This window comes from Heloderma suspectum, chromosome 2 (genome assembly GCF_057233095.1).
Source record: "Heloderma suspectum isolate Gila_16-S chromosome 2, 16-S_ref, whole genome shotgun sequence".
Lineage (NCBI taxonomy): Eukaryota > Metazoa > Chordata > Lepidosauria > Squamata > Helodermatidae > Heloderma > Heloderma suspectum.
Window position 1 is genome coordinate 182,971,207 of NC_139459.1, and position 286,991 is coordinate 183,258,197.

General features: G+C 46.7%; 5 protein-coding genes across 14 annotated transcripts; 4 read left to right on the forward strand and 1 right to left on the reverse strand.

The window, feature by feature from the left end:
• Positions 1-2,467: 2,467 nt before the first annotated feature.
• Positions 2,468-77,294, forward strand: KIF5A (kinesin family member 5A). Of its 2 annotated transcripts, none has more exons than XM_084832274.1 (29): positions 2,468-3,080; positions 28,660-28,747; positions 28,891-28,964; positions 29,139-29,243; positions 33,641-33,689; positions 33,903-33,958; positions 35,149-35,236; positions 35,946-36,070; positions 36,998-37,102; positions 38,319-38,467; positions 40,148-40,296; positions 41,756-41,931; positions 42,744-42,812; positions 43,755-43,961; positions 45,381-45,527; positions 46,845-47,033; positions 50,066-50,183; positions 51,591-51,649; positions 52,003-52,112; positions 53,073-53,174; positions 57,372-57,432; positions 57,528-57,599; positions 61,190-61,294; positions 70,477-70,693; positions 72,024-72,180; positions 73,289-73,371; positions 74,515-74,542; positions 74,743-74,869; positions 76,973-77,268. In XM_084832274.1, exons 1-28 carry the CDS (start codon positions 2,952-2,954, stop codon positions 74,819-74,821), a joined length of 3,096 nt encoding a protein of 1,031 aa, XP_084688400.1. In that variant the 5' UTR covers positions 2,468-2,951; the 3' UTR covers positions 74,822-74,869; positions 76,973-77,268. The 2 variants fall into 2 exon arrangements, with proteins under 2 accessions (XP_084688400.1, XP_084688399.1); XM_084832273.1 differs by having other exon boundaries at positions 2,568-3,080; positions 75,861-77,294.
• Positions 77,295-83,059: 5,765 nt separating this feature from the next.
• On the forward strand, positions 83,060-127,605 carry PIP4K2C (phosphatidylinositol-5-phosphate 4-kinase type 2 gamma). 2 transcript variants are annotated; one of them, XM_084836627.1, is made up of 10 exons: positions 83,060-83,243; positions 93,538-93,635; positions 95,793-95,889; positions 98,925-99,068; positions 102,282-102,428; positions 109,675-109,713; positions 110,774-110,887; positions 119,166-119,421; positions 121,048-121,151; positions 122,458-127,605. In XM_084836627.1, the coding sequence occupies exons 1-10, from the start codon at positions 83,115-83,117 to the stop codon at positions 122,536-122,538; spliced, it is 1,209 nt and encodes a 402-aa protein (XP_084692753.1). In that variant the 5' UTR covers positions 83,060-83,114; the 3' UTR covers positions 122,539-127,605. The 2 variants fall into 2 exon arrangements, with proteins under 2 accessions (XP_084692753.1, XP_084692754.1); XM_084836628.1 differs by lacking the exon at positions 109,675-109,713.
• A 3,283-nt stretch (positions 127,606-130,888) lies between these two features.
• On the forward strand, positions 130,889-154,851 carry DTX3 (deltex E3 ubiquitin ligase 3). 3 transcript variants are annotated; one of them, XM_084836630.1, is made up of 5 exons: positions 130,889-131,177; positions 142,631-142,704; positions 144,622-145,382; positions 149,494-149,711; positions 151,469-154,851. In XM_084836630.1, exons 2-5 carry the CDS (start codon positions 142,692-142,694, stop codon positions 151,542-151,544), a joined length of 1,068 nt encoding a protein of 355 aa, XP_084692756.1. In that variant the 5' UTR covers positions 130,889-131,177; positions 142,631-142,691; the 3' UTR covers positions 151,545-154,851. The 3 variants fall into 3 exon arrangements, with proteins under 3 accessions (XP_084692756.1, XP_084692757.1, XP_084692755.1); XM_084836631.1 differs by having other exon boundaries at positions 131,083-131,265; XM_084836629.1 differs by lacking the exons at positions 130,889-131,177; positions 142,631-142,704 and adding an exon at positions 142,796-143,534.
• A 20,253-nt stretch (positions 154,852-175,104) lies between these two features.
• On the forward strand, positions 175,105-248,362 carry ARHGEF25 (Rho guanine nucleotide exchange factor 25). 6 transcript variants are annotated; one of them, XM_084832277.1, is made up of 17 exons: positions 175,105-175,344; positions 183,655-183,805; positions 221,913-222,229; positions 226,736-226,813; positions 229,494-229,621; positions 230,320-230,386; positions 234,705-234,808; positions 235,602-235,671; positions 237,160-237,249; positions 238,719-238,811; positions 240,785-240,835; positions 242,907-242,984; positions 243,637-243,831; positions 244,542-244,722; positions 246,203-246,411; positions 246,888-246,977; positions 247,862-248,362. In XM_084832277.1, the coding sequence occupies exons 1-17, from the start codon at positions 175,285-175,287 to the stop codon at positions 247,970-247,972; spliced, it is 2,073 nt and encodes a 690-aa protein (XP_084688403.1). In that variant the 5' UTR covers positions 175,105-175,284; the 3' UTR covers positions 247,973-248,362. The 6 variants fall into 6 exon arrangements, with proteins under 6 accessions (XP_084688403.1, XP_084688401.1, XP_084688402.1 ...); XM_084832275.1 differs by lacking the exon at positions 175,105-175,344 and adding an exon at positions 178,589-178,759; XM_084832276.1 differs by lacking the exon at positions 175,105-175,344 and adding an exon at positions 178,749-178,876.
• Positions 248,363-256,504: 8,142 nt separating this feature from the next.
• LOC146353513 (transcription factor Sp5-like) lies at positions 256,505-257,314 on the reverse strand. Its single transcript, XM_084832282.1, has one exon. The coding sequence runs from the start codon at positions 257,312-257,314 to the stop codon at positions 256,505-256,507; it is 810 nt and encodes a 269-aa protein (XP_084688408.1).
• Positions 257,315-286,991: the final 29,677 nt, after the last annotated feature.

Sequence of the window (286,991 nt, forward strand, 5' to 3'; positions counted from 1 at the left end):
TACACACCATGCATAATTTTGTACAGCCCTTACTCCCCTTTTTTCTAAGCTAAACAATCCCAGATGTTGTACTCTTCCCTCGTAGGGGAGTTGCTCCAGCTCCTTGATCATTTAGTTGCCCTTTTCTGCACTGTTTCCAGTTCTACAATATCTTTTTTTAGGTGCAGTGACCAGAACTGTACACAGTATACTAAGTGTGGTTGCACCATAGATTTGTATAAGGGGAGTTATACAAATTATAGGAGTTATTTGTATAAGGGGAGTCTTGGCAATTTTATTTTCAATTCATTTCCTAATTATGCCTAACACTGAATTTGGCTTTTTCACAGTCACTGCACACTGGGTTGACATTTTCTTTGAGCTGTCCACCACAACCCCAAGATCTCTTTCTTGGTCAGTCACCGCTAGCTCAGATCCCATCAGCATATATATGAATTTGGGATTTTTTGCCCCAATGTGCATCACTTTACACTTGCTTACATTGAACCATATTTGCCATTTTAATGCCCATTCTTCCAGTTTGGAGAGATCCTTTTGGAGCTCTTTGCAGTCCCTTTTTGTTTTGCCCATCCCAAATCATTTGATGTCATCAGCCAACTTGGCCACTTCACTGCTCACTCCTAGTTCCGGATCATTTATGAATAAGCTGAAAAGCATTGGCACCAATACAGATCCTCTCCTAAGGGTTAGTTACTAGCAGTAGGAGCTTTAAGCTAAAATACGCTGGTAGTTTTGGCCCTGCCCCCTTTGCCTTCAGCTCCGCCCATCTCTGGAATGATACGCTGGTAGTTTTGGCCCTGCCCCCTTTGCCTTCAGCTCCGCCCATCTCTGGAATGCAGCCTTCCAGTGCTTCTCCAAAACTGAATTTGGCCCTTGGGCTGAAAGAGGCTCAACACCCTGGTCTTCATTATCCTTTCTGAGATGGGGCAACCAGAACTGAACTGTGTCCTATTTGGGTTGCCATCTCAAAAAGGATATTGTTGTTGTTCCCCCACATGCCATCTTGACCTCAAAGTAGCAAGAGGCCTACATGAACGACATGGCCTCTCCCCACAATGGTTGTCTGGGTGGCTGTCGGCTGATTGGGAAGAAAGAGCATTCAAGTGAACTAGTGTGTGTGTGTGTGTGACCTAGAGGTTAGGTGGCATCTTCACTCTGACTTTCATTCATCTTAGCCAAGGATGCTTCCAACTGGATGGCACCTAGCGCTACCAGTCAAAAGCCTTATTCCATCTTTCCCTCCTTGATGGATTTTTTTTTGTCGCAAGAAAAAAGATGGAAGAAGTGGCAGGGAAACAGAAAACAATGGGTTTTGGAAAACAAGGGTTACAAACAGAAAACAATGTTGTTTGGACCCTCTGTCAAATTCCGTGAATGAGGCAGGGTGATTGCATGATAAAAGCTTCATCTGGAAGCACTCCAGAACTCAGCTTTAGAACATGTGAAGAGGGTCTACAGCCTGGGACCCTGGCAGGCAGAGTAGGCAACAATGAACTAGATGGACAAATTGTCTTACAGGGTATTGGGCATCTTCCTAGGTTCCTGTAGAGTAATAATTTAAAAGGCAGTGCTTCTGAGCACATGCAAAGTGCATGTCACTCCTCAGCACTAAATAATCATAGTCAGTGCCCACAAATCTGACATTAGTGCAGAAGACTTCTGAGACCGAGGTTCTTCCAGCGAGCCTTGAGAGTCCTGGCATCTCTCATGTTAGAAATTAAGCAGAGCCCCCAAAATGTAAAATGTGTTTTCTTTGTCATCTTGGAAACACCCTTAGATTCCTACAGATCAGTTGTGATTTTCTTCTTTCTTCTTCTTAATGTACCTCATCAATAACGATAGGGTGATCACCAGAAACAAAAGAGGATGTGGCTCCTGGACCTTTGGTAGTTGTGCACAAAAGAGACTTTTTTCATCCAGAAAATTTCGTCCACATCGCCCAGAGTGGCTGGGTGACCAGCCAGATGGGCGGTTAATAAATTTAATAAAAATAAAAATTTCAGCAGGTGCAGCTTTTCTAACCTGTGCATGACCCAAATGCTGCACTTGTCAACATATCCCCTTGTACGTGACTATTGTCTACAGTAGTCCTCTCTTCCTCTGTATCTAGCCAAAAGTAGAAAATATGAAGTAACTAGTGTCAGCTGGGATACAAAATGGGGAGGGGGGAGGAGCAGGGGCAGTGAACAGTTGCAGTGAACCATCAGAGGTGGGCAGATGTAATTTCCAGATGTTTGGGACTTCAACTCCCATGAACCCTGGCCACCTGGGCCACTGGCCAGGAATACTGGGGCTTGAAGTCCAAAACACCTGGAACTGTACATTCTGCCCACTCCTGCTCTAAATCCTCCTCCTCCAAACGGGCGCCTTCCTTCCAGAGGTTTTGGACTACAGCTCGCACTAGCCCCTGCCAGCGTGGCCAGCGTTCAAGGCTGCGTCTGACGCATCTGGAGGGCCCCGGGTTGTCGGGGGAAGGCGCGCTGGCAATATGGTTCACGTCCACCTTAAGTCACCGGAGCTGGCTCCACCTTAAATGCTGCAGCATCGGGGCTACAGCCCATCCCTTCGCCTGGTGCTGATGTTGATGCTGCCGATGCCTGCAGCAGGCGCGCGCCGGGCGGGGATACAGGCACTGCCGAGCAGCAGCATCCCGGGGTAACACACACACACGCCCGCACGCACGGAGCACCCACCGGCCCAGCTGAGCGAGCCCAAGCGCCCTGCTGCTGCGGGGTGACAACCGAGGAAGCGGCCCTCGCCTTTCCTTTGTTTTCTTCGGCGATCCGTTAGCGCCGGGCTGCGCCGCTGCCTTTGCCTTCCTCTCCTCCCTTGGGATAATTGCATCTCCTCCTCGTCTTCCTCCTCTTCCTCTTCCTCCTCCACCATCCCCTCTTCGCTTCGCCCAGTCGCGAAAGCCGCCCGCCAGGACAGAGCCCAGCCGGCCAGCCAGCATGACGACGGAAGTCAATGAATGCAGCATCAAGGTGCTCTGTAGGTTCCGGCCCTTGAATCAATCGGAGATCATACGGGGAGATAAATTCATCCCGGTTTTCCAGGGGGATGACACCGTCATCATTGGGGTAAGCAAATACTGGGCGGGGGGGGGTGCGATGAGGAGGAGGAGGAGGAGAATGGCCGTCACCATCCTCATCCTCTGAGCCAGGCCTGCTCTGGAAGGCAGCAGCTAGCAGCTCTCCATTAAAACCTGCCAGCCAGTTTTTGCGAATTAATTTATCCCCCCCGTTTCCGAATAAATCATCGAGCCGGAACCCCTTGCAGTCTCCCTGCTAACAGGAAGGTCCACCCATATGAACAAGCGCACTTTCCTCTCTCCCGAGAAAACTGGTGGTGGGGGAAAATGCTGGGAGTTTATTTCATTTGTTTGGCCGCTCCTCCGTCCGTAGCTCTGCAGACCTGGAGCCACTGGGTGTGGCTAGCTGAGCTGTTGGTTTGGCTACTGGGAAGAAAAGAAGAAATCTCTTGGAGCTGGGAGGAAAATGACTTCCATTTCCCCGCCCCCCGTCATCATACCCTTTGTAACCCACATTTGTATTTTGTCTTTCCTTATCAGGCCTTGAGACTTAATCCGTACATCTGTCAAAATGCTCCTGAGGTTATGCCAGCCAAAGAGTGAAAGTTAAAAGCTTGTTGTGATATCTAGGGTGATTTCTCGCCGCCACCACACCACCAGCAACTGCGATTTTCAGGCAGTCCCCCACCATCCCCACAGTGAAGCCCCCCATGCTAACTTGCATCAGTGCGGTATAAGAAAGAGGGTTAAAATTATGCAGGTGGGTTGGTAAGGAGTTTGCAGGTTGTTTACACAAAGCTGGCAACGCCCCTGATGCTGGTCCCCATGGCCTCTGTGTTTGCCAAGTCGGTACAATTCTGGGCTTTTGACCATCTTTCAGTTGCTAAATACACCCTCCATTGTGTGCGTGTGTGCTCACGCACCCGTGTGCACGGAAGGGGCGCATGAAGCTGGTTCTCTCAGATTGAGGGTGGTATGGAATCACAGCCAGCCTGCTAGTACCATCTCACGCCTCCCTCTCGTAAGGTGACAGTGCCACGAACACTGTTGTTTTATTTGTGGCTGTGTTTAATCAAGGGGCCACATAATGTTGTGGAGATGGCCAAGAGATGAGGAGGCTGCCTGCTTTGTAAAATGCCTAGCTGATGAATACCCTACTTCAACCGCCTCTATGATATAAGAAGGGAGTTGATGACTGCTCACTTGTGCAGTCATGAGCAACTGACCCATTGAATCGTGCTTACTACATGAAGGAGTAGGCAGGACCGGCCCAAGGTGACCCAGAAGCTCCTGGTAGATGCAAGGATTGGAACTCGGGCCATCTCTCCACCTAGTCTGGCTGCATGTCTCTCTGAGATGCCTCCCTATCCCTTTGCTGCAGAGAAAGTTATTAATCTGCGTGCTAATGGGACCTGACTCCTCTCCCACAGCCCAGGCAAATGGAGCCCTGCGATGTCAAGTTTATTTTCCACTTGGGTACCAAGAATTCTCTCTTGCCAAGCCTTGGAAAAAAGATGTTTTTTCTTCTGTACACCTCTTGATTCTTTAGAGCTGTGCCGCAGTCATTCCTGTTGGTGGTTTGAGCAGAGATTTTCCATGGAGCTCTCTCAATACGAGGGCCCTGTTTCCCCAGTTCATGTTGTGTGCGTTTTCTTTCCAAAAAACAGGAAAGAAGATACTCTCAAGTGCCTGAAAAATGCTGATTTTTTATCTCCTGTTTTTTGACACAATTTGTGCCTTTCCCCCGGTTGGTTTTTTGCTTTATTTTTCTTCATCTTCCACTTTTTTCTTTTTCTTTTTGCTGGGGTGTGTGTGTGTGTGTTCCCTCACCCATTTTGTTTTATTTTCCTTACAGCCCACCTAAATGCCACCAGACCATTTAAAATGTGCATATTTTAAGATGAATTCACTGTTGCAAATGAGTTGTGGCAAATGAGCTCCCTGGGAGGCAGCAACCTGGTTCTTATGCCTTTGGAATAAAACATCAGTAAGATATGAAAATCGCTGCAGAGTGGGAGCAGGCAGCGGGATGCAGTGCTGTCTTGCTTGCCTGCCTGCCTGCCTCCTGGGCTCAGCTGCTTTGTCATCCCTCAGAGCAGTGAGAGGGCCATCTCTCCACCTAGTCCTTCCTAGGAACCACTCCCCTCCATTGTGCTCAGCTGCGGTCCATCACCGGATCCGCTTCCGTGGGGATCCTACCTCTCACGCCTTCAGAATCCATACCTCCTGCCTTGCATCTCTCCTTTCCCCAGCTTAGGTTACGCAAGCAAGTGACTCTTATGTCATTTTTGCCTTCTTCGGCTGTGGCGACAGTTGAAGCTGCTTGGTGTTTGGCAACCGATCATCGGGTGCGACTTGGCTTCTCTCCCCAGGCTTCCAGCCCCATCATTGGCTTCTTGTGATGGATGGGCTAGAATGGGGGCTAGGAAACCATGACATTGTTACTAATGCATAGAGGCATTTATTTATTTACCTGGCTTCATGATTTTCCCCTCTAGTGCCAAACATCTCCAGGTGGATTTCACTAGTAACCAGATCAGCTTCATAGGGGGGAAAACTGTCTAATTAGCTGTGTGTTTTTTTAACTGAAGAAGAGTTCTGGGGAACTCGAAAGCTTGCTTGCCGTTTTGTGACATTTTAGCGGGCCCTGATAAAGTGATATACCACTGTTGCTTTTGGATGTTTTCTAATGGACCAACATGGCTACCTTGCCTTCCGCCCCCCTGCCCTCAGCTAATTGGTATCATTCTCTGTAAAGGATAAGGCTTCTTCATTATCTAACTTACCACCACACAGCATTTGGTTATCACCTGGAACAGCCAAAATGGAGGATGAGCCTCCTGTTTGCCTTGGAGGGAGAATTCTGTTACCGGAAGGCTGGCTCAGCCAGGCTGAATTAGTCATAGAGCATCCAGTATGAAACAGCTATGGCCTGGAACCCTTTTGGATGAAATATTCAAGTTTATTGATCTCAGTCTATAGTCTGAAGGTTAAACAGGTGATGCACACAAGTGGTGCAATTGGGGACCACAGGTGCTGCAAGGTTGCAACTCAGAGCACACATTTTCCACTTTAACAGTACCGAGGCAGCGGGAGGACTTGTTGTCAGTGTGCCCCCTACCCCGTTTCTTCTCAGGTCCCGTTGTTCACCCCCCTCCCCTGTCTCTTGAAGCACACAGGACTTCAGTTCTGCCCCTCAGCAGACAGGGGAAAAGGATGAACGATGGGTCCTGGAAAAGGACAGCGTAAAAGAGGCAGTGATAGGAACCTCTCCTCTTGCTTTATGGGTGCAACACTGTGCATGTTTAGACAGGGAAACTATTCCTACAACGCCCATCATGCCCCAGCCAGTTATGCTGGCTGGGGCATGTTGGAGTTGTAAGACTTTTTTCCGTCTATACATGCATAGGGCTGCAGCCAAAAATATTTTATTTAATCAATTAATTGTTTTTAATTTATTTATAATATCTATGTACTACCCAATAACAAAAAGTTCTGTGTGTGGTTTACTGTAAAAACAAAAACCGTTAAGTATAGAAATAAAACATAAATAAGAAAACATAGCCACATGATAAAACTGATATAAAACCAGCAACGGGGAATAAAAGTAGTGGAAAATGCCTAAAACACTGAACATTTGTTTTAAAGTCTGAAATGCAGAGAAATTAAAACTAAGTCTTCACCTGGTGCCAAAAAGACCACCAGTGAGCTTCTCTGGGTAAGGTGTTCTACAACTGGGATGCCATCACCAAAAAGACCCTTTCTTTAGTAGTTATCTGCCTTATCTCATTTGGCTGGGGAACTTGGAGAAGGGAAAGATATTTTGCCTGGATTGCAAGCTGGCAATTTTACCTACCATAGTTTCCGCTAACAGTTCACTCGCTATCATCCATTTTGTTTAGTATATCCCTCCCCTCACCAATGGCAACAAAAACACCCACAAGCATAGAACAAAGTGATATAAAACAGTCCTCCAAATAGATTGAATTACAGTTTAAAACCAAAAGAGTAACCACAGATGGATGAAACTAACCAAATACTATAGTCAAAGAGTAAAAAAAAAAAAAGAAGCTTGAGTTTTGTAAATAACTCCCCACAAAGGTTACTAGCCTGCAAAACTATTTAGTAGCCTGATAAGAGGCTAGTAGCATGGAAATGCAGGCTACTAGCCTCTTAGCAGGCTTGTTAAAAGAAAGAATAAAAATCCACCATCTACCAAGCAGACTGAGGCACAGACAGGGTAATATGATTTCTACAATGCCTACTTTCTTGCATGAGCTGTGTCAGTCTAGAATCATAGAATAGTAGGGTTGGAAGGGGCCTATAAGATCATCGAATCCAACCCCTCTCTTGAATGTGTATATAAATACAGATTTGGGGGGTCTATCACAGCTTGAACATGCCTTGCATGTTCTTTGTTAGAAGATCTTTCCAGGAAGAGGGGGTGGGGAGGTTCGGTTCATCACACACATTTAGAAATACTAACTATAGTTTAAGTAGAAATACAACACATCTCGCCCTAGTGGGGGAGGCTGCTCAGTCTGTGTGCTTGCTCAGTCTGCTGTCCCAGTGCTAAGTGTTGATGGGCGGCTTCAAGGCCCCCTCCCTGCTTTCCCTTCTTAGGGTTCTTGCTCTTTAGACTTGGATAGGACAGCCCTATAGAGGATACCTTAGGATCCTTGGCCATCTTACACGATCTGTCCCTACTTAGCCAGCCCACTTGGTTCCTTGGTAGCTGAGGAGGACACCAGCCCACTCACTCTCCTGCTGCATGGAATTCCTGATTGCTGATGGGTACCAAACAAGTTGCTAAATACAAGGCTGCATTAAAAGATTGACTGTAGTCCTATACATAATGACCTGGGAGTGTCCCACTGAACTCAGTAGGACTTACTTCTGAGTAGACATGCATAGGATTGCATTGTTAGGCTACAGTCCTGTACGCACGTTCATTTCATTTATTACATTTCATTTATTACACTTCCTGTTGAATTCAGCAGGGCCGGCTTCTGTATAGACTTGCAGTGAGGAACAGCCTGTCCAGACTCTGTGTGTGTGTTTCTACCAAACTGCAGTATAAGTATGGCCTACTTCTCACAGAGGTGATCATCCCTGCGTCTGGGCTATACCACATGAGATTGCAGGTTGGAGAATTATTGAATGTTTCATTTTTTTCAATATTCGTTTCCCACCTGTCTATTTTTTTTTTAAAAAGAGGAAGATTCAAGGCAGCAAACAAACATACAAAAAATGTAAAGGATAACTAACCAAAATGGATGAGTGAAAATTGTAGTAAAAAGGTAGAAAAATCAGATTCCCTTTTAAAAGGGAAAACCTAAAGATACCTGCTGCAGAAGATAGGTTTTGGCTGTAGGGCTAGCAGCAAGGGTTGGCATGGCTGGGCACCTGGCAAGGGCCCATATCCCACCGGCAAGGGTCCCCTGGCGTTGCTCCTCCTCTTCTCCTTTGCAGCCTGCTTGTTCACCTGCCTCTTGCTCTGGGCCTGACAGCAGTGAAGGTGAGGAGGAGAAGCAGTGGATGCCCCTGCCTGCTCCCTCGCTCCCTGGCCCTCTGCCTGTCAAGCAAGCAAAGTGTTGGCAATGAAGAGACAGAGGATGAAGAGCACCTGGTGGCAATGGCGGTGAGAAGGTGGATTCACTGAGGGAGGGGCCCCACTGGGGGCCTTAAAAACCTGGAGCTGGCACTGTTTGGCTGCCCACCCAAAAGCAAGCAGCAATAGGGGCCAGGCACGCTGTCTTTGGCAGGATGTTTGAACATCTTGGCATCGTAACAGAAAAGGCCCTGTCCCTCATGCTCACCTACTGAGGGGGGACCAGAGCAGGCCTCAGGATTTCACCTCACTGAATGCTCCCCTTACACACAAATATTCCCTCCACACAGAAAACTAGAAGCCAAGCAGAAGGGGTCTAACCTAGCCTTCTCGCAGAGTTTTCTATGTGCTGCAATGTAGTCATATCTTGATTTGTGTGGAGGAGCATTCAGTCCTGTGAATGTTCATCTACGGTCTGAGGTGGTAAAGGCCAGACCGAGATTTAGCACTTTGTGAGAAGGAGGCCTTGGAGATTGTTTAAGAAAGAAACCTCAGCTCTGCTGTAGGGTACTTACACTCTGACGGCTCTCAGGGCTACCCTGTCATTGATTGCTCTTGTGCTGTAAGCTACATGCAGAACTGCAATGCATTTTGCATACTTAAAGGGGTATTGTGTGGGTTATTTGTGGGGGTGGGCGGGTGCATACATCCCATTAGGTTCGGTCTACACTAGTGGGTGTGACATAACCATGGGGAGGGGGGAGAGGACAATTTGCCTGAGTATTTTAAAATATTTTTTTAGAATATTTTTTTTAAATGTGCACTAAACCGCTTTTTAAATCTCAGTGCTATTTCATGATTAGTTCAATAACTAAAACATGTTAAAAAGAACAATGGAAAAATAAAATGGTGGTATGAGTTACCACTCTGGCTTGTCGGGGGAGAGACAAGCCAGAATTCCCAGTTTGGACGTCACACAAACCAAGCCAAGGACAGAGTACCTGGCTTGTCTAGCCACTCCTGCTGGCAGGAGAAGCCAAGCGGGAGTGATCATGCCATGAACACCACCATGCCGGCTAGCTCATGGTAACCCAGGGTTTAAAAAAAGTCTGGGTTGCTGCAATGTGCAAACTGTGGCAATGGCACCAACTGGAAAGACCAGAAAAGCAGGTTGTGGCATATAGGTTTTTTTAATTGTTAAAATTCAGTGTTTAAATTTATATGAAAATTCTTTTTCATTTAAGTGCGATTGTTATTTTATTTTTTTAAAAACAAAACACCTAAAGGTGTGGCAGGGAGTGAAAATTAATAGATCAATAAAATTAACAATGCGCTAATATAGTTTCCAGCTGGAAAGGTAATAGTGAATGCATGCCAAAGTACAGATCAGTTTTGGACTTCAACTCCCATCAGCCCCAGCCAGCATGGCCAATGGTCAGGAATGCTGGGAGTTGTAGTCCAAAACATCTGGAGAGCAGCAGGTTGGGAAGACAGATATTGACGCATAGGCTCACCTGTCCGATAGGTTGCTGCATGTGTTTGGCCTGTTAAAGGCCTGACAAATGTGACATTGCATGTGACTGGCCCCTGTATACTTGTTTTTTGTTTACTGAATATCAGCTGTGGGAGTGGGGATGCAGCAGCAGTCCTTCTCTGGATTCATTCCTCCTGCCCAGCTGTGCTTGCTATTTGCCCCAGAGCTTTCTTCTTGGGGCAAGTAGCCACAGTAATCTAGATTGGGACTGCTGTGAGGCTATTACTGCCAGGAACTGAGCTTTAGGAAAGGCATTTGAACCTTTTAGGAAGGGGGGAAACCGCACAAAAGCGGGAAAACACCCAACGATTGGTGGTTGAGGGAAAGGGGGTGGGGCATGAGGGGTGTGACCATCAGAGGAACTCTGGAGGGCCAGATTGGGTCCCTAGGAGGGCCAAATTTGGCCCCTGGTTCTGCACCCCTGCTTTACAGTTTCCGCCCATTTTGCCTGTTTCAGCTGCCCACACTCAGGGCAGGGCTGCTTCTGCTCCTTTAATAACTGGGTGTAACTTGCACTGGAGGAACATCTACCATCAGCAGGCTGCAGTTGGGGGAGAAGCAGCATGTCAAAAAAAAATCTCTATTGTCAAAAAAATCTCTTTCAAGCAGCTGTTAATGGCTTGAGAGTCCTGGGGCTCTTTCATCCTCAACCTGCTGTGAATGTATGTGCTAATCATGCTAGAGATGGGTGGGGTGAGGAAGCATCTGCTTTGCCCAGCATTGGCCCAACTGAAATCTAGGACCTGGAGACCTTTTAACAACCTGTTCCAGGAAGAGAATTGCTGCAGGCTTTTATAATCCATCTCAAATGGGATCCCACTGGCTCGAGGATCAAATGGTGTTGCTTTGATCTTGACCTCCACAATAGAAGATCTTCAGTTTTGAGTGACAATGAATCCTAGGCATGTCTACTCAGAAGTAAGTCCTATTGAGCGCTATGGGGCATTCTCCCAGTGTGCATAGGATTGCAATGTAAGGCTGGATTAACTGTTAGATTAAATGCTCTTCAAATCAGGGTCCCAGACAAATGAAGGTACCTTGGTGGGGCTGATTACTGCAGCGTGTGAAAAGACTGCCCACTTTCCCTGGACTAGGTTTCTTTGATACTCTCTGCAAACAGAACATGGTGACTGCTGAGGCAGAAGGGAAGTAGCCACATCCCACCTAGGAGTGGGGGCAGGTCCCAGAATATTTGTAGCCTGGCAACCATGAGGAGGAGAACACTATACTGCAGAAAATCCTACAGACAGGGTGATGTGGAAAGGATGGGGAGGCTGTATGGCCGCATTTCTCTGTGCCTGATCACTGTGACTGAGAGAGGGCGGCTTTTGAGTCAGAGATGTGTGGCACTTAATGGGGCTTGACATCAGTGGTTCCCCAGTTATTTTAATCAATCCATGATTGAGGAACCAGCTTATCCCTCTATCCTGGGGTGGATCTGTGTTCCATGGGGAGACTGAATGTTTGTTGAACCAGCCCTAAAAAGATGAATATGAATGTATGGAAGCCTGGGAGACAATGAGTAGTATGGAAAAAGTTTTGTGTGTGTGTGTGTGTTTTAAATGGATTATTCACAGTGCTGGCCCCAGGTTTTAAAGGGCCCCTGGGCAAGACACCCTCCATGTTGCCCCTCCCTCAGTGAGTCTCCCTTCTCACCATCATTTTCACCAGCTTCTCTTGCTCCTCCTTATCTTTCTCAGTACTGCTACTGCTTCCTGGCTTGACAGGCTGAGAACCGGTGAGCAAGCAGGCCATGGCCTCTGCTCCTCCTCCTCCTCACCACCACCATTGTCTGGGCCAAAGCAAGAGGCAGGTGAAGAAGCAGGCTGCAGTGGTGAAGAGGAGGAGCAACTCCAGGGGGCTCCGGTCAGTGGGCCTCCGCTGGGGTGTGGGCCCTCGGCAGGTGTCCAACCATGCCTACCCTTGAAAAAAACACACACCTAACTATTAATCTTCTGTCATTTGGAATCTGCTGTCTAGTCATTAATTTGGATACTTGGTAATCTAAATCTCTCTGTCTCTCTTTTTAAAAAGCAAGTTTCTAGGCCACAGGGTTATGGAGACACCTTTGAAAAATGATGGGCGGTGTTTGCAAAGCCTTGCCGTGTTCAGAACTGGGCTGTCTTTGGCTATCATGGATATTAATAATAAAAAAAACCCTTCATTCTCTCCAGGTCATATTCCTACTGTCCCTTGCTGCTGCTTCTGACACCACAGCATCCATTAAAAACAGATAAACCAGATTCTTTCATTATTCATATATTAGGTTGAGAATAAAGCATGAGAATTGGCAGGTTTATGAGAACTAAGCACATTGATTTCCATGGTATTCCTCTAAATAGTTACTTCTTCAGCCAAAGTAGAATATATGGAAGCCTGGGAGACAGTGAATAGTGTGGAAAAAGTAAGAAAAAATTGACTATTCATTTTATATAATTTGGGATTATAGCCATTAATTTGGACACTTGATAATCTCAGTTCTCTCTGTCTCTCTTTTTAAAAAGCAAGTTTCTAGCCCTCATGGTTAGTATTCACTACCAGGAAATGTGACAATGTGCATTAGTTTAAATGGCTTTAAAATGGATTAGACAAATTAATAGAAGATAGAACTGTTAAGGGCTATTAGCCATGTTATAGGCCAAGGGTAGTTAGGCTAGTGAGTACAAGAGAGAGGGCCTTCTCAGTGGTGGCCCAGCACCTCTGGAATCAGCCTACATCAGGGGTGGGGGTTGTCAGGCCCCTTCTTTGCAGGTTGTCAGGGAAGCTCTGCAGACTTGCCTGTTTCCACTGGCCTTCCCATAGTGTCTTGGGCTGCTGGTTTTTAATTGTTTTTTTTAAAATTGGTAATCAGTATTTTAGGGAACTTTGAATGAATACATACTTACTGCGTTTTTATTGTACCTGTTCTGTATGTTTTTTATCTTGTATGCCACGTCGGGAGGGGTCCTCTTTAAAAGGGGCCTAGACATAATTGTAAATAAATTTAAAAAATATAGAATCCCCATGTTCAGAGGCAGTCTACTTCCAAGTACCAGACCCTGGTGTCAAAAAATAAGGGAGGGGCAGTTCTGTTCAGGACCTGATAAGAGTCTCAGAAGTATCTGACTGTTCACTTTTGGAAACAGAACACTGGACATTGATTCAACCCTGGGGGTCGTCATATTTTGTGACTCCTATTCTGCTATCCAGGTATTATGGATACAGAACTTGGCTTCCTTTGGCAGTTTATTTATTATTTATTAAAAATGTTTTTAACCTGTCTTAATATTACAAAAACATGAACATACAAATCACAGTGGAACGCACACAGCTGCAGCAGCTAATAATTTTAAAGCACCAAATGCAGACGGAAATAAATGTGTCTTCGGTGCATTTGGCTTTTATGGGCACTTAGCAGCAACAATTATGTGAAGAAGGTGATGATCATGCTGTTCACACAACACGTTAACCCATGCCCAGTGGCTGAGTGTGGCTTGTTTGTTGGGTTAGCGTGTTGTCTGAACCCAGGACATTTTCTGCGGGGTGGCTTGTTAACCACCCTGAACAACTCAACAACAAGCCATGGGTTCTCAAGACAGCTTGTTAAAAAAAAAATAAACCACACTGCGTGGTTAGCATGTTGTGCAAACCCAGTCAGTATGTCAGCTGGAAGAAGCAACGTAGCATTAGAGCTGTGGGGAGTTGGGAGAGCAGGGTTGGAGGTGTGCCAGGGTTTGAACCCAGAACTAACTTTTAGTCTCAGTCCACATTCCTCCTCCACTCTATTATCTACAGGTTGGTTGCATCTCTGAGCATGTGCAGAGTACACGTCCCTGCCCAATGAGTAACCACAGGCCAGTTCCAATGCATCTAGAATGAGGGTACACACTTGATCCTTAGCACTTTTAGTTTTAGAGATGAAATGTTGCTGCCGATCATATGCCTGGCCTCCTGCTGCTCTTTGCTGGTCAATTCTTCCAAATCCCCACATGATGTTTTGGCATTTTCTTCCAGCTTTTCGCCTGGTTTCCTGCTGCTCCAGCCAGAATCACTTCCCACTGTCTCTGTCCATACTGTGCCCCATGTTGTCCCCAAAGCCACTTTTCTTCCCCCAGCATCCTGATGAGGCTGAGCTCTGAGGAGCCCCACGCAGCACCAGGCGCCTGGGCTCTCGCTAAGCAGGTTAGAGGATTTCCGTTGCTTCCTCCACCCCTAAGAGGAGCAAGTTCAGAGGAAACTGATTCTAAGCTCAGCAGATCCAGCTATGAGCACCACAAAGAGAGCTGTGGTGGTGGCAGCAAGTGGAGAAGGAGCCAGGAAAGGGAGCTCAGCCACTAGAGGATAAGGGGCAAACAGGCCAGAGAAAAAGCAGTCTCGTCTTTGTGTCCCAGAGAAACCAGATTCTCATCTTCTCCCCCAAATGCCTAGAGTTCCTTCCAAGAATTCCTATGTGGAATTCTCTCTCTTCCCCATCTCCCCCTGCCATTCTTGACCTTTTTCTTTTATTATTATTTCCAATACATACAAAAATATTTAAGGGTGCAGTCCTATCCAGATGCCCGTCAGTCTCTGAACTTGGAGGGTGACAGGCATCCTATACAGAGTGGGAGAAGCGCAGAGGCAATCTTTGCCTCTGCCCTTCTCTCACTCTACATGTTTCCTAGAGGGGTGTCTTTGTCCATCTAGCTAGGACTCTACGGCAGGGTAGGGAAGGAGGCTGAGGAGGGCTTGGGGATAGCTTGTATACCCACTTCCCCAGTCCCTTCCCCACCCACAGAACCAACCCCTTTCCCCTCTCTCCAGGGTCGCCTTTGCTGCGAGGAGGAGGGACGCGGAGCTTAGACTCCTGGGTCTGAGGTTGGCGCAGTGTCTCTGACCTCGGATCCAAGAATCCGAACTATCCTATGCTCCCCCAATGCTGTCTAGGGGCCATAGGATTGCTCTCTAAATTTACAAATTGTTATTTAAGTTGACTAATTTAGTCAACTTAGATAGTATTCAATATTTCCAGGAACCTGAAAAGTCTCTCCCAATGTCTTATTTCATGCATATGCCTCAAAACGCTTACCCAAAATGTAATCACACATGCCAAATTCATTATATTAGCCATATCCGATATTTGTACAAGCCTGTATAGTGGGCAGTTGAGTCTGTTTCCTATATTTGGTGACTGATATTTTTGCTGCTGCTGATAAATAAAATTAATTATTTCTTTATGTTGTTTCTTAGCTCTCACACTCATAAGAGGATAACTTTTGTATTGAAACAAAGCACAATGCTTAACCATCTATTGACTCATCCAAGTATTGGTTGACAAAAACGCTTTATAACTGGGTATGTCCACCAAAATGCTTTATAATCTGCTCTTTAAGAATCCTGTGTGGTGCTGTTTCTCTTTCCTTCTAATCACTCTGTAAAAATCCACCCTTTCTGCAGACTTTATTTAGCCAATGTGTGGATAATGTAATAATATGGTTTAGTCGCAAGATGGCACTGGACTTATTTTTATCTGGGTAGAGCCAGGAATTTTCTGTGTCTGTTCTGTTCTTGTTTAAGGGAGACAATAATGCTCTTATCTAGCTTCCTGACTGGTGTGTCCTCTAAGCTGGGGATGAACAGAAGATAGATTGGGATCTACTGGTAGGTCTCTGGGTGATTTGCAGTAGATCAGCAAGGATTTTGACTCTCAATTGTTTAACAGTATCAACAACAAAAGGCTTCTTTTCCCTTCTAAATGAGGCGGGTGAGATGAGGAAACTTGGGTGGGGAGGAAGTGAAGGCCCAGTTTGCGTGATTGGGGAAATAAGCCATGATGCTCATCTGGCTTATTTCCCCCGCTGTGCACGCCAGGGGGATTAGCATAATCACCCTCAGCAGCGCAGCTTTTCGTGTTGTGCGAATCCAGTGAGGGTGGCTCGTTGCTGTGGTTAGTAAGCCACCCCAGAACTGTATAACAGCCCATGGGTTCTAGGTGGCTTGTTAACCATGGCAACAAGCCACTCTCGCCGGGTTTGTGTGACACGGCAAGCCGCAGTGCTGAGGATAATTATGCTAATCTCCCCGGTACGCAACTAGCACGTGCAAGGTGGTTAATAAGCCACGGTGGCTTATTAACCATCCCTCAATCGTGTGACCTGAGTCTACGACTGAGTTTTTGTCTGACAGGGGAGGGCTGTGAGCTCAATTCTGGTACTGAAAACAAATCCCTGGGCTAAGCGTGTTCTCAGAGGCACCATGGTCCGTGATTCTAAGAGTAGCGCTCTCTCCCACTCAACCACTTTTTAAAACTTGGCTCTGCTTGGTGGACCTTGTGGTTCCAGTAAAAAAAAAAAAAAAGTAGGTCCTGCATGCCTGAACTGTGCTCTGTTCTAAGCCTTCTGTGACAAGCAGGTTAGATTACTGTAAGGCATTGCACATAGGGCTTCCTTTGAAGATGGTCCAGAAACAGCTGTTAATCCAAAACAGAGCTGCGAGGTTACTAACTGGGTGTTGGGGTTATATCTCATCCATGCTTCAAACGGCTGCGCTGGCTGCCAGTCCATTTCCAGGCAGGATTCGTCATGCTAGTACTTCACCCCTTAAAAAAATTATATGGCTTAGAGCCGCCAGCCTCCACAGCACCCTGGCCAGATGTTAAGATCATCTTAGGAGGCCCTCCTGGGGGTGTCCCTGCCGTCCGAGATGAGGTGGTATCATTACACAGCCAGCTGCGTTTCGGTTGTGGAATGCTCTCCCCAGGGAGGTTCACCTGGCGCCTCCTTTGTTATCTTTTTGGTGCCAGGAAAAACGTGCGTATTCTCTCAGGCATTTTAATTCATTCTTCATCCTTGATGGGATTCGTTTTATGCTGCTTTCATTTACTGTGTTAATTTTTAGATAGCAGATATCTTTGGTATTGATCGTGTTAGTTTTTATATTGGTGGTCTCTTTTTATTGAGTGTAATTTCTTTTTATGTTTGTAAAGCTGCGCTTGGGGATTATTAGTTTTGGGGGAAGGGCGGGATAAAACTCTCTTAATGAAATAAATGAATAAACCCCTTAATTCTCATTCTCAACTGAAATAAAGCCTAAGTTAATGTGAGTGTATGTACTGACATTCACCATTATTATCTTGGGCTCTGCCAACCCTCCACTCTCTGCTGTTTGTTAAATTCCCCTCCGCTTCTACTGTTGTCTTCTGTCACTGTCAAAATTTTGACTGTAATTTTCTTGGGGCAAGGACCTCCCCCCCCCCATTCATGGGGAACGTGTGGATCTCCAGATGTTGTTAGACTGCAGCTCCCATGGTCCCTCCCCATTGGCTCTGTTGGTTAGGGCTGATGGGAATTACAGTCCAACAACATCTGGAGAGCCACATGTTCCCCACCCTTGTTACAGTGATGGAAATATGTACATAAAGAATCAAATCAGTCTGATCCACCAACCAGCTCCATTCAAATCCCTTTCCAATTGACAGTGGGTTTTGCCTGGCATCTGCTCAGCACAGATCTGAGGGCATGTGAGTTTGTGACTATCTCTCTTCCTAGAGATGTCAGGTCAGCAAATGCCTCCTCAGATTGTCAACATATATTAGCAGTAGTGGCCATAGAGATAGGGTAGAATCTGTATGATAGGGAAGGGCTCTTGATAATTGCTGACCTTATCTCTGCACATTCAGAATATGACTGCATCTGCTACCTTCTCTACACCCTCCCTTATCTTCTCTGCTGCTGCTTTCTCTCTCTGGTTGCAGTTCTGTTGATCTTATTGCTACAGAGTTAACAAACAGCATTGTTTTGATAGAGCCTACATAGCCACCATCTCATAGAATCATAGAATAGTAGGGTTGGAAGGGGCCTACAAGGCCATCGAGTCCAACCCCCTGCTCAATGCCGGAATCCAAGTCAGAGCATCCCTGACATATGGCTGTCCAGCCTCATCTTGAAGGCCTCCAGTGTGGGAGAACCCACCACCTCCTTAGGGAATTGGCTCCATTGTCGTATTGCTCTAACAGTCAGGAAGTTTTTCCTGATGTTCAGCCGGAATCTGGTTTCCTGTAACTTGAGCCCATTATTCCGTGCCCTGCACTCTGGGATGATCAAGAAGAGATCCTGGCCTTCTTCTCTGTGGCAGCCTTTCAAGTACTTGAAGAGCACTATCATATCTCCCCTCAGTCTTCTCTTCTCAAGGCTAAACATGCCCAGTTCTTTCAGTCTCTCGTCATAGGGCTTTGTTTCCAGTCCTCTGATCATCTTTGTTGCCCCCCTCTGAACCCTCTCCAGTTTGTCTGCATCCTTCTTAAAGTGTAGTGCCCAGAACTGGATACAGTACTCCAGATGAGGCCTAACCAGTGCTGAGTAGAGGGGAACTAGTACTTCCCGGGATTTGGAAGCGATGCTTCTATTAATGCAGCCCAAAATAGCATTTGCCTTTTTTGCAGCCACATCACATTGTTGGCTCATATTCAGCTTGTGATCGACAATTCCAAGATCCTTCTTGCTTCTAGTGTTGTTGAGCCACGTATCCCCCATTTTGTAACTGTGTATTTGGTTTCTTTTTCCTAGATGCAGAACTTGGCATTTATCCCTATTAAATGTCGTTCTGTTGTTTTCTGCCCAGCGCACCAGTCTATCCAGATCACTTTGAATTTTGTTTCTGTCTTCCGAAGTATTAGCTATCCCACCCAATTTTGTGTCATTGGCAAATTTGATCAGCATTCCCTGCACCTTCTCCTCCAAGTCATTAATAAAAATGTTGGAGAGCACTGGGCCCAGGACTGAGCCCTGCAGTACCCCACTCGTTACCTCTCCCCAGTTTGAGAAGGTCCCATTGATAAGCACTCTTTGAGTCCGATTCTGTAGCCAACTGTGGATCCACATGATCGTTGTTTCATCTAGCCCACTTTGAGCTAGTTTGCTCATCAGGATATCATGGGGCACTTTGTCGAAAGCTTTGCTGAAGTCGAGGTATATGATGTCTACAGCATTCCCACGGTCTACAAGGGAGGTTACTTGATCAAAAAATGAGATCAGATTTGTCTGGCAGGACTTGTTCTTGACAAATCCATGTTGGCTTCGAGTAATCACGGCATTGTTTTCGAGGTGCTTGCAGATGGATTGCTTTATGATCTGCTCCATAATTTTCCCAGGGATTGATGTCAGACTGACTGGTCTGTAGTTCCCAGGTTCTTCCTTTTTACCCTTTTTGAAGATAGGGACAACGTTAGCCCTCCTCCAGTAATCTGGCACTTCCCCCGTCCTCCATGATTTCTCAAAGAGAATAGACAGCGGTTCTGAGAGTTCTTCTGCCAGTTCCTTTATGACTCTAGGATGCAGTTCATCTGGCCCTGGAAATTCGAACTCATTCAAAGTAATTAGGTGTTCCTTGACCATATGCCTATCGATCTCAAGCTGCAATCCTGCCCCTTCAGCCTGCACTTCGCCTTTGTCAGGGGGGTCATAGACCCTTTTTTGGGGGAAGACTGAGCCAAAGTAGGAATTGAGCATCTCTGCCTTTTCTTTGTCATCTGTTATCATTTTGCCATCCTTATTTAATAGCTGAACCACCATTTCTTTCCTCTGCCTTTTACTGTGCACGTAGCTGAAGAAAGCCTTTTTGTTGTTTTTAGCATCCCTTGCTAACCTCAGCTCATTCTCAGCTTTAGCCTTCCTGATGCCATCCCTGCAATTCTGTGCTACCTGCCTGTACTCTTCCTTTGTTACTTGGCCTTCTTTCCACTTCCTATATGTGTCCTTTTTTGTTTTCAGGTCATCCCTAAGCTTTTTGTGAAGCCACACTGGCGTCTTCTGTTGTCTTCCACCTTTTCTTCTTGTTGGAATTGTTTGTAATTGTGCCTTGAGAATTTCCTTTTTTAAAAGCTCCTACCCATCTTGGACTCCTTTTCTTGTTAGCGTTGCTTGCCATGGGACCTTACTGATCATTGTTCTGAGTAATTTATCTCTTTAGATAAATGGCAGCTGTGGCTTGAGGCTAATTCCCCTTCAGTGGTTTGGATCTGAACGTGCAAGCCAGCCAATCTTGCAAAGCTGCTGCTTCATCACATCCCAAGGAAGATCTGCCCTGTTCTTCATTCCCTCTGCTAGCCTATGCCCAATGGAGGGTTAGGCCCAGAAGCTGCCAGACTAGGGTGGCTAGTTACACATTGAGAAAAAAGAGGGCATGGATTGCCAAATAAGAGATTGTACAAAAAGTGCATATGCAAATTGAAATATATAGCCGATAGATAGATAGATAGATAGATAGATAGATAGATAGTCATTTTTTCTAAATATACATAACTATCATGTAACTAGAAATACAGTACATCTCCCCATAGTGGGGAAGACTGTGACTAAGTGACCTGTGTACCTTACTCAGACTGCTGTCCAGGTTAAACAAGACTTGGACTGGACAGCCCTTCAAATGGAAGATGCCTTCAAATAGAGGACTGTCCTCTGTAAAGTAGGGCAGCTGGCCACCTTATCAGATTCTGGAGCAGGGTATGCAAGAGCCAGCTGGCTCCTGGCTCTTTCACCTCCTCTTGCTGGGCTATGACACTGGCAGCATCACAATAAGGAGACAGTGTGTGTCTGCTCTTGTGAGATCATGATCACAGGCCTCTTTCCCCTGGATCATCCCATCCAGCAGAGCCAGTTCAGAGGTTGAGAAGGCAAAGAGCAATGTGATAGATCCTGGGTGCTTGGATATAACTTCCTGTGAGGAAGCTAGCATTAATAAAACATCAAAGCAATTTCCAGAGGGGTGGCAATGCAGCAACAACAGCAAGGCGTCTTGTAGCACCTTAAAGATGAACCAATTTATTGTGGCAGTAAAAGCTTTTGTGGTCTATAGTCTGTTGAAGTGGACTTTAGTCCACAAAAGCTTATGCCATAATAAATGTGTCTGTCTTTAAGATGCCACAAGACTCAAACACTGAATTATTCCATCATTTTTAAAAACATCCCTGAGGGAACTGAGTTCCTGTCCATTACTTCCTAAGCATTTATTCATATCTTAGTGATTATTCACCAGATTATTATTTTGTGTGCCACCCCACTCACCCCTGGAAATGTGAACAAGTGCCAGAAGCCCAGCAGAGCAAGGGAGGTACGTTTCCCAGTTACTGCCTTCTGATTATCCCCATTGCTCTCATCCCACCAAACCCTGAGGTTCAGTTGACTTTTGTGTACAGGTTTGAACTGAAAAGAAAAGACAAGGTTTTTGCATATGAATTTGCCACTCAGGACAGCAAAGTAGCCACTGTGGACTCAAGGGCTTGTCATGGAAATCTCAATGGTCTGAGGTTGGTATCTAGTATGGTGGGGTACCTCGGACTGGTACCTCGCTTTGGGAGGCATAGGCTACAGCGACATTGGGACTCTTGGCAGCAGGCACACAGGATCTGGTGCCCTTCCAGATCGGCCATCTGAGATGGGAGATTCACCCTGCCTCATGGGAGGGCCAGCCTTGCTTCTAATATTAGATCCAGGCTGGAGGAAAAAGACATAAAGCAGCAAAGTAAAGTGGGGAAGGAATTTTTTTCTCCCTTCCTTTTGTGTTAGAACCAGTGGCAGCACCAGAAAAAAAAATATGGGGTAGAGGGAAGGATACAGAAGTGGCAAAATGCATGCGAGGGGGTCAAGCATATGAAAAGTGTCTTTCCTGCAAGTAACCGCAGAGGTCCAGCAATGAGATGGGTGCACTCATCCACCCACTCTCCTGTGATTTTCACCTGTGGTGAAAAGTAGACAGCCCCTCACACTTCAGCCCCTACTTTATATACAAACAGGCAAACACATACTTAAGGTAGATGCCCATCTCTAGTTTGAATCTTTTTGTCTAAAACAGGAACATTAACTTATCTCACTGGGAGGTTGTGAGGATAAATTAAATACTTTTTATAAACCCTTCCCATTAAAGCAGGGATGGGGAATGGGTGGCCCTTCCAGATGTTGAGGAACTGTAAATCCCATCATCCCTCAGCATTGGCTCTGCTGGCTAGGGCTGATGGGAGTTGCAGTTCAACAACATCCGGAGCGCCACATGTCCCCCAGCTCAGCATTAAAACTGCTGTTCTAATATTACTAATAGTAAGTACTATAACATAATCATCATAATACCCAATCATTCTGCATGCATAAACTATAATGCATTTTTTAGGCAAGAGAGGAGAAACTTATCCTAGCCAGGGGCATCACGGGGATATCTGGTACTGAGAGGCCTTATGTAGGATGAACTGTCCTTTGTCCATTACCTATTTCCTGCTGTTTTCCCCTTGAGGGCTGCTCTGAAGCAATAACTCAGGATTATTGCTGTTCTGGTTAAAAAAAAAAATGCATCCAACCCAGAACTCTGTTTCCGGCTGTAGCCGGTCAGGTGTCCTAAGGAAGCTCAAGGTCGTAAATAACTGTCCCAAACTGATTGTGCCTAGCAGTTGATAATCAGAGCTATCTCGCAACAGAACATGGGGGTTCCATTTCTAGTTACTGGCGCTAACCTCTTTTTAAAGCCGTGCACTAGAATTGGGTACTAGGATTCTGGTGCCTACATCTGTGCTGCACATGGGAAGTTGTGTAGTGAGGAACCTGTGCAATCCTTGTGGGAAAGGATAAGACCGTAGCACAGTGTAGCATCAGGGTCATTGGAAAGCCAGTGCAACTGTGCACTCAGCTTTTCTGATAGTAAACCTGGGACTTGGGGGGTTGCAGGGGGCACAGGTAGTTCTATTCCTGGCATATGGTACTTTCACAATGAATGCAAACGAAGCATTTTTGTTCCTAACTCCTAGCTATTTGAATAAAATAAATTCATAGTAACTTGGAAGAATGTCTGTGAGCAACTCACTGGCCTGGTTCGGATGACTGTTTGATGCTTCTTAAACTGTGGTTTGTGGCTATTTATTTAAATATGATTATTTAAATAAAATAAATACATTTGAAGCAGAAGGAGAGGTTTCCATCACTGCTTCTCTTACACTGTCCCTTTCCAGGTCCCATCATTCATCCATCTCCCCTGTCTGCCGTGGGGCAGAACTAAGTCCTGTGTGCTTCAGGAGAGGCGGGTGAACAGTGGGACCCAGGAAGAAATGAGGCAGGAGGCACATGACAGCAAGTCCTTCTGCCGCCTCAGTACTGTTACAGGGGAAAGTGTGTTCTCTGGGTTGCGACCTTGCAGCGCTCGCAGTCCCCGATTACACCACTTGTGTGAGTCACCTGATTAACCTTCATACTATAGACTGAGAATAATAAACTTGAATATGTCATCTGAAAGGGTTCCAGGCCATAGCTATGCCATACTGGATGCTGTATGACTAACTCAGCCTGGCTGAGCAAGGCCATAGCTATGCTCAGAGGCTGCGCTCATCGGGACGTCCCCTCCTGGCAGCACCCAAGATGTTGGAGATCCAATCCATCACCACTTGGAACAGGACCTTTAGTTACATAGCAGCCACTCTCTGGAACTACAGATTAGGCTGGCACCAACCCTTCTGGTTTTTTGGTGCCTACTAAAAACGTACCTTTTCCTTTACCAGTAACATGCATTACTGGCTGCCAAATACTAGTTTTATTCCCCTGGACTCTAGAGCCTAGAGAAACAAAGTACTTGGGCTGTAACCCACGGGGGTCCCCCATACACCAGAGAGCAGTATGGGAGTGTATTTAAAACAGCCCTAAAAATCAGAACCATTTGATCATGCATAATAATACATGTTATTGTGACATCTCTGTGGAAATCCAGGAAATTAAAAGAAAATAAAAGATACATATCTTGTAAAAACATCTATAGACTCCAGTCAGGGATGTATTGCATTCCTCACTTGAAGGATTGCATCACACTAATGCAGGATTCAATACTCTGTGCAGAATGTAATATCCTGAGAATCATAGCATATCCTTCCCTGAGCCAGCCCCAGCATCTTCTAGTGAATTTCTTGTGGCTGTGAGGATAGATTTGAGAATGGGTGGGTGTTTAGATAGGATCTCCAGACACCCTGTATATTTTCTTGTCCTTCCCTGTTGCTAGTAGATGCAGAAAGGATCATGCAGATCAGAAATATACACAAATGTGCTTCATTTTCAGTCAGAACTTGGCATGTTTTGGTATACAGTTCGATGCGCATAGTGTTGTTTTTAAGTGAAGGGTACTGTTACGAAAAAGAGGGAAGGCTTACTCTACTTTCCCAAGTGGCATTAAATATATTGGAGGCAACAGGAAGCAGGCAGCAGAAATTGTAAGCCTGGATCAGATTTCTAAAAAGCAAGTAGTGTGGATGCCTCCCACCACAACCCCCAAGGCATCTTCCAGTACAGCCATCCACTAGTTCCATAGTCACAACTAACACGGCTAGAATGCCTTAGAAAAAGATACAAAATCCACACCTTTACCACTCTGAAGCCATCTCCAATTATGAGTACCATAAGGAGATAGATGGTGTTAACATTAATTAAACCTTTCGTTGAGTGGCACTTTGGATGTCTGACACTATCTCTATGTGGAAGGTTTCTCCCATGCTCTCATTAGCCTAACTATTTTCTTTGGGAATATAAACCAAGGGATGTTCCAAAACATTACACCTATTTTCCAGTCCCAGGATCACATGGTAGAGTAAGGGATTAAATCAAAATCACTTAAATGATTGAAGCAGGAAGAATCAACGTAGCAATTTTAATCCTAATTTCCATTTCTATTTAAATTCTCTAAAAAGGAAGGTTCATTTTTGTATCACGTTGTTTATGTTGGAGAATACCTGATGAAAATGTAACTTTAAACCTGGGGTGGGCAACTTGTGGCCTTCCATATGTTTTGGCCTACAACTCCCATCATCCCTCATTATTGGTTGTATTGGCTAGGGCTGATGGGAGTTGTAGGCCCAACTTGCACAGCCCTGCTGTAAATCAATGGCCATGCTGGCTGGGGATGATGGGAATGGTAGTCCAACATATTTGGAGGTCACCAGGTTGGGGAAGGCTGCTCTAAATCAATAGTTTAGCATTATTTAGCAGAGAGCTTCAGCTGTTGGGCGGTATATAAATAAATAAATAAATAAATAGGATGAGCCTGTATGAGCCTCATACTTGCATGCTCTCCAGCAGAACTGTGAGGAGGAAGCATCTGCTTCTGTTTTTGGTTAACCACAGTTTAGCATATGTTTGCACCCTTGATTGTGGTTAATCTGAACCTTGGTTTACTAAAAGAAGCTAGCCTCATAAACCACGATTTGAAGATGGTTTGTTTTAGTAAATCATAGTTAAGAGTAACTGGAGGTTGTCTGGGTTCAGATGTAACATTAAACTGTGGTTAGTCAAAAATGGAAGTGAAAGTTCCTGACACCTCTTTACAGCCATGCCAGAAGAGGGGAGTGCATAAGCCCAGGGCTCACAAAGGCTCATCCCCATAAATCTAAATCATAGCTTAGCATTACTAGCAAACACAGACAGTCTGCAGATTTCAAAATGAATATATACATGGGGAAATGGAAATCCTTACACAGTTGCGTTTTGGAGTTTACTGTTTCAAGATGTGTATCAGCAGTAGCAGAGCTGCATTAAAAATAAGACAAAACAGTTGGGCAGGATTCACAGAACATAGGGATATCAATGCTTGTTAATTAAGGTGGCTGAGAAATAGATGCCACTGCCAAAGACATCCTGAAATGTTTAACTCCAAGAAGCTGGAAATGACTGGCAGGGTTGGAATTTTCCTTTGGTGCCTATTTTGCTGCATGTTTCCTCTAAAATTAAACTTGAATTATGTATAAGTAATGGAGATTCTTTCCCAGGCAAGTCAGTTGGATTGAGGGGGGGGGATTAATTAAGGGTGTCTCTAGCTTGGTGGTGGTCTCAGTTTCCAGATGCAATCTAGGGGTATCTCAAGGTGACAATATGGTATATCAGGAAAATCATAAGAGCATCAGTTTCCACCACTGTCTTGCCTCTCCCTGACCTTCTTTCTCAGATTTATTTAAAGAGTATTTCCTTCCAGAAATAGGACAGCAAAGTGTAATTAACCCAGAGCTCTTGTGTCCTGGAAATGTGATAAGGGGAGGAGGCAGATGCAGGAGGACTATATAAACTATCATGCTAAATATGCAAAGGACAGTATGTTTTCAGCTGAGCGTGGGTTGAATGATGGCAGATTATTTAGAGCAGGGGTGGGCAGAAAGTAGATTCCTAGAGCTTTTGGATTTCAGGTTCTAGCATTCCTGACCATTGGCCATGCTGACAGGGGTTTCTGGGAGTAGAAATCTAAAACATCTGGAGATATGATCTACTCCCCACCCCTGACTTAGAGTATACTTTTTGCTCAAGATGCACTTGTTGAAATGATCAACTTGGCCTCAAGTACATCTGTGCTGATGGGAAATAATCTGCCTGGACAAAAAATAAGTTGCTGGTTGCGCGCCCAAGACTCCTGTCCATCACATAGGCAGTCTAATCATCTCTCTCTCTCTCTCTCTCTCCCTCTCTCTCTCTCTCTCTCTCTCTCTCTCTCTCTGTCTGTCTATCTCACACACACACACACACGTTGTTCAGTACTGTTCAGCTTCCTCATTATTTTGTAACTCTCTGGTTCAGTTCCAGTTCAGATGCTCAGATTTCCAAGAAATTGCTGCACACACATGCTTAAGGTACAGTTTATTCTGCCCCAGATCATCAGGTTGAAGTGTCTGGAATGACGAAAGGCCTAGTAACATTGCTCACTCAATTACTGTGCTGGTACCTGCTGAGAGCAGAGCTGGTGCTGGGACATCTCACATGTGCATTGTTCCTGATTTAAGAGGCAGCTGCTGGTGCCTGTGTGTTCTGTGATCTCGACTTCTGCTTTGTGCCATATCAGACCTACAGCAGATGGAGGAAGGCTCAGCGCTTGAGAAAGCCACCAAACCTACATTTTAATGAATCCAGCAGTTGGACAGCTCCCTATTCACAGAACAGCCAGTGCAGGAACTCGGTACTTCCCATGCTGGCTCTTTGACGCGCACCTTGTGGTCTGGCTCAGTCTCTTGAATGTTTCTGATGCGGCGGGTGGGGGGGAGGCAATCTACTGCCCTCCCAATGTTTTGGACTGCAATTCCCATCATCACTGACCACTGGCCATGCTGGCTGGGGCTTATGGGAATTGAAGTCTAAAACATTGGGCGGGCACCAGGTTGTCTATCCCTGTTCTGATGGATCTGGGAAGAGCTGCAGGCTTGGAGGGCCATTTATACTAATGTCTTGTTGGTTGTGAGAACCACTGAGTCTAATGAATGACAGCTAGCATTCTGGAGAGCAGAGGAGAATCCTGGGATAGCTTTGCATGATTTCACTGAATTTGAATCTCCTTCTGGGGAATATGGGCCTGCAAATAAAGCAGGGGTGGGAAACCCCTGGTCCATGGGCCTAAAATGGCCTGCAAAGGTTCCCAATCTGGCCTGCAGAGGGTTGTGCACCCTCCAGGGGCCCCTCCCCAAGCAACACCCCCTGACCTGGAGGCTACTGGGTGTTTGGAGAGGAGACGGAGGAGAAGAATCCCCATGTTATCTCTGATGTCATAAAGAGTGAGCAGGCAGTATAAAACTGAAGCATATCGTCAAAGCACATAAGGCAGTTTCCCGTTGCCAAGCACAAGTCAAGTGTAGCATAGTATCTGGGATCATGATAGGACAAAGCAGTTGTCTGAGGACTGAGGGGTTGGCTACTTAGCCATTTGGGTACGGATCCATTCTCTGTGCTCCACCCTTTGTAAAGTCCATAGATCTCCCAGAGACAAACTGGAGTGACATGCCAAGGAACTCTAAAAGTGAGATCCAAAAGAAGTGGGAGAACTAGATATGTCCATATAAGATAACTGATACCTTCCTTCTTCCATCCCATATGGGGCCCTCGGGGTGGCTAACAATCAACATCATCATAAAACAATACAGCACAAAGCTGCAAATCAGCAGAAGAACATCAACAGAATAAAAACAATAGTCTAAACTAATCAAAAATAATCACAGATCAGTTTAAATTAGGGGCATTTCAATAATAAAAGCACATCTAAACATGTTTGCATTAAGGTGGCATCTAAATGCATAATCTGCCAGATCTTACAGGGCAGAGAGTTCTACAGTCTAGGCACTATTGACAAGAAGGCTCTGTCATGACATTTTGGAAGCAAAAGGTAGGACGGGGGTGGAATATGGAGGCCCGGGGCATGGTCTGATGGCACATGAGGCAGCCACCTTGCTGAAGCTAAGCAGGTCTGGGTCTGGTCAGTGCTTGGAGGGGAGACCACTTGGGAACCACATGTTGCCCCCTTGAGTTCCATGATGGAAGAAAGGTGGGATATAAATATAATGATAGATAGATAGATAGATAGATAGATAGATAGATAGATAGATAGATAGATGGGATCCTTACCCCCTTTTGGATTCAATCAATTTATTTGGGAGTAAGTCTGTGGGGTTTCCAAGTAAGAATGCATAGAATTGGTGTGTGCTGTGATTATGGAAACAGAAGGTGCAGGAAGTGAGATTGGTGCTGCCAGGGTGAGCATTTCACAAAAGCCTCTGGGTGCACCTAGCTAACCCCTTCCTTCTTTGTTCTATCCCCGCCGCCCCAGGGGAAGCCGTATGTCTTCGACCGTGTCTTCCCACCCAACACCACCCAGGAGCAGGTCTACCATGCCTGTGCCATGCAGATTGTCAAAGGTCAGTCTGGGTACTGGTAAAATGGGTGGACGCTTCATGGCACTGGTTTGTGTAGGGGAGCAGGATGACTGGGTCAGCAAGTCAAGGATGTACAGTGCACATGGATGAGTCCTCTGTCTCAGTCACCTGCCTTTCTCATGCAGACGTGCTGGCTGGGTACAATGGCACCATCTTTGCCTACGGGCAGACATCCTCAGGGAAGACGCACACCATGGAGGTAAGGAGGTGTCTAATACATATTTTAAAATTCTGGGTTGTGGCTAGGAAGCATTGGCCCAGTTGTTGCACCTGGATATGGGTCTTGTCTCTCAAACATCAATGCTTAGCTGTGGATCATTTAAGAGAGGGGGCCCTCTTACGGATCATTGCTTGCACTTCTGTTCCATTACAGGGTAAGCTGCATGACCCCCAGCTCATGGGTATCATCCCACGCATTGCCCAGGACATCTTCAACCACATCTATTCCATGGACGAGAACCTGGAATTCCACATTAAGGTGAGAGGCGTGTGGAATGGGGGAACCGGTGGGTACGGGCTGCGATGGTTGTGGGCAGAACGAATGGGCTGTATTTGCAAATGGTCGTGTAATGGAGAGAATGGGGAAAAGAGATGGCTGGGAAGGGGCTCCCCTGATCAGGGGGTCAGGTACTCAGGTCCAAGGGCTGGCAAGTAGTTAGCAGTCAGTCAGCCCAGAATGCGACCTTGATAGCCTTTCTTGGGAACCTGCCACTGTGAGTCCTATAGTGCCCAGACTCAAGCTGCCTGCAGTTTCCTTTTTCAGTTAGCAGAAAACCCCTCTCCCTTAACCCCATGGAGCAGGAAGCCAGTGCTCAGCTCAAAGGGCTCTAGTCGTTTGACTTCCACAACACTGTTGTATCTAAGAAAGCTAAAGAGGAGTGTTTTATTCTTATTACTACTAAGCATTTATATAATGGGTTGTATCCCATGTTAATCCTACTTAGAGTACACCCATTCATTTCAGTGCTTCTGGAGTCTCCAACATGGTGCCCATGGACACCTCTCTCAGCACCTGCCAGGCTCCATGCCTCTTCTGGTTTTCATTTTATTTTAAAAGGTTTTTTTTTAATTTAAAAATAAATTAGCTGGGAGGCTGGAATGCTACAAAGAGAAGTGTTAGCCTCCAGCACCATCATTATTTCCCAGAATGCCTCTGCATCTCTCAGCCCCAAAAGTTTGCCTTCGGTGAAATGAGTATTGGAACTGAAAAATGTGGGTGCAAAAGGGTGGCCTTGTGTTTCGGGGCTCAGGCGCCCCCCTCAACTCTGCCATTTTGTGAATTGGCAAGCCTCTTGTGGCAACTCTTCAGCAAAGGAGATCATTACCTTGTCATGGTGCTGGAGCCTGAGCACCTCAATGACGTCGTGAGCTAAACCGTGAAGGGACACCCAAGACGGGAAGGTCATGGCAGAGAGGTCAGACTAAATACGATCCCTGGGGAAGGAAACGGCAACCCACCCCAGTATTCTCGCCATGAAAACTAAATGGATCAGTACAACCAGAGATATGTCGGTTGTATATGTCGGAAGATGGGACTCCCAGGTTGGAAGATGGTCAAAATGCTACTGGGGAGGAACAGAGGATAAGTTCAACTAGCCCCAGATGTGATGACGCAGCTAGCTCAAAGCCGAAAGGACGGCTAGCGGCCAATGGTGCTGGTGGTGAACGACGAATCCGATGTTCTAAAGATCAACACACCATAGGAACCTGGAATGTAAGATCTATGAGCCAGGGCAAATTGGATGTGGTTATTGGGGAGATGTCAAGATTAAATATAGACATTTTGGGTGTCAGTGAACTGAAATGGACTGGAATGGGCCACTTCACATCAAATGACCACCAGATCCACTACTGTGGACAAGAGGACCACAGGAGAAATGGAGTAGCCTTCATAATTAATAATAAAGTGGCTAAAGCAGTGCTTGGATACAATCCAGAAAATGAAAGAATGATCTCAATTCGAATTCAGGGTAAGCGATTTAATATCACAGTGATCCAAATACATGCCCCAACCACAGATGCTGAAGAAGCAGAAGTAGATCAGTTCTATGAGGATCTGCAGCACCTACTGGATAGTATGCCAAACAAAGATGTTATTTTCATTACAGGAGACTGGAATGCTAAGGTGGGTAGTCAAACGACACCTGGAATTACAGGCAAGCATGGTCTGGGAGAACAAAATGAAGCAGGACATAGGCTGATAGAATTTTGCCAAGACAACTCACTGTGCATAACAAACACTCTCTTCCAACAACCTAAGAGACGACTTTATACATGGACTTCACCAGATGGTCGACACTGAAATCAGATTGACTACATCCTTTGTAGCCAAAGGTGGCGGACATCAATGCAGTCGGTAAAAACAAGACCTGGAGCTGATTGTAGTTCAGATCACGAACTTCTTATTGCACAATTTAGAATCAGACTAAAGAGAATAGGGAAGACCCACAGATCAGTTAGATATGAGCTCACTAATATTCCTCATGAATATGCAGTAGAGGTGAAGAATAGATTTAAGGGACTAGATTTAGTAGATAGGGTCCCAGAAGAACTATGGACAGAAGTTCGCAACATTGTTCAGGAGGCGGCAACAAAAAACGTCCCAAAGAAAAAGAAAACCAAGAAAGCAAGATGGCTGTCTGCTGAGAAACTGGAAGCAGCCCAAGAAAGAAGGAAAGCAAAAGGCAACAGTGATAGGGGGAGATATGCCCAATTAAATGCAGAATTCCAGAGGTTAGCCAGAAGAGATAAGGAATTATTTTTAAACAAGCAATGAGTGGAAGCGGAAGAAAATAATAGAACAGGAAGGACAAGAGACCTCTTCCAGAAAATTAGAAACATCGGAGGTGAATTCCAGGCAAAAATGGGTATGATCAAAAACAAAGGTGGCAAGGACCTAACAGAAGCAGAAGAGATCAAGAAAAGGTGGCAAGAATATATGGAAGATCTGTAAAGGAAGGATAATAATATCGGGAATGGATTTGATGGTGTGGTCAGTGAGCTAGAGCCAGACATCCTGAAGAGTGAGGTGGAATGGGCTTTAAGAAGCATTGCTAATAACAAGGCAGCAGGAGATGACAGTATCCCAGCTGAACTGTTTAAAATCTTGCAAGATGATGCTGTCAAGGTGATGCATGCCATATGCCAGCAAATTTGGAAAACACAAGAATGGCCAACAGATTGGAAAAAATCAACCTATATCCCCATACCAAAAAAGGGAAGCACCAAAGAATGTTCAAACTATCGAACAGTGGCATTTATTTCACATGCCAGTAAGGTAATGCTCAAGATCTTGCAAGGTAGACTCCAGCAATTCATGGAACGAGAATTGCCAGATGTACAAGCTGGGTTTCGAAAAGGCAGAGGAACTAGAGACCAAATTGCCAATATCCGCTGGATAATGGAGAAAGCCAGGGAGTTTCAGAAAAATATATATTTCTGTTTTATTGACTCTTCTAAAGCCTTTGACTATGTGGATCATCACAAACTGTGGCAAGTTCTTGGTGGTATGTGGATACCAAGTCATCTTGTCTGCCTCCTGAGGAATCTGTATAACGACCAAGTAGCAACGGTAAGAACAAACCATGGAACAACGGACTGGTTTAAGATTGGGAAAGGAGTACGGCAGGGTTGTATACTCTCACCCTACCTATTCAACCTGTACACAGAACACATCATGCGACGTGCTGGGCTTGATGAAGCCAAGGCTGGAGTTAAAATCGCTGGAAGAAACATTAACAATCTCCGATATGCAGATGATACCACTTTGATGGCTGAAAGCGAGGAGGAGCTGAGGAACCTTATGACAAAGGTGAAAGAAGAAAGTGCAAAAGCTGGGTTGCAGTTCAATCTCAAAAAAACCAAGATTATGGCAACCAGCTTGATTGATAACTGGCAAGTCGAGGGAGAAAACGTGGAGGCAGTGACAGACTTTGTCTTTCTAGGCGCAAAGATTACTGCAGACGCTGACTGCAGCCAGGAAATCAGAAGACGTTTACTTCTTGGGAGGACAGCAATGACAAATCTTGATAAAATAGTTAAGAGCAGAGACATCACACTGACAACAAAGGTCTGCATAGTTAAAGCAGTGGTCTTCCCCGTAGTAAACTATGGCTGCGAGAGCTGGACCATAAGGAAGGCTGAGCGAAGGCAGATAGATGCTTTTGAACTGTGGTGCTGGAGGAAAATTCTGAGAGTGCCTTGGACTGTAAGAAGATCAAACCAGTCCATACTCTAGGAAATAAAGCCAGACTGTTCACTTGAGGGAATGATATTAAAGGCAAAACTGAAGTACTTTGGCCACATAATAAGAAGACAGGACACCCTGGAGATGATGCTGATGCTAGGGAAAGTGGAAGGCAAAAGGAAGAGGGGCCGACCAAGGGCAAGATGGATGGATGATATTCTGGAGGTGACGGGCTCGACCTTGGGGGAGCTGGGGGTGGCAATGGCCGACAGGAAGCTCTGGTGTGGGCTGGTCCATGAAGTCACGAAGAGTCGGAAGCGACTGACCGAATAAACAACAACAACTTGTGGCAGCCATTTTGTGAGAGTGCCCACAACACTCTCTCAACATTCCAAATGGGCCTACTGACCCAAAAAGGTTGGGGACTCAACATTAGTAGGAGTAACATTATGTTGCATCCAATGCCATGAAGATGCTTTGGGCTTGAACAAGAGAGACGGTTCCTACCCGTAGGGCTCAAGCTGTCTGTCTTGTCTGTCTCTGTTTGGAATGATTGGAGTGCATTGCTTGTCCTCACTGAGCATTTTGGCTCCTAGAAAGGCTGTGCCTATGGGGACGATGGCTTAGGGGAATTTGAGGACCTCCACTCCCATATAGCAGTCCTATTCATTTCCTCATTTCCCCCATAGGTTTCCTACTTCGAAATCTACTTGGACAAAATCCGCGATCTCCTAGATGGTGAGTGATCCTCGGGGATGTTAAGTGTTGAATGGTGTGGATAGTGGGTAGTAACAGTTGCAAGCAGGAGTGAAGGGGAAGGGACTGATAGGAATTAGTGATATTGAGAGGTTGGGGGTGGGATTCTGGCAGCGGCGGTGGGAAATTGAAGAGAAATGTATCTCCCTGGATTAACGACACCCTTTTTGAGTGATTTCCTCTCCTCGCCTGCAGTGACTAAGACCAACCTCTCAGTTCATGAGGACAAGAACCGTGTGCCATTTGTGAAGGTGAGATTCCTGGGGAGGGAGAGAGAGAACTCTTAAGTGGCAATCCTGTCAGGTCTGGCCAGTGGTTCACCTCAGGGACAGCTTTAGGCTTTGGATGGGGAAGCAAGAGTCACAGCAAAGTTTAGAGACCAAATTACAAAAACAAAAACAACCCACCAGTGTATTTTAAAGCAGTTGCTGTGGCTATTATTAATACTAGATAGTAACCAGAGATATAGATATTTCTGTATAATTACTATGATCTAAAATATTGTGTGTAGTGGAAATACTGCCTTCTGTAATTGATCTACCTCAGGGGTAGGCAATGTAGTGTCCATAGGCATCACTGTGCCCCAGGCACTTTCCTTGGTGGCCACGAAGGTGTTCTACTCCTCCCAATTCTTATTTTTATATTATATTACTGGCAGCTAGGATTGCTTCAAAGTGAAATGGGAGCCTCTAGCTGCTGCCATCTCAATTTCCCATGAACGCCTTTGGGCAGGTTACTTCTCCTTTGTGATTAGCCATCCCCAGCCATGGCAACCATTTTATGGTTGTACCCACAAGAGTTTCTCAAATTTCCAAATGTGTTGGCGGGCTCAAAAGGTTGCCTATCCCTGGTCTGCCTGCTTGGGCTGGGGTCTCCAAAGTGTCTTTGAACACTTCTCTTCATGCTCGCCAGACTTCCTACCTCTCCTGATTTTGATTTTGTTTCTTAAGATTAATTTTTAGCTGGGCAGCTGGCATGCTGCAAAATGAAGTGCTGCCCTTCAGTACCATCTTCATTTTGGTTCAAAACAGAGGATGTGTGTTTTTGGAGCTCAGCCCCCAGCTCTGCCTTATACTTAGGTTCTTGGGCAAGTTACTTTTCTTTTAGTCTCACCAGTTTGCTTTCTGGGAAATGGGTGTTCTGTGATCAGTTGTGCCCACCATGGCAGCCATTTTATGAATGAGCAAGCCCCTGCCCCTATGTCAGACAATTTGTGAGAGACCACAACACTCTCTTAAAATTCCAAATGTGCCCGCTGGCCCAGAAAGGTTGGGAACCCTGTCTTAGGGCATGTGCTTGTGGTGAGAAGGCTGGAGAAGCAGCCCAGGTGTGAGAATAGCTGTGTGTGTCAGGGTGGTGGTGGTGTAGCATGAACTTTAAAGGAGAGATGAGGTCCCTGTCACCATATACTATGGCAACACCCTTTTTTCTTCCCCTTCAGGGCTGCACTGAACGCTTTGTCTCCAGCCCTGAAGAAATCCTGGATGTCATCGATGAGGGAAAATCCAACCGTCACGTGGCTGTCACCAGTGAGTTCTGAGGAAGGGCAAATGGGCAAGGGTGATGGTGGACAGTGTGGGTAGAAGAACCTTCATCCTAGGCCTTTACAACTTCTGGTTGCCCAACAGGCCTAACGCAGCCACCAGGCCCTGTATTGTGGCTTGCTGGGTGCTTGGCAACCCACTGGTTGTTTTGCAGGCCCAAAAGTAATATCTTCAGTAATATCTGTCTCCAGGCCTAGTTGGGTATTGAGCACATTCAAGACTGTATGTTTCAAGTGCAGGAGATCAAGTGCGGAGCGCTTCTGAGAGTGCCGCATGCTCTGGAGGTTTGCCTGAGGACCACTTGCAGCAGAGCATTTAGTGTTGCAGCACCCACCCTCCGGAACATTTTACCAATTGACGTTAAACAGGCCACAACATTTCTGACATTCAGAGATCTTCTTAAAACTCATCTCTTTACAGAGGCGTCCCCTGAAGCGTGACCCAGCCAGCACACAGTAGAGTGTGTGGTTTTATTTGCTGATTAATGGTATTGTGTTGTTTTTTGTTATAGTTATGGTTGTTTTATGCCATTGTATTTTATGTTCACTGCTTTGATACTTTTGTGGAAAGCTGTATATAAATCTGAATAATAAGAATAAGCATAAATAAGCAATCTCTGCCCAGGCTTTCCCTTTGCAGAACAGAACAGGCTTGGTTTTTGCCTCATCTTGTCTCTCCCTGTTTTCCCCTGCAGACATGAATGAGCACAGTTCCCGCAGCCACAGCATCTTCCTCATCAACATCAAGCAGGAGAACATGGAGACTGAACAGAAGCTGAGTGGAAAGCTTTACCTGGTGGATCTGGCTGGCAGTGAAAAGGTGCTGGGCGCTCGCGGGGAGTTGGAGGGGTTTGTTGTCCCTGGCTTGGTTACAGAGGTGGGCAGGATCTGATTTCTCCCATAAAACAAAGGCCAGCTGTCCAACATTGGAAATCTATACAGATCCCAAGAATGCCTTGAAACGTTTCTCAAGCAGGGCTCACTAAAATACGATGTTCTCCTCTCCTGCTTGTCAGGGACCCCCAGGGTTTGAATTGGGGACCTCCAGATCTAAGGCTGATCTATGTCCTGCATGTGCCTAGAGCTCTCTTCAGGCACAGAGGGGGAGTAGAGTTGTGCAGTGCCAGTCCCTTTCATTGGCAGGCTATATGGAGCTTCTGGATTGGCCTAACACATAGTATAAATACTAGGAGATGCACGGTCTGCTCCCTTTGCCTGGTCAAACACAGGAATATGATCTGCTTCCAGCACAGGTTGCTGACTTTGGGGCAGGGATGAAGAATATGTGGCTCTCCAGCTGTTGTTGGCTTATAACTCCCATGATCCCTCACCCTTGGCTATGCTGGCTAGAGCTGATGGGAGTTGCATTCCACCAACATCTGGAAGGCCACATGTTCCCCACCCCTTCTTTAGGACCTGTCAGCCAGAGAGTGTACCTTTCGGCCTGGATTTGTCTGTTCAGCCAGTCTTGGGCAGCTTCTGATACAACTGTTGTGGTTTCATGATGTGGTTTCCTTTTGCCAACTGACAAGGGGTCTCCTTGAGGTGCTTTGGGGTTTGTGTACATTCCTGATGTTTTGGAGCAGTTATTTTTCATTTGTTGATGTGTGTGTCATTTTTCATTTTGGCCTTCTGGGTATTTCTGTCCTTTGGGAGAAGAAACCTTGTTTCCCCTTTCAGGATTCAGTCCTTATCACAGCCAGGGTCATCTTCACCATAATCATTAAGCACTTCCTTCTCCTGCCAGGTCAGCAAGACAGGAGCTGAGGGAGCTGTGCTGGATGAGGCCAAGAATATCAACAAGTCCCTTTCAGCACTTGGCAATGTCATCTCAGCTCTAGCTGAGGGCACGGTGAGCACGACCACCCTCAATGACAAGAACATTATATTGTGTAGGCCTAAACCCCGAATATGTGAACCTGTTGTGTCTGAGCAACGTTGTCTTCAATAGAACAAAGCAGGGCACAGTACAACTATGAGTGACCTCCAACCCACAAGATACTCTTATGTAGCCTGCAGGCTGTTGTTAGAGCTCTAAGAGTCCAAAAAGAAACAAAAGTTTCTATCTCATACATTTGCAGAGATAAGTTTGAAAATGTGGAGGCAAGTGTATTGTATTCAGGCACTGTGAAATAATGGTGGACTGTCTCCTTATGTACAGCCCAGGCTGTAGACTCCCCCTAACCCTAATCCCTTAGATTAGGAGAAATCCTGCTGCAGGCCTGTGCTAGGAGCCCTGCCAAAGAGCTGTATATAACTTTATAAATAAATCAGTCAATTTACCAACACCTCTATGGAGCCTGAATTCATCAGTCAAGATTCACCACAGCAAACTTGTTAAGATTCAGAAATAACAAGCCATGTTTGTCTTGAGATTCCCATGTTATTGTCCCAAGGCTATTTGAAAGGCAGGCATGCTGGTACACAAGTGGATGTTGTCTGAAATTGTCTCTCAAGCAACACAAATATTAGTACCACAGTATTGGAAGGGAGCACACATATGACTTTTATTAACTGAGAAACAGCAGTGTTAAAATTAACTGATGATTCAAGATTCCAAGAGGGGATGATTTACTCCCTGGACTCATGGCAAGGGGCAGGAGATGCTTGTGAGATTCTAGCAGCAGAGATTCTATTACTGGTCGAAATTATGATAGATTAAAAATATGAATATGAGTGGATGTAATGCAACTTATGCTATTGAGAAAGACTGAACTGTTGTTTTCTCTTGTATGCATACAACTGCAATGGAGAAAAAAATGAGATGAGTAAAAATAAGCCTAAATGCATTGATTACAGCCCTGCTTATTTCTAAGATGATGTGTCAAGAGATTTCCTAATGCTAAGGAACACTGTAGAACATTAACATGTTCACCAACTGCTAATCCTACATCCACCACATTTGTAAAATGGATACGCAGAGTGACTTTGCGTGGCCCTGGGAATGGGATAGATAGAATTTCTCCTTCTAAGAGGCAGCAGTGGACTCTTTTTGCATTTTTGGTGGCCAGGTTTGCCTGTGTGTATATGACTGAGCCAAAGGTGTCCACCCATATTGTCTTATGTAGAAGAGCTACGTGCCCTACCGGGACAGCAAGATGACCCGCATCCTGCAGGACTCCCTCGGTGGAAACTGCCGCACGACCATGTTTATCTGCTGCTCACCTTCCAGCTATAACGATGCTGAGACCAAATCTACTCTCATGTTTGGACAGCGGTAACCACCCTGCCCCATCCCATCCCTTCCTTTGAGCTGGTGTGGTCTCTTCTGTTGCAGTGCTTTCACAAGGGGAAAGACAAAGAACTGGTGAAACAAATTAGTAAGGTGGCCAACTTGCTGCTAGAAAGTTGAACGTTTTGGAACATCACACAGTTCTTCTTCAGGCAAAGATATTTAAGAGCAAAAAAAGGAAGTAGATTCTTACATGGCAAGGCATGATTTCTTATCAGTTGGGTATATCTGTACTACAGATATAAACTAATTTAACAGTAATTCCTCCCCCCCATTGAGTCCTGGGAATTGTAGTTCTTTGAAGGCGGGTAGGAATCTAACAGGATTCGCAGCAGAGTTACCAAACTACAATTCCCAGGATTCTTTGTCAGGAAGCCATGATACTTAAACCGGTTCAAAATCAATGGGTTAAGTCCAGTGTCATGTGAACAGACATCCACTCACATAATGGGATTCCCTTTGCTCTCCTCCCCTTTGCGCCCCCTCCCATCTGCTCCCCGAACCCTCTAGAGCAGATTAGGGGCACGAATGGTGGGCTGCAGGGGAGAGGGGAAATCTGTTCTATCAGTAGTTTCTGTTCCACTGGCAGACAGCCAGTGTTGGATACCACCCAATATATATTTGTAGTGTGCATAGGGCTTTAGATTATCTGAAAACAAAGGAGATAGTCTGGGCAGGCTGTGATGCTCACTCATCTACATTCTATTTGGTCCTTCCCCTGGAATCAACTGTGGGTTCCAAAAACAGGTCTTTTAGAACCAGTGGTGAAAAAATGGATAAAGATAATAGCATGGTCCCCAGTTCACAAATGCTTGTGCCATAATAAAACTGTTAGTCTTTAAATTGCCACAAGCCTCTTCATTGTTTTAGCTTAAAATAAGACATGTCTTGTGGACTAATACATAAGGCCACCATAGTTAACGGAGATTTTCTCCACTGCCTGTCTTTCCTCATTCAGCCAAAGGGCTTCAGTTACTATAGAACAGGTGGCTCAGTAGCAGAGCACTTGCTTTGCATGCAGAGATCTCAGGTTCAGTGCCTGGCATCTCCAGGTAGGGCTGAGAAAGACTCTTGCCTGAAATCCTGGACAGCTTCTGCCAGTCCACGTAGACTAGAAGTAGGGATCCTTTCATTTGAGAAACTGTCCTGGGCACCACCACAAAATGGCTGCCATGGGAGGTGTGGCAAAGGACAAGTAACCTGCCCCAAAGACTGCGTACAAGGCAGAGGTGGGGTCGGAGCCCCAACACACTAAATAACGCCTTTGAACCCACAGTTCACAGCATCCCCAGCTGCTGGCAAGAAAATGTGTGAACTAAAATAAAGTGGGAGGGGCAGGGCACCTTTCAGGTGCCAAGGAAGGTGTCTGGGGGTGCATTGGTGCCCACGAGCACCATGTTGCCTACCCCTGGCATAGACAATATTGCGCTGAATCCACCAATGGTCTGAGTTGCTATAAAGCAGCCTCCTGTGTTCCTAGGACTTGGGTCCACTCAGTTTCAGCTCTGGGAAGGTGGCAGATATAGGCAAGACATAATAAACAGACTGTAGTGGGCTGTCCACTGATGTGGGAGGTGGTGTTGGATAGGAGAGAGGTCTTCAGTCCAAGGCAGCAGCAAGTGCTCCGTGTAAAGGATCTTCCACTTTAATCCTCTCCCATTTCAGGGCCAAGACAATCAAGAACACTGCATCAGTGAATCTGGAACTGACAGCTGAGCAGTGGAAGAAGAAGTTTGAGAAGGAGAAGGAGAAGAACAAGGTCCTGAAGGAGACAATTGCCAAGCTGGAGGCAGAGCTTGGGCGCTGGCGCAATGGTGAGCCAGGGGTGCAGGGAAGAGAGGCCATGATTGCCTTACACTTGGATCCACTCTTCTTTGGTCTTTTTCAAAATGGGATTTGCAGCGGATACCCCTCTGTCCGTATCCACCACATGTTCTTGGAGTGGGAGGTGTCTTCTGGGACAAGTGGGCATGTTCTTGAGTGAAGTTTCCAGTCTGGAAAGCAACACCCCTCCTTTTAATATCTTTGTCTCTGTCTCTCTCTGTCTATCTAGACAGACACACAGACAGATATGCAATGAGAATTGCACATATTCTCATCTTTCATTATGACCATCATTGCACGGAGCAAAAAAAAAGAAGTGAGGGCAAATCAAACATACTGGGTTTTTGGTAAGAATTGCGACCACATCCGGATCTGGAGACAGTCACAGCAAGCAGACGTGAATGAGGAAATGTGCTTTCTTAAAACAACGTGGTGTCCTGAAGCATGGTGCTGATACCAATTCATCAATGCTCAGTTGCAGACAATGCCAGTCAGATGCCGGGTGGATGCTTGTTTCAGTACAGTGCAGTTGCAGACCTGTCAGATTCAATGTGGATTACAGCTAGCATTGATCAGGCATGGAACAGCTAGAGTAGATATGACTTAAGGAATACAAGGAGGGTAGAATCCAAGGCAAAGTTCCAGATTGTAACTTCCTGTGCTCCAGGCTGGATAAGACAGGTGTAACTTTTCCCCCTGGGATATGGTGCACTGTGTGGATTGCACAGCCTGCCCTGGTCCCTCCCAAGGAATCAGACCAATATGGGCTTGAATTGCAGAGACTTGTAGCACTGAAAAAGTGCATCCATTTTCCTGAAACCCAGCCCCTTTGGAAGAGCCCTGTGTTTCTAGGTCAGGGATAGGGAGCATTAGTTGCCATGTGGCCACCAGCACACTGACCGCCAGCACTGGGGAGGCAGTGGAGTGTCTTTAAAGGTAACAGGGAGTCAGCCTGAAGACTGCAGTGGGGTGAGAGTGCAGAGATGGTCACGCTGATCCTGTCTCTTGCCCGGTGGTGTAGTGGTAAACTTTGAAGTGCAGGCACTCAGCATGACAATCCTCATAGCCACACCAGTCCCTACCCAACCTCAATGCAAGCAACTGTGTTGATTCATTTAAAAAAACTAGTTCTAGCAGTTCTCATCTCCACCAGGAGCAAGTCTTTTGTAAAGTGAACAGGTCTTAATTGCCCATTCAAGATCAAGCCACCCAGAATACTTTGCATTATAACAGGGATAGCTCACAACTGTATATTGTTGCTGGGAGAATTAATTTTTCCCCAGCTACTGTGAGGATTGCAGCTAAGCTCAGAGGGAACAACGAAGTCTCAGGGGCAGGGTGCAGGTGACATCAGCACCCTTGCTAAGCAAGAACTGCTGGTGCTGCATCCCTGTGAGCCCCGGCTCCACTACACTTCCACTCTCACCTGCTTATTTGAAATCCTTCCAGGTGAGAATGTCCCAGAAACAGAGCAGCTGAGTGACGAGGAGAAGGTGGAGCCGGACACCTGTGACGAGACACCCATTAACGATAACAACTCCTCCATTGTCATCCGGATCTCTGATGAGGAGCGGCACAAGTATGAGGAGGAGATCCGCAAACTCTACAAGCAGCTGGATGACAAGGTCAGCGAGCTCTCCGCCCCCCACCCTTCCCTTGTGCTGAGCATCAGCCTCCATCCCCTCTTGGGTTTTAATGTCTGGCAGGATTGCGCCCAGCATCTTTGCAGAGGCCTCTCGAGAGGCCGTAGGAACGGACTCAGAGTCAGATGAGGAAGGGTGCGAAGTGGTGGTAGAGGGACCAGAGCTTCATGGAGACAGAGAAGAATCTGCCCAGGTGCAGGCTATGCAGCTGGGTCAACGCCCGACCATAACCTCTCCCTCTGTGGGAATACAGCAACTCACGGGGGTGTGGGGAGGTGGGCATGCAGATGCAAGGATCAAACGCCGGGTCAAAAGGGAGAAGCATCTTCTGGAAGTAAGGCATTCTACTAGGTTGGCTGGTCGCAAGAGCTCTCTAGGGGGAGACCCTTCCTGAGGGTGGGACTGGAAAAGCCTCTCCGGTTCTGTACTGCAGACTGGCGCCAGATTTGGAGCAATTTCTCCCCTAACAGTAGTGCATCCATCAAAGGGATCTTTGGGGAATCTATTTAGCATTGTGTCAGCTTAATCAGGGATGGTAGCACTAGTTTGCCAGATGACAACATCTGTAACTGATCCGTTGTTGGACTGATTGATTCACATAATAAAGGCTATTTACTTGGAGATCGGCTTCTTTGTTTGACTACAAACACGTCGGGAGGGCTTGGCACTTGACAGTGTCCTATCCGCATCTCAGTCCCAGAGTTCTTCCCTTGGTGGTGCCTTCTTGGTCTGAAACCTTGCCCCACTGGCAGAGCATAAGGTGACTCACACCAAAGTCTTTTCTTTCCATGCAGGATGACGAAATCAATCAGCAGAGCCAGCTGATGGAGAAACTCAAGGAGCAGATGCTAGACCAAGAGGAGGTGAGCTGTGTTACCTTTCTTTGCAAGGGTGCATGTATGGGCATACATGTGCCGTCTCTCTCTTTCTCCCTCTGTCCCATTGCTATGACCTTTTTTTAAATAATCCAGCCTTTCCTCCAAGGAACTTATGGTGCCCTGCATAGTTCCCTGCTCCGACACCATTTTAGCCTCACAGCTACCCTGTAAGGTAGGTTAGGGTGAGAGATGGTGATTAGCCTAAGGCAGGGGCAGGCAACCTTTTGGGCTCATGTGCAGATTTGCCCATTTGAGAAACTGTCATGGGCACCACCACAAAATGGCTACCATGGGAGGCATGGCTAGTTGGACACATAACCTGCCCAAACGAACGTGTACAAAGCAGAGGTGGGGTCTGAACCACAATGCACTAAACAACTCATTTGAACTCACCGTTTTCAGCACTTTTTTCTTTCCCCCCTTCTTTTTCTTGGTGTCTGGCCATGTTAGAGGAAAGCATCAGTTTGCAGCCGCCTGCTGTCTTCATTTGCTAAGAATGTCTCTGAGCCCTGCCATGTAGCCTAAAGGCATCATAGGAAATGAAGAGGGCAGTAGCTGGAGGCCCTTACTTTGGTTAGAAGTGGTCCCTGCTACCCATAAGAAAATGTTTTAATTTAAAGCAAAAATGGGAGGGTTACTCACATTGCCTAGTCCTGGCCTAAGATCAGCAACTGAGCTTCAAGACTGAATGGAGATTTGAACTCTGGTCTTCCCTGCCCTAGTCTGGCATGCTAACCACTGTAACCGCTATAACTCTCTGTCTCTGTCTCTGTCTTTGTCAGTGCTCTACCTAACTCTGTTCTGACTGTTGTCTCTTTCCATGTCATCACTGCTTGGACCTTCTGTTCATCTGTCTTGCTTCTTCCTTAACGTTTTTTGGCCCGCTTGGGACTTTACTTATCCCCCGCCCTCCCTGTTTTCCACCAGCTGCTGGTGTCAACTCGTGGGGACAATGAAAAAGTGCAACGGGAGCTAAGCCACCTACAGTCAGAGAATGACTCTGCCAAGGAGGAGGTGAAGGAGGTGCTGCAAGCTCTGGAGGAGCTGGCTGTCAACTATGACCAGAAATCCCAGGAGGTGGAAGAGAAAAGCCAGCAGAATCAGTTGCTGGTGGATGAGCTGTCCCAGAAGGTGGTAAGTGCTGGGGTGCTGGGCCCTTCCTGGGGATTAGTAAGGTATGAAATAAATTGGTAGAAGAGGGTAAGGGCTGGACTGAATCTTGGTTTGGTCCCTAAGAACAGGGTTGTGTATATGCTGGAATTCTGCAGAAGTATAGAAAAAATGCTGTGTGCAGAATTCAACTCCCTGACAATTTCAGTTTTCTTTTCTTTCTTTTTTTAAAGGAGCAAATTTCTAGCCCTTATGGAAACAAAGATATGCTTGAAAGCATGTGACCAATATCTGCTGAAATCTCTGGATCTAGAAGGGTGGCTAAATAAGAATTCCAGTGGTTGGGTGCAGGCGCAGTTCGGTATCCTACACAGGTCCTTCCTTGCCATAACTGGCACCATCAACATAAATTATTCAAAATAGTAAAAAGGCTGAACAAATTATGCAAAATGTGAGAAATAGGGGGTTGTTTTGCATAATTTATACAGGTTGCAGAATTTGACTTTTCTTGGTGCAGAATTTTAATCTTTTTAGCGTGAAGTATTACTATTATTATTTCTGTTATTAGATGCCTATAAAACTAGATCCCTAGGCATCATTCAGCCATGTTAAAACAGAGCAATACTACAATAAAATCTGACAATAAATCTAAAAAAAGGCAGCAAAAAGCCACCACAATAAAATACAATCCAAAACATAAGGCTAAAACCCAAGCAATAAATACAGGAGTGAAAAGCATCAAGATGTCAAAGGAACTAAAATAATAAATATGTTAAAAGGCCCGGGAGAACAAAAAAAGAGTCTTAACTCAATACCAAAAAGAAAACAACATTGGCTTTAGGTGAGCTTCACTGGGGCGAGCATTCCAGAGTGGGGCGGGGGGGGGGGAACCCAGTGCATACAGCCTTGCTTATGTGTGACAATAAATTCACAACAGTCTTTTTGTCAGGCTGAACTAGAGCAAAAAAAGCCCCTCCCCCACTCTGACCAGGCCCCTGATTGCTGTGCCACCCAATTCGGAGTTTAGATCCTAGATTCAGACCCCTTGCCTATGGGCATTATTTTGATCTGAATGTCACCTAGAACCTCTTTTGAATGCCAGGGCTTAGCTCTGGAACGTGTGAATTAAGAACTCAGTAGAGAACATTGACCTAAAGCAGCCTTCCCCAATCAGGTGCCATTGGCCATGCTGGCTGGGAATGATGGGAGTTGCACTCCAACACACATGGAGGACACCATGGTGGGGAAGGCTGACCTAAAGGGATTGTATGAACATAGTGCCTCGGCCTTTGTTTCCCTCTGAAGCTTGTGTTTGCAGAATCTAGTCCAGAATAGAGGTGGGAGGGAAGCTCTGTCCCTCACTCAGCCCAAAATATAGAGTTTGATTTGCAAATCAGAGGGCATCTGCCTTACGTTGGCTCACGACCCTGTCTCTCCTTGCAGGCCACCATGTTGTCCTTGGAAGCAGAGTTGCAGCGGCTGCAAGAGTTCAGTGCGCATCAGCGCAAGCGCATTGCTGAGGTGCTCAACGGCCTCATGAAGGATCTGAGCGAGTTCAGCGTCATTGTGGGCAATGGGGAGATCAAACTGGTAAGGGGTGGGGGATGCTTGGGAAGAAAAGGGACAATCAGACTCTCCCTCTGGTGCATAGATACTTTATGGCAGGAGTGGGCAAATTTAGGTTTGCAGGATCTACTTTGTATTTCACTAGAATCCCAAGGTCTGCCAGGTGCAAAATTGTGGCTCAGGAAGACAGACATAGAACGAAGGAGCAAAGTGCCTCTGAGCACCTGCTGCGTCCAGGAATTTGAGTACCAGAACTGGAGGTTGCACACAAATCCTTTCACGCACAAATCTATTCCTGTTTCCTCCCAAGCTCTTTTAATTTTAGCAGCCTAATTTAGGAGGGATAAGAGCTTTTTGTTGTTGCTGTTGTTAAACCAGTGGGAGTTAGAAATCCTTGCTGATCTACTGGAAAATTCTGGGTAATCTACAAGTAGAGCCTCGTCTATCTTCTGCCCACTCCTGTTTTATGCACATGTATGATTGATCTGCAGAGGATTCCCAGCTTCCTGCTTTGGAAACACTTGCCACACCCAGTCCAGCCCATGCCAATCTTGCCTCTGCCTCAGAAAATGGTGACACTGTTGCAGAACTCAGAGTCAGAGAGACCACGGAGTGAAGGAAAAAGAGTTTTTCTTTATTTAACGCGCGGGCTTTATGGCTGGAATCACTTCCAAAGAGCCAAAAGCCCCGATTTACATCAGCAAATTGTTTTTATAGACATTATGACACATATGCAAAATCTCCCCCGCCCCTTTCTGTGTGGGTTTGCAGTATTCAGCATTTCCTCTCCTAGCACCATTGTTTATAATACAAGAAATGGGTTATAGGGTAGCCATGATAAGCAGAGAACAGCAGAGAACATGATATACATATCACTATGACCTTAGCCTTGGTGACAAGTTAAGAGATTCCTGCGTCTCGTCAGCTTACAAACATATACTTTAGAGAGCAAGAGCTCAGCAAGAACATGAAGCATGATACTGCATGAGGCTACTTAGTCTGACCCCCGATATGGCTGCTACAACACAAGGGTTAACTTGAAGGCAGTCAAAGGTGATAACTGAATAGGCTGGCACCATAATTGGGTTTCAAATGAGAAAAAAAATCACATACCAGGTTTGAAAAAAGACAGAAGGATCACTCAAAAAATACCGGAATCTAATGGTTTGGCAACAGTATCTTGATTCTCTGTAAAAACTGAGTGAATGAAGGATAGCAAGTTGAAACTAAATCACTAGTGCGGACGCAACCAATGTAAACAGGTTCAATTTACAAGTGTCACACGGCTGAGCTGTGCACCCAAGCCAATATGCCCATACCTTCTTTTTTTTTCATCCCCAGCCAATAGAGATTAGCGGCGCCATTGAGGAGGAATTCACCGTCGCCCGGCTCTACATTAGCAAGATCAAATCGGAAGTGAAGTCAGTTGTGAAGCGCTGCCGACAGCTAGAGGGGCTGCAAGTCGAGTGTCACCGCAAGATGGAGGTGACGGGACGGGAATTGTCTTCCTGCCAGCTCCTCATCTCTCAGGTTGGACCTGTGGGAGTGGGGATTGGAAGGATGGCAGCTATGGGGAAGGGTGGCTTTGGGGTAGAAAAGATGGGGGGGCTCAGAGATTCCCTATACCCCCCCCAGGAAGCATAGGGGCAGATTCCCCTTGCATTGGCCCAGGGAGAGAGGCTGAGTTTTGCTTTGTCTCAGGGAGGGTGGGGAAAGCTGGTGTAACAAGTAATTCCCACATTCTAGAACAGCCTTCCCCACTCAGGTGCTGGACTAAACGGACTTTCTTTTTCCTCCGACCCCTAGTGGGAGCAGGGAGAAGGACACTTTGAGGGGGGGTCTGTCCCATCTCATCAGGTGACTGTTCCATGACTGCCTGCTTCTAGCAGCTGTAGTCCCATTTCATCTTGCAGAGATGGAATTCCAGCAGGGTTGGGGCTATCAGCTGAAAGGCGTGCATTAGGTTGCATTCCATTCGGCTCGTCCTTGGTGAGGCTGGTGGGCCTGTCTCCCCCTGCAAGGACTTTGAGGACCATTTCATGCACTGCACAACCACACATGCACGTTTGCTCTGGAGTGTACTCTTGACAGGAGCTGCAGCCAATCCTGGCACCCGATGGGCACACCAATATGATAACACCTATTTGCTGTCCTGTCCTGACCATGTGTGGAAGCCCACGGGGCACAACTGATGCCCAAGGGTGTCTTAGGGCCAAACTACATGTGACAGTAAATGCATCTTTGCATTTAACATGCCATTAAAAAAAAATGCAAATAGCAGCCAGGGTGAGGGAGGAAGCTGATAATGATTGCTACTGCAGCGAGTTCAAAGGTGGAATTGAGTCTCTCTGCTCCCCTGCTGTAGTCCTGAAGAAAATCCCTTCCCTGAAGGTGGTATTTGCTTTGCTGGGGGTTGGGTTTGGGGAAGGAGAGAAATCCTCCATTGGTGCCAGATGTAAAGTATGCCTTTAATGTCATGTCTAGTTTGGCCCTTAGGCAGGCCCGCAAGTAGGAGTTGGAGTTGCAGGGCCTTGGATAGCTCCAGGCAGATAACTTGCTCCGACAAGGTCTGACGCACGACTGGGGCCTTTGGTTAAGGGTAATGGGAGAGCAAGTGGAGTGCTATTGAGGTGACCCCTTCCAGGCTCCTCCTTGTTCCTAAAGAGTATGAAGTCATAAAGGGGTAGTCCTGTGGCCTTCAGCCTAGCATTCAGTCGCTTCTCGGTCATCGTCTGCCTTGTGTGTTTGCTGCACTGATGAGCGGGCGCCAGAGAGTGTGAACCTCCAGGTGTAAAGGGGGCCGGTTCCTCACAGGAATCTTTCTTGGGGTGGGGGGCCTCTGGCTGAAAGGCTCCAGCTTCAGTTTGGTGTCGTGTCTGGGTTCAGTACTTCTGTGGCTGGCAGCACTGTGTTTGCTGGTCCAGTCAGTTACTACGACTCGTGGGCGCTGGGAGTCCTGGGTGCTAGTGAAGGTTGGGGTTGCGGCACTTGTGAATGTGATTTACCTCAAATCATGTGATTTGCATCAGAGATTTACCTCAGAAAATGTGATTTACCTCAAAGATTTACTTCCGTGGCAAACATCATTGCTGTTAGGACATAGGCATTCTCACAGCACACAGGTGCAGTTTCAGTGGCAGGTGTGAATCTTTAAACATCTGTGTACACATGTTTGGGAGACCATGTCCAATCAGAGTGCCCAGGCACATGTAAATGGGCGTTTATAGACATGCATCTGGAGGAAACATCAGTGTGACACTGTTGTATTATGAGCAATGCTTGCTGCATAAACTGTGGTTGTCATTAAGAGCCAAATCAGGGTAATGTGGGATTTTTACTTAAAAGAAATGGGGGGGGGGAATCCAGATTTGATCAGAGCCATGGCACTGGAGAAGAGGGCTTTAACTCCCCACACCTGTCATATTCCCAGTGTAAATCATCCACTTACCCTTGAAGCTGTTATTAGCTTTGTAATGGGAATTTAAAAAGCTCCTTTCTCCACTGCTGCTCCTCCAATCATCTTCAGAGCCCCCCACCCCTACCCTGCAGCCACTTCTGAGTTAAAATGAAAACATCAGAAGGTCTGGTCATAGATCTCCTGTAGATGTGTAGTTTTGGCTTAATACTTTACATTTTCAGGTGTATGTTTGGGGCCAAACTAGGTACAGATGCATGCAACATTATCCTATGATGCTTCTAAAACAGGAAAAGCCACTAGGGGGGGCATGGGGGGCAGTGACAGGGATTAGAGAAACAGCAGAGGGGAAGAGTGCTTATCTGACTGTTTCTCCCACTCTCTTGTTCCCTACTCCAAATCATACACACATTCCCTGCAGCTTTTTTCTCTGCAGAGTTCCAAGTGAGGGCAAATGTGTATTTGGAACTCTGTGAAGAAAAAAGCTTCATGGGAGGAAATGATGGGAAAGGAAAGGGTTAAGTAGCCCCACCTCAACACCCACACCTTTCCTGATCCGGATTGCCCCTCCAGAAGCAACTTTTCCTGTTTCAAAAGGGTCGTTATACACATCTGCATGTAACGTCTAGTTTGATCCTGAAGGTCGCCATGCTATCTGCACTTTCTTAGGAGTAAGCACCTTCATTGAACACAACTCCTAAACAAGCATGCATAGGATTGCACTGTAAAACGTCTTGGGCTAAATCCAGCATTACGTGACCAGAGTTCCACTTACACAATGGGAGTTTGCCTCCCCTTCCCCCATTGTAGCCCTCCTCATCCCCCCCCCCCAAGAATTGGGGTGTGTGCAGCAGGCTGCAGGTGGGAGGGGAAATTCTGTCTGCCAGGGGTGTTTATTCTGCTGGTGGAAGGGCACCGCTGGCTACAACCTTAGGTGTACACCTAAAATGTAATGTAGGAATGGCTCCTACATTTCCTCTAGGCCTAGTTCTGGTACTCTGAAGACTGGTTGAGGAATGTGGACAATTTGTGTGCTGCAACAAACAGATATTCTGGGGACCAGCCCATTGAAGATGAGATTGGAAACAAGGTTATGCCTGCGAAAGGGGTCTCTGACTTGCTTGCTCTTCTCCCCCAACCTCCCCAGCATGAGGCAAAGATCCGCTCGCTCACTGAGTACATGCAGAGCGTGGAGCTGAAGAAACGAAACCTGGAGGAATCCTATGATGCTCTAAATGAAGAGCTGGCTAAACTGCAGGCCCAAGGTGTGTGTCTCCCCCGTAACCTGTGCTTCATACCTGAGGCAGAACAAGTGAATGACTTGCATCGTTTATGCCAGAAAACAGGGGCGGAGGTGGTTGCAGAATGTGGTTAGTTTTTAACGCAGACTATGTGAACCCTGATTACAATGGGAGGTCTGCTGTCTTGTTTGCTCACTAGCAACTTTTGCTGCGTTTGAACGTACCCCCTGTAATAATACCTTGTGTGCATTTAAAAAGCAACAACAACGTCTATCCTGTTTCTGAATAGTTGCTATCGAAACAGCAAGGGGAGGAGGCATTTTCCAAGGGAGAAGCCGCAGGCGGGAGGGCTGGCTCTGCTGCCGCCAAACATCATGTTCCATTCTTTGGGTTTTACACATGGCCTGATAGACATGCATGCAATGCTCTTGCACCCAGCATTGATTCCTGTGTCATCTCTCAGGGCAGCACCCTTGTCACCATATGCTCTACCCCCATCCCCAGTCCCTGATCTTCCTGTGTTAAAGGGGAAGGTCTGGAGATGGCTTCTACTTGTTTCCGCTTGAATGCAAGGATGTTCGGTGTGGGACCGTCAGGTGCATCCTCGTGCCTCTTGCATGCGTTGATATGCCCCCAGCCTCCACCAACCTCATGCCCTCCAGATATTTTGGACTTTGATTCCCATAATCCCCAACCATTGTCCAAACTGGCTGGGGCTGATGGGAATTGTAGTCCAAAATATCTGGAGGGCGCCAAGTTAGGAAAAGCTGATATACCCTGTTTGAGCATAACATAATGGGTCACATTCACCACAGGGAAGGACATCGGGGGCTGCATGCCAGCAGGGGGTGGAGCCATAGCCCAAAGTGGGCAGGACCAACCCACTTTACCCCTCCATCCCACAAACCCCATTTTCACATACACACACACACTCATCCCCCTCCACCACCACCACTCACACACATACTGGGCAGCACAGTGGGGAGGAAGCTGCTAGAGTAAAGACGGACAACCTGCTCCCCAAATTGTGTGTGTGTGTGTGTGTGTGTGTGTGTGTGTGTAGGTATCCAGAGCAGGCATTTTGACCCCTCCTAATTTTGATCCTTTTTGCACTCCATCGCTGGTCCAGACACCATTTTTAAAATAGTATTAATAGTAATAGTAATAATTATTATTATTTTTAGCACCACGGGAGGGAGGTGCAGCCCCCAGAAGGGCAAAAATGGCCCACAGACCTCCTGAAGTTGCCCACCCCTGCGCTAGAGACTCACTCAAGAGGCCACATGATGAATCCAGGGGAGGAGGAGGGGCTTCAACACAAGTCTCCCAGATCCAGGCTCAAATGTTTGTTCCTTGAACCAGCATTGACCTTTAGCTGATCTGTTCTAACTCTGGCCTCACCCAAAGGATTTTTCTTCTTCTCCCCCACAGAGACTGTTCATGAAGTGGGCAAGGAGCAGGACCTGATCCAGGATACAGATGAAGTCAAAGTGAGTAACAGAACAATGATGTATCTTTCCTGGTCTAAGGAACTCCCCCACAGAGGAAGAGAGCACCTTCCTCTTGAGCAGTGTATTTGGCCCTGGGCATCTCTCAGCAGAAAGGGGGCTGAGGGGGTGAAGAAAGCAGAGGGCTGGATGTGAGTATCCCAGGCTAATATCACAGAGCACTGGGAGGGAAAACAAATGAACCAGGGATTGGGGGGGGGGGGGCAGCAGGAATCTGACAGGCTGTTGAAGGGAACAGAGGAGTGGTGGAGAATACCAAAGATACTTGTGCCACTGTGGGAGGGATCCTAGGATTGCTGTCTGTGTTTCTGACCTGCTCCCTTTCTGTCATCCAGAAGGCCCTGGAAGTGCAACTGGAGAGTCACCGCGAGGCCCACCACAAGCAGTTGGCACGACTGCGTGATGAGATCAACCAGAAGCAGAAGATCATCGATGAGCTCAAGGAGTGAGTCACACCAAGGGGATGGGCCCAGTGACTTCCATGACAGGATGTGATTCACCATGTGGGTGGGTGGATATGTCTCGTGGGATTGGGAGGCTGGGCTTCCTGCCAGGACCTGTCCTGAGCAATGGCGGGAGGCTGTTCTGGGCTGGCGTCAAGGGCCAGGCTGAGGTGAGAAGAGGATGAGAAAAGACAACAGCAGTAATGGAGCTTATCTGGAGCAAGAAACAGGAGCAAGTCAATTGCGCTCTGCCTCAAAGCTGTTTAATGGGAAGGCGCTGCGGCACTCATGTCCTGCTTGTGGGTTTCCCGTGGGCAGCTGGTTGGCCACTGGGTGAACAGAATGCTGGACTAGAGGGACCCTTGGTCTGATCCAGCAGGACTCTTCTTATGTTCTTATGATCTTAATGATATGGACTGGACTGTAAGTCCACGTCCCTTGTCTGACATAAGGCCAGCTCATTGGTGGTCTCTGGGTGGTGTTTGTTGAATAGGAGTTCCAGGCTGCTGGTTCAGGGCTTGTACTAAGCTCCTGCAGGGCGGGACATGTGTACGCTCTGGAGAAAACCTAACTGAACTTCAGCAATACTCCCTCCTAGAAATTGGGGTTCAATGAAGGGAGCTGGGATCCACTGAACACTCTACTTCCCAGGTTTCCTTGGGGAAGACCTGGATGATGGAACCCAGTTAAAAATCAGTTCAAACCAGTGCTACAGGGGGGACTATGTTGAGGACTAGCAGCTGGTAGTGATGGAAAGGCTTAAGATGTGGTTGTATCAAACAGCATCTTCTATGTGCTGTCCCAGGATGGGGGCTCTCAATGGTTGGAGGCCACAACATTTGCTTGCAGTGTTGATCTTACACTCAGGTGTAAGGCTGGTGAGGAAGCACAACAGTCAATTGTCCTGTTGGCAATACCTATGTTAGCATCGCTGTTCCTCTCCATATTCTATCCCTGCCCAGCTTGAACCAGAAGTTAGAGCTTGAACTGGAGAAACTCCGTGCTGATTATGAGAAACTGAAGAGTGAGGAACAGGAGAAATCGCAGAAGCTACAGGAGCTGACGTGAGAGACTCTCTTTCCCTTCCTTTCCCCAGACAATTTGAGTTGCCTCTCTTCACCCCTATTATGGAGAGAGAACAAGAGAGGTAGGAGACGGTGTCTTAGAATTAAAGAATTTTGAGCCCAGGAATTCGTTTCAAGCGCCATTACTGAATGGACCTCACAGTCCTTCCACATAAAAATCCATTCCTGGTTACCCCAGGCTTTCTTCATTCCAGCAGTATGATTTGGGGGTGGTGGAAGTCATTTTGTTGCTGCTTTGGTTAAACAACTGAGAGTAGAATTCCTGGCTGATCTACTGCAAATCAGCAAGAGACCTACCAGTTGACCCAGACCTACCTTCTGCCCATCCATGGTCTACTGTGGCAGTGACTCTCCGGGGTCTCAGGAAGAGAATCTTTCCCATCACCTGCTCCTTTTTAAATTGGTGATGCCAGGGATTGTACCTGGGGCCGTCTGCATGCAAAGCAGGTGCTCTACCATGGAGCTTTGGTTCCCTTTCTCCTCTACATAGTCAGTCTCTATTAGGGATGTTGGAGATATCCGCATTGGAATCAAATGAGTTCAGATTTCTATGAATCTGTCCCGTGGATACCGCAGCAGCCTAGCTTTTTCTGAGTCCACAGATTCTGTAGATTTGCAGACCAGTTTTTTTACTTTCTGTAATTTTATGCAAATTTAGTTGTAGAAAAATACATAAAATAAAAAAATCAGCCAAAAATGTGCATTTCCCCCATGGGCTAAAGCATGAAAATGCACATGGAGGGATATGCATTTTGGGGGGGATTTGCATTTTCGCAAGTGCAAATTTGTGCAAATGTGAATTGCAAAAGTGAATTTGCACAAATTTCACTTTGAAACTGGAAACTGGGAAAAATCCATTTCTGCCAATGAGCAGACAATGGAACGAAAGGCACCTGACAATCCACAAAACACGGAATGGATTTTTCAAAATCTGTACATTCCTAGTCTGTATAGAAGAGGTTGTTTTTCGTGTATGTCTTTTGCACCAGGCTCCAGTTGGTGGATCCTGGGATTCTAGTAAAGAATAAAGTAGATCTTGCAAGCCTGAAATCCCCGGTTAGGTAACTTTAAAACTGTGAATAGAAATGGCCATTTTTGAATCTTAGAAGCGAAATTGACAGGCATCCAACCTTTCTAAAGTGATATGTATTCCTGGTAAAAGGGATAACAGTGCAAAGCAGATGTAGGGGCTACATGCCAGAGTGCTCACCCCATTTCCCATCCCCCACCACCACACACACAACAATACTGTCCACTTTTCCCTTCCCACTGCTGAACCCAACCACAGAGCAGTTGCAAAATGTACAGAAGATGTGGTGAGAATCGGCCAGCTGACCCTCCTTCCCCAAGCACTGACCCCATTCTGAAAAACGCCCAATTTTTAGGAGCTGGCATGAGTGCACAATATCTTGCATTCCAAAACCATTGCACAAGATCTACCTGCTCCCCTTGTAGCATCTGTAAGCAGAAACCCTTTGGGTCTCTGTGCAGTCCCACATATTTTTATATTCATTGCATTTTATTTTAATTAATTTATTAATTTTTTAAATTACTTTTCTATACCAACCATTACCCAAAGCTCTTTGGGCAGTTTACAAGACAATGCTTAAAACCATAAAATACAATAACATACAATAAGATAAAAGCCAGCAGCAGCAGTTGTTGTTGTTGTTGTTGTTGAGTCGTGTCCGACTCTTCGTGTCCCCATGGACCATAGCACGCCAGGCCTTCCTGTCCTCCGCTCTCTCCCGGAGCATGCTCAAGTCCATATTCATTGCATCAGTGATGCTATCTAGCCATCTCATCCTCTGCCGTCCCCTTCTCCTTTTGCCTTCAGTCTTTCCCAGCATCAGGGTCTTTTCCAGGGAGTTTTCTCTTCGCATTAGGTGGCCAAAATATTTGAGTTTCAGCTTCAGTATCTGTCATTCCAATGAACAGTCAGGGTTGATTTCCTTTAGGATGGACTGATTGGACCTCCTTGCAGTCCAGGGGACTCGTAAGAGTCTTCTCCAGCACCACAGTTCGAAAGCATCCATTCTTCGGCGCTCAGCCTTCCTTACAGTCCAGCTCTCACAGCCATATGTTACTACTGGGAAAACCATAGCTTTGATTATACAAACCTTTGTCGGCAAGGTGATGTCTCTGCTTCTTACTATGCTGTCTAGGTTTGCCATAGCTTTCCTCCCAAGGAGCAAGCGTCTTTTCATTTCAGGGCTACAGTCACCGTCTGCGGTGATCTTGGAGTCCAAGAAAATAAAATCTGTCACTGCTTCCATTTCTTCCCCTTCCATATGCCAGGAAGTGATGGGGCCAGATGCCATGATCTTTGTTTTTTTAATGTTGAGTTTCAAACCAGCTTTTGCGCTCTCCTCTTTCACCCTCAACAAGAGGCTCTTTAGATCCTCTTCGCTTTCTGCCATTAGGGTGGTATCGTCTGCGTATCGGAGGTTGTTGATAATTCTCCCAGCAATCTTAATTCCGACCTCTGATTCATCCAACCCGGCGTTTCTCATGATGTACTCTGCATATAAGTTAAATAAGCAGGGCGACAATATGCAGCCTTGTCGTACTCCTTTCCCAATTTTGAACCAATCGGTTGTTCCATGTCTGGTTCTTACTGTTGCTTCTTGACCCTCGTACAGGTTTCTCAGGAGACAGGTAAGGTGGTCTGGTACCCCCATCTCTTTAAGAATTTGCCAGAGTTTGTTGTGTTCCACACAATCAAAGGCTTTAGCGTAGTCAATGAAGCAGAAATAGACATTTTTCTGGAATTCTCTTGCTTTCTCCATGATCCAGCGAAAGTTGGCGATTTGATCTCTAGTTCCTCTGCCTCTTCGAAACCCAGCTTGTACTTCCGGTAGTTCTCGGTTCGCATACAAAGATCTAAAAATGCACTAACACCATTTTTAAAGCTGAAGGGCTAAAAAGCCTGGGAAAATAAAAAGGTCTTCACTTGGTGCTGAAAAGACCACAACATAGGCACCAGATGAGCTTTTCTGGGAGGGCATTCTGCAACTGGGTGCCAGCTCTGAAAAGGCCCTCTCCTTAGTAGCCTCATATGATATGCCTGTGCAGAACAGCTCCAGAACATTCTAGAGCTCTAGCCAGGGAAGTGGCACTGAAATCCTACCCCCGAGAACCATCTGCGCATGCCTCAAGGGGAGGGGTGAGCAGCTTCCTGCTCAGTCCTCCAATTTCCCTCCTCTGCCAAATCCCCCCACCCCCCAATTACAGCCTTTTTTCTCATTGTCCACTCATCTTCCCCTCCCTGAACATGAAAACTCATTCATAAGGCCTTGTAAAAGATATTGGATCAAGGGGATCAGGGCTGAAACAAGCAGCCTTTTTCCCTGTGGTATGTGACTGTCTCTGCCACTGGCCAAATGCTGTAATCTAGTGCTTGACATGTTGACAGCATCTTCTTGCACTGCCAGTTACACTTCAAGGACTGTGTAGAGGCCTACAGAGGCAACGGGAAAAATGGTCAGGCTTAGAGGCCTGGAGTTTTTTGTTGGGAGGGGGTAACCTTGGGAGGAGTAGTTTCATTTCTCTGGTTAAGTATCAGTTTCAATTCTCCACTTAAGTTTCATTTCTTCAGGTTTGAAGCCATACTTTCGGTTTTGAGGGAGGAGGGTATACAAAGAGAGAGAGAGAGCCAGTAAGAGTCAGAAAGACCAGGCTGCAGCAGAGCAAGAGCAATAGCAAGAGACAGCCAGAGCCTGAAGTGAGAGCAGAGTCTGAAGAGGGAGCAGGAAGAAGCAGCGTAGAAAAATCTAAGGACAGCTAGGGTAAAGGAACTTGCCTTTTGCAACTTTTATTTTCTTTTAATGCTTTTTGTAGCACTCCGCTCTATTGTGTAAATACCTTTAGTTGTAATTTCTTTGCTTTAATCTACTAGTAAACTGTTATGGTTAAACCCCAAGTGTCTAGAGTGTCAGTCGCCCCATATCTACAGCCTAAACCCCACGTTACTGGGAAGGGGAAGTTTAAAAGAAGGAAGGTGGGACTCTTAAGGAGGCAAGAGATCCTTAAGGAGTTGCTCGAGGGGTCCAGGTCATAAGGGGAACCTTGACAGACTGCAACCAAACCCTTTTCTGCCATGATATGACCTTCCCATACACACACACACACACACACACACACACCCTTGACCTGTGTGTTCTTTCTGCTTCACAGATTTCTGTATGAGCGACACGAGCAGTCCAAGCAGGACCTCAAAGGGCTGGAGGAGACTGTTGTAAGTATCTAAACAAGACTCGAAGGGTGGGAGAGGGAGGCTGAAGCCCAGAGTTTTTTCACCTCAGCCCTGACTGTCTTTTTGTGCCCCTCTAGGCCCGTGAACTCCAGACCCTCCATAACCTTCGCAAGCTGTTCGTTCAAGACGTCACAACTCGAGTTAAGAAAGTAGGTTGTTCTTGAGCCCCATATAATACTTGTTGCTGTTCTTATTTGTTTTGCATTTATATAGTGCTTTAGAGTGCACAAAGCACTTAACATACACCACTGTTCCTCAGCCTAATGTCCTCCAGGTGTGTGGGACTACAATTCCCAGCATCCCACAGCCTGGGGATTGGGGATGCTGGGAATTGTAGTCCAACACATCTAGAGGGTGCCAGGTTGGGGAAGGCTGACATACACTATTTCAGGAAACCTTACAACAACTCTTGTAGGTAGGGTAGTGGTATCATCTCCCTGTTGGAGACTGAAAAAGGGGTCTAAGACTGGGAGACAGTGGCTTCCCTAAGCCCCAAGCAAGCGCATGCCAGAGGTGAGATTTGATCCACGGACTTCCTAATTTACACCTCCATGACTTACCCACTACTCCACAGTAGCTACTCCCCTCTGAAATCCTCATTTCTGTTGTCGGCTCTAAGATTGACCAGTTGTCATTCTTAAAGTGACAGGCTTGGGGCCTCAAACCTGCCTGCAGGCTGCATCCTCGGGAAGCCCCTTGCCTCTTAAGATTAAGACTTGTGCAGGTCCTTCAGTGGTAATGGAAATGCACTCTCTTGCATATGGCTTTGTGCTTCAGCCTGAGATCCTGGCACACACTCTCTTTTGGGGGCCATTCTCAAATCAGGGTCGAAAATGGCTGCCTTGGACACTCAGTCCTTACTGGCAAGCAACTTACGGTAGCTCCAAATGCTGTGTTCACTCCCAGTCTTGCCAACCACACCTGCCATTCCAAGTTACCTCAGTATGCCACAGCACCATCCTCAGTCCTATGCTAACCTCGGAATTCAAGGTTTTGGTGATGACATTTAAAGCCCTAAGGGGCTTGGGACCTCGATATTTGAGGGAGCGCCTCTCCCTATATAGAATCATAGGATCATAGAATAGTAGGGTTGGATGGGGCCTACAAGGCCATCGAGTCCAACCCCCTGCTCAATGCAGGAATCCAAGTCAGAGCATCCCTGACAGATGGCTGTCCAGCCTCATCTTGAAGGCCTCCAGTGTGGGAGAGCCCACCACCTCCTTAGGGAATTGGCTCCATTGTCGTATTGCTCTAACAGTCAGGACGTTTTTCCTGATGTTCAGCCGGAATCTGGCTTCGTGTAACTTGAGCCCATTATTCCATGTCCTGCACTCTGGGATGATGGAGAACAGATCCTGGCCTTCCTCTCTGTGAGAGCCTTTCAAGTACTTGAAGAGCACTATCCTATCTCCCCTCAGTCGTCTCTTCTCAAGGCTAAACATGCCCAGTTCTTTCAGTCTCTCTTCATAGGGCTTCGTTTCCAGTCCCCTGATCATCTTTGTTGTCCTCCTCTGAACCCTCTCCAGGTTGTCTGCATCCTTCTTAAATTTTGTTTCTGTCTTCCAAAGTATTAGCTGTGCCACCCAATTTTGTGTCATCTGCAAATATGATCAGCATTCCCTGCACCTTCTCCTCCAAGTCATTAACAAAAATGTTGGAGAGCACTGGGCCCAGGACTGAGCCCTGCGGTACCTCACTCGTTACCCCTCCCCAGTCTGAGAAGGTCCCATTGATAAGCACTCTTAGAGTCCGATTCTGTAGCCAACTGTGGATCCACTGGATCGTTGTTTCATCTAGCCCACTTTGAGTTAGTTTGCTCATCAGGATATCATGGGGCACTTTGTCGAAAGCTTTGCTGAAGTCAAGGTATATGATGTCTACAACATTCTCATGGTCCACAAGGGAGGTTACTTGATCAAAAAATGAGATCAGATTTGTCTGGCAGGACTTGTTCTTGACAAATCCATGTTGGCTTCGAGTAATCACGGCATTGTTTTCAAGGTGCTTACAGATGGATTGCTTTATCATCTGCTCCAGAATTTTCCCAGGGATTGATGTCAGGCTGACTGGTCTGTAGTTCCCAAGTTCCTCCTTTTGACCCTTTTTGAAGATAGGGACCACATTAGCCCTCCTCCAGTCATCTGGCACTTCCCCCGTCCTCCATGATTTCTCAAAGAGAATAGACAGCAGTTCTGAGAGTTCTTCTGCCAGTTCCTTTATTACTCTAGGATGCAGTTCATCTGGAGATTTGAACTCATTCAAAGTAATTAGGTGTTCCTTGACCATATGCCTATCGATCTCAAGCTGCAATCCTGCCCCTTCACCCTGTACTTCGCCTTTGCCGGGGGGGTCATAGACCCTCTTTTGGGAGAAGACTGAGCCAAAGTAGGAACTGAGCACCTCTGCCTTTTCTTTGTCATCTGTTATCGTTTTGCTATCCTTATTTAATAGCTGAACAACAATTTCTTTCCTCTGTCTTTTACTATGCACGTAGCTGAAGAAAGCCTTTTTGTTGTTTTTAGCATCCCTCGCTAACCTCAGCTTGTTCTCAGCTTTAGCCTTCCTGACGCCATCCCTGCAATTCTGTGCTACCTGCCTGTACTCTTCCTTTGTTACCTGGCCTTCTTTCCACTTCCTATATGTGTCCTTTTTTGTTTTCAGGTCATCTCTAAGCTTTTTGTGAAGCCACACTGGCGTCTTCTGTTGTCTTCCACCTTTTCTTCTTGTTGGAATTGTTTGTAATTGTGCCTTGAGAATTTCCTTTTTTAAAAGCTCCCACCCATCTTGGACTCCTTTTCTTGTTAGCGTTGCTTGCCATGGGACGTTACTGATCATTGTTCTGAGTTTATTAAAATCAGCTATCCTAAAATCCAAGGCACGTGTTTGACTACACTCGGCTTTTGCTTCCCTTAGAACCAAGAACTGAAGTACAACATGATCGCTTTCCCCTAGAGTTCCTGTAACTGCTACTTTATCCACTAAGTTATCTCTGTTGGTTAGGATCAAGTCAAGGGTAGTCGATCCTCTAGTTCCTTCCTCTACTTTCTGTAGGAGGAAGTTATCCGCCACACAAGTCAGGAATTTCCTGGAGGGGCCATGTTTTGCAGAATTTGTCTCCCAACAAATATTGGGGAAATTGAAGTCCTGCCCGAGAAGTGAGATCTGTTGGAGGGGCTCTCCTCTGCGTCCCACCGGTACAGGACATACACTATAGTGGGACGTGGGAGATGGCCTTCTCTGCTGTGGCACCCCAGCTGTGGAATGCCCTCCCCTTGGAGGCCCGATTGGTGCAGACATTGGTCTTGTTTGGACATTGGACATTGGCCAAGTAAAAACATGGCTTTTTACCAACCTTTGAGGGCTAAATGCATTCCCTAGCCCATTGTTTTAACTGATTTATTGTTTTATATTTTAACTGGTATTAGCTTGTTTAATAGTTTAATATGTTTTAGGTGTTTAAATTATTTATTGTTTTATACTGTTTAAATTGATTTTATCTGTACACCACCCTGAGATCTTAATGATATTGGGCGAGATAGAAATGTTTTAATAAATAAATACATAAATAAACAAACCTCATTGTTATTTTGGAGGCAGGCCAAACCCACGATGCCTCTCAGGAGCCTGAGTGACTTTGCCAGTTCTGACCCCTCCAACTAGGACCTTAGGGTTTGGGGCCTCCTTTCCCATCTCCTTCACCACTCTAGAAGAATGAGTTCATTCTGTACTTCCCTTCCAGAGCGCGGAGTTGGAACCCGAGGATAGCGGGGGGGCTCATTCCCAGAAACAGAAGATTTCCTTTCTTGAGAACAACCTGGAACAGCTTACAAAAGTTCACAAACAGGTGAGTGGGTGGGATGGGAGCCAGAGAAGTGCAGTGAGGGGCCAGGCTGGGTGGGGGAGTAGATGGGCTGGGGAAGGCAGCTGGTGAGTTCAACCCTACCCTCCCTCCTCACCCTCCGGGTGGGAAGCTGCTTCCCCCTCCCCCATTTTGCACTGTCTCTGTGTATTGCTGTAGCAGCTTTGAATGTTTGCTCATGACCTCTCCTTCTTTGCTGGAAACACCACCGGGATGTTCTCCCAATTTTTGGCCACCTAACCAAGGCCACTCTGGCATGGGACCCTGCATGGGCATGTGGATCAAGTGGATTGCCAGGGTCACTCATGTGCACATCCATGCTGGATATGTTGCCCAGCTCTGCCCCCGTGGCCAACCCATTCCTGAATCAGCCCCTGCTTAAACTGGTACCATTTAATACTGCCTATGCTTGCACCAGCCTTCCGCAACCTGGTGCATTCCAGATGGTGTTGAACTGCAGCTCCCATCATCCCCAGCCACCACACCCATTGGCCTCGCTGGCTGGGTGATGGGAGTTGTAGTCCAACACCATTTGGAGGGCACCAAGTTGGGGAAATATGGCTTAGACCCTCTCCCTCTCCCCTTCCATGACAATGGAATCACTCCTACCAACATGAGAGGCAGATTTAGATCTCCCATGCCACCCCTACAATCATCACAAACGTCTACCTTGTGCTGAGCTGTCTGCTGTTTTCTGTCAACCAGCCATGTTCTGCCCATCTTACTTTGCTACTGACAACCAACATTTGCCAAGCTATTCCTCTAGAATAGAGGTGGGCAACCTGCAACCTTAGGGCCCCCCTGCGGCCCTTGGACTCATTTCAGAACCCTTCAGTACAGCTATCAGCTCATCCTCTGGCAAGAGTGATCTGTCCCTTCCCCAGCAGCCCACTCAGTGGGGAGGAAGAAGAAAAGAGAGGGAGGAAGGAAGGAGGGAAGGAAGGAAGGAAGGAAGGAAGGAAGGAAGGAAGGAAGGAAGAGATGGGGAGAAGTGGGGAGAGAAGGAGTGGCAAGAAGGGAAAGGGAACAGGGGGTGGCCCCACCCACCTTTTGCTTTGGCCCTGCCTGCTGCCAGCATGTGGCCCCCAAGAGATTACCCCTGAAGGAATGCTGCCCTTGACAGAGAAAAGGTCGCCCACCATTGCTTGGCGGTGCTTGGGCAGAGGATGGTGTTTGAGTCTATGTGAGAAGTGCTGTGTGCCGTTTCTGTGAGTTTCCTATGAGCGTGTGTGTGTGTGGGTGGTGCTGATGCTGCTCCTGGAACTGGGGAATTGTACTGCTCTACTCCTGGCCATTAAAATGAGGCAGAGAAGTTCTCCGTATGGGAAGCAATCCATTATAAAAACACCTTGAGTTGACGTAATTAGGGCTACAAGTGAAGGACATCAGCCCTTCTATAAAAATGTAAGACTGTTAAAGTTTACTATGGAGAGCTTCATGGGCATTTGCTCAGAATGGTGATTCGTCCATGTAGGAACTGGTAGTTCATTTTACAGGGATTAAGGTATCTGTTCCATGGGGTTTTATTGACTGAAGACTGTTCCGTGGAAAAATAATGCTCTGAAATAAGTGGGCCCTCTGGGAAGAAAATATGTGAAACGCTCAGGTAGCGCTCCCATAGTTCGTGGAGAGGGTGATGGGCAGGGAATGCCAACTTGTCTATTCCCATCTCTCTATGTGAGCTTTAACCACAGCAATGTAGAGCGCAGTCCTATGCCTATCTAGAGAGGAAAAAAAGTCCTAGAACCATGGCCAGCTGGGGAATCCTGGGAGTTGTAGGATGTTTTTGTGTCTAAACATGTATAGCACTGTGCCCTAAGTGGGGTAGGTGTAGTAACCCAGTAGCAGTAGAGGAGGGGAGTAGGGAGTAAAAGGCTTAGAATTTGTTCATGGGGTGATTTGCTTCTATAAGAACGTGAGCAGAGCCCTGCTGGATCAGACCAAAGGCCCGACTAGTCCAGCTTTCTGCTCACACAGTGGCCAGCCAGATGCCCCAATGGGAAGCCCTGAAGTAGGACAGGAGTGCAATACCTCAGCACACCTCCCTCAGATTTTTTCTCTCTCTTCCTATCTATATGTTCTATTATACAACCACTAGGTGGTACTGTGGTGTAGCAGAACTGCACAATTACACTAGATTTCTATAACACCGTTCAGAAAAAATACTAGACTTCCTCATTAGGAAAAAACAACATCCCCACAATAATGGTTGCAAAGCATGGGAGAGGCCCTAGAGCATGACAACATTGTGAAAAGGACCCACAAACTACCGTGAATGAGGAATCATGAGCACACAATAAAAGGTTCTAAGATTGGCTCCTTTACATGGTTTTTCCCCCACGGGGGTTTTCTTTCTCTGCCTTTCTATATGTCCCATTATGCAACCAGTAGGTGGCACTGTGGTATAGCAGAATTGCACAATTAGATGAGATTTCTATGGCGTTATAGAAGCCATTCAGAAAAAAATACCACACTTTCCTCATTAGGGAAAAAAACCTGATAATGGTTGCAAAGCACGGGAGAGGCCCTGGAGGAGGAGGATGTTGTGTAAAGAACCCTCAAACTACTGTGAGTGAGCAATCACAAATCATAATAAAAGCCTCGTGTAGAAAGGCTCCTAGTCTTCCTCCAAGCCCTCACATGTGTGGAGGGGGGCAGGGGCAGGCCTCCATAGGGGGAGTACAAATTTCATACTTGTTCCTGGGAAACCCTGTTGACAGCAGGGGAAGGAAGACATACAAGTGGAAAACTGCAACCCAGTGAGCAGACTGAGGACAGCAGTGTACTCAAAGCAGCACAGTGCTGGTTTGTTACAGGGGTGGAGGGGGTTTCTGAGCCAAATCCAGGCACCATCCCATCTGTATCCCCTCTTAAGGTGATCATGGTTATCATCTACAATAATCTGCTTGGGTGGGTGAAGGAACAGCAGGGTTCCTTACTCACTCCCTGCCTACCATGTAATCAGCAGGAACAAGCTGGAGATAGCACTAATAATAGATTCTTTCCTAAGCTAAGCCAGAGGCACTAAACCCTGGTCCTCCTTTTTAGAGGTTGGTCTTCTTTAAAACAAACCAGTCTCCTGCAAATCTCCACACTCTCTGCTTTAATTTAAGCCCTCCTCGATCCATATAGGAAATGGGAGGTTTCTTCACATCATGTCTACATAACAGATAGTGTTTTTAAAATACAACACTGATTTCCTAACAGCATGGCAGTCCCTAGAATGAACGGGGAATGCTTGTGAAGGCCTTTGAATGGCAGCTTTGTGGACTCTAGTGGTCATTAGGTATGTTGTTTATTCGTTCAGTCACTTCCGACTCTTGGTAACTTCATGGACCAGCCCACGCCAGAGCTTCCTGTCGGCCGTCGCCACCCCCAGCTCCCCCAAGGTTGAGTCCGTCACCTCCAGAATATCATCCATCCATCTTGCCCTTGGTCAGCCCCTCTTCCTTTTGCCTTCCATTTTCCCTAGCATCAGCATCTTCTCCAGGGTATCCTGTCTTCTCATTATGTGGCCAAAGTACTTCAGTTTTGCCTTTAATATCATTCCCTCCAGTGAGCAGTATGGCTTAATTTCCTGGAGTATGGACTGGTTTGATCTTCTTGCAGTCCAAGGCACTCTCAGAATTTTCCTCCAACACCACAGTTCAAAAGCATCTACCTTCCTTCGCTCAGCCTTTCTTATGGTCCAGCTCTCGCAGCCATAGGTTACTACGGGGAAGACCATTGCTTTAACTATGCAGACCTTTGTTGTCAGTGTGATCTCTCTGCTGGTCACTATTTTATCAAGATTTGTCATTGCTGTCCTCCCAAGAAGTAAACGTCTTCTGATTTCCTGGCTGCAGTCAGCATCTGCAGTAATCTTTGCGCCTAGAAAGACAAAGTCTGTCACTGCCTCCACGTTTTCTCCCTCTATTTGCCAGTAATCCATCAATCTGGTTGCCATAATCTTGGTTTTTTTGAGGTTGAACTGCAACCCAGCGTTTGCACTTTCTTCTTTCACCTTCGTCATGAGGTTCCTCAGCTTCTCCTCGCTTTCAGCCATCAAAGTGGTATCATCTGCATATCGGAGATTGTTAATGTTTCTTCCAGCGATTTTAACTCCAGCCTTGGATTCATCAAGCCCCGCACGTCGCATGATGTCTTCTGCATACAGGTTGAATAGGTAGGGTGAGAGTATATAACCCTGCTGTACTCCTTTCCCAATCTTAAACCAGTCCGTTGTTCCATGGTCTGTTCTTACCGTTGCTACTTGGTCGTTATACAGATTCCTCAGGAGGCAGACAAGATGACTTGGTAACCCCATCCCACCAAGAACTTGCCACAATTTGTGATGATCCACACAGTCAAAGGCTTTAGAAGAGTCAATAAAACAGAAATAGATGTTTTTCTGAAACTCCCTGGCTTTCTCCATTATCCAGCGGATATTGGCAATTTGGTCTCTAGTTCCTCTGCCTTTTCTAAACCCAGCTTGTACATCTGGCAATTCTCATTCCATGAATTGCTGGAGTCTACCTTGCAAGATCTTGAGCATTACAGGGAAATGTGTTGAGGGGGGATCATAACTATTGGAAAGTTTAACAAGGGACAGAGCAGGGGTGGGCAACTGGTGGCCTTCCAGATGTTTTGGCCTACAACTCCCATCAGCCTTAGTCAGCACAGTCAATGGTGAGGATCATGGGAGTTGTAGGCCAAAATATCTGAAGGGCCACAAGTTGCCTACCAGTGGGATAGAGAAATAGCTTTATAGGTACAGATCAAGAATGTCATATAATCCAGCTCTCCACATTTACCAAGGGCTGTCCCTATTTTCTAATATGCATTTGTTTTTTAAATTGTCTGTGTCGCTTTCAGGGCAAAGTCCTCCCAAGGAAGCTTATACATACATAAATAAAACATGTTCTAAAACAACTTATTCCTTAATAAAACTAAATGGTTAAAACAGCAGTTTAAAAAAATTCACAGCTCAGCACACCATTCTGATAAAATCTATTTAAACAATGTGGAAGAGACCATTTAAAAATGAGTGGCGGTATAATCCATGAAGGCTGCAATCCTATGGTCCCTGGGAGGGCCTCCCAGGGGCCATAGGACTTTTCAAATCTCCTGTTCTGAGAGAGAGCTCCACCCTTGGAAAGGGAGAGCCAACCTCGCAAGCCTGTGAGGCTTTTGGAAAGGTCTGCAGCTGGTAGATGTTGGAACTCCGATCTCAGAGAGCACAAAAAAGAGATGTTCCAGGGGGTGTTCTCCGAGCATGTTAGGAGAGGCTGTGGATTCACAGGATCCAAAGCCCTCCCATGCTCCTGCCTCTGGATTGGGGGAAAAACTACCTGGAGCTGGCATAGTTCATTTTCCTGTCTCCTGCCCTGTTGGCATAAGCCCAGCACGGCTTCAGATAAGGCGGTTTGTCCGCCATCAGATCTCCCTGTCCCCACCGATAGGATTACTCTGCTTATAATCAGAAGTGCAGCCCTACCTTTCAACTAAAAGCAGCTCAAAACAAATGGGTCTTGAGGACCTATTTCAAAGTCAAAACTCGTGGGGCCGATAGAACAGACTAGTTCGTACAGAAATAGAAGCAGGCTTGACCAAGAGATCAATTGCTCCTGAAGAAGAGACTTCGTCTCGAAACGTGTAGAGCAGAGCATTTCAGAGATTTGTACAATGAATAAACAATTATTATAGAACATACTCAGTAGGGCTTTGAGATCTTTTCCTTCCTGGTGTTTCTCGTACAAGTCAAGCCATTGATCTCTCCAGCCTAGTACTGCTTCCTCTAACTGTCAGCAGCTCTCCAAGGTGCCCAGTAGAGAAGGGCCATACTCATTAGCTGCTGCCTGATCCTTTTATATGGAGATGCCAAGGACTGAAGCTGGGACCTTTGGCATGCCAAGCATGGGCTCTGCCAGTGAGCTATGTCTTCTCCCCAGGGAATGGGTTAAATAGCACTTCTTCCTCACTTAGCTTTGCCCAACAAAGGTACCATTCGTTGCTGCCTTACACTGCATACTAGGTACAACTCTGACTGTAGGGGGCCAGACACCATCTAGCTCAGCAAGAACCACTCACCCCTCCTAGCCTGGCTATCTTTCTAGGTCTCCCCACCCCGCCCCAGCACACTGCTACCACATAATGCCCATCTTTCATCTGCTGCCCGCCCCCCTCTCCCCACTCACACAGATCTTCGCAGCTTTGGCTGAAAATGCCACATTTGTTTGCATGTGTGATTTGGGGAAGGTGGGGGTGAAGGAGTAAGCAAGCGCCAGATACTGAATGAAATGATGGCCTCAAGAGGGGAGATGAGGAAGTGGGTATCAGTTGTGACCAGCATATGAGGCCAATGGCTCTTTTGCGGTTCCATCTCCCATTGGAGAATTGTATGCCAGTTGAAGCAGTGGAATCCACTGGCCCAGGGCAGGGCTGTTGGCAAAACAGGAAAGACCCGTGTGGGAGTGGGGAAATGACTAAGCTCAGAATGGATGCTGACTTGACATGGGCTGTATCCATTCCCTGCACTGCTTCCTTGTTCCCCACCCCAGACTTCCCCTGGTATGTGTTTGTGCCCATCCTTTCGCATGTAATTCCTTTTACTGTTATCTGTGCTGTGATCTCCTTCCCCCCTAGAATTCACTCTGCTTAGCTGGGGAGAGGGGTGGGATGTGCTGCCACACAGCTCAGCCACAAAGAGAGGAGATTCATTTCTTTCAGCTTTTGGTAGGAAGGAAGGAAGGAAGGAAGGAAGGAAGGAAGGAAGGAAGAGGGATGGTCCAAGAATTTTTGCTGCCTGAGGTGAAGAGCAAGATGGCTTTCCCTCCAATTCTGTCTACAATAGTCAACTGGGCTGGTAGTTGAATCTTTCTTTGACACTGGCAATGGGACACCATTGTCCACCATACCTGAAGGCAGTATGCTATCTTAAGGAGTGCAGGGCAGGCTGTGTGACCCACAGCTCTCTTCTTCCACCACCTTGCTGCCGCCTCCCAGAATCTGTCACCTGAAGCAACTGCCTCACTCTAATGGTAGGGTCGGCCCTGGGAAGGAAGGATACTGTCTTCATAGAACCAGCCATAGACATACTTTGTTACTGGGGTGTAAAATTGTCCCTCTCTGGGTTTCCAGAGCAGGGTTTGGCTGGGGACTCTGTGGGTGTGCTCAGTCGCTGTCTATGTCCCCCTTTTCCCATTGCTGCTGCACCCTAGTTGGATCGCTGGGTCTCCAAGGTACCGTACGGCCTCTCCCACATATTCACCTGCCTGCTGGGCTGGGCAGGAAATGTTTGCACTTGGTGACCAAATTGGGAGCACAGATTTTTTGGGAGCGGGGGGAATATTAGGTGTCTTATTTCCACCACACCATTCCACCACCATGGCAACCCTATCCACGTTGGCTGTTGTGGCATCCTCTGGTACTAGGCCATACTTTGCAAGTGCAGGTTGTGGCCTGCATAGCTGACACAAAGACCCCATTCTCACCAGTGTCATGTGTGTGGCTTCTACTGTGCTGCCATGGCAACCCTGACCATTAAATTTTGCCTGCCCAGCAGCTGCTCGAAGAGAAAGAAATACTTAGATAAGGGCCAGCTGCTCCTTGCTAAATTCTCAACAGCAATTCTCTCTCTGCCACTTTGGGACTAGGTGGGTGTGGAAAAGATTGGACACAGCTAGCCTTGGACTCTGGATAATCCCACGGATCGAGGCCCTATAGTTATCTGGAGAGGCATGATGCGTATATCCTCGGCCCACTGTGTGTATCAGGTGACCTCCCCCTCCTGCCCGCCCCCACCTTGTGTCAGTTTCTGGATGTGGGAGACAAATGTTACCATCTCAAACATTTTCTCCCCCTCTCTTGGAGGCTGTGCTGCCCAGTGGTTTCCCTGCTCATTTCCGTCGTGCTGGTGGCTGCCCCTAGGCTGCTTCTTCGCCTCGTGCCATTGCGCTATCACCCTCGCATGCTGCTTAGCCACCTGCCTGTAGATTGGAGCCTGTGTGTGATGAGAGAGCTAAAGAGATCATTGTCTTGGCCGGAGAAGGGAGCTTCTCGCCTTTCCTTCCTGGAATTTGCTCTTCATAGTATCCCCCTAAGCATGGTGCACGGCTTGGATCTGTGGCACTTGGGTAAAGATTGGGCCCTACCAGCTTAGCGGGAATGAGGGATGGGCGCTACTTGGGTTGGGCAGGAGCTTGTTACCAGCATCCAGGCTGGATATAGGATAAGGTTCCTGTGCCTTTAACTGATGGACTACAGGGAGAATTTTGGTAGGTACATGGTTCTGTGGGCTTTCCCCTGCAGTGGATGGCAGAAACTGCAGGCATTCCTACATGAGGCTTTTATCTTGCACCTTTACTGGGGCTTCTGCTTCCAGACTCTTTGCAGGATTAAGATTGGCTCATTTACACATGTGGGGGGGGGGCTTTTCTTTCTCTGCCTTTCTATATGTTTCATCATACAGCCACTAGATGATGCCATGGTATAGCAGTATTATGCAATTACATGCTATAAATAGAATCAGGAAAATACTGCATTTTCCCCAATCTAAAAAAACCCACGATAATGGTTGCAAAGCACAGGAGAGGCCCTGGAGGATGACGACACTGTGTAAGGGACCCGCAGACTAGTGCAATCATGAGGGCACAATAAAAGCCTCATGTAGAAAGGCTGTACATTGATTAAACATTTATTATCAGCAACTGCTTCAACATCCAAGAGCTCTGGTGCCTCTTCAGTCTGGCAATGCTAGAGCCAGCTGTATGGTATTATCAGGGAGATGTAGATTCATTAGCTGGGTATTGAGAAGCAGGACAAGACTAAGAGTCCAGTTGTCAAGGGGTATGAATGCTTTCCCTGAAGTTAGGGACCTGTTTGTCAGACATGTCCCTAATCCGAACTCTTACATAACCCATACTGTGAGAGGACAGGAACACATACAGCTCTTCCCCTTTAGGAAAGGGTTGGCATGTCTCTAAGGTGTGAGGTTGCTGGGAATAGGATCAGGAAGGGCAGGAGTAGTGTTCTGTACTTTTCTGGAAATGCCATAGAGCTGGAGGATGAGCAGGGTAGAAACTATTGGGGCGAGGGTGAGAACAAGTGTCTCATGTCTTGGGGGCAGAGTCCCATCCACCTCATCCTCCATTTCTCTTCTCTCCCTTTCCCATTGGCATGGGGCCCAGCTGGTTCGTGACAATGCAGATCTGCGTTGTGAGCTTCCTAAACTGGAGAAACGTCTTCGGGCTACGGCTGAGAGAGTTAAGGCCCTGGAGGGTGCACTGAAGGAGGCCAAGGAGGGGGCGATGAAAGACAAGCGTCGCTACCAGCAGGAGGTGGACCGCATCAAGGAGGCAGTGCGCTACAAGAACAGCATGAAGCGCAACCACTCTGCGCAGATTGGTGAGCAAGCAGGCTGGGCATAGGAATTACAGAGAGCAAGAAGGTGACTGGGGCAATCCCAGGCATGTTTCCTTGGAATTGAGTCCCGCTGTGATGAATGGGGCTTACTCCCTAGTAGGTATGTTTAGGATTGCAGCCTCTGAGAGTGGAATTCCTTTTTATGGAGTGTTTTTTTAATTGCTGTTAGTAATCTGGAACGTCATTTTTTGAGTGGAAAGCCAGGATACAAGATCCAATAAATAAAATAATGAACGTTCATCCTAGACATGCTCGTTTGACCAGTTTGTTTATTTATTTATTACATTTGAATCTTGCCTTTTCCTCAGAGGAGCCCAAGGTGGCATACATGATCCTCCTCCTCTCCATTTGTCAGGGTGGAAACTGAGCCCAGAGAGCCCCAGAGCAGTTCTGATTCTGAGGAGGAACAGCAATCCGTGGGAGAGGAGCCAGCTCATCCCTCACAGGCACAGCAGCTGGCAGAGATTCCTCCTGCCGGCATTCCAGAGATAGTGACCCTGGTAGTGAGGGAGTGCAGGAGGGGGGCTTCTTAGATGCTCAACGCAGACGCAAAGAGCGACGAGCGATGGGAGGGCGTAGCACCCATTTGGCGCGCAAGCAATGGCCGCCTCCCATGGACCCAAGGGAAAGAGGGAGGATCTCTCCCTAGCACATAAGTTCTGGGTCTTCAAGTGACTCTCTTTCAAACGGGGATCAACTGCCTGCCTGAAGCTTAGTCCACGCTGCTGTTCCTTGCTTTAGCTGCTGGTGATTAGCATCTGAAAGAGTCATTAAGTTGTAATGGGATTAAAGCTTTGAAAAGAATTCCCTTTCGTCTGTGTCTTGAGTTGGCTATTGGAATCTACTGAGAGAGGCCACCAAGGCACTCCTGACACCATTTTATCCTCACAGCAACCCTGTGAGGTAGGTTAAGCCGAGAGCCAGTGACTGGCCCAATGTCACCCAGTGAGCTTCATGGATGAGTGGGGACTTGAATCCAGGTCTCCCCAGTCCCAGTCCAATGCTCTAAGCAGTACACCACACTGTTTTAAGAACACTGTAGACATCTTCCTATGTGGAAGGCATTTGTCTGATTAGGCTCTTTCTCTTGCCCCTGTGATTTGATTGACAGCTATTATTTCTCTGTGTGTATGTGATTTTTTTATGTCTGTTTTATTAACATTTGTGTGTGTGTGTGTGTGTGTGTTGTTTTTTTGTCTTGCATGTTAGCTGCCCCAAGAACCTTTGGCTTAAGTGTAGGAATAATAAGTTCAGAATGAATAAAAATGAATGGATGTGCTATGTTATGCATGGCATGTGTGTCCCTTTGCAGCCAAGCCAGTGCGTCCAGGGAGTCACTACCCAGCTTCATCCCCCACCAACCCTTACGGTGTCCGCAACTCTGAATGCATCAGCTACACCAACAGCCTCTTCCAGAACTATCAGAATGTCTATCTGCAGAATTCTGGCAGCACTGTGCCTGACAGCTAGTGAGTATCCTTCACCTACATTTACATTCAGAAAGGTAATCTGCAAACTGCTTCTTGGTAACCAAAATTCCACTGTGTAACTTAATCAAGGTTGACTTGTTAGACCTGCCCAGTCCTGTTCCCAGGTCAATTTTTTGCAGAAGGAGGCGGTAGGGTAGGGGAAGGGGGCAGACTCTAAGAGATGGTTTCCCCCACAAATCAAAATCTGATATACCATCCCTTATACAAAATTCTGAGCTGGGCCCTCCCTTCCCCACCTCAATCAGATCAGAAACTCTGGCTCACCGGTAGTAGTTGCCTACGAAGGTTAGGCCAAACAGCAGGGCTTTCCCTAGATCCAGACACTGGAGTTTTAAAATAATTTTAATGAGCGGGCAAGTATCAGGGCTTCATATTACTTTGTATTACCATGTGTGGAAATACCTTGTCCAGTGGATTTGAACAGAATGACCTGGTATTGTGGGTGCTTGAAAAGACTGTGACTCAGCAACATGTACTGTTTCAACCTACTTTTTGAAGATTTCCTAAGACGTGTCCAGTTCTGATCTGGAGATACAAACTGTTCACAATATTATTGCAGCATGCACAGATCCACTGGAGGGGGGTGGGGAAATGGTGTTAATTTCAAGACATAAAAACATGGCTGCTGTAATTGGCCTTCAGTCTAAGTTTCAGGATGGAGAATCAGCTGTGTATCTGGCCAATTTGGAAATCGATGGCCTTGCACATACTGATGATTTTATGAGATGTGAGTGTGGCCACCCCCTTCCAAGCCATCCACAGGAATCCAGAGGTGACAGACAGGGTCCAGTTCTATTCACCACCCAGATCTTGCAGCCTCTCACAGTCCGTTATGCTCCCCTTCCCCCCACCCCAGAGGCACACACACCTTTTCTCCTCAAGCCTGTTATGAGGCATTTGGCTTTCAAGTCCTGTAACCAGCTCTAGTGGCTGCTAAAGGTCTCCCTTCTGCTGCAGGTCCCTGTTTTGAGCAAAGAAAACTGGGGACTCCGAGCCTATGTGGTCCTCAGCACACCCAAGGGAAAGGAGGTCTGTAGGCTTCCATTCAGCCCTCACAGAGTACTTTCATTCCTTTTCACCCACCCAGCTTTACCAATGCCTCTTCCAGCAGCGGAAGCAGCTCCTCCAGTGCCCCTCTGACCTCCTATCAGAAGCTCAATATGGATAATGGTAAGGGGACTTGTGGGGGAGAGATACATGTACAGCATGGGGGGGGGAACCTGTGGCCCTTCAGATATTTTGGCCTGCGACTCCCATCAGCCCATCTAGCACCCCTGATGTGCAGTAATGAGGAGGGAAGGTGCCTCAGGAAGATGCCTCTTGGGGCATCTCTACATCAGCCTAAAATCCTGCATTTAACATGGGGCTTTCTGCTTCCGTTTTAAATGCAGGATCACAATGACTCCCTTTTTCACATGCTTCCTTTCCCCCACCCCTTCCCCCTCCTTCTCCCCATATCTGAGCATTCCATTATCTTTCATTGGTCTCGCTCCTCTTCTTGCCGCATTTCCTCTTTTCCTGGAGGGAACTCAAGCGGAACACAACGGGGTCATTTGATAGCTCATTATCTGCGATCTATTTAAAAATGGAACAAAGGGCATTTTGTGCAGGAGACGCTTTGAATGATCACGGCATCATGTAAAGAGCCCACAAACTTCCGTGAAGGAGCAATCTCAATCGCAGGACAAAAACTTCTGTGAAGGAGCCCTTGTTCTTAGATTTGCCTGCAGTTGTGTCTAATGGCTGCCTGAGACCGTTGTGGTACCCACTGAACCAATCATTCTGTCCCTGTGGCCCAGAGTATCCCTCAGTTTAGAGATTGTGGAGAGAGATGTGTCTCCACCTCACATGGAAGCCAAGGGTGGGAGAGATGGGAACCAAAGTGAGGGGGTTAGGCTTGGGGTTAGGGATGGTCAGCGTGTTTGAAATCACCTCAGAATAATGTTGTATGGCAGCTGTGGAGAACCTGTGGTCCTGCAAATATTGTGGGACTCCAACTCCCATCAGCCCCAGGAAGCATGGCCAGTGGTGAGGGATGATGGAAGTTGTAGTTCAAAAACATCTGAAGGGCCACAGTTTCCTCATCCCTGCTTTACAGTGATACTCATAATGTGAGCAGAATGCCAATAGGTTGTACCTAAACTCCTCCCTGTTTCCATGGAGTTGCTCCGCAAGGAAGCATTAATTTTGCGTGGCTGGGCTGCATATGTAGTGGGCAACGTTTATCCGCTTGGGATTGGGATTAGCTCTTCTCTGAACCCTAATCCTGCTGTTGATATCTTTCCATGTTCTTCACCTGGACTGGTGGTGCAGGAAATGCCACAGACATCAATGATAACAGGTGAGAAGCCCGTGAGAGGGAGTGGGGCTGGGGTGGGGACTCTACAGGGAGGATTCCCTATGCATTTAATAAAAAAGTTACCACAGACATTCAGGATGGCTAAATCCAGAGAAGGAAAAACTTTTAAACAAGGAGGGAAGATCTGAGTGGCCACACATTAACTTTCCCTCTCCAGCACACTAACTTTCCCTCTCCTGTAGAAGTGACTTGCCCTGTGGTGTTGAAGCCGATGAACAAGCCAAGCTCTACCCTCTTCACCAGGAGACCGCAGCCAGCTAATAGCAACAGTGCCACCAACTTGCCCAGGGGGCCTCAACACACCATCAGGTACAGCCCCCCACCCCCCGCACTCTCCACCGCATTTAACCACTTTTGTTGGGACTCTTCCCAGAGATCTCTTAGGACTGTCTTTCAGCTCCCTCTAAATATATCTCTTACAATATTTGCCAGGTATCCTTTCATATATTTTTTTAAAGTCAGGACATGTTTCAGGGAACACATACCTGTCCAGCTGTATAGGATCAGCTTGCATCATATGTGTGTTTTGTAACTATGTAACTGCAGAACCTCACCTCCTAACAAACAATTTGGTATTGGGTGCAAGAATTCAGCATCCTGACAATGTATAAGGAGATTATCTATAAGGGATCAGATAAATTCATGAAGGAGGGGCCTAAAAGCACATAACCCATTACCTCTCTTGTTTGTGGGGTGGGGGAAATGCCCCTTTGGAGCTATGTTTAACTTCAGGCAGATCGTCACATACCTCTAGTGAGCCAGCTCTAGCCGCTGCACAGAGGTAAACATAGCTGTAAAACATAACATGGTTGTCCACAGTAAAATGCTTAAGGATGCAATCCTATACACCAGTTGTTCCCAACTGCGTGCCCTCCAGCTGTGTTGGAATACAGCTGACTTGGGCATGCTGGGAGTTGCAGTCCAACACAGCTGGAGGGTGCCCGGTTGGGGAAGACTGCCATACACACTTACTTGGGATGGAGTCACCCTCATTCAACTCAGTGGGGCTTCCTTCTGCATAAATGTGCATGCCGCACACACACATCTACCTTTGTCTGGATTGTGCCCAATGTGTGTGCACACGCCTCTCTTCTAAGAGCCATCTAGATGAATTTTGGTCTGATCCAGCAGTACAAAATGTATCATTTTAAGAAATGCTGGAGGATGAAGGGGCTCGATTCAGAAATGTGGATGTTTAAAAGGCCAGGGCTCTGCGCCATCCCCAGCACCCAGCAGGGCAGGAGCCTGACTTCTCAAGACCAGTCCTGCCTACTTTTTCCTCCTTTTTCTCTTCTCTTAGTTTCTAATTGGGACGGAAGCCTCAACTCTGCATGCCGCAGCCTGGCTTTCCATGACCTCTGCTACAAATGGGCCCTGTTTGTGTGTTCTGCTCTCTCTCCGTGTCCTGTATATTTATCCAGCTGCTGCTTCACTCTCACTGTTTCTCTGTCCTACTCACTTAACTAGACAATGATATACTCACTTATTTCCTTGGGACCCGTACTCCTTAGCCCAGGAGGCAGGTATCCCCCTCTTTACTGCCTCAGTTGCCTTAAGGGACCGGCTGCCATAGAAGAACCCTTACGTGGGAACTGGTTTTAGCCTAAGAAAAGGGTCATAAGGCATTTCCCTTGTATCATACTGATCCTAGCCTGGCACCCTGCAACACCCCCATCAGCTGGGCCTTCCTGTGGCCTATGGAAGTTGAGTACCTCCAGGTTAGTAGCTAGGTGGGCCGCAATTGCTACCTGTTGTGTCAGCCAACTCTGAAGAAAGGCCTGGAGCTTCAACACACCCAGCTCTTATCCTTCCAGGATGTTTCTCAAAGGGCATAAAAAACAGGCAACCAGCTTCACCCTTTGGAGCCCACCATGATACCTTCTTTGGATTTGAACATCTAAGTTTCCCCTGGGTATATTTATAAGCTAAGGTCATTGTGGCACTTCCGCAATGACTGGAGCCATTTTCTGCAAAAGATAGCTACTTACTCCTTGCTTTCAAAGCTCTGCTAGTCATCGCCTTCGGCTGGTCCAATAGCGTTAAGGGGCGCTGCCTGTCCTTGGTTAAGCTGATCACTTGCTAATGGTCAGGGGTGACCAGGTGACATTTCATCAATGGGAGCAAGGGGAGCGGGAGTACATAACTATACGGACAGTAAGGGGTAGAGGAGTTGGGCACTTTCTGTGGGAGCCAGCAACTGGGCATAAGAAACACAGGCTCCATTTTGTTCTATAAAGGGGGAGACAAGGTTGTTTGGGATGGGGGGGAGGATTACAGTTTGCAGAACAAACATGTCCTGGTCAACTGCAACCACAGCACATTCAGGAGGGCGGGCTAGGGTCTAATGATTCTGCAAAGTGGGACAAAACGAGGCTGCTATCAACACATTTTCTTTTTTGTCTCTCTTGATAGCTGGGTCAGTGGCCTTTAGTCTGTGTTTCCATGTATACCCCCCCCCCCCAAGGGGAACAGTGAGTCCACTGCACATCTTCAACTAATGTCACCACTTCTGATGTTACACAGAGCAGACAAGGTTGCGTGGGGAATGCAGCTCTTATGGGGGATCTCAGGTCTGCTTGCTGTCAAACTCCTAAACAGCAGTAACCTTGTTTGACTTTCTTGCTGGAGCTGCTGACACCCTGTCACTTTATCCCTGTCTGTTCAAATCACACCCAACGTTGCATGTCAGAATAGTCAAAAGTTTATTTAAAAAAAATAAATGAACAAATATGTTAAAAAAACAACAATGTTGTGTGTTCTGCCTGTTGTTGTGTATCAATTATAAGCATATAGCAGAAATGGAAAAACTGCAAGAGGAACAAGAACAATTATCTGAGGTGTGCTCTTGTGAAAGATTCAAAATATCAATTCACTGCAGTCAATTGGAATATTGGAACAAGATTGCCAATATTCAAAGAATGAGGAAAATGGTGCTGAGTTAATAGTGCTTGAAAAACATCTGCATTAACAACACCGTGGGAGCCACAGCTTGAAAAAAGTGCACTGTTAGCAGTGGGCTATTACAAATGGCTGATGGCATTTACATTGCTAAATATCTTACAGAACATCCCATATTTGTAAGTAAGCTATTTCAGAGAATTGTAACAATTCCAAAAAGCAATTTGGAACCAAATTGTAACATTTCCAAAAAACACTTCTCATTTAAAGTAGAGATAGGCAATTACTAGCCCATTTCAGATTTGTCTCACAAAACAATTTTATCTGGTTCTTGGCAGTCCTACTAGTCAAAACATACTTTTGTCCACCATTTAATTCATAAAGAAAAAGAAAATTGGTTTCAAATGTTGTGTGCAATAGAAGTAAGTCTACATTTCAATGTTGGATCTCTCTTTAGGCTTTATATATAATATCCCCTTCACAGCCAAACTCCCGTGCTCCATAACTATGAAAGCCTTGTTGATAGGTGGTGCCAATGCTAAATGTAAGTGGATAGTGTGACAAAATACACTTCTCCCTAACCCCCTAGCTACCTTGGGCCATCATCTTATTTATTATTACCTACTAATCATAGGGATTGGTGATGGGACTTTGCAGGACAAACTCTCACTTGTCAAAGTTGTGCAAGATCTTGATGACACCTCAAATTCAGAATAGGTCACCGTCAGTTGTTTCCTGAATTATATCTCAGACATTTGATGCATTCTGCATTTCATCCCTGATGATAAAGGGTCCATTTGTCCATTTTGTTTCAAGGTTGCCAGTACCCTCTGAAAGTGTTCCCGGTGATGTCTGGACATTGGGAAGGGACCATAATTAAGTGGCAGAACACATGCATGGCATGCAGAAGATCAGTCCCTGGCACCTCCAGTTAGAAGGACCAGATAGTAGGAGATGTGAAAAACTGCTGACCTGGGAAACCTGCTGCCAGCCAGGGTAGATAACACTGGGCTAGGGAGACAGCTGTAAGGCTGTCATACATCACAATGAAGGTTGTTTCCCCTAAGATTCCCACTTGAGACAGCAGGTTGACCTATTTGTGAATAAACAAGAGCTGGCAAAGCGAAGTGTAGAAGCCAAATGTATGACCCAGAAAGTCTCCAGCTAAAATTTCGCCTTGAGCATGAGCTCACTATAGCCTTAGGGTACAATCCTATGCATATTGCTGGCTGGGGAATGCTGGGAATTGTAGGACTTTTTTCTGTCTAAACACACATAGGATTGCGCTCTCAGAAAACTAGCCACTGTCTTTTAGCCTCAGTCCCTCATCTGCAAAATGGTGATAATAATACTGGCTGACCTTAACACTGTTAATGTTAAGAATCACCATGAAAATGTAAGTGAAGTATTTTGAACACTTGAAATGTGCTAAGTAAATACTAAGTGGTAGTATTAAATTGTACCCTGCCATTTCAAGTGGTGCAGAGGCTGGTGTACCTATGAACAAATGTACTTTTGAGCAGACGCCCCAGTTTGCAGTTTAGTCAAATATGCCATACATTACCAACATGAGTATGTGTAAGCAGATGGGCTACTAAAAATGGTACAAAGCTGCAAGCAACAGGTTTTTGTAGCGTTATTTTGCAAGGGGGCTGTTTGTGTACAGGATTCAGGAAGGCCTGACCATTAAGCAATGCAAAGTAGACATTTCAGGAAATAGATTCTAGATAGAGCCACCATTTTCCTCCCTCCAGAAAAACAAATAGAGCTACAATTTGGAGGTGGGGATGCAGGGGAGTATCATATTTTGCTTCAGCTGCCAATAATCCTAAAGATAGCACTGATGCTGCTGCAACTTTCCATCCTCCTTCTAAATCCACTACTTTCCCTGATATATACATCCATAAAAGAGTATGTAGGGATAGGATGCCAAACTGTAGCTGTAACCCTGTTTCCATGTAAACTGCAACAATTGCTGTCTGGGTTTTGTACTTATCATAAGGTGAAAGGGAGTTAGCTTGTGCAACACGCTAAACTTAAGATATCAACAACTCCTAGGATTGTTAACTGACCAGAAGAAAACAACCTACATAAAGCCTGATCTGCTGTTGTGCCCTTAACAGCAAACTGATGTGCAGAAAACACAAGATAAATGCTGTCACCTGCTAATGTCTGTACACCAAACTGCTGTTAAAAGCACAGCTAAAGGGGTCACTGGGCTTGAAAAGCTCTCAATCTTCACAACTGTCTAACAGCTAAATATAACTCCTGCCACCTCTCTCTCCCCCCTCCCCCCATCCTTCAATGGCTTCATAAGAAGCAGACATTCATCAGCTGCAGGTAGAAAGGAAGAGATGTCTGTTGAATTTCTACCTGCTGCGTAGCTGTAATTAGATACAGTAGATCTTGTCATGGGAAACAAACAACACGGCCATGTTTAGAATGGTTCTACTGGCTTTATGCAGCATTCGTGTTTGCCACGGGCAGACCAGTATTTTCACAGCAGTGTTCACACAAGCATTTAAGGAAACGTGCTCAACACCCTTGTAACTTGTGGCAGCAAAAAAAAAAAACAAAACCCTGGAGCCTCTCTTTGAAAAACACTACTTACTTTACCAAGGAGGACCTGGTGAATTGCCCACTCACATTTTTGTACACCTGTCAGCCCTTAACCTTGGTAGCTGCATCATGTGCTTGTGCAGTTTGATTCTCAGCCTCCCCATAGGGGGCAGAGGGAGAAAAAAAAGATGAGAACCACACAGTATCTCAGTTCTGATTAGGACCTAAATTTGAACTGTGGTGTTGTTGTTTTGCCCCCCCCCCCCCCATGCAAAGGATAGAGTGGCTTTCTGCCATAAAGAGTCCAAGGCCAAAGAGCGGATGTTGTTCACTTGGTCAGCTGGCTGGGGGATGCTGTATTATTGTATTATTCTCCCCACCCTCCAGAAGGGAAATCTGACATGTGGTGAGCCAGCCAAGAGATCGTTCCTGGTTAAAGCGCATGGACTTGTAAGATTTCTCCCTGTTTGGGGAATGGATCATAAAGACACAACTAACTGAGTGGTTGGCAGTACTTCTGCAGGCCTCCCAAGAGGCATTAGTGATAGAACCAAAGAGACACCATCTTAAAGTAGTGGCAGCCATCTCAGGCAGCCTGCTACGGTGGAGAGTCCCAGAGGAGGACAGTCTTATCAACTGCCTTGTTGACACCAACAGCAATGGTCTGTTTCATATCACGTACAGCCAGAGGAGTCCCCCCCCCCCGCTTGCGAAGCCGCCACGCCTGCAGCTAGTTAGAACCAGTTCCAGCTAGATCACTTCCTGCCCAGCCTGCAAGGACACGTCAGCCATAGAGCCATGTCCACTATGCATGCTTAATGAAGTTCATGAATATTGTGTGACCCACCCCGCATAGCTAATGAGGTCATTATAATGTACATGCGATGTATGTAGTAGGAGGATAAACATGTCAAGGAGATGTCATAAGTAGGTAGGACAAAAGTTATGAACCTTAGCGTATCCAGCCAATAAAGAAACAAGTCATGTGACCCGAATGTATATAAGCTGTACCAAAAACATTCAGGGTGTGGTTCTCCTTTGTGGCGCTAGCCGCGAGAATCCACCCGAACAGCGCTGTTTGTCTCTTGCCAAATAAAACTGCGTTGGACTGAATCTCAGAGTTCTGTCTGTCTCTAGGGGGATATTGGCATACCCCTCCTAGAGGGAACGAACTTAAGCATAATTTGTGCAACATTAGTCAGGGAGTTGGCAGGCTTTAGGCCTCTGGTGTAGGTTCAAGATGATCAATGTATTATCAATGAGACTCCCCATTAAAGGAGTGTGATTTATCACCTCTTCTGTACAGGCAAATCAGGAGGGGAAAAGTGTAGATCCCCCAGTGAATGTTACAGCTGCGGTGAAGCTGAGGTAAATGTGGAGCCTCACTGTTTATTCACTCCACACTGTAAAATATTGATTTCTATCCATTTGCTTGTTTGCTTTTTAAAGGAAAGAGTGTAAAAGCTGGAATGGACCGTAATGGGCCCTTTATTTTAAAAAGATACATGCCAAACATTATGGCATATGTTAGGGACACCAGAGAACAATGTTTTAGGACAGAAACGCTTGAAAAATTATATTATTAAATGCCCAGAAGACATCCGGAACAGAACGGAATGGCCCGGAACAGAACGGAATGGCCCAGAACAGCCACTTCCAAATGAGCCAAATCAACCAAATTCACTAGTCACGCATAACTATGTGGGACTGATGGAATAAGCCACAAAACCTCCACAGAAACTATGTTCAGATACTGGTTCTGGGCAATAGTCTGCATTCTCGAAAAATGGCCCAGAATGGCCACTTCCACGTGAGCCAAATTAACCAAATTCACCAGTCACACATGACTGTATGGGAGGCATGCAATAAGCCACAAAAAGTCCACAGAAACTATGTTCAGATACCCGTTCTGGGAAATAGTTCATATTCCAGAAAATGGCCCAAAATGGCAACTTCCAAGTGAGCCAAATCCATCAGATTTATCAGACATAACTGCATGCAAGTGATATAATATGCTACAAAACTGCCATAAAACCATGTTCCAGTACCTGTTTCAGGCAACAGTCTGTATTTTGTAAAATGACCCAGAATGGAAACTTCCAGGTGAGACAAATCAACCAAATTCACCAGTCACACATGGGAATAAGCCATAAACACTGTCACTCAATATTAGAATTAAAAGCCATCTTTAATGTATATTACAATAATATGACAGATTCAAACCCACCTCAAAAATTACTGACGTGTGTCTTTAACGTTGAACCCTAACAAGTAACATTTGACGTCATCAAATTAAATTTTTCTATTGCTAAACCAGTGTATTTCATAATCAATTATTTTTTTTAAAGCCTGCTGATTTAAGACCAGAGCTAAAGCTGTTTCGAGAATGTTGACTATTGCCCAGATTGGATTTCGGAACGTGGTTTCTGTGGAGGTTTCATGGCTCGTTGCATCCTTCCCATACAGTTGTGTGTGACTGGTGAATTTGGTTGATCTGGCTCATTTGGAAGTGGCTGTTCTGGGCCACTTTTCAAGAATATGGACTATTGCCCAGAAGAGGAACCTGGACGTTGTTTCTGTGGAAGTCTTGTGGCATATTGCATCAGCCCCATGTAGTCATGTGTGACTGGTGAATTTGGTTGATTTGGCTCATTTAGAAGAGGCCGTTCTGGGCCACTCTGTTCTGTTATGGATGTATTCTGGCCATTAAGGGGTTAATAATAATATAATTTTTCAAGGGTTTCTGCCCTAAAATATTGTTCTAGGGTGTCTCTAACACATGCCATAGTGTTTGGCATGGTGTTATAAATAAGTAAGTAAGTAAGTAAATAAATAAATAAAGGGGCCATTCCGGGTGGTTCTATGCCGGGTTTTACACAGTCCCTTTATGATGCAATAGACTAACATGGCGAGCCCTCCAAAAAAGGGTTTCAACTGTTAACCGGAAGTTCAGGGGAGTGCGTGTCTCCCTCCCTCTCTCCTTATCTCTATGACACTGCCTCCTTCCCCGTCACGTGTTGGCGGAATCAGCTGATCGTTGCTTCCGTTGCCGGCGGCAAGGCTGAGAGAGGGAGAGACGCGGCCAGGCGCAGCCGGGATGGCAGCCTCGGTGGGGCCGGGGACCCGCACCAAGACCAAGAAGAAGCACTTCGTGCCGCAGCGCGTGAAGGTGCTGCGGTCGGCCAACCCTCTGCTGGGCGTCTTGGGTTGGGGGATCAACCACCAGGTAACCGGCTCGATCCCGTCTTTCTCATATAGTAGGGTGCGTGCGTGGGGGAGAAGGATGGGAGGAAGGAAGGAAGGAAGGAAGGAAGGAAGGGCGATTCTTATTCTGAATCAGTTCACAAGACCGCCCCTGTTCAGCATTGGAGGTGCTGTGGGGCCATCCATTGATGCTGACCTTGGGATTTCGCCAGTTCCTCCCCACGACCATATTCTTTCTCACGATGCTTCACGCCATGCTCTTTGGCATGTAATAGCTCAGCCAGCATGGCTGGCTGAGGGATGTTGGGAGTCGTAGTCCAACACATCTGGAGGGCACCAGAACGGAAGGCTGCAGGAGCTTATAGTTCCTGCTCCTCTTCTCCCCTGCCCACTTCCTGGTCCATACCTGGTACTAAGAATTGCTCACCAGGCAGATATATTTGTTTGTATTATTTATGAATTCAAAGTGTTTTAATCCCCCTCTTCAGTCAGAAGGCTTCCCAAAGCCGGCTTATAGGGATCAATAATTGGACAGTCCCTGCCGTCAGGTTTACAATCTAAAAAGACATGAGACATAAGGAAAGGGTTTGAGAGGGGGAGGGGGAAAAAGCATGATGGTTAATTCAGTCACCTTGAGGGATGGGAATATATCTATTATGGAACTAATTGTAGTCAGATTTGCACTGCATTTATTGTCCTTCTGGTCTGCTGTGTTCTTTGCTGGTCCATTCCACTTTTCTTTCTTCTCTTCTGCAATTTCTGTTCTCATCTTGCATCTTGATGAGTTCAAGCGTAATCGGTTCCTTTGTATTATGCCATTATTCTGGTTTATATTTCTATTATCATAAGCCTTTCCTCTGCTGTTGCAAGCTGTTTTGAATGCATGCTGGGGAAATTTATAATTTAAATATCTTAAAATAAAAATATATTAAAAGTAAATGAATAGTAGTTCTATAAGTAAATTGATCATTGAACTGATATCAGATGATATCTCTCTACTCTTTGGGATCTAGTATTGGGGGCTGTGCTGAAGGAATCATTAACATGTGTTGGTACTGAAGTGAAAATAAACCAACACATTTCCCCAAGATTCCTACCCTTTTCTGTAACCATTACTGTCTCCCTTGCTTCCAAGTCTAGTGAATCATATTTTCCCACCTGATACTAGGTTTGCTAAGCAAGATTTCCAGTCATTCACCGCACAGGTGTATCTCTGAGTTTGCCCATTTTGAGAGGAGTTTGATCAGTTCTTCCTTCCTTACTGTGAGGCTGTAGTAATCTGAGTACTTGTTCTCCTTGACTTCTCTTATGTGGTGTCTGTGAATGGGTCCCATACAGCACAGGTGGACAAGCTTCAGGCTTGTGGGATCTACTTTTCACAGGAACCCCAAGATCTACCAGCCAGACCCAGGTATAGAAGACATGCAGTTAGAAGTAAAGAATGCTGAGCCTGGGAATTTTTTTTCACTACCAAAACTACGTAGCTCACAGTTCTTCCAAACAAAAATTTACTCCTGGTTACCCCAAGCGTTCTTCATTTCAGCAATATAATTAGGAGGTGGGGGAGAGCAGGGCAATAATTTTGTTGTGGCTATTTTGAAACAATTGGGAGTCAGAAGTTGCAAATATATTGCAAAGCACTCAGGGATCTACCCATAGTTCCAGGCCTGCCTTCTGAACACCCCTGCCATACATCATCTGTGCAGGAAGGAGAGACAGGTGCCCTGATCAATCCTATGCATGTTTAAGCAGAGTCCTACAACTCCAAGCATTCCCCAGCCAGGTTTAATCAGAATTACTCTTCTTTCTCTTGTAGAAGAGGGGGATAGGTTTTGCCCATCATAGAACACGGAGGATTCTCTCAGTTTCTTGGTCGGGGCGACCAACGTGGCTTCCTGCAGATGATTGGCTACAAATCCCACCATCCCCAGCCAACATGGCAAGTGGTGATAGGAGTTGTAGTCCAAAACTCCCGGAGGGCACCAAGGTTGCCTACCCGTGTTTTTGGTCTTCTGGATCTTGATTCCTTAGTTCACAGGTGTAGACCCTCAGGCCCAGGGGCCAAATCATCCCCTTTGGAGTTCCCCTGAAGGCCATGCCTCCTTCCCATGACCCCATCCCTTTCCTCCGACCACCGATTGTTTGGCTGTTTCCCGGCTTTTTGTACAGTCCCCCCCGCCCCCATTCTAAAAGGCTGAAGTGCCTCTCTTAAGACTTACTTATTAGCAGTAAGAGCTTTAAGCTAAAATTTGCCGGCGTTTTTTGTATTCTGGCCCCACCCCTTTTGCCCTGCCCACCACTGGAATGCAGCCCCTTGAGAACTTCTTGGAAATAGAATTTCACCCTCAGGTTGAAAGAGGTTCTGCACCTCTGCCTTAGCTGGAATTAGGGATGGGTGGATTCCCTACCTGCTGGTCCGGCCGAGAATCCGCCCTTGTGGGGAGGTGATCTGTTCCTCCCCCTGGAATCCTCTTTGGCCGCCTCTGCTCTACTGCGATTCTGTGGAGCCACCAGCCGGCTCTGAAGCGCCAGCGATACGGCCGCCATGCTGTATCGCTGGCTGAGGGGTATTGACTGCTGACGCAAATGGCATCCAGGACGCCATTTGCGGCTGTAAAGGTCTTAGTTTAAGGTAAATGCAGCTGTAAATGGCTGCATTTAGCCTAAACTAAGACCTTTACGGCCGCAAATGGTGCCCTGGATGCCATTCGCATCCCTGTTTTTTTTTCATGCGATAGGCTACGCAAATATTTGCGTAGCCTATAGCGTGAAAAAACAGGGCTGCAACTGGTGTAGTGGACGCCATTTGCATCCCTGTTTTTTCACGTGACAGGCTACACAAATATTTGAGTAGCCTATTGCATGAAAAAAAATGAGGGACGCAAATGGCCATTTGGCCAGGGACCATTTGTGGCTGTAAAGGTCTTAGTTTAAGCTAAATGCAGCCATTTACGGCTGTCTTTACCTTAAACTAATACCTTTATGGCTGCAAATGGCGTCCTGGATGCCATTTGCATCCGCAGTCAATCCCCCTCAGCCAGCAATATGGCGTGGCGGCCATATCGCTGGCGCTCTGAAGCTGGAGGGTCTGGCCGAAGAGGATTCCGCAGAGAGGCAGAGGTAAGTGTTCCGTTCCGCCATGGACTCCGGGGGCCCAGATTCTTTAGAGTCCGGCCTCATTGGGGTCTGTGGTGGAATTCTCCGCCATCCCTAGCTGGAATGCATATGTGGTGGGATGACCGAGTGTATTGGGCAGTCAGTGCCCTGGTGTTTGCCCTCATCATGACAGACTGGATTGCTTGCTGAGGCAAATAGGATTGGCCTTATCTGGCATTGCAGAAGTGTTAAGAATACAATGCTCTGGTAACAGTGTTAAGCCATCTGAGTGGAAGCAGCAGTCCCTGTAGTAGATCCTGTGTCATCCTCTGTGGTGTTGAGGCTGCCCTCATTTAGGCTCTGAAAGAAGGTCACTTTCCAGGCCTCGGGTGGGAAGTGAATTAACTGACACCTGGAGGCATCACAGGCATAGAACAGTCATTGCATGTCTCTTGCATGATGTGTGCACTGGTCTTAAGCAGGAAGACTACATTCCATCATTGGCCTTTTCTTAGCTTGACTGACCCCTTTCCCTCTGATTCCAGCAGTTTTACAACCCCAATGTGCGTGTGTGGTGGGGAGCATATGTACTCTATGGCACAGCACCAGAATAATTCAGATTCCGGAAGGAAGGAAGGAGGCGGCTGGTACGTGGGCCTTGTCGCATGCCCTTCTGCCTTGCAAACTGTCTCTTATTGCTACAGGCGTAGCCTCTCGATGTACACAAAGCTGGATGCTTCCTTCCGTTTTGCCCTTCGGTCTTCCAAAATGTGACTGCTAAATTTGCATTTGTGCCTAAAAATAATTTGTACTGTGGCTGGTTTTTTCCCCCCTAAGAAACTGGATAAAATAGGTCTTGTGAAATTAAAACTGCCTTGTGTTGTCTTGGGTTCTGTTGCTTGGCCTGAATGGAAACTTTCTGGGTATACATCCTGCTAGGTGTTCCCAAATCACTATAACGTCTGATTTCAGCCTCTCTACCCTGTGTGCGTGCTCTTTTTCTGTATGGAGGTGAATGCTGGTCATAGCTATTTTTTTGCTTAGACCGCTTCCATTTAGAACTGGCTTACTGACCCACAAGCAGCGTTGGCTCATTTAGCTAGCACTGTTCTGACCCTTGCTCTATGCTGGGAAAAATACCAAAGAAACTAAATGATTATGTATGTAGCAGTTTTAAAATGCATAGCAATGTCCTAATCTTCTCGCATAGTAGCCGTTCAAAGTAGGTGGTGATTTTTGTTCCCATTAGAGCAGGGATGGGGAACCTCAGGCTGAGGGGTCAAATCGGCCCTTCTGGGGTCCCAAATCAGCCCACTGGGGTTCCTTGATTCCACCCCCTTTGGTAGTTTCCTGGCTTTTGTGCAGTTTTTTCCCTATTCTAAAGGGTTGAAATGCCTTTCCTCTGACTTAGTGACTGGAAGTAAGAGTTTTAAGCTACTGGCATTTTTTGTATTTTTGGCCCCACCCCTTTTCCTTTGGCCCCACCCACACCTGGAATGCGGCCCCTGAGAGCTTCTCCAAAATGGAATTTGGCCCTTGGTCTGAAAGAGGTTCCCCACCTCTGTGCTAGAGAAAGGGAACTGGAGCAGACTTTATCCTTTGATCACCTGGGTTCACTGGCTTTGGCAAGCCGTTGCCTCTTGGCCTTCATTCTCCGTCTGGCTTTTCAAACTGTGTCATGCACTCTCCTGAAGGTGGGCACCAAGTTCCAGGGAAGGAGAGGATGCTGCAGCAAGCTGAACCAGAGACTTTCCGCCTAGCAAGAGAGAGCAAGCATTTGATCCCTCCAAATTGCTAATCAAGAAAGCTGCAGAGAGATGAGGGACATTCCTTGGCAGCTGTTTTTAGGCTGGTTTTCAACCCATTTTCCTTCCTTCTCTTCATGGCAAGGGCATGATGCATCTGTGGGGGCGCTGAGGGGACCACAGCAAACAAATAAGCTGTAGAATCTGCAGTGTAAATATTGTCCAGATGCTTGCAGACCATGCTAAACTGAGCCCAAATCCCAAACGAGTCTCTTCACAGCTTTTCACAGCTTTTCAAGGTGGTTGTTTTATTGGAAATGTGCCAAATATTTGCATGTGCTTCTGAAAATCAGCTGGAAAACAACGTGAGCTCAAACCCATCAGAAATGGCATTTCCCTGCAAATCCAAGCCATTCCACCAGTTTCAGTCAGAATGGCTGGGCCAGTGCCAGGATTAGGTAGCATAAATGACAGCGTTAAAGGCTCACAGGAGCTCTGAGCATAAGTATAGCATTCACAGCAAACTGTGGGCAGGCTCCCTCTGGTGCCAACTCTCACACACCAACAGGATATCATGCCCTGGCAGAGCTGTTGAAGGCTCTGTTTGCTTGTTGATGCTTCTCTGCTTTCTTTTGTTGTCTCTTGATGCATAGAAGATGATCTCAGCAACCAACACTCCGGCAGCCCCAGTCCCCAAGATGGCTTCCGCAGTGAGCCCCACATTGGCAGACTCCTCTCAGTGCTTGGGGAGGATTTGATGGCTGAGTCAGACTTTCCTATGGAAGGTCTCCTGCTCCTAGGCCTCCCTGTCTTTCCTCCGGGTAGCTTCAATCTTCCTGTGGCGGGGAAGCCATGGCCCTGGAAGACGAGAGTTCCTTGGCCATAGCTAGCCTTGTGCATCACCTTCTCCACTGGGGGCGCTTTCCTCAGCAGAATCTCATTGCTATAGTCTGGGTATCTCTGTGGACACGTGATGCATTCGTCTTCCAGGTAGGGCTCTTAGAACAGGGAGGGGGGGCCCAGTCAGCATCCAGCTTCCTTTTGGAGATCTAGGCTGGCACAACAGCAGCTATCCAAGTGAAGCTCTCCTTGACCAGGCTGATGGAGGTCCCCCCCACCCCCTCATAGCCAAACTAGTAATACCTCCGTTGTACCCGGCTTTAATCAGCTTCCAGCCATGCATGACTTGCAAGGTGTGACATCCTCCACTCTGGTTAATAAAGTTTAGAGAGAACTGAAGGCTGTATGGAATCAACAGGTCCAGTGCCCTGTAAGATCCGAGCATTCCTGTTCTGGTACTGGCTGTGATCCATCTCCATCCAAGGCCCTTGAAGCAGATACCTCCTTGTGAGCAAAGAGCTGGCCATCCACATAGCTCATCTTGACACAGTGGGGCATGCCCGGACCAGAGTCTGACACGAGTCTGACACCACTGAGGAAGGAGAGCACGAAGAAAAGCCAGAGCAGCTTCAAGCAGGTGGGTGCTGCCCACAGGAGTGAAAAGCACCACCTGGGATCCCCATCTTGATCTGAACACGCCTCCCTAATACATCACAAGCTACTGACTTTGTGCGTTTGCCTCCTGGAGAGATTCGGCACTTTATCAAGGGAAAGTACAAAATGATACACTTTGGGTTGCAGTTCCTTCAGTGCGTGTTGCTCATAGAATGGGGTGTGCTTCTGTAAGGCAGGGTAGACTGGGAGAGAAAGTAACTGGCCCAAGGTATTCTGACTGAACTTCTTGCCTGGGTGGGACTTGAACCCAGATCTCCCTGCTCCAAGACTGACACCCTATTGGATGGGCCTGTCGATTACAGCACATGCAACCTGCTTCATCCACATATCTCAGAAACATCTTACAAAGAAGAAATAGTGTTTTCTCTACTTTTGCAAGATGGTAAAACGAGGGAAAAGGAGAAAAGAGGTTCTTCCCCCACTCCCCCCAGAACGTAGATCTATTTTTGTTTTTCTCTGAAGATAATTACGAAGACACACACACACCCCGAATTAACCTGAAAGCATGGAGATGCTGTTCCGCAATCAGTTACTTACCGCAAATCACGATCTCTACTTAGCTTTGCCTTTGTGGGAGGCAAAGCTAAGAGGTGTTTGCTATCACTTAAATGGAAAGTTTGAGTTTAGTATAGCGATACCTGGGAAAGCAGCCCGTGCCTTTATATTCAGTTGCTGTGCCTACCACTCCAAATATCCCCTGTCCAAAGGCCTCTGATTTCCAGAGTACCAGCCGAACAGGCTCTCAGCCACACCTCTTTGTGTATAATTTGCCTATGAACATAAGAAAAACCAAGCTGGATCAGACCAAAGGACTTTCTAGTTGGCATTTTGTTCTCACAGCGGCCAACCAGATGCCCCAATGGGCAGCCCACAAGCAGGGCATGAACACAATGTCCTGATTATTTTGCTCTTGTTCACAAATTTCTCTGCCGCGCACTGGGTCTCACAGATTGTTCACCACAGAGGAGTTGCCACAGATGGCCCAGTCCCTGTAGGCTCAATCAGTAATGTTGATTTTTCCAAGAAGCCTGAAGTGTATAAAAGCTACTAACCTGAACTGGTCCTGTTGATGGCTGACAGGAACTGGGATACTCTTGTTATTCTCAGAGAACAGTCTGAAAGCACACGGTGGAAGTGCTGCTGTTTGAAGCTAAGCTGGAGTGGCTCTCTGCCACCTGCCTTAGGAGGTTGTATGGGAACGATACGTAAGCTGCTATGAGCTCCTTGCAGGGAAAGTGGAGTAAAAATGTGAGAAGTTCGTCAATAATCACAAAATGCACTGAAGGTCATCACACTTCATTAGTCAATATAGAGTACCTACCACTTCTTTCCCATACTCACTTATGAATGTGTATTGCAATCCCAACTTTGCTTATTAGCAGGGCTGTGTGCATGCAGTGGTTCTGTGCAAGCAGAAGAAACCCACAGAATGTGGTTTTGCGTCAGCATCCCGAAGAACTGAAAATATATGCTTGGAAGTGTGCTGTTAATGCCTGTTGAGATCTCAGAAGCCAGAGAGGTGGTTGAAGAAGACTTCCTATCGTTGGGTGCAGGGCTGCAGTGTTCTCCATAGATCCTTTATAGGCAAAGCCAGAATAGTCCATCATCATCATCATTATTTTGCTGTTTAAATTATGCAAAATAAGAGAAAAAGAGCAAGTTTACTTACCTTATATAATGTGTGCACATTGCAAAATTGAGCTTTGCTCAGTGGATCGTTTGGAATTGCTCTGCTGCCCCTTTTAGCACCATGCAGAGCAGATTGTCCTTATTTCAGAGAAGTTCTGCATAGAAATGTGTGCTGAAAAGCTGAGGGAATGTCCACCTCCCAAGCACCCTGATTTTGACTGAGGGCAGCATATAAACTTAGGAGGTAACTAGTCCAAACATGGTTTTGAATCACCACCCCTGTTGCCTTGCAGTTGCCATGAACTTCCTCTAATAGACAGGTTGCTACGCTTGGTTGTACTGTGCCTCTTTGAGGGCCCTTGGCATCTCGTTTCTCTTCCAGCTTGGAAAAGAGTTCTGTAAAGGACAAAGCATGAAACCCACGTTGGGCAAACAGCTGCTAAGCTGTTGCATTACAAGTATGCCACTTGTGCACTTTATGAAATAACGAGTCCTAATGTACAAGCAGCCTTCATGTTTTTTTCGTAAACAGAAACATGGGCTGCAAAGTGCAAGCTCATGGGGTGGCTGTTAACACATCAGTGCAAGGCTGGTTTAGACTGGCCCAAACACGGCTGCTTCCTTTACAGGTGAAAGGGCTGTGGCAATTTAAAAGAGAGAAAGGAGTATGCTGAGGGGAGCAAAATGGGCCATGCTGTTTTAAAGTTCATGGAGGCTTTATACTGCGTACCATGTTCTGGATGCCCCACTTCTCTAACTCAAAAACCGGGGTGGGCAACTTGCGGCCTCCAGATGCTTTGGCCTACATCTTGCATCAGCCCTAGCCAGTGGTGAGGGATCATGGGAGAGTTGCCCACCCCTAATATACTTCCATGTTTTCATGGCTTTTGAACTGGAGGGTATTTGAAAGAAGCTGTCTGGGGAAGATGTCAGGGAGCCACAGCAAAGCCCCGCTTTGGTACCACGCCTTGGAGCTTGTTGACACAATTAAGATGCAGAGGGGATTAATTCATGGTTGTTTATCCCAGAGTTTTTCTCCCCAAGTAAGTCCTGTCTGCACAAGAAAGGGCTGACAGAAGGATTGTGGCCAAAACAGCCTACTATTGATGTTCATGGGAACATACAGCTCACCGTGTGCTGCTTCAAGCATGAGTTTCCCCAAGAAAGGCCTTGCTGCATCAGACAAAAGATCCTCTTGGCCCAGGATTTTGTCTCCAGTGGTGGCTAGTTAGATGCTCCAGGAAAGTCTGGCAGCAGAGCACAAAGGAAAAGGTCATGCCCAGAGATGAAAATGGATTACACCCCCGTACTTTATATCTGTCTGCTTACCATTTCCTGATGATTGTCCCCAGCATCTGAGAGTCAGACATGCATTTCTTCTGACCGTGAGGTTCCATTCTTAGCTACTGTGCCTGATAGCCATTAGTAGGCCTAGCCTCCATCTGTTTTCATGACCCTTGCAACGTACTATGGAAACAAATCCCATAGGTTAATGATGTGCTGCATGAAGGAATACTTCGTTCTGTCTGTCCTGCATATGCTGCCCATCCATTTTTAAGTCCTCCTCGTCCCAAACCAGATTTCAGAGAGAAGGTTTTGTCTTCTCCCCTGAGATGCTAGTTTTCTCTGTGCAGGGATTTAAAAAAAATATGGAGGAACATTCAGTTTTGTGGGCCTCCAGCTGCTGTCTGAAGCGGCCTGTGCCGAGACACACAGGTCTTATCACTTCAGTGAGAGGGAGTCAGAGTGTTGGATCCAGACTACCAGTACAATCCTATGCATGTCTACTCAGAAGTTAGCCTCATTGAATTAAGTCAGTTATGTCTTACTGGAAATAAATGGGTTACGGTAGTCATGACTTGGTTCCCATGGAAATCAATGGAACTTAAGTTCCATTGATTTCCATGGGAACCAAGTCATGACTACCGTAACCCATTTATTTCCAGTAAGACATAACTGACTTAATTCAATGAGGAGCACTTTCCTGAGGAAGAAAGACGTAAGAATTTGTGAGGGGAGATCGTGGTGTTGGGGAGATGACACAGGGTAGGGAAAACATGCTAGACATCTAGAAAACTCTAAAACATGGAGAAAAGGTCACTCTTTTCCAAATGCAAAAACACTAGCTTGGATTCCGACTAAGCTAGTTGAACTTAACGCCTCTCAGGAGGAGTTCTGGACTACTCTGTGGGCAGGCACTCTCTTCTCAAGGCCTTGCCCAGGCTACTGGCTGAGTGAGTTGCAATGGTGGCACTGATGGGTGGCATCATGGTGGACTGAGATGGGCTTCCTTCTCTAGGAGAAGCCAATTGCTTTGTTTTCTCACTTTAGATCAATGAACTGAGCCAGGTCCCCCAGCCGGTAATGCTGCTCCCAGATGACTTCAAAGCGAATTCCAAGATTAAGGTGAACAATCATCTTTTCAACAGGTGAGGAACTGTGAAGGGCTCTAAGAACATAAAGCGGGTGGCCTTCCTAGTCCAACTTTGGCCCGGACAGGTGGTTCCCCTGCAGTATCTTGGGCAGAGGTCATTCTGCCCTGCTGGTTGAGATCTGTTAATTGGAAGTGCTGGGAATTGGACCAGGCCCCTTTAGTTATGCAAAGCATATGCTCAAGTCTGCCGCATGGACACGGCTCCTCCTAATGCACATGCCCTCTCCAGCCTGGTTCCCTTCAGATGTGTGGGACTACAACCCCATCATCTGCAGGTTGGGAAGTGCTGTCCTAGTAGGTTTGTAGTTCCCATACCCTCCTATCCATTACCCTTCTCTTACGCAGTACTGCCTCTCTCCTTTTATTTATTTAAAATCTATACCATGCTTCAGCATAGCTTTACCTCCTGAGCTCTTTGGACTTTCCCTTCTTGCTTCTGTCAAACAGTGGATGACCACCTCTCACTAGCAGCCCAGATTTATGGGAGTCTCTGTTGCACCTGCAGCTCTCATGCTTCCCCCAACTCTTGTTGACTAGATTGGAGGAAAGAGTACTTGCTCCCTGGTGTTCAGAATGGCTGTATTCTGAGAAACCTTGTATATACTACCGTTGTATTTTCTACTCCAGTCATGAGGACTAGAAACCTATTATTATTATTATGAAGCAATATGTACATTGACCTGTATCTTGTTCACCCTGGTTAAATCTTTTGTTGCCTTGAATTGCTGGACAGTGTTTCTGCAGTTTCATTGGGTGCGGGGGGCGGCTTCTCCCTCCCTCCTTGAAACTGGATTATAGGCTACAAAAGGATGTGTTGTGTATTTAAACAATGCACAGTGTATGTCTTACATTTCATTTTATTTACACCAGTCTTCCCCAACTTGATGCCCTCTAGATGTTTTGAACTATAACTCCCAGCATTCCCAAATATTGGCCATACTGGCTGGGGCTGATGGGAGTTGAATTGCAAAGCATCTGGAGAGCATCAGGTTGGGGAAGGCTGATTTAGACCATGTTTGTATGGGTACTTTTCCCAGTTCAGTGCTTTAACTCCAAAACAAATGTTCAGGAAAAGGTTTTGGGAGTGGAATGGTATCATGTGGTACAGGATGAGTATTTCTGATCTCCCAAAGAAACCCTGTTTGCAATAGTGCCGAGTTATTTTTTTTAGTTTGTTTAAAATATATATATATCCCATGTCTTAGTGTAAAGGCATGTATTATTGACATTTGATTAAGGGCATCATCTACAGATGTGGGGGGGATCACATGGGATTGTGTTCAGTATTAGTCTAACTTAAGTCCCATTCATTTCAATGGATATACTTTAAATAGGACTAACATTGGATACAATCCATGATCTAGCCCTCTAGGACTATACCACTTCAGAAAGATCAGGGATTGCATGATTTGAATCCTTCATGTAAAAGTACATACTAGTACTGCTAGTACATACAAAGGTAGATATCCTCCTCCCCCAACCCGCCCCCCCCCATGCTGTCCTTTTTTCCACTCTGCCTGATATCGAATGCTTAGTATTAAAGGCAGATTGTTCTGCCTATTTGTAATGTAACCATTCCCATAATGATGGCGAATTACACCATGTGGTAGAGGAGGCTAATGGGGGGAGAATTATGGAGCATGGGCCACAGATTACTGAGTTAATGCCCAGATGGACTTGGTAGCTGTTACTTGCTAGAGCCTTGCTCACTTGGAAAGGAAGACTGGCTTTCTGATAAGGGCAACAGAAGGGCCTTTGTATTTCCAAGAATGCATTATAATGAGCTATTTCCAGTGGTGAGCTTGTTCCCCCCACAGCAGGAGAACGTAAGGCCTGGGCTGCATATCTGGCAGAATCCTAAGGTGATGGAATGGACTGTACCACTTCAGACTGCAAGGCAGAGAGAATCATTCTTTTTAAAAAAATGGGGAAAAAATCCTCCCTGCCAAAAATAGGTACAGTGGGGTGAGCTAGAAACTTCTTAACTGATGTGCTAGATTTTTCTTTTAACATAGAGGAGCATTCAGAACTGTAGTCTCCTTCCTCCGCCCCATCTGAAGTGAAATAGTCCACTCTTCCACCTCATTCTGCTGACTATGCAGATCAAACTTTGGTGTCGCGGCTAACTATATTTGCCACTCCACTCTTGCAGGGAAAACCTGCCTGGCCACTTCAAATTCAAGGAGTACTGCCCACAGGTCTTCCGTAATCTCCGCGAACGTTTCAACATTGATGACCAGGATTATCAGGTGAGTAGGCCTATCTTTCCTTTCAAACAAGCCTACATGAAACTTTATATACCCATCAGACCTAGGCATGTGATATTTTTCCATCTCTGCCATGAGAGTTTGTCCCCTCTCTCCATCCCCGCCCTCCATTTAGCTGCCACATATACTGACCAGCACAGATGTTCAGAGGATAAGGTACAAGGTTAAGGGTCTTCTCAGTGGTGGCACCCTCATTGTGGAACTTCCTTCCTGAGATGCCAACCAGGCCAAGTTTGCTCCCCACCTTATTTATTTAATTAATTTCTATACCACCTAATGTCCGAAGCTCTCTGAGAATTCTCAGAGCGCTTCAGAGAATTGGTTACGGCCTTTTTCTTTAGGGAGGCTTCTGCTGGTGCAGGAGAAGGCTAATGAACAACTGTTTTGTTGCTGGCTTTATTCGCGTTTTATATGCGTGGGATGATGCATTTGAATGCTCTCTTAAATTATGTATTGGCTAGCTTTAAATAAAGAAACATGTCCAACTTCAGTAATTTGTTTTAAGACATGTTGGGAATGCTGGTTAGCAAGCAGGGTTGAAATTCAACTCATAAATCATACTATACACTTCCAGTGGAGTTAATTTGGGGAGTTATAAATTACTCTGCTAGACATGCAATTAAGACTTCCATGTAAGGTTGCTGGACTTGCAGTAAGATCACTGGAGCCATTGGTTGCAGGTGTGTTCCCCTGAGAGAAATTGATGTCAGAGGGGGGATAAGGTCAGTGGGTTATTACCATTGGTGATATATTAGTATCTTTGTTCCTGCATATGCTTGCCTAGACACCGCTGTAGTTCAAAATGTTGCAAATAGCTGCTGTGGTATTTAGTTGTGCATGTGTTTCCAACAGGAGTTAGAGTAGGACAGGGGCTAGAAGTCCCCACTGTCTCAGGCTCACACCCCCATCCTCAATCTGAGGACAGCAGTGTTGATTCAGGGGGTAATCCTATGCCTGCTTAGACAGAAAAAAGTCCTGCAAGTCCCAGCATGTGCCACCCAGGCATTTTGGCTGGGACATGCTGGGAATTGCAGGACTTTTTTCTGTCTAAACATTCCTAGGATTGCACCCTTAATGTATAAGATTGTGGTAAGGGATTGCAACCAATCCATCCCCCCGGAGCTCTTTGAACTCTTTCTAAAACACCCAAATAAAATAAGCCTTTCTAAGGGTGGCAGGGGTGTGTCACCGGATGTCAGAGGCTGTGGATGTAAGGTCTTAGAAATGGCCTCTCATAGCTTGAGGCAATTAATGGCTAGATGGCTTCAGCACAGGCACCACTTCTAGTACATAATTCCAGCCGCCAAGGGTGGGCAACTTAGGGCTCTCCAGAGGTTTTGGCCTACAATGCCCATGATCCCTCGCCATTGGCTATGCTGGCTGTGGTTAATGGGAGTTGTAGGCCATTGGACTTCAAAGGCTTTAGGGACGGTGTGGCAGGCAGTCCCAGTGCTTGGATTTCTCAGAATGGCTACCTTTTAGATCTGGGCCTGCCAAGGTTAGCCTTGAAGCTGGAGACATGAGCCAAGGCTTACTTACTTAATTAATTTATTATTTATTTATTTCATTTCTATACTGCCCAATAGCCGAAGCTCTCTGGGCGGTTCACAAAAATTAAAACCAAACAACACACAATAAAACAATTTAAAATATATAGAACATTAAAACCACAGTATAACAATACAACCACAATAAAACCTAGCAGCAGTACAGGAGTTTAAAATACAGATTTAAAACAGCAAAGATAAAAATTTAGAAAGCTAAAATGCCTGGGAAAATAAAAAGGTCTTCACCTGGCGCCGAAAGGAGTACAATGTAGGCGCCAGGCGAACCTCACTAGGGAGCTCATTCCAGAGCCGGGGTGCCACAACAGAAAAAGCCCTCCTCCTAGTAGCCACCCGCCTCACTTCCTTTGGCAGGGGCTCACGGAGAAGGGCCGCTGATGATGATCTTAAGGTCCAGGCAGGCACATATGGGGGCAACATATTCTTTAAGTTGCTTCTTAAGCAACTTAAGAAGCAGCAACAGCCAGTGGGACTCCACTGGGTTATCAGCTGGCCAATTTTTGTAGCATTTTGAAAAGGGAAGAGCAGGCCAAATTAGCCCAGGTTCCAGTGCTTGCCAGGAGAGCGTTTGCACAGCTGGGACCAGTGTGCTAACTGCGCCTGTTCCTAGAGCTGTCTGATCTCACCTTCATCACGCATGTCCTGGCTTATGGTGATGTGCTCTGTGTGGGGCTGAAGTGAGCATAAGGGGTTCCTGCTCCATCCCCTTGCCCTAAGAGCCTTTCTAAGAGAACTGCCCCCTTGAAGAGGGCTGCCGAAGGGGCACCACCAAAGGGAATGTGACCCTCTAGGGGAGGGTCCAAAGCCAAAAAAGAAACAGCCGCACCAATTGCATTCCCAATGTGTTTCAACACTTGGTGTCGCCCCCTGGAAGAAGCAGGGGAGAGAGAATCCTCCAAAAGAATCTCCAAGACTGTTTTCCTTGATAAAGACCAAGTGTCGAAATGCACTGGGAATTCAGTTGATGCAGCTGTTTCTTTTTTGACTTTGGTTTCCAGTCTTACAGCTGGTTTGTGTGGTTTTTTGAGGGTCCAAAGCCCAGATATTTGGCTCAGATGCTTAAAGGAGTCAGCTTCTCCACCGTATCGCCTGGGGATTATGGGAGTTGCAGTACAACACATCTGGAGGGCGCCAGGTTGGGGTGCGGGTGGGGGTCTCTGGTTCCTGCCAGACTCTGTGGACAATGCCGGTCTGGGGGAACCTTTTGTCTGATTTGGTGTAAGGCAGTTTCCATATATTTTATGCATAGGCCTGTGCAGAGCCCAGGCTGGGGGGAAAAATGCCATTCTGCAACCTGATGCTCACGCAATATTGAAATCTAGCCATTATGTCTAGTTCCCTTGGCCCCCCCCCCCCCCCCGGTGTGTGGTCTGGTCTCTTTGATGAAGCAGCCATGTTGGGACTGTAGGCACAGCGCCTGGTCATCACTGGGTCATTCTCTGATTTTTTTAGGTCTCGCTGACACGCAGTCCGCCCACCTATGAGACTGAGGGTGGGGGGCGCTTCCTCCTGTCATATGACAGGACATTGGTCATAAAGGAGATCTCCAGTGAAGATGTGGCTGATATGCATAGTCTTCTGTCCCATTACCACCAGGTAAGGCAAGTTGGCAGACACAGTTCTTTCCATGGGATGATAGCCAGGTGAGATAGATATAGACTCCCCCCCGCCCCGCACACACAGCACGACTTGGATCCTAAGACAGGTTAATCAATGGAAGCTCACAAAAGGAGAGTTTCCTCTCTCCTCCTTCCCCCCTTTGCCCCGCCTCACATTGTCCAGAAATGTCCTCTACCCCACCGGAAACGTCTTTTAGGGGGACAGGTGTGGCAACAGACAAAACATTCCTTCCATGGACTTATATTAATTTATCTTAGGATCCAAGCCTCTGTGTTAAAAACAAGCAAACAAAAAGCCAGTTGTTGTGCTCAGAAAAGCCAAACTTACATTTTGCAGGTTTGCACAGTTTTCTGCTAGCCATGGACAGGGGAATAGAGCTACACAGAACAGTGAAGTCCTCCCCGCTGGCCGCTGGGAATTCTCCTCAGTTCTTCACTGACTTCTGAGATTTGAGCAGCCGCTGACACGTGTTTTCAAGCTTCTTTTCACAGCCTTATGAGCAAGAAGCTTGATTTTCAAAAGAGAAATAAACAGCTGACCTTCAGAGAATTCCGAGCACTCCACCATCTAAGAAGAATAGTATTATTTCTAAAGCACCTCATGTAGCTATGCACTCTACAACTATTCAAAACATGAGACAGAACCTCTCTGCAGCCTACTAAATTGTCCGCTTGGGCCTTGTGGTCATGTGTGGAGAGAATACACTCAGACCTGGCTACGTGGATATTACTTTGCGGGGGGGGGATGCAAGCAGCCGTGTTGGTCCATGGGGTGTGGGTGGGGGCAGTTCAGACCGTAACAGTAGTGTAATTGTTGTTGTTATTGTTCAGTCATTAAGTCATGTCCGACTCTTCGTGACCTCATGGACCACAGCACGCCAGGCCTTCCTGTCCTCCAGCTAAAATTTGCAAAGTAGTGGACAAGCATTAGAGTTCAACAGCACTCTTCTTCAGGCTCTGTTAAGCAAAAAACTGGAATTTGTGAAAAGGTCGTTGCTGACCATGATGAAACACCATAGTTTGCACTTCAGATGAAACGTAGGGGGTGTTAAGTGCCCTTAATTAGGTGAGACCGTGCTGCGTGTAGAACAGATTTCAGGCTGCAGCCAGGCATTCTTGGGTGAAGGAGCAGTGGCTGCTCTCCTTCCTGAAAATATAAAAACCAGCAGTTCTTTGGATCACTGCCCTAATCAGCACATGCAGAACCCTTGTTAGACAGAGAGGATTAAAAAAAACAACCCACAGCGGTTCCTGTATTGGCTAAGCTGGAAAAAAATTATACACGGCAAACTAGATCAGCCTTCCCCAAACTGGTGCCCTTTAGATGTGTTAGACTGTAACTCCCATAATTTCCAGGTAGCATGTGTTGTATTCCAACACATCTGGAGGGCCCTAGGTTGGAAAAGGCCTCACTAGACAGAGAAACAAGTACTGGAGATTCATTGCCTCCCACTAGGGGGCGGGCGTTAATTTGTCTGAACCATTCTGGTGAGAGATCTAGAGTGCTGTTTAACTTGGTTGTACTTTGTTGCTCAAAAAGAGCACCAGTTGTGATCCGGAGCAAGGATGGAGGTGAAGAAAGAGGGAGTTTAATGTGGAGATTTGAGTATCAGGGAGTAAGGGGAAGAAATAGTCATCGTCAGAGAGAGATAGTTAATGAGTAGGGTGCTGACATCTGTCACGCTTGGACCAACGCAAAGCCCTGACTGGCCCCATTCTCCTTTAAGTGCCCATATTTTCTTTATAACCATGAACCCTTGAAAGGTGTATTTAAAAATCTAATCTAACACTAGAGCAAATCCTGTGTTGTCATGGGGGTAGTAGTCTGAGAATGATTGGATAAAAATATGTTTGCCTGTTTCCCTTGAGACTGGAACAACTTTACGCTTTCAAAATAAATGTACTACAAATTGGCAAAGGTGAAAACAAAACAAAAAGTTTTTTTTAAAAAGATAGTTTACCATTTCTTGAAGTTTGAGGCTGAAAACATATGATGTAAGATTTTTCTCTGTCTTCTCCCTCTGGTGCCCTATCATCTCTTTAAGAACATAAGAAGAGCCCTGCTGGATCAGACCAAGGGTCCATCTCATCCAGCATTCTGTTCACACAGTGGCCAACCAGCTGTCAACCAGGAACCTGCAAGCAGGGCATGAGCACAACAGCACCCTCTCACCCAGTTCCCCAGCAACTGGTGTATATAGGCTCACTGCCTCTGGTACTGGAGGTAGCACATACCATCAAGACTTGTAGCCATTGATAGCCTTTTCCTCCAGGAATTTGTCTAACCCCCTTTTAAAGCCATCCAAACTGGTGGCCTTCACTACTCCCTGTGGTAGCGAATTCCATAGTTTAACTGTGTGATGGGTGAAGAAGTCCTTCCTTTTATCCACCCTGAATCTCCCACCAATCAGCTTCATGGGATGACCCCGAGTTCTAGTATTTTGAGAGAGGGAGAAAAATGCCTCCCTAACCACATTCTCCATACCATGCATAATTCTGTAGACCTCTATCCTCTCTCCTCACCCTCCTTTTTTCCAAGCTAAACAGTCCTCAGCTTTTCTTCCTCCCCCACCTCTATCACCAGCTGACTTTTCTTCAGTCCTTTTCCCAACATTCTGTTCCTATCCTTTCCTTGGCCCAGCACTCTTAAGAGCTCACAGGGGTAAGCGTTACTATATGTGCATGCACACACCATGTCTCATGTTACTTTACATGCACAGTATGGGCATATGCATTAACCTGCCCTTTGCCTCATCCTTCTCCCTTCTGTCTTCCCAAGCTGCCCACAGTTCGAGCTTTGAACTTTTTTGAAGTTTCAAAATTTTCTGCATGTCAAGCTTCAGTTTTTAAAAAATGAGCAAAATCGGACTGATAGATCTCTAGTAATAAGCCTTACACTACCATATTCTTATATAAGATCATCAGGATGCCTTTTGGCAAACTCATGGGATACTTCCAGATCCTGCCTTTAACTAGCTCTTGTTTACGCAAAAGGCAGGAAAGTTTGAGGTTTTGGAACTGGACTCCCACATAGAGCTCTGGTTTCTATTCCCCGATCTGCTCGCCCTTCTTTTCTGAATTCCTCTTGCTACTGTGCATGCATTCAGTCCAGCATTTTGTCTGTCTCCATCTGTTGGGCTTCTTGAGAAGTAGCAAGCGGTCCTCCTTAACCCTCTTTGTCTCCTTCCAGTACATTGTGAAGTGTCATGGGAGCACCCTCTTGCCCCAGTTCCTGGGTATGTACCGGCTCAGCGTTGACAATGAGGAGAGCTACATGCTGGTCATGAGGAACATGTTCAGCCACAGGCTCACTGTCCACCGGAAGTACGATCTGAAGGTAAAAAGGGTGTTGGAGGGCAGGTGCAGGTTGTGCCAAGTCTCTGGTCCCATTTGCCAATTTCTTGCACCATGGATGTCCGTGTACAAACCAAAGTACTTTCTGTGGGAGACAATGGGAGGCTGGGGGATGTTGACCTGGTGTTTAATGGGGTGTGGCTACCCCTGAAGGACCAGTTCCACAGCCTGGGGGTCATTTTAGACTCCCAGCTGTCCATGGAGGCTCAGGAGTCAGCTGTGAGCTGGACAGCGTTGTACCAACCCCATCTGATACAGCAGCTGTGCCCCTACCTTCCTGACCATCTGCTCCCATCGGTAGTACGTGCCCTGGTCTCCTCTCACCTAGACTACTGTAATGTGCTCTGTGTGAGGTTACTCTTGAAGACGGTTCAGAAGTTGCAGCTGGTGCAGGACATGGCAGCCCGCCTGATTAAAGGCAGCCATTGGCAGGATCACATCACTCCAGTGCTGAAGGAGTTGCAGTTGTTTTCCGGGCCCAATTCAAGGTGTTGGCATTGACCTTTAAAACCCTATATGGTTCTGGCCCAGTCTGTCTTAAGGAGAGTGTCCAACAACACCAGGGATGCCACTTAACGAGATCAGCCTCGGTAGGCTGTCTGTCTGGCCCATCAGCCAGGACAGTTAGGCTGGTGAGGACTAGGGAGAGGGCCTTTTCTGTGGTGGCCCCCACTCTGTGGAATTCCCTCCCTAGTGACCTCTGCCATGCCCCCTCTGTGATGAACTTCTGCTGGGCTTTAAAAACTTGGCTGTTCAGGCAGGCATTTGGGGTGGGTTAGGGTTTTTTAGAGTGGTGTTGTTTTGTTCAGTTGATTATGTAAATTCGTTGTATTTCGGGTTATTAGTATTGGACACAACCTAAAGTGGCCAGCCAGATGAGCGGCTAATCAATCAATTAGTCGAATGAATGAATGAATGAATGTATATCGGTCAGGGCTGTAGAACCTCTTTTAGCCCAAGAGCCAAATTCAATTTCAGAAATGCTCTTGGGGGTGATGCAAATGGTGTTGAGAGAGAAGCACTTTGGACACTAGACAGTTAAAACAACCTTTTAATAAACCCTTCTATGTAACTGGTACACTAGATTGTCCAAAGCAGGGCCAATCCCTTGCATCACTCAAGCAGATGTCTTCGCCAGCCCTGCTACCAGAGGTGATTTAAGCAGATGTGCAGGGACCGGACCAAAGACCCCGTACTTGCAAAGCGTGTGCTTCACCACCGAACAGAGGCCCTGTGGGCATCACCTGTCATACAGCAGGAGGGAACGGCGTTGAGAGAGCAGCACTTTGGGCCCTGGACAGTTGAACAACCTTTTAATAAACCCTTCTATATCAATTCTTGTTCCCCTCCACAACTGCTCTGTGACCGTTGTTCCCATTTTATAGTTAGAAAAACCGAAGAGAGAATTCCTTGCTGACAGCATTTCTCAGGAGGGAATACAAATGCACAAGGGGTGGGCCCAAAATACAAAAGATACCCCAGATACCAGCATATTGTACCTTAAAGCTCTCACTGCCAGTAGTGAAGGCTTAGGAGAGGCATTTTGACCTTTTAGAATGGGGGGTGGGGTAGGAGGAAAACCATGCAGAAGCTGGGAAACCACTAAAGGATCAGCGCCTGGAGGAAAGAGGTGGGGCCAGGGGAAGAGGGCTTGGCCATCTGGGGACCACAGGTGGGCTGGATTTGAGCCATGGGCCTGAGAGTCAACACCCCTGATGTAGGTAGTGCTTCCTTTGGCGATCCCCAGCTGCATGTTCATTTTACCAGCTTGCTTACTTCACCGCTGACTGTGAGAGGTTGTTCCTGAAGGCCTGGCTTGATCAGCCGAGTTTTTTTTTTTGGGGGGGGGGTCTGTAGAATGCTAATATGTCAGAATGATCTAGTTAGAGTGCTGGATTGTTGTCCCGGAGCTCCTACTCAGTTCCCTTACTCTGCGCGTGTTTACTTCTGTGTTCAGAAGTTCCCCATCTTGCCCCTGTGGCATGCCCAACTCTCAGAAGATGTTGATTTCCAGATCATCTCACACACACACATACACCAGCCAGCATGCCCCCTCTCTTTCATTGGGGCTGGAGGTGCAAAGCATATACGGGAGTGAGGAGCTTAAAAAGCTGCGAACCACAATGCCAAGTTGCAGCATCCTGCTTTCTCTTCTGAGAAATTTTGTTAGCAAGGGATCCTCTCTTCAGTTTCTCCATCTGTAAAATGGGAACAACTGTCACAGAGCAGTTGTGAAGGGGAACGAGAATTTATATAGAAGGGTTTATTAAAAGGTTGTTCAACTGTCCAGGGCGCAAAGTGCTGCTCTCGCAACACCGTTCCCTCCTGCTGTATGACAGGTGATGCCCACAGGGCCTCTGTTCGGTGGTGAAGCACACGCTTTGCAAGTACGGGGTCTTTGGTCTGGTCCCTGCACATCTGCTTAAATCACCTCTGGTAGCAGGGCTGGCGAAGACATCTGCTTGAGTGATGCAAGGGATTGGCCCTGCTTCGAACCATCTCTGCTTTTTAAGATGAGATATGCATGAGCTTTTGCTTGTGTACGGAACCCCATTGCTCCTCCCTTTGCATGAGCCAGGCTGCACAGGACCATAACAGACAGATCATTCAAAAGAAGCCAAAAGGATCTCGCTCTTCTGCAGAAGCCACCGCTATTGTGCGTAGCAAGTGACTCATCTGGATTAGGGGGATCTTGAGTTTGTTCTCTGGCATCAGTATAGCTGTTTGGTAAAATAACTTTCTGGGTTGCCTGAAAAAGGGTATTAAAGAAAAAAAAAAATAAAATGAGTGTTATTCCTCTGGCACCACCATCTTGAGCTGCCTGACATTTCCCTGCTCTCTTAAGACTGCCCACCATCCTTCGCTGCCCAGAACTTCCTCCCAGTGCATGGTGGTGCCGCCCCCTCTTCAGATCCCAGCTCCAGTCTCACCTCTTCTGTGGAGCCTTTGGCTTCACCAGGAGTGGGGATCCCTGGCCCTCTGAATGGCTCTTGGGTTCCAGTTCCCATCAACTCGACTGTTGGCCATGCTGGCTGGGACTGATGGGAGTCAGAGTGCATCAACCTCTTCAGGGCTGTGGGTTCCCCTCTGCTGGTTTGACTCCTTAGTTCTTGTCCCCAGCTGAAGTGAAGCCTGACACCACAATCAGATACGTGTCTACTCGCAAGTACGTCCCATTGCGTTCAATGGGGTTTACTCCTAGGTGAGTGAATATCAGAATGCAGCCTGTGTGTGTGTGTGTGTGTGTGTGTGGGAGACACTAGCTGACTGACTGTATTTGCATTTACATTGGTCCCTCACCCTTCCCTTTCCCTCCTTCCCCACCCAGCCTTGGTGCCTAAGGGTGCAATCCTATGTGTATTTAGACAGAAAAAAAAGCCCTGCAACTCACAGGAGTGAGTTGGGAGTTGTAGGATTTTTTTCTGTCCAAACATGCATAGGATTGCACCTAAATTTAGATAATAAGCTCCCTAAGACAAGGACTCTCTCTTGCTTACATTGTTTTCTAAACCACCATGTATCCTGTTGGCCCTTTCTAAATAGTGAATAGTAATAAATAGCTCTGTTTCCAAGGCAAGAGTGCTCCCCCCCCCCGATTTGTCGTTTCTAAGGTCAGAGATGACTGCTTGGCTTTGCCACGCAGAGAGTTCCCCTTGAGCTTCCTCCAGCCATCTTTACAAAGCCAATTAAGGTGTCTTTGGCTGGATTGTATCTCCTAAGAAGGGCTTCCAGTTCTGATCTGAAGACTGCAGGCAACAGAGGACCCACCCTTCCTCCCTTGGCTGTCTGGGAGCAACTCCTGCTGGCCTGCTGAACGGTTTCTGTTGCTGCACTTGAATTTCAGAGCTGTTCACAGCCCTCCTTGCATGCCCGCCCTGCAGAAAAATGGCTGATGTGTGAGCTTTAAGCTGACAGTTAAACTGGTATAGTCACTCTCTGAGAGGCCTGTGCCTCATTCCCTGCTCCCTCTTCCCTGCATGTGGCTTGCTGTAGCTATTAAAACTTCCCCTCCCTCTCTTGATACTGCAATGAAATCCCCCCTTTCCTTGGGGAATTCGTTCAGTCCATGAATGATTTCAAATGCAAGGCTGATCTGCTGTGTGTGTGTGTGTGTGTGTGCGCGCGCGCGCGCCAGAAAACTAAGCTAGGAAAATGAGATGGATCATGTCTGCCTCTCTCTCTGCTTCAGCCTGGCTACACATCATTAAAGCTGACCCAAAGCAAATTCTCCCACAGCAAGGTTATACAGATCTTTTATAGCGGCGTTAACTAGGTCCTTGTTCACAGTTACAAGTGTTTTAGGAGGTGAGGACTGGGGGAGGAATTGTATTGCAATGAGGGCCGCAGCAGAAACACAGCTTGAGCTGGAGGATCACAGCTGGAGGATCACAGCTGATGTGCATTTTATAAAGGAATGCAGTTAATAAAGTAACTTGGATATGATGTTAATCAACCCGGTGGCTGATGAAATGCTGCATTTGTATTCTTAACGTTCTACATACTCTGAAATTATTGCCTTCAGATATAAAATCTCAAGTCAATCTATCCAGGAAGGGTGGGCAGGCAGAAAGAGCATGCTGTGTGGTTGAGTCAAAGACAAGGGATTTTGGCTTCTTTGCCTTGACTCCTTGTTTCTGGTCCTCAAAATTACTTCTGCAATCATGAGGGCTAGACCGTTTGTTTTAATGGAATCTAGGTTTTTTCTTTTTTAAAGGCCTCTCAGAGATGTTGCCCACCCCGTTCTAGAATATCGTGGCCATCGAAGTGTGTTCGCATGGAAAAGAATGGAGTGGATTTTTCCCTTCTATTACAATACCTTTTTCAAGAGGGATTGGCTGGCATTTGCCTGGGATGGTTTAGCAATAGGTTATCCTATTGGGGGCCAATGGACTGGATTTAATCTGTTCGGTTGCTTCCTTATCTGATGCCAAGATTCTACTACTCATCACCTCTTCTGGCTCAGCAAAGTGCTAGGTGCTGCACAGAACGCAGAAGCAATGCAGCCCTCGGCCAGAGGGCTTAACAGCCTAAGTAAATGGGGGATACAGCAAATAGCAAGGTAGGATAAACTGGCAGCGTAGAGAAGATGAGACTGTAGGTCCGGGGTCTTGAACCTCTTTCAGCCCAAGGGCCAAATTCAATTTCAGAGAAGCTCTTGGGGACTGCATTCCAGTGGTGGGTGGGGCCAAAATTAAAAAATGCCCACACTTCGTAGCTTAGAGCTCTTCCTTCCAGTAACTCAGCCTTAGGAGAGGCATTTCGGCCTTTTAGAATTGGGGGAGGGGGAGGGATTGTGCAAAAGCTGGGAAACCACCAAATGATTGGCAGTCAGTTGAAAGGGGGCATGGCCATCTGGGGAACTCCCGAGGGCTGGATTTGACCTCCAGGAGGGCCAGATTTGGCCTGCGGGCCTGAGGTTGCAGGAAAGGCTATGAAGAAATGGGATTGAGCAAAGACATAGATGATGGAAAGAGAAGGGGAGGCATGGAGAGCATCTTGGCAGAAGGCTGGAGTGAGAGAAAAGAAACCAAAAGCAGATGGGTTGGGGGCTTCTGAGCTGGTGTTGACAGGCCCCCTCCACACTCAGACCTCACGGTATTGAGGGTGTTTTGTGTGGAGAGAAGGCACCGGGTTTGATGTAAAGCCAATCAGACTGTGGTACAACTCTTGCATTTTGTGCGATGCCAGTCAACGGTTCCCATCCTGACAGCTAAAGCACCCAAACCCACTACTTTCCTAGCAAAACTTTGGGGACTTAATGGGTGAGGTTTAGGCTCTTGATGACTACATCAAGAACTCCCTGGATAGCCTTGGGCAAGTTACACTTTCTCCCCCCTCCTCTCCCCCTCCTATGAAGTGGAAAAAAATAATTGCTTGCCTTGTAAGGGTAGAATGAGTAAGGGCTTATAATTAATTTGCACAGGAAAAGTCTTAGGCAGTGTGCTGTGTCTGCTTTTTCCATTGCGGCCCTTCAGTGCCCTCAGCCTATCTAGAAGGGGGAAAGGCTGAAATCCTTGTAAATGTGCGCTGGTGCCCTTATGGTCATTAGATGGTGGGCGACACTGTTTGTGTAGTCTCATTCCGCCCATTGTGTGGGGCCCCTAGGGGCAGGTTTTTGGCTGGAATTTGTGATAGGCTTGCTGATGGAAACAACATTGACATCGTTTCTCTCTTTTTATCTGATCAAGACAAGCTTGTAATGCATAAAAATGCAATTTTTTGCTCTTGTGATATAGAAAATCAGCCATGTATATGCAGCACTAAGGTACTCTGATAGAGACAGCTGACTTTAAGTACCACATTTTCCACCCACATTGTGATAATTTTTGGTTTCAGAGAAGCTGAGCTGATATTTATGTGAACACATGTGCTTAAGGAAGGCCACATTGGATGTCTGCTGGGGTGGCCAGATGCGTGCATTCACATCCTAGGTTGGCCAGGTGTCCTCTTTTACAAAGAGCTGTCCTCTATTTGAAGGTGTCCTCTATTTTGAAGGATTGTCCTGTCAAATTCCAGTTTAAAGATAATGAACTGTAAGAACCGGGTCACAGTATGGGGAGACGTACTGTATTTCTTTTTAAATTATAATTATTTCTAAATGTGCATGCATAAGCATATGCAAATGTTATGCAAATCCCTGCCCTCTTTTGCCTCTTTTTTTTTGGCGATGCTTCTCCTCTTGATTCATGTGGCCTCCCTATATATAACTCACCTCCACTCAAATTTAACTCCTGTCCAAGAGCTTTTCAGAGGCCTGACACCTGCTTTGATCCGAAAAAAACAACCCTTCTCCTAGAAGCCTCAGTTCTCAAAGCACCTAGCCTTCCAGGAATCCTGGCTCTCCTAGCTGTTCTTCCTCCTCCAGTTCACTCTCTTGCTGGAGAATCCTAACATCCCACACTCTTATCTGGAACATTTTCAGGAAAGGGGGAATGCTTTAGGAACCAACTGTGTGGTTTCTGCCATAGATGTGCTGTTCCTAGAATGGTCTAGGTAGCAGGCAGGAGCCCTTACGCATTGTTTCCTAGGATGTTCCAGGGATCCTCTAGGAACGTAGGCTTCTATAGCAGGAACCATAGAGCCTGTTTCTAGAGTGGTCTTATTTCTGTGCCCACAGGCTGCGCTTTTTGCACTCCTGGTTTATTGCTTGGCTTGAAAATATCTTCTGTCTGTGTTTATGAACTTGTGGTTGCTTCCTGGAACCTAATTTTGTGTTCCTGCTTTTTAAGGGCTCCCTGATATCCCGTGAAGCCAGTGATAAAGAGAAGGTAATTGGAGATTATGGCTGTCTGGTGAGAGGTGTATTTTATATAGTATACAATGTGTTATTTGGCATGGCCTAAGAGTAGATTTAAAGACTTGATATTTTTTTTTTTTAAAGCAGGGGCATCTATGCATTGACATTGCATTCCTGGCATACGTGACTCTGTTCTAGGCTGAATAGACCAGATCTTGAGCAATCCAAACAATAGGCCTGGGAAGAGGTGGAGAATATACCTTAAAGTATGAGCAAGTATGGGCATTAGCAAATATTGCAGAATTAAATGTTTTTGCTATCAAAATTATAAGGTGTCAGAAGTGTAAAACCAAGGGAAGAGGGACTGTAGCTCAATATTAGAGGACCTGCTTTGCATGCAGATTGTACCAGGTTCAATTCAAGCCATCTCCAGTTAAAGGGATCAGGTCGCAGGTAATGGGAAAGAGTTTCTGCCTGAGAGCCTCTGCCAATGAGAGCAGGCAGTAGTGGACTAGATGGACCAGTAGTTTGACTTGGTATCAGGCAGTTTCCTATGTACGTTTAAAAAAAAAAACCTGTAGAAATTGAATGTCATAGGCACAACTCTGTATGCTATGTTGTGATTCTGTGGGAGCACAGAAGAAATATGGCACTGGACGATGAATTCACCTGCTTGAGAATCTTTTAAGGCCACAATCAAGAGGTCTAGAGGAGCTTTGCTTTGTGATGTTCTCTTGGGCAGGTAGTTCAGGAATAAGGGTGTGTACTGCTCTCAAAACTGATCTTGCTGCTCCTTCCTTACTTCAATTCCAGTCTCAGTAAGAGCGGAACAGGAGTTGTTTTAGTGTTCCAAGTATTTAAATGCCACCCTATAGCCAAGTTCTCCAGGCAGCTTACAAGAAGATGAAAACAAGGTTAAAAATACATACAGTCAGTGTCCATGCGAAACCCAGCTTAGGTTTTTCGGGACTGTGTCACCACTCCTTATTTGATGCATCTGGTCCTGCCATCCAAGTCTGAATTTGGCAAGCATTTGTCTTGACTCTTGTCTCACTTCCTTTTCCTCCAAATATGTGTTTGTTCTTTTCTAGGGCAAGGAACTGCCGACCCTGAAAGACATTGACTTTCTAAACATGAACCAGAAAGTGTACATCAGTGAAGAGGCCAAGAGAGACTTCATGGAGAAGTTAAAGCGAGATGTGGAGGTATTGTGGCTCTCTGGGCCTAGGCCTGATATAGAAACAAGGACTTTTGCAGGAGCTATACAGCCATGCTTTTGAATAGGATTGCTTTTTGAACAATCTCTCCTAATGGCGAGCTTATTCTAAAGCCCACTGAGCTCTAGTGAGCTTTGCCATACTGGTGTCAAAGAGCAGAAATGATTTTGCAGGGTTGTTCTCTCCCCTCCCCAGTTCCGAAGAGTTGTGTGTAAGTATTTGTTGATGAGACTAAAAGTCTGGCCATTGTGTGGTCTCCAGCAGCCCTCAGCAAGCCCCTTGCCTCTCTGCCTCTGAGCAGGGTCCCATGCTGTGCTGGTGTGATGGGCTCACATGCAGTGTCCCTCACTCCTGAGCCACTGGGGTGACATGAGGAGCCCTGGGGCTAATGGGAAGATCAGCAGCTCCTTGCGCTGGCGGCGTCCCTCTGGAGACTGGGGTAATGTGGAGATGAGCTGCAGCATTGGTGCATGTTACTGCCTCAGTGGCACAGGAAGGTGCTACAGGGGCTCCCTTACAGGAAGCAGTGGTGCTACAGGGGCTCCCTTACCACCTGCTTCGCACGAGGTGCCTCCCCCTGACAACTCCGCCATTGCTGCTTCTTTCTCCTCCCTCCCTCTGGTCCCCAATCTTACCCTGCATTTCTGATCTATCTTTCTGCTTCCTTCTGCCCCTTCCCACTGTTTGGGCCTTGAGACAACCGTCTCCTCATCCCAGGCTTGCTCAGGGTGGGTTTAGTGGGCTTTATTCACTGCTGCATGCCATTAATGATGCAGTCCTCTGAAGTCATCGATCAGAGAGCTACCTGCTAGTCTCTTTTTTTTTTTTTTTAACCACAAGCAGGAAGTATCCCTCAGCAGGTGGAAATGTTATGCCATGGTGTGATTATTGCCAGGAAAATGAGCTGCTGGCAGTTTGTATGCTTCCACTTTCGAGACGCGGCATGTAGCGTGGGAGGAGAAAGGAGAGGGCCGGGACAAGGCATTCTCAAATTCTGTACTGAAGGGTTTTGTGGTGGAGTTGCAGTCGGTTTGAAGGTATCTGCTCTGGCTTTTGAAAAACCGAGAATAACTGCTCTGAGGTACTGATGGATGTGGACCAATTGCAAACATACCCGCATTTCAGTGTTTGTGGGGCTGGATCAAGAAGGTGGTAGGTTGGGCATTTTGCCAAGACCCAAGAGTGCCACCATTCTCACTTTGCATAGAGCATTCCAGAAGGTCAGTGGGAGAGCGACAATACTCTAACCCCCCCCCCCCCACACACACACACTCAATATCTTTTCCTAAAGATTCCTAAAATCCTGCAGTAAAATGTACAGAAGGCAAAGGGAATTGCTTCCAAAAGTGCTTCTGGACTGGTGCAGTGCTCTCGTCACTGCAGGGTTTTCAGAGCATCAAAAGCTACATTAAAAAAAAACATGTTGGGGATTTTTTAAAGACTTTCCCCACCAGTATCTGAATCGGCCAGCCACTTGCGAGTGAGAGGATGGAGATTGCTTTCAACTGTCTCCTATGATGACTGTGCTCCTATTAGGGTGTGTACAGGTGTAGATAAATGTGAGAGATGGGATGCAATCTTCTCTCCAGGATTGAGCTTGGGCGAGGCCAGTTCGCAACAGAAGCTAGCTGTGCATAATGCTTATTGTCTGGCACTGTGACATCCCAAATCCATGTTTCTTCCTTTCACTGGAGTGGCTTTCCAACTTTAAAACCCCTGCACTGATTGGCTTAAAAAAGTAAGGCACCGAATGAACTTGTAATTGTGTAATTGTACAAGTAGTGCTTTAAACAATAATTTTTTAAAAGGTGGCCAGCCCACACGAAGTGAGGGAAGAGGCAAAACTGAAGACTGAATCAGGATTCAAATCAGTGGCGAGTAGATTTGTTTGCAGGGCAGAGATGTAGGGAAGACTCCATGGGAATTAAAAACCCACACCAACTCCTGTGTTCAGGTAGTCTCTGTGTTCAGGCTGTCTCTTTATGCACTCTTCTTCTGCTTTTACCATTTTTCAGCTTCCAGGCAAGGCTGCTATCATGGCTGTATAACTTTTGCATCCATAGCTTTGAGATATAGAAACTTAAAAGTATAATCCTGAGATTCAAATACCTGTCTGATCCCAGGCTTCTGGACTTCACATTCCACCCCACCCCATTTGCCGTAATGAGACAAGAACTGAGGTTGGCTTCCAAGGCTAGAAAAGATGCTTGCAGCCAGTATCTCATCAGCGATTATATTTCCTCAGGGACTGAGTCTGCAGAATTGGAAATGCTTCTGCAGTGCAAGATCCACCCTATTAGCCTTAATGACTGTTAATAGCATGTGATAGTGGGGGATGGGGTGACTGCAGATGCTCACTGTCTTAATTGCTAGCCCAGTACACCATGCAGCCGTTTGCCTTCATCAGCTGAATCTCTCCCAAACATTCAGAGTAGGTTGGCCTTTTTTTTTTCTTTTTTTTTTGCACAACTCTCGATACCACTGCTGACCCAAATTGGGGAAATGCCAGAAAGTAACTTTCCTTGATTTCACAGAACTTGAAGCTTTTTGCATGCAGAAATCGAAGTTGCCTGGTGACAGCTCCTAGGAAAACTGTCTGAGATTTTCTTCGGCTCATGAATGCCCTTCCACTAGCTATCTGTGCGAAAGCATCTGCTTGGGATGTATTCATGTGAACAAAACAGCATTGGGTTCTTCCACAGGCATTGGCTGGAAGGAATGTCTTGCTTCGGGACTGTTCATCTTTCTCTCTCACACACACAACTACACGTTCTCTCTTTCTTTTCCTCTTCCTCCCCAAAAGGTGGGATTATCCCAGAATTCTCCTCCGTTTTCTAGAGGAGAGCTAGTAGAGCAGCCTTCCTCAACCTGGTGCCCTCCAGATGTTTTGGACTTCAACTCCCATCAGGCCCAGCCAGCATGGCCAATGGTTAGGAATGCTGGCAGTTTTAGTCCAAAACATCTGGAGGACATCTGGTTGGGGGAGGCTGTAATAGAAGCTGTGTGAGCCTCCAGTTCTAATCTTACTGCAGCCACAGACATGCAAGAGATCAACCTTTCCTAAGCTGGTGCCCTCCAGATGTATTGGGAATGATGGAAGTTGTAGTCCAACACATCTGGAGGGCACCAGCTTGGGAAAGGCTGCACTAGGTGGTCTCCCAGCCTCCAGTTGGCAGTATAATGGTGGAAATAACAGCCCACTCTTATTGTATAATGGCCTGCTTATTTTTGATTTGTTTCCTGCCTTTTCCTCCAAGTATACGTGGTTCTTCTCTCTCCCCTTCCCCTCTTTTTATCCTCATGTGAGGTAGGTTGGTTTGAGAGATATAAGTGTCTGTCCCAAGGTTGCCCAGTGAGCTTCATGATTGTGTGGGGATTTGAACCCAGATCTCTCCAGCTCTAGTCCAACACTCTTAATGCTACACCACACTGGTTCTCAGCCTTGTGGCACTGTTGTAAGAATTACTGACATAGTATGTGAAACGCTTTGAATGCTTTAAATGTGCAGTATAAAATATTAAGTACATTTATGATGATGCATAAATACATTTTCTGTGATTGATGCAGAGAAAGGAATTGGTGGACTGGAGCAGAGCCTCGTTCTTTTAACATTCATGTGAATTTGTGAAGGACTGTGAAGGATTTCAGGAGTATTATTTTATTGTACTTCAAAAAAACCACATTTTTATCCTGTCCTTCCTTTCCAAGATGCTCAGGGTGGCATCCATAGTTCCTCCCTTCCTCATTTTATCCTCACAAGAACCCTGTGAGGTAGGCTGGGCGGGTGAGGAGAGAGAAACTGTTAAATAGCACTATGTCACAAAAGTTGTTGTAATGTCCTGGCTAAGAGTCCGCTGTGAGCCAGGAAGTCCCTGGTTCAAAGTCCCAGATATGAACTTAGTGACTTGCCAAAGGTCACCCAGTGTTTCACAGCCTCAGCCCCACCCCTGTAATATGGGGATAATGCTGACCTAACTTATGGTGATGCTGTGAGGATTACTGAAATAATGACATGAAGTGTTTTGGACACTGTAAAGCGCTATTGGGAGTGGGGCAACATGTGCCCTGGCAGATGCTGGACAACAATTCCTGTCTTCCTGACAATTGCCCCTCCTGACTGGGACTGATGGGAGTTGGAGTCTGGCAACATCTGGAGGACCACAGATTCCCCACACCCACACTATATAAATGCAAAATACTGTATATTAGTATGTGTAAATACTTTTCATGGAGAGCCTAACTCCATATTAGGCATAATTAGAAAAGGAATTGAGAATAAAACTGCCAATATCATAGTGCCCCTATACAAATCTATGGTGCGGCCGCACTTGGAATACTGTGTCCAGTTCTGATCACCACACCTAAAGAAAAGGTAGAGGTGGGAAAAGTGCAGAAAAGGGCAACTAAAATGATTTAGGGGCTGGAGCATCTCCCCTATGAGGGAAAGTTACAACAGCTGGGATTGTTTAGCTTGGAAAAAAGGAGGGTGAGGGGAGACATGATAGAGGTCTACAAAATTATCATGGTGTGGAGAATGTGGATAGGGAGACATTTTTCTCCCCCGCTCATATTACTAGAACCTGGGGTCATCCCCTGAAGCTGATTGGTGAGAGATTCAGGAGAGATAAAAGGAAGTATTGCTTCACACAGTGCATAGTTAAACTATGAAACTTGCTACCACAGGAAGTAGTGAAGGCCACCACTTTGGATGGCTTTAAAAGGGGGTTAGACAAATTCCTGGGGGAAAAGACTATCACTGGCTACTAGTCTTGAAGGCTGTGGTACCTCCAGTACCAGAGGCAGTATGCCTATGTACACCAGTTCCTGGGGAACATGGGTGGGAGGGTGCTGTTGTGCTCGTGCCCTGCTTGCGGGTTCCTGGTTGACAGCTGGTTGGCCACTGTGTGAATGGAGTGCTGGACTAGATGGACCCTTGGTCTGATCCAGCATAGCTCTTCTTATGTTCTTAGGAATCGCTTCTCCTTCCAAGCTTTAACTTCTCTCTAGGCATCAATGAGGGCGCCTTACACATTTTGCAAATGAGACATGACCCTAAAGCAAAGCTGGGCAGATTCGTAAGCCTCATTTGGGGGCTCGGGGGAGGAGGGGCTGTGTGCTGCCTCCCTGCCTCTTGATGTCCAGTGTTGCACTGCACTTGCGCCTGCTGGTGTGCCAGTAGCCATTCTGCGATGCTGGAGGGGTCGTGGTGGAATGCCCGACCTCCCAGCAGGGGGAAGAAAACACTTGATTACTGAAGGTTCTTCAGTCAAGCAAGCGGAGTTGGAACGAGGACCCAAGCCTGGGAGTTAAAGCGGGATGCATTCCAGTTAGAAATGAGGCACACAGCTTTGAACAGCCCAGGCAATTAATCATGGGGATCGGTTGCCAAGAGAGGGTTGGTTCTCCCCCCACCCTCACCCAACACGTGCCACCTTCGGATTGAAACTAAACTCCCTTTTAAAGACAAGAAAACTGCCTTTATTAATTCTTGATGAATCCAGGATAAATACTGCCCTCTGGTTCTTGCTGTTACAATCGCTAGATGAATTTCCGCACAGAAGATAATGTGATACTGTTTAGTTAACCCTTTACATGGCTTTCCTGGTGGTGGGAGTGGGGAGAATGTACCCTTTTATTTGTTTGTGAATTAGCTAGCAGCTACTCCACGTTAAATCCTTAAGCTGAATGAATGACCAGGCACCTCTCTGTTTGGTGGCTAACTTGCATTTTGGAGGTTCAGCTTCTAACCAAAAGGGTCACCTGATGCCCTCCAGAACCTTTGCACTATAACTCCCATCAGCCCCTACCAGAATGGTCAGGGATGATGCGGGATGCAGTCCAATGCTTCTGGAGGGCACTCCAGGTTGCAGAAGTCTGGTTTCTCGACCAAGATACGTCTAACTAGTAGGAAAGTTCAGGCCAAGGAAGGTGATTGTGATACCTTTTTAAAAGGCTGTTCTCTTGTGCAGAATGAGGTGGTGGAATTTCTGGATTGTACCACTTCAGACTGAAGGTGATGTTGGTGTGCTGACATATTTTTGAATGCCCTTGTTAAACAAAAATTTAAGAATCATCCTCTTAACATGGTAAACAAGCTCATCAGGGAAAAGACTGCACTGAACGTTTCCCCTGTGATGTACCAGTCTATCACATGGAGGGAGGTTTGTGTTTTGTTTTGTTTCTTCATGCAGGGGACCATTAAAACAAATCTCTCTCACACATTTACATATACACATACATCATCTAAAGCACAGGTGCAGAATCTCAGGTCCAGGGAGTCAATCCAGCACTCCAGGGTTCCCCAGATGGCCCTACTCCTTTCCCCTGACCAATGATGTTTTGGTGGTTTCCTGGCTTTTGTGCGGTTTCCCCCTGTAAGGCCTTAGGCCTGAACCAAGCTATCAATAGTTTTAGAGATGATCCATAATGCTCTCTGGCTTTGGTTCAGTTGGCTGCTGTTTTCCCTAACAGGCCTCTTGATTTACCAGGATGAGTCGAAGGTCAGTAGCGCAGCCTCAGCTCATTCCATACTAACAAGCTAGAGTGTCTTATCAAGATGTGCCTGGGAAGTGAAGCTTGTTTGCCTTAAAGCTGCAGGTGTCTGTGCTGGGAAAGCTCTTGATTGTTTTCCTTCTGACCAAGCACTGTTAGCCTATGCTGGGAAAGGTGTAGATGAATGCTAAGTAACGCTTGCTGTTGTCTTGCTGCCTCACTGCTAACATGTATGGTGTAAAACCCATCTTACCCCATGGCTCTGGGTTCAGAGAAGCTGTCTGATCCAACCATTGGGTACGCCTTTGTGCTGATTGTACTCAATAAAGTACTCCTTGTAAGTAAATCTGGATCTGATTTATCACTATCTCGGCACCTCCAAACCTTAGCAGCCCATGGCTGGGGCATACCCCCCCTCCATTTTAAAAGGTTGAAATGTCTCTCCTAAGGCTTTGTTTCTGGCAGGAAGAGCTGAAAGATAAAATATGCTGATATTTTTGACCCCACTCCTTTTGCCCTTGACCCCAGCTTCCACTGGAATGTGGCCCCTGAGAGCTTCTCCGAAATGGGCTTCAACACCCCTGGCCTGCAGCCTGAAGTGGTACAGTCTATCTGTCAACCACTTGAGTCTACCCCTTCATTCTGTGCAATGTGTGGAATAGAACTGCTTCACAGTCCAGAGTAAAGAGTTAATCTGATTCCTCCCAGATTGGAGGATGGCCTCCCGCAGGGTTAGGCAACAGGGGGCTTGACTCTGACCCTGCAGGGGAGGGGAGTATGCTGGAGTGAGTGGTGTGGTGGGTTTGGATAGGGCTGGATCCAGGTTCAGAGTCCTCCTCAGCCACGAAGCTCGCTAGGTAGCCTTGAGCAAGTTACTAACCCAACTTGACCTGCCTCTCAAGATTATTTTGACGATAAACTGAAACGTGCTGGACTACCAGGGCTTTCTTTGAGCCAAGGCTCACTACAGCTTACCCTTGAATCCACTAAAATTATATGAATGAAGTAATTAGTTGCCCCCACATACACAGGGGTGGTTGGTTTGGGGGCATTTTGCTGAGATATAATTGCACTGCTCTTATAAGCTTGAAAACTCTGTATAAATCTCCAAAGCTGGGAGTTCTCTGTGGATGCCATTTTAGGACACTACTATGATTACATAGATATGAATGTGTTACCAAATTAGAGTATAAAATATGTAGGTTTCTGCCCAAAATTGCAGTTTTAGATCAATCCTAATAGACATGGGCTGGCTATGGGTTGGATCCAAACTTAGTCATACTTAGAGTAGACCCATGGAAATCAATGGATCTTAAGTTAGTCGCAATGAGACTTCACTGATTTTCATAGGTAGTTATAACGAAGTCTGAATCCAACCATGTATCGCTTCCAATCTGGGAGCCCACTGTGGCCATTGGTGGAGCTGCTGTGATTTCACAGAAGACTAATGGTCAGAGCTGCTACTTTACTGGAACAAGTCTGGTCCTCCCCACCCACCATTAGGTGAGTTGTTGGGATGTTGACGAATGTTGAGCATTCTAACTGTTGTGAAGAGAAGCTTAGTGCAAAGGATCTAGCGATGATAGGGCAGCTTTCCTCAGCCTGGTGCCTCCAGATGCGTTGGACTGCAACTCCCATAATTCCCAGCCAGCATGGCTGAATAACTTACTTTGTTTTATGTATATGTGTGTGGGGGGGAGGGGCTTGTAATAAATAACGAAGAAGCAAGCCCATTAAGTTCCCAGCCAACTGACTGTTGTCTTCCCATGCTCAGTTCCTAGTGCAACTCAAGATTATGGACTACAGCTTGCTACTGGGGATCCATGATGTGCAGCGAGCTGAGCAGGAAGAAGAAGAGGAAGTGAAAGAGGAAGAGGAGGATGGAGAGGGTGAACCTGGGGCTGTGGCCTTGGTAGGTTCCTATGGAACCTCTCCGGAGGGCATTGGCAGCTATCTCAACTCCCACAAGCCCCTGGGGCCTGGCGACTTCGAGCCTTTAATTGATGTCTATGCCACCAAGAGTGCTGAAAGTAAGTCACCAAGAGAATTTCCAGAGGCGTAGCCATGCTGGTCTCTTGTAGCAAAAACGAGAGTCTTGTGGCACCTTAAAGACTTAAGACGTTCATTATGGCATAAACGTTTGTTGAGCAGAGTCCACTGTAAAATAAGACTGTGGCTCACGAAGCTCATGCCATAATAAATGTCCTCATCTTTAATGTGCCACAAGACTCTTTGACATTGTTTTCATCAAGAGAACTTTGTCATTAGTCAGGACCACTAAGTCTGTTCTCCCCCTTTGACTCCATTGTGTTTGTGCCCTTAGCCATGTTTTTACCCATGGCCAACACTCTGGCTGCTGTCTGTTCCAGAGATCTATTATGGATGGTGTGGAGAGTTATCTGGGGAAGAAAGCCTCCGATTTCAGAGACTGGGCTTGGCTCGATTATTGTGTGTGTGCATTTGTTGCAGTGCAAGTATTTTACCTAGCCTCTGGCATAGAATTCAGCAGCCTGAAGATTCCCATCCTTAAATAATAAAAAAGTAGCCCTTGGGTGTGCACAAAAGCTAATTGGGCTAATATCTGATGGAATCTGAGATGTCAAATAGGTTTAAGAAAGATCTGCAGGAAGGAACTTCCATTTTTTGCCCTTCACGGGTAGTACTAGACCCATATGTGGGTCCTGTTGTGGCCCTGAAGAGTGGCAGACAAGTGCCTTGTTGCAGACTCTAGCTACTACAAGCCAGGCCCTCAAGATACCCCCAGATGTCCTGTTGCTAATCTTTCCTAGCCCTCTGATCCCCCGTTTGAGGTAGATTGAATCCCCAGATCTGTCTTCGTCTGGATTCTAAAAGCCAAATGAAATACACAAATTCAGCAAATATCTGCATCTGTTCAATGTGCATAATTTTGATTGCAGAATTGGGTCTATCTTGGTGCAGAATGTGGATTATTGGAGAGAGGATGGTGCAAAGTGTGCATGGCCCTGGGTGTAGTTCTATTAGAGGTGGGATATTGGCTTCTGGGAGAGGAGTTAGGTTTGATAGCCAGGATTCTGATGTTTACTGCCTACCTTTAATGCTGCCCCTGGTTTCTTTGTCTCTAAAATGCAGGATGCATTGGGTATGAACATGCAGAACATGATTGCATCAATTAATCAGTCCTGAATTGTTTGCTATATTTAGGGTCAGGAAGGGATTCTCTTCTCCCAGATCAGCTGTTAATCTTGGGCGGGGGTGGGGGAGCAGGTGTCCTCTAGCATTTGGCTTGGACCACACTCTTGAGTCATTTGGCATTCCCTGTTTTGTGTAAGCTACCTTGTTGTGTTACATTCTCTTTATTATTACTTATATGGCCACTTGTATCCTGGACTGTATGGTTTCATCCACTGGAAGACTAGAGTAGAGCAGCTATCCCCAACTTGGAAGGTTTTTGACTTCAACTCCCATCTGCCCCAGCCAGCATGGCCAATGGTGAGGAATCCTGGGAGTTGTAGTCTAAAACATCTGGAGGGCACCAGGTTGGAAAAGGCTAGGGTAGAGCGTGTTGACATTTTGGCTTTTTCAAGCCATGAGGTTCTATAATACAGGGATACGCGACCCAGTGCAGAAGGTAGCATCACTCATGGCCCTCACTGACTTTCTTTTAACGTTTCCAGATAGCCCCCAGAAGGAAGTTTATTTCATGGGCCTCATTGACATCCTGACACAGTATGATGCCAAGAAGAAGGCTGCCCATGCAGCTAAGACAGTCAAGCACGGGGTGAGTCTGGTTGCATCTTCTTTTGTAACAGCAGCCTAGGAATGCTAGAAAGGGAGCTCTGTTCTTCAGGAGATGGCCTGCAGCTAGCCTCTGGCCTTGTTTGCAGATGACTTTAACCCATGGTTTATTTAACCCATGGTTTATTGCCCTAACCAGGGTTTGTCGGGCAGACAATCAAGCTGTAGTTTGTTTTCTCAGTCCCTGGGCTGTTGTCTCCCTCCTTGTTTGCATGCTCCCTCCCTGTATTCCAAGTGTCTTTGTGGTGCTGTAGTATTAGCATGTAGCGTGGCTAGGTTTTTGGACCGCTCTTGCATGCCACCTCTGTAGCCTGGCAAAACAACCCACAATTCTGCGTTTACGGGTAACGACAGCCCATGATTTAAACAACCCAGAGTTCGCAACCCAACAACAAACCATGGGTTCTCTTTCTGGGTTGTGAGTGGTTAACAAACCATGATTTGTTAGCGCAGTCACGTTCACACATCATGACAACCCAGAATTCAACCACTCATACCGTGGATTAGTGATATGTGCGAACCAGACCTCTATCTTCCCCCTGCCATGCCCACTGCTTCTGTACTTTTTCCGCTGCTGACAGTGGCTGCTGTTATCCAGCTCTGACAGCTCCATCTGGTACAGTTGTTGGTACAATTGAATGGGTCTTGGGTGGTCGATCCAGGGGTGACTTGATTAAATGATCTGACTGACTTGATTAAATGATCACGATGGAATAGAGAAGGCATAACTGCAGCCTATCCTGCACGTAGGAGCTGCTCCCGGTTGCCTCTCTCCAGCTTTCCACTTTATTCTTGGGCGGCACAACTGCAGATCCTGTTGTGATCATAAGACGGGGAGCGGGCGGGGACCTCTTTCAGCCCGAGGGCCAAATTCTGTTTCAGTAAAGTTCTCATGGGTTGCATTCCAGTGGTGGGCGGGGGCAAAGGCAAAAGAGGTGGAGACAAACATACAGAAAATTCTTCAAATGCCAGCCTGTTTTAGCCGAAAGCTCTTCCTGCCAGTAACTAGGTCTTAGGAGAGGTATTTTAGAATAGAGGGAAAGTGGCACAAAAAATCAGAAAAGCACGAGAAGATATGCTTGGGGGGTGGGGGAGGTAGCAGGGAGCAGGAAACGCCTGGTAATGTGGGAAAGGTGATGTGGCCATCTGGGTAACCCCAGAGGATCAGATTGGGACCCCAGATGGGTGGGATTTGGCCACAGGACTCAGGTTCTGCATCCCCGCTTTCTACTGACTATGAAGAAGGGCGTAATTTGTGGTGCTTGTTGACACTTTCTCTCCCTCTACAGGCTGGTGCAGAAATCTCCACGGTGCATCCAGAACAATATGCCAAGCGCTTTCTGGACTTTGTCACTAATATATTTGCTTAGCAGTTGTGCAGTACATCTTGTTGGCCAAAGCTTCAGATCAAAGGCTTTCCTGCCCCCTTGTAGTTCTCCCTCACCCCGCCTCCAATTCTCAGTAAGAGGGATGGTTCCCCGCCCCCCCCTGCTGTTTTGGTCAGCAGGAGAGTTGGGTTCACATCAGATGAGAGCCCCACCGTGGCTGGTCTGAGAGATGGCTGCTGAATCAAGTGCCTTAACTTTGACCTTCTGTCGGGATGAGCAAGAGACCAGAGTACCAAAGAAGCAGTTTGATAGCTGCTTTTGGAGGCAGCTTCTCCTGCTACCTTCTGGGAGCAGGAGGAAAAGAAAAAAAAGAGCTGGCTTGGCATATTCATCCCAGCATCGGCCTCCTCTATCCCTTAAACTGTACCAGTTGGTGACTGGTTAGGGGGGTTAAATGGTATTTTTATCCTGAGAGAGAATAATATGCAATAAGAATTTAGTCTTGTGCCTTGGAAGAAGGGGGTTGAATGGAATCTTCCCCATTTACACAATCAATTTCCTTTGGGGGTGACTGATAGTGTATATATTAATTTACCCTGTGCTATCCAGTGGTACCGCCTATTGGTTTCCAGCCCCCCTGTGCTGATTCTTTACCTCTTTTCCCCAGCCCTTGCTGGAAGATTGCACTGTGCCCCAGCCCTTGAGAGTGGTTTCGGCCCCTTCTAGCACTCCTGTCAACACTAAGACCTACCCTGCTAATGCAACATCCTAAGAGCCCAGTACTACGCTCCAGCTCCCACAGGGCTCTTTCCTTCTAGCCTTGCAGCCTCTTCAAACCTCATTGCCTATGTTCTGCTCCCTATGATAGAGCCCCTTCCAGGCCCCAGGTGATGTTTTTCCTCAGTCCCTCTTCAAACGGAGCATGGGAACCAATGCAGCGTTTGGGAGCTCCCTTGGGGCTGCTAAAGGGAATCCCTTTAGGGATTAGTGATTGTCCCCCTGGGTGGCACCTTCCCCCAGAGTCTCTGATGTAGTTGAGGGGTGTGCTGTGCCTCCCTTGGCCGAGGGAGAGGTGGGGGTGGGAGAGAAACTGGAGTATTCTCACTCCGGTGTAATGCGCCCAACTTCCCTCACTCCAGTGGGCGCTTGGCTGGGTTGAGTAGCTTTACTCCGTAGCAAGGTGGTGTCTTTCCATGAGGCGGCCCTTGCCCCACCAAAGGACAGTCTCTCCAATTCCAAAGCCTCTGGGAAATGCTGAGCTGGAAAGACCTGCCCCATGTTTAGGAGGGAATTGGACCAGAGATGACCGTTTTAGCTTCGCTTTGAGGAACAGGAAGATTTCTGAATGCCATGTCCAAGGCTGGGATGTTTTCAGAAGGTGTGTGCTCGTAAGATGCTTTTGATCAGGGGTGGGCAGCTTGTGCCCCTCCAGACGTTTGGGCCTACAACTCCTATCAGCCCTAGCCAGCATAGCCAACGGTGAGGGCTGATGAGAGTTGTAGGCCACAACATCTGGAGGGCCACAGGTTGCTCACCCTGCTGCAGATGGTTCCTGCTTCCTCCTGTATGCGATATATCAAAGTAATGAACCAGTCTGTTGTAAGGAAAGGCAGGTCTGTCAACAGCCGTTTGGAGGAGCTTTCTGGGGAAGTAGTTCTAAGCTCCGGAGCTGTGATGTGTCTTAAGGAGGACCTCCCTCCACAACAGCTGCCATGAATTCAGCAGAGCAGGGCTACTCAGAGACACCTCCTGACATACACAGACTGAGCAAAAGGAACTGGATGAATGAAGTAATAACAGGCCTAGTACACTGACCCTACTGTGCCTGGGTAGCTACACTCCTAATAAGAGGAGAGGCCCTTGGCCGGTTCTGGCAGTGGCTGTGTTCTGCATAGCCGCCCCATGGGCTGCGTTTGGCCTGGAACGCAGGGGACCATGCTCTTCTCTGTCCTCTCCCCTCTGTCCCACCAGCGGTGGTGTTGGGACCGATGCCGTTCCTCCTCTTGGTGCAATAAAGCCTGTGCCATGGAACTGTGCTTGTGCCCTGGGGCTGCACTCCTTCCAGCCCCTTTCAGTGTTTCTTAATTGTACAAGATGTTGTGTATTTCCAGTTTACTCTTGTATCAATAGAAATAAATTATTGGACCAGAACACTGTCTGCATGCAAAATGTCTGGCTCTGCCTGAGCTGCTGCTGTTGGATTCTTCTGCTCCAGCGGTATGGATGAAGGAGCCCAGTGTGTCTAAGTGGAAGAACAAGGGACCCTCCTAGCTCGTCAACAGCTCTTTGGGCTAAAAACGGTGCCCTAGCATCAGAAAGGGTGCCTGCAAGCCACAACATTTTATGCTTTTTGTATCTGAAATGTCTATAGTGGAGGTGCTAGAATCACCTTCCCCCACCTGGTGCCGTCCAGATGTGTTAGATTACAACTCCAGTCATCCCCAGCCACCAAGGTGTGGCGGATGTAGTCCATTACATCGGGAAGGCTGTTCTGCACTGGCCAAGAACATGATGGTGCTGTTCAAGTTGACCACTACAGGTAGCCAGAGTTAATTTCACAAATAAGTGCAGGCTAGAATTTGCTCTGGTTCCTCTGTCTTCTATAGTGGGGCACTGCTGCTGTTCTCCAATCCCAGCTGGCTTTGCTTATTCAGTACAAAGGGGAAGGTGATATACCCGTTACTCAGGAATTATTTGCTTCTTAATGGTCCAGGTTTGACCTCCCCCAGGAACGTACAAGAAGAGCCATGCTGGATCAGACGAAAAGCCTATCTAGTCCAGCATTCTGTTCACACAGCAGCCAACCGCCTGTGGGAAACCCCCAAGTAGGACATGAATACAGTAGCACCCTCCAGCAACTGGCATACACAGACATACTGCCTCTGATACTGGAGGTACTGTATAGCCATTCTCCCCCCGCTTCCTTGCCATTAAGAACTGATTTGGAGTCTCTGCCCTTGATGCTTCCAACAACACCAGGGACACCACTCAACGAGATGGCCTTCTCTGTCCTATCAGCCAGGAGAAGCGAAGCTGGTGAGGACTAGGGAGAGGGCCTTTTCTATGGTGGCCCCCACTCTGTGGAATTCCCTCCCTAGTGACCTCTACCATGGCCCCTTTGATGAGCTTCCTCCCGGCTTTAAAAACCTGGCTGTTCAGGAGGTCATTTGTGGTGGGTTAGGGTTTTTAGAGAAGTGTTTTGTTACCTTGTTTTGTTCAGTTGATTATGTAAATTTGTTATTAGTATTGTACGCCGCCTGGAGTGGCCAGCCAGATGGGTGGCTAATAAATCAAATAAATAAATAAACTAGCTACCCTCCCTTTTCCAAATGGAGTTCCATTGTGCCCTGTCATGCTCCACAATTTTGTACTGATAAATCCAGATTGGCTAGCAACCTTTGCTTGTCTACTACTGTTGCTAATGCAGATTGCAATCAACATGCGCACGGATCTTTAGTGTGTTCAAAAGAATTTAGAACACTATTAGTCTTTTAAGTGTGCAGCAGGTCTGTAGGTTAGATGGTGGTAGTGGGTGCTTTTCAATGGCTGGGCCGAAGATGCTGTCGCAGAAGGCTTTGCAAAACATTATTTTTCTAAATGCCACACTTCCATAGAACACTAGGAATGCCGTTGGTTCAGAGCAGTGCCTGTGTAGCCTGATCTTTTGTGGAGTTAGGCATTGCACCCTTACATGCCCTTTGTTCTGGCTCCTTAATGTACAGCCAATATTTAGCCATTCAGAAAATCAGTACTGTAAGCATGAGAGGCCCCTTCATGGATCATTGCCTTGTTGTGGCGAAGGGGCTTGCGTAACTCAGTGAAGCCATCAGCTATGCCGTGCAGGGCCACCCAAGACGGACGGGTCATGGTGGAGAGTTCTGATGTGGTCCACTGGAGAAGGAAATGGCAACCCACTCCAGTATTCCTGCCAAGAAAACCCCATGGAACGTATCACAAGGCTAAAAGATATGACGCCAGAAGATGAGCCTCTCAGGTCGGAAGGTGTCCAATATACTACTGGGGAAGAGCAGAGGGAATTTCCAAGTAGCGCCAGAAAGAGTGAAGCAGCTGGGCCAAAGCTGAAAGGCCACTCAGCTATGGATGTGTCTGGCGGTGAAAAAGTCCGATGCTGTAAAGAACAATATTGTTTAGGAACCTGGAATGTAAGATCAATGATTCAAGGTAAGCTGGAGGTGGTCAAACATGAGATGGCAAGATTGAACATCAACATCTTGGGAATCAGCGAACTAAAATGGACAGGCATGGGCGAATGTAATTCAGGTGACCATTATATCTACTACTGTGGACAAGAATCCCTTAGAAGAAATGGAGTAGCGCTCATAGTCAACAAAAGGGTGGGAACAGCAGTACTGGGGTAAAATCTCAAAAACAATAGAATTATCTCAGTAAAAATCCAAGGCAAACCATTCAGCATCACAGTAATTCAAGTCTATGCCCCAACCACAGAGGCCGAAGAAGCTGAGGTTGATCGGTTCTATGAAGACCTACAACACCTTGTAGAACTAACACCAAAAAAAGGTGTCCTCTTCATCATAGGGGATTGGAATGCTAAAGTAGGAAGTCAAGAAATCACCGGGATAACAGGCAAGCATGGCCTTGGTGTACAAAATGAAGCAGGACAAAGGCTAATAGAGTTTTGCCAAGAGAAAACGCTGATCATAGCAAACACGCTTTTCCAACAGCACAAGAGGCGACTCTACACATGGACATCACCAGATGGTCAATATCGAAATCAGATTGATTATGTACTTTGCAGCCAAAGATGGAGAAACTCCATACAGTCAGTAAAAACAAGACCTGGAGCTGACTGTGGCTCAGATCAGGAGCTGCTTCTTGCAAAATTTCGGCTTAAATTGAAGAATGTAGGGAAAACCACTAAACCATTCAGTTCTGACCTAAATCATATCCCTTATGAATATACAGTGGAGGTGAGGAATAGATTTAAGGGATTAGACCTGATAGAGTGCCTGCAGAACTATGGATGGAGGTCCGTAACATTGTTCAGGAGGCAGCAACTCAATCCATCCCAAAGAAAAATAAATGCAAGAAAGCAAAGTGGCTGTCTGATGAGGCTTTACAAGTAGCTGAGGAAAGAAGGGAAGCGAAAAGCAAGGGAGAAAGGGGAAGATATACCCAACTGAATGCAGATTTCCAGAGAATAACAAGGAGAGACAAGAAGGCCTTCTTAAATGAACAATGCAAAGAAATTGAGGGAAACAATAGAATGGGAAAGACTAGAGATCTCTTCAAAAAAATCGGAGATCTCAAGGGAATGTTTTGTGCAAAGACGGGCATGATAAAGGACAAAGAAGGCAGGGACCTAACAGAAGCAGATGAGATTAAGAAGAGGTGGAAAGAATACACAGAAGAACTGTATTAAGATACAGGAAAGATCTTAATATCCTTGATAGCCATGACAGTGTGGTCACTGAACTTGAGCCGGACATCCTAGAGAGTGAAGTCAAGTGGGCCTTAGGAAGCATTACTAACAACAAAGCTAGCGGAGATGACAGTATTCCAGCCAAGCTATTTAAGATCCTAAAAGATGATGCTGTGAAATTGCTGCACTCAATATGCCAACAAATTTGGAACACTCAACAATGGCCACAAGACTGGAAAAGGTCAGTTTACATTCCAATTCCAAAGAAGGGCAATGCCAAAGAGTGTTCAAACTACCATACAATTGCGCTCATTTCACATGCCAGCAAAGTTATGCTCAAAATCCTACAAGCTAGGCTTCAGCAGTATGCGAACCAAGAACTACCGGAAGTACAAGCGGGGTTTCGAAGAGGCAGAGGAACTAGAGATCAAATCGCCAACATTCGCTGGATCATGGAGAAAGCAAGAGAATTCCAGAAAAACGTCTATTTCTGCTTCATTGACGACACTAAAGCCTTTGATTGTGTGGATCACAACAAACTGGCAAATTCTTAAAGAGATGGGACTACCAGACCACCTTACCTGTCTCCTGAGAAACCTGTACGAGCGTCAAGAAGCAACAGTAAGAACCGGACATTGAACAACCGATTGGTTCAAAACTGGGAAAGGAGTGCAACAAGGCTGTATACTGTCGCCCTGCTTATTTATATGCAGAGTACATCATGAGAAACGCCAGGTTGGATGAATCACAGGTCGGAATTAAGATTGCCGAGAGAATTATCAACAACCTCCGATACGCAGACGATACCACCCTAATGGCAGAAAGCGAAGAGGATCTAAAGAGCCTCTTGTTGAGGGTGAAAGTGGAGAGTGCAAAAGCTGGTTTGAAACTCAACATTAAAAAAACTAAGATCATGGCATCTGACCCCATCACTTCCTGGCATATAGAAGGGGAAGAAATGGAAGCTGTGACAGATTTTGCTTTCTTGGGCTCCAAGATCACCGCAGACGGTGACTGTAGCCATGAAATTAAAAGACGCTTGCTCCTTGGGAGGAAAGCTATGGCAAACCTAGACAGCATAGTAAGAAGCAGAGACATCACCTTGCCGACAAAGGTTCGTATAATCAAAGCTATGGTTTTCCCAGTAGTAATGTATGGCTGTGAGAGCTGGACTATAAGGAAGGCTGAGCGCCTAAGAATCGATGCTTTCGAACTGTGGTGCTGGAGAAGACTCTTACGAGTCCCCTGGACTGCAAGGAGGTCCAATCAGTCCATCCTAAAGGAAATCAACCCTGACTGTTCATTGGAATGACAGATACTGAAGCTGAAACTCAAATATTTTGGCCACCTAATGCGAAAACTCCCTGGAAAAGACCCTGATGCTGAGAAAGACTGAAGGCAAAAGGAGAAGGGGACGGCAGAGGATGAGATGGCTAGATAGCATCACCGATGCAATGAATACGAACTTGAGCACACTCCGGGAGAGAGCACAGGACAGGAAGGCCTGGCGTGCTATGGTCCATGGGGTCACGAAGAGTCGGACACGACTGAACGACTGAACAACAAAGCATGAGAGGTGGTGTAGTAGCTAAGATTGTGAGCCAAGAAGTCTCTGGATTCAAAACTTTCCCCTGTTCTGAATTTGCTAGCTGGCCTTGAGCAAGCTACTATAGGCCTATGCCTCTTTTCCATTTGTAATATGGAGATAATGCTAACTTTGTTATGGCAGGAGAGGGCAGGGTTTACTCTGTGTTCTACTAGGACTGTGACGTGCAAAATGCTGGCTCAGGGCAGAGCCATTTACCTACTGAGCCCTGTGAGCTCGGAGGACGTGTACACGCAAATTCAAACGTACATCTGAGATGCTACAGATCAAGGATTATAACAATCTAATTTAGACTTGAAAATTGCTACTGTTGAGCCATTGGGAGTTGGACACCCTTGCTGATTTATTGTAGATCACCCAGAGATCTTCCAGTAGATATTCCAATCCACCTTCTGGCCACTCTTCCTTTATGGGACGGATGTAAAGATGATGGAGATAATGTGTGTGAATAGTTCTGGATGCTTTTAAGGCTGCAATCGTATGCCCACTTGGTAAAGGAGTAAGTTGAATCGATTGCAGCGAGATCTACTTCTGAGCAAGCACAGGTAGCAAGCACTATCCTTTTTATGGCAGCAACTCCCACTGTGCTCAGTGGAACTTGTTCCCAGCTCAATATGCATGGGAATGCCACTTTACAGGGGGAATCTGCTCCGTAGAACTTGGCATACCCACGTGGACCCGTCTATAAAGGCAACTGCCCTGCTGCATTTGACAGGGTTTACTCTGCAACTTACACAGGCTTCTTAACAGTGGTGTAGCAGAGCTGGGGCTCCCAGGGACGCAGCACTGGCATTTTTTGATTAGCGGAAATGATGCCATCTGCCACCACCTCGGGGTCTCCGGGCCCCTCTGAGCATGGCTGTAATCCTCACAGTAGCTTTGGGGACAGGGATTTTTGCAGCAGCAACATATAGTTGGGAGCTTTCGCTGTTGTGATGCGAAGTATTTTGGGCTGGCTTGTTCTTAAATGGGCAATTAAGACCCATTAGCTTTACAAAAGACCCGCTCCTGGCAGATGAAAACTTCCCAGAACTGGTTTGTTGATACGAATCAACACAGCTGCCTGGTTTGGGGACGGGGGGGGGGGCTGACGCGGCTGCGGGGACTGTCATGACGAGCGCCTGCACTCGGGCGTTTAGCGCTACTCCCAACTGCTGTTTAAAGCACGACCCTCAGTCCTCCGCGATTAAAAGGGCGGGGCGGGGCGGGGCGGGGCGGGGGAAGGCGGCGTCCCGGGGAAGGGCGGTGGGCCTTCGCGTCCCCCTGGGTGAGCGTCCAGAGGAGCGCGCCCCCCTCGGCGGAGCCTGGGAGGAGGGCAGGGGAGCAACGCCGTGGCGCTGTTGCTATGGCCATGGCCATCATGCCAGCGACAAGCGGCCCCACGTGACGCGCCCGGCGATGGCTGCTTGGCGGGGAGGGAGCCGGCGGCGGTGAGCGTCGCAGCCCCTTCGGCGCGGCGGAGGGCGGGCGGCACCAGTGCCGGCACGCTTCCCCGGGCGCGCCAAAGGCGCCCGCAGCTTCGGGACCCCCGTTGTCCCGCCCCGCCCCGCCCCGCCCCGCCATCTCCACCCCCATCTTTCCTCTCGCAGCGCCGTCGTCGCAGGCAGCCGGAGCCGCCGCCGCAGCAGCCTCGCGGGATGGAGCGCTCCTGCCAGCCCCGCGCGTTCCGCCGTGGTGGGTGCCGTTCTTGCCGGGGTGGGGACACGCACACGCACACGCGACCTCATTGCAAGATCGGGATGGCTTTGCACCGCCAGCGTGGGTAGGTCTCGCATCCTGGGCGCGATCGAGGCAAGCGAGGGATGGACGCGGTGCTTTGCTCCAGCCGGCGCCGCCTGGCTTTGGCTTGTCCGGAGAGCTCTTTCTCTTGCCTTTCCTGTGTGCTTTTTAAAAATAATGATGATGATGGTAATATGGCGCACTGATCGGAGGCCATCTGCATATCCAGGCAGCCGCTAGTCAAAGCAGCAGCAGCTGCAGGCGTCTCTCTTCATTGTGTTGTCAGCTGGCTTTGCAGCAGGGGTGTTGCCTAAAGGATCGTGTGTGTTTTGATGGGGGGGGGGGCTTTATGATCGCTTGTATGGGTGGGGAAAGGTTGGTAGATAGGAAAGATCCTTTCACCATTTTTTAGGGGGATACACACATAAAAATCGGGGATACTTTACGTAACGCTGTACCCTATTCATCTACCTGTCAAACCACCCAGAACTGCGGGGGCGGACAGGCAGAGGTCTCTTTCTTCCTTTCCTTTCCTTTCCTTTCCTTTCCTTTCCTTTCCTTTCCTTTCCTTTCCTTTCCTTTCCTTTCCTTGGAGGTGTTGATCTGGGGTATAACTGGGTCAACTGAGGATGAAACTTTACTGCCCACCTTTTCTCTCACGCATCCTACCGGGGGTGGGCAGAGCAATATTTTCTCCAGGCAGTGTTGCAGGTCTTACGATTTGGCGTCTTGAGGGTGAGGGGATTAAAGGGAAGGGGCTCTGAGAAATGTGGGGTGGATGCTTTTGGGGTGTGTGGGGAGATGAGGAGGAGATAGATGTGACTCAGGTTAGGAGTGATGCGGAGAAAGGATGGAGGTCTGGAAGCCCTCAATAAAGCTTTATTTTCCAAGCCATTTGTCTTTCACCTCAACTCCCCCCACCTTCCCCCTTTGTTCCATATTTATCTGTATTATTTCAAGGGAGTGAAAGCTACTGGGCCTCATTTTCGATAAACGACCCCTGGTGAATAGATCTGCTAGTCTGATAAGGTTAGTATCTGTTGTCGGGGGGGGGGGGGGGACAGCAACCCTGAATTACTGAATTAACGTTTCGCGCCCCCCAGCTGGTGGGTGAATCTCAAGAAGAGGGAGTAGGCTTGAAACGGTCTCTCCTCCCCCTTGCCACTCTCTTTTCTCTCTCTCCCCCCCTCCCTTTTCCATGTTTGTTTTCCTTTTTCCTCCATCACAATGGGCCAGCAGGGCCTATTATCTTCATTGCACAGGTGAGGCCTGTTGAAATGGAAAGGCCCAGCCTTGCCCAAGGTCACATAGATAAAAAGTGTCCAGATGCAATAGAGGGCAGGGCACTTGATGGTTATGTGAAAAGAGAACAGAGGGCAGGTTTTTTAGTTTATTTGTTTTTAAAGCAGGCGCAGCTTGTCTAAGACACAAGGGTGAGAAAAGCAGTGCCTCCTGAAATTCCCTGTTCTCTCCAGTAACAAAAGTACAGATGGCATCCCCAGCATGTAGATCCTTTGCCACTGGGCCACCCTCACTCGCTGTGCCACGTTTGTTGATGCAGAGCAGCCTTCCCCAACCATATGCCCTCCAGATGATCTGGACTACGATTCCCAGCATTCCTGACCATTGGCCATGCTTGCTGGAGCAGATGGGGGTTGAAGTCCAAAACATCTGAAGGGCACCCAGTTGCAAGGAAGGCTGATGCACTGTCTTAAAAAGCTACCTGTGGTGTGGGAGGGTCGCTATATTCTATCAGGCAGGTTTTTCCAAACCTGGTACCTTCTGGATGTATGTATATGAACTCCGATCATATCTGATCGTGGGTCATGCTGGCCAGGGCTGATGGAAGTTGTGATCCAAAACATCCAGAGGGCACCAGGTTGGGAAAGGTGGCTGTAGGGTGAGCACCTCAGCCTCCATCTTGATGGTTTGAGAAAACAGGCAGGAAAGATCAACAACTTCCCATGGCTCACCTCTTATCCTTCCGGGCATATAATTCCCAAACTGCAGGATGTTTTTTCTCCCCCTTGGAAAGGCTCAACAAGTCATCAACTGACTGTTGGAGTTGCATTTTGTAGTGTTTTCTGCATGTTGCCCATAATCACGCAGAAGCGGTACAGTTGCCTGGTTGCTGTAGAGTTCTCTGTTGTTTTGTTATAGAGTTGAGGCTGAGGGCTTCATCAGCTGGGTTTGTTATGTCAGGGTCCTTCCCAAGCACAAGTGACAGCATGGGCTTGCTTTATTGACGTAGAGTCTCCCAGACCCAGGGAACTGCGCTTTTGTTGGGCTTTTGTTTTTTATTACATAGGAAATCCAATTACAGTCAACTGGGATCATAGGAGCTTCGGTATATTAATAACCTTATATTTAACCACAAAAGTTCTTCAGGGGTTTAAGATTCAGTTGCAATTATTGAAATATATCTTCCATATCTGTCCATGACATGATGGTCCCCAATTTCTCTTTCCAAGAATCCTTCCTTCCTTCCTTCCTTCCTTCCTTCCTTCCTTCCTTCCTTCCACCTTTTAGTATATCTTTCTCTGCCAGCTTCTCTCTCTCTCTCTCTCTCTCTCTCTCTCACCAACCAGTCTTCCTCCCTCCCTCCTTCTTTTCACCTACTTTGCAAATATGTTTGCCTACTTACCCCCTTCCCCATGCTCTCTTTTCAACTGTACTCCAGCCCTCCTTCCTTTTGACCACTTTGTATATCTTTCCCTTCCAGCTTCTTTCTCTCTCTCTCTCTCTGACCAACCAATCTCCCTCCCGCCCTCTTTTCAACTACTTTGCAAATATGTTTGCCTACCTACCTTTTATCCCCACTCCCTCTTTTCAACAATCCTTCCTTCCTTTTAATTTTTTTTCATTTTTGTTTACTAAAAACAACAACAACACCACTAACCCTCCCCCACCCACCCCCAACAATCCACTGGGAAATTTTATCAAACCCAATCAGCAAGGTGAGTCCTTAAGTATAAACATATATTATCCTCAGTGAAAACTAATACATAATTAATACATAAATTTCATAAACTTATTTCTTCAACTCCACCAAAGCGTTTCAAATGCACTGGGTACTTTAGTCCTGCATTGAGCAGGACGTTGGACTCGATGGCCTTGTAGACCCCTTCCAACCCTATGATTCTATGATTCATGAAATATCCTCTCCCAAAATTTTGCAACTTTCTCACAATCCCACCACATATGCACAAAGGTACCTTTCTGACCACATCCCCTCCAACAGTTAGTGGAGAATGATTTGTTTATATAAGCTAGTCTGACCAGTACCATCTGTGTATTATTTTTAAAGCTGTCTCCCTAAACTTGGTTGAGATTGATTTATAAGGACATTTATCCCACATATTATTCCACTGTTCATCTTCAGTATCTACATTCCATTTCCCATACTCTTTTTAAATTTATTTTAAATCCCATTTCAATCTCAATTAACATTTTACATATAATTGTGAAACCAGGCCACCTTCCTCTCCTGAAAGATTCTGTATTAATTTTTCAAAATTGGTTAGTTCCCTACATCCTTGCCATTTTATATTTTCTTGCCTAATAAAGGAACTAAGCTGATACCACATCATCCAAGTTATTCTGCTATTTTGTAAATTATTCTTCCAATAATCCTAGGAGAGAGATTGTCTGTTTACATAATAATGTTGTAATTTCCCTAGATTTACCTCTTCTAACATTTCTTTAATTATTAATCTATCATTGGAATGAAAATCTGGGTGTCCGCTGAGGGGGATAAAAGGAGAAATCCCAGGTATCAATTTTTCCTTCAGAAATTTCCATACTTTTCAAACTGGTTTTAACACTGAATGAGGAGTTTGCATACTCTGTATGGGGAGCAAATGGTGGATCTGGAATGCTTCATAATAAAACTTTAAATGTGGGATCCCCCAACCTCCCTCTCTAATAAGTCTATACCGAAGCGTCTTAGTGTCAAGATTCCCTTAGCCCCCACTGCACTTCAGTGCCCAAACATACACAGACAAGAGGCTTCGGTCTACAGCTTTTAATCCATTACTTCACAGGGTCATACAGACGCAAATTCTCAGAGAAACTCTCCATCTACAAGGAATGCCTTCAGGGGATCCAAATGGAATTTACGAGAGTTGCCCACCTTGAAGAGGTAGTCTCGCTAGCCTAACTTAAGCAGGGGAGGTCCCTCTCTTGTCATGAGGCCTCTAAGCGCAGCTTTCCACGCAAGGCCAGTCAGGTAGACCGTCTAAGTTCCGCCCCTGCCTTCTCTGTCTTTGCTCTGCGTCTAGATATAGATAACCAATAATTAGGTTTTAGATTTAAACAAAGAAGGTCTGATTTATCAAAGTTGACCCTCAGTCCAGATACCAAATAAAATTGTTGTAACTCAGCTTGCAATTTACCTAATGCAGTTTTTGTGTCTGTTAACATTAGAATCATGTCATCTGCATATAGGCTAATAAGCTGTTCTTGTCTCTGTATTTTTATTCCTTTTATTTGTGCATTATTTCTTAATCTATCAGCCAGAAATTCTGTTATCATAACAAAAAGTGATGGCAAGAGCGGACACCTTTGCTTTGTTCCTGATGCAATCCGAAAAGGTTGTGATTCAAAATTATTAAACCAAATGGTAGCCATGGAGGGAACATAAATCAATTTTAATATATGCTGAAAATGAGGACCAAATTTATACATTGTTGGTGCATGAGATACAAATTTTAAATTTACACTACCAAAGGCTTTATATAGATCAAGCGCCATGATTGTTATAGGGGCATGCGTTTTTTTACTGTATTCTATTCTATTAAATAATCATCTTATGGGATCAGCTATATACCGACGTGGTAAGAAGCCATACTGATCAGGATGAATCACCTTCCCTAAAATTGTCTTTATTAGCCCAAATGGAAGCAAACATTTTATAATCTACATTAAGAAGGGGTATAGGCCAGCAAGAGTCTGGCTTCTCCGGATCTTTAGTAGGTTTTAATAACAAAACTATTCCAGATTGGTGCCAGGTTGATGGTAAATGTGCACCACCTTGAATAGTGTTAAATAAATTTAACAGATATGGGCTGAGTATATCTTTTTGTTGGGATTTTGTGTTTTGATTCCAGAAATGGATGCTCTAGTGCAGCCTTCCCCAGCCTGGTGCCCTCCCATTGTGTCGGACCACAGCACCTATCATTCCCAGACAGCAGTGGGCATGCTGGCTGGGGATGATGGGAGCTGTAGTCTGACACATCCAGAGGGCACCATGTTGGGGAAAACTGTGGCAGATACTGCAGAGAGAGGACCGGTTGGCTCACCTCTTCTTGGCCTCATCCCTGCTGCATGCCCCCCTGATATAGTCCAGCCAGGAGCACCACCAAGGCTAAGTGCCTTCCAGGACAGGGAAGCCATGCAGTTGCTGTGATCTTGGTACTTGACTAGGTAGGGGGCTCTGCAGGTGAGATTTGGGACCTGGAATACTCCCCAGATAGGAGAAAATCTAGATGATGTGAGTCAAGGTGTTGCTGCTATATTTGTTCAAGAGTTTGCCAAATAGGCTAAATGGTGTCTTTTCCCATGAACCTGTTTATGTAGGACTGGCTTTGGGAATGGCCATTCACCTGTGGCAAGTAAGACTCTTTTCCAGGCTTTGGTAAATTGGAAGAGAGGTATTTATAGATATACACATACATATACAGACACACATCCCAGTTATCAGTGTGCCAAGAATGTTGTTTGAATAGGTAGGCTACAAGCACTTTCTGTGGGCTAGAAATTTTATTTGCAAGGTTGTGTGGGAGTATGTAGGCTTTGGATTAAACAGAACTCTTCATAAGGTTGAATGGAAAAGAAACTAAGACTGAATTGATATGCATACTTCTTCTGAAAGGAAGCCCAGTGGGACTTAGTTCTGCAATCCCACACACACTTATTAGGAAGTAAATCTCGCTGAAACCAAGAGTGATGTGCTTCTGAGTAAATATGCCTGGAACAGGCTGTACAATGTTCTAATCAGCACCACTCTTTATATTATCTATTTAAGATGTACAGTGTACATCTTAAATAGATAATATAAAGAGTGGGGCTGGTTTAGAACTATCTGAAAACCAAATATTAGAACTGTTTGTGACTAGTCTTGCTCTGTTGACGTATGATTTTTGACATTCTCCTCCGTGAAGAATTCTGTGTCACTTGAAAGCCTACATTTGCTTACACCCACACTTCACATTTTCAACCTTCAGGTAATGTTTTCTGCACTGATGTGTCTTGACGAACCCCAGCGTTTTGCAGAGGATACTGGGGCATATCTTTAATCACACACATTTTCATGCAACACGCAGGCCAGACTTCTGGCTCCTCACTGCTGCACCAGAAGAATGACAGTGTGACCTGGAATGCACCTAATACTCTTCTGTGGCTGCAGTGAAAAGCCAATCAGAGAGCTGTCATTCAGATAAACTTGCCCATCAGTACTCCACCTCATCAAGGAACCCTAGCAATTCCCGGAACAGAGTCTGAAAACCACTGTCTGACACAACCAACAGAGGTTGTTGCAAGAAAAGCTCTTACTTTACCAGTTTCTTTTTTTGTTCCATTAGTCAGAGGGGGCTGGGTTTCCAGTACTGTAGTGCATGTAGAAATGTGCTAATGTGAGAGCGGTGGACACAACTTTTCAGCTTGGTATACTGATGCACTTCTTCAGTTCCAAGGTGAGCTCTTAAAAAACACACATAAGAGTTACGTGGAGTTTCTATGTGGTGCTGCTTGACCTGGGAAAATCCTCTTGGGGAGATCAGGACAGCTATTGGCTGGTGCCAGTGATATCATGGACCTACTTTCTGTCTCAATCTCTCTCTCCTCCACCCCCAATCCCTGGAGCAGCTTTGCAACTATTTTTTTTGAAGTGATATTTTAAGGACTGATGAGCATGTGGTACTTTAATAGTAAAAGGTGGGCAGCCTGTATGAAACACGGGGTGGCTGAATTTGATTTGATTTACTGGTATGCATTCTTTTAAATGCAAATTGTAAAGCCAGGTGCACACCATGGGTGAAGACTCTGCTGTGACTTCTTTTTTTAATATTACACCTGTCTTGGCCCTTAAGGGCTAGAAACTTGCTTTTAAAAATTAAAAATGGATTATGTGCCCAAATCCCACATTGATCAATACATTCACATAATACAGACACCTCAGTTTGTGCCCATCAAGGGCCACACAATGGTCTGTAAACTGACTAAAATTACCAGAATATTTTTGTAGAACTTGTTTGCACACGCACTGATGTGCTGTCCTGAGCAAAGCATGTAGGGCTGGAGACTGTTCTCCTAGTGCAAGACCAGTCTGTTGAAATTCATCCTTATCCTACACCGCATGCTTTGAGATGATGCCCTACCATTAAAAACATTTCCTAGGCTCCAGTTAAGCAATGTTGGAAGTCATCCAAGAGTCACACCCAGCTGGACTCTAGTCAGAGAGTCAACTGGGTTCTTATTCCCCCTGGGCTGGGTATTCCACATAGCTGGCAGCAGCTCTGTGTAACTATAGCCCGCACTGCACCCCACCTGAATCACCCTTGGGATCAGGCCCCAACATAGAGCTAATATGGACACCAAGAAAGCATTGTGTTGGCCACAACTAGAAACCAGTTGTGATGTTGGTGCCTGGCTTACGTTCCCACAACCCTTCAGCTACTTAGCTGCTGCTCTTTGTGCACGAATGCTGTTTGCTGCCCAAAACCCATCCACAAGCCATCTGCCTTTGAGGCTGGTGGCTTGTCAGTGTGATGGAACTGCCTGCGCTGAAGCACAGGAAGGAGCAAGGATGCTGGGGCTGCAAGTTCCCTCGAGGACTTCCTGCCCTCCCCTCGCCACAGAATGAATTTCCCCCATGGGCTGGACCGCAGGATGCCTGTCTGAGAGATGCAGCTACCTCTGGGACATAACAGCTGCTTTCTAGCATCAAAGCGGCAACACCTGCATCGAGTGCCATTTCTGAAGGGAGGGACAACGTAATCAGTTACGCTGAATCAAAGGCAATTCTTGGATATTAAATTGCAAAAGTGTCATTCCAGTTAATTTTTTATACCACTTCATGCTTATAGCAGTTCTGTAAACTTGGATGAGTTTTACCCTTTGGGGTTTTTCCCTCACTACCACTTCTTCTGTTCTATACAAAGCAAAGGACTCTGTATCTTTTGGCACAGATGCCTCGTACTTAGGCCCGTGTGATTGTTCATAACTCTAGTCAGGCATTATGCAGAACTAGTGAGGTGGTTACAAAAAAAAGTGAATTTGTCAGGAATTATCACAATGAGGTCTGAAAGGGGGGGTAGGAGGCCCCAGCCCCCTGGTCTTTCTAAAAGGTACCCCTAAGTGTAGAATAATGTGCAGTGTTGTTTTTTTAATAGATTAAAAGACAGACATGTACATACAGAGAGTTTAAGGCAACCTTCCCCAACCTGGTGCCCTCCAGATGTTTTTGACTCTTATTCCTATCAGCCCCAGTCTGCACTGCCAATCATCAGGGATGCTGGGAGTTGTAGTTCAAAACATCTGGAGGACCCCAGGCTGAGAAGGGCTGGTTTAAAGAAATAAGCTGCTGTTTCATCTCCAGTATTAATTCTTCATCCAGTAACCCCATTTTAAGGAACAAAGGCAAGGAACAGAGGAAGTGTTTGCTCTGCTTTGTCAACAATGCCCCTCCTTCTGAGTTTCTCCCCCAACCTTTGTTAACTTTGGAGATTCTCTCCACAGCAATCCAGCTTCAAAAAATAAATCCTGGGAACATGGTCTTTCCTCCTAAGTGATCTCAGTGTTGTTACAGGGCTTTGTGACATCATGACCTGGAACAGAATTTCCCAGGAAATTGTCTGGCACACAAATTTTAAAAAATCCCATTGAGGAGTAAAGAAAAGCCCTGAGAAGCAGTTTTAATTCCCCTTGTGCATGGTTGGATTGACTTGAGGACTGAATTCATGGGTCCCTGGCCCAAGGAGATTACAATGTAAATATAAACAGAGGAGGCTGGGGTAAAAGGGGATGTATGTGAGCAAATGAAGTGACACCTACTTAAAATGTGTTTCAGTTTGAGACTGAGTTAAAGCCAAAAGTTTCTTCCAAGAAGAAAGAAAAATACTAACATTTGAGTAATTCCAGAGGGGTAGCCGTGTTAGTCTGTTACACCAAAACCAACAAAAAGTCTTGTGGCACAACAGATGTCTCACTGCTAGTACTTTCTGCATTTCAGTTCCCTCTGACAACGCATCTTTCCATCTCCCCACTCCCACCCCAGCACGTGTATATAGATCTACCAATTTGAGGTTAATGCTTCGTGCATCTGATGAAGTGGAACTTGTCCACAAAAGCTAATGCCAGGGTAAATTAGTTAGTCCTTGAAAGTGCCACGAGACTGTTTTCTTGTGACGTCTGAGTGGCATTTTAGCCCTCTAACAAGCCTATGAGATAACTTAATTGGGGAGGTGGGGGTGGACTTGTTTAGGACTGTTCTGTGGCCTCAGATGAGTGAGGATTTGAATCTGGGTTTCCCACCTCCGAGCCTAACACTTTGCCCACTGTACCACATGGTCTCCTTATAAGGAAGTGTGTGAATAATTTTGCGACCTGTTTTTCTGAGTGTGTATGTGGCAGGATGCCATGACTGGAGGCTGCCTCCCACTACAGTGAAATAGACATGGGTGCATTCCACACAAGTAAGAAACTATAGGTAGGATTCACCTAAACTGACCTACACGGAAGTAACTTGTGTGTAGGGCTTTTCATCCTGTGCGAAGCTTGGACATTTTCCCTTCTGAGCTGGTGTGTCAAAGCATTGGTGGTGAGCCTGTGTTGTGGGAAAGGCGATCTGTTCATGGACAAAGACATTCTTATTGCATTAAATGTTTCGATTCCCAAATTTAAGTCCTGGTTAACGGTAGAGCTATCACAAGTGCTCTCTGGGTGTTATGGTGAAGCAGGAGCCGTAGCTGTGCTGGGTTTTGTTAATGAGAGGCAGTGTGGTGTAGTAGATAGAGCAGGGGTAAGCAACCCAGTGCTTCCCAGATATTTTGGACTATAACTCTCATCAGCCCCAGCCAGGATGGCCAATGTTAAGGGATTATGGGCGGTGTAGTCCAACACATCTAGAGGACACCAGGTCGCCAAACCCAGAGATAGCAATGGATTTGTATGGGAGAAACCTAGGTTTAAATCCCCATTCAACCAGGAAACTCACTGGGTGGCCTTGAGCTGGTTATTACTCCTTGGCTTAGCTCTATTTTACACAGGAATCTTTGCACTGTAGGACGAAGATATGATGGAGGGGTGACCTATGAACAGATCTAATCCTTCAGATCAAAGGTGCAGGTAGCTCAGGTCTGTCTTACAGCCAATGCCACTAGTCAGGGATGGGCCATTTGTGGCCCTCCAAATGTTTTGCCCTACACCTCCCTTCAGCCCTTGCCAGCATACCCAATGGTGAAGGGAATTGTAGGCTAAAACATCTGGAGGGCTGCAAGTGGCCCACCTCTGCACTTGATGCTGGAAGAAGCATCTAAAGCAACAGACTGAGGCAGTAATGAATCAGGAGGGGGATGACTCTTAACAGATTATATTTGCTTGCCTGTTACAGGAGTGGGCAACTTGTAGCCCTCCGGATGTTTTGGCATACAAATCCCATCAGCCCTAGCCAACATAGCCAATGGTAAGGGATGATGGGGAGTTGCAGGCCAAAGCATCTGGGGGCCAGAAGTCGCCCACTCCTGCAAATGCTTGACATTCTAAGGGTCTGGGAACAGAACTGGCAGAGACCAGGCCTTGCTTGAGACCTCAGAGAATGGCTCCCAGTCAAAGCAGGCTGGCCTGGCCTGGGTGGACCAATGGTCTGCCACAATGTGAGGCAGCTCCAGTGTGTCCCGTGGTAACTCACCTTCTGGGGAACATGGGCGGGAGGGCGCTGTTGCGCTCATGCCCTGCTTGTGGGTTTCCCAGGGGCAGCTGGCTGGCCACTGTGTGAGCGGACTGCTGGACTAGGTGGACCTTGGTCTGACCCAGCAGGGCTCTCCTTATGTTCTTATGTCTCCCTGGCGTGGCCGTGGCGAGGGGAAAAACTGAATCCGCAGTTACTCCTGGGGGTAAGCGCCGCTGGAATCAGTGGGTTTTACTTCTGAGTAAACATGGCTATGACTGCATCGTGAGTGAGCTTAAACAAGCACCCCCCCCCAAAAAAAAAAATCCGTCGGGGGAGGTGATTTTCTCGTGTCCGGGAAGCGCCGCAGGCTCCTCTCGCGCGCGCAGACCGATGCCGGGACGCGGCGCCTGCGGGCGGGCGGGCACAGCACCAGCAGCTCTCCCGCCGCAGCTATAAATAGGGTGCCGCTTCGCCCTCGGCCCGGCCGCGACCTAACCCGCCTCCTCCTCTTCCCTTGCAGTTCCTGATTCGCAGCTCAGCTGAACTCCCACATCCGGCCGGTCCTCGCCTCAGCCTCTCCCATGGGCTCGCCAGGTACGGTGCCGCGATCGCGCTGCGCGCTCTGCAGCTGCGGGCTGGGGGGGGTCTCCTCCCTCCCTCCCTCGCCCCCTTCCTTCCCGCCTTCCTTCCTTGCTTCCTTCCTTCTCCCTCCCCCTTCCTTCCTTCCTTCCTTCCTCCCCCCCTTCCTTCCTTCCTTCCTTCCTCCCCCCCCTTCCTTCCTCTCTCGTCATCCCCTCCTCTTGGCCTGTGGGTTTTTTGTGCTCCGGGCAGTTAATTCTTCCCTCTCCGTTTCCCCGGGGAAGTCGGCTATCCTGATCAGAGAATAACAGTGCCCCTTTCTTCTGCCTTGGGGATCAGCTCATCCTTCTAGCTAAGGCCTGGATGCAAAGCCATTCCCCACACCCCACCGCACGGTTTCCTTCTGGAGAGCCCGGTGGTGACGGTGAAACAAGGCTGAGGGTTTCCCCTCTAGATCCAGGGATCTGGACCCATCTCCCGCGTGGCGCCTGAGCCCTTTTTGTAGATGACGATTTGCTCTTTCACACACCTCCGGCCCCGCTGGTGTAGCTTGCCGTGCCATCCCTTGACTCTTAATTGGAAGAAGAGCAGGGAGAGAGGGTGTCTGAACAGGTCAATTCTTGTGCGACTGTATTTGTCTGGGGGGGAAAGATTTTTTGTTTCTCTTGTTCCCTGGCTTCAGTCTGTCTATGATCACTTTTTAATGCGCAGTTTAAGGTGAGCAGGGTTTCTTTACTTTTTTAAAACTATTTTTACCATTTACCTTTGGATGAAAACTTGTATTGAAATGAAGACCAAACTCTCCCAAGTCACAGAAAGGAAAAGAAAAGCAGCAGACTGTACAGGTAGTGGCATTATACAATTAAAACGTTTAGGGTGCAATCGTATATGTGCAATCCTATATGTGCAGTCCTATATGTTTAGGGTGCAGTCATATATTTAGACAGAAAAAAGTCCTGCAACTCCCAGCATTCTCCAGCCAGCATGGCTGGCTGATGAATACTAGGAATTGCAGGATCTTTTCCATTTAACAATGCATAGGATTGCACCCTAATTCATTTATTTTAAACTTAAAGCCCACCCCAGCCCAAGACTCCAATGATCCCAGCTTGACTGGAGCCATTGTTTATAGAGAGCTGCTGTAGATCATAACCCATGAGATTCTACTTTGCAGAAATTCATCATTCTGTTGCAAATCCATCAGAGGGGTAAAAAGCCCTCGCAAGTCTGTTTGCCTTGCCAGCATGTAGTAGCCAGGGCCTGCTGTAGGGATTTTGCTGCCTGAGGTAGAGCAGCAAATGGTGCCCCCCCCCCCCAAGTCAATGCCAGTCAAGTTATCCTCCCCTCCAAATTTAGCCATGTCAGTGCAGCAAAAAACAACAGTCTTGTTTTTTGTGACACCTGAAAGGCACCAGCCATGCCAGCTGGGGAATGCTGGGAGTTGTAGGACTTTTCTGTCCAGACATGTATAGGATTGCATCCTAGAAGACTAAACAAGAGTCTTTGTTGTTCGCGTTATTTGGTGCCTGAGGCAGAAAACCCTGTAAGCCTCTCCCCGCCCCTAGCGGTAAAAACGCAATTATAATTAACAATTTTCTGTCCTTTTGGGACACCTAAAATCTGCTGCCATCTTACTTTGCCTAGTGTTAGGACCGGCCCTGTTAGTAGCCCATTATCACCACTCATATTTTATATGGCACTCTTATTGTACCTTAAGAGCTTTTATTTATTTCTGGTGTATGTTGCGCTCAGCAAAAAATAAATGCCTTGTGAAAACCGATCAGTAAAACCCTTGAGTCCCAAGGACCAGCTCCGTGCTGATGACGGGGTAGATCGAATGGTGGTGTCTGTCTGTGTGCATCTGTCTCTAATCCTGCCAGGAGCCACTTCCTGCAGGTCTGATCAGTGTCTTGCCTTTCTCTTCCTCTTCAGTATCGTTTGTTTTGTCCAGGATGGCCGCTTGCGGAGGCACCACCAAAAATAGGCTCACGGTAAATAAGCACGTCTGGGACTTCCTGACCAAGGAGAGCCCGGCCAAGCTGGTCAAGCTGAAGGAGGAGAACAAGGTCAGCATCTTGATCGATGGAGAGACCTCTGAGATCTACGTGCTGCAGATCACCGTGCCTGCCCACGGGCCCAGCAACGGCCTCTACCTGGCCCGCAAGGCCCTCAAGGCGCTGCTCAAGGAGACGGAGAAGGAGCTGAAGAAGGCTCAGCGCCAGAGCGAGCTGATGGGGTGCATGGCCCTGATGGAGAAGAACCGGGAGCATGGGGCGGTGGAGCTCCACCGCCGAGGGGCCGCCTTGATCTCCAGGGGGCAGCAGACCTCCGGGCCAAGGGTGGTCGGCAGCAGCGGAGGGGTGGCCGGCTGCTCGCGGGGAGGAGGTGGCGGAGGGGGAGGAGCAGGCGGGGAGGAGGAGCAGGACAGCCAGTGCCCCATCTGTTTGGGGGAGATCCAGAACATTAAGACTCTGGAGAAATGCAAGCACTCCTTCTGCGAGGACTGCATCACGCGGGCCTTGCAGGTCAAGAAGGCCTGCCCCATGTGCGGGCGCTTCTATGGGCAGCTGGTGGGCAACCAGCCGGAGAACGGGCGCATGCTGGTCTCCAAGGACTCGAGCCTGCTGCTCCCCAGTTACGAGAAATACGGCACCATCATAATCCAGTACGTCTTCCCACCTGGCATACAAGGAGTAAGTTGGGTTGATCTCTCTCTGTGTCGTTTTGCGTAACCCTGGGGTCTCCAGCGGTGGTGCCCATGGGTATCAGTGAACCCACAAACACCTCTCATGACGCCCACCAGGCTCTTTGCACCATCTAGTTTTTATTTTAGTTCTTAAGATTTTTTAAAATTAAAATGACTGGCTGCTCATGGTAACAGTCGAGGGGAGGAGGAGCCTTTCCAGTAGGGGTAGGGGGGACGGGACTGAGCTGCTCTTGGAGAGTCACTAGGGATGTGGTGTGGGGGAAGTGCAACAGGGGACGGGGGAAACACCGGCAGCACGCACATGCTTGAGATCGAAGCCAATATTATTTATTATTAAGCTTCGTTTAAGGCTGACAGTCCACAACAAAATGGCAAAGTAGACATTAAAAGAAAGCCATTGGTTATAGGGAGTATAGGAAGCTGCCTTATAACATGCCAAACTTAATTGTCCATCTAACCCAGCCTGGTGCCCTCCAGATGTGTTGAACTACAGTGCCATCATCCCCAGACAGCAGCCATCACTGGGGATAATGGGAGTTGCAGTCCAGCCCAGTACTTGTCTACTCTGACTGGTGGTGGCTCTCCAGGGTCTCAGGCAGAGATTCTTTCCCACCCTTTGCTACCTGATCCCTTTTTAACTGGAGAACCTGAGACTTTCTGCATGCAAATCATAAGCTGTGATCCCTCTCCAGCATGTTATATTATTTTGAACCTTGTTTTTTCCAGTAATTGGTTTCCAAGATCTAAAGGCCTTATATGAAAAACCACAACACAGGGGATGAGCCAGTCAAAACTCAAGGACTTTTACCTTCTACTGACATCGGTGGGAAAGGCGTACAGTGCAATCCTGTGCGCGTGCACTCTGAAGCAAGTGTGCATAGGATTGCAGTCTTGTATGTGAAAATGCTGAACTTTGACTGGATCACACTCATGAGATGGGCCCAGATCACATACTTACAAGTTAATGAGAAAACTAGAGGAAAACATCCACAGATGCCTTAAAAATCAATTTAAAGTATCGCTTGAAAACCCTTCCATAACCATCATGTGACCTGCTGAGCCTAATGTGAATGTCAGCAGGCCCCCCCCCCCCCATCCCACCTTGGGACTGTGAACACACAGGTGCTGTGATCTCACCATCAAGTCTGATTTTTGTCCCGCCCCTGTTCCCCCCCCCTCCCCTGATTCGGAAATCTTGAAAGCTTGCACATTTTTTGTAATGCTTTTTCTGAGCCTAATGAAGGTATTACGTTAATGCAGGCTTTGGAATCTTAAACATCAAGTTATTGTTTGAAGTCTACCCACTGCTCTTTATTGAGGGTATTTTTCCACTCCTTGGATAAAGAGATCAGAAGACAGACCGCAAAGGAAGATAAGCTATCTCAAAGGAAAAGGGGCGGCGGGGGGGGGGGAATACCTTTGGGAAAGAGCCAGCTGGAAACGCACTGGGTTAAGCATTGAACAATAAGTCCACTTGCTAGGGTGCCTTTGGGATGTTTTCCTCCTGATTTTGCTTCTGTGGATTCATCTTCTGGGTTACAGTCTAATGAAGGAAATGAAAATATGCAAGGAAGAAGAAGATTGGAGGGTGGGTGGGGGGAGAAGCCAGTGTGAACAGATGGGTCTTCAGCATGCCAAGTGAGGTGGGGGGAGGGTCTCCAAGTCCTGTGGTATTGCTTTCCAGGGAAAATGTATTGAGAGGGGAAAAGGATGGGGCGTGAGATTGATATAGTACTATAATCTTGTCACTTATTCTAATTTAAATAAAGGGGGGAAAGTCCCATGAGTATGCCTGAGGATATGTCTGTAAACTGATATTGGTATGGGTGTGCACCCTCACTTCTAAGTGGTAACACATTTCAGGGACTCCAGTGCTTAACCAGGGTTCCATTTCCTTTGAAGGGGGGTCACTGGAGACATACAGTGTTTCTGTGGTGTATGGTTTATTTGCACACAGATACAGGCTGAGCATGAGGTGGGGTTCACAGCATTAGCCCAATAGATTCCTCTTCCCCATCAGAAGTCTATGGGAACCCATCGTGCAACTGGATTTCCTGCAGAGAGCTAAGTCAACCTTCTGCCTCTTTTTCAGCCCCAGTTCCAGCATAGGCTGCTGACTTCCAGCTACACAGACAGACATCACTCACCCCTTTCCCTTGTCTATTAATGTATTTATTTAGTACAATTATTTATATGCCGCCTTTCAGGATACAAATCCTACCAAGGCAGCTTACAAGTAACATAAAAATAATAAAGCCAGAATAAACAATATTAGGGTGCAATCCTTTGCATGTGTAGACAGAAAAATGTCCTACAGCTCCCAGCCTGGCTGGCTGGGGAATGCTGGGAGTTGAAGGGCTTTTTTCTGTCTACACATGCATAGGATTTAATCTTTAATGAATTAAAATAAATCATCAGGATCCTTCCCACAGGTCAGTTGATGGTAGATGGCCCTGAGGGAGTCCAGCTAGAGAAAGCACTGAGGTCTCTTTCTCCTCCCTCTCCTTCTCTCTCCTGAAATTCTTCCCACAGGGCAGTTGATGGGAACTAGTTGTCTAGTGGGGGAAGAAAGATGAATTCTCTTGTCCATCACCTATGCTTTGTTGGTCCAGCTTAGCTCCTGTTGAAACACATCACCAGAATGTTACCAGTATCCATTGATCTTTTTTCAGGCCCTTAGAGATATAGTTTCAAGGCACCCACATTGATAGCATGACGTACAGAAATCTTAACAGTCAAGGATTACATAGTTGGAAGAAATCCTAAATCTTGTTCCAGTCATAGGCACTTGGGCGGTAAGGGATCCCTGAAAGGTCATTCAGACCAACTCGAAACCCTATATACTGTGTTGCAGTGGTGAGCAAAAGGTAGACCTGGATCTACTGGTAGATCTCTGGGCAATTTGCAGTAGATCCCCAAGGATTTCAGATTCCCAATTGTTCAAGAATAGCCACAAAGTTAAATTGGTGAAACGCAGAAAACTTGGGGTAACCAGGAGTGGATTTTCATGTGGAAGGAGTGTGAGCTCTGTTCAGTTTTGGTACTCGAAAACAAATTCCTGGGCTCAGCATTCTTTAATTCTAAGTGAGCATGTTTTGCACTAGTGGGTGGATCTCTGCATTCTAGTAAAGAACAAAAGTAGCTCCCAAACATGCCTGAAGTCTGTTCACCCCTGTTGAATTGGCCCTTCATGAGAATAGCTCCCGGTTCACAGTATGTAGATCGCAACTTAAAATCAGGTGTAGTATTTGCTATTGGAATAAAAATGTTCATATGATTTGTTACATCATAATAAAAGAGGGAGGAGCCTAGGATTAAGGTTTTTACAATAATGAACAATTCTACTACTAATAGTAATTATTATTATTTATTTTAGTACATTTCTAAACTGCCCAATAACTAATGTTCTCAGGATGGATTACAACCAGTTAGATAACTAAAGTGCCATTTTAAAACACAGTTAAAAATATAACATACAATACAAATATTTAAAATAATAAAATACAATATTCTTATGGAAACGGTTCGACGTAAGGAAAGTTTCTCCTTACATTACCTTAATCGCACCAGATGAGCCAGTTGAATGAGCATGTGTATTTGCTGAACTTCATAAACATGCTAAATAGTACTTTATTTGTTAACCAAGCGAGGGGAGACCTAGGGCACCTGCCCCAGTTTTTATCCTAGCACCAAAGCTTTGAAAGCAAGTAACTGCTTGATATTTCAGTTCTCCCTCACCATGGTCCCCACCCCGCCACATAGAAAATACAAAACCACTGCTTCTGTGTATCATTCTTTCCTGCTGTTGACTCTTCAGCAGATCTTACATTTCTGCAGAGGGCTGAGAGGCCTGAGTGCAGCCTCCCCCAACCAGTTGAAGTACCATCATCCCCAGCCAGCATGTTCAGTGGGAGAGTTGTAGTCCGATCTGGAGGGCACCACGTTGGGAGAAGCCTGTCTTAGAAAAAGCAACCAAGGTCGGGGTTAGGGCAGGCATTGTGCCGTCCCTGGCTTCGCAGCCTAAGTGTGTTGCAATCCACCTGCTTTCCCGCGTTAATGGTGGATTCTTCTCACCCTCCCTCAATCCCCTTCTGCAGGTGGAGCATCCCAATCCCGGCGTCCGCTACCCAGGCACCACCCGCGTGGCCTACCTCCCCGATTGCCCTGAAGGCAACAAGGTGCTGGCGCTGTTCCGCAAGGCCTTTGACCAACGCCTCACCTTCACCATCGGCACCTCCATGACCACCGGCCGGGCCAATGTCATCACCTGGAATGACATCCACCACAAAACCAACTGCACTGGCGGGCCACAGCTGTAAGGCTCTGCTGTGGGATGTGGGAAGGTGGGTGGGTGGCAGTGTGGAGGAGATAAGCTTAGTGGGGCTGGGTCGCCAAGACTGGTGGAGTGGGTAACCTAGAGGGTGCTTGGGGCTCAGCAAGATCCTATAAGACCCAAAGCCTTGGCCCTATTGAGGAGCAACCCAGCACTCTGCCTGGCTCAGCTTGGGTGTGGGTTAGGAATAGCTGGCTTGTACCTGTAGTACCTCATTGTGACACTAGGGAGCAGTGAGCGGAATGGTCCTTTTCCCTGTTAGGCCTTATTTAAGGTTTAAGACTGATAACATACACATAGCATGCCATCACTCTGGGACAGGGGTGTTGAACCTCTTCCAGTCCAAGAGCCGAATTCCATTTCGGAGAAGCTCTGAAGGGCCACATTCCAGTGGCGGGTGGGACTGGAGACAAAAGGGATGGGGCCAAAAATACCAGCATATTTTAGCATTAAGCTCCTACTGCCATTAACTTAGCTTTAGGAAAGGCATTTCAGCCTCTTAGAACGGCACAGGGGGACTGGTTGGGGGGAAAGGGGATGGGGCCATCTGGGAGGACTGGATTTGGCCCCCAGGTGGGCCAGATTTGGCCCCGAGACCTGAGGTTCTACACCCCTGCTCTGGGTTGTAGGCATGTTTTAACCCATGTTATAGGTGGGAAGCTGGGCTTTTCTTCGGCTGTACCTCTTGAGGCTGTGGGTTGTATCTACATGAGTGGAAGAAGGAGGCTGCATGTTAGACAGAATCCTCGTCCCTGACATACTAGTTCTCTATGTACAGGAGCAGGGGGATTTTTCAAATGTGCAGCTCCGCATCAGCAGCCTGAAGGGATAGAGCTGAGGGAAAGTTAAACTTTAACTACTTCTGCATGTGTGGGGGTTACATTTTAACCACACTCTTGCTCCATGGAGCTCAGAGTGGCCTCCCATTCTGTCTTCCCAACAGTCCTGTGAGGTAGGTTAAGCTCAGAGATCGGGACTGGCCCAAGATAACCCAATGAGTTACATGGCTGAGTAGGGATTTGAACCTGGGTCTCCCTGGTACTAGTCCAACACTCTAACCAGCACACCAGTTGATTCTTATCTATGTATATGCAGTGCCTGAGGTAAAAGTGGCTAGCCAAGGCCATCTTTCAGGGCCGTTGCAAGAGCTGAGGCTTGACGCCATATGCCTCTCAAGTCTGCTTTCTCTTGGTCGGACCTACCCCATGGAAGTACCACAGTATCCTATATTTTTCAGTGAGCAAAGTGAGTGAATTCTCCATCCTGCTGCAGAAGTGTAGTCTTGGCCAGCGTCTTTTGAAAAAAGTATCTCGGGGAACAGTTCCTACAACAGCTTTTCTGGTGAGGAACTCATGTGCAGCACAGAGGGTTCTGGGCCATAGTCTATGTGCACTTGGTCTACACAGATCATTAACAGGCCTGTTGCGGCTCACAGTTGGAGCAAGGGTACACAGCCTAGAATGCACCGCAAACTCCCCTGAACATCGCGAGGGTAGGAGTGGAGGAGGAAGTCAGTGGGTGTTGGCTGGGCAAATTGTCATTCAGGGATGTTTGTCCACTGGTCTCCTCCTTGAGGGACCCTTGCTAAGTGTCCAAGGGATCCCAGAGTTGCCTGGAACATGTTTGGAAACGTAGTAGTAGCTATAGTAGCTAGTAGTAAAACCCAGTGGGTAGCTAAGCTGTCAGTGCCTCGTCTAAGGAAAATAGGTTCATGCCATTTCATCTCCATTTCCTCCCAGGTTTGGCTATCCTGATCCTACGTATCTTGCTCGGGTGCAAGAAGAACTACGGGCCAAGGGTATAACCAATGACTGATCTGGTTCCCCGGCTGCCCACATGCCTAGGAATAGTTGGTTTCTGCCGAGACCAGCCATTGTGGTGGGAACTTCCTTATCTGTCAGAGCTGACTGTTTCGCGATGTGACCTTGATCTGGAATGCAGAGCCTGGGCTTTCTGGCCGAGATGACATTTCCAATAGAACTGGTTGCTCGAAAGACAGCATGTGGAAGCAGAGGCTGTGTGTGAGTGTGTGAGAGAGAGAGAGAGAGAATATTAGAGACATGCAGTTGAATTGACTGGGTAAGAAAGCTCAAGCCAATCTACATGTTATACAGAATGAGATGGTTGGGACTGTAACACTTCAAACTTCTTGTGGGAGGGGGCACAACTTTGAATGAGGGTCTGTGTGCTTGAAAAGACAAGACAAGAACCCCCTTATGTAGTAAACAAGCACATCAGGGAGAGAGCTCCACTAAACCTTTCTCCCTCATTTGCTAGACAGCTACATTCAGGGAGGCGTTGGCTTTGTTTTTTGTTTTGCAAGGGATGGCATTCAAAAAGAAGATCACCACCAACTACAGTCTGAAGGAACATGGTCCAGAATTTTACCACCTCATCCTGCATAAAAGTAGGTTGGCTCTTAGGGCCAGAAATAGCTGTGATGAAGGGGCCAGCTGTGGTTTTGTTTTGTTCACGTGTCTGTGCCATTCATATTCCAAGAGTGGGGTGGAGTGTGGCAATTTTTTTTTATCATCAGAAGGGATGTGCAGGGGAGGAGATGGGGGAGCCAACCCTCCCCCTTCCCCCCGCTTTGTTTTTCAGGTGTCTTTCAGCCAGGGTCGCTTCTGATAATGGAGCCAGGCTGGGAGAGGGACTTTGAGGAGGTAAGCTGTGGATCCAGGAGGGGTTCTGCACTCCTCACTTGGATACCACTTGTGATGAAAAAAAATTAGACATCTCCATTTGTGTTTCTGTCATGTTGGCCATCCGTGGGATGGGAGTAGGTGAGGTTAAAAACTGCCAGTCTGTAGGGAAGGCAAGCACATAGAAATGGGAGTGAGTGGAGAACTGTTTTGTGAGAAAGTGAGCAGGGGTGTTGCCTGAGAGAAATTGGCAGCTTGCCCAGGGTGTCCGTGGCAGAGGCCTGATTTTAAATCCAGGTCTCCTAGCTAGGTGGCCTTTTATATGGCCACAGCGGATCTCTTGAGCGTGGGAGTTCATAATCTGCCAATGAGGCTGCCAAAATTGGGCTGAAACCCAATGTGCATCTTCCTTCCATTCCTTTATCGCCCACTAGCCTCTCACAGAATTCTAAAACGCCTTGGGAACTGGACTATTACAAACTAAAATTAAGCAAAGCACACTTGCAGAATTGATATCATTTGGGCACAGAAGGCACAGCGCCAGGGTTTGGTTTAAAGCAAGTGGGGGATAGAAAATGGGACAGTGGCATAGATTTATGTGGGTAGCAGTGACGGAATGGAGGAGTGGAGAGTGACGCATATGATGGCGCTTGGACTTTTGTACACAGCCTCTTCCCTGGTTCTCTGCTACCCTTTGCCACCTCTTGCTGTTCACTTGAGCTGCCCAGCCATCTGACTACCCAGCCATCCACTCCCATGCGGCTCAACTCCAGGATCAGCACCAAGTCCAACTTGGTAGAACTTTCCGGAATCATTGGACTGTCCCTTCACGTCGGCTAGGCTGGCAGCAGCTTGTCGACTCTGGTCACCAAACAACACACCCAACCGCCCTTTCTGGCGAGGCTGGTTGGCGATCCCATGGACTACGTCTTGTGTGTATATATACTTTCTGCACTGGCATATCAGCTGTCATGTAATTAGTCCAAACAAGTCCTGCTTGGGACAACTTGTGTCATTTGGAACTTAAGACGGGCTACCCAAACTCCTTGGCTGGTCTCTACGCTCCTGACTTTGGCACCTACCTGTTGTTGAGTGTTTCGGGGATGGGGGGGATGTCTCTTGGCTAACTGTATGCGTGTTGCCTCCGGCGGAGATGAATTCTAATATTTGGTTTGTCTCGTACTGGTGAGAGCTCCCCTTGGATGCACAGTTTGGACAATGGGGTTTTCTTCACTGTTTTAAAAAGAGTAACTGAAAATACAACTCGTTCTTCTGATCTTTTGGGAAAGGATGCATGGCAAGGGTGGGGTTTTTTAAAAAAAATTATGTGGGTGGGGTAGGGGCTTCTGTGGTGATTTTTATGTCAGCCTTGCAAATATGTCCACAGAAGTTCTTAGCCCACGGCAGTTTTTACTACCCTGCCTGACTGCACCTGGTTAGGATCTTATTTTCTTATTATGTTTATATACTGCCTTTCTGCCCGTGCACTCAAGGTGGTCTGCAATTTAAAATGAAGTCATACCATCGGATGGACACAATAGAAAAAAGGAAAGGGGTGGGAAGGGAAGAGGAAAATAAGCAAATTTAGGTATCAGTTGTTAAATAATATCACTTAATTGTGAGAATGGCCATCAAGGGAACAATTCTGGGATGGGAAGAGCCAAATTGCAGTCTGTGTAAGCCAAGCCGATGTAGTGGGCCTTGCTGTGTCACCTTCTCCTCATATTTCTGGTATATCAACAGCCTTTTAACTAAAGAGAAGAACCAGTTCTCTCCCAGCTTGCAAAAGGTTTCTGGTTTGGTCACCTGGCACTGATGCTTCCTCTCTACAGGTGACCAGACGAGTGGCTATATATAAGCCAGTTTTTAGATAGATACTGTATTTTAGCTGATCAAAGTGTTGAGGTAGGAGTTCTTTTTAAAGATATTACAGTGTCCTGTGTATCGTACAGCTCCCGTTTATAACAGGCCTCCAGTTAGTTTATCTGCACAATAAGAGGCATCTGCTAGAAGTGAAGGGACAGACTTATCAACACATAATAATCTGAAGACATATGATGTCCAGAATAAGAGTGGGGTTGAGCTGCAGAATTGCAAGATCAAGAAGAAACCACAGGGAAATTTCATCATCATTTTTTAATACTTGAAAATCTGAGACTTCTTGCCTCAGATTTTCTTTTCCCTTCAGTCTCCAACAAGTGTTTTTCGCTCTCAAAGCAAATCTAAGGCTGCAATTCTATACCCACTTTCCTGGGATTAAGCCCCATTGAACCCAGTGGGCTTAATTCTGAGTAGATGTACTGTAATCTGGCAATCATGTGGACACATAAAGCCTCATTGAAATTAGAGGGACTTACTTCTGAGTAAATATGCATGAGATTGGGCTACCTGTCCCATGCAAAGGTGAAGGGAGCAGAAAAAAATAGTTTAACATGATGGAAGTAAATACAACTCAAATAAAGAATGTTGGTGAGGAGGGGAAAATGTTTGTGAGAAGGGTTTATTGCCAGATGAAAAGTTTTAAAAAGCAAACACACTCTGGAGCTATAAGGCTGGTCTTAAGACGTTTGAGATAAATTGGGCTTGGGTCATCTGGAACTAAAACAAAATCTAAAAGGCCTACTTTGGATATGAGGCACAAGGCTGTTCATTTTCTTTGCACATGGAATATATTTGGTACAGAGTGGATTCCTGCAAGTATTTGCTTCTTCCCTTTAAAAAACAACAACCCCAAATTCTAGTTTCTAGCTGTTATGGTTGAGATGTTTCGCCATAGTATCTTTACTCCCTACTTGTGCTTTGCTGGCTAATGCTGGAGGTGCACTCCACCTGTATGGGAGTTTAGTGTGTTAATTGCCGTGAGTTTGCTGTTGTGTCTCTAGGATGATTGAAAGGCGCAAAGCAAGTGGTTCTCGTGTAGAGAGTATGACTACTTCTGTCCTCCTAGCATGGCTGGTGCTGATGGGTGCTTGCTGTGACCCAGAACCTAGTAAAGGGCACAGCAAGCAGAGAGTTCTCATCATTTTCATTGTTGCAGCTAGGTAATTTTAGACCCTGCAACATTTCTCTTCCTCCCTCCCTGCCATTCCATGCTTCACAACTGCTTCTACATTAGAGCAAAATGAAACAAAACCGTTTTTACCAATGTTAAGGAAATATCCAAGGCAGCTTAGGTTGAACAGTCAGAAATTTATTAAAGCACATTGCAGCTGTGGGAAAGACAGATGAAACAGTCTCTCTCCAAAAAAAGAAAAGAAAAAACAGGATGCATTTATACAGACTGAAAGTTAGAGAACAAAGAAAACACACTACGCATGCTCAGAAACCAATTAGTACTCAGCAGCAATCTTATCAGCACAGCGGCCTTCTTATCTTTAGGGATGAGTTACTTTGGTGGATAGGAATTCCTGCTTATGAGCAAGTTACACTACGTTCTCATGGCCAGTCAGAAACACACGCACACTCAATCCCATCAGGCATCTTGCCTGAACCAAACTACTTACAAGGCCTAGTCAGGCCTACCTTCACACCAACCTGATAAAGAAATACGGTTTTGCATTTTAAACTCAAATCATAGCAATATGTCTACGGGAATAAAATGGAGTTTGCTTCTGCTGCCCTGATGCCAAACACATTCACTTGGGAATAATCAGTTTGTTGTAGAAAAAGATATTTAAAGTTAAAAAAAATACAGTGACCATCTGTAACCATGTACGGCTGCCCCCAACTCTAAAATGTTTTAAAATAAAAAGACAAGCAGCATCAGCCTTGGTTCCCCTGGCATACCCAGGCCAGGCGCTGATGCAGGGGGTGGTTTGCACGATCACTGCAGTCCAATAACCCTACAACCCGCTATGGGTTTTTTGAGGGTTCTTTAACCTTCAACCCCTGCTGACCAGGTTCAGATGACACAACCACCGTGGCAGTCATTATGCATTTAAAACTGTCTCCTTCAGCCTGGCTTATTTCAGGTCTCAGAACCTGGCTGAGGGAAAAGCAGCCTTGGGGGCTAGGGAAGCAGACGGCAAGGGAAGAGTTAATGACTGCTTGCCAAACCTCCCCATCATATGTGCCCCTCTCTGCATTTGCTTTGTGAGACAAACGCACTGAATCAGAAGCCCACTGGTTGCCTTGTAAATGTGTAGTTCTGTCCTGAAAGGAATCCTCCATAGGTTCTTGGTGCAAAGGCCTGTGGGATAGGTGCCATATTGGTTCCCAATCCTGTGGGCAAGGCAAAGGGGAACAGCAGTAATCTAATCACCTCTGTTTGCGTAGCCACTGCAGTACAGAAATAGAATACTAATGTTTAAAATTGCATTTGGCTCAAGAATTTTGGAGATGATACTTTGGAGATCCTAGGTCTAAGTTCTTGTTGCCCTACCATCGGCCATCCGTCCTCCCCTTCCCATACTCTACCGATACTCCTTCCTTTTGGTACCCCACACTGAACAAGTCTATGCAATATAGACATACTATATTTTGTGTAACATTTTTAGTTCAGTATTTGAGCTTCCATGGGATGGAATTCAAGCAGGGGTTGTGTTTGGTGTCTATTTTGTGTAGAACGTGACCAGCCTTGGTTCCAGTTAATCTGGCCTGGTGCATCTTAAGTATGTTGCATTAGCAGATGGATTTATGTCAAGGCAAGAACCAAGCAGATGGGACAAGAGGAGGCACCCAGACTGAAGGGCTTCCAACTTAGTATTATAGTCCAAGGTTGGACTAGGTAGCTAAGCAGTGAGATATCTATCAATTGCATCTCGTGTTCTACCCTTCTGAGCATAGGATTTGCCTGATTCTATACAGGCCAGGACATGTACTATATTGACATTCTTGGTTGGATTAATTGTCTATAACAGGGGTGGGGAACCTCTTTCAGCCTGAGGGCCAAATTCCATTTCAGAGAAGCTCTCAGTGGCTGCATTCCAGTGGTGGGCGGGGCCAAAGGCAAAGGGAGCAGGGCCAAAGCTACCAGCACATATTTTTACTTACAGCTCTTACTGCCAGTAAACTGAGCCTTAAGAGAGGCATTACAAACTTATAAAATGGGGGAAAATGGCACACAAGCTGGAAAACTACCAAATGATCCGTAGTTGGGGAAAAGGGGTGTGGCCACCTGAGAAACCGTGGAGTGTCAGATTGGGATTCCGGGCCTGAGGTTCTGTGTCCTCAAACTATGGCACAATCCTATGTGTGTTTACTCAGAAGCAAGTTCCACTCCATTCGATGGTGCTCACTGCCAGGTAAGTGTGCGCAGGATTCAGGGGTAAGGAGATAACCCTGCAAAACTCACAGACATGGCGTGATGGAGATGCCCAGTCTCCTGTTTATTGCTGAACATGCCCAACTCCTTCAGTCTTTCCTCCTATGTCTTCGCCACCATCTATGTCGCCCTCTGAACAGACAATGAAAGCAGCACCTTTGAGTGATATCACAAAAGGGATGGAGGTTAACAAGAGGAGCCTAGCAACAAGCAGGCCAGCCTCACAAAGGGTGCTTGATATCCCTGGGAAGGTGTTAGCTTCTACCACCAGTCGGCCAAGCAACCCTCTAGACTAGAGTCTAGTCCAAGGGTGTTGAACCTCTTTCAGCCCAAGGGCCAAATTCCATTTGGAGCAGCTCTCGGCAGGGCTGCATTCCAGTGGGGGCTGGGGCTTCAGGCAAAGGGGGCATGACCAAAGCCAAAAAGGGTAAGGCAGGGTGAAAACGCAAAAATGCCAGCATGGTTTAGCTTAAAGCTCTTCCTGCTGGTAGCTCAGCCTTCAGAGAGGCATTTCAACCTTTTAGAATGGGGGAAAAACTGCACAAAAGCCAGGAGACCACCTGATGACTGGTGGTTGGGGGGAAGGGGCACAGCCAAGGGAAGGGGGTATGGCTGTGGGCCTGAGGTTCAACCCTCTTGGTCTTGTCAGTATATCCACATGCCAGTAAGCAGTTGATCTGAGGCATTTCCTGAGAAGGCAGGGCTTCACTTTTTATGCCATGAACATATTGGCAAAGGACAAAAGCTACAACAGTTTAAGAGGTCATCACATTAGGGGTAAGTACATCACATGACTCCGATAGTCTCCAACTTTTTTATCAGGCCCAGAGAACCCACTGCTAATCTTAGCTAACGAGCTGGGACCCAATTTTTAAATGGATTTAGCCCATATCTATTTCATGCCCTACCACAGTTTGGGTCCCAAAGGACCTCTGAGGTGGGTCACAAATAAGAACAGAACACAATTACAACGATACAGTAAAATTGTATAAAAAGAGGAGAAAGATGCAGAAAAAGGGCATGGCACCAGCATCAAAAAGCTTCCTTGAAAAGCCAGCTTTACAATGCCCACCAAAAGGCAACGTGCAAGTTTTTGACCTCGGAAGGCCTTCCATACAGAATTTAATAATGGTAGTCCTGGGTTTAAGAAGGCCTTCTCTGGTGCCCATTTGCCTTGCTTCTGAAGAAATGTGTCCATCTTTTTCTCTCTCTCGCTTTGGGATTACTTGGTTACAAAGGAGAACAGCAGAGCGTCTATTTTTCCTTTTATTTCTATCCTCCCTTTTTAGGGCAAGCCTACACAAGGCAGCTTAAAATAGAAACGTACCTTTCTAACAGTTGCCTGGAAAGGAGCTAAACACCAACAAAAAGAAAATGGTGGCCCTGTTGCCACTGGTGTGACCCTCCTTTAAAAGTCAGGATGCAACTCCACTTATGGGTTGTGATTGGAAGATCAGAATGTTCCTACAATGCCTCCTCTAAATGTTTTTGTGTGTGTATGTGTGAGTGAGAGAGGGTGGGGGGGTGGGGAAGTATGGGAGTTGTAGTCCAGCACACCTGGAGGGCACCAGATTGGGGACGGCTGACGTAGGGGTTCTAGTGAAAAATATAGTAGATCAAGTAAGCCTGAAGTCTGCCATTCCCTGACCTATAAGTGGGCTGACCCTGCTTGGGATTGATCTATTTGAAATAAGAGAATGATTTTGTATATGTGGGAAAATTAAGAATTCAAACATTGACTGAGTCTTCCTGTCATGACAAGCCACTGTGGGTTAATTAACGCTTGGGGCTGCCACAATGTGTGCTGGCCACCATTTTGAATATGCAAGTCCTGGCCGGTGATTGCCGTGGCTTGTCGTGTTGTGCAAACCCAGGCGGTGGGGGTTGTGCAAGGGTTAAACAACCCTCACATAACCCATGGTCTGCTCTGTATAAACTGGCCCATTGCCTTGCTAAGACCAAGATCTGTTTACTCCCGAGTTGCCTTCATCAGTGGCCCAGCAGATTCCCCAGAGAAGCTCAGAATCACGGCAAGTCAGAGATGGCCATAGCATTTGCCCACATTATCTGGTAATTGGCAGTCTACTGCTGGTGATGGTGGAGGTTCCGTTTTGGCTATTCTGGCCTATCGCCCAGATAGACCAAATGTCCCATGAATTTATGGCCATCACCCCATCTTGAGGCAATGATTCTTTTACCTAAGCAAATCATGCCTTCCATGGGGAAATGCTTCCTTTTATTTGCATGCCTTGGAACTGTTGCACAGGTTATCCCAGCCGAACGTCTGCTGAAACTGCCACAGGAAGTGCTGCTCCCGATGTGCAACTTGCACATCACCTGTGTGGGTTCAACATTACATGAAACTGAGTTTGCCATCCTGGGCACGTTTACCTTTGGCTATTGGGCAGTATCTAAATTAAAGTAATAATAATAATAGTAGTGCTCAGAAGCCCCATTGAGCTTCGCATAGCATACTTCCAAGTCACACTGCATAGGATTGGGATGTGCATCTGTACTGGGAAATGCGGTGGCACTCAGGACCTGTGAAGGACTCCTGTGTTGCAGATACTATGTGGCCTGGCTACTTCTAGGATTCTATGGTAAATACTTTGGTCCTCCCCAAAATAACTAGAACAAAAATGTCCTTTTTTCAAATCTGTCATCTGCTGAACTCCCTTACTCTTTGTAAAAGAATATGGGATGGGTGCAACATTTAATTCTCTGTGTGAAGACTAGCATCAGGGTTGGATGGGGACTGGAATTGTTTAAAATTAAATAGAATAGTCTTGTGAATTAGTGCTGAGTAAAACCAAGCTTTTAAAAATAGATATGCCAAACAGAATCTCTGTTCTCTTTTAGCATGGAGAAGGAGGTTGTATCTCTGATATATTTTTGGACTCTTCCAAACCATTATGGATTGGGCTCTTGTTTTCTTTTCTGAGAGCAAGGGAATAGGACTCTCTTGAGGCACGAGAGATTCTGGGCCAAAACCAGCTGTCCTGGCTCCTTGCCATCCTACCCTTGAGAATACAACTCAGAAATCAAGCAGGCGTGAATGGGCGGGGTGGGACTGTAGACGTTTTATAAAACCTGACTCCTCCCTTCACAGCAGTTCAGAAATTCTGACCATCTGGCTCTATAGCCCTCTCCCCATCACTGCATTTGAGAATCCTGAGAAATACCTGGGTAAGAGCCATGCATCCAAAAGGGATCCCCTTTGGGGGCCAGGGGGCAGGGGGGAATGCTGCCCTAGCTAAAAGGATGGTGACATATGCAGTGTAGAGTGTTTCATGCAGTACTTTACAGGAGATAAAGCAGGACATGGTAAGATATTACTTTATGCCAGGGATGGGGGCAACTTGTGGCCCTCCAGAAGTTTTGCCTACAACTCCCCTCATCATGGGCTATGCTGCTTAGGGCTGATAGAGGTTGTACGCCAAAACATCTAGACTAGGACCACAAGTTGCCTACCCCTGCGTTAAACTGTAAATATTGAATCTTTTCACAGTATATTTGGCTGCTTTAAGTACTTGCATGCTTGTCATAGGTGAAAAATTAAGAGACTAGAGGTGGTCTGGGGCAAGATGGCACCTCCCACCATTCCACCTACAGAAGCCAGCCAGACTGGCAATTGAATCTTAATTCAGCATTGGCAATGGGGCAGGGTCCTCCACCGCCCCTGAGGGCAGCAGGCTAGCTTACCATAGAGCACTGTGCAAACGGCCTCTTGAAATTCTCTACCCTGTTTTGTCGGCAGAGAAACTGACAGGACCGCTTCACCAAGTTTCTTCAGTGGGAGAAGGAGAAATTTTCTAACTTCTTCAAGGGTGGGGTTCATCAGCGTTGGCAGTAGCAGCACTTCTTTCTTTTCTTTCCCTACGGTGTGTGGGTTTGTTTGGCAGCCTGACCATTGTTTTGCCTCCTCCACAATGCCCCAGACCTAGCGCTATTCCCGGGGCATTATGGCAGGAAAATGGTGGCCACGCAAAATAAAAATATGGAGAAAATTCTGCAAAGTGGCCTTCTTTTTCTCGGATAGGGGTGAATGAGGAAAATGTCTTGAGAAATTTTGTGTCGGGTCTGGTTTAGGGGTGTTGGGCAGGCCATAAGGCACACACAGCTCTCTCCACTCCTTGCCCCTCAGCATCTACCTGAGGCGGCCGCCTCACAATGGTTGGGCAGCTCTGCTCTTACCTCTCTATTCCATTTGAGGCCATGACTAGAGAACAGGGCCAGCTCTACCATTAGGCAGAGTGAGGCGTCCACCTCAGGCAGTTGATGTCGGGTGTCATATAAGGGCAGCAAATTACTATATGTGTTCTATTATTGTTGTATTTTTACTGCCTAGGAGGGGAAGAAGTGTTTGTGGGATGTTCTAATAGTTTGGTTTACCTTCGTCTCTATGCACCTCAATTTGGGCCAGGGGTGAGGGCATTTTCTGCTCCGCTTCAGGTAGCAAAATATTTGGGGCCTGCCCTGCTGGGGTAACGAGAGCACGTTCGGTGAACCTGCTGTGGCACTTTCCTACCAGGAGGTGGAGCCATGAAGTTGCACAATCCCCAACCATGGTGCGTGAGTGAGTACAGATCTTGAAGGGAAATTTGGGCCCAGAGGCAAAATAGGGGCACTGGCTACCCCACCCCACTGCCTTTTCCTCCTCCCCTTTCCAATAAAAGTGTGGATGCAGTAATGTGAAGGGGGATGGGGGAGGGGTACAGCAGTAAGCTTTGCTGAGATCCCAAGGATTGAGAAACAGCAACACATGGTAAAAATTAGAACACATTCTCTCTGGCTCCCAAAGCTGAGATGAGACCGCCTGGCTGTCCATCCCCGGAAACTAATCCCAAATCCAGCCACTGTCTCTGAAGGCAGAAATGCTCCAGTCAAGTGGAGCCTCTCTTTCCTGATGCCCACAGGCCCTAATCTGTGTGAACCCCTTATTTCCCTCTCCCCACTCCTGCCCCAATCTTGCCACTGCCTTGCAAATTGTGTGTGCCTTGTCAGGCTGACTATTTTTAACCTTTGGGTGCATCTATTTTTATCTCTGCTCCCTTCACCAGGGGCTCTTGTCGGGCAGTGCTGATCCGGAGAGGCACACTGGGAAGGCACTCCGGTGGTGGCACGCATGGGCGCCCAGCCCTCTTTTCTGCAGCCTTTGGGGTGGGGGAGTGTCTTACTGGAGGCTTCTTGGAAAAGGGAACGCTGCAGTTCCCTTCCCATCTCCCCCCCCACACACACATATTGCAGCTGGCTCAGTCTCAGTCCCTCTCCTTTGGGGAGGGGGGTGCTGGTCCTTGCTCTTTCCCCATATTTGGCCATTTCTCTTCTGGAGTACAACGGCAGGTTGGCTCTGAAGTTTGGCACAGTCCTCATCAGTTTTGTGTGCAGGTCCAGATTCTTCCAGGGGCAGAGTTAGCTTGAGGGACATGGGGTGGGAGCTGCGAGGAACCATTTTTCGAGGGCCCCAGTTTAACATGCTGGCATTTTTGCATCCATCTCAGGCAGGCCTGAAAACAGCCTCTCGCTCCTGTACACTCCAGCCTTCCCTACCACTAATTTTGTTCAATATAGAAAATATTCTTCTTATACTGATTAGGCTGCTGTGACGCTTAATTGTCTTCCTGGCTTTATGATGAGAGAAGTGTTAAGACACTTAATTCCCTCTTTGAGAAGTATAACTGCTTTATAAAGCACTTAAACAATGATTAATCTGGCCCTGCCTATATAGAACAGCTCTATTATTGGAGCTGAGCTAGGCCAAATACAGAGGTACTCCAGTTCCTGCTGTGTACTTTGGAGGTGAGGCTAAAAAACAGGTTGCTGGGATGGAGGGCTAAAACAAAAATTCAGCAAGATTCTCGGTCTACAGCAGCCCCCGCTCCCAACCTGGTGTCCTCCAGATGTTTTGGACTACAACTCCCAGCATTCTAGATGATTGGCTGGGGCTGAAGGGAGTTGTGGTCCAAAAGACCTGGAGGACACCAGGTTGGGGAAGGTTGGTCTAAGAGATGAGGAACCTGTGGCACTCCAAATGTTGTTGGATTGAAACTCTCAGCAGCCAGCCCTAGCTACCGTAGCCCATGGTGAGGGACAATGAGAGTTGCTGTCCAACAGCATCTGGAGAGCCACGTGGTCCCAGTCTCTGGTCTAAGTGGAACTTCCATGTTCAGAAGCAGTATACGATTGAGCCCCAGATGCTAGGGACAAATGGGAAAGTTACCACCATAATGCCTTGTTTGGGTTTCCAGAGGCATATTGCCAGCCACTGTTGCAAAGCCTGGATGAGATGCACACTTTACGGGCAAGGTTTTTTTTGTTCTTAAAAGATTTGTAGGCTCTCTGTATTTTTTTCCTGGAAGTAAGTTCCGCCAAGTTTGGGGGAACGTAATTCCGTGTGCGCGTGTGTGCGCACACTTAGGCTCACAGCCACAGGCAGTTCATGGGGAAGAGATGGAGACCTGGTCACTTCGTTCCACCTTGTGGGGAATGAGCCTTGTCATTTTGGGCTATATTCATGATAAAGCGTCCTGTTCATGACTCTGGCAGGGAAAGCCTCCGTGTCCAAGCCCGTGCCAGTCAGGTTAAAAAATAATAGTTTATAGAGATGAACCATTAGTCTGACTCTGAAGAAGGCAGCTACCTAATGGTCTTTTCATTTCTGAGTCCTTGCGTCATATTTCTGCAGGGCCTAGGTTGGATGCTGTGGTGGCAGCCAGAACTTAGGCACTACTCAAAACCAGAGCATCCCTGTCCAGTTCTTTCTCAGAGATGCATATTTCAGAATGCAACCTCAGATCGCAACAAACTCTTGTGTTGTTGTCATCAGTCAGTCCAGGAGTGTCTGACTCTTTCCCTCCTCCCACTCCAACATCTCGAAAGATACAGTCACTTTCCCTGTTAGCTGAGAGAGAGGAAGTCCAGCACACCTGGAGGCACCAGGTTGGGGATGACTTAATGCAATGAAGGGTGTGAGATGTTCCTCCATGACCTGCTGGGCCTTCCAATCAGGTAGTCGTGTCTCAAGATGGCAAGAGGGCAACACTAGGAAGAACTTCGCCTCTAGCAAGCTTGGCTGGTTTAAACTGGACAGAGAGTATATAATAAACAAACGAACTTTACCCATGGGCGTTTCCTCTGCTCGCCCTTGGGTATAAGCCAGGTTGTTGAGTGTGCAACATTAGCATGCCATCCTCCATGGATCCCTGGTGTGCTAATGGCACAGGTACCACAGATGCAGTTCAAACCTGAGGCTAAGGGGTGGGGGGACAGGTAAAACTTTTCTTAAAAACATCAACAACAAAAAACATGCCTGGTGTTGCATTTAAGCCAGGCCTGGCTTCCTTACTGGGAAGAGCAAGGTAGCCAGTTTCACTGCTATTGCGTGTGAGCGGGTAAAAGCTGCATAAAATGGGGGTTATCCCATTTTATATTCAAAACAACAGGATAGGTTGGGCTGAGAGATGGTGACATGCCCAAGTGAAACTTTGTGGCCAAGCAGGTATTTGAAGTGGGGTCTCCTTTGTCCAAGTCCAACACCCAATTTACCACACAGAAAGGGGGACAGCATCGGTCTTCTCTCCCCCACACATTTATGCCTGCAGCTATGATTCCAGCCTCCATTAGTGGTAGTGAGCTGCTAAGGTGCAGACAAACTTAATCCAGTAGAGAGATCGTGAGCCCCACGTAGGCACTAGAGATGGAGAAGTAGCGTCTGAACTCACGCCCTCAATTTCCCAGTACAGGCTCTGAGCGGTTCCGTCCGTAGGCGCTTAAGGAAGTTGGATTTGGCCTCCTATCCTGCAGTCATTTCTCTAGAAGCTGGGGATAGGGGCTTGTCCCTTTGAGGACCATCCAGACAGCTGTTCTGGAAAGCACCTGCTCTTGCTACTGCCTGGCTCGCTGCACCTCCCAGCTGCCTGGATAGTCTCGCTTCCCTTCTACTCCATCAGTTGCTGAATGAACAAGGAGGACAAGTGAGCAAAGCGAGAAGCAAGTTGGGCTGCCACAGATTCCTGCCTTGATCTGTTTCCTAAGGAAGGCTACCTGACGGCATTCAGATGTGCAGAACTAAAGCAGACTTTTCACTCAACAGAGGATCAAGTCTTGCAAGCCTAAAGGCAGAAAGCACAAAGCTCAATTCTAGTTTGAAGAAAGGGATGGAGGTGAGAGGGGACAGGAAAAGTTAAATGACGAGACTTCGTACTCTGATGTGACAAGTGGGTCTTGGGGGAAATTGAAATATACCTTTTATCAAGTCTAAATTTACTTTGCTACTTAAGAACATGAAAAGTAATCCTGTGCACATTCACTCAGAAGTCAACTCAGCTCAAACTATTGTCCATCTAGCTCAAGATTGCCCACTCTGACTGGCAGAAACTTTCCAGGGTCTCCAGCAGAGCCACCTCCTCCTCTCCGAATCCATTTTTTTATGCACGCAGATTGAACCTGGAACCTTCTGTGTGCAAAGCATGTGCTCTGCCACTGAGCTATGGACCTTGTGAACACAGAGGTTCAATGGGACTTGCTTCTGAGTAATTGTGCATGGGACTGCAGCCCTTATAACATTGGGCTGCAGTATATTTATGGCATCTAAAAATATAAATGCCTTTGTTTTATTAAAACAGTAATTACAAATACACTCAGTGTTAGAGAAGGAGCTGCAAACTGCTGCGCCATAAGCAACTTAATAAAATAAAGACATAGCTTTGGCAAATTGGGAAAATAAATAAAAGTTGAAAACAGAAACCATCAGCACTGTAGTAAACAAAAGGAAAGCTTTATTATCTGGGCTTAGAAACAATATTGTAGACAGCATTATCTTGCAGAAACAGAATCAACTCATACGTTTTACAGCAGAGGTGGGGAACCTCTTTCAGCACAAGGGCTGGATTCCATTTCAGAGATGCTCTCAGGGGCCACATTCCAGTGGTGGGCAGGACCAAAGGCAAAAGGGGAGGGGCCAAAAAACCAGCCTACTGTTGCTGGAGTCTGTAGGTCATAGGATTGTTCGGATTCCCAGCACCAAGGTGATAGACAGTGCTATGAACTTGGAGCTGGGAATTGGAGCTTTCCTCCCCCTCACAGCCGGCATGGCTGCCTCTGCCTCTACATGCTTGCAAATGAGCCCATACAGGACGGAAAGGGGCAGATCTGTGGGCAGTGGGGAGACCAGGGTGGCCAGTTGGTGAAGAATCCTCTGGTTGTCCCAGCTGCCTTCCTTCCTTCCCCCTCCGCACAGCCCCAGCTAGATGTCTAGCAAAAATGCAGGGTGAGCTTACAATCATTGAGGGTGCAACCCACAGATTGAGCCCTAAAGCTCCTCCTGCCAATAACTAAGCCTCGGGAGAGGCATTTCAACCTTTCAGAATGGGGTGGGGGAAACTGCACAAAAGCCAGGAAAACCCCAAACTATTGGTGGCTTGGGTAAAGCATGGCCTTCAGGGGAACCCTAGAAGGCTGGATTTTGCCCTCGGGCCTGACGTTCCTCACCCGTTTTAGCGAAGACTTAGAAAGTAAACATCCTTATAACATAATTAAGTAGCAGCAATACACCTGGATATTCAGTTAAACTTTACTATATTGTTGGACTCTTCAGTTATCATTGTACACAGTGAGGCTGCAATCCCTTGCAACTTTACTAGGGGGTAAGCCCCAAGAACTCAGTGGGGCTTGCTCCTGACTACATGCCTAAGATCAGGCTGTGCATATTACAATAAATGTAGGCAAGATTTTATATCCTGCTCCATCTCAATAAATACTGCATCCTTGACAATACTAGCATAACTCAACTAGTGAATGAAGAATTCATTTTTTTCCCAATCTAAACTTTGACTTTGAGCTTTCATGGGCTTCAGAAAATGAATCTGCGTGAACTGAAACGAGCTTTTTTCCTGTTAGTTTGTTCCCTGATTGCATATGTTTTAAACATTCAGCAGTTTCTTTCACTTTGAGGTAGAAGACAGAGGAATCTGAGCCTATGAAACTCGGGAAGAGCCAGAGGCTGTGTTGTACAAACGCCTTGCCACCCCAGCTTACAGGAGCAATATGCTTGGTGGATTCAGAGGTGAGGCCAAAGAAGTGAAGATGTTCAGGATTCTGTCATATTTGAAAGGATTTCAAATATGACAGATTTCGGACTCCCAATTGTTTAACAATAGCAACAAACTTATATTGGTGAAATGTAGAAAGCTTGGGGTAATTAGGAGTGGATTTTCATGTGGAAGGAGTGTGACCTCCATTGAGTTCTGGTACTCCAAACTAACAGGGGCTGCGGTGGCTTAGTGGTTAAGACGCTGAACTGCAGACTGGAAGGTCGGCAGGACAGCAGTTCGAGACCCAAGTGCCGCGTGACAGAGTGAGCTCCTGTCTTCAGTCCCAGCTTCTGCCAACCTAGCAGTTCGAAAGCAAGAAATTGCAAGCAGATAAATAGGTACCGCCTCAGTGGGAAAGGTAACAGCGTTCCGTGCACCTCGGTGTTCAGTCATGCCGGCCACATGACCACGGAAGCGTCTTCGGACAGCGCTGGCTCTTCGGCTTAGAAACGGGGATGAGCACCACACCCTAGAGTCGGACACGACTGGTTGGGGACACCTTTACCTCCAAACTAATTCCTGGGCTCAGCATTCTTTGATTCTAAGTGTGGGTCTTTTTCACCAGGCTGCAGTTGACAGATCTCTGACTTCTAGGAAGGAATAAAGTAGCTCCCAAATATGCCTGAAGTCTGCTCATCCCTGCAGTAGAGTGTACTGGCTATAATAATAATCATTGTTTTTAATAATAAACACTGCTTTTTTAAAAAAAGCATTTCGCTTACCATATGAAACAAATATTTCATAGATTCCTGCGCAAGGTGCAGGTGTTGCTGTGTAGGCAAACTGATGTGGAAAGTACTCCCCTGAAAGGATTAGTGTTCGAAAACCATAAAACCACAGCCTGTGGGCCAAACCCAACGTGGCATTTGTCATATGGTTAGCCCTGCTATGCAAGCTTTTTTTTTTTTTAAGAAAGGCTGCACAGGAGGTAAGGGTGGCTATACGCGGGGAGGGGGACGGTGTGTGGGAGAGGAGGACGTTAACCCTGTGGCTACAATAGGAGCAGCCCCCCTGTGCCTGCTCTTTGCAATCTTCTCTTGGCACCAATGGGAGTTTTCCTCCAATTCTAAATAGAAGGCATCTGCTGCTGCTGGCGTGTCTGATTGTGACCATGGCAGGTGGAGAGGGTTAACTCCCTCCCTGATACCATGGTCCTGATCCAGCTCATGCCTCCTCCATTCTGTGCTGGTTTTTTATTTTATTTTTTAAACCTTGCACAACAGGACTACCTTAGTGCCAAACATCATATTTAGTGTGGGCCTGAGGCTACCCATTCCCAAATGGGTGTTGGGGAAAACTTGCCAAGGAACTGGATCCAGCTGTACTGAAATTGGGCCTGCTAGAAGGAAAGGTGAAAAATGGCGGGGGGGGGGCACAGACAGACGGACTGTTTTTCTGTCAAGGTCTGCATCTCAAATGGGTGGGAGGGGTTACAGATGTGACTCTTTATTTATTTATTTATTTATTTAATTTCTATACCGCCCAATAGCCGAAGCTCTCTGGGCGGTTCACAAAAACTAAAACCAAACAACACACAATAAAACAATTTAAAATATATAGAACATTAAAACCACAATATAACAATACAACCACAATAAAACCTAGCAGCAGTACAGGAGTTTAAAATACAGATTTAAAACAGCAAAGATAAAAATTTAGAAAGCTAAAATGCCTGGGAAAATAAAAAGGTCTTCACCTGGCGCGGAAAGGAGTACAATGTAGGCACCAGGCGAACCTCACTAGGGAGCTCATTCCAGAACCAGGGTGCCACAACAGAAAAAGCCCTCCTCCTAGTAGCCACCCGCCTCACTTCCTTTGGCAGGGTTTTACTTTACTGTAGTACTTTAGTTTGGCATGCAATAGGAGCGATGCTGGCTCCAGGTTTTGGAGGATTCTTGGGCAAGACACCCTCAATGGGCCCCCTTCCTCAGTGAGTTGACCTTGTCACCAGCTACTCTCCTTTCTCATCCTTGCTACCACTTGCTTGCTTGGCAGGTGAGGCTGTGGGGCCTGAGGGGAGTCTGGAATTCCAGACTGAGAATGGTGGGTCTGCATTTGGCCCACAGACCAGAGGTTCCCCATCCCACCCTGGTCTAAATCAAGTAACACTTTGAAGTCACTGCTGGGTCTTAAATGAGGAGCACACCTCTTAGGGTTCTTCCTTCTCCCTGCTCAGTTCACACAGCGTGATAATCTGAAAATAAGGAATGTCTGGAAGCCCCGTAGCCAGTGTTTAATAAATTATGTGCCAGGGTTCAAGACTATGCTGGCAGTTTGCCCAGATTATGTATAAACTAGTTGCACTGTGAGAGAGGCACTCTGCACATGGCTATAGTTCCATCGCCTGTGGTCAGGGAGATGCACTTTGTAGATGCTCAGACAGTCTCTGTTATTCTTTCATGCACCATTCAGCGGCACCCTGACCTTGGGATTCTCCTGGGGCTAAAAAGCCTTCTCCAAACTGGTGCCCTCCAGATGTGTCCGACTACAATTATGCTGCCTGGGGATTATGGGAGTTGTAGTCTGATACATCTGGAGGGTGCCTGGTTGGGGAAAGCTGGGCTAAACCCCGCCTACTTTATCTACACTCCCTTTCTAGGGTAGATGAGCTGGAAGGTATAGCGGCTGCTTGAGCTATGAATCACAAGGTCCCCGGTTCGAATCTCTCCTCTGCCATAAACCCACTTGGTGGCCTTCCGGAAGCCACGATCTCCCTCGGCCTCTGCGCCAACCTTGCAGGCTTGTTGTAGAGATTACAAAAGGGGACGCTCTTTCGAACCATTCCAAAGCGCTGTAGAAAGCCCGCTCCGTCCGCAGCGAGGAACCATCGCTTTCACGCCGGAGCCAACAGCGCCAACTTCATGCCCATCGCTCCGTCAGTCTGCTTTGGAGTTTAACAGAGCTCAGCACTGCAGCAGCAGCAGCAGCCCCGTCCCGTCCGCAGACGCATCTTGACTAGGCCTGGCTGGTTTCCCGCAGCGATCAGATTTCTCTTCCCGGACTTCTTCCTCCGCTCCCCGCCCTCCTTGCAGCGGGAGCGGCATTGCCGCGGCGGCGCCTGGACCCTGGGAACAAGTTGCCCTCGGGCGGGGAGGGGGGCGCACGAGGCGCGACGGATTTTGATGGTAGCCGCCGCCGGAGCAGAGCCAGGCCAGGAACAAAGGGACGGAGATCGCCTCCCAGGCCAGGGAGGGGGCGGGGCGGGGCGGGGCGATGGAAGTTACGGGGCCCAGGATCCAGGCTGCGCGAAGATAATAAATAGGGCTTCTCGGGAGTCCCTGGGAAGCCTCTTCGCAGAAACCGCTGCAAAAGCTCCGGCTCGCGCCAGGCCGCCGCTGACCGGGGCTCAAGCTCTGATTGGACAAGACGAGGCGACTTTTTTTTTTTTTGGTGCGTTTTTATATATAGAACCTAGCACTCCGGGGGCGTGGCCGCCGCCTGCCAGCCTGCCAAGAGTCGCAAGCCGAGCGGGGCGGAGCCTCAAAAGTTTTCGCTTCGTTTGGGAGCTCCTTCCTTCGTGGAACATGCTTTGAACGACACTGCCCCGCCCCGGAATGGGTAGATTGATTGCTTTTAGAAGCAAAGAGGTTATTTCTGACCATGTACAGAGTGGATTTTTGTCGCACTGAGCAACCCAGGCCTAATCTATCTGAAAGCGATGGCCAGAACTTCCAATGAACAGGGTCTTGTCTTCCAGGAAGGTGACAGACACTGCAACTCTCTCGTTAAAAAAAGAAAAGAAATTAAGTACCACATAACCTGTGTTTTGTGTTAAATGGCCTGGAATATGTGAAGGAATAATAGAGACCTCTGAGGACCGACAGAATACTTCCCCCCCCCCTCCCACCATTTGGTAACCATAGTCAGCTCCCTCGCACAGGGCCCTTTCAGGTCAAAATGTGGTGCTACCACACAGGTATAACCCTGAGCAGTTCTCTTTTGGAGGAATTAACCACAGCTTTCCTGCCTGGGGAAAATGGAATAATCGTCTCGGGACATTTGTTCAGTAAGTGGCCGTAGGAAGGTGCATTTGAAGCTGTTGTTTTTAATGTGTTGAATATGATCACTCAGAACATTTTAGGATTCAGAAATAGAAAGTTTTCCCCTGCAGTAAGAAAAAATAAATGATGGACATGAATCTTACATGAGTTTGGAAAGACCTAGAGTAAAGGGTCCAACCAAATAAAACTCCATAGTTAATGCAACCTGAAATACATATGGGCCTCGTGATGGAATATTCTGAATATCCCCCAGCCCCAAGTCTCCCTGATGCATATCCCATATGTTTTTGTCTGCAACTGCATCCCATCCAAACTAGTGCAGAGGGAATAATCTTGTCTCACCAATCTCCTGCCTGAAATCTGACACTGTATCAGCAGCGGCCACTGTTCCTTCTGCAAGGCAAGCTACTCACCATTTTTAATTTCCCCACAAGCTGGAACACTGCCATTGTTTAAGCTTCTGTCAAGTCTCAGCTCTGGAGAATTTTAAAGGATCTCTTCCATAAGCAGCAGGATCCTTCTGTTCTCTTCACTAAGGCTGTAGTTGTAAAATGTATTCTGTAGCAGACTTAGCATAATGATTAATTCTGCCCCGACAAATGTGGAGCTCCAGCATTTTTAATCTTTATGATTTGCACTGGTAGTTTACTACTGGTTTCAGTGGTGCTGTCAGGACAGGACACTGGGGCAGAAGTCCAGGGCCCCACTCAGCAGAATGAAGAGGGGGCCCAAATGCAGCATGGCTAGCTTACCACATTTTGAAGTGAACAAAGTAATACACATTATTGCCATCATTCTAAAGAGTTGGCTTCCTGACTGTCCAAAATCACATCACTGTACTTGGAGGACAGTTTTTAAAACAGAGGTATTGGGGCTCGCATCCACTTGGAAGGGATGCCCTTTTCCATGAAAGGCTTCACCAAATGTGTGGAGTTGGTGGTGTGTATGTTGAGAGAGGAGCATCTGGCATGTGCTCAGAGGCACTCTTGTCTTTATTCCTTCAGATGTCACAGGGCTGCGATATGGAAACAGATTTGGGGGCTGTACTCTGGTGACTCCTGGCTCAAATTAAATCAGGTTGCTAGAAAGACTAACTGGAAACTGCAGTCCAAGAATAGGCTGGTTAGTTTGAATTGATATGTGAAATTCAGCCTCTTCCCCTCTCCTGCTTTTTGGCCTTCATTGGCTCCCTAGAGTTGCCAAGTCACAATGCTGCAATGACAGGAAAACTGGCAGAATTCCATATGAGGATCTGGGCCCATCTACCAGTTATTTTACCTACTCTCCCTGAATCATCCTCCCTAGCTCTCCTGTTTCCCTGCCTCACCTTTCATAGCATACATCTTCCTGGCCTTAAAGAGGCAGTTTTATGCATATTTTGACAAAGCAAAAGTCCTACAACTTTTTTGTGTCTAAACATGCATAGGATTGTGCCATAAGTGTCCAAATTTTTCTTCGGTGTAACTGCTCTAATTAGCCCCATCCTACCCTAATCCCCTGTCTTCTCTGTGTGTTTTTTTCTTCAAGCCACTTAGGGAGCAATCCTATGGCCGCTGTCAGCAGCTAGACAGCCATAGGATGTCTGGTTTTCTGGGTTGGTTCCTGGAGAACTGACCCCCCCTTTCCTCGCTGCCCTGCAGGCAGTGTGGAACAGCTCCATGCTCTGAAGAGGAGCACAGAGCAGCCGAAACGGCATTCTGGGACGGGGAAGGCAGAAATGCCAATACAACGCATCCTATGGGTCGTCCAGCAGCCTCCTCCACCTTCCCGCAGCTAGACAGCCGAAATTGGCTGTCTTGCCACATATGCAGGGCAGGAGAAGCGTGGAGGGAATGATCCCCTCCGTGGTTCTTCTGCCCTGCATTGGATAGGCGGTCGCCTCCGAGTTCGGAGGCAGCCACCTATCCCCATAGGCTTGCGCCCTAAGCCTACTTTTCAGTTCCACTTTCTGAGTCCATTTTCTACTTTATAGTACCCTTCCTTGTCCCTGTGCTCCCTGCTTCTTCCCATTTCTCAGTCTGCCCCCTGGGTGAGATAACTTTAAACCCAGCCAAACTTACAACTTTCCCTTCCCTCAAGGCTAGCTTGACTACAGACTGTTTGGTTCCTTCCCTGAGCAATTGAGCTGAAATTAATTATTTAGTTCCTTCCACAACAGAACTGAACCAGTTCAGCTGGTCGGTGTCAAAGGCTTCATTACCACAAGCAGAATGTGTTATGGCTGTACAACTACCACAGAAGAATATCCACTTGACTGGTAGTAATTTAACGTTATATTGATGACAACCCATCAATATAACTCAACGTATTATGCATGGTGTGGAGAATGCGGATAGGGAAAGATTTTTCTCATAATACTAGAACCCAGGGTCATCCCATGAAGCTGATTGGTGGGAGATTCAGGAGAGATAACAGGAAGGACTTCTTCATACAGCACATAGTTAAACTATGGAATTCACTACCACAGGATGTAGCAATGGCCACCAATTTGGATGGCTTTGAAAAGGGGTTAGATAAATGCCTGGAGGAGAAGGCTATTAAAGGCTACTAGTCCTGATGCTACCTCCAGTATCAGAGGCAGTGAGCCTATGTACACCAGTTGCTGGGGAACTTGGGTGTGTGTGCTGTTGCGCTCATGTCCTGCTTGTGGGTTCCTGGTCGACAGCTGCTTGCTCACTGTGTGAACAGAATGCTGGACTAGATAGATCCTTGGTCTGATGCAGCAGTGCTCTTCTTATGTTCTTATGTTCTTATCTTTGCCCTGGGATGTTTGAAATGTTTGGAAAAAGACAGCGTGGACAGCTCTGGAGCAGACAGTAACTACTTGCTATTGTCCTGGGACAGAAATTGCTGGAAAATGTGTATAGCATTCTCTGTAGTCCTTTAGTCACTGCATGGAATTGTGGAATAAACATTACTGTGCAGCATAAAGAGAGCAAAGCGAGTAGTTTGGTCCTCCCAGCTGAAGTGGTCATGTGGATGGTATGAAAGTGATGTACTTTACAGCTGAAGCTCATTTGAGAGGAAACTACTGTGATTCGAAAAGGCATGTGGCAGGGCTAGCGAACCTATTTAGATTACAACTCCCATCAGCCCCAGCCAGCATGGGTGATGTATAACGATGATGGGACTTGTAGTCCAAAACATCTGGAGGGCATCAGGTTGCCTACTCTTAGTATGTGAGAAGGCACTCTTTAAGTTTTGCGATTGGCTCCTTTTAGAATTCACATTGGTCCCAGGGCTCTTCTGACTCCAGCGTGGCTGCTAGGCAGGGGAATCAACAAAGCAGTGGGGCTTCTGAAGATGGAGACCACCAGCAGAGGGAAACTGTCTGGAGTCTGGGCTTTTCTCCAGCACTATGAACCAGGCTGACAAGAAGCAGACAGGACAGGCTATGAGTGATGACAGTAAGCAGACCAAAGCTTGCCTGGGCAGGCTGAAGGACATTTTGTAGAGTGGAGTGATGTATTTTCATCAGCCATGTGTCTCTGAGAAAGTGGGGAGTGAACCCTTGAACCTGTCACCCCCTCACTCATTTGAGGACTCCTGCGGCCAGAGATGGTCCCTTGGTTGAATCCTGTGCTGGCTTTCGGGTGTGCAATGCACCATGGAGCAGAGGTAGGTCCTTTCCCTTTAGCAGCCCTCCCCAGCCTGAGCCCCTCCAGATGCTTTGGACTACAGCTCCCATTGTCACTGACCATTTGCCATGTGGGCTGGGGCTGATGGGAGATGTAGTCCCACAAACAGCGGATGGTGATCGTGTATATCAGCTTGATAGCTCGCCCTAGGGAAGGGCTAATGGGTACAGGGCAATGGGAATGAACGATGGGTGAACCATTCCTCCGTCCACCTCTTGGTGGCTTCTTGATATTGTTGTGCATGTTGTCTCCCAGCCCATGGCCAAGTGGCCATGTGAAGCCATTGTGTGCAGCGTTAAGCAATCAACTTTCTACCTACCATCCCAAATGTTCCAGTAGGTAGGAATGGGTTGCCAAACCCTACATCTTTCACAGGCCGTGGCTTGCCAACTCTTGATATAACAAAATAGGGGCCTTGGGCAATAGCTGGAGGCACAGTTTTCTGGGTCTGGGGTTTGGTTGAGCCAGGGCTGAAACCCAGATGTTCCTGGTGCAACCCAGTGACAAAATCTGTCCACTCACCTAAGGTGTGTACGTAGCTTTTACAAAATCTGAAGAACAGAGAACAGCCTTGCTGCTTGCTTTCTTGGCAACTAGCTAGAAAGCAGAAACCTTGGGAAGGCCTTTTCTCCACCCTGGCTAATGGCAACACAGTGTGGTGTAGTGGTTAGAGTGTTGGAGTCCTACCAGGGAGATCCGAGTTCAAAACTCCACTCGGCCTCATAGCTCCCTGGGTGACTCTGGGCTAGTCTCTCTCAACCTAATCTACCTCTCAGGCCTGTTGTGAAGATAAAGTGGTGGTGGGGTGGAGATCCAGGTTTACTACCCTGAGTTCCTTGGGGGAAGGATAGGATATCATTCTTACCTATAAATAAATCAGAAACCCTATAGGGTCGTGGCTACTGCAAAGTCAGGGAGCCTGTGAGTGTAGCAGCCTCAAGCAGCCACCACAGGATCCTGTGGATTACCCTGCAGGAGGACATACTGTACAGGAGGCTGCTGTTGTTGTCAGCACATGCTATTGTTACTGCGTCTAGGAGCAGGTTGGGGGGGGAGGCGGGAACAGGGCTCTGTAGCGCTGGATCCAGAAGAAAGAGGAGGAGGGGAGCAGGCGCTGTGTATTTTGCACAAGAGGCAGCTTTGGGGCCCAGAATGGGAATGGAAGCTTTTGGGTGGGACAGAAGCTATGCGAGGGAGACAAGCTGTGCCGAAGGCCTTGCATGGTTTGCTGGGGTGGGGAACAGGCTCTAGTGGTTGCGTGGCAGAGAGGGGAGGGGGCACTGGCTGCTCCCATCCCTCCAGCCCCCGCTTGCTCGCACTCATGGCTCATGCTCAACACATTGGCTCCAGAAATGTGTTTTGTCTCTCTGGAAAGTGGGAATGAAAAACTACAGGAAATGAACATCCCGGGGGAGCCCTTACTACCGTATTTGCAAGAATATAGTGGGCAGCAGAGGAAACCAGGGGGGCAGTTACCCTACCAGAATTGCACCACTCGTGCAGAGAGGCTGGGAAGTTCTTGGAGTTACCCCTTACTTTAAATACTTAACAGTAGACAGTGAGCTGGGGTGAATTTTGCACATGGATGAGAGGGCAGGGACAAAGGTAGGGTAAGCTCCCAACATTACAAGGCGGCCACAAGGGGGGATCACTGCCATTATTCAAAGACCATAAAGGACAACAGTAAATCACGCATGGTGCCCCCATATATCAGCCTTCCCCAACTGGGTGCCCTCCAGATATGTTTGACTGGAATTCCCATCATTCTCAGCCATCCCTCCCAGGATGATGGGAGGTGTAGGCCAACACATCTTGAGACCACCAGGTTGGGAAGACTGTATCTGTACCTATTTACTTGTATCTATATATGTGTTGATGCCAGTGGGACTTGCTTCTGAGTAAACATGCATAGGTGGCTGTAAATCAGGGGTAGGAAACCTGCGGCCTTCCAGATATTGTTGGCCTACAACTCCCATTATCCCTGACCATTGGGTTTGGTGGCTGTGGCCTGTGGGAGTTGGTGTCCAACAATATTGGGGGGGAACACAGTTTCCCTACCCCTGCTATAGATTCAAAGCAGGAGTTCTTCCTATAATTATAGAGTAAACTGAGCAAGAGAGATAAACCTGGCCTATTCTTAGCTATTGCTATTCAGATGATGCAACAAATGCCCCCGGACCACAGCAAGTCCAAATGAATTGCCTCAAGGGATGTAATTCATAGCATAAAATCGCATTAGGGGGGTGTGGGGGGGAGGGCACAGATCCTAACCACTGCTCAGAGTTTGCTCTGTGTCTAGGTCTACTTCACAGTTTATCCCATGTTCTCTGTCAGCCCCTTCCCATTCTTTGAGCGGTCACCCTGAAGCTGTCTGATTAGGCTGTTTTAGGAGAATGGGAGGAAGGGGGGAGGAGGAAGAAGCATTTGGCGGTTGTCATGCAGCCATAGTACAGGCTCCGTAATCCGGCTGCCTGTGTTTGTGGAGAGCATCCAATATTTGTTAAGCAACTGCAAAGTGCTTCTTCCTTGTTCTTGCCTGGAAATAATTAGAATGGCAGCCTGGGGCCCAAATATAGCTATATGGGGATGGCAGAGGGGGAAGTAATGGCAGAATGTGGTCTTTCCTGCTAGACGCCTCCCTCTGCTTCCTGGCCTGGAGAGAACATTGCCTGTATGTGGCAATGGGAAACATGGCACCCACGAGGCCTGTTGTCCTGGACACATGTCCCTTCTATCTAATGGCAGAACTGGGTAGCAGCAGGGCTGTGTTGCTGTTAGAATCAGAGCGCTTTTGATGTCTGTGCCATAGCAACTTGAGCCAAATGATTAAATACCTGCTTTTACCATCAGGTTTACCTCCCTGCACCCCATATTGTAAACCACCTGAAGGCATCTGCCACACGGGCAGTATATAAATTGAATAAATACATACATACATACATAGGTTGTTTAAGCCAGTCTCCATGTTAACACCTATGAGTCCCGCTGTTCTATGGAGCTAGCCGCTTTGTCCCGGCTACTGCTCCCTTTTCAACCGTGCTGTCTGTTTTCCCCATATATAGATGGAGTTTCCAGTCATGGCTACATACTCGGCTTTGTCTGTAGTGCCCCGACTGCCCCTCCCTGTCCTTGATCTGTGTGCTGTCTATGAGGCTGAATCCTCCAGTGTAAACAAGGAGGATTTAAAAAAGATAAAGGGCTCAGGATCTCCAGGCAGGGAGGGTGCAGCTCCAAAAGCAGCAGCTTCTATCAGGGAAGTTATGGTAGCTGGAGCTGGCTGGCTGGGAATTGGTCTTTCCTTGGCTGTCCCGGCACCCAGCACCCGGGCAGGGTGCCCAGTCTCCTCCCAATCCCCCGGATGCCTCCGGCTCCGAAGCCGAAGGCAGTGGGAGAAGGTGAGCACCAGCCACTGCATCATGAAAGCCCCACAGCGGGTGGGGGGGCGCACGGACCAGATGCTGGGGGCTATGGGGGATATCCTGACCTTGCTGGCCCTGCCCAGCCAACACTGGGTAAGGCGAAAGAGAACGTTGCCGAGGCAGTGGGCAGGGAGAAAACACCTTGCAAGAAAAGAGGCAGACACGTGGATGCAATGTGGAGGCAGAGTGGAGAAATATTGGGGCAGCTGGAGCACCATGGAGGGGCACTGGTGAGCCAGGGCTGCTGTTGGTTGTAGCCTGCCCAGGAAGGAGTGTAGCATTTGAGGAGGGGCAGTTATGCCCCCATGAAGGGGGTAGTTGTGCGACACATTGATTGTGCATTTGAGAAAGGAGAGGAGTGGCTGATGGTTCCCCAGGGAAGCGGATGAGGCTTAGCAGTGCCCCTGCCATACACGGAAGCCCTGTGGAGGAGGGGCTTAGTAGGTATGCATATAGCCTGGAACACCCTGAACAGAGATTCGGTTGTCCTTGTCTTACGTACAGCACCTAGCACGCAGATGGCCCAAAATAAATAGTCAATGCTAATCCATGACTGGTGCTGCGGAGGAGTTTGTCGAGGTGCCTTGTCTTTAGAAAGACATTTCATTGGCTTGTGTGAGCCCCAGATCAAAGGTGCATCATGCCTGGCTAGCATGCTTCCAGGCTTCCAGACACCTCCGGCTCTGAAGGGGAGGGACAGTGGGACTCTTTCTTCTCTCCTGTTGAGATGTTTTCGTTGCTTCAGACTAAGCTGAGATCCCTAGGCAGTGGGGTGAGTTTTCCTGTGATTGCCCAACTCTTGTAAGTTACTATCATTTTAATTGGTGTACTGCTGTGAGAGCAGGGATGTGGTAACATGACCTTGCGGGGGTTCTTTTTGGATCATTTGGCTCCAGGGTGGGGCTGTGCCTCTCCCCACCCGGAGTGCTGATATCTCCATTCCAGGACGGGAAAAGTGAGCTAGGTGCTGTCAAGCAGTGCTGAAGGGCACAGCTCCAGTGGAAAAGCAAAGATTAAGGGGTTTGATGGTGATTGGAAATCTCCAGTCTTTGCAGAGGTGATTGGGCTAGGCTGGTAAGTTAACTAGAGACCTTTTCCTAGAGCTAGGACAATGTGATATGGCCATTGAGGGGGCTGGTGCAGGGTCTTTCTGAACTGAGTTTCTCCACAGCATTGGTGTGTGTGTGTGTTTAAATTAGAGTCTCTCAGGAGCTGCATGGGGACATGATGGCCTTCCAGTTTCTTGGGGGAGAGGTTTAGCATGGGAGTCTTGGTAGCCTTTAAAAAAACGAAACAAGGATGTATTTTTGATTTCTCTGTGCCTGTAACTGAGAAGTAGTTCCTACACTGACAGCAGTATATGCTCATTTTAAAAACTGGCTGTCTCTCACTGTCTGAATTGCATTAAGAACATTTAGCCAATGCACATAACTGGCAGGAGAGAAGGCCAGGGGCAGTCGTCTGCCGGTGTGCTCTCCAGATAGTCAAGGGTGAGCAGGATGCGGCCTAGCACAGATTCCCCTCCCTGGAGTGCAGCAGTTTGAAAAGGTAAGAAACAGCAGGAGTCTCTTCCAAGCAGTGGGAGAGACTGGACTGGCTCTTACCTCTTCTGTACTCTGGTGCTAATGAGAGAAGACCCCACCTCCCCCCCAAGCCCTCTGCACATGCCAGGCGACTTGGTGAAGGGCAACACTGACAAATAATGTGAGCCAAGCCAACATTTGTGGAAATGGCACTTTTAGCATGTGGAGAAAACAACCCCTGAAGCCTGGGCTGATTAGACCAGGCTTTCCCAACCCTGTGCTCTCCAGATGTGTTGGACTAGAACTCCCGTCATCCCCAGGATTTAGTTCAACATATCTGGTGGGCACTAGGTTTATGGACCTGAATTTTAAGCGCATAAACATTACTGTCAGGAATTCTTCCTAGTCTATTTGCTCAGATGTAGCAATGTTAACACAAAAACTCATCTTGTAGCTTCAGGAAGGCTTATGGCTTTACTGTAGTGTGAGCTTTTGAGGGACTCCAGTCCACAAAAGCTTATGTCAAAATAAAACAGTTATTAAGGTGTTTCCCCCACCCCTTCAAATGCTTGCTGTAGCAGATTAACATGGCTACCCCTCTGGAGTTTGCCACCATGGAAAATACTCTTGTTTGTAATCTGTGGCATTTTGCTGTCCAGAAAGAGAAAAGGAGTCAACTTTCACCATCTGGTCGCCTGGAGGAGATTTTTACTCGCCGCAGGTAACTAGCTGAGTGGCTCTTTCCAAGCCTGATGGAGACAGGGTGTTTTTTTTTTTCTGTACTGTCTTTTGATATAGTTGCATAGGACAGTGGCCTTTCAACATACAGAATGGGCTGGGGTCTATGTTTCACAAAGGTCATAACTGATTTATATAGGTTTGCTCACGTGGCAATCTCAGAACTGCAGCTTGTTTTATTTGTCTTAAAAAGGATTATACAGCAGGGCATGGCCCTTGCCGTGCCCAACTCCTCAGCTTACCAACTCTGGTCTGTGCTTGTCTCCTTTATTGTATGGTGTGGCACAGGCAAAGGACAGAACTTCTGCGACTTTAAGAGGTGTGAAGAGAGGGGGACAGGTGTGATTTGTTGTGCTGCAGTGGTTAGAGTAACTGCACCTGCTGGGTTTCCTTCTTCTCTATATCTCTAAAAGGTACAGGAGACCCATCCTGCTTTGCATCTCTCCTCCCTAGATTACAGATATTTACAGGGGAAACTGTTGGATCCTGAGAATGGGCCACAAAAGCTAAAGGGGATATTATGAAGTCAGGTAATTAGAGCAGTAGATCTGGGACAGCCAAAATAAGAGTATTTCTTCCCACGCTGCACAGTTAACTTATGGAACTCACTGCCACAAGATGTGGTGGCCACTGGCTATCGTATTTGAAGATGATAGCTCTGTCAGTAGTATTGGTCATGGTAGCTACATGGAACCTTGGTGTGCAGAGGCAGCATGTCACTCAATACCAATTGCTGGTGTGTGTGGTGTGGTGGTGGTGGGAATGGAAGGGGGCAATTGAATTCATGTTCTGATCGTGGGCTTCCCAGTGGCATCTGACAGACCACTGTAGAAAACCGAATGCCAAAATTCATATGGATGCTTGGTCTGATTCAGCAAGGCCCTTTACACAGCTCGGTAATTTTAGGGCCTGGACTTACTTAGCTTTGGAGGGCTCATGATGGTTAGCACACAGCTAACATTTATTATCTCCACTCCGTCCCCACCTTTCCGTGCTTCACAACTGCTTCTACATTACTGGTAAGTTAGAACAAAACAAAAAACCCCTTTTTCCAACCCTGACCAAAAAGTAATACTTTGAGCATGTTCAATTTTGCATTTTAAACTCACTTAAACCATAGCACCATCATGACTGCAGGAGTGAAATGGAGTTTGCTTCTGCTCCCCTGATGCTAAGTGCGTTGACTTGGGCAGAAATATCAGTTTGTTGTAGAAAAGGATAATATATTTTTAAAGTTAAAATAATAAAATGAGCATCTGGGTACAGAGATGCTGGCTGCCCCCAACAGTTTAAAAATAAGAAAGGATGCTAGTTTGCCACTGCCCTCACGGCTTTCTGGGAGGTAATCTGGGGGCAGGGAGCTGGCCTGCTCTGGCTTTGGGCTTTGCCCAGATGCCCAGCCCTAGCTTCACCACTGCTTTCAGATGGGATGGGGAGGCTATTGTGGGAAGAATCCAGACAGGAGGACCCAGAGTTGTTCCCTATTAAGTTCCCCCTCTTTCTTCCCACGTGTCTTCTGATGGAACCTGCCACACTCTTGAACTTTGGCCAAAGGCTGTTCTTTTATCTTCCATTTCTGCTCCCTGTACTTGTAAAAGCCCTTGAATCTCTTGTAGAAGTTCTAATGTCCGTACACCTTCTTCCAGCTGCTTACCCAAAAATCTATTCTAGTGCTTGACAAACTCCCCCTACCTTATTCTGAAGAGCATTATAAAGTAGTGAGGTCTCAGATCACTGTGAACTCCCCTACTGGATCAGGGATTTAGTCCAACATCCTCTGTTTCTTACAACGGCCTAGATGGATGCCCCCAGGAAGCCCAAAAGCAGAAGGAGATGGCCTTCCATTGCTGTTTATCCTCAGAATTTAATATTTGGACATAGACTTCCTCAGAAGATGGAGGTTCTGTTTAACTATCAGGTTAATAGCCACTGATAGACCTATCCAATTCAGTGGGAAAGAAGATCCTATTCCCATCTCTGTGGAATTGGACTTCTTTATCAGCCCCTCTTTTCCTTCTAATCCCAATTGTGTCACCAGTCCCTGTGGCCAAGACCCTTTAGCTGTGTAGTATATAGAATATGGCATGGACATTCCCCTGCACTTTTGTGTGGCCTTGAGAATCGCACCTTCCTTAACTGTACTGATTTTTTTAAAATACGTTTCTAGTCCTCATGGTAGACATGAAAATGAGTTGGCAGAAATCTTGAAGCTTACAAAATAGCAAGGCCATTAAAAAAGAAGCAAGACTTCATTGTTTTTCAGCTGACGTAATTTTTTAGGTTGTATGTTAAAGTATCTCCCCCTGCCCCCTACATACATGTGATCACACACACACTGGCTCTCAGATTTTTCTCATTTGAGGAAAGCAACTATACTTGAATAAGAATATGGTGTGATAAGTGCAGTATGTCTGCCAGCTGTAGTTTTGGCATCCTTGACGTTCAGGAAAATGATCTGCAAGTGATGCTAATTGCATGCTTCTAAAATATGCCCATTAACGGCTGTTCTCCAGCTTGTGATCTATTTCTGACGCAGATCCTCCTCGTGCCAAACAGGTTGCCCACATCCTGCCCTAAAGCCTAAACTTGTTTTTCCATGCTTAATTCCAGCCGCCAGACCTGTGTTCTCAGGAGCCGGGAGCTGAGATGCAACCCCAGGCTAGCAGCAGTGCTGAGGCTCCCGAGGACAACAGGGAACATGGGGAATCCCAGCCTGAAGCAATGGCCCCAAGAGCCCCTGAGGCCCAGACCGCGGAAGAAGGTGAGCCTCCTGGTTCCTTCCATGTTGAGCTTTCCAGGTCTGTTGCGGTAGGGGGAGCAGCCTTATCATTAGTTTTTACCTTCTTATGCGCCGTGTGCCCCCTTGCTCAAGATTTGGAGCCATCAGGTTGCCCTGGAGAACTCTCGCCACTAGTTGGCAGCTATCCCTCTATGAAGCTGCCTCATATCATCGGACAACAACTGGCCTCTCTAGCCCAGTGCTGTCTCTTCTGAGTAGCAGTGGCTCCCCAAGATTCTTCCCAGCCCTGCTGCCTGACTTTCTTTTAACTCAGCCTTCCCCAACCTGGTGTCCTCCAGATGCCTTGAACTACATCTCCCAGCATCCCTGGCCATTGGCCATGCTGGCTAGGGCTGATGGGAGCTGAAGTCCAAAACACTGGAAGGGCACCAGGTTAGGGAAGGCTGCTGTGACTGGTGATGCTGGGCTCTGAACCTGGGCACCTTTCGCATGCAAGGTAATGTACCCCATTATCAACCTTCAGCTCCTCCCAAATGGGCTGCTTGTGGAAGGCCAAATCCAGTGCTGACCTGGACAATGTTTGTTTGTTTGTTTGAATTTTTAGCCTACTCTTCCGCCAAAAAGGCTCCCAGACCCAGAGTGGCTTACGTGCAATCAGTAAAATAAGACAGTTCCTGCCAGCAGGCTTACAATCTGAAAAGACACGACACACAAGGAAAAAGGGAGGGGGAGGGAAGAGGAAAAAATGAAGTAGTCTTTCAGTAGGGCAGATGGAACAGCCCTGCTTCCTTTCTCATCTCCCTCTTTCATTTCAGCCTTCCCGAACTCCATTCTCCAACTGCTGCACACTCTTAGCCTGAATAGTCCTTGGCATCTTTTCCCTACTCATGCTCCACGCCCACTGTATTTAGAACATGGGGTGAAAAATTCCCCTGACTCTGCTGCTGCTGCTGTGACCTAGAATGGAAAAAGCTGGGAGCAATAACTAGTGTGGCTCCTTGGCCATCGCCTGTGCTCTCCCATCACTTCTAGAGAGCTGGTAGGAAACTGTGCTCATTCCCCCAGTTCCCCCCCAGCGGGATTGCTGCCTGACTTGTTTTGACTGTGATGGCTTTTTTCGGTGCCTCGGCACAATGTCTTTTTATGGCCTGCTCTGTAGGGCAGCCTTCCCCAACCTGGTGCCCTCCAGATGTGTTGGATTCCAACTCCCATGATTCCCATCAAGGATGCTGACTAGGAATTATGGGAGTTACAGTCCAATACATCTGGAGGGTACCAGGTTGGGGAATGCTACTTTAGGGCTTCAAAAACAAAGAGTGTTAAGGTTAGGAGTGAGGGAGAAGAGGGGGAAAGCGAGTGAGTGAGTGTAGAATAGTTTGGTGGACCTATGAACAGACCTCTTCAGGCTCGATTTAGCCCACAGGCTGCCAGCTGCAAACCCATGACAGAACCCTCCATATTCTGTATGGCCAGCATGGGACACTCTTGCAGACCTCATTACAAAATGCCTCCCTCATTCACCTTTAGCCACATGGGCTTAAAATCGTTCAGATCCATAGCAGCTTTGCTCTAGAATTCCTAGAAGTCTGTGTCTGTTACACAGAACAACCAAGAAAACCTGAGAACAGGTGGTCCAGCTGCCAGTTTAGGAAGGGAAGCTGACACACGCTCAACCACTGATGTGGACCTTGAGGCTCAGATGCGAGGCTCAGGGCAGAACTGCATAAGGTACGTAAATGTGGCAGCGGGGAGCAGCTTTGGTGAGGGTAATTTGAAGTTGAGAAGCATGGGGGTGGTGTTAACTTGTTCCCTGCCCATTTCCCCAATGCAATTCTCTTCCACAAGCCCCCGCCCCGGTTTCAGAACACATGATTTGCATGCAAAAGATCCTAGGCTCAGTTTCTGACATCTTCAGTAAGACTGGAGAAAATTCCTGCCTGAAACCTTGAAGTGCTGTTACCAATCCCTGTAGACAATACTGAGCTTGATGGAATAATGATCTGATTCGATGTAAGGCAACTTCCCATGTCCCTTGCAAACAGGCGTGTGGATCCATGGAAGGAGAAAAGCAGTTTGGCGTGCTGTGATGATTTTGAGTTAGAAAATGACAAGCAAGGAAAAGAGCAGAAGAACCTTTTCTTTCCCACCGCCCCTCCATTCAAAATCTCAGCCTCCCGAGGCTGCCTTTCAATTAAAAACAAAACGTTTGGGACTTTGTTATACACATTTGCATGTGATGTGTAATTTGCCTCTAAAGACCAAAGTAGAAGAAGCAGTGGGAGATCCATGACCAGATCTCTGGCTACTTTTTAAAAAAACGGGTGGGGAACCTGTGGGCCGGCCTGTGGGTGTTCCCCATGCATCCCAGCAGCTTCTTCCCTGGCTCCGCCCCCTCTGCCGCAGAGGGGAAAACCTCTTATTCCTGATCAGCAGCTCATTGGAGATAAGTGCTTTCCCCTGCTTAGCAAAGGTGGAATGCGGCCCCCCGACAGCTTCTTCAAAATAGAATCTGGCCCTCAGGCTGAAAAAGGTCTGCCACCCCTGTTTTAAAGCTTAATAGCAGCCACAGCCCCCCTCCCAAATTCAGTTAGGACCATAGCATTGAAAGTGTGTGTGGGGGGAGTTTTAACCCATTCTCCCCAGGTTTTGGCATGAAAACCACTCGAAGCAGTATATAAGTATTTCTAAACAAACGAACAAATAAATGCAATTTCTCCAATGGAAATTGCCCTACCTGCGAAAGTTGCTCTTTGCCCTGTGGTCTGATTGCGCCATAAATTACACAAGTGTGTTACAGTGCGTTTGTTTCACCGCCAAAGCATGCTTTTGCTGATTGGGTTTGAGGGATTTTGGGTTTGAGTGTGTCTTGATGGTCTAAAAGCTGTTTTGCGCAATGTTTCCATGCTGTGGTAAACACATCTTTGCCACCTTGTAATGTGTGATCAGTGGGAGTACATATAGACCTGGTTTGCATGTAATGACAACCCACTGGTTTAAAAGCTGATGGGTTGTCAGGGACTGTGGGTGTGCGCTGCCGGCCTGCCCCTTCCACATTACCGCACAACCCACGATTGGCTCCTTCATTGGTTGTTGAGCATGACATGTGAACTTGGACCACTGGGTTGTTTAGGGGCTAAACAACCCAGCAGCTAATCCATGGTTTATTGTTGGGTTAACTGCTGGGTTGTTTAGCCCCTAAACAACCCAGCGGTCTTGGCTTGCACGTCACATTACACAGCCTACAAAGGAGCTGATCGTGGGTTGTGTGGTAAAGCAGAAGAGGCAGGCAGCGAATCCCTAGCAACCTATCAGTTTTTAAACTGAAGGGCTGTCATTATGTGCGGACAGCCCCATTATAACAGAAGTCAGCAAGAGGCTGCCCCTGGACCAAAGCTAATCCAAGAAAAGTGGCTGGTTGTCTGGCATTTTGAATAAACCTCCCTTGGCCACCCTGGGGTCATCTACTGTCTGTTGTCTGTACTTGCTGCTGCTCCTCTAACCTTCATATTGGCAAGAGGCTATGCATCATGCATAGTATTGTTTTTATTGCTGCTTTGTGGTTGATTGAAGTCTAATTGAGATGACATTGGAGAAAGGAGAAATGGACAGCATGGAAGTGGGAAAGGAAATGGGAATGATGGGGAATTGGTAGCAATGGACAGCAAGTGATTTGTTGTTGTTGTTTTATTTAAGTTTATAGTGCTTCCTGAGGAGCAAGTAGCCTGTGGACCTCCAGATGTTGTTGTATTCCAACTCCCATCAGCTCCAACCAGCATAGCCAATGGGCAGGGAGGATGGGGATTGTTGGCTAAGAACATCTGGAGGCCACAGTATATATGAGAGAGAGTGACCTATCCCCCCTCTCTTCTCCCCCACCTCTGTGTCAGTTCTAGGTTGTTCTGATGGGCTCTCCACATGTTGCTCAGAACCAACATCTTAAGATGTGTATGAAATAAAAAATCAGAATTCGTTGTAATGTTAGAGTGCATGGATGCAGGGGTCTCTGCTCTTCCATCTTTGGGCTGAACAAGAAGGGACACCATTTATGCAAATACAGACTTTGTGTCAACATCATTCACGGAATTAGAAACTGTGTGAAAGGGTTTGGGGCGGGGGAGTTAGTATAAGAAGAAATAGCAGGGAGACTGACCTGGATCAGGATCGCGGCAGGGGGCAAAGGGTTAAAGCCCCCTTGACCTCCACCAGGGTCTTGTTCCAGATCAGGGCCCCAGGCCTGCTATTTACACTCAAAATCAACAATGAGCAATAGTGAATTGTGTGTATGATGTCACACCCAGTTTGTGCCTTGGTTTCCAATGACATGCGGAAAAGGAGTGAACCGCCCTGTGGGGCAAAAGTGCAGAGGAAGGGGATAAGCGTGATAGAGGACTTTGAACACGGAAGCTATTGCAGAGATAAATTATTCCTGTTGTGATTGGCTATTATTTCTAAAGGGCCTATATAAACTGAGCACTGCAGGTAAAACAAAATAAGAGACATACACAGCAGGCTTTGCCCTCAGGCTTACATTCTAAGTAAGAAGAGACACACAAGGAGAATGCTGAGAGCCTGGGAAAGAGGTGAGATCAGAGAGAGATGAAAAAGTGAGGTTTTTTGTCTTGTTTTGATCAGGTCTTTATGGAGGAGCCAGACAGATGCCAGGAAGTAAAACTTTCCTATGCAAGCAAGCAGCAAAGGAGAAAGGGCGCAGTTGGGAATGGAGGATTTAATTTGGGGTTTAGGCATTTAGGAAGCGGCCTTATAACTGAGTCAGACCCTGGGTCCACCTAGCCCAGTATTGTCAACACTGACTGGCAGCGGCTCTCCAGGGTTTCAGGCAGGATTCTTTCTTAGGCCTACCTGGAGGCGCCAGGGATCAAACCTGGGACCTTCTGCATGTAAAGCAGGCGCTCTGCCACTTAGCTACGGCCCCTTCCTTCAAGGTTTCTAAGGCACAAGCGTACCAAAGGACTGAGAAGGGGCATGAAGGGGAAGCACATGGGAGAAAAGTATAAACACGCAAGTGGGAACAAGATAATCTAGACGCTGGAAAGTCAGCAGAAGAAGTTTAAACAGAATGCAAGAAAGAGGGAGCCAATGCAGGCAAGAGAAAAAGAGGAGCAACATGATCACAGCGACAAGTGTAATAAATTAGGCCAGCTGAAGAATTCAAAACAGAAGCAAGAAGTTTGGAGGAAAGGGCAGGAAGACTGAGCAGGCGAGTGGAGAGACAAGTCAGCGCAAGAAAGGCGGAGAGAATGAACAAGGGCATCAGCTGATTGTGGAACATTAGTTCATGGACTAAGCAACAGCTCTCGGAAGCGTTTCTGTGAACAACAGGCAGACAGAGCAGTGGAACGAGTCGGGGATATTCCAGACACAATTGCAGCTCTTCAGTGATGCAATCTTGGGTGGAGGTGGAGGCTGGCACCCTGCCAGTTCCATCTGCCTGACAGTCACAGAGGGAGGGGTGCTCTCCAGCAAACTCCCAGTCTTATCTCTGTTAACAGTCTCTTCAGATCCAGAGGGAACCTAGGAAGCCGCCTTATCCTGAGTCAGACCCTTGGCCCATCTAGCCCAGTGTTGTCGACACTGACTGGCAGCATCTCTCCAGGGTTTCAGGCAGCTTTTCCTGCCTATCTGGAGATATTGGGGATTGAACCTGGGACTTTCTGCATGCAAAGCAGGTGTTCTTCTGCTGACCTGTAGTCCTTCCTATTGGAGGGGGGCCTTGTAAGCCATTCATTGTCGCACAGAACCAGCTGGCCTTCAACCAACCTGGATGTAGGATGGGACAGATGGCTTCCAGCTCTGTGAGAACTATAGAATCCAGGTCTCAAGGGAAATATTTTCTCATGGCAAGGGCTTGCCAGTAGTCTGTGGCTCTGCTTTTCACCTAGAAGCATCCTTAACTGACCGCAAGCATGCTGTGGCAGATTGTGTGAGGCATTGGCTTTCTAATGAACTCATTGACCCGGTTTGCACAATCACCGGCACCCGCTGTGGCTTAAATAAGCCATGGTGGGTTGTGGTGTGTGACAGCCACCACTGTGACTATTCAAGCCACAGCAGGTGGTCGCTGTGGCTTATGATGTGCGAACCGGGGCAGGGTGGCTTGTTGCCATGGGTAACAAGCCACTCAGAACCCATGGGCTGTAGTATTTCAGCCACAGGGGGCGTGTGAAGTGGCTCATTATCTGGGAACTTCCTCAACCCCCTCAGGGAGGGTATTTGTGAAGTGGAACAGCTCCCTACGTAAAGGTGAAGCAGAGAGAGGGTGGAACCAGCAAGAGGTTGTACTTCGCCAATAACGAACACAGAATATAAGTGTGTGAGGCTGTTGCATATGCCGTGGTACCTGACCTGCAGTCCCTTATCCCAATATTGTCTTCCTCTGGCAGTCCCAGTGCAGCTGATATTCTCCTGCAGCTCCAGCTTGGTTTTATTACGAACTATCTGGACTGTTTTACTGTTTCTCCAAATAACAATTCTAGTCAGTGGGTGTTTAAGGGGGGGGATATATTAACATATGCAAATAAACAATGGCCATTGTCCTTCCTGCCCCAACTCCACAGAAGAGGTAGCCGACCTACAATTTGTAGCCCCCCTGCTACTTCACCTCTAGGCTCTACTCCTCTTCTGGGCTTCTTTTCTTTACTCCCCCTCTCTTCCCACTTTTCTCTCCTCTCTCCCCTCTCCCTTTATCCCCCACTCTCTCCTCCTTTCTTCCTTTCTCTGAGCTTTTCTGCACAATGATGTTAATCAGCTGCATCTACTTTCAATTCCGACTCAGAATTGAGATTGGAGCACTATACAAAGAGCATTTCCTTTCCTGCTTTTCCACTACATAACCTCTAGGTGGAACTGTGGTATAGCAGAATAGCACACATATATGAGTGAAAAAAGCAGTTTCTTTCACTTTCACAACTAAATGCTGCATTTTCCCTATTCTAAAAAAAAACTTGCCAAACGTTCTCGTTAGACACAGAAGTGAAACTGGAGGGTCACAATATCATCTAAAGAACCCATAAACAACCATGATTAGGGAATGATGAGCACACGACAAGTGCCTCGTGTAGAAACACACACACCCTTCAAACTTTCATCTGCTGTCCTCTCCCCACAGTATCCTGGCTCCTGTGAGGCTGGGTCTCTCCCTCACTTCAGTCTACCCTGAGACTTGGGGCATATCCACACAACTGATTTAATTGTCCTTCTTTCCTGAGAATTGTGGAAATGTGCGGGGAGATGGACTCAACAGATAATTCTCAGCACCTCCCCAAAATCAGCACCTCATCCCCAGGAAACCATGATGGTTCAAGTGGTATGAAACCAATATTCATTTTGTAAATATGGCCTCCTGGTGAGCCAAAGACTTACAACAGCTGAGGTGCTTAAATCCAGAAGCAACCATTTCTGGCTTCCCAAAAAAAGAGGGAGAGAGAGATGCCAGGGTTCAAGCTATGCCTGCAAGCAATGCTCTCAGGAAGCCTACCCTTGAAGTCCCAGATATGTTTGGATTGACTCTGGCTACTCAGGAGGGGAGAGGCATTCTGCCATGCTCAGGGCCACCTTCTCCATTATTATTGTCCCATGTTTTCTAGCGATTGCAGATGGAGGATGTTATTGTTGAATACTACATGCAATAAATAATTCCTTGCAAGTGAAAAATGAAAAACCTAGCATATCAAGGAGAAAAAGTTCTCTCCTAACTGGTTTTTGATGTGTAATTTTCTTCAGCAGGAAGGAATTTTATGCTAGAGAGCATTAGCAAAAGTGGTTCCTCTCCTCCAGTCTGTATTCTACCACCCCAGAATTCTACCATCTCATTCTGCCTCTTGTGTAAAGCAGCCCTGCTAATACAGCTTTGGTCAGCGAAGCTTTGGTCTTTCTTAATAGGGGCTGTATTGAACTAAGCGAGGGCTGCAGGTCCTGCCCTTAAGAGATCTGGAGCTCCTTTCCATGTACATGTCATTGGTAGGGGGCTGGCTTGCTCCGTGTGGCAAACAGCATGATGTGGTGACAAGGATGAATAAGGGGAGGGATCGGTGCCTTTGCATAAGGGAGAGGAAAAATTGACAGGTGGCAGTAATGTCACGCACCGGGTGCCGATGCAAATGTAATGCAACATTTCATATGCTCAAAAAGCACTTTTGTGTGAATGTTTATTTCTCTATTACATTTTTTCTATCCCACTTTTCTTCCAAGGTGGCATACGTGATTCCCCTTCCATCCCCATGTTAACCCCACAGTGGTCCTGTGAGGTAGGATCAGGTCAGGGTGCGTCCAGATGGGAGCTACTAGCACTGCCAGTGAGAAGGCATCATGCAGCTATATTGTCTTTTCTTTCATAATGGGTGTTCTGCAGTATAGAAGAAGTGATGGAAAAACATGGGAGGGCTGCGTCTGGACCCCCTGAATGATCCTGTGAACAAACGTGTTATCTGGAAGCACCTTGAGCGGTCGCTCAGTGAACTTTGTGGCTGAGTGAGGATTTGAAACTGGGTCTTCCCAGTCCTAGACCCAGTCCTAGTCTGACACACAGGGTACTTCACTTGGCCAGTCATCACACATCTCTGTCTCACTGTGTGCATACATGCACTGGGAACTCATGATTTGTACATGCAACACAATAGGGGTGTGTGTGTGTGTGTGTGTGTGTGTGTGAGACTTGTCTCAACATGGGGATTCTGTGCGGGGTTTTTTCCTATATGGAATTGCTTTCTGTGTAGGAAATGTGAACAGTTTGAAGCAGCCTTCAATGCATTCCCACACACACCCTCCACCCACAGTGGAGACAAGAAACTGCTGGGGAAGAATATGGGATGGATCCTGAAGGACCCTGATCTTTACTGTAGGGCAGTGGGAGGAGACCTGGACTTCTCCCCTTTCACTCTCTATTTCTAGAGCACTGATGCCCTGTGCAGGAAGGGATGACCCTAACACTGATACACTATATGGAGAGTTCAGTCCTAGCAACCTCCTCCGCACAGGAATTGCCCACTCATTCCTGGGCATTCCATCAGCTGATACTCAGAGCTCCCCCAACTTTGTGCATTCTGAATATTCACCCCCTTTTACATGCACGCACAGGCACACACACCCCTACATAGCTCCCCTTTTATTTGTTCTTTCTCTCTGTGTGTTCTTTTTAATATCTAGGCATCCCCATGCCCAGCTCCTGACCTCTGCATCCACTGATTTTACTCCTTCTCCTCCTCCATCTCTGCACACACACATACACCTGGTATTCTCTGCTTGCCTCTAGGGTGGGGGACACACAGAGATCTGCCCGCCCCCCCACCCGTGCCCACTGCAGGCTCCACTGCTGCAGAGCTGGCTGCAATGGCTCAGCAGGAGTGAGGATGGAGGGAGGGAATGGGGGGTGTCTGGCTCTGGGAAGCTCTGGAGATGGATGGAGAGAGAGAGAGAGAGAGAGAGAGAGAGAGAGAGAAGGAGGGAGGGAGGGAGAGCTGTGCGGGGGGGGGGAGCTGCAGAGGCTCCTCCTCCCCACGGGCAGCACCAGCCCAGCCCTGTTGTTCTGTCACTGAGCAAACGGCTGCGGTGGCGGGAGCCCCCCCCCCTCCCGCGGGCCCCTTTCACTGCCTGGGCCGCGCTGTCCCTTTGCTCAATGGCTGGCACAGTGGGTGACAGAGCCCAGCGTGGCCGGGCGGCACCATGAGGGGTGGGAGCCAGCAAGGCTGTGCCTGCCACCACTTGTTCCGCAAAGTCCTGGCCAAGTGCAGCTGCTGCCCGTCCCGGGCACGAGGTGAGTGGTGCTCTGGCATGGGCACTATTTTCTCCCCTTCTCCGACCTGCCCCCTTCTTTTGCACAGCTACGGCCCATATTCTGCCCTTCCCCTGCAATGCACGCCGCTCTCCTGCCCGTCCCTGGTAGGATGCCACCCACCACTTGGTGGCCTGAAGTGGGCATCACCGTCTCGCAGCATGGCATGGGCGTTGTCTGTCTTCCCTGCTCGGCAGCATCACCTGCCCTGGGCTCCCCTCCTGGTCATCGCTGCCTATTGCTGCTGCTTGGGCACTAATGTCCTTTCACTCGGCCACCGTCACTTGCAGTGGGGTCCTCCTGGCACGTGCCCTCCTGGCCTCCGTGCCCTCCTGGCACGGAGGGGGCATTGCGTCCCATGCCTAGCCCCTTTGCTCTTCACCTGTGCCAGGCTTCCCACAGATGGGCATAATTTGATGCATGGCATTGTGGACCTTTGGAACAGGATCTGCATTTGTTAACGTTATGTACCCCATTCTCATGGGAGCCTGGCACTTCTTTTGCTTGCAAAAGGATTGCTTCCAGGCAAGGAAGGGCACTGTAGAATTGGGGCGGGGGGAGGCGCAGGCTTCTCCTAGAGATGACACTCCCTTGTGGTCACAGTAGATGGGGCACTAACCAGGGGCAGGGGGGTTGCAAAAAGTTTGTGACAAGAATCAGAGGCACATTTGGAGTCGGGGTGGTCCAGTATCTCATCTGCTGTGTGGGCTGTGTGGGTGGGGGCAGAGCAGAGGGTAAAGGGGAAGGGTATTGGGGAGTTCACCTGGTCTTGTTGTACAGGAGGCTGTTTTTGGAATACCTGAATGTGCACACATACAGAAGAGAGCATTTCTTGCTTGTGTTTCTTAGTGTTTCTGTCAGTGTGATTGTGTGTACACCTGTGTAACACACCTGCATTTAGGATTGCAGATGTGAATTAGAACTCTTCCTGCATCTCTTTACGTGTGTGCATCTCTGCGTGCATAGATCTGTCTCTGCGTCCAGGCATTGTTTAGGCATGTGGTGGTGGGGGGGGAATGTTTGTTGGAGGTTGGATGTACAAGAAGGCTGTGTGAGTGTGTGTGAGTGAGAGTGAGAGGGGAGACTGTATGGGAGGCTGCGTGTGTGTGTGTGTGGGGGGGGTGTCTCACTATGCGAATGACTGCATTTCTCTTGTGTGCCTGTAAGTGCATGCTTAGCAGGCTGTGAACATATGTAGCTGTGTGTTGATGTACCGTGCTCTGTGCACAGGCATAAGAGTGTATAACACAGTCTGCATGCACATAGTTAAAAAAGGTAACAGCAAAGATTGTAAAGCACTCAATATGTGGGATACTGAGCAGCACAGGGGTGGGATACTTCGGGAGCTGTCAATGCTCCTTGCTGTGACTTTCCTGCCACTCACCACTGCCTCTGTTTCCAGCCAATCTTCATTGCCCAAATGTCCAGATCAGGGCTAGTAGTAATGATGGGGAAAATCAAAGGGATATGAATTGAGGAACCATAAAGTTACAGCTGGGGATGGTGCAGAGGCAGGAGCCCTGTCCCAGGACTCTTCAGGGCTAATGCTGGCCTTGTGAATGTGGGTGGAAGGCAAGCACTATCTCTTTATACATCTCTCTTGCTGCCTTTTATGCCTGGACCTCCCTGCCAGAATAGCTACACAGGGTCTCTGTGTTTTTTCCCCTTTCAGATCTCATCTTAAAACCTGCTTTTTTGTGAAGCCTTTGACTTAAACACTCGGTACCTATACCCAGCTGTCTGAAACGAAGCCAAGGTTAATGCATAACCCCCTCTCCCTTTGTTATCTATGCCTCTCCCTTTGCCTCCCCTTGGTTGAAATGTAGATTGTAAGCTCCTCAGGGCAGGGACCTGTGTTGGTGTTGTTGCTGTGTCAAGAAAACCCCATGTACATTGACAGTACTGTATATAAATAACAATTCCATGTGGACAGCTGGCTGTGTTTTCAGACTTTCTGTCTTCAGGGAATCCTTTTGACATTGACTCTCCTCTGCTAAAGAACTCCTGTAAGCCCACCATGGAACTGCAGTGAGTAACAGAGGATTCTGGGACAAGTTTTTAGGATGTAGTCGGGTCAAGCAGGGCACTGTCCAGGCTTGGAAGGCTTTCCTGTGGTCCCTGTCGATGAAAGAGCACCCTTAAAATGTACCCAGCACTTCCCTATTGCTGCATGTTGCAGGGAAAGCTTGGTAGCTATGGTCAAGTTGTCTTTCAGGGAAGCTTGTCTGCTATTCCTGATTGTCCCATTGAGAATCCTGTAGCAAGCTTCCAAGAGACCCCAGGGGTCTTCTCGGGAACATAGTTTGAAGACCACCAGCCTAATTTCTGTAGGGCAGTGTGTGCGTGAGTGTGTGTGTGTGAGTGAGTGTGTTTATCCACACAGGAACGCAAACTTTGTTAAAGGTACGCATACATGGTTTTCGATCCTATACTTTCCTCTCATTTTATTCTGCCCAGACCCATCTTCCATTCCATAACATACTACCTGTTGATTTCTTTAGTGCTTTCTGTGCCCAAATAATTCTGTCCAGGATGACTGTAAGAGCATAATATAAGAACATAAGAAGAGCTGTGCTGGATCAGACCGTAGGCCTATCTAATCTAGCATTCTGTTCACACAGCGACTAACTATGCCCTAATGGGGAGCCCACAAGCCAGATACAATTTGTTCCCCAGCAACTGGCATGCAAGGGAATACTGCCTCTGATACTAGAGGTAGCATATAGCCATCATGACTAGCAGCTATTGATAGCCTTATCCTCTATGAATTTGTCTAAACCCCTTTTGAAGCCATCCAGGTTAGTATCCATAATTCTGTATTTTAGCTATGTACTGTGTGAAGAAGTGCTTCCTTTTATCTGTCCTGACTCGCCTACCATTCAGCTTCATGGGATGACCCTGGGTTCTAGTATTAAAAGAGAGGGAGGAAAACTCCCTGTCTACTTTCTCCACATCGTGCATAATTTTGCATACCCCCTATCATTTCCCCTTTACGTTTTTCCTAAGCTTCAAAGCTCCCAATGTTGTAACCTTTCCTCATAGGGGAGTTACTTCAGCCCCTTGATAACGTTGATTGCTGTGGTCAATCATTATGTTCCTTGACCATTTTGTTCCCTGTCGTTGTGTTTCTCTCTCTGTGCTGAAACTGCCTTGTCCTCTTCTGTTCCGCTAAAGTAAGTTGATGCCTGCCAATTCTCAATTGTGCAACTGAGGGCCCATCTACGTGACACCGCTTTCAACGTTCACTCCATTGTAACTGCGCAGCATTGCAGCTGCGAATTAGCTTCTGTGGTGGTACATGCGCGATTTACTGTGGACTTCTCCAGTGGGGAAATCTGCTGTGCCCTGACACATGGCGGTTAAAGCAAAGTAAACTGTGGCAGTCATGCTGCTCTTTTTTTTTTACCATTATATTTAAATGCGCAGCTGCGCAGCCATGTGACGGTGGGGGTGCGACACTTTGGGTTTTAGTTGCTGTTTTGTATTTTAGGGGTTCTTCTGTGTCTGTCTATTCCTCTTTGGTAAGACGTGGGTAGTCTCCCCCTTTGTTACCATGCCAACTGTTTGGCGTGGTAACTCTCACGATTATTTGCACATGCGATGGGGCATGCCCACGTGAGAGGTACGTGCCTACCCATCGTTCCAAAATGGATACCTCTCTGTTTACTGCGCAGCTGCAAAGGAACAGGGAGGAACGGGGAGGAGTGAAAAGGCATCACAGAGTGACACAATCACTAAGCACGCCTATCCCATGCCCACCGCAAACTGCGAAGTCAGTTCAAGGAAGGGATAGACTTCTCAGCAACCGCGGTAAACCTGCAGCGAGCTAAAAAAATTGCAGCAAAACGCCTCTGCGGAAATCCACATTTTCCCTGTGAAAACCACGGTTACGCTGCGAAGTGGTGATTGTGTCATATGTCCCAAAGGTCCCCGAATCACAGCAGCCCCGGAATAAATGGCTCATGTAGATGGGACCTGGTACAAATAATGGAATAAAAAAAAGGACCAGTGGTGCTGCCAACTTTGCTGTGAAATGGACACCAATGCCTCTCAAGGTTTGCAGAGCAGAATATGGGTGCTCTTCTTCCTGGGTGTTGACTCAAGGTGGTACCACCCACAAAAGGCATAGGGGAGAATTTGACTGCTTCTGGCACCAAGGACGTCTTGGTGGGTTGGCCCACCTCAAACCCATTGCTATGTTGGGGCTTCACAAAACAGCCTATTTCTAGTTTATATAACTTAGAAATGGTTAGAAGCTCTACTAAGGGCAGATTACAACTTTAAACCTGTTCGAAACTGATTTAAAGAGCCTGGCTTCCCCCAAAGAACTGTTTGGAACTGTAAGGTGTTGTTTTTGTTTTTAAAAGTCCTCTGATTTCTCTAATGGAATGCTGTAGAACTACAGTTCCCAGGATCCACTGATTACAGCCCATGACAGTTAAGCAGTTTGAAACTGCTTTACTATGATGGTTAGCCCCTTTGGGCGCCATTTTCTTGGTGGAAAGGCAGGGTACAAGTCAAATAATTACATTTAAATTGGTAGTGTGTGGACACTGTTAAATAGCGGAATACTTGCATGTTTTTGAGGGTGTTAGACATGCTGATATGGTGCACCTGACACCTGTAAGCTGCAGTGGGACGATTCCTGATTTCCCTGCACTAAGATTGGGTGTGTATGTCTCTCTCTATCCATGCCCAAACCTACTGACAATTTTCACACTGCTTGTGAAGCTGCGCTTACAGATCCCGAAGGCTCATTACTTAATCCCCAATCTGTGCTCCATTTTGGCTGGGCCTCCAAATGCCCCCCCCAAAAGGCTTGCTGGCTGGCTTCACTGATTTGATGGCATTGGAACCAGGCCTCTGGAGGCCTATAAGTAGCTGTGGTAATGGCAGTGCTCCCTAGTGAAATTGGAACAGGGAGTGTGGGAGCCAAGACTCTTGGCTTCTGTTCGCATCTCTGGGGGAGCAGTTGAGACGTGTGTGGTGAGACAGGAATTGGGGAGAACAGAAGCTGATATTAATTCCCTCTCCCTGCGTTCAGGGATCAAAGGTGGTGGTTTGACGGCCCATTCCCACAGTCAACTGGAAGTGCTGAACTGTAAGTTGCTTCCATGTTTCCAAGCTCCTTCACTTGGTAACTGATGGTGTAAGAGGCAACCTAAACATCTATAGTGGAGAGGGGTGGTCAATATAGGACTTTTTCCTCATGTAGGCCTCTCCTTTTGTGAACTGAGAACTCATGTTGGGAGGAAAAGGAAAGGAAAGGTTCCTCCTGTGCAAGCACCGAGTCATTGCTGACTCCTAGAGGAACGCCGCTTTCGCTGGCGTTTTCACAGCAGACTATAGCAGGGTGGTTTGCCATTGCCTTCCCCAGTCGTGACTACCTTTCCCCCATCAAAGCTGGGTACTCATTTTACCGAGCTCGGAAGGATGGAGGGCTGAGTCGACCTGAGCTGGCTACCTGGGACCCAGCTTCCGCTGGGATCGAACTCAGGTCGTGGGGAGAGTTTTGGTTGCAATACTGCCGCCTACTACTCTGCATCACATGAGGCTCTCATGTTGGGACAGTAAGGGCTTAATCTGACACACACTTCAAGAAAAGAGTGCCTATAAGCATGTGTAGAATGCCTTCCCTCATGACTTGAGGAATCACAACCAATTTCAATGCATTGTGGGACTAGGGGCAAAGACTTCGGAGCAAGAAAGTAGTTTGCAGACAAGCTAGAGACCCAGCACCTCTTACTTTAAAAAAATTAAGCACCAGGGAAGGGTCAGGGTGAGTCGAGGGGAAAGCCCAACCCCTCTTGCCTGCTCCACAGGATGTTCCTTGAGAATCTGACCCTGGAATAAATGCTGGCCAAAGCCCAGGCTTCCGTGACTCACCATCCACGCTGCAGCTGGCTGCTCCGGTTACCAACAACTCCCCCAGTTTTGATCCGACTGGAGCTGCTCCCAGATTGTGGTGGGGGAGCATTGCTGTACTCTGCCCCTGCCTCCCTTCTCTCTGGCCTCAGCAAACAAGGCATGGAAACATTTCCTGTGGCAAATGTTACAAACTGGGTTGGGGGAAATCTGTGAGGCCTAGTGTGAGGAGGCTTCTCAATCCAAGCCAGGTATCAGATCTGGGAACTGGTTTCATCTCCAGAAGAGAGGAAGTAACATTAAGACAGCAGTATCCTTGAGCACATGCAGAGTGTCTTTTCCTCCATATTAAGTGATAACAATCGGCTGCTCTAGAATAGAAGGAACTGTTGCCAGATCTGATAGGATATGGCTTCTAGGCCAGCGTGAGCTCTGGCATTTCTCTTTTTAGAAATTCTATTCCGGGGAGTGCGAGTGTGCGTGCGTGCTCGTGCACACATGCATGCTTGTGCATCCTCTCTCAACTCTAAACAGGGAAAGAAGGAATAATATGGTGATCTAGGCTGTGGGGTGTGGAGTAGATGGATTATCAGTCAAGACCTCGCCCTCTGTGGAGTTTAATGCATTAGAATTTGAGGTCTGGGGTGCTGGTGCTGCTTGGATGTACTTCTCTCTGGAGAAACAGAGTTGAATTGTTGTAGTATCAGTGGGTGGCATAAAATCCCTGGGCAGATCATTTTGCCCATGAGGAGGAGAAGACCTGAGCGAGTCACAAATGCCTGCTGGAAATGGGGTGCCCATTTAGGGGCCGAGTAGCTAGATACGCCTTGGTAGCAATCCCAGGAGCACCTTACACTTTCTATCCCAAATTACTCCTGCATAGTCTGTATTAACTAACCCTGAATATAACTGCCACCTCATTGTTCCATACCTGCAGTCACAACTATGGATTAGAATCTTTGTTTTGCCCATAAGTATGCAGTGAAATGCTGGGAGGATATCCAGCCCTTTCAGCACCCTTTAACCACCCTGAAGGTAAGCAGCACTACAAAGCGGTTACAAAGTGATACACGGCAACTAAACCTCATTAAATGATCTTGAGCATGTGGATGGCTAAGTCATCTCACTACAGGCCTTCATGTCTCCCCTCTCCCTTGCACCTATTTGTCAGGGATTCTGATTTGGCCAGGTTTGCTGCTTCTTGTTCTACCTGCAGGCTGACTCCCATTTTAGGCTGTCCTTGCTCTGTCTCCTTTCTGTGCTCCAGTGGATACCCTCCTGCATATTGATATCAGAGAGAGCCGGGCCCCAGAAGCCAGTAGAAATACTGTCCCAGACAGGAGTGGGCTTGGATGCTCTTAACAGTCTCATTGGAAGTGCGAGCAATGAGTAAACAGTAAATAATTTAGGAAGCGAATGCCCAGCATAAGCTGCAATGTAAGGATTAATGCTCAAGGCCCTTATGTTTTGCAGCAGCCACTCATTTCCCCTAACAGTTTGAGCCATCTTGCTGATCATGGTGGGAAAGGGTTTGTCTGCTTAGCTCATCATGGGTAGGAGGCGCCATTTGGCCTGTCACTGTGAGCTGTGTGCCATGGAAGGTGGCTGTCTCAAGCAGAGTAGTTGTGTGACATTGATCCTAAGTGGAGAGAGAGAGAGATAAAAAAACCAGGCCTTTCGTTGCAGCAAGTCATTTTGTTGGAGGACTGTGCAAGCTTTTGAATTACAGTGAGCTCTTTGTCAGGTAGAATGGAAAGCTACTTGCTTCTGAAGAGGTGCCTAGAGATGGCACAAATATGGGGAGGGTTTTTAAACTTGTCAGTTATCCTAGTATGTGACTGAAAAATGTGTCTGCCCACCACACTTTCTGATGGTTTGTGGTGCATAAATGTCTTGTGGATGAGATCGAGATCAATCTAATCTGGCTTTTACCAGCCAGACGTTCCAGGCACATACATCAGCTGCAAAGCTGTGACTTCTCCAGCTACTATGGGTTGCTTCCTTAAGTGCATCTTGAAATTAATGTGAAATGCAGGTCTGATATGTGGCTCTAGATACTATAGGAAAAACAACAACAAAGTTCCTTACTAAAGCAAATCCTTATAGCGATTTCAGGTACAGAGAGTGCCTGAAGCTGACATCCATCTCCAGATAACTTATTATCTAGAGAGATAATGCCCAAGCAAGAGGGGAAGAAAGCAGTGATCTACTCTAAACCATGTGATCCACTGTATGTGTGTGTTTGGAAGAGAGTCACTCTTGGTCCTTAACAATCTGATAGGGGCCGAGACCTGTGAATCAACTTTTGGACGTGGGGTGTGAGATTAAATCTGAAAGCAAGTCCAGGCCCCCCTATTGCTCTTGCAGCTGAACATCCATGCTTTAGGTTTGCCAACTTCTATTTATTTGTTTGTTTGGTTGGTTGGTTGGTTGGTTGTTTGCTGGCCCTGCTCCTGTGCTGTGCTAACACAGGCCCAACGCACAGATATTAACCTTTCCCGGCATGAAAATGGCTTAGGCATAGTGTAGTGATTTTTAACCTTCCCTCCCTTGGCACAGCCCTAATGAAAATCCCAGCTGCCCCCCACCCCCAGTTCCTCTTAGCCCTGGGAGGAAAGCTTCCATTGACACAAATGACTGAGCTACAAATAAGGACGTCCCTAGTTTGAATTTTGCTTCTGCTGTGGACTAATTAGGTGACCTTATTATTATTATTTATTACAATTCTATACTGGCAAGCTCTCTGGGCAGTGTACAAAAGTTAAAACATTAAAATACAATATGCAAAGTTTAAAAGCCATTTACATAAAAGCATATAGACAGTATACACAAATAACATATAACTAAAAACAACTTTGAACAGTCAGTCATAATTAAAGACACATCCTGGACGAATTAAAACTCATCATGTGCTGCCAAATGCCTGGGAAAAGAGATAGGTCTTAACCTGGCGCAGAAAAGATAACAATGTTGGCGCCAAGAGGACCTCATTGAGGAACTCGTTCCACAGATGGAACGAGCTCATTCCACCACTGAGAAGGCCCTCTCCCTCTTTGCCACCTTCCGAACTTCCCTCGGAGGAGGATCTTAGATGCTGAACGTAGAGTATGGGTAGGTTCATTTCAGGAGAGGCTTTAGGCAACACAGTCTCTCTCAAAATCAGCCCTCCATCTCCAGTTGTTGCTGCTGTTAATCAACATTCATAATGCACCTACATTTTTCTAAGCACTGTATATATATTGAAAAATAAGACAGTCCATGCCCACAGGCTTACAATCTAGCACACACAATACAAAAGGAATGAGGAGGGAAGAGGAAAACAACAGCAATCATTGGAGCAGCAGTTCTTTCTCTGGCGAATGGAGGGGACCGGGTTGGTCACCCCTTTGCCATTATGTTCTTTGGCAGGAGGTACAGCCTCCCAGTGGGCCTTGGTGACCTGGCCGATGGATGAGGCCAGGGAGCGTGCAGCCCTTCAGCTCTCCTATCCCAAGGGGACAAGATTACAACTAGAAAGCAGTATATAAGCGCTGCTGTTGGTGATGAGTAGTTGGTAAGGCTTTTCCTGCCAAATTTGTGTCAGGCTACCTTTCAGTTCCAGCAATGGGACCAATCAATCAAGTGGGCAATCCTATCACACTTTAAAAGGGGGACCACATGTGGCTATTCCTATTTATTTCCCAGGAGCTCAGGGATGACTCTGTACCTGACAGATGAGCTCACATGCGCATCAGGTATGGACCAGCCAGTAACCTACATGGTGAAGATGATGGTTCATGTTTCCCTGAGCTCAACATTCCCCTAAATTGATGCTGATGCAGCATCTGTTGACTGGAGCAGCTACAGGCCATGGCAAAAGTATGTGTGTGTGTGGTGGGGGAGAAGGAGTAAAGTCCTGGCTCAAAACAGATGTGACGAGGAGGAGGAGGGCCTAGAACTGCAACATACTCTGGGGATTCATCTTGGACCAGTCCCGATGTGCAGCTCTCACTAGCTGTGTTTGGGTTTGCTGATCACAACTGATGTACAAGAGTCTGTGTCCCACATTTTTATCCCCAGAAGGTCAAGTCTGATGAATTTTTTAGAAGGTATTCTAGAGTGGTCTGTGCATGAAGTTTTTGTTAAATTGAAGCCTGCTCACTGGGCATTTTACCCCTGCATTGACCAAGATGCTCGTTCACATTGCAAATGCCTCTCATTTGCTTTCTCTTCGGCATGTACAATTATCACGGGCTCCTTCAATGTATCCTGCGATTGAGATTGCTCCTTCACAGACGTTTTGGGCTCTTTGCATGATGCCATGATCATTCAAGGCGTCTCCTGCACTAAATGCCCTTTGTTCCGTTTTTAAATAGATTGCAGGTAATGAACTATCAAATTACCCCGTTGTGTTCCGCTTGAGTTTCCTCCGTGAAAAGAGTTAAAGCAGCAAGAAATGGAGTGAGATCAATGATAGATAATGGAAGACTCAGATACAGGGGTGGGGAATGGGAGGAAAGGAAGTGTGTGTAAAGGGAGTACTTGTGATCGTGCATTTAATACGGAGGCAGAAAGCCCCGTTTTAAATGCAGGATTTTAGGCTGGTGTAGAGATGCCCCACATCTTAGCACAAATCATGCAAGACAGGCACAGAAATGTTAGGCCTTTGTACAGGACCAACCTGTCCATGAAGCAGGGTGAATCGTCCAACTCAAGCAGCGGACTAGGAGGCAGCAAATTGAGGGGGAGTCTCAATTCCCCCATTTATGGGACCTATGAGGGAAGCCTGTATCCCATTGATGACACTTATTGGGCAGAAGTCTATACCCTGTTGAAGGCACCTATGGGACAAGAGCTTGTACCCCATTCATGGCACGTATGGGACAAGAGCTTGTACCCCATTCATGGCACGTATGCGGTGGAGTCTTTACCCCATTCATGGCCCCTATGATATGGGGAAGACATTTCTGTCACTGAGAGGGCTAAGACTACCTGCTGCTCTCCCCTGGAATCATTGGTGCTCTAGGGAGTGGGCCCTGACCTTCCCAGAATGGCTGCATATTCCCAGCATGAGTACGCTATGTGTGCATGTGTTTAAAATACATGGACAGAATAACAACCGATTGTCACTTATAGCAATCTGCATGGGAGAGTTGTTCTTCCCAGACTGGCTTTCTGTACAGGAAATGCATTACACTCGAAGTGGCCCTAAAAAGGTCTTGAAGGAATGATTCACACAGTCAGTCTGCTTGTGGATGGCTGATGGCTTTCTTTTGTTTTCCTGCCTGGATCCAGCTGTGTTCATGGTAAATGGGTTTTCTAACCATGATCAGAATCCATAATTAGTAGTCAATGGGCAAGTTCGCACGATCACAGAAGGAGAATAAGCCATGGTAGCTTATTTTGTTTCCCCATGGGTGCCAGTTGTGAGCCACCTAATTAGCATAATTATGCTGATTATGCTAATTAGGCAGCTTGCAACTAGCACGCATGGGGAGGGGAAATAAGCCACTGCGGCTTATTTTCCCTCCATGATCGTGCAAACCTGATCAGTGGGTTGACTAGTGGCATGGGAAAAAAAACACCCTGCAGCTTCTGCTCGGGGCAAACAACTCAGATGTCCCCTTTGCCAGCAATTTGCTTGCATTCTGGCAAGAACATCAAAAACAATAACAACAATAGCAGCTGACTGCAAGCTGAACAATTGTGTGAATCAGCCCTTATTCTCTTAGGCTGTACACAGATGACAGTTTTTTCTCAGAGTGTTGAAAGTGGTACGATCATTACTTATAGTGTGCACACATATCTCATTGTTGTTGTCTCCGTTCACATGCCTTGTAAAAACCTGATTAGAGACAACAAGACAAAAGAATTGGTGTATACACCAAGGGCAACAAAGCCTCTGTTATCCCACCTTCAAAAAACGATTGTCTCGTTTTACACAATGTTACAATAATGTAGTCTGAGTTAATCCTATATATCAGGGGACCCCAATATGGTGCCTGGAGGCATCTGCAAAGGGTTTGCATTTAGTTTCCCCATTTTTAATATACATACATGAATTTTTGTATATCCATAGCAATGAATACATATGAAATGCCTATATATGAAAATACAACTTTCTAGAAATTAAAAATAGCCTTGCTATTCTCTCCACCCAATCCCTAGCCTTGCTATTGCTCTCCCTTCCCTGTCCCTAGCCTTCTTTCTCTCTCTCCTTAGCCCCTAGCATTGCTCTTTCTCTTCCACTCACCCCTTTATTGTGCTGTTTCGATTCCTAGCCTCTAGCCTCACTATTTCTCTCCCTCACCTCTTTATCTCACTGTTTATCCCACTCCTAGCTTCTAGCCTTGCTCTTTCTCATCCCTCTACCTCTTTCCAGTGCTATTTCCCCCTCCCTCCCAGCCTCTAGCCTCACTATTTCTCTCCTCACACCTCTTTTGACTAGCCAGGCCCCCATGGCAGCCATTATGTGACTAGCCACATCCTCCATGGGAGCCATTCTGTACTGGTCCCCACAGCAGTTTTCAAATTCCCAAGTGTGCCCATGGGTCCAAAAGGGTTGGGGTCCCCTGACGTAGTCTTGTTAATCCTATATATTAATAGAAAATTCCTTCTCAGAGTGTGAATCGTTATGCAGCCAAAATGATGCTATCCACACAGAAGAGGGAGGTATCAACAGGCTTGGGAGAACCCCAAGACTTGCCAAATTACCCCCCCCAAAAAGGGGAGGAACCCCTAAATGTGGGGAAGGATACCGAAAACTACCCACTAAGGACTGAACCTGCTCAGTAAGCACAGAATGCTGACAGACTGGTGGGTGGATGGGTAGTCAGGGAAGAAATGGAGAACTGGGTGGGAGCAGGAATGGAATGGAATATCCCAGAAGAGGCTGACTGGAACCCTGAACAGGAGCACTCCACATCGCAATGTTTTGCTGCAGGCCCCAGAACTATCTCTCACCCCCTGATTATACAATCTAATCTATCTCAGATTAGAGACCTGCTAGTGACTAAAGGCTGTCAGAGTAAGTAGTCAACATCATACAGTCATGAGTAGCTGCTCTTATTCTTGCTTGGTTGCTTCTACAGAGTGACAAACACAATAATTCCTGCCCATCTCTAGCTCTCTTGATCGTGGTGTAGGGCTGTATTTTTTTTTTTTGAAGATACATTATTAGAGTGGGCTGGACATCTGTTCTGTGGGGTTCCATGGAGTGGTGGGGTGTTTGGGTCCTATAATCCTGTGGCAGTATTGGACACTGGTGAGATTTGATGGAGCAGTCGGAGCATAACTTGGTCTATAGAGCCTGTCTTAAAAGCTTTGGTGTGTGTATTCCATGGTGTTTTATGGAGGGGGGGGGTTTCCTTGTGTGACCCTGAAGCTGAAGATTATGCATTTTTCAGTCATAATCATCTGGGGATACGTCCACACTTGAACTACAGTTCTCCTTATACCTTGCTGTGAGTTAAGGCTAGCTTAAATTTATTCTGTGTCATGCTTTTATTGTTGTTGACTGGTTACATTGTGCTTTTATCGTGCAAAGAATTTTATGATCTTCATCTGTTTTGTCCTCTCAACATACTTGTGAGGTAAGCCGCAATTATTCCCAGATGGGAAAACTGCATTTGAAAGAGAGAACATGTATTTGGTAAAGGCAGCTTAGCACAGCCCTTCTCCAACCGGGGGCCTCCAGCTGTTCTGGGCTTCAGCTCCCATCAGTCAGAACCAGCATGGCCAATGGTTAGGAATGCTGGGAGTTGTAGTCCCAAACATCTGGAGGGCACCAGGCTGGGGAAGTCTGGTTTAGCGGGGCTGGGACTGCGCAGGGATTTGAACCCATGTCTTTATTCTACATCCAGTTCTCTGTCTGCTGGACCAAACTGCTTCCTATCTACCTTATGGGAGTAACTGTTAACCTTTCCAGACATAGGATCTTCATTTAACCCTTGGCCCGAGATCTTTTATTTATTTATTAATTCATTTGTTTTTATTTTTAGTCTTATTTTTAACTCTATCTTGCTCGGTCTAGATCTGTCTGTCTTTCTATTTCGATCTCCTGCCACCCGTTTTCTCCTTTTCTCCGCCTCTCCCTTCCCTCCATCTCTGTAGCCATTGGCTGCAGCACCACTAGTCAGGTCCCAGTCCGCCAATTGAAGACTAATACGCTATGGGATTCCGCACAGCCGGAGGATTTCTGCTCTGTGCTGAGTTGTCATCCCTCTCTGAGGGGAAAAAGAAAGGGCTACTGCTCATTATGCATGATAATTTGTTTAAATGTATGCAGATTTAAAATGACACTCTGCTTTGAGAGAGGCAAAGCTAAGAAGATTTTAAAAATCCTTCCTTAGCAAGTACATACTGACTTCCTAAATCTGTGGGCGGGTTGTCTGCTCGATGTAGCTCAGTGGATTGGGAGTATTCTGATTAAGGGAGAGCTAATAATCTTATTGTGAAATTTGGCATATAGGGTGAAGAAAGACAGACATGGTATAAAAACATTTGTGGTGAATTCTTCAACTATGGGGTAAGCCCCAGCTTCTTCCTGCTTTGCAATGTGACACACACAGCAGCAAACTGAATGCTGATTCAGTCATCTGTCTCCCCTCCACCCACCACCCGCCCCAGTGTCAGGCTGGCTTGCTTTTTGTTTTTTTTTAGCAACACATTAACGCTTATTCATTTAGATAATCTTTCATTTTCTGTCTTTCAAATGATTCTTAAACATTATATTTGTATAATATTTTAAAACAATAGTGTATGTGTTTTATATTTGAAAGATTTTTTTTTAATTAATGCAAATCTGCTCCAGGCATTGGGAATAGGAAGGGTTTTGTGATAACACAGGTGCTGTTCAGTGAGTGTGGTACTCGGCTGGCTTCTGCTGTAAAGTTGTAGAACCCTTTTTTAAAAGGGCCCAGCCCCAGAGATAAAAAAGGTGTGCTTGAACTGCATGGGGTAAAAGATTTCAAAAATGTTACATCTGTTTTCACCTATGAAGCAGTTCCTATTTCACCCTCTGAAGGTGTCTCCAAAACAGGAGGGTTTGTTTGTTTGTTTGCATAATCTGCTATAGAAAAACAACATGAAATGCAGTCTTAATCCAAACACATCCTGCTATCTGTTGCATCCACTTCTTACTGTTTTTTACACACAGGTTTTTGCACAATTGATCTGAGCCAAAGAGTCACAGTGTTCTTCCTTCCACCCATCATTTTTCCTTTGTCTCATTCTCTGTTAATGGAGCATCCAATTTAAAAAAGAAAAATGAGATTATGCCCACTTAGTGCCAGCTCCAGGTGTTTGTAGGGAGGTCCTGGGCAAGGTGCTCTTCTGGGGGGCCTTTCTCTGATCAGGCCCACCTCCTCCTCGTTGCTTTCACCACTACCCATTAACTTGATTTCCTCCTTTGGCCCAGTCCACACAACGGCCCAGAAGAAGAGAACAAGGGGAGCCAAGCCTCCATCTCCTCCTTCTCTCTTGCTCACTCAGATAGGGCATAGAAACAAGCAGTAGCAGCAAGGACAGAGGGCTCCAAGGCTTGGCAATGCCCGCCCTGCTGAAGCGTGGATCTCAGCAAGTGTCCAATGATGTCAACCCCCAGTGATGCCATCCTTCAATGACAGCCTGCACCCATTCACCTAGTTGTTGTTGTTGTTCAGTCGTTCAGTCGTGTCCGACTCTTCGTGACCCCATGGACCATAGCACGCCAGGCCTTCCTGTCCTGATTCACCTAGAAACCTTGCTAATTTTGTGAGCTAATTTATTTCAGCAGAAATAAAACCTGACTACTTACTTCACCATAAAAATGTGGCTATTCCATGACCCCATCTCACAGGTTGTCCCACTCCCCAAATCCTTTTTCTTATCAGCAAACTGTATCACTTCTATTGGGATGCTCGTGGGTGCAGTTGTGCAAGGGTTTATTTAGGAAAAAATCAACCCAAGCCTGCATTTTTTAAAAGTAGGAGCCTAGATATATGGGAAATATGGAAAGACTGATACCAGTACACTGATGGGGCATATCTATACCACAGACTTAATTAAATCTTTTCCCCCCTCGAAAGTGTAGGTCTGAGCGGGACTAGGAATTTCTAACAGTGAAGTCTTAGTAGCATCACTAAACTACAACTCCCAGGATTCTCTGGGGGAAAGTCATGACATTTACATGTTATACAGCCAATAGAAGTCTGCAGTGTAGGGCTTTCCTACATAAGGCATTTCTTATGTGCTCCTGATTCCTTACTCACAGTTGTTTATGGGTTCTTTAGATGACATGATCCTCCAGTTTCACTTTTGTTTTTTAAGAGCACTTTTGTGAGGTTTTTAGAATGTAGACAAGCTTGTAGAGATGCCCTGTGGGATCAGAGTGTGATGAAATGGTACAGAGCGCTGGCTCTGGATGCACCTCAAGGAGTTATAAACCCATTTTCTTTCCTCTTACATTGTTGGGCCAGAGTCATTGCAGTTTCTATCCGCTCACCCTCCTTTCTCTATGACTGATTTCACCCTTTTGGGCTGGGCCCATAACTCAGTGCTAATAGTGTGTAATTCCTTGTATGCAGAAGGTCCTTCCAGGTTCAGTCCCTGGCATAGGGTGGCCATGTGACCTACTTTACAGAAGATAGTCCTCACTCAGGCTGTATTTGAAGGGCTGTCAGAGGACAATCCTCCATTTGAAAGGCTGTCCAATCTTAGTCCAGTTTAAAGGTAAAGAATCGTTGTAAGGAGAAGCAGGGAGGGGCCTTAATATGGGCCTACTCTCTCCGCATTCAGGAAGGGGGTGGAGAGTCTAGACACATCTTTTAACTTGGCTTTTTAAATTGTTATGTTTTTTAAAGTTATTTTTTAATGTACTACGTTTTTATTTGATTATGGTTTTTAGTTTCTGACATTTTTGTATACCACCTTGGTTGGCTTCAGAAAAGCAGTATATTTGGACAGCAGACAGAGCAGGTACATAGGCCACCTTGTTACTGTCTTCCCCAGTATGGTAAGATGTGTTGTATTTCTATTTGTTACGGTCATTATTTCTAAATTTGCAGTTATACATATAGATTAGCATATGCAAAGTTTATGCAAATCGTCGCCCTATTTTGCCCTGTCTTTTTTGGCGATGCATTTCCTCTTTGGGGGGCAATGTGTGAATGGCCTTGCTACTAGCATCTCCAGCTAAGAGGATTTCAGGCAGCTACAGGGTTAGAAGAGGCCTCTTCTGCCTTGGAGAACCAGTGTTTTCTTCAGACAGTACTGGGCTAGATGGATAGATCCACGGTCTGACTCCGTTTAAAGAACCATCATATGTGTGTCTCTCTGGAGCCCAGCTCTCAGGCTCTTTTTGCAGCTTATCCTTTCCCCTCCCACTGCAATGATACCAGATTTTTCCTCAACCTCATTAAAATAAACATACATCTAATGGGGAAAAATGCTGACACGGACTTACTGGCTGGGGCAGGAACCTGAATTAATCTCTACTGCTTTCCCTGGAGTGACGTTTAAGATTGAGAATTCCATGTTATCCATGTTATCCTCCCGCTATTCTGGCTCTAGAATGCGGCCTTGCCATCCATCAAAGCCAGGGTGGGAAAGAGGGCCTTGCCACTCCTTACTTTGTTTCTCTCCTCATTTCCCATGTGCCGTCAAATATGGCATAAGAGCCTAGAGAGGGCAGATGGTGTGAGAATTGTCTGGTTACCTCAGAACTTCTTGTTATACCTGAGCTGCTTTTCACTGCAAGGGTATAAATACTGTGTCTTTTCTGGTCATATTCTGTGTGAGAATAAGAATTGCCACCTTAATCCCATTACAGTCTCAGCCAATAGTCCTATGGGGTTTTCATGGCATCAGTTGGATAGGAATGGGAGTTTCTGGAATGCAAATAGATTGACTGGTGCCCACAATATCATTGTTGATGAGTGACACATTTCTCTTCACAGAGATGGCCCAAGTGCCTGAGGTAACCCAAACGATGCCCCCCTCAGTGGTAAAAACATAATAATAAATGAAATAATTGACAATTTGCTGTTCTTTTTTTTGGTACCCTAAAACAGCCTTCCCCAACCTTGTGCACTCGAGATGTTTTGGACTGCAACCCCCAGCATTCCTGAGCTGTGCTGGCTGGGGCTGATGGGAGTTGAAGTCCAAAACATCTGGAGGGCATGATGTTGTGGAAGGCTGCCCTAAAGTCTTCTGCTGCTGGAGGCAGGCTGCCTCATCCTGTCTAATGGTAGGGTTGACCTCCTCAGTGCTCAGGCTGTTTTAGCAGTTTTAGGCCCCATCTACACAAGCCATTTACTCCAGGGCTGCCGCGACTCAGGGTCCTTCGGGACATATGACAAAGTCGCCATTTCACAGCCTAACCGTGGCTTTCACCTGGAAAATGCAGATTTCCAAAGACGCGACATTTTGCTGCAATATTTTTGGTTTGCTGTGGGTTTCCCATGGTTGCGAGCTGTCTGTCCCTTCCCCAAACTGACTTCGCATTTTGTGGTGGGCATGTGGTAGGCGTGCCTAGTGCTTGTGTCACTCTCTGATACCCCTTCACTCCTTTCCGTTCCTTCACGGCTGCACAGTTATAGAGGCATGGGGAAGCAAGTTCATTTCTTCACATTTTCGCACACCTTTGCAGCCTCATATCTTCGCAATGGCTGTTTTGGAGTCAGTGGCCAAGGGCCGGGGGGTCAGGGGAGCAGAAAGTCCAGGACCAACTTTGCTCCAGCCACCATTTTGGAATGATGGGTAGGCACTTACCTCTCATGGGCACACGCCTTGGTGTGTGCGAACCATCGCGAGAGTCTGAGGCTGGAGAACTGCCAAACAGTTGGCAAGGTAACGAAGGAGCAGACCACCCACATTTTACCTAACAAGGAACAGACAGACACAAAAGAACCCCTAAAATACAAAACAGCTACTAAAACCCAAAGTGTCGCACCCCCACCCTCATGTGTCTGCGCAGCTGCACATTTAAGTATCATGGTGAAAAAAAGAGGGCAGCACAACTGCCACAGTTTACATCGCTTCAGCGGCTATGTGTCAGGGCACAGCGGATACTCCTGTTGGAGAAGTCCGCAGTAAATCGCAAGTGTACCGCAGCAGAAGCTAATTTGCAGCTGCAATGCTGCACAGTTACAACGGAGTGAAAGTTGAAAGCAGTGCCATGTAGATGGTCCCTTAGTTCGCTTGTTTGCTGTGCTGGTTGTTTAACAGTGCAATCCTATACATGTCTATTCAGAAGGAAGTCCCATTGATTTCAGTGGGGTTGACGCCTGGGCAAGTGTGTCTAGGGTTTCAGCCTTAGAGACTGAGCGTTTTCCACTGTCCCTGTTCAGCCAGAGTGCTCACATGGCCTTTTAAGATGTAGGAAGAGAAAGCCCACACACACTTTTCACTCTTAGGTGCACGTATCTCTTCCTCATGCTTAACTAAAGAAAAAAAATGAAAAGGGAGAAATCAGCAGACAAATTTCTCCCCCTTACCTCACAGCATAAGCCCTCCAGCAACTGTCCTCTTCCTCCATCCATTGTATAGCACAGCCACCTGGTGTAGCACTGAATCCTGACAAGAACTACTTCAGGATTTAGAATGAAGGCTGTTTCTTTCATGATTTGAGTATGACGGGGAGATTGAGTTTTAAAAGGTACCAATCTGCACGATTTGTTCTTGAGTATGTAAACCTAGAGAACACACCCATTCAAGAAGGTTTAGGAAGGAGAGGGATAAAGACTGTAGTGGGAAGAGACACAAACTAATAGATAAAATAATTGGAATCTATTTGCTCTTGTTATTGAAAAGTAAGGATGCAATCCACCAAAAGGTTCTTCTGCATGCTCTTGCACAGCTCCTGTTCATTTCAGTGGGTTTACACAGGAGAATTTCCTAGCAGATAGGGGCCCTAAATTAAATTGCTTGTTTTCATGCTGTGTGTGTGTGTGGGGGGGGGGTGTTTGAAAATATGACTCTGCCTGCCGTTAACGCTTGTGTTTACCCAAAGGCAAATATCATAAAAAGAAGTTGACATTTTTAACTTTGAAGTCAAGAGATTTATGATAAGAATCTCAGATTTGGGGGGTCTTAGTCATAATGTTTGCAGCAATCTGGGTTTGGCGATCTCAGAGCTGGCTGAAAACGTACACTCATGTTGTAGATCTCTGAACATTATAATTCCATAGAGCATATTGGATGTGCCCTAAAGTTTGTCCAGACAGTGGGGACATGACCCCCAACCACCATCACTTTTTGTTCCTGGTTGACTGCTGTATCTTACAACTGAGAATGGGAGTGTGGGGGGTGGGGTGAGGGTGAGGAAGTATCCTGTGGAAAGATGGTACATTTTCCCCGTGGAACTTCCTACTTCATGGTGAACTCTGAAGCATTACCACCTTTTGTTATGGCCAGAGGCTCCTGTGCTTTTAAGTCCTGCAGGTCAGGGTATTTCCCACCACTGAGGAGATGCATTTCATCTCATGCAGCTGTATAGGAAATGTTTCATTTGTTATAGGAAATGTTTCATAAGAAACATTTCATCTCATGCAGCTATAAAGACACAGGAGCTTCTCTCTATAACACGTGGTAACCCTAAAAGCTGCAGGAAGAAAACAACAACAAAAGAAGGGCTTTTGTGCCCCCACTCCCAATGATAACCCTAGAATCCAGGCATATGAATTGCACAGCTTGGGATGGGCTCTATCTGTACCTCACAGCTGTGACCACTGGGCACCAGCTTGGCCTAAATCGGCCCACATATATTGTTGAAACAATATGTCTCAATCAATGAAATGAGAGCCACCAGGCCATCCTTCCCCAAACTGGCGCCCTGCAGATGTGTAGGACTACAACTCCCAGCATCTCCCAGCCAGGTAAGGGAAGGTTTCACTAGGCCAAGCTCTTATTTCCACATTTCCATAGATTTCAATGAATGTCTTTTGTTCCATGTACCCCTGATTAGGCCTGCACAACTTGTGACCCATCACCATGTATTGTAGCCTACCAGGTGGTTTTGTTCTGTTTTTTAAAATTTGGATTTTTAGAAGGAATTTTTGCTTATTAGTCCATGTTACAATTTTTTTTCCAGAGGGGTAGCTGTGTTACTCTGTAAGCAGCAAAAACAACAAAAAAATCTCTTGTGGCCCCTTAAAAACTAACAAATTCATGAACTGTTTTAACACCCCACTTTATATTACCTAACCCTCTCCCAGCCTTTACAAGAGTTTGACAACCCCTCCCCCACTCCTGTTCTTACAGACCTATGCAGGCAGCAACCATACAAGGTTTCTGAGTCCTTATTGGGGCACCATCCATGGCTGGTGAGGTGTGTTCTTCAGAACTGCCCCAGCTCCAAAGCATTCTTTTATTTTTGACATTTTTTTCATCTAGCAACCCTTTCCCACACACAATCAGGTCCAGGAATTATTTTATCCTACAAGACCGATGCCATGGGCTTAATCCTGTTTGGAGATTACACCCTCTGAACAGCAATGCCCTGCTGTCCAATCCCAGTTGTGTCCATGGTTTTTCACAGGCCAGGAGAAGGAGGAAACAGAAAGATCCTCTCCACACACTTAAAGGTTCTCTGTTCTTTTATTTTTGTTTCACATGTTCTAGGAATGAGTCTTGACACTGAAAAACAGGCTCTGGAGCCCTGCCATAGTAAACTCTGGGCTCAGATTAAGCTCAGATCCTTCCCTGGATGGATTTTTTAAAAAAATATATTGACTGAAAATAGAGTGCTGAAGTTTGGCTGGCTGGTAATACAGTCTGCGAACCACTGCCTTTAGAAAACCCTGAAAAAGAAATGGATGATGAACAGAGGGAAAAAATGTGTAAAGTCCTCTCCCTCTGAGCTCTGAGCTTCTCATTCCCCCACATGGCTCCACCCACCAGCACACTGAACTCCTGAAAAACAGATGGTGGAAGGCGCAGCCAGAGCTACACAGGCCCTGCCAAGGAACGTGCCGTGCACATTCCTCCTCCGCCAATATTAGGCTGTTGCCCCATCGCCCATAGGAGGGGAGGAGGGAGCTGAGGGAGATTAACTTGCTTAGAGCGCAGCATAGTACGGGTCTCGCTTTGTGGCACACAGCTCGTGTGAACGTGACATTTACCCCTTGTTTGCTGCACTCGGGCTCTTGTGATCCTTCTGGGGAACTGCGAGGCCAGCGCTTACTACATTGATCAGAGAGAAGCAGGCTTGCGCAACTACTTGCGAACCAATGAGCTGAGCGCATTTCACCAGCCACATATTGCGGCCTGCCAGGATCGTGGCAGCTTTTCAGTTCTCCCCACTCCTCCCAGTTCTAGGCAGGCTGCAAAAATAGGGCATTTCTTCACAGGGCCAGTGCAAGCATTAGGGCATTTCTACACCAGCCTAAAATCCTGCATTTAAAATGGGGCTTTCTGCTTCTGTTTTAAATGCAGGATCACCACTGACTCCCTTTACATGCGCTTCCTTCCCCCCACTCTTATTCCCATAGCCGAGTCTTTCATTATCTTTCATTGATCTCACTCCTTGCTGCTTTAACTCTTTTCGTGGAGGAAACTGAAGCAGAACACAGTGGGGTAATTTAATAGCTCATTATCCACGATCTATTTAAAAACGGAACAAAGGGCATTTAGTGCAGGAGGGTCACGGCATCATGTAAAGAACCTGCAAACCTCCGTGAAGGAGCAATCTCAATCGCAGGATAAAAGCTCAGTGTGATGAAGCCCTTAGAGCAGGGGTGGGAAACTTCTTTCAGCCTGAGAGCCATATTCATTTTGAAGAAGCTCTTGGGGGGCAGCATTCCAGTGGTGGGTGGGGCTGAAAGCAAAGGGGGACGAGCCAAAATGGAAGGGGGAGGGCCAAATTACAAAACAATACCAGCATATTATGGTTTCAGTCTCCTATTGCCAGTAACTAAGCCTTTGGAGAGGCATTTCAACTTTTTAGAATAAGGAAGAGCTACATAAAAGCCAGTAAACCATCAAACAATCAGTGGTTGGAGGAAAGAAGTTGAAGCCAGGAGCAAGGGGCTTGGCTATCTGGGGAGCCTCAAAGGACTGAATTGGGTTTCCAGGAGGGCCAAATTTGGCCCGCGTTGCCTGAGGTTCCCTGCCCCTGAGATAGGGGGAGGCAGATCTCCTGAGGTGGAACAAGATAGGATTCCATTAAAAAGAAGCTAATTGTTGATTATTTTGTTGATTATTTATTTATTCTTTATCACAGTGCAGATTGCCATTTGGATTTTCTGCCTTGGGCAACAAAATGTCTTGGGGTGGCTTTGGCTTTTTGAGCTTTTCTTGGGCTGCATTCAGCTTAGTAGGTCCCTGAGGTTTTGCAGGCCAGAGATGTAGCCAGTGTAATGTGAGGGACACAAGGTAATTGCCTCAGGTGCTAGCCATAAAAAAAACATACTGTCTGTACACAGTTCTGTTACAGTTGTGAAAAGTGTGTGTGCATGCACATTGAGAGGAGTATAAAGACAGATTTTCAGTTACCTAGAGGTAAATACAGCAGTCAGGGGTAAAACAGAATGCATACACAAGCTGTTAAAGCTGGTTCACACATGCACATATGTCACTTTATTTCTCTACATTTGATAACTGGCAGTTGAATGTCTGGACTGATTTCACCCACTGACAAACTTTGTATTTTGAGGTGATGAGGAAATTGTCTCTCTGGTGTTAGACCTTGCGATGGCTCATTCACATGTGCAAGTCATCAGTGGATACTGCAGTCACCACGTGATCAACCTGTGTGTGTGAACTTAAGATACTTGTATAATCTTAGATACTTGAAGTGAGTGGGATTCTCTTTGATTGAGGGTAAATGGCCCCTCCATGTGCTGCGTGTGCTGCACACCAACCTGAAATGCGAATTAAGTTTATGTGTGATTTGGGGAATTAAGTAGTTAAACACAATGCTGCAGTTGGCTGGACAGAAAATTACTGTTTGCATTATTTCCAGATGTCATTCTATGCTGCCTGCATGCTTGAGTCTCACATCTGGTCCTCTTTTTTAACATTTCTTGCAAGGGTGGGCAACTTGTAGGCCCAAACATCTGGAGAGCCACAACTCCCATGATCCCACACTATTGGCTATGCTGGCTAAGACTGATGGGAGTTGTAGTTCAAAACATCTGGAGGGCTACAGGTTTCCCACCCCTGGGGCCACCTCCAGCACTAGAAATTGCTTTTATTATAAACGGGGCGAGGGGGACACACACCAACAACTAGGGCCTAGTTCTTACTGAGGTGGTAAACATGTTTCTAGGCTGTACCACTTCAGATTACAGATGGGACCTCCTCCATTCAGAAGAATTCATGTAGGATGCCAGAAAAATGGCTTCAAACCTCCACGACATGCTATTTTCCTATGCAGTGGGATTGTGTTGTTGTTTTTAAATATGGAGGAGCATTTTCAGTTAACACAAGCTCTCATTGGCAGTCTGAAGCAGTATAGCCCAGACACCGGATTTATCATCCTAGTGAAGAGTAGGCCGAAGCCTATGGGAAAATAAAGCAGCAGCTGTACGGAAGGCATTGTTTGCTATGTGTTGCGGGTACAAAATGGTTATTTCTACGCCTGGTCCCAACTAGGCTGTGGACATGTGTAGTGCTGGCCAGTTGCCATAGCAACACCCCTCACACTGTCATGTCAGTTTCCAAGGTGGGGTCAGGTGCCTGTGGCATTAGCTTGACACATCTCAGGTTCCTGACGCAAGCACAGTTATTTCGGGAGCAGGTGCCATGCCGCTGCATTGCATTATTGCCTCCTGCTGGGCACTTGTGAGGCTGTTGGTACTGTGCTCATTTCTGGGAATATGGCTCCCTTTTCTGCCCTTAAACCTGCTAGATGTACCGCACAGCCGTTGCTTACTGGGGACATACTTCTACATCTGCCCGCTTGCCTGCAGTCAGACACGTACTTCCATGCACTGGGGCAAATTCACAAGGCTAGGTAGAGTGAGGTGGCCCCCTCAGGCAGCAGACGCTGGGGGCGGGATGCGATGGGGACACAGCTATGTGTATTATGCTCAGCCTGCCTTGTGCCCCCCAGGCTAGCCTGTTGCCCTCAGATGTGGTGTTATGGAAGATGCTGTCCCTTCACCAGTGTTGAAGTAGGAGTTAAATGTCAGTCCAGTCAGCTTCTCTACATGGATTTGGGGGAAGGATACCATCTTGTCCTTCTCCTCAAGCAGCAGTGCCTTGGGCCAGCCCTGCAGAACTGAACAGAGAATTAGATTTTTATTTTATTTTATGGATGGATGGATGGATGGATGGATGTAGGTATTTATTTACTGCCCAATAGCCAAAGCTCTCTGGGCGGTTCACAAAAATTAAAACCATAAAGCACAGCATGAAGAAGGTATACGACAAGCACCTAGTGTTGAAGCTAAGCAGGTCGGGCTCTGTTTGGTTTTTATTTGTTTTTTAAAAATTGTACTGTCCATCAAATTCAGATTTCAGGTCTGTTGTGCAATAAAAGCTACTGTTAAAGCGATGGGACACTGACTGGGAACCATACTGGACTTACGCTTACATATGGGTTAGTTTACATATTTATGCTGATCATTTGATCAACTGCAAAATCAAATGATTTGTGTGAGTGGGCCATCACAGACCCCACAGAACACCCTTGATAGCAATTTCATCAGCGTCAGTTTGCACATTAAGCATGGTGTAGTGGTTTGGACTAGAACCAGGGAGACTCAGCTTCAAATCTCCACTTGACCACGAAACATGCTGGGTGACATCTTTCAGCCTGACCTACCTCAGGGTGGTTTCCAGGATAAAATAGGAAGGAAAGAACTATTTATGTCATGCTGACCTCTTTGGAGGAAGGGGGGGGCAATAAAAATATAATATATAAAAATAACTAAATTCAGCTGCCAGTCATCTATGTTTGGTTCGTACAGGCTTGTACATTGCTAGATTTCCCTACACTCGATGTCTAGTAGTTGACTCTATGAACTGACTCCATTGAAAAGCCTTGTGGTTAGAGATAATGCAGAGTGAAATGAAAATTTGATCTGTGATTATGTATCTGTGATGGCCCCATTCACATATGCAAGTAATCCCTTGATGCTGAAGTTGTCAGGCAATTAATGAACTAAACCCCAAACATATAATAACTGAGGGTAGATAAATCAAGTGATGCACCTACATATGTAAAGCCTGAGCCCTTTGGGGGAAAAGTGGGGGTGTAAGTATGATAGTAAATGATAAATGAGTATCTTGAGATACGAGTTACTTGGATCTGTTGTCATGGATCTGCCATCACTTTGCTATGTGTCCAGCTTGCAACACAACCTGTATTCATTACCATGCTAAATGTGGGCTGGGGGTTGAAGCAGTAACTTTGGGGGTTGATTTGCAAGCTAGGTGCACTGTGTAGTGCACCTACAGTCTTATTGCTGCTTCCACACACAGCCCAGAGCAGGGCCTATCCAGTCAATCCACATCCTGGCACAGCACTTGGTGGCCCTCATGTTTACACAGTTGAATGCATTTTCATACATTCTTGATGAAAATGCATGGGCATGACTGCATACCTACACCCATGCACCAGGGTGTAACCTGTTTTCAGTGCGGGGGCTCACAACTAGAATATGTGGAGTAGTAATATGGGAGAGGTGTCCCTGAGCATGTGCAAATGCCTTTCCTTCTCTATAGATTTAAGTTGAAGAATAGCTCTGCCAGCTGCAGTTAAAGAGAGAGAAAAAGGCCATGTCGGAGTAGGAGTAAAAGCAGCAATTCCTGTTTTAAAAAAATAACAGCGTAGCGTGCAATAGCCCTATGTTGTCCAGGCAAATTAGCTATGATCCAGACATTTAGAATAAAAAACTGAAGATTGCAGGCTCTTTTCCTTTGATAAATATGATAAACATACAGAAAATCATGCAAAATCCTTGGTTTTAAAATCCTGTCCAGAATGTTTCTCTGAGATTTTCTGCCCATTTTCAGTGCAAGAACATTCAGTTCAGTTTGTTCATTTCAGATGTGTCTCATTAGTGACAGAGATAAGAGTGCTTTTAGCTAACCAGAGAGGAGCCCACAATTTTTTTAATACGGCGGCTTCCCCACAAGCTGGATTGTTATGGACTTTCTGTATGTTTATCACAGTTAGCAAATGAACATATCCTGTAGCGTTCAACTTTCCCTTCTAAATGTCCACCTTGGGCCTAAAATCTTGCTAATTGCACTGGACTAATGCTAATACAAATTCTCACCACTTCTGAACCGTGTTGACATACTGCACTGATATTGTCCCAAATCAGTTTGCAATGCAGATGAATAATACAGAGCATCTGTGCTACACATTGCACATCTTGCAGGTTGGCTGCACGTCACATGAACAAACCTGCATATCCTCTCAGTTGATAACCACACAGAGGAGTGCTGTTAAATTAAAATAAGGATGGAGACTGCAAGGTGATATCTTAATAACGTGTTAATGGCCTCTGAGGGAGGTGAGATTGGCTGGTGAAGGAGCTATACAGGATATTGCCGAGTGAAGAAACACAGCTCCTGCCTTCAACTGTGGTCCTTTAACTACATTGAGCATCCCAACAATGGAAAGTGGAGGTCATTTATCCAAGGATGAGCAGGAAAAATCAAAGATGATGTAATTCTGTTCACCCCCATAAACAAAGTACTCATTTTGAATGTTGGTTTTAATTTGATACAGTTTTTAGTCCCAGAACTGATTTGAAAATGAACATATGAAATTGCCTTTTACTCTTAGACCACTGGTCCACCTATATTATCCACTCTGATTGGCAGCAGCTCTCGTAAAGTCAGAACTATGGTCTGAAAGCACATGGTGCAGCGATCTTTCTGAAACTAAGCAGGTCTGGTCTGGTCAGTGCCTGGATAGGCCACTGCTGGGGAACCCCATGCATAGGGATGTATGAGAATTTCATTGTGATTCATTTATGATCAGAATTTGCCCTGTTCACAACTCCGAATGCGAACTTTTCTTGTTGGAAAAGGCTTGCACATTCCTGAGCTTGCAATCGTGTTTCGAAAATTTTGGAGGTTTTTTTTTTGGGGGGGGGATGCACACTTTAAAATGTGCACTATTAAAAAATATGCATTTTTATGCTTTAGTGAATGGGGGAAAGTTTGCATTTTGGTGTGTACTTTAAAAAATGCACACCAAGATGTGCATGTTTCCTGTTTGGACGAAAAGAAAGACAGGTCACAAACGGAAATGAGGCGGACTGGGCTTCGAAGTGGAACTTGAACAATCTGAATGAGTTTGAGCCTCCCTGATTCTCCCAGCCGTAGCCATGCATGTCTTTAAGCTTGTGCGGGGTGCCTTTGTTTCATCACTGACGAACCCTTCTGGAAATTATGGGGAAGGGTTTCCAGGTCAAAGGGTGTGATTTCCTCTGGGCAGTCTTTCCTCTCCCTTGGAAAGTAAGCCTAGCCTCTGTGCCTTCAGAGTTGTGTATACTTTTGAATATCACCCAAGATCTGTCTGTGTACTCATTGACTGTGCCTGTCCTCTCCCTGCAGATCCCTACTCCATTGCAGGCAGCGATGGCAGCATCTCTGCCTCAGTGGCCTCGATCCAGCCACAGGCATCCAGCAGCTCAGCTCCCAGCTCCCCTGCCTCCCGCCACTCAGTCAGCACTCTCAAGAAGTGGCTGACCAACCCTGTGCGCAAGCTAAGCGCCGGTGGGCTACCTCGGGGCGAACGCCCACTCAGGAAAACAGAGGGCCGGACCCGGCGACAAGGGCGCCAGGAGGATCGCAAGAGCATCGACCTTGGGCTTTTGAGCCAAACAGAGGGGCACTTTGTTGTCCCACAGGGAGACACAGTGATTGCCACGGTGAGAGCAAAGGGACACAGACTTGCAGAGTTAGGGCTTTTCTACATGAGACATTTATCATGCGCTCATCATTCCCTACTCGTGGTTGTTTATGGGTTCTTTAGGCTATGTTGTGACCCTCCAGTTTCAGTTCTGTGACTAACCAGCACTTTCAGCAAGTTTTTTTAGAACAGGGAAAAAGCAGAATTTAATTGTGAAAGTGAATGAAAGCACAATGTCCTCTTGTGTATTTCTGCTGTTCTGCTACACCACAGTGCCACCTAGGGGTTATATAGCAGAAATGCTCCTGGTGTAGTGCTCGTATCTTACTTCTGTGACAAAACCGAAAGCAGATACAGCAGATTAACCGCCAATTCAGCCTTGTGTAGAAAACCTCTTAGAGGCCATCTAGTTCACCTTCTGCCACAAGGCAGCACTAGCCACCCACCAGTCCCCTGCAGATCAGCCTATGCCATCTCAACTACAGCATGCCACAAGCCAAGAGCCAGTACAAGTGTGCTCATAGAGCACATAGCTAGAGATGAGTTGAACAAGCAAGTCAAGCCAAGCCACATGCTGCAGGAGGAAGCCACCGTCACCACCACCACACACCCGTAATCTGAATGAGGGAACAATTCTTTCCCAGGACCAAATGTGGCCAATAATGAAACCTTGAACATGAGCAAAACCCATCCATTGAATCATCCCAAGGGATACAGATAGGGTACATCCCTGCACCACCCAGCATTCTCTCCTCATTAAGTCTGTTCATTATGTCCCCAAGAAAATCAGGAGAATAAACCTCCAACATCATATTTTTGCAAGGGAGAATGGGTGGGTTTCTCCTTTCTTATCTCAGGAGGCCACAACTGTAGCATCAAAGGAATCCTAGCTTCCACAGTAACAGATTTTCCCCTGCAACATCCCAACTACTAATTTGTCAGCCCTTACCTCTTCCCTGCACCGCTCTCCTGTAGAGAGGTCAGTGAATTATTTTTATATGGAACCAGGCTGGCAACATGAAGGAATGTTCTGAAAGGCTTCTTTTACACTGGGAGCACTATTTTAGGTCTCTTTAGGACCTACGGAGACCTGAAATAGTGCTCCCAGGCCCACGGTGTAGATCATGGACTCCTATGGATTGATCCCATATTGTCTGAAACATGGGAGTGGGGGGGACCCCTATGTAGGCCTCTGTAGGTGTGTGGCACCAAAGCCTCCAAAACTGCTGGAACACCCTGAAATAAATTTAGATGCAGATCTGGGTGTTCTGAATCCAAATGGTTCTAGGACACATACTGACAGTTGGATTAATCTGGGTGGAAGGAAAAATGGTTTTGCTGGAATATATCTGGAGTGGCACCAGCTGGTGCCACCCATCTCTGGCTTCTTGTGCATCTGGCACAGGATAGGGGCAGCCATCTGTCTGTATCCTGTTGGCACCACATAGATGACTAGTAATTGTAGGGGAATCAGTGGGACTTAACATGTGTGGCTTGGAGCTGTGAAACTGGACAAAAGTGCTACAAGGCACTTTTGTCCGTGGAAGCTAATGACAAAGGGGTGGAGCAAGGGAGTAGGGTAGAAAGGTCCATTCTGCTTGTGAGGCCATTGTGGACCTGTAGTCTAGGTTTTTTTAAAAAACAGAAATGAGGTGAAGATGTTTTCTTCCCCTCACTGTGTTGTATGTTGTTAATTTCCGTGCTGTGGTAAACAGTGTGAGTTTCCTCGACAAGGTTTGATTTCATTCCTCATACCAGGAAAAAGAAAATATGAAACAAACTTGTTTTTGTGCCTAACTCAAAAGTGCTGCTGGTATCCTGGGTCCCGAACCATAAAAGAGTTTAAGCCGTAATCTGAAGGGCTGCCTTCTCCCTTACGAGCCTGCCTGTGTATTGAGTTCTTCAGCAGAGGCCTTCTTGCATGTCCCAGCAACCCCTGAAATACATCTGCCTGGGATAAGAATGACAGAGTGACGCGAAACACAGGGCTCCTGCACCTTTCACAGTTGTGTAGAAGAGGGAATTTCAGCACATGTAGTTTGCATGAGAAGCCACACCTGCTGAAACGCCTTCTTCTATGTGGCTATGAAAGGTGCAGGAGCCCTGTGTCCTCTTTTGCATCATTCTGGCCATCCTAGGCTGGGATCAAGGAGAAGGCCCTTTTTGGAGCTGCACCCAGTCTTTGGAACTCCCTTGTAAGGGAAGCCTCCCTTGCTACCTCTTTTTGGCCTCTTTCTGCATTGCAAAGACCTTTTCAGGAAGGCTTTTGGTAAAGTGTGTTGATTTGGTTGGAGGCTGTCTTAATAGTTATATTGGGTGCCCTTTGGTTCCTATTTTATCTTCAGCTGCTTCAAACTTTTTGCAGTCTATTATGGTATTGTTTTTCTTATTTTATTGTTTTAATTGATTATTACCCTCCTTAAAGTCTGTTTTTGAGGAACAACAGGATAAAAAGTGTTTTATTGTCATCCTTATTCTTATTAAAACACACACACATCTGAAAACACTCCAGCCCATTTTGTCTCCCCACTCCCCCTGAAAAATATCTAATGTTTACCAGACTGAAGTCAGTTCTCTTTGCCTGGTATCACTCCCACTCTGCCTTTTTGCTTTAAAAATTCAAGGTACTTGAAAACCCAGATGATGGAAACAAAATAGAGAGTGCATAATTAAGCAATTGCTCTTGATTTACATAATTCTGGTTGAAGGATCTGAGTATGTCAGTTGGAGCAGGTGGATTTTCAGAGGGGGCTGGAAGAGACAGAATAAACACTATCCTAATAATTCTTAAAAGCTAGCAATATTGTTAATATTTGTATTTTTTTAAACATTCATACCCTATTTTTTGTTATAAAATAAACTCAAAGCCACTTAGAAAAAAGACCATAAAATATACAAAACACAGTCCAAACAAATAGTCCAAATAACTAAAATCCCATTTAATACAATAGAACTAAGAGCAGAATAAAACAATTCAGCATAAAAACAGGGAGACAGAACTTGAACCCTCACTCAAAGCTTGGCCAAATAAAAAGGGCTTAGCAGCTCATCTGAAGCCTAAAAGAGAGGAAGACAACTGCATCTCTGTAGAGCAGGGGTGGGCAGAAAGTAGATCTCCGGAAGTTTTGACATCAACTCTCAGCATTCCTGACCACTGACCATGTTAGCAGGGGCTTCTGGGAGTTGAAGTCCAAAACATCCAGAGATCTACCTTCTGCCCACTCCTGCTGTAGGGAAGGAGTTCCACAATCTAGGTGCTGCAACAGATATTCACTGCTCTGCTTGCATGTTGGGTCTGGATCAGAAACTTGGGCTGATACCTTGTTCCCAGTGACACTAAAGTCTACCCCTTCTATGCCTCACCTCGGACACTTTTCCTTCAGCTGTGCTTACTTCCAATTTCCAAGCCCAGGTGGAGGGAAAATAAATTAAAAATGGGTGGACATTTGCAGGGAATAATTGGTGAGTAAAGAAAAAAAATTCCCACCCAGTTTTCATGTAGGTCTCTCCACCCATTTATTGGCTTTACAAGGAAAACACAGTTGGGATTCCTGTGCAGCGTTGGGATCTCCTTTACAAGGGAAACAGAGTTGGGTTCCCTTTTCTATAAAAAGAAAAGGAAAAAAAAAGCCATTGGGATTTTTCTACATGTGTTTGTGTGTAACATTTAGTGCAGACTTCCCCAACCTGGTGTCCTCTGGATGGGTTGGACTACAACTCCTGTCATCCCCAGCCATCATAGCCAATGGCAGTGGCCATGCTGACTGGAGATGACACTAGGTTGGGGAAGGCTGGCTTAATGGAAAGGACCTAACTAATTTATTTCTTATTAATATTCTTATGTTATATGTCAATTTCTTATTAGCATACATATCGCTTTAATGGCTAAAAAGCCATCAAGGCAGTGTACAAAGTTTAATATAATAACACCTTAGAACAATAAAAAATAAGGACATTAAAAACAGTAAAAACATTAAAGGTACAATCCTATTCATGTTTAGACAGAAAAAAAGTCTTACAGGTCTGAGCATGCTGGGAGTTGTAGGACTTTTTTCTCTTTAAACGTGCATAGGATTGCACCCTAAAACTATTAAAAGGCTAAATTGAAAAGATACATCTTTACATCCTTCCTAAAGGTCAAGAGAGTGGGGGCCAACCATAGTTCTTGAGGGAGTGCATCCTGACATTTATGGGCCGTGCAGGAGAAAGCCCTTTCACACATTCCCAACAAATGGGCCTCTGGGGTAATGTGCCCTCAAAAGGGGCTCTTCTGCCGATCCTGATACCCGGACAAGTAAGAAGCAACTCTGGTTTGATCTGTAAGTCATATGAACTGACAAGTGTCAGGGGCCGACTGAGGGATTTGGGATGGTAACACTGAAACAGCTGCTGCTGTTTGTGGTGGTAGTAGTGCTGTTCTTACCTGAGGGAAGGGTGAAGATTTGCGGGTGGGGAGATCTGTGTAGCCTCCTGTGGGCCAGGCTGTGACACTTCCCCTCTCTAACACCTTTCCCTTGTATTAAAGGATGGCAGTGCTCATCTCCCAGACCTTTCCCTGCTCTCCAGCCTGCTAGAAGGGGATAGCTCAGGAAGACACACGCAGGTGAGCTGCAAGAACGAGGAGGGGGCAAGGTTGCCTTGCATCAGGGGTGTGTGTGTGTGTGTGTGGGCGGGATTGGGGCAACAATCCTTCCCTTCTCCATGTGACAAGGTGGCTGTCTGGCACTTTAGAAAGGCCTGGGCAAGAAGGAAGGAAGGAAGGAATGGACAGCAGCTGCTGGAACAGCCTCTGTGCCCAGCAGGTGAGGGTAATCTCAGCTAGGAACTTCTTAGTAACATAGTTGCATTGGTACAACTAAACACACCTCTAGACTAGAGCTGGAGGGCATCTAAGCAATTTTTCTTATATATATGTGTATATATACATACATATATACATATATATATATATATATATATATATATATATATATATGTGCATGTGTGTGTGTGTGTGTGTAATACGTGGCACATGCTGGTAGATGCTGTTATGTTTAGGTAGGTTTAGAAAAATAGACTGTAGTGTAGTGAATGTAACAATTTCATGCTTACCCCTCGATCTTATCCAGATCTCGGAGAGGCTGTAGCTTAGTGTTAGATCATATGTGTTTGGTCCCAAGTTCAATCCTTGGCTTCTCCTGTAAAGTATCAAAAAAGTATTCAAAGTATCAGCAGGGCTTGGAAAGACCTCTGCTTGAGACCCTAGAGAGGTGCAGGCTGTCAGACGAGATAGGTCTGGGTTAGGTGGGCCAGTGGTCTGATCAGAAGGTAGCTTCATATATTTGTATGAAGCCCACTGATTTCAACAGGTTTATGCACACTTTTCTCTGCCTAGGACTGAGCTGTTAATATTTTATTGTCCTAAATTTTAATAGCAAGGTTTTAAACTGTGGTGAGTGTTTTTTAAAGTGTCATGCAGAGTCAGACTTTAAAAGCAAAGATAGGTGAGGAAGATATTGAATTGGTGATCAGCTAGCAAAAAAACAGAAGTAGCAGCAAGATGGAAAATGCCGGATGTTCCAACAGAAACTTTTTTTTTTAATGGAATGTGACAAAATTAATGAAATTGGCTAATACCCACTTAAGCCCCAGTGAATTCAATGGGACTTACTTTTCAGACGATATAAATAGGATTGTGATTTAATATGAATTAGAAAAGGAAGGATGATATCCAGTAACTATGAAAAGAAATGGCTTTTGTTTATACTTTTGTAGAATTGATACAAATTTTTCTTTGTAAAAATCGTTTTTTTTACAAAGAAAAAAAATTGTTAAAGAAGTAAAATTGTTTTCAAGAAATATTGTTTGATTTCTTCCATAAATTAATTTGAATTTGTTTCTTTCCCTCATAGATACAATATGTATGGCTAGCCACATATCTGTGGAATTCTTTATTGTGATAGTTTCTATAGGAACTGTAGATTAGCTCTTTTAAACTTTTCTTTATTAAATTTTAATGAAAACAAAACAACTAGAAAATAAGATACATTTAGGGGACAATCCTATGGCCACTAGTCAGCAGCTAGATGGCCATAGGATATATCTCCGAGGTCAGTTCCTGGAGAACTGACCTTCCCCCCGCCTCCCACGCTGCCTCGTAGGCAGCACAAAATGGCCCTATGCTCCGCGCTGGGAAGAGGAGTACGGAGCAGCCAAAATGGGGTGTGGGGGTGTTCTGGGGTGGGGAAGGCAGAAATGCCAGTATGACACATCCAACGTGTCGTCCAGCAGCTGCTTCCCCCCTTCGCCTTCCGAAATCGACTCTCTAGCCGCAAATGCAGGGAAGCACGGAAGGGACGATCCCCTCTGCGCTTCTCCTGCCCTGCATTGGATAGGCAGTCGCCTCCGAGTTTGGAGGCAGATGCCTATCCTGGTAGGATTGCTCCCTCCCATAATTTTAGTTTTACACACATTTTTCCTGTTGTGTAGATGTAAAACAAAGCAAAATTAAAAGCCCTATGAGGAAACACTGAAAGAAGTGGGCATGTTTAGCCTTGAGAAGAGAAGACTGAGGGGAGATACGATAGCGCTCTTCAAGTACTTGAAAGGTTGACACAGGAAGGAAGTCCAGGATCTCTTCTCAGTCATCCCAGAATGCAGGACACAGAATAATGGCTCAAGTTACAGGAAGCCAGATTCCGGCTGAACATCAGGAGAAACCTCCTGACTGTCAGAGCAGTTCGACAATGGAACCAATTACCTAGGGAGGTGGTGGGCTCTCCCACACTGGAGGCATTCAAGATGAAGCTGGGCTGCCACTTGTCAGGGATGCTTTGACTTGGATTCCTCCATTGAGCAGGGGGTTGGACTTGATGGTCTTGTAGGCCCCTTCCAACCCTACTATTCTATGATTCTATGAAAACAGAAATTTCACATTGAAATGGGAAATCCAGCATTTTTTAAAAAGAAAATGTCTAATTTGGAATGTATCCCAGAAATTTAGTTTTGCTCTGTTTTGGGCACTTCATCAGGTGACAATATCAAAGGCATGATGTCTGCTCCAAATGGGAAAGTGTTCCTGGGTCTGTGATTGATATGTATCCCCTCCCTCCACTTATCTTTCGGAGCCTCTCAGGTTCTGAGTGAGCTTAGGGGAAATATGAGATCATACTACCACCCTTTCTTGGCCTAAGCAAGATGATCTGATGTGTCTCTCGGGGCCCTGGTCTCCCTTTCCCCTTTATTCACTTAATGATTAATGTTGCAAGTTGTAAAATGCAAGGGGTTCTCTTCTCTTATGGCAGGATCCTGACCCATCTCTGCTCCCCAGTGACCCCCAAAGCCCTGGGGCCCCCTCGGAACCTCTGGTGCAGCCCCCAGCCTCTGAGGAACAGGAAGAGGAGGAGAGGCGTAGTGCCTTAGAAAAGAGTATGTAAGTGATTTCCTTTGGTGCACCAGCATACAGGCATGATGGGAGAAAAGGAAAGGGGTGGGGGCAGGGGGAATTGCAGCCTTTGTCGCTCAAGAGCCTGGGGCTGCTGGGGAGCACAGAGGTGCAGTCTTGCTGAGTGTCGAGCAAGGGCTGTTTCATATGGTACGGTTTAGCAGATTCAATGTATGGACAGCATGTGTGTGATCCGGGTGTATCCCATACAGCAGCCTTCCTCCAACCTGGTGCTCTCCAGATGTCTTCGACTGCAGCTCCTACAAACCCTGACCTTTGGCCATGCTGGCTGGGGCTGATGAGAGCTGTAGTACAACAGATCTGGAGGGCACTAGGTTGTGGAAGGTTGAGTAGTTGACACACCTCATTCTTTCACCATGCATAATCTGTGTGGAACGGCCATTGGCCCTGGCCCTCTACCATGTTCAAGTACAACAGTATCTTGAATAGCTTGGGAGAAGCCATGACTGCAGAATGGTGTACCTACAATATACCTGCTCTGTCTGTGACATGCAACGTAGCCTGCAGACAGCAGCCTTTATGTGTCACGCAAGGGTCTGCGTGGAGGAGGCTCTGCTGTGTTTGCAGAACAGGGGAGATGGGAAAGATCTATAGGAAGGTAGGAAATGAGGGTAACACAGTGAAGTTCCTTCCCCTCAGACACTGCTGCTTCCTCTCGTCTGCAGGTTTGTTCTCAGGGAGTTGATTGAGACCGAGAAGAAGTACGTGGAGGACCTGGGCAAGATTGTGGAGGTGCCAACTATTCCCTCCATTTTAGGGACTGATTCCCCCATGCACCGGCAGGGCTGTCTCCAGATTTCTGTGGGACCCTGGACAAGAACCTGCTTGTCTTGCAGTGAGAGTGCACTGCTTGCTCACTTCTGTCTTTCTTGATGCACCCTCCCTGCTGTCCTCCTGAGCACTGGGAGAGCAGTAGGAAGGGTGGATTAATGATCATGCTTGGTCCCAGTATTCCACTCAGTGGGGCTTTCAAGTATTTGTACTGCCCTGGTGGGCAGCTGGCACCTGCCATGTCTGCCAGTCCATTCCTTAGGTGGTATATCAGTGGTACTGTGCCCTAACCTTTCTGGAAGAAACAAGAGTCCTGTCCACTGTAGAGACTAACTGCATTTCCATTCCTGCCCCACAATCTTCCTTCTGGGTGCCCAACCCACTGTCTCCTATGAACAGACCCCCCCCCACCCACTTTTCACACCCTGCTATCCTAATGAATTCAGCTTGGCTAAAACTGTTCATCTTAATACCACACACATGAAATTTTGTATAGCATTTGCTCTGGAACAGCATTTGGACCCCTCTAAGTATTTCAGATTTTCTTTTTGTTTTTAAAGGTAAGGCAAGTTTCTGATCCTCACAGTTATTGAAAATGTACAGGCTGTAATGGATGCAAAAGGTTGTTGTTTTTAGGTGAAGGAACATTCTTGCGATATAGGTCCCTGCCCCTTTCTCATAGCTTGCAGTCATATTCCATACCTACATGTCCTTAATGCCACTTATAGGAAGAATCAGACTAAAGGCCCATGTAGTCAGACTGCCAGCTTCCAGTGATGACTGTCAGATGTTATTGCAACCCTTGCAAGTTGAGGGGCGCTAGCGATCCACCTGTAGAGTGAGTGTCTGTGTGTGTGTGTTTGTGTGTGTATATATATGTGTGTGTGTATATCTATGTATGTATGTATGAAAAAGATACCATGAATTTTAAAAAGTTATCTGAGTTACTCACTACTACCTCATTTTGTGACAATTAACTCCATAATTTCATTTCACATGCTTTCCTTTTTCTGTGCTGTTGTTGCCGGTCAATTTCATTGGGTGATATAGAGTTCTAGTATTTTGAGAATAATTGTTCTGTATTCACACTCCCTGCACTATCGTTTTATAACCTCAGCCTTATCTCTGTTAGTTATCTTTTTTTCCTTTCTAAACTACAAATCCCCACCTTTTTAAACCTGTTTTTGTAGGGAAGATGCTCAATCCCTAGATCAGTAGTTGCTCTTTTCTGTGACTTCTCCAGTTCTGTACTATGATACACTTTTTGAAATGGGACACCCATCTCCAAAAGTACACAGTATTCTAAATGTTGGCACGCTATTGACTTACATCTATATAATCAGTCCCTTTCTTAATCCTATACACTAATAGTGAGGTCATTCTCCTGGTGCAGAGAATGTAGCCAAAATGTCACCATCTATGCAAAAGAGGGAGGCATCAACAGGCCAGGCTTCCGTTTGCAGGAGTACAGAAAGTTTGCAGAAGTGCAAAAAATACTTAGGAAACACCCCCCTCCCCAAGGGAGTAAAACTGAAATCCCAAAATAGCCCAGTCAGTGGGCACAGAATGATAGTGTGTGTGTGTGTGTGTGTGTGTGTGTGTGTGTATATGTGTATGTGTAATGGAGTACCCTTGAAGAAGGCATGGCAGGCTGGCTGGAACCCTAAACAGGAGCACTCCAAAACTGCAACATTTTGTTGCAGGTCCCACTTGTAATTCCTAATATTTAGGGCATAATCTTACGCGTGTTTGGACAGAAAAAGTTCTATAACTCCCAGCATTCCCCAGTCAAACATGCTGACACAATTCTACATGTTTCTACATATTTGCTGATACCCTCACAGAATTCTAAAACGTTGGAGAGGCAGAACGTCCCTTTGCAAAAGCCCTGCTAATCCTTCCTTAGCAAGGCTTGTTCTTCTTATATGTTTCTTTTTTTTTTTTTTTTACAATTCTAGCCCTAATAATGCTTTCCATCAGTGCACCTGGAGCAGGTTTGTAATTTCCTGGATCTCTTCCTGCTCTCCCACCCCGGTTCCCTTTTAAAAGATTGTTAACATATTGGCTGCCTTCCAAGTCCTCTGGTAAGGAAGCTGATTTAAGTGATGTTACATATTTTAGTTTATACTTCAGAACTTTCTCATCTGTTCTTTAAGAACTATTGGGTGAATGCCACCTGGCCAAAAAGCCTTGCTCCTTTTTATTCTTTTTTCAGTTAATTCTAAGAGACTGATTCAGGCATGGGTACAGTTCCAACATCTTTTGATGTGACAACTGAAGCAAACAATTCCTTTAGTTTCTCTACAATTTCCCTGTCTCCCATAATGGCTCCTACCATGTCTTTGTCATATATTGGTCCCACTGCCTTTTTGGTTGGTTTCCTGCTTTTTATATATTTAAAGGAACATGTATTCGGGGTTTTAATATATTTTAATATCTTCAGAAATGTCCGCTTCACATTCTTTTGCCTCTTGCTACGTTATACATCTACATTTGCTTCACAAAATCTGTGTTCATTTCTGCTCTTTCTTCACTTGGGCAAAACATCCATCTTTTTAATGAAAATCATTTTGTCTTTTATAGCCTCCTTGGCTCTGCTATTTAACCACGTTGGCGTACTGTTGGGCTTGTTGTGCCTTTAAAAAAAATCTGTGGTACATATTTTATTTCAGTGTCTATTATTACATATTTACAATGACTTCTTATGTCAATCTTGTTTATTTTTCCATTTGGCACCTACCTCTCAACCCAAATCAGGCCATCAACCATTCCTCCCACGTTGTTACTACTGGTTAAGCCATCAAAAATTGCACAAAGTTTAGATTTTGCAAGCCCATAGGCAGAAATGTTGTGGTGCTGGGACTGAAGAGCGCAGAAATGAAACAAAACAAAAATCCCTAAATAAAAGTAGCATAGTAGACCCAGTTCACGTGTCACGACAATCCATGGGTTATTTACCATGGGTTATCAGGGATGAATGGGAGCAATCGAACACACCAGAGGCAGTGTGCTCACACGCTCCTGCTAGATTTTGGCCATTTGTACATAACCCACGAATGGCCATTACAAGCAAACCAGATCTCTGATTAAAATTATTTGATGCAATTTTATTAAAATAAATGGCAAAAATAAATGCTGTGTGCCCAGTAGGATGTCCTCAAGCCAAAAAAATGAATGCCTCATGCTCACCAATTAATTCACAAGCCAGGAAAATCTGTGATCCAGTTGGCCAACCTAGGAAATACAAGCAGTCATGAAAGAAATGAAGTCATGGTCAACTGGAATAAAATAATTGCTTTAATTGAAAAGTGATGGTAGTGCAGAAATCCTGCCTGTATGTTGGCCAATACCAGGAGATGGAGGGAAAGGAAGCAGGATGTCTTTGTTTCCCTTTCTTGTCAATTCTTTTGCATACCTTAACCAGAACACTAGAAGGTGGGAGCAGGTTTGCTTCTTAATGAGCAGTGGAGTAGAATCCTGCACCATTTCCACTAAATCTTTTTTTTTTTTTTTTTAATGATGTTGAGATTTGAGGGAAGGACCTTTGAGCCAGTATCTCTCCCCCACCCCACCCCACCCCAAGGCGAAGGCCCTAAGATACTGAAGTTCAAAATAAAGCATGCCAGCTGAAGAACTTTAAACTAGATTCACATAATGTATATTGGGTGCAAAATTGGGATTTTTTAAATTATGGACTATGTAAACATCCCTGTCTTCAGCTCAGCAGGGCAGTGGTTTTCCAAATGTTCTGCCTTCAGGGAACCATTTCTGCACCAGCTTGTCTTTTGAGGAACATCAGATGGTGTTGCAGATTATTTTGGGGCGGGGTGTATGCTCTCAGTTCATACAGGGTGCTGCCTCACCATCATTATTCCATATAAACAGAATGCACCGGTTTCCCAAAAGTCTTCTGCAGCCACAAATTTTAGGGAAAGATTGCTAATGTTGAGCAAGCTGTCCTTCATGGAAACTTGTCTACCATTAGTGTTACTTGCCTTGCAGAACCCTTAATAGAATCTCACTGTTCCCCAGAACACAAAAAATTATTGCTGTGAATAACATACCTGTGCACACACCCGTCCTCCCCAGTCACCAAGCTACAGCCCATCCCACCTAGTTCCTGTCCATCTTCTGCACTCTCCTTCTGGGCACTGATTCCACCAGCCCAGACATCAGTATTGCCTTAATTCCATCTCCCCAGTTTACTACATCCACCGCCTCCATGGCCTTAAAGAGGAAGCAGGCTGCCTCCTCTAGCCTCCTCTTCTGACTTCTGCAGGGCTATATAGCAACCATGAATGCCCGTGGCATCCCCGAGAACATGAAGGGCAAGGACAAGATAATCTTTGGGAACATCCACCAGATCTACGACTGGCACAAAGAGTGAGTGAGCGAGCACCTGTTCCTGGGTGCATCAGGGCATGCAGTGGTTATGGAAACCTTAAAATGGGGACCATATGGGATATGGCTGGTGGCTGGTAGTAGACTCCTATTGGATTGCCTGGCTAAGTGCCTGTGGACCAGGCAGTGTTACATTTTGAAGTGCAGGTGCTAGTCATGACAATCCCCATGGCCATGCCCTAATGAGAGTCCAAAAATGAAGGCAACTGTGTTGATCCATATTTTTTTTTAATTCAAATGAAAACAGTTCTAGGAGTTTTAATCTCCACCAGGAGCAGGCCTTTTGTAAAGCTAATGGGTCTTAATTGCCCATTCAAGACCAAGCCACCCCAAAATCCTTTGCATTACAAGAGGGATAGCTCATAAGGAAAATCTGTTTCCCTCCAGCTACTGTAAGGATTGCAGCTAAGCTCAGAGGGAACAGGGAAGCGGGGGGGGGGGGGGGGCAGATGATGTCATTGTCACTGCTAATCAAAATGTCCCTTGGCTTCGACTTTGTGAGCCCTGGCTCCACTACACCACCGGGTCCAGGTGACATGAGCAAGGCGAGGGGGAGCAGCGGTAGTGGGTCACCATCATGGGGATCAATGGATAAGTGCTCCCTTCCAGGCCCCCCCGCTCCAGTTCTGGGAGAAGTTATGGCACGTCTGAACAATCCTTGGGAAGCATTTGGGGTTTAGCCTATGAGATGACATGTGGGGGGGGGGGTGCAGGCAAGAGAACATGTCCTGTGGATCTCATGTGACCTCTGTTCCCTCTCATCCCCCAACCCCAGTTATTTACTCAAGCAGCTGGAAAGGTGTCCAGAGGATCCTGAAATATTGGCAGACCTGTTCATAAAGCATGTGAGTCCCTGTTGCCATTGCTAAAATAAGTGCAGAAGAGCTGCTGAGCTGGGGCATAATGGCTAAAAAGAACCTCCCTATTGAGAGGCAGTATACCTGTGATTATTGGGTACTGGGATCAAATAATAGCCACGCTTGTTACATTCATGGCCTGTGTGTAAGCTGCTCAAAGGCATGCAGCCAGCCATAGTTGGAAACGGAATGCTGGGTTAGAGAAAGTTTCATCTGACTCAGCTCTGCTCTTCTTATATCCTTGTGGCCATCTAGCTCAGCATGCAATCTTCAGACAGCAGTTGGCTAGATGCAAGAAATGGTGGTGATCTCCATCCCTGTTGGTTCATCTCAGATGTCTTTAAGCCAGGGCCATGCTGTCTTTGAACACAGAGGGTTTGCACTGGGCTAGGAGTACTGGAAGTTGTATGCAGACAGTCATTTCTACAGAGCAATGGAAGAGACGGGCCCAATACTGCTATTGTGACATTAGCCCAGTTCTCTTAACAGCAGCTTGATAACGGTACAGATATAATGGAGGGGAGGTTAGTTGCAGGGGAAAACTGATTGCAGCCTCCTTGCCTAGCCCAGAGGTGGGAAACCTGGGGGTCGGCAGTTGCCTCCCCCCCCCCCGAACCCACCAGGTGGCTTTCAGGAGTGCAATTCTGCATGCAAACTGGGCATATGCTCTTCACGCACCTTGTTTCATTGCAAAGCGGCTGCAATTTTTTGCTGCCGCAGCGGGGCACAAAGCCCACAAAAATGGCCATGGGAGACTGCATTGTCCACCCTGGCCTAGTCTGATATAAGCCAATATAATTGCGGAATTGACACAGCAGCTTCTGGTCTAGGCAATTTAACTTTGAAGGGGGGCATTTAATAAAATGTTCTTGAATGTGATAGAGAGCAAGGATGCACACACTGTTCAAAGGAAACTACCTTTAAAAAACACTTTCAAAATTAGGAGCATTGCTGTATAAGAACAGATAGCATTGTACTCTTTAAAAAATATATTTTTTTACAGAGCTACATGGTAAATAATGTCAAATTCCGGTGGGGGGGATTTCCATCACTCTCCCCCCACCCCCCACGCCGGGTTGGATCTTTTATTAATTTGTGCTCTGCCTAAAAATGGGACAGTCCCGCTGCCATTTCTTGCATTTCCTTGGCATTTGGGACTGCCTATGTAAAACTATTTTGAAGAGGACTGTAGTCCATGAAAGCTATTTGTTAGTTTTTAAAGGTGGCATGAGACTCTTCATTGTTTTTTGCTGTACAAAATATGTTGAGTATCTTTACCAAACATACCGTCCTAAGGCGAGGCCCTCATCAGGGCTAGTGGCTTGTGTAAGGTCACTTAATGAACTGTATGGCTCAGCAGGGAACTGAACATGACTCTTTGACATACCTGCTTCCATAGTCAAGCCACTGGACCTTGCCATGTATTCAGGTTTTGTCTTGAGTGTTCCACTGAATTGTTTCCCTCTTGTGTTCCAGGAGCGCCGTTTGCACATGTACGTTGTTTACTGTCAGAACAAGCCTAAATCTGAGCATGTTGTGTCCGAGTTTATCGACAATTACTTTGAGGTAGGGGCTGTGTGATTTCACTGCAGCTTTGTCCTCTCCCGCTGCACCTTCTGCCACATGGCTTGCCTGGTTCTGACTCAGTCTCCTGCAGGGTTCCATCTGCCTCCATCTCCTACACTTTTGTGCCCCTTTCTGAGCCGACACAGATGAATTCCAGGGTGTTTGGCAGTCTCTTTAAATTCACACACCTAGCAGCTCTCATCTTGGAGAGAAGTCACTTGCCTGTAGTAGGTGACACACCACATCGGTTTGTTTTTTACATGCCACAATAGACCGGAAGATATCTGTAATATACCAAACCTGTGGATTCAGCTCCTGGCATCTACTGCATGTGCATAAAAATGTAGGAAGCTGCCTTGTACTGAGTCAGACTGTTGGTCCATTTATCCCAGTATTGTTGACATTGACTGGCAGTGTCTCTCCAAGGTTTCAGGAAGGAAAATTTCCAGCCCTACTTGCAGATGCTTGGAATTGAACCTGGGGCTTTCTGATGCAAAGCAGGTGCTCTGTCACAGAGCCATGCCTCTTCCCCTACAGTTTGCCTTGAGGAGAGCTGCTGTGAGAGTCGGTTTAAAAGCCATGCCCCCCAGAGATCAGCATATATTGCCTTTTTGAATTAGCACAAGGAGCAGTGAGCAGCTGTTTGTCTGGGCTGTGGCTACAAGATTGCCCTTCTCCTTGGAAATATCTGCCCTTGTGCTAAATGTGGAAGGAGTGTCATTCACCAGGGTGGATTCCTGTAGTTTTTCTGCACTGGGACGAGATCTTGACTGCAGCCTGTCCCTTGGTGACCAGCCTGTCAGAGTTCATTTATGCCAGGCTGTGCTCTGAACATATGTAAACATGTGGAGCTGCCTTGCACTTTCATTTGTTATGGCTCCAGTATTGGCTATTCTGACTGGCAGTAGCTCTCCCAAAATCTTTCTCAGTCCTGCTACCAGAGGTCCTATTAAAGGAGATGTCAGGGATTGGACCTTCGGCATGCAAGCATGTCACACATTGCAGGGGTGTGTGTTTGTGTTCTGAGCCTGAGAGAGAGTGGCTTGCCTAAGGCTACGTAGTGTCTTCATACCTGTTGTGAGATTTGAACTGGGGACCTTTGCTCAGTATCTTAGCCACTATGCTGCTCTCATCCTTTCTTAAGGCTCTAGAACAGGGGTGGAGAACCCAGAGCTCTCCAGCTGTTGCTGGAATAAGACTCCCATCAGACCCGGTCAGCATGACCAATGGTCGAGGGTTATGGGAGTTGTAGTCCAACAACATCTGGAGAGCCACGGGTTCCCCACCCCTGCTTTTGCCGTTACATAGGGACAGGGGAACGGTTCAGGGTCTTCTCGGGAATGTGAGTGGCCTGCTTTGGGAGGCGGGGAGATTTTCCCATGGAGGAGGTGGGAATTTAAAAGGCAGGATGGCTGAGCTTCCACATTATTTTTTACAGAGTCTTCTCTGCCTCATTCTCTCCTTTCCAGGAACTGAAGCAGGAACTGGGGCACCGCTTGCAGCTCAGTGACTTGCTCATCAAACCTATACAGCGGATCATGAAATACCAGTTGCTGCTCAAGGTGCTAAAGTGGGAGGTGGAGTGTCGCTCTCCAAAGCTAAAGCAACGCAGGGGTTGGTGGCAGGCGGGGTGGTGGTGGTGAGACAGCAGGTCTTTGACCTTGCACAGCAAAGGAAAGGTGATATATCTTCTGCTGGGCTTGATATCTGTAGAGTACAGCAGTGGGACAAGTGGGGAGTGGGTTTTTTTAGGGGGTGGCAAAGTCCTGCAATATCTGTGTCACCTACAGGGCAGCAAACCACCCAAATATTACAAAAGGAAAAGGAGTGGCCATGCCATCTGGTGGCCTTCTATCGCCACCCAATGGGTAGTAGTTGTATCTGCCTCCCTAGTTAGGGCTGCTTCAATCACTACAGCAAATGTGTGCTTGCCATTATGTGTACACTCTTGACAGCAAGAGTTCCTTGATACTCCAGGTCTTTGACACATGCTCCTCACTGGCCCAAGTGGTAAAAAGTCTGAGGGGCAGAACTACTGGGTTTAGCTTCCTTTGCATGAAGAGAACACTGAAGACTTAGATTATTTGGATCCTTTGGACGCATTGCTTTACTTATAAATATACAAGCAGAGCATCAGTGAAGGCAAACCTACTCCTGTAAGCAGACAGCATAGTCTGAAACAGATTCCCAGAGAGAAATTTTTGCAGCAACACCCCCAGTTTTTGTTTTCTCTAGCAAGAATCTCTGACTCTGTCTCTCCTTCTTCCGACTACAAACTGGTTCTCACCTATTCATCTCTCAGGCGCTGGTCCTACACCTTGCTCACCCCTGCAATGAACTGCCCTTTCAAGAGACCATCCACACTCATTAAGAAACCTTAACTCTATTTTGTTAAGCGTTAAAGCAGGGTCAGCAAAACCAACCACAGATTGTTTGATGGTTTTCTGGCTTTTGTGCAGTTTTTCCCCCATTCAAAAAGGTTGAAATGCCTCTTAGTTATTGGAAGAGTTTTCAGTTAAAATATGCTGCTATGTTTGGCCCAACCCCCTTTGCCTTTGGCCCCACTGGAATGCAGCCCCTGAGAGCTTCTCAGAAATTGAATTCGGCCCTCGGGTTGAAAGAGGTTCCTCACCCCTGTGTTAAAAGGTGGAGTGGGATTGTGATAGGGAAAATGGCACCTTCATAGGTGGGGAGAATTAATCACCCTCTCCCTCAGTGCCACTGCTACCATCAAATTGGCATTCCACCCACCCTCACACACACACACACACCATACAGATACCTTTCTGCATTTATTTATTTTTTATATCAGGAGATCATGGATCCCTGGTTGGTAACATGAATATTGCCCCTTAAACAAACAAAATAGAAGACGTTGTTGGCTTTGCTGGTGCTAACTGCGTTAGGCAGGGATGCAGCCTGATTCTGGGTCACAACGCACCTGTTGAAAACTAATGGTCTGCATATTTAAAGGGGGGATCAGAGGCTGAAGTAAATGGGAAGGGAATTAATATCTCCTGGCAAGATCAGGAGCTCTTGACATGGCTCTCTGTTCCTCCCAGGGTAAGTGGCCATGGGTATGTAAGCAATAGCAGAGTGATTCTCTCTGGTGGTTTGACCTAACAAAGTCAGCAAGGTGATAGGGTTGAAATTCTTGGCATTCCTTGTTTGTGACCTTGGAATCATAACAATGGTCCAAACTTGATTTTTGTCAATGGGGCTTAATTTTGGAGTAAGGTTGTATATCCTGGGTCTGTCTTTAGGTCTACATTCTTCAGTTCTGATAGCGCCCCCCTATCCTGGACTTTATTGGGGTTGACAGTGGAGAATCAAATGAGAAACGGGGGCCAGGTTCCACCATTCGTATTGCTGGTGACAACCAGGAAAGTTGTCCCCATATTCTGCTCAGAGCTGGTGACACAGCTTGGCTCCAGTCAAATCTGTCCCCCTCATCAAAGAGTAGCTAATGTCGCTCTTCCTCTCCCACTTAAGAATAAACTTGTTCTTTTCCTCTCCCCCCACCCCACCCCTCCAGGATTTCCTGAAGTACTATGGCAAAGCTGGCAAGGACACAGAACAGCTGGAGGTAGGAATTGAAGGCATAGAAACCTGTCTTGTAGCCATCATTCCTCCACAGCACCATTATGTATAGACTGGATATTGCACTATTGAGTTTGTATCGGGACCTGCAGAACTATCCTGCAAGGGCTATATATAGGCTCTCTTCACACTTGAGTTTTTTTAGCAGGAGCGTTCTTCTTTAATCACTGGTTTTCACAGGAGCTTTAAATGACATTGCTGCTCTCCTGCCGCTATCTCACAACTTTCTACTCTCTTCCTGTGTTATCTGAGAATGGGGATAACTCAACATTTTCTGTGCTTGCGATTGAGATCGTCATTTTCCCCCTGTGTATTTCCCCTTTAGCACTTTGTCCTGCTTTGTGTGGGCATGCGCTAGGGGGTGTTGCTGGGCAGTGTTGAATAACATTGTCATGACAACAAATTGGTGGGAAGGTGGGGCATGTCACTGACCCCACTTCCAGTGACCCTTTCTGCTACCATTCCACTACGGCCTCCGAGATCCCCTTGAACACAGCAATGCTTACTTCTGAGTAAAGTCATTGCTGTAAGGCTTTCCTTTCCTGGGAGTAAGTGCCATTGAAATCTGTGTGGCTTGCTTCTGAGTAGGCGTGCATAGGAGTGCATTGTAAGTCTACTTAGAGTAGCAGTCTTAAGGTCTCCCATCCCCTTCAGTGCATTTACTCTGAACCTCCCCCCCTCCGCCCCATTGACTTCACTGACTGCTTCTTCTCCCTTTTGCTCACCAGACTGATGGACTTTTTTCCTCCCAGGGTGGATGGGGGAGTAGGACAAAGACTTGACAGTTAGGATTTCAATGGGTATTAAAAGTGCCTTTTCTCCTCCCCTGAATAAATTCATCATGCAGAGCTTGGAATGGTAATTTTTAATAGTTTCCTTTTGGGGTGTGGAGTTTTTAGATAAGGCAGTATCTGCTGAGGTGGTTTTCTGTAGTACTCCCTCCCACCTAGCCAGCCACTATCTCTTCTCCTAGCCCACCTTGCAGGGTCGTTGGGAAGCCAGAATAAGGGGGAAGAGCAACTACAGTGCATGGTGGGGTGGAGGAGAAGCAAGCCAGGTGTAATGAAGAAGGTGTCCCCCATGAAGTGGTCACCGGGGGTGGGAGGGTGGTGCTGCTAGGGATGGCTTGGTGCATTGACTGTATACAAGTGCGTTTGTGGATTTCTTACTTCTGAAGTTGGGAACCCGGAAATCAGTATACCCTTCAGCTCAGTAGTGCAAGCAATATACTGCATTTAATTCCATCACACACTGACATATTTAGCAGAGAAGGACTAGCAGCACCAGCAACCTCAGGGTAAGCCACGGAGAAGACTCTCTCTCCCTCGGAGGAAGGAGGGGACCAGCTCCCATAAACCCTATCCAGGCCACTAGAGGTGCTTCCGACTTCCCTCCTGCTGTGGAGGAATGGAGGGGTGGGGCAGAGCCATCAATCAATCATGATCAGGGGAGGGGAGGGGGTATGGAGCCAGCAGCCCCCTTCTGTCCTGATTGTTCATGCAGCTCGTCCCAGCCATGCAGCTCGTCCTAGCCATGAAAAGATATAATGCGGAGGGAAGTGCTATGAGAGATGCCTGTATACAGGGCCAGTGTAAATCCTGGAAAGATCTGGAATCAGAAGGACCGGTTTGTAGTGGGATAAAATGTCAGGTGTGAAGAGAGCCATAGGCACACTGAACCTGTCCTCTGCTTAGGCCTTGGGAGAGGGAGCTGAGGCTTTGTCATTTTCCCTAGTCTAAACTCCCACCCGAGAGGGGACTTGAACCCAGATCTGTTCAAGATCTGTTAACAGATCTGTTCAACAGTAACAGATCTGTTACTGTTATGTGGGTAACAGTACCCACATTGGACAACATTCCTTGGTCTGGACCTGTGGCCCCATCAACCTGCATGGTGCAGGTTGTCTAATGTCATTTAATTCCATCTGCACCTCCTGCATTTGATCATGATGGTGCTGCCCACTCACCATGGGTGCTCTTGCATGCTCCTCCAGCCAGCCATCATGCTACTCATGTTTAGTCCAGCACCTTTTCCAACTCCCTTGTTTTGCCTTTCAGAGAGCTGTGGAGGTGATGTGTTTTGTTCCCAAGCGCTGCAATGACATGATGAATGTAGGACGACTTCAGGGCTTTGAGGTAGGTTCTGGGAGTCAACAGCTGGGCGATTCCACTGATCCCTTGGGAGCCAGGCTGTCAGCCCAGAATTTCCCAAACAACTCTAGTTTAGAAGGCCCTTTAGTTTTTTTAGCTCAGTGCGATCAGGAGCATGGGAGTGATTTTCCCCAGTCTCATAGTGATAGGAAGACTGGGACCTGTTCAAGGAAGGGGGTCTTATTTGGCTATTTATGCGGGTTCTCCACCTTAGTGCTTGTTAACCTGGGAATTGTGAACTTAAAATACAGGAACTTGAAAGGAGAGTAGAAACTGGGGAGGTAATGGGCGCAGTTAAAACCCAGACTACACATTTAGAAATATCCTGTAGTACAGCTCTTCCTGGGACTGTAGCACTTCAAATGTAAGTGCAGTTTTGCATGGTTGAATGCTGCTCCAAGCTTTAAAAACCCCAAACCTCTGTATGCATGGAAAGCTACCACTTTAAGAAAAATGGCTCTAGCCTTCTCCTGGACAGGCCAGCTTTCCATGAGCAGGGCGATTTTGACATGGGGCAGCATTCAGACATGCACTCACCCATCTGCATGTGGTAATTCAAAATGTTCTGCTCTAAGAACAGGGCAGTTTTGTACCTTCTGCACAGCTGAGTAACTAGGAGCTGCCCTCTCCTCTCCAGGGAAAACTAACAGCCCAGGGGAAGCTGCTGCAGCAGAACACCTTCTGGGTGACGGAGCAGGCAGGCGGGATCTTGGCCCGCGGTCGTGAGCGCCGCATCTTTCTCTTTGAGCAGATTGTCATCCTAAGTGAGACCCTGGAGCGGCGGCGTGGCCCATACACCGCCCCAACGTATACCTTCAAGAGCAGCATCAAGGTATTACAGGGCTAACAGTTGAGACTCTAGGCAAACTTACACACATGGAGCCCCTTCATAGGACACTTCACACTGGAGACTCCCCACATCCAAGGCTGTGTATCCCATGTTTCTGTTCCATTACTGAGTGCTGAATTCAGCATCGTGAAAATCTCAGCTGTCATCAATATGTGGCATTTTTCTAGCCTTATGGCTGTGAAGTTAGGGCTTGCAATTGTGTTGGCAATGCGGGCAGAAAGTAGGGGTAATGCAAAACAAGCAAAGATGTACATTTGCTTGATTCACGTTCTTTATACAGGTTCCAGATTGTAGCTCTTCTTGGCACAAGAATTTAGGCTGGTTTAGTGCAGAGTTTTGTTGTATGTATGTATGTATATATGTATGTATGTTTGATTAAAGCACAGATTACACACAGTTATATCCAGAGAACCATACAATTTCTAGGACTTCATGAATGTGCAGAAATGCCCAAAAGTATAAATAAATACAGGGCCCTCCTTTTGTTTGACTGTCCAGCCTCTGGCCCTGCATGTGTTCCATTTCATTGATAGTTATATTTTTCTTGCTTTTGAGTATCATTGCCTGAGAAAATATACCTTTGAGCTTCATATGGTCCGATCTTCTACTTGGGAAGCTCCAGTTCTATTGTCTTTACTTATCCACTGTCACTTTGGTTGTCTTTACTTATGCACTGCCTGTCTCTATGCCAGGTAAGCTGTTTGGGCCTGGAGCCCTGCGTGGACAATGATCCCTGCAAATTTGCACTGATCTCTCGTGGAGCAGAACGGGGCACCGTCCGTTATGTACTGCAGGCAGCAATGCAAGAGATTGCCCAGGCCTGGGTGGCCGACATCAGCCTCATCTTGGAGACACAACGTGATTTCCTTAATGGTAGGGGGTTGAAGATGGTCAGTCCCCAACTCTAGTCCACTGGGGTTACCTCACAGAAAATTCACTGCTCCTTAAACTACATGCAGCCTTCTTCAAAGGCTGATACTTCAATATTTTCCTCTCATTTTCCTAGTTCCTGATTTGGACTGAATATTTATTTATTATATCCCACCCTTCCTCACAAGGAGAAGCTATGAAGGCTACTAGGATATTCTCACAATGCTTTGCATAAGCATGGGAAACTTTAGATGGTTCATAGATGAGAAGAGATCAATAGACAATTTTCAAAGAGTAATTAGAATTAGAGGCATTAAAATTTATTAAGAAATTTTATTGCCTTTCCCAGGATTTAAATATGGGTTAGTATTTTATGTTGTGAAAGAAACCACCTTGTATTTGATTATATATCATCTGTGTGATACACTTTTTGTGTATTGCTCCTTCAATCAAGGACACACTTTCTTCTCCCCTTGTTAACTTATTTTAGCCTACAGCATGCTACAGTTTATGGGTATATATGTATCTATAGCATATATCATATAAAAGCCAATTTCTAGGTTCCATCTGTTTGTTATACTCTGGACCAGCCTTCCCCAACCTTGCCTGTTTACAGGGGTCTTCTTTTTTTTGCATGGCCTAGGAGCAAGTGAATAGAACTGGCTTTTCAATTCTATGGCCTATGATCTGCTTGAAAAAGAGCTTAGCAGGTCTACAGTCTGCGTATTCCTTTATTGATAGAAGTTGGGGGTCCTGTTGCTGAATTCTGCATTGTTTGATCCAGATCCCCTTTACTAAAGTGGATTAGAATCCCCACTTCACCTCTGAAGCACAAATTAAAATCATGAAAACACCCATCCTTTTCCCATCCTGATTATAAGAGGCTGGTTAAGGAACGATGATGGGGTAGCTAGTCTGTATTAAGTGATCTTAGAGTGTACGCCCTGTTAGGGCTGATTCACATGTGCATGTTGATCACTTACTGTCTCATGTCTTAGAGACTCATCATTAAAACTTGCTTTATATACACTTAGAAGAATAATGCATTAGAATGGAATGTACCATTTCAGACTAAGGGCACGATCCTATGCATGTTGAGACTAAGGGCACGATCCTATGCATGTTCAGACAGAAAAAAGTCCTACAACACCCAGCATGCCCCAGCCAGCCATGCTGGCTGGGGCATGGTGGGAGCTGTAGGACCTTTTTTCTATCTAAACCTGCATAGGATTGCACTGTAAATAGTCCCCAGGATTAAAACACACACACACCTCCCAGTTCCTTACAAGTAAAGAACTAACACATCAATGAGAACAGTTTTCCCTGCATGCTAATTTTCTACTCCAGAACATCTGGAGGGCACTAACTTGCCTACCCTTGTCCTAAGGTTTCTTTTTGCTGCTTGCAAGCAGCACTTTATCTTCTGGAATTCAAACTGTTGTGTGATCTTGTGACTCAATGCCCCTTACTGTCTTCCCCCCAGCACTGCAATCACCCATAGAGTACCAGCGTCGAGAGAGCAAGACCCACAGCCTTGGGCGGACAGGAGCCCTGCATCCCTCACCTGCCCGGCCCTGTTCTTCAGTCTCCATGGACCAGAACAAGGGATCCAGCCTCCAGACCCACAATTCCTCCCTACCCTCCCTTTACCTTCCTGGGCCAGCCCAACCTGAGCATCTACCCTCTGTTGAGGTAAGGTAGGAAGGTCGTCACCGAAGGTCCCAATTACAATAGCAGTTGTGTGGCTTTGGGCTGGCTGGCACTGCTGGAAAGTTCCCATTCTGCTTGGGAGGTGAAGGGGCTGGGAGTTGGAAGTAGCAACCTAAAGTTAGTTCAGTACTTTTATTTATTTAAACCAGCTTTCCCCCAACTTGGAGCTCTCCAGCTGTGTTGGACTACAGCTCCCATCATCCTCAGCCAGCCATGCTATAGTGTAGTCCACCACATTTGGATAGCACCAGGTTGGGTGAGGAACCTCCGTCCTGCAGGCCAGATTTGGCCTGCCAGGCCTCCCCATCAGGCCCACAAAGGCTGGGGCCAGTGGGAGGAAACAATGCCTTTTCAATGCCAAAATGAGAGTGCCCATCCCCCAAACACTAAACGGTAATTTCTGTGCTGGGGTGTGTTTCCTCAGATTAACCCCGCCTCCCTTTGCCGTTTACCCACAGCCATCTCGCAGCCAAAGCTCTCCAGGGCCTGGACCGGTTCACATACATTCTGATAGCTCTGAGACACAACAGCAGGAGTCCCTGCACGTGGTGAGTTTGGGTAGGGCTGAGGAAGTACTCCTGCTCATCCAAGGGAGGGCTCAAATTCATCCTTGAAATTTTTATGATTCTGGTTTTGTTGCTTCGTCCACTAAGGCTGATGGTTTGCTTTTCTGCCCTTCTTTGAGGTATTGATTTAACTTTTGCTGAATATTTATGTTTTTACGCACACATTAGTCCCCACCACTTGGCCAAGTGTCACTTTTTACAGGCCTTAACCAGGGCTGGGTGGGTATGCTGTCATTCCATGGGGGTGGGGGTGGGGGTGGGGGGAATGCAGAATGTAGCACCGGCTGCTGAATTTGGATCTTGTCCACCATTTCTGATCTTGTCATTCAGAAACCACTGATATTTTCTCAAGGAACCCCAGGTTTGTCCGGAACAGTTTCAAAATCATTACGATAGAGCAGGGGTGAGGAATCTTTTTTCTATGAAGGGCCAGTAACCCATGGGAACAATGTATGTGGGGCAGGGAGATGTACACAAGTAGTGGGTGGTGCCAGAGCCAAAAGTGGTGGCCATCCCATTTCTCTCCCATCTCTCTCTCACACACCAGGTTCTCTAAACACACTTACTAATGAATAAGCCCCACTGAGCATAAGATTGTACTGTTAGTCAGACATCTTTTTGTTTTTTTAATGATCAAGACAGCTGCAGGGTGGGTGGATGAAAGGGGAGGTAATCCTACCCACCCCCCACCCCCATGGGACTTAAAGTAGATGGGATTAACTTAAGTCCTATTGATTTCAGTGGGTCTGCTCAAAGTATGACAATCTGGATTCAACCCAAGGTAAAGCAAATGGTATATACAGTGGTGCAATGGGTGGTGAGCTTGGGAAGGCTTCCAGAGTTGACTCGTTTCTCTGCCCCGTCAGGCCCCGAGTGACGACGATGCCAGGCCTCTGCTCCCTGATCCTGATGTCCCAGAAATTATCTTCCCTCAAGGCTGCGCCCGACTTGCCAAACTTGACGAGGATGAATTGTGACTCTTGGACTGTGGAACAGCCCCTGTCAGGCCCCGGGACTTAGGCTGGGGGAGATCTGAGTGGCTCTTCCCTCCCCCTCTTCCCTCTTCCTGCTCTTCTTCTGGTGGCTCTGAGGGAGAGATGCAGCAGCAGCAGTGACATCATGATGGAAACGCTTGCTGCCCTCTGATCCTTCTCCTAAAGCCCAGACGTCCCCTTCTATAAAGAGGTTCAGGAACCCCACATTGGGACCAGGGAATGCTGCCGGAGGCCCTTCCCTTTCCCCTAGACCCCAGTATATGCATGCTGTGGGGCTCTAGGGGACTTCAGGTCAGGGCTCTCAGGTGAGGGGGTTGGATTGTGTGACATGAGAATTTTATTTTGTTTGTTGTAATAATAAAGATTTTAGTTAAAACAAACACAGAGACCAATTGCTCCAACGCCTTGCATCATCCAAGATCGGTGAGTTGCATAGGCACCAGTAACAATGTATTTATGTAGCTCAATCTTAGTAGCCTCTCTTCCACGAGTAGCTTGTGTGCTACATGTCAAATTCCTCTCCCTGTCTCCACATCTGTATTATTTAGCATAAAAGTAAATTCCTCACAGTTCCTTATGGGGCTGTATGTTTGGGCTATGAATGAATATGAATGGCTTTAAAAAACATATTATTTTTAAGGAGGCTATTCACATAGCTATGAGGCTCTGATACCTTGTTTGCTTTTTTTTCCTGTCCCAACACCAGCATGTATAATAGTTAATAGTCTTTGCACACTCACACACCATGTATGCTGAGCTGTCCGAGAGCCACTTCTCTGCTCTCGTTGCTGCCATCCATCCCACTTTGTTGTGATGTGCAAATATCAGAGCTGTATGGGTGCAGCTAGGGATGTCAGAGAATTCCACCACAGATCTCAGTGAGGCTGAATGCCAGTGCATTCAGCCCCTCGAAATCCATGGCGGAACAAAGCCCCCCCACCCTGCGGAAGGCACGCGAAACGGGACACCTACCTGCTGCCGTTCGCACGGACTTGCAAATGGTGGCCGCGGCCGCCATTCGCTTCATCACTATAGCCATGATAGGCTACGTAAATACTTACGTAGCCTATCACGGCTAATGCAGAGATGCCATTTGCGTCCCTGCAGAAGCCATGATAGACTGCGTAAGTATTTACGTAGTCTATCATGGCAAAAAAAAGGGAACGCAAATGGCGGCTATTACAGCAAAAGAGAGGGGCGCAAATGGCGTAGTGGCCGCCATTTACACCTTTCTCTTTTGCCATAATAGGCTACATAAATATTTACGTAGCCTATCATGGCCAAAAAAAAAAGCGAACGCAAATGGCGGCCGCCGTAGCCGCCGCCATTTGCGTTCGCTGCTTGTTTGTTTTTCCATGATAGGTTACGTAAATATTTACGTAGCCTATCAGCAAAATACAGGGACACAAATGGCGGCAGCTACGGCAGCCGCCATTTGCATCCCTGCAGGCTGCCCAGCAGCCGGATGTCTGGCTGCGGGCGGCCCCAGCCGGCAGCTCCGCGGAATCGCTGCAGAGCGGAGCCGACTGGAGAGAATTTCAGGGGGAGGGACGGAGCGCCTCCCCCCCACCGTGAATGTCACCCTTCGAAAAGGTAAGTGACTTTCGTACATCCCTAGGTGCAGCTCATTGCAAAGAGGCCTTTCCACCCTGAATGACATCCTGCTGCAACAGAGGATGCTGATCCAGGGCGAAAACCCATGTAATCAGCCCTGCACATGCGGTTCTTTTATTTATACAAACATCACATTGAAGAAGTGCCTCCCACATGGTCTTGCATGTGTGTATGCATGGGTGGATGGATAGATAGATGTGTGTGTGTGAATGAGACCACCTTTATTAGCAATTTTAGAATCTCTCCCAAGAGATTTCCCCCCAACCCCATTCTATTTTTAAAAAGACTGAGATAGCCTAACAAAGTTGGAACAAGTTCACGGTTTACTTTTGAACTGAGTTACAGAAAGCACCTGAGTTTAAATGATAAGGTACACATACGGCGCCGCCTGGTATGGATGTCCCCCTCACATATTTAAACAGCTGGCTTTCCCTGCATTTAGACACAGACAGTGCCCCCAATGCTTTCTCAATTACTGCTTCCATATTAACTGTGTATTAACCCAGCTACTCTAAATATGTACTACATGCTGTTCACAATTCATGGCACCGAGCATTTATACTTCTTTGTGCCCAGTTTTTAAAGTATCAGTCTGCACTGGGTGATGATCTTATGGGTGCACAGCTCATTGTGTGCAATCTTCACATTATTATTATTTTAAATTAGACCTATGCCTGCCCCAAATAGTTACTGAATGCAAGAGAAGGAAGAATATCTGGACAGTGCTTGTGCAAATAACTTTACATAGGCAAAAGTGGTAGGAAGGAAAACATCAGCAAGCGCTACTTTCTGTGTGTTCACATGCATGCATATTACTGGTGCAAGCACAACTTAAGCAAGCATGACTGTCCCCCTGCATACACAGACACCCCACTCTGACTGTAATTGGGGAGCATATCTAATGCTTGTACATCCAAACAACGCTACAGTTGACCAAGAGACCTCAAAAGAGAGTAGTACCATATTTTTGGATGGAAGCCCAGTCCAAACCAAAGCCTGTCTTTGGTTAATTTAGAAGACACTACCCACAAGCTCTGGTTATACTTTGAAATCATAAGGACTAGACACTTTTAAAACAACAATGATAGAGCAGTAGTTCATAGGATAACAAATGTTGAACCAAATCATTTGCTACCTTTGTATGGAGTATAGGGAGGCATGCAAATGACACATAGCCATGCCTATGAATGTATCTGACATTCCAGTCACTTTTGGTTGGTTGGTTGGTTGCCCACCTTTCCTCCAAGGAGCCAAAGGCTGTGTACATAATCCTCCGCATCCTCCAGGTTATCCTCACAACAACCCTGTGAGGTAGGTTAGGCTGAGTGTCAGTGACTGGCACGAAGTCACTCAGTAAACTTCATGGCCGAATGGAGACTAGAACCCAGATCTCCTGAGTCCCAGTGCAACACTTTAACCACCACACCGCACCTGTTCTGTTTGTATTATTTTCTTCTGCAATTTTCCCCCCTTATTGGCCAGGAGGGGAAATAAGCCATGGAGCTAAAGGACTTCTCTGCTATCTCCCAAGATCTGCTAGTTAGCATCAGTGCAAAGATCAAGAGACTCCCTATCTCTGCAATCCCACAGGGCTGTTCTGAATTAATAGGATTTGGCTTCACCTAGCAGAGGAACGGGTCAGGATAGAACTGCTTCTGTCATCTCCCTTTCTATTGAGGAGATGCAAATGAATGAAGCTTGGCTCTTCTACACATCAAAGACCACACAGCCTATTTTAACAAAGGGGGATCTGCTCAAATGTGGATCCTGAGTGTGCTACAGGCCTGCCTGAAGATTCCTGTGAGAAAGAAAAGATAATTTTCAATTAACTGGGCTTTGTATTGGCTTCTTCTGCCATTTGCAAGTAAAACTGATTTCCCAGCACAATTTCCCCACCCATTCTATAAGGTAGAAAGAAATGCCTCTCCTAAGGCTTCGTTACTGTCAGTAAGAGCTTTCAGCTACAATATGGTGGTATTTTGGGCCCCTACCCTCTTTGCCACGCCCACCACTGGAATGGAATTCAGCCCTCAGGCTGAAAGAGGTTCCCCACGCCTGGAACAAATGAAAGGATACAACTGTGTTTGGTGGAGCCATTTTAATGATTTGCTTGCATACAACTTACAGTAGGGTAACTGTTAAAATGTGTCTCCATCTTGCTTGCATTACCGCTGGGGGCTCTGGCACCCTTCCCATTAATACAGATACCACAGGTGAGCCAGTTGATGTCACCCCCTAGGCAGCCATGTAAACAAAGGTGACCTGGCGGTTCCTATGGCAACAGGAGGAGAGGACTTGGGAGTGCTCAGTGGCCCATAATCTTCAATCTGCATGTGGAAATAGGTGTGGCTAGGCCCTCCTCAGAGCAATGGGAGCAGCTGGAAGGCTCTGCTGTAGGCAAGTGTGTTTATATTTCTGTTCATTTCTTCTGTCGTCTTTTAGGGTGGCCATAAGTCCTTGACAGAGGACAGTCCTTTATTTGAACGTATCCCCCATTTGAAATGCTGCCCTGTCCAAGTCTGGTTTAAAGTCAAACAACCATAAAGAGGGGCCTTGAAGTTGCCCATGAACACAGCAGACTGAGCAGGCACACAGGTCACCTAGTGGTCACTGCCTTCCACACTGTGGGGAGATGCATTATATTTCTATTTAAATTATAGTAATTATTTCAATTTTTGCATCTAGAGATAATTTATATGCAACTTTGATGCAAATCTGCATCGCCTCTTTTTTGGGTGATGTGTAAGTGGCTACCTTTTGCATATTTTCCTATAAATGTTGATGTATACTTATATATGCTTTTATAATATAGAAAAGTACTCATTTTGGTCATGCACACCTCTGTTGATCCTGGCTGTAGGCTTGTATTATCCAAGGGGTGCATGGAGATCAACAGTTTTTGGGGTGCAATCTGCTAGTGATGTTTACATGAAGATGAAGGACCGGGCTATGCCAATGTGCCTCCTAATCCTGTGGTTGACTTTTTCTGAAAGTCAAATCCAAAGTATAAGATACAGCCCCTCAAGTATGCACTACCATACATATACAGCCTGCCTCTCTTTCCCCCAGGCCTTAGGGCAGTTTTGCCTCTAGTCAACTAAGATGGGCAGCAGGTAGCAGCACAGCCTGGAGAGACAGGCCAGGAGGCCTGCAAGCCTGTTTATGGCAGGGTTGGGCAGAAGGTAGATCTCCAGGTATTTGGGTCTTCCAACTCCTAGAAGCCCCTTTCAGCATGGCCAATGGTCAGGAATGCTGGGAGTTGGTCCAAAACATTTGGAGATTTACTTTCTGCCCATTCTTGGTCTATGGTATAGCCAGGCCTACAGACCTCCCTGTCTTGTCCCAGAAGAATGCCACAAAACCCTGCTGTCCTGTCCCACACCCACGCTGCAGGTACAGTTGGCCATGCATGTGCTCCTGTCTCAAGTATCTGTCTCAGAGTTCCACTTCCTGATGTTCTTGCTGAAGAGATCTGGACTGACTTCCCACATTGTCCCTTTTCTGGCCCATTGCCCTGCCATTTCTCCTTCACCATCTGTCTCTGGCTGGAGCTACACACAGGGCAGGATATGATATGCATTCACCACTTCAAACTGCAGCAGGGTGGGGGGAATACTTTTCACATTGCTTCCCTACATTAAAAACAAAACAAAATCTGCCCTGTGACTAGAAAACTAGCACACCAGGGCAAGGGCTGGGCTACAACCTTTTCCCTTGCTGTGCTATTTTTTTTTTACCTGCAGGGATTGTTGTTTTTGTTTTACATAGATGAGCAGTCCAAACAGCATTCTCTGCCTACAGTGGTACAGAGCACTCTACTAGCTCAGGAATCTGCATGTCAAGATCTAGCTTTTCTGTGTGTGTACGCATGTATTGATTGATTAAATTGGCATCCATCCACAGGGACACCTTAATTTCAGCTGTTATCAGAAACTAAAAAACAGCATATTGTATGATCCTTGAACCCAGCCACAATTCCATTGCAAGTCTCCCTACAAAACCTGTTTTCTCCAAAATACCAGGTGCAAGTACACCAGTCCAATGTTTATTAAGTGTGTGAGTGTATGTGTAACATGAATAAAATTCCAAGTCTAGAAGAAGGAAGATTAGCACCAACATATATGGGTGACATGAAAGGAAATGTGATAAGAAGTTTGTGTGGACATACCCTGAGTGTGTTCAAGTTTTGTTTCTGTTGACGGGGTAAGTCCACCCAGAACCTTTTGGCACTCAAACTCACAAACAGCACATGGAAGGTAAAATGTTCCTGGCCTCTACCATTTCAAATTGCAGGCGATGGAATCACATGGTCTAGTGCTTCCATAGGGAAAAAAATCCCTGCACATATACAACTAGTATATCCAGGAGAAGGACAAGGCTATGCTTTAATTTCTTTCACTGATACCTAGTTATATACTTGGAGGGAATGTGTATATAGGAACATAGGAAGCTGCCTTATACCAAGTCAGACCCTTGGTCCATCGTGCCCAGTATTGTGGGCACTGACTGGCAGCGGCTCTCCAGGGTCTCAGGCAGGAGTTTTTCCAGCCCTATCTGGGGATGCTGGGAATTGAACCTGGGGCCTTCTGCATATTCTATCACAGAACTACACCCCCCCTCCCCAAATATTAATACATGAATATGTATTCATGCTGATATCTGTGTGTTTGCATGCGCACATGGACTGGATTGGATGTTACCTGCTTCCTAAATTGGGAATGAGGCTCAGGTTCGCCCATGCCTCCCTTGCTCCTATCTTCCCCTTGCGCATTGGATTTGGGACAGATGTCCTGGTTTGTTTAAACCAGAGCTCCTCATTTCAGGTGGAATGGAGAACTCTGGATTGATGTCAGATTATTAACCGGGCTAGTAAGCCAGGATATTACTATGTATATCTTAATAAGGGCAAGGGGAGATAGGGCGGGGAGATCAATCAGGAAAATCCCCATCTCTCATCTGAAGTGGTACAGTCAAGAAGAGCTTTACTACCTCATCTCTGTGAGCTAAGCCTCAATGGTCTATCTTTTAATGTAAAGCAGAACACAGGAAATCAGAACAATATTGTAAGGAAGGAGGTCTGCAAAAATAATTCATGTTCCCTGTTGCTGGCATCAGATGTTTTGAAGCCTGCATCAAACGTGTAGGCAAGAGGCCAGCACAGAGATGGGAAAGTATTTTAAATTCCAAGCCACTATTATCTAATGTTCAGATACATGGGATTTTTTTCAGCGCTGTGATGCCATTATCTGTATTTGGCGGGGAGTAAGTGCACATTACCATCACTGTTGGAGGGAGGGAATGTAGCGCAGGGGGAGAGAACCTGCTTTGCATGCAGAAGGTTCCAGGTCCAATCCTTGGCATCTCTAGGTAAAGCTGAGAAGAATTTCTGCCCAAAACCCTGGAGAGCCACTCCAATTAGTGGGCTGGATCCAGGATCTGTCTTCCACAAGAGGAAGGCATCTGCTTTCTGAAGGCCCTTCTGCTTGATTTTTGGGGATCCCCCTTCCACAGCTCACCCCATTCAGCTAGGTCTTCTGTACCTCTATAGCATTTTCAGGGGGCTGGAGTGGCTGCTATGGGAAGAGGGGGCAGGGAAGTCTACTTCCACCAGTGCAGTCGATCCAGCTTAAATCCGGATCCAACCCAGTGTAAACAATACTGAACTAGATGCACCAGTGGTCTGATTAAGTATAAGGCAGCTTCCTGTTTTCCTATAACCCCTGGATGTTCCTGCACTACCTGTGCTGATATGCGACTTTCCTGGATCAAGCGTGCTGTATGGCCATGATCCCCCCATGAGTGGCTGTGTGTGGACATGCCCTTAGGGAGCCTGCATTCACTTGCAACCTTCGGGATAATGATGTGTTTTGACTGTGAATACATACCTGTATGTATCTGAGAATTTTCCTGAGTGTGTTATCTATCTATTTCTGCCTCTGTGTGTGCTTGCATCTGCTGCCTCTCTTTGGGTGGATCCTCAAGGTAACTCAGCTTGCATTAGTTACCCGTTAGCCCCTTTCTCCTAGTCTGTCATACTCACAATCAGGGTGTTGAGCAGTTGGAGTCTTCCTGTCCTTTCAGGCTTGCATTTGAAGAGGGGTTTCTATGCCACTTGAGTGACACAGCATTTCCACACTACAGACCTTGTTTGGCTTAATAGGGCCTCCCTACTTCCCAGGCAATGTAGTTCTCTGAGGCAGGGCCTAGGGCAGGGTAACATGTGGTCCTCTGGATGTTGTTGGACTGCAATTCCCATCAGCCCTCACCGTTGCCCCCTAGGCATGCATGAGAATTTCATTTAGATTAGTTTTACCTTGAATTTTACCTTGAATTTGCCCTGTTTTAACTACAAACATGAACAGGAGAGCCATTTTGGGGGAAAGCTCATGTGTACCCAAACTTGCATTTGTGTTTTTAAAATATGTGCATTTAAAAAAAAAAAATACACACTTTTAAGAATGCGCATTTTCATCTGTGGGAGGAAAGTGCATGCTTTCGGTGCGCACTTTCCCCGGTCGAATGAAAAAGAAAGAGATCACCATCGGAAACGGGAGCAAGGTGACCTGAAATTCAAGGCAGAGCTCGGAGAATCTGGGTGAGGGTGAGCATCGCTGATTCTCCTGTCCCTATTGCCCATGCTGGCTGGGGTCGATGGGAGTTGCAGTCCAACAACATCTGGAGGGCTACATGTTCCCCACCCCTGGCCTAGGGATTTCTGACTGAGAATTCCTAGCACCATAACAAATTCCCAGGATTTTTCAGGGCGGGGGAGGGAAGTTATGATGGTGAATAGCTTGGCAGTGTTGAAACTGGTGCCTAGGTGCAAAATGAGCTCTGGTGCTCCGGAGTCTTCCCATTGCTGCCTTGAACCCATGTCCATTTCCGGCTCTCCTTCCCTCGTCACTCTTGCTTGATGCCCACCAACATGCCCCGCCCTCGCTTCCCCTGATGGGTCTTGATGTGCTTGGCCAGATGGTCGCTCCGCATAAACCTCTTGGGGCACAGCTGGCAGGCAAAGCGCTTCTCACCCGTGTGCGTCCGCAGGTGCCTCTGCAGCTCGTCCGAGCGGGTGAAGCTTTTCCCGCAATACAGCCAGGAGCAGATGAAGGGGCGCTCGCCTGCATGCCAGCGGAGGTGGGCCTTCAAGTGGGACGTCTTGCCGTAGACCTTGCTGCAGCCCGGCAAGTGGCAGACGTGCTGCTTCTTCCGGCCCGGCTCCGCGTTGGCTCCATGGGCCGCCTGGCAATTGGGGCATTTGCAGCGGCGGCAGCGGCGGGCTGTGCCCAGCAGCCCCTTGGGAGCGCCCGGCAGGAGGGCAGCGAGGGGTGGCTGGGGGCTGAGGAGCAGCGGGCGGCCCAGGGAGAAGCTGCCTGGCTGCTGCAGGCTCCACCAAGGGGCGTCGTCCACCGAGGGGGTGCCCGGAGGAGGGACAGCGGCAGCTGGGCCCAAGGGCCGGGGGGCTTGCAAAAAGCTGGAGAAGTCCTGGGCCTCGGGGAAGGTGTAGGAGGCTGGCACCGTGGGTGACAGCATCTTGACAGGGGAGAGCTCAAAGGAGTAGGTGGGCTCTGCCGGCGGGGTCAGTGGCAGTTCGTGGACAGGGCCCCCAGCACCACTGGCTGGCACTTGCCCAGGATACGTCATCTTGGGCAGCCCAAAAGCCATGGCTGGGTGGGAGCCTGATGGCACCTCACTGCTCCAGAGCTGAAACATCCCCACAGACTCATAGGCTCTTGGAGGGCAGGCTGTGGAGTGGGGAGCTGCGGGCGCTGCTGCTACGAAGGCCAAGGTGGGACTGCAGGGAGTGACGCTGCCTGGAGAGAGGTTGGGGGTCCGGTCCTGAGGCAGAGAGAAAGAGACTAAGAAAGAGCACAGACAGTAATAAGCCCTAATCTATAACCCAGGCCTGTCTCTAGGTATGTTGGTGCCCTAGGCAAGGTGGTCTGTTGGTGCCCCAGCAGATATGCTGACCTGGTACCCCCCTCCCTCCTCATCATTTCATTTCTATACTGCCCCAGATCTGAAGCTCTCTGGGTGGTTTATAAAAGTTAAAACATTAAAATACAATATACAATGTTTAAAAACTATTTACATAAAAGCATACAGACAGTATATACAAACAACATATAACTAAAAACAACTTTGAACTAAAAACAATTTTTTAAAAATCCAACAATAAAACAATGCAGCTTAAAAACAGTATACAAAAGTCAGCAAAAGGACTCCCATCCCCTAGCCATGCTGCCCCTGCCTTCTCTCTCTCTTCTCTCCCCCCTCAACAGCCACTACTGCCACCCCCTCGTTCCAACCTCCTGTTCTTTTCCAGCCACCATCTTCCTCCTTTATTCTCCCTGCCACCTGCCTCCTCCTCTATGCATTCCTCATCATTGGCCATGCTGGCAGGAGCCTCTGCGAGTTGAAGTCTAAAACATCTGGAGATCTCCCTTCTGCCCACCTCTCTCTACATGACCATTTCTTCACCATAGCTGTAAGATTTACTACTCGTAATTCCTATTAGGAATGCCTACATGGCTAAGCACGAAATGCATTCATGTGCAGATGCCTACTGCATGAGGGCCATGTTGAACTGAGCCTCATCACCACTTGCATTAGCTGTCAGAAGAAAGGAGCCAATAAGCCAGTAGCTGCAACAGGCAGCCATGGCTAGGGGTCATTCGCAATACTTCATATGCCTCTCCATATGGGGAAAAGCAGACATTTCCTAACAGGCAGAGCTTGGTTGCACCTGCTTGCTTAGGCTTCTGGGAATTTAAACCACCTGGAGACAGGTCAAAATATTTTTTTATGATAATTGCTGGCGCTCTTCAGCCACCCACCCTTAGTCCCTTCTCATTTATGTAGAGCTGAACTAGCTACAGTAACAATGCAAACTGTTGCATATAAAATGATGGCAAATTATTGGTTCAAAGTGATCTTCAGTGAGTTTTCGGATCCTCTTGGGATAGTCTTTGAGGAAATTAACAGTCACTCTTGGAAGGGGTTTGTTTCATCCTTAGTGGTGAGATGAGGCCTTTCTGAAATATATTAAAAGCGTTTGGGAATGGAGCTCACCAAAATATTTCTGAGGCAGACACTGACTGATGTATCCTTGCAGATGGACAAAGCAACTGTATCCATTTCTAAAACAGTGTCATTGTATAACAATGTCCTTTACACTCCTTTTGTTCCACCTTGTTATTTAAAGGATTTTTCAGGACTTAGAGATAGGCCTTTACTAAAGCTTGGTTAAATGTCATGCCTTCAGCTGTGTTAGAAGGGAGATAGAGGAACAAGTCTTATTCTGAGCGCATCTGTCCTTGTAGTTTAAAACAGGTAGAGAATCATGGCCATATTATTATATATTGTCCTTCATGTAATGTGCTAAAGCAGGCTCCCTCAACCTGATGGCCTCCAGATGTGTTGGATTACACTCCCAGCATGCCCCAGCCAGCTGTACTGTAACATATCTGGAGGGCACCAGATTAGGGAAGGCTGTGTTAAGGGAACAAACTGCCTCAGATTTTAGAGCTTTAACATCATGCTCAATCCCCACTCCCCCACCCTGGTCACCTGCTGTTTCAAGCTTGTGCATGACTTTGCAACATTTTGGTGGGCCGGAAGAAAGGTATTGTCCAACTGTGGCTTTGGGATTTTCCCTCTCATGGACAAACATGGACACCTACGATTTTTTTAATGTTTACAACCACTACCTCTGATTTTTACCGATATGAAAGTCCCAGCAGTATTCTTACTACTGTTTTCAGGCCAAGTTATAACCACTCCCCAGTCATTCTCCCATGCGAGTTTATATATGAACAATGAGTTACTATCTGACATGGTGCTATTTGGTCATTTACATGGAGACAGAATAATTCCCCCTGCTCTTTCCTCCCCTAACTCCTAGGTAAATGAGCCACTAAGCAGAGAGATAAGCAGAGATAAAGGTAGCTGGGCGACTTCTCCTGCTACTTCCCTATGTGTTTGCCTGTGTTGGCCTTCAGCTTTCTCAGTCTGTCTCAGTCTGTGCCTTCAAAAATTTCCTAACAGGAAGAGCTTGGTTGCACCAGCCTACTTTTCATGCAGCACAGATCATGGAGCCGGGCTCCCAAGAAACCTAGGATGGGGCTAGGAAGACTATAAATGGCTGAATTCACCAGAGGCAGGGCGTGATGGAACATATCCCAATTAGGGTGGCCAGGTGTTCTATTTTTCAGAGGACAGCCTTCTATTTTGGAGAGTCGGCAGAGGACAGCCCTTTATTTGAGGGTATCCTCTGTTTAATGTGCTCTCCAGTCCATGTCCAGTTTAAAGATAAATAACCCTAAGACGGAAGAGCAAGGAGGGGCCATGAAGCTGCCCCTCAACAGCAGACGCAGCAAGGCACACAGGTCACCTGGTCACAGTCTTCCCCGCCAGGGGGAGATGTACTGTATTTAAATAATAGCGATTTCTAAATTTGTACATATACATATAAATATGCTTATACATGTGTTATGTGAATACGTGTCCTCTTTTTTAGTGATGGGTTTCCTTTTGGGGGGTGATACGTAAGTGGCCACCCTCATCCCAGTGGTTTAGCCATAGTGGGGGCTCCATGTGCACCCCTTTACTTTCTCCCATGTTGGTGAATGGCTACCATTCACTCCTATAGTGAAAAGCAAAGCACTCATTGCCAGCCCAAGACATTTTGCTGCCCACAGCAGAGCGCAAATGAAGCCCCTTCCCCTGCTCAGTGCTAGGGCCAACAATGTATAGAAGCCTTGTTGCACCATTCAGGCATCAAGTTCTGCCTTCATCTATCTCCACCCCATGGGGTCATTTCACCCTGAAAGCACGGTTCTCGGGCATGTTGTTTGTCTGGTGGAAAACCTTGGCTCTCCACTACTGCAACCATGTGGAGTGGACCCAACTGACAGAGAGGGCTTGCAGTGTTGTGCAGTGCCTTTGGGCACACAGGGACTCCACTCCACTGACACCCAGCCCATCATAATTACGGGCCTTTTGCTAGCATGTAAGCAAGCAACTATGGAGCATGTTCCACATACAATGTGTTGGCAGGAGTGTTAGAAATCTCTGTTAGAGGGTGCTGGTGACATCACTTAATGGCAAAATCCCTTTCCCCCACCTGAACTGAATTTATTTATTTATTATTAAATTTATTAATCGCCCATCTGGCTGGTCACCCAGCCACTCTGGGCGATGTGCAACGTACAATAAAACAGTTTAAAACAACAAAATTCTACAATAAAAACATTTTCTAAAATACCCTAACCCACCCCAAATGCCTGCCTGAACAACCACATTTTTAATGCATGACGGAAGCTCATTAAATAATAATTTGGTGAACTTTTGCCAAGTTCTTACAATTTGCCTTACAAAAAGAAAAAAGAAAAAAAAGGCAGCACTCTTCCCAGCTAAACACAGGAGTGCCCCTGCAGCTGCATCAAATACAGCAAAACATGACACTCCTGGAGTACTTTGCTAATTGTTCAGTGTTTTGGAGGGGGTTTCAAAAAAGTGCTTCCCCCTTCCCTTTGACACTATATCCCCCCCAAATGATGGATATGATGATCCCTCAATGCAAGGCTAAACCATCCCCTCTCCTCCATTGGTTATGTGTGGGCCAGATATTGCTTGACTGTGGCTATTTTCAACCAGATGACCCCTAAATGTGTTGGGACTACAACTCCCATCACACCCAATCAGCAAGTCAATGGACCTGCTGGCTGGGGGTGGTGAGAGCTGTAGTCCAACTCATCTGGAGAACGCTGAGTTGAGGAAGGCTGCTCTCTTGCTTTTGAATGTGGGGCAGTCCTGAAAATCCAGAAAGGCCGGGCTTTCTTTAGGCATATTTAGACTGATCATCCAAGGAAACCCTGAATCCTACTTAAAAAGTAGAAGTCAAACCAGTCTGGGGAGGAGGAAGGCTGGGTTACCCACCCATTAAAAGGCAGAAAGTTCTTATTTTGTCCTTATAACCAAAGAGCTTGTCCACAGTTGGGTTTATTTGACTGAGATGTTTCCCCATACAAACATAATTGTAACAATGGACTCAGGGCAGCGGTGGGGTGGTGGTATTAAATGGCAGCAAATTCACCATTTAAAAAAAGATACTTTTTACCAACAGGGGGGAAGAGGCTTGCTAACTGGATTTTACTGCCTCAAGCATCAAAAGATCCTGAGCCCTTTTTGAATGGATTAACAGTAGAAAACCCAAAGGACCATTTCAAAGTATTTTGCATAGATACCGCCTTCCTCTTTTTTGTTTGTTACCACTCAGATCTGCAAGGAGATAGCTAGTTAATGCTTAACTATCACTGACCTCATGTTAAACATCAGCTAAATTCTTTCCCTGAGGAAGGGCTGTTCTTAGAACGCTCATCTTCATCTGCCAAAAGGTTAAGATTGTAGGTATCTAAGAGTTGCCTGTGCTGAACTGGACCAGCGGCTGGTTGGTCTAGTGATCAACCAGCTGTTCCTGGGAAGCTCATACACAGAACAAGCTGGAGGCAGGCATCTCCTGTTGTTTGCCCCCAACATCTGATAATTAAAGACTCAGCCAGAATAATATATTAAGGCTAAAATTCCTAAAGCACACTTACTCAGAAAGAAGGAAGTCCCATGGAACTCAATGAAACTTACTTCTGCGTAGATAGAGCAGCTCGGTGTGGGCAAACTCCAGACGCATGATCCCTGCCATTTAACTTGGAGAAAAGAAGCTTAAAAGGATACACGACAGCCATCTTCTAGTATCTGAAAGGCTGTCATGCAGAAGATGGAGCAGAGTTGTTCTCTGTTGCTCCAGAGGGCAGGGCTAGAACCAGTGTTTGGAAATGGCAGAGTAGCAGATTTCGGCTAACCATTAGGAGAAACTTCCCAGCAGTGTGGGCTGTTCTGCAGTGGCAGACTGCCTCAGGAAGTGGTGGGTTCTCCTTCGCTGGAGATATTTAAGCAGAGGCTGGATGGTCCAGCTGCAATCCTTGCAGAGCCTTGACTAGATGAACTTCAACTCTGCTATTGTCCAGAAAGCATGGTGCCATTCCTCAGTGCTGACTGAATGGGCAAAGGGGAGGATGGGATGCCAGGAGGGAATATTAAAGGCAGTATTCTGCTGTTGTAAGGAGAATGCCTGCTCTTTGTTCTGAGAGCTGATTGAGAAAATATATATGCATCCTTCTGAGTCTGAGCTACAGGGAAGGGCCACAGCTTATAAGGCAGCTTCCTATGTTCCCATCTTAATACTGGAGAGAGAGAGAGAAAACCTGTGTCCCAGATATCAGAACTGATATTCACTGGTGTAGAAGGATTGGTGTAAGTAGAGGGCCTCTCCTTTGAGCCTGCACAGTGATTCAGAGATTTTTGCTCTGATGTGAGGAGGATCATTATCAGTCGTTGCAGAAATGGATATATACCATTTTAGCCTCAGTTATTTCTATTGAGTACAACAAAGAGGTTCTTCCCTAGAAGGAAGGCAGACTTGATATTGACTCTCATGGTGGCAGCTAGATTTGGGGTAGCGGATGAGTGATCAACAGCACAGTCCTATACATGTCTGCTCAGAAGTAAATCTCATTGAGTTAAATGGGTATTACTCTCAGGTAACTGGATATAGGATGGCAAATTCAATTTGCACTTAGCTGGGAGTCGTTCCCAATAGACTACAGTGGGCATCCTTCTGAGTAGACATGCATAATATTGCACTATAAGGCTGCAGTTCTAAACACATTTATATTTACAGTTCTGAACCCAGTGGGACTTACTTCTAAGTCAACACACATATGATTGCACAACAGGAAAGTTGTGGGATAATATATTAAATAAAACATTCTATATGGATATGTCAAGAAAGACCTTATTTGTACAGTACTGGCGACCATTTATTTTGTATTGACACTCAATAACACATCACGATGCTGTTACTTTATTATGAATGTCACCAATAACTTGATTTTGTGCACTACAATTAATTTAAAAAATGAAAGTGTATTTGCTGGTTTCAGAGAGCAGCGGATTGCTCCTCCCCCCCCCCCCAGGTGTTTGTCATTCCCATTGGATTAACGTCTGCAGGTCAGAGGGTATCAGAAGCTTTCACATTGTTCTTCGCCACACAGGAAAAGTAGCTAATTCTAAGCCATCTCATTTACAAAACTGGATTGCTTTCTATTGAAATAGCAAAGTGGCTTCTGGCACCTTAAAGAGTAACGTATTTATTCTAGCAGAAGCTTTCGTGGACTGTGTTCTGCTTCATCAGATGCATGGAGTATTACGGAGCATTTCAGGTTTTTTATACAGTTACATGTGGCGCTGGTAAATTCTACATAGGGCAAACAGGCCAGTCTCTACGGAAAAGATAAATGGATGCAAATCTGACAATCCAGTGGAAGAATACATCAGCCTCCCAGGACACTATCACAGTTCTTAAAGTCATAACTGAGGAGCAAAGGAACTTCAAAAGGAGATCAGAGCAAGAGACTGCTCAGTTAGAATTCATCCACAGGTTTAATTCTATCACCAGAGGCTTGAATCGGGATGATGAATTTTATCACACTACATCTATTAATTGGCTTACCTAGTGCCAGGATGTTTGTGTCATCAGCAACAATGACCAACTCAAGTCCCATTCATTTTAATGGGTCTACTCTAAGTAGGACTAATAGTGGATACAAACTCAGCGGGACTCGCTCCGAAGTAAATACACTTTCTTCTTTATTTTTAAAAAGTTGTTGATTTATACTCCGCTCTTTAATGAGAAATGTTTCCAAGGCCACTTACAAAAATCACACTAAAAGCAAAAAACAACAACCCCAATCAGATAAAAAATGAACAGCACAATAAAACCACAGTTAAAACTATTCTCCCATAGATTTTAAATATTTAAGGATTAAACACCTGGGGAAATCAAAAAGATCTTTGATGCAGAAAGGATATCTGAGTCTTCACTAGGCAAGCCTCTCTGGGGATAGCATTCCATAAATGGAGCACTAAAACTGAGAAAGCCCTCCATCCAGTCACCAGCCACCTCACCTGAGACAGTGGAGATGATCTAAGTGGATGGGCAGGCTCACATTGGAGGAGGCAGTCCTTCAGGTGCCCCATACCAAAGCCAGGTAGGACTGTAAAGGTAAGTGCCAGCACTTTGAATTGTTCCCAGGAATGGACCAGCAGGTGTTTAATCACTGGCAAGATGTGTTCCCATCACCTGGTCCCAGCTAGCAGCTGAGTGGCTGTATTTTAAACTGTAGTTTCCCAACAGTCTCCAAAGGCAGCCCCATATATGATGCATTACAGTAGTCTGACCTGAAGGTTACCAGAGGATGGATCACTGTGGTCAAACTATCCCTGTCCAACATGGACTGCAGTTGGTGTGCAAACTTTAGGTGGTGGAAAGTGCTCCATGCCTCTAGTGACAATGCTTGATCTTCTCTGGATGGGCTGGCAGTCCCCCTAAGGAGTGCCTTAGAGGGAATGCCAGTCCATCCCTTAGGGGGAGCGCCATCTTCGGGGGAGTTTCAGCACATCTAGAACAAGTAGAATACCACCTCCCTAGATGGATAAATCACCAACCTACAGCACCCCGTCTTATTATGGCTGGGCTGTACAATATTTTCCCAAGCAGACTTCCAAATGACATTATATTTATTCGCTGATTATGATCTCTGACCCATAAACTGCCATGATGGGGTAATCAGTAAATGAGAAATTGCCTGGACTATACCCTGGCATCTAGCCAGCAAGCCCACCTCTATAGAGAGATGGTGCAGTGCAGTGCAGTGGCTCAGAGGCTGACCTGTGAACTAGGAAATCTGTTCTGCCTAGAACTCACTTTTTGATGCAGCACATCATTCTCTCAGTCTCTGCTGCAATGTGGGGATAATATTACTGGCCTATCTTACAGGCCTGTTGTCAGGATAAGTGAGATACTGGAACACTTCCTAAAAAGTATGGAATAAATTGTTGTTGTTGTTAGATCAAGGCCTTTAAACTGTGTGTCTAAGTGTTATATGCTTGAATGTTCCTGCTCATAGGAACACAAACTGTCTTATACCAGTTCAGACTCTTTGGTCCATATAGCCCAGTATTGTCAACTCCAGCCTTCCCCAACCTGGTGCCTTCTAGATATCTTGGACCACGATTCCCAGCATTCCTGACCATTAAGAACATAAGAAAGCCCTGCTGGATCAGACCAAGGGTCCATCTAGTCCAGCATTCTGTTCACACAGTGGCCAACCAGCTGTTGACCAGGAAACCACAAGCAGGACATGAGTGCAACAGCACCCTCCCACCCATGTTCCCCAGCAACCGATGTACATAGGCATACTGCCTCTGGTACTGGAAGGAGCATATTGCCATCAGGACTAGTAGCCATTGATAACCTTCTCCAGGAATTTCTCCAATCCCAATGGCTGAAATTTGTCCAGTCATTAGCCATTCTGGCTGGGGATGATGGGAATTGCAGTCCACAACATCTGGAGACCACCAAGTTGTGGAAGGCTAGTCTACTGATTGGTAGCTCCTCTCCAGACCCTCCGGCAGAGAATCTTTCCCATCACCTGCTACCTGATTCTCTCTGAACTGGAGATGCCAGGGATCGAACCTGCAAACTTCCCCACGTAAAGCATGCACTCTGGCACTAAACTATGGTCCCTTATACTCTGGCACTGAGTAATGGTCTCTTATACTCTATTGTGGTATTGTACAACGTGTGATAAAATATTCTCAAGCAATACCTTGTTTTGTCTATAGACTATACAGGTCCCACAGAAGGTAACAGATAAAAAACAGTATCTGAGTATCTGTATTAAAGCATTTAAAACACATAAGCACTCATTGATACATAACCAGCATATGCAATATCATACACAATTGATATTGGATAACAAATACATGGTTGAAATATTACTATATCAATTGATCATAAATATTGTTCAGATGGCTCATCTCTATTTGGCCCAAACTGAGCACACCATTTAAAATCTTGACCAAATTCAACAGAAGTTCTTTTCCTGCTTATAGTGTAAACAAAATAACATAGGTCAACTTTAACACTTCTCATGTCTGGGTTATAGGAAACTAGAAGGGTTTACACTTGTCTATTTTTGTGCTACCAAGATCCTAGCTGAAACGAACAGATTTTTTTTTTTAATCGGCTTTATGTGGAGTCTGCTGCGCTATCCTTCCAAATATCCCAACAGAATGACTAAAGGGTCCAAAGTATTTCCTGTTGTTTTAAAACCTTGGTTCAGGACCAATGTATTTTGATGTAAGATATGTACACATTTTGAATTACTCTTCTCCCTTGGAGGGATTGTTTAGCTATTCCTTGAACAGGGCAGGTAAGTTTCATATGGGAAGCCTAGATTGAGTCATACTAATCAGGATAAGATGAACTGATCTGGGAAGAGGGAGTAGATGTGATTAAATGCATGGAGGATTCTACTGTAGGACATTGTGGCTGACCGGATGAACTCCAGACCGCTTGCAGGTTGCAGCCCTGGGATTTTATGACTATACAAAAGCCAAGAATAAGCCACTTTACCATTCTGCATAGTAAAACGTTCTGCGTAATCCCAAAGCTTGCAGTCCTACAATTTTTCTCATTTTATACACCAATAATCAGACAGAAATGTGCGTACCAACTTTAACCTATCAGTAGCTGCTGATTTCTAGTTATGTTAACTGTGTCTTGTTACCTGCCTGAATGTCTTTTCGACAAAAAGACGAGATACCAATATTTTAATAACAATCCCCTTTTGTGCCCCATCCCCTTCCATAACCAGGTCTACTTATTTCAGTGCCGCCCTGCGGCTGCTGTCCGTATGCACCCTTCCTTAGGAGTACGTCTCACTGACGCTCGTGGGGCTTGCTTCTGAGCAGACACACATAGGATTGCCCTGTGAATCTAGAAGAGCCATTTATTTCCCTCTCCGCTCCAGACTGATTCCTCGGGTGCTCTTCACGGCCGCACGTCAGGCAGAAAACTCACCCCCCGACGTTTCCCCCCACGGCTGCCATGCCGGGAACGTCGCCACTTGTTTGATTCCAACCTGGCGCAAGAGCCCTGCGCTCGCTCCAGGTGGCGGCTACTCGACTTGGAGTCCTAGGAGGGTCTCCTTACCTGCACGAAGGAGTGTAAGATGTTCTCCGGACTCTGCACAGCCAGAGTTGCCATCGGGGCCACGGAAACTATCCAAGGAGGAGGGAGCTCCTCGGTCTCCAACAGAAGAGGCGGACAATCGGAGGCGACCATCTGCCTCGCTCTGTGCGAAATCCTTCTTCTCTTCCCCAACGCCACCTTTTTCCTCCTGCGATCCTGCTCCCCCCTCCCCCTTTTGGGGTTTGGTTTTTGGCTTCCCTTCTCAGCCTATCAGGAGTGGCGATTGGAGGCGCCTTTGAAGTCGGGCGAGCGAACCAATCATTAAAATAGATTGAATGATTTCAAAGCGGGGCCTGGCTAGATCTCCTTTAAGTGCCGGGCTTTCCCGCTGGGCTGCTTGTTATGGATGCAAAGGGGGTTGATTGGGCTGGTGTGTGCGATCAAGAGAGCGAAGGGCTCGCCTTTTATCTCTTTTAAAGGTACAGCGCAAGGGAGAGGGAAGGTCAGGCAGGTCCATCGCCTTTCCAAAACGCAACCACTTTTAGGCGATAGTGTCCCGCGCAGCGCCTAACGCACGAGAGACCTCTGCAGAAATGAACACGTGGATGGAGCGAAAGATCGGAGTCGTGTCGGCTTTCACGCACACAACCTGCCCCGCCCTCCCTGAAATTTAAGCCCCGCCCCCCGACCCGTTGGTACAGAGTCTCTATATCAGCCAACCTGGTGCCCTCCGGATGTGTTAAACTATAACACCCAGCATCCCCCAGCCAGCATAGGGAATGTATTTTATTTTCCACATTTCTATGCCACCCAATAGCCAAAGCTCCATGGGAGGTTCACAAACGTTACAACCCAAAATTACACCACACGATAAAATATCAAACCTTTAAAAGTTTAAAACGGCATAAAACTAGAGCAGAAACCAGAGTAAAAGCCAGGAGCAGTGTAAAGATCTAAAACCAATATAAGCACATTTAAAAACAAAGCTGGAGAACTAAGGAGATGCAAGTCCAAAGCTGACAAGAGTTGTATTTCATCACATCTGGAGGGTACCAGGTTGGGGAAAGTCCCTTTATACGCTTAGGCATCTGTATGCACAATCCATACCCTACATAAACGTAAAATGCTAGGCACATGTGAGCACAAAGACTTTGTATAAATGGCACCTTGCACGCATTCACGTCAGGGCAGGGGTGATCCTAGTCCTGTGTTGACTTCTACACAGATGAACACAGGCAGGGCGGGCCCTACCATTAGACAGAGTGAGGCGACAGCCTCAGGTGCCAGATGTTGCAAGGCAGTGATGACAGCCCCTCCCAAGGCTGGTCTCAAGGGTAGGTGTGGTTGGGCACCTGCCGAGGGCCCACACCCCAGCAGGGGCCCACTGACCAGAGCCCCCTGGAGTTGCTCTTTCACTTCACCAGTGCAGCCTGCTTGTTCCCCTGCCTCTCGCTCTGGCCCAGGCAACAGTGGTGGTGGTGAGGAGAAGCAGGAGATGCCGCTGCCTGCTTGCTCCCTGGTTCTCTGCCTGTCAAGAAAACAAGTAGCAGTGATGAGGAAGCAGAGCAGCTGGTGACAATGGTGGTGAGAACGAAGACTCACCGAGGGAGGGGGCCCATGGAGGGTGTCTGGCCTAAGGGCCCTCAAAAACCTGGAGTCAGCAGTGGCTCTTCCCCTTCATTGTTCCTCCTGAGCCCCCCCGGCTGTTCCCTTCTGTTAGTGGATAGAGCGGTGTGTGCCACACAGCCTGTTCTGTGCCCCCTAAACTATCCTGTCACCTGAAGCATGGTGGAGGATGCTGTCCCACTGCCAGTGTTGAAGTAAGATTCAATCTAATCAGCTCTGGTACATGGAAGAGGAGGTGTTGCCATGTTGTCCTCCTTAGGCAGCAAAATTCTCAGGCAGGGCTATAGCTCACGAAATATCCAGTAGGGGAGATCACAGGTCAAGGCAGTGGGGTTAGGATCATAGTGGCAGGCCCCAACTTAAATGTGTTCGGCTGAATGTCGGTATGGCACATATGCCCTTAGGACTTTATGCATGTAAGGCTCCTGTGTATGATCAGAACCTGAAGAAGCAGGGTTCCCAATTGCAGGAAGAGAACACTGTGTGTGTACAGCTGTATGCTCATAGACTTTTTTAATACATACAACTGAACACAGATAGGACACCCCTTTACAAGCATTTGTCACTCACCCAGAATATATTGGAAGAACAGGGCTGTAATGGTTGATGCCATATATTAAGTGGAAGTAGCAAACTGGTAAACAGACTGTCCAAAAGTCTGCTGTGGCAATGGAGGCCCAGTGTGCATGATACAGCTAGGGATGTATGAGAAATTCCTTTCAGTTCATTTTAGATCAGGATTTACCCAGTTTGTGCCTTCTGGACTGAACACAGACTCAGATGCAATCTCTGGTTGAAGTCTGTACATTTCCGAGCTTGCAATGTGATTCAAGGGCATGTGTTCATTTGAAAAATGCACATGGAAAAATGTGTACTTTTGAAAAATGTGCACAAGTACACTTTCCTCAACGGGAGGAGAATGCGTACATTTCAAAGACGAGCACAACTGATGCGTACATTTGGAAAATACACACCGATTTTCATGCAAAAGGAAAATAACACTCACAAGCTGATGCAGAGTTGTGTCAGAATAAACTTCGACATGGAATCCAGAGAACTTCAGAAAGCTCGAGTTTTGCTCACTCACACATCCCCAGTTACAACTATGGTTGCCAGCTTTTTAACTGGCCCAGTTCTGGTGCCTTTAACAGCAGCCTCACACAGAGGAATTAAGCAGAAGAAGCTTTTTCTGACATGGAAATAAAGTGACATGGTGCACTTCCTTGGAAGCAACAATGGCTGGAACCCATCCATCAAAACTTCTAACGGGAAGGGACCATAGTGCAGTTAAAGAGCACTTGCTAGGCAGACAGCATTCCAGGTTCAACCCCTGGCATCTCAATTTAAAAGAAGAAGAATCAGGTAGGTGGTGATGGGAAAGATGACCTGCTTGATCTGCTTGAGATCCTAGAGAACTGTTTCCAGTCAGGCTGGACAATCCTGGGCTAGGCGGACAAATAAACTGATCTCGTATAAGGCAGCTTCCTATAATACATAAAGTTTTACCATCTACATTTCCACATATCATTCAGGCTGGTGTTCCAAGCACAGGAACAGGGCTTGCATGAAAGCTGGCAACCTAAGGTGTATCCAATACATGATGGAAGACAGCAGAAGACATTTTGGTTCCTGAGACCCCCCCAAATCCAAAATTTGCCCCCTACGCTACCATAACAAACTACATAATTGACAATGTGCTATCATTTAAAAACACCCCCAGATCTGCCACCAGTGATCTTCCTTGTTTAATGGTGGGGCCATTGGGATGGAGCCAGGATCTGCCTTCTGGGGATGGAAAGTCTCTGCTCACAGAAGATGCCTCCACCCAGTTTTTGTGGTTCCCTTCCCCAATCCCAATTTTCCCCCACCCCAAGGATCCTTTTGGCAGAAAAAGGAAATTTGGTCCCCCTGATGGTCAGCATTAATGTTACTTGGTAAAGAACCATTCTCTCGATGGCCTGCCACTGCAGCCACCTAACAGAATTCTCAACCCCTTTACCAAAGTTTGATTCTTGGCATTCTCTGGCAGGGGCCATGGCCATTAAATTGGTATAGAACAATTGTAAGTTTCTGGTATAGCTACGCACTGAAATAGACTGCCATAGACAGGCCTTTGCAGCCACAGGGTAGCTTGCTGCCCCAAGAGGGGGCAAAAGGCAAGGCCAAGCTCAGAAAGCACAGTGCTTCATAGTGTAATATCACCACTCTCCACCTTCTTTCCAGGATTTTAGAGAGATGGCATTTGTTTTGCCTCTTTTGCTTTTTGGTGAAATATCTTTTAAGGAATTTCACCTGTGCTATTGGGGACACTGGAGGAGCATGCATTTATCTACTTCTCTCTGTCTAGATCAGGGGTGGGCCACTTGTGGCCCTCCAGATGTTTGGTCTAGAATTCCCATCAGCCCTAGCCAGGATAGCCAAAGGTGAAGGATGATGGGAGTTGTAAGCCAAAACATCTGGAGGGGCACAAGTTGTCCACACCTGGTGCAGATCTTTGTCAATCTGTCTCTCTCCCTATACCTCAAACAGGGACCAAACAGATTGCTCACAGGAAACTATACCTCTATTTTGACTGTGTCTCACTTTACCTTTTGAGATTTGAGGGGGATGTAGGATCCTGTCTGTGGGATGCTAAGGTTAGAAGCCAGTTGTCTGCATCAGATATTTGCCTGTCAGGAGGACACCCTGACACAGAACAGCTCAGGATGGTGCCAGGCTGTGTTTGCTGGGCTGAGACAGAAATGGGTAGATATCCAGGTGGTATTTTATGGTGGGAGAGCAGATAGGTCAGGCAATGCCTGGTGGGTGGGATGAGTTGGCAGAAAGCTCTTGCAGCCTTGCCATGGGGAGTGAGGCACAGAAGCATCACAGGCCTTTCACCATTCCTTCTCTTAGTGTCATCCTTCTTAGTTCCCCAACATAGATGTGATCTCTAAGCTTTAGCTGATTCATCAATCCATTCGTAAGGGCCAATGTTAAAATTTGTGAAAGCAAATGTTAAAATTTATAAAAGCAAGTTCTAATCAGTGAGGCTTCAAGTCATCTACACAAGTAAGTATTTCTTTATGATTATGCTGTTGTTGTTCCAGTACGTCACTGTACTATGGAATTAAAAACCAAAACTAAAATTGGCCTTTCCTCCTGATAGTGAGTAATAACTTACAATTAATAAACGAAAGCTATCTTACACTTCAATATCTCCAAAGGGCACCAATATTGTAGTTTTGATAACTACAGTACAAGTTTATTAATTGGTTAAAAGGCAAATTATTTATTTTGCTTTTTAACTGGGTAATTGGTTAAAAGGCAAGCCCTGATGCTATAGAGCAAGGGTGTGGAACCTCAGGCCTGTGGGCCAAATCTGGTCCTCTGACATTCCACAGATGGCCATATCCTCTTCCCCATGTTCCCCACCCCTTTCCCCAGCCACCAATGTTTTAGTAGTTTCCTGGCTTTGGGGCACCTTTCCCCCCATTCTAAATGGTTTAAATGCCTCTCCTAAGGCTGAGTTGCTGGCAGTAAGAACTTTAAGCTAAATTATGCTGGCATTTTGTTCACATATTTGGCCCTGCCTTTTTTGCCTTCAGCCCTGCCTGCTACTGGAATGTGGCCTCTGAGAACTTCTCCAAAACTGAATTCAGCTTCCAGGCTGAAAGAGGTGACACCTCTGTTATAGAGTTTAAACTCTGAAATGCAATGAAATGTCAAGTCTGATTAAGCCTGGGGTTGTGTTCACATGACCACTTGACCTTTTGTTCCTGCCACAGGGTTAGCACTTCACCAGTGGTAGCTTAGTGTTAAATCAGAGTTAAATTTAGAGAATGATCCTATAGCTCCTAGACAGTGTCTGGGGGGCCATAGGATAGCCTAGAGTCCAGGATCCGAAGTTGGAGACAGCACTCCAACCTTGGACCCAGGAGTCCGAGCTCCCCCTCACAGCCAGCATGGGGAGGGGAGGAGTCTGGGGAAGCAGGGATACAAGCTATCCCTAGCCTCCTTCCCTCCCCTTCCACAGAGCCCTAGCTAGATGGGCAAAAATGCCTGTCTAGCAAAAATGCAGAGTGAGAGAAGCACAGAGGTGAAGATCGCCTCTGTGCTCCTCCTGCTCTGCATAGGATGCCCATCAGCCTTCGAGTTCAGAGGCTGATGGGCATTGGGATAGGATTGTACCCCCAGTTACCCCTAGCTTATCACGCAGCAGTTTCATCATGATCAAAGGCACAGAACTGGGGTTCCAAAAGAACTACCTCTGTCCTCTGGAACAGTTATAGCTATTTCAAAGACAACATCCTTCATTCTCCCAAAATCATTTAAAAAGTGAAACAGAATTGTGCCTGTGGAAGCACTGCTGGAAGAGCATTGTGTAGCATAGGAACTTTTTTTTAGATTCTGCGATTGCATGTGTATGTTCCAATATATCAGGTTGGCTCCAGACTTAGTCATACCTAATTTTAATGTGAACAACTTATGGAAGTTTAATATATTAAGTGGTATAAATGTATTATAAATAAAATAAACAAATACTTAGACCACCTAAATCAATGAGACAAGTTAGTCACGAGTAAGTTAAGTCCCATTGATTTCAATGGGTCTACTCTAAGTATGACTAAGTCTGGATCCAATCCAGATCTTGAGTACTTATGGGTATGGTATACCTGTGTGCGTGTTTATTTATTTATTTTATGCTTCCCCGGTTTAGCAATGCATAGCTGTGCGAGTATTTCTTTGTATATTTATTAGTTGTTGTTCTCAGCATCCCAGTGGCAACTCTATCTTTGTCTACATATACCTGTGGTGTTTGCATTGGTGTATCGCAACTCTCTCTACCTAAATTTGTGTGTGTGGCTGCCACATGAGAACACTCTTTAATCTACCCCGTTGTAACACATGTGTTAATTGCTCTACATCATTTCCTGTCTCCCTGCATGGTCCCAGCTCAGCCCTTTGAAATGCAAACTACACGGCATCACTTTGAACTGGCACACAAGGTTGTATTGGGCTTCACTCATTTCCCCACACCACTAACCCCCATGCCCCACAGCTAGGCCTTGGCCCCTATGCTTTGGGGATGACCCTGACTCCATTCTCCTCTATCCATCCAGCTCAAAACCTCTAGTTTTCCATGTTTCTCTCCCAAGTCAAAGTCAGATGGGTTTTGCTGAGCAACAGATTTTTAGCATGATTCTTGTAAACTGCTTAAGGAAAAAAATACATTGGAGGGTGGAGTTATATAAATTAAAAACAAACCAAAAATAAAAATGGTGGGGCTGAAAGCTACTAGGATTTCCACCCTTTGGGGGGCAAAGACTCTATAAAACAGTTGGATGACAGACAGATGTTCAGCAGGTGCAGCATTCCCAGTCGCTGACTCTCTTCTCTAGGAAAGCTTAATCTGTTAATTCCTGCTGCTGTTAAAGTCACAGAGCTTCTGTCCGTGGAGAAGGTGGTAACTCTTAATTCCCTTCCAATGCAGTTATTCATCCAGTGGCACTTGGGTCAGTGCAGATGGGATAGAGGCAATCTACCTGGTGCTCCTCTGCTGCAAACTGCATCCCCCTCCCCGCCCCAGCACTTTGCAAAGGATTGGTGATTATCTGGATCCTCACTCCTGGATCTGCTGACAAGTCTTTAGGTCAATCCCAGGTGAGAATCACTGCTCCAGACATGCATTTGAAGAGTGGGTAAAACCTACGCTTGTACCACTTTGGAACCCCTATGACCAGGCTTCCCCAATCTGGTGCCCTCCATATGTATTAGATTACAACTCCCCTAATTTCCAGCCAATGGTCATGCTGGCTGGGGTGATGGGACATATAGTCCAATACACCTGGAGGACATTAGGTTGGGAAAGGCAGCCCTATGATGAAGGACAGGGGTGGGCAACTTGTGGCCCACCAGACATTTTAGCTTATAACTCCCATGAGCCCTCACCATTGGCTGTGCTGCCTAGGGCTGATGGGAGCTGTAGGTCAGAACATCTGAAGGTCCACAAGTTGCCCACTCCTGACAATGGAGAAAAAGCGATGGCAAAAGGCCTTTGAAGGTGTAACTAATCAGCATTAGCTGACCCTGAAAAATACAGTCTTTGTGTCAGCAGAAAGTGAAATTTTTAGGTGAAAGGAATAATCTGTCAATTTGTGGTATTTTTCATCACTCTATGGCAGGGATCAGCAATTTGCGGCCCTTGGCCAAATCCAGCCTCTTGAGGATTGAGGCCTACCCTTTCAACTGCCAGCTCAAAGGCAAAAGGGATATGTGGAAATTGTGGTACAAGGGGATGTTGGGGGTTGGGTGAGGTAGGTTCTACTCTCTCCACATTTATTGAAGTGGCTTTCCATCTAAACCTCTTGCAGACCATGTCCCTAAAGCAGAGGTGGGCAACTTATGGCCCTCCAGATGTGTTGGCCTACAACTCCCATCATCCCTCAAAATTGACTAGGGTTCATGGTGTTCTAGGCAAAACATCCGGAGGGCCACAGTTTGCCCACCCCTGCTCTAAAGAGTTTCTCTGCCCCCCACACACACCATGAGACTCAAAGTGTGTTGTTGCCGTTGTTGTTGTTGTTGTTGTTGTTGCTTCAATCAGTCTGTAATGCAAAAATGTAGAACCTGCTTTGGCGAGAATGCTCATTCCCATTACAAAGTACCTAAGAACGTGAGAAGAGCCCTGCTGGATCAGACCAAGGGTCCATCTAGTCCAGCATTCTGTTCACACAGTGGCCAGCCAGCTGCCCATGGGAAACCCACCAGGGGGACATGAGTGCAACAGCACCTTCCTTCTCATGTTCTCCAGAAACTGTTGTACATAGGCATATTGCCTCTGATAATGGAGGTAGCATATTGCCATCAGGACTAGTAGCCATTGATAGCCTTCTCCTCCAGGAATTTGTCCAACCTCCTTTTAAACTCATCCAAAGTGGTGGGCATCGCTACATCCTGTGGTAGTGAATTCCACAATTTTAACTATGCACCATCTTCACTGCTTTCTGTTCTGCATTAACAATGATCACAGAGTTCATGGTCACACACAAATATAGCAGAGAGGCTGAACAGCAATCTGAGCCACATTTATAAAAACACCCTAAGGCTCATACAGATCATAGAATCATAGAATAGTAGGGTTGGAAGGGGCCTATAAGAGCGTCATGTCCAACCCCCTGCTAAGTGCAGGAATCCAAGTCAGAGCATCCCTGACAGATGGCTGTCCAGACTCATCTTGAATGCCTCCAGTGTGGGAGAGCCCACTACCTCCCTAGGTAATTGGTTCCATTGTCATATTGCTCTAACAGTCAGATGATAGTTTCCTGTCGTCCCCCCCCCCCTTCAACTTGTGCACCCATGGGAAGAGGCTTGGGGAAAAGCGGATCGCTTTCCCCTTGGAACACCACATGAGGAGCATGGAAAGTTAGTCATGCACATAGAAGAGCCCATACAAGATGCCATTAGCCACATGGATGGGTAGTAGTCAGTGCAGGCAACAGCCATCTGAACATTTGGACTCCAGAGACTGGGAGGGCAGAAGATATACCCCTGATCCTGAGAAGGGAGCCATCTGGATGATCCTCTAAGTAGGACCAGAATAATGCCATGTATTCCATAATCCTGCCCAAGTGTCACACAAGTACAGAACTTGGTCTTGGATGCAGCTTTCACATCCTGGGTTTCTGGAAAGCATAAAAGTGACTGATTTTCACACTTTTCTAGTCATCTGGGTATGTTCAAAGGGTTAGTATCAAAACTCTGTTGTGGAAGTACCTTAAGACTTTTACAACCCTGTCAATCCTGAGTGTGTGAGGGAGACCCAAACGCAAATGTATACATCCAGTTGGCTCCAGATCCAGTCATACTTAGAGCAGACCCATTGAAATCAATTAGACTTCAATTAATCTTAACTATCTGAAGTCCCATTGATATCAGTGGGTCTTCCCTAAGTATGACTAAAACTGGATCCAACCCATCATGTGTATGTAGGTTGGTTGGAACTGAGGAGGCTAAGAATCCATGGAAAGTTATGAGCAGGGACCCCTTATGGTTCTAGGCCTCTCACTTTGTTGAGGAGGCCTATCTCCACCAGGCCCATTTCCTTTCACTGGCACAGAAAGTTCCTTGGTGAAGTTAAATTTCAGCACCCGAGTCCCAGACCAGCTGCCCACCACCGTCTCTGAAACCCAGTGATTCGCACAAAGTTCTCCTCCGCAGGAAAAACAACAAGCAGCATTGACTCGGAGGACAGGCTGTTCCCCTGACTAGCCTCTGTTTCATCTGGTCTCCTGCCACCCAGATGATAGAAATTGAAGGAAGCAGCCAAGCGGTTCAGATGCAGGCCGTACAAAGGCCTGGTGAACCCCACGTGGATACCTGATGACTTGTCCAATTTGCTCACGCCATGTAGGCCCAGCTTTGAAGACACCTGCTTAGCATAACACGGCACTCAGCATCTGAGCAGCATCTGCTGCCAGTCCCACGCCATTCAATTAGGGGGGAAAAACAAGGCAGGGAGGCGGGCAACCCCCTCTCTCTGTATTAAGCTGATGATTTGGGCGGGGGCTTTGTGAGGGGAACATCAGAAAAAGTGAATACTTCTGGAGTGGGATGGTACCACCTGTTGAACCTCTGACCTTTCTGTAGGGCTTAAATGTTCACCCAGCTTTCTTGGGAATGCTCAGGCAGGAGTTGTGCTCACTGCTCTCCTTCAGGACTGAATCAACACCTTCTTCTCAAGGGCCAAAACAGCCATTACTGAAAATCTGCATGTAGCAGCTACATCTTGTTCTCATTTTTACTCTAGAGTAGATGCAGGGGCCCCAATCCAGATCAGGACCCTAGTGTGGTAGAGGTGGGGGAGGATCTTTTAAGATCTGGATCAGGGGGCCCTGCACCTACTCTAGAGTGAAAATGAAAAGAAAAAAAGACATAACTGCTAGACACAGATTTACAGTAATGGCTGTTTTGGCCCTAATTCATAATTTTCCAAAGGTAGAATTCTGCATTGTGCCAACTTCCATCTTGACCAGTTCTGTAAACTGAGGGGGGGATGGGATGGACAACCCTATTCTGGTCCTACTTTCTCTCATCTTTCCCACCTCTCCTCCTTTAACCATATTGCATATATAGTACCATTTTGATCTGTTTCTGGACTTGCCGCTTCTTTAATTTAAGACATAGACATGAAATAATATTGCAAAGAAACAAATGTCTGGGTACATGCAGAGACTGCCTTCTTCTCACTGCTGAGAACATGCAGTCTGCCCGTACACTTAAGGTGATGGGGCAGGGCTTTCTTCCAATGCAGATGGCAGGGTGGATTCCACATAGGCCTGACAGAAAGACACTACCTCAGTACCACTGACAGCTTTTTGAGAGCACAGTCCATGTATTCTACTGCATGAGAAGCAGGGCCTTCTTGGTGATTGCCCTAGTATTGTAGAAAGGACTGCCAAATTACCAGAAAAAAATTGGCTTGGCCATTCTGTCTCCATGTTTACGATGTCTGCCAGAAACACTAAGCACAAGGCAAATCCACTCCTGCCCCTGCATGCTGTGTGTGTGTTCTGTAGCTATACATACCTTAAGATGGGACCCTTAAGACTCTGAGAGGTCTGGGGTCTGAACGGTTATGAGCCCCCTTCCTTTTCTTTCCTCCTTTTCTCAGTTGGAATATACTGTTAGTCAATGTTCATGTGGCCCTCTCCATATATGTGAGGCCAGTGCCTGCTCCGGGTTTTTGATGGCCATTGCAGAAGACCCCCTCAAAGGGCCCCCTCCCTCAGTGAGTCCACGTTCTCACCACCATTGTCACCAGCTGTGATTGCTCCTCATCCTGTGACTCATAATTGCTCCTACCAGCTTGCTTGACCGGGAGAGAGCCAGGGAGCAAGCAGGCAGGGGCATCTACTGCTCTTCCTTGTCACCATCACCATTGTCTGGGCCAGAGGGAGAGGCAGATAAACAAGCAGGTTCCAACAGCAAAGAGACACAGCAATTCCAGGGGGCTTTTGTGAGTGGGCCCCTGCTGGGATGGGGGCCCTTGGCAGGTGCCTGACCACGCCTACCCTGTGTGAGGCCCACAGCAAATGCCCCCATTGCATTCTCCCTAAAAAGGGGGGCCTGGGGATAGACAGGTTTTATGCTGGGAGGCTCTGAATTACCCCAAACTATTGGGCTGGGGTCATGAAGAGTCGGACACGACTTAATGACTGAACAACAACAACAATTGGGCTGTGTTCCCTCATCTGCTGAAAACACTGGGCTTCATCTAGGGTTGCCAACCAAACAGAAAAAAATGGCTGGGCCTCTCTCTCTCTCTGCTTTTGACCCAATCACCAGAAAACCAAGGGGAAGGATAGCTTATTCCCACCCCCGCATATGACTGTCACATACTGGGGGAATCTGCATAATTACCCTCAGTAGTGTGGCTTATTGTGTTGTCTGAACCTGGCCGGGGTGTCTTGTTGCTGTGGGTAACAAGCCACCTAGAACCCTACAACATCCCATGGCTCCTGAGTGTCTTGTTAAGCAGAGCAACAAGCTACCCTGGCCAGGTTTGCATGACACAACAAACCACACTGTTACTGTGACTTATTTCCCTCTCCATGATCATGTGAATCTCGTCAGAGTCTTGTGGCACCTTAAATTTATCCTTGCATAAGGCTCCATGGACACCGCCCACTTGACCAGATGCCTCAAGTGTTACATTCATATACATATACTGAAGAGAGGAAGCAGATGTAAAAACTGCATTGGCAGAGGGAATTGAAATGCAAAAATACAGACAGTGTATTCTGGTCATTTGACTGTAATAAAGAGTGATTGAATACAGACAGTGATTCTCACCTTAACAGATGTCATTCATAGAACATTCTGGAGTGATAACACAGACATAATTGCAATGGTGAGTGGATTAAGATGTAGTGTGATGAATGGGGAAAAAAAACCTTTGTCTTTATTCAAGCTGTTGTTGTTGTTGTTGTTCAGTCGTTCAGTCGTGTCCGACTCTTCGTGACCCCATGGACCATAGTACGCCAGGCCTTCCTGTCCTGCGCTCTCTCCCGGAGCATGCTCAAGTTCATATTCATTGCATCCGTGATGCTATCTAGCCATCTCATCCTCTGCCGTCCCCTTCTCCTTTTGCCTTCAGTCTTTCCCAGCATCAGGGTCTTTTCCAGGGAGTTTTCTCTTCGCATTAGGTGGCCAAAATATTGGAGCTTCAGCTTCATTATCTGTCCTTCCAATGAGCAGTCAGGGTTGATTTCCTTTAGGATGGACTGATTTGACCTCCTTGCAGTCCAGGGGACTCGTAAGAGTCTTCTCCAGCACCACAGTTCGAAAGCATCAATTCTTCGGCGCTCAGCCTTCCTTATAGTCCAGCTCTCACAGCCATACATTACTACTGGGAAAACCATAGCTTTGATTAGACGGACCTTTGTCGGCAAGGTGATGTCTCTGCTTCTTACTATGCTGTCTAGGTTGGCCATAGCTTTCCTCCCAAGGAGCAAGCGTCTTTTAATTTCATGGCTACAGTCACCGTCTGCGGTGATCTTGGAGCCCAAGAAAGTAAAATCTGTCACTGCTTCCATTTCTTCCCCTTCTATATGCCAGGAAGTGATAGGGCCAGATGACATGATCTTAGTTTTTTTAATGTTGAGTTTCAAACCAGCTTTTGCACTCTCCTCTTTCACCCTCAACAAGAGGCTCTTGAGATCCTCTTCGCTTTCTGCCATTAGGGTGGTATCGTCTGCATATCGGAGGTTGTTGATAATTCTCCCGGCAATCTTAATTCCGACCTCTGATTCATCCAACCCGGCATTTCTCATGATGTACTCTGCATATAAGTTAAATAAGCAGGGTGACAATATGCAGCCTTGTCGTACTCCTTTCCCAATTTTGAACCAATCGGTTGTTCCATCTCTGGTTCTTACTGTTGCTTCTTGACCCTCGTACAGGTTTCTCAGGAGACAGGTAAGGTGGTCTGGTACTCCCATCACTTTAAGAATTTGCCACAGTTTGTTGTGATCCACACAATCAAAGGCTTTAGCGTAGTCAATGAAGCAGAAATAGACGTTTTTCTGGAATTCTCTTGCTTTCTCCATGATGCAGCGAATGTTGGCGATTTGATCTCTAGTTCCTCTGCCTCTTCGAAACCCAGCTTGTACTTCCGGTAGTTCTCGGTTCGCATACTGCTGAAGCCTAGCTTGTAGGATTTTGAGCATCACCTTGCTGGCATGTGAAATGAGCGCAATTGTGCGGTAGTTTGAACACTCTTTGGTGTTGCCCTTCTTTGGAATTGGAATGTAAACTGACCTTTTCCAGTCTTGTGGCCACTGTTGAGTGTTCCAGATTTGTTGGCATATTGAATGCAGCACTTTAACAGCATCATCTTTTAGGATTTTAAATAGCTCGGCTGGAATACTGTCATCTCCGCTAGCTTTGTTGTTACTAATGCTTCCTAAGGCCCACTTGACTTCACTCTCTAGGATGTCTGGCTCAAGTTCAGTGACCGCACTATCATGGCTATCAGGGACATTCAGATCTTTCCTGTATAGTTCTTCTGTGTATTCTTGCCACCTCTTCTTAATCTCATCTGCTTCTGTTAGGTCCCTGCCTTCTTTGTCCTTTATCATGCCCGTCTTTGCACAAAACGTTCCCTTGAGATCTCCGATTGTCTTGAAGAGATCTCTAGTCTTTCCCATTCTGTTGTTTTCCTCGATTTCTTTGCATTGTTCATTTAAGAAGGCCTTCTTGTCTCTCCTTGCTATTCTCTGGAACTCTGCATTCAGTTGGGTATATCTTCCCCTTTCTCCTTTGCTTTTCACTTCCCTTCTTTCGTGAGCTACTTGTAAAGCCTCATCAGACAGCCACTTGGCTTTCTTGCATTTCTTTTTCTTTGGGACGGATTTCGTTGCTGCCTCCTGAACAATGTTACGGACCTCCGTCCATAGTTCCTCAGGCACTCTGTCTATCAGGTCTAATCCCTGAAATCTATTCCTCACCTCCACTGTATATTCATCAGGGATATGATTTAGGTCATACCTGAACGGTTTAGTGGTTTTCCCTACGTTCTTCAATTTAAGCCGAAATTTTGTAAGAAGCAGCTCATGATCTGAGCCACAGTCAGCTCCAGGTCTTGTTTTGACTGACTGTATGGAGCTTCTCCATCTTTGGCTGCAAAGGACATAATCAATCTGATTTCGATATTGACCATCTGGTGACGTCCATGTGTAGAGTCGCCTCTTGTGCTGTTGGAAAAGAGTGTTTGCTATGATCAGCGTGTTCTCTTGGCAAAACTCTATTAGCTTTTGTCCTGCTTCATTTTGTACACCAAGGCCATGCCTGCCTGTTATCCCGGTGATTTCTTGACTTCCTACTTTAGCATTCCAATCCCCTATGATGAAGAGGACATCTTTTTTTGGTGTTAGTTCTAGAAGGTGTTGTAGGTCTTCATAGAACCGATCAACCTCAGCTTCTTCGGCCTCAGTGGTTGGGGCATAGACTTGAATTACTGTGATGTTGAATGGTTTGCCTTGGATTCGTACTGAGATCATTCTATCATTTTTAAGATTGTACCCCAGTACTGCTTTTCCCACCCTTTTGTTGACTATGAGTGCTACTCCATTTCTTCTAAGGGATTCTTGCCCACAATAGTAGATATGATGGTCACCTGAATTAAATTCGCCCATGCCTGTCCATTTTAGTTCGCTGATTCCCAAGATGTCGATGTTCAATCTTGCCATCTCATGTTTGACCACCTCCAGCTTACCTTGATTCATTGATCTGACATTCCAGGTTCCTAAACAATATTGTTCTTTACAGCATCGGATTTTCTTTTCACCGCCAGACACATCCACAGCTGAGTGTCCTTTCGGGTTTGGCCCAGCCGCTTCACTCTTTCTGGCGCTACTTGGAAATACCCTCTGCTCTTCCCCAGTAGCATATTGGACACCTTCCGACCTGAGGGGCTCATCTTCCGGCGTCATCTCTTTTAGCCTTGTGATACGTTCCATGGGGTTTTCTTGGCAAGAATACTGGAGTGGGTTGCCATTTCCTTCTCCAGTGGACCACATTTTGTCAGAACTCTCTGCCATGACCTGTCCGTCTTGGGTAGCCCTGCACGGCATAGCTTATGGCTTCACTGAGTTACGCAAGCCCCTTCGCCACAACAAGGCAGTGATCAAGCTAGGGGAATATAATAGAGTTGAATCTCTTGATGGCTCTTGAAGGTCACTACCAGAGTGTCCTGTGAGGTTAAAATGTACCCTAACTGATTTCTGAACTTCTCATTGTCAACTCTATTTCCTGTGCTTGGAGTAAGGAGACAGCTTTTCTAATCTTGCCCTAGGACACTCCAAATCACAGTATATATGTTAATTGGCTCAGCATTGCAATGACATCTGTGTTATCACCCAACAATGTTTTGTGAATGGCATTTCAATTCCCTCTGACAAAACAGTTTAATCTCCCCACCACCCCCAGCACGTGTATATTGATTTCCCAATTTGCAGTTAACATGCATCTGATGAGGTGGACAGCATCCATGGAAATGTATGCCAGAATAAATTTGTTAGTCCTTTAAGTGCCACAAGACTCTTTGTTGTTTTTGCTACAGCACAGCTACCCTTCTGGAAATTGTTACTTAATACAGGGCAGTCCTCTATCTGAAAGGCTGTTAGAGGACAGCTCCCTATTTGAAGCTGGCCTCTACTTGAAGATCTGTCCAGTCCAAGTCCAGTTTAAAGATGGCAAGCCCTAAGAAGGGAAAGCCAGCAAGGGCCTTGAAGTCGCCCACCAACAGTTAGCCCTTGGAGTGCAGACCGAGCAAGGCACACAGGTCTCCTGGTCACAGTCTTCCCCACTATGGAGAGATATAATGCATTTCTCTTTAAATAATAGCTATATCTACATACACAGATGGGTGGAAGGTTCTTGGGAGGCCTGGCTGTAGTGGTTTAGCATATTGTTGCTATTTATTTTGCTTTGTACTTAATTTAGTACTTTGCTGTAAATATTGGTTTCCTTTTATCATTATATAAGGCTTTTTTTTAATGAATTGTTTTTAAAGCATATTGTAAGTCACCTTCAGTACTGGGAAAAGTGGATCGGAAATATTTTTAAATTAATGAATGAATAAGATCTTGGTGACAAAGTACACTAAGGGTGCAATCCTATGCATGTTTAGACAGAGAAAAGGCCTACAAGTCCCAGTATGCCCCAGCCTGCCTTGCTGGCTGGGGCATGCTGGGATTTGTAGGCCTTTTCTCTGTCTGAACATGCATAGGATTGCACCCTAAAACAGTAACTGAGCTCCAAAATTCTTCTTTCATCCTGATAGCTCTAAAAGCGACCAGTAGGGTGTGTTATATTTCCCTGGACAGGGACCAACATTTCAGATAAGTAGAGTCTGTTTTTATATTGAAGTATGTCCCTGTGGAATAAGGAAGAATAACTGTGTAGAAAAGGAGGGCGACCTGTGTCCCTCCAGACATTTTACCCTAATAACTCCCAGCATCCCTCACCCTTGGGTATGCTGACTAGAGCTGATGGGAGTTGTAGGCCAAAACATCTGGAGGGCCACAAGTGGCTCACCTCAACAGGGAATGAAAGGGCTTTGGAAACCTGGCCTTCTCTAGCAAGAGATCAAATCAACGCAACGCAAATGCGCTAATATTTCCCTTCGCAAGCTGAGCTGAGGCATTGAAAAGAGCTTCCAGAGCCCAGCCCCAGTGAGCCTTGCCACAAATTAAGGCCTGCTCTTTTCCCTTTCGTCCCTGAGGCCCCCTGGGGAGCAGCTCATTAGCAGATTAAGACAAGCGGCCTCTGAGGGACACCCTGGAAGTGTCGTCAATCCAAAAGGCCCAGAAATGGCTTTAAGAGGGTGGCGGTGGCATGATGAATAATAGATCTGGGGTGGACGCAGCATGGGGTGCCTGGCAGCCATGAATTATGCTGTCTGGCTGACTTGTGTGCTGCTGCTCATTAGCAGTGGGGTGGGGGAGTGGCGATCCGGCCTGCTAGCCAAGATGCAGTCCCAGTCCCATTAGTTTCCTCTCCCCTACTCCCCGCTCCAAATGGAACTGTTTCAAATTCTTCCCCTCAAATCACTCACTGCTAATCACAAGGGTGGCCTAACAATTAGGGCCCATTCACTCCAGCCAGAAGTCCAGCCAAGGGAGCCTCCTCCATCCCACCCTATAAAGAATCAATGGGTTTCATGTGTCCGAAAACAGACTTGTTGAAAAAAGAAGGAAATGTGTCTTCAGCCTAATGATGGCAGGGCCACAGCAGGAGGAGGAGGAGAAGGAGGAGGCAGCGGCGGCTTGGGGGTGGTAAGGGGTTGCCAACTTTTTATTTCAAAAATACAATCACAATCCCCTTTGATGGGGCCACAGGGCAAAGCCAGGAGGAATTGTGAGGGTCAGAGATTGGAGCCAGAGCAGAATCTGGCAGGTGGAACCACCTGGCAAAATCTGGTGGTTTATGGGAATTTACTGGCAGAGTCTGTCAGAATTTGGGGTCAACTGGCTCTAAAATGAGATAAAGGAGTTAGCAAGTCTAATGTTAGCATCCACCATCCTGGGCAACTCCCAATGCTCCATCACTGTGGTAAGTGCTGATGCCTGCCCTGGGGGCCCCTGGTTTGCACTGGGTGGCTGGGACTGAGAAGCAGCCATCTTAAATTTCCCACAGTGTCCTGTTGTAGTGTCGCTCCCAGGGCATTATGGGACCATTAAAATGGTAACTTCGCAGTTGTCCGCAACTCTCACCAGGTAAACCTGTAGCCAATGTTGGAAGGGGTTAAATAACTCACAACAAGCTGCAGTGTGTCCTTTGAACCTGGCCAATGTTTCCATAAGTCTCCCCTCCTCTACACACGAATTTCCAGTCTCTCTCTCTCTCTCTCTCTCTCTCTCTGATGCACACACACACACACAGTTTGGACTTATGGCAGTAACTCTCACAGATTTTAATGGGACAAGGATTAGTGTCCATCATTAATGTACATCAGTATACTGTCTTCAAAAGGAGAAGGGGACGGCAGAGGATGAGATGGCTAGATAGCATCACGGATGCAATGAATATGAACTTGAGCACGCTCCGGGAGAGAGCGCAGGACAGGAAGGCCTGGCGTGCTATGGTCCATGGGGTCACGAAGAGTCGGACACGACTGAACGACTGAACAACAACAACAATACTGTCTTAATGTACAGGGTGATTGTACATAGTGTTGGTATGGTGGTATGTGTTGAGTGGTTGTCCATTGTGTAGTATGTGTTTTGCATGGTTTGCACATGCATTACGGCTGGCCATGCTCTGATCTTCCCAGCTGAGTGGAAGGCGAGAAGTGGAAATCTTACTTCCTGTAGCCAGAATGTAGATTAGGATTTAATTAGCATCCTTCAGTGGCCTTTGCCAAGTGTAAATGGCTCTCCCAGGCTAGATCAATGGCCCAAAGCAAAGGACCATCAAATTCAGAGCCCTTCTTTTGTGTGAGAATAGTTAGCTAAACCAGCAGTCAACTAGAGCCCTGCCACCTAGAGCGTCTTCTCTGTCTCTTTGTTAAGGTAGAAAATGCTGTTGCTAGCAAGTTTTCAACGGACATTATGTTGGGATCTTTGACATGTACATTCTTAATGCATCCTGGGCAACCCAGATCTGCTTAGAAATTACAGTAATAGT

Bases quoted from the DNA above. Each gene is read 5' to 3' on its own strand.
- KIF5A (XM_084832274.1), top strand. From the start codon at position 2,952: ATGACGACGGAAGTCAATGAATGCAGCATCAAGGTGCTCTGTAGGTTC. The intron at 28,965-29,138 runs GTAAGGAGGTGT...GTTCCATTACAG, and splicing joins GGAAGACGCACACCATGGAG to GGTAAGCTGCATGACCCCCA. The intron at 35,237-35,945 runs GTGAGTTCTGAG...TTTCCCCTGCAG, and splicing joins CCGTCACGTGGCTGTCACCA to ACATGAATGAGCACAGTTCC.
- PIP4K2C (XM_084836627.1), top strand. From the start codon at position 83,115: ATGGCAGCCTCGGTGGGGCCGGGGACCCGCACCAAGACCAAGAAGAAG. The intron at 83,244-93,537 runs GTAACCGGCTCG...TTCTCACTTTAG, and splicing joins GTTGGGGGATCAACCACCAG to ATCAATGAACTGAGCCAGGT. The intron at 109,714-110,773 runs GTAATTGGAGAT...GTTCTTTTCTAG, and splicing joins AAGCCAGTGATAAAGAGAAG to GGCAAGGAACTGCCGACCCT.
- DTX3 (XM_084836629.1), top strand. From the start codon at position 143,459: ATGAAAACTTGTATTGAAATGAAGACCAAACTCTCCCAAGTCACAGAA. The intron at 143,535-144,621 runs GTAGTGGCATTA...CTTCCTCTTCAG, and splicing joins AAAAGCAGCAGACTGTACAG to TATCGTTTGTTTTGTCCAGG. The intron at 145,383-149,493 runs GTAAGTTGGGTT...CCCCTTCTGCAG, and splicing joins TCCCACCTGGCATACAAGGA to GTGGAGCATCCCAATCCCGG.
- ARHGEF25 (XM_084832275.1), top strand. From the start codon at position 178,625: ATGGTAGCTGGAGCTGGCTGGCTGGGAATTGGTCTTTCCTTGGCTGTC. The intron at 229,622-230,319 runs GTAAGTGATTTC...TCTCGTCTGCAG, and splicing joins AGTGCCTTAGAAAAGAGTAT to GTTTGTTCTCAGGGAGTTGA. The intron at 244,723-246,202 runs GTAGGGGGTTGA...TCTTCCCCCCAG, and splicing joins ACAACGTGATTTCCTTAATG to CACTGCAATCACCCATAGAG.
- LOC146353513 (XM_084832282.1), bottom strand. From the start codon at position 257,314: ATGTTTCAGCTCTGGAGCAGTGAGGTGCCATCAGGCTCCCACCCAGCC.